Genomic DNA, 288,358 nt, shown 5'->3' with positions numbered 1-288,358 from the left:
TCAGCTTCTTCATCTGTGAAATGACTAAATACTTGCTCTCTAATAATAATAATAATAATAAAAATACTTGTGAGATTGTTAAAGGCTTACTCTGTGTAAAGAACTGTACTAAGTACTGGGGTAGACACAAGATAATTAGAACAGCCACAGTCCCTGTCCCACATGAGGTTCATGGTGTAAGTAGGAGAGAGAAGAGATATTTACTCTTCATTATATATATGAGGAAAATGAGGCACAAAGAAGGTAAGAGACTTGCCCAAGGTAACACAACAAGGAAGTAGTGGAGGCAGACTTAGAAACCAGTTTCTCTGACCCATTCCTAAGCATTTTCCATGAGACCTTGCTAACACTGAATCTCATGTAAAAATGGGAGTGCTTCTGACCTGATTATCTTGTATCTATCCCAGGGATTTGAACAGTCCTGGACACCTAGTAAGTGCTGAAAAGTCATTATTATTATTATTGTTGTTATCAGTACTGTTATCATTAGTATTAGTTTCATTATTATCATTGTTATCATTATCATTGGATGGCTGAAATGGTGTACCTGATGAGGAAATGGGTAAATGACTTTTAGAGGTGAGGGTCTCATGAACCCCAACTCGATGTACCAACAGCTAGGGGAGAGCCTTGAAGCCAATGGTTAGGAATGTGTGATTCATTAGAAAATAGGTAGCCAGTGAAGGTTTTTGAGAAGGGGCAGATTGCAATCCCATTAGTGTTTTAGAAAGATGACATTCAGTCATACATACAATAGTCCAAAGAAGTAGGATTCTGGAGATAAGCACAGGAAACCAGAGTGGAAGTAGTAAAAGTGGATAGGAAGGGATGTGTTTGACCAACACATTACCTTACAAAGTGTATGTTTTTATTTTGTAATTATTTTATAAAATGTTTTCTTTGGGAAATAAAATATTTTATTTATTTTAGCTTTTAGTACATTCTTCTTATGCTGTCGAGTTGTTTCTGACCCATAGCAACTCCATGGACATACCCTCTTCAGAACATCCCCATTTTCTGTCATAAGGTCATTTTGGTATGTTTATCCATAGAGTTTTCTTGGTAAAGATGTGGAAATGGTTACCACTGCCTTCTTCTGCATAGCAAAAACTTTGAGTTTCTACCACTGTCTTTGATCAATGTTTTGATCACTTGATCATCTGCCTTTGATTTTTTCCCATGCTTCTGCTGCCCAGCACAACTCAATCAACTTTGTCTGATGCTTTGGCTTATACCTTTCCATTATAGATAGCTCTAAGCTTCATTAGTGCATGTAAACTCTCCTCCCATGATAAGGCATAGATTTTATAGTACTTAGATACCCATAAAAGCTAACTTCTGGGACCTTTAGGGTGGTTCCTAATATGTGCATATAGGGTAAACCTGGAAAAAGTAGCTAAAGAAGTATAAGGAAATGCAATTTGAAATTCAGAGATTCTACTTTAAATTTTTGAAATTCATGTTTAAGATGTATTATATTTGACATTTACTCATTTTTGTTTAAAAATTTAACAGCAGCAAAGGATTTAATTATATGATGTAGAAAACAAGTGCTATTTTCTTGAAAATTTAGCAATTTTTAAGTATGTTATGTTGTTCTAATGTTCTACTATAAAATGCTCCAGTGTAAAGAATATGTCTTTAATTAATACACTGGTTAAGTTCTTTTCATTCCTTCCAGATGTTTTATTCATTGTACCAGTCATATTACTTCCTAAATATAAAATAGCAGACAATTTAGAATTTCATTTCTAGGGAAAATCTTCTTCTTTGGGTAACTAAAAAGTATTTCAACAAATCTTATTATTATAAATTGGAACTTGTAAGCATATGTGCATACTAAAAATGACTTAAAACCTTGAAAATAAGCCATGTATAATTGCATGTACTGTGCATTAGGTTCAACATAATATAAAATGCCTCCATAATTATTTAACTAACTAGAAGCAAGATAAAGAGTTGTTTTTGGGAAAATAATTTGTTGTGCATCCAAAACTATTCTCTAGTGGGTTTTGATTTGTCAATACTGATATTTGGGTAAAGGTGAACTAGTACTAATTTCCATCAGGGATTAGAGAAGAAGTAATGAATGATTCAAAACCTTTTGAGTCCAAACACACGTATCAAATCCCAGTTTGTAAATACTAAAGTAAATAGCCTTTCTTTCATCTCATTCACTGCACTTGATTCATCTATTCATTGTACATTGAGAAATATCATTCATCAGGAAAACTTTCCCTCATACTTCCTAATGTTGTTGAAAAGTGATTAGAATGAAACGGAAATGCTGGGTTCTTTAATAATTCTGTTTTTAACTGTTAAAACTACAGTGAGGACACCATATTTATCATGTCACTCCTAGTAGCAATCCTTCATGTGTCAAGGCAGCCACATCTATACTATTTTACTGTTGATCATTTGTCAGAATGAGCTGGAACATTCATAATCATTTCCCTCAACCTTATCTTTTCTTTAAACTTAGACCTTTGAATACTGTGTCCATTTTGTGTCTATTTTATTAGGATCATTTTGTATGTCGCTGTCTTTTGGGCAATACTTCTTTTATTAGAACCAGCAGCCCTATCATTGTGTTTTATTCAAAAATACAAAGACCATCATTTTACAAGGCTGCCAGCTCTTCTGCTTCTGAAATTCTGTAATTGAGTTGGATATCCTAATAGGGATGATATTTCATTTATGCATAGAGCACCCTTTATGCTTGCATTACTTCTTGGAGAATGGTCTGACAAAAATAAAGTAGTTTATTTTCATAAGAAAGGGTGACAATCTTGACCATTAACTTCAATAACTTGCATAGGCTATAGAGATTATAAAACACTTTTCAGAAGTCAGGTTTAACATATAGTAGAATGTTTGCTCACTGTGTCAGTATTTTTGAGGCTTTTTCTTATAAAATCTGCCTCAGCTGAAGCTTTAATTTCACTTCCAGCTTAATATCACAACATATAAAGTGAAAATATCACACTAGGATGTAGGTGTCAGTATTTCATTCTGAGTTCCAGAAGGAATTGGCAGGTGTGGGAAGTTTAGGACAACATTTTCCAAGGCATGGGGTGAATAACAGAAGGAAAGAGAGACCAATTCAGAACACCAGGGAAACTTTCAGAGATGCAGCCGGGAAAAATCCAAGGATACAGAAGCAGTTAAGGCCCAGAACACAGACCAAAGTCTCCCACACAACCCATTTTCCCTCCCTATTAGTCCTTAGTCCCACTCCATAAACACTTAGGTACCCCTCTATCCCCACTCCCAAAGCATTTATGCAGGTATCCTTATAGCTGTAACTTAATTTTTGTCTCCCCTATTAAACTGTAAGCTCCCTGAAAGCAGGAACTGTGTCTATGAACTGCATTGCATTCCCTCAAGTGTTTAGTTGAGTGCTCTGCATAAAGGAAGCAATCAATAAATACCATTGATGGATTAATTAAAATATTCAAATAGAGATACACTCAGGATCCAGAGATGGAACCACAAAGCCACAACCACAGTGATCTAGTGGTCTAACCAGAGACCTAGCCAGAGACCTAGCCATAAATAAGAAAGAAATGACAGTGAAAGACAGGTTCAGAACTGGGGGAGAGAGAGGGAGAGAACGTTGGGGAGGGATGAGAAATTAGATAAGGGAGAAGAAATGGAGAAGGAGGGAGGGAAGGGAAGAGGAAGGAAAGAGAAGATGAAAGGAAAAAGTAGAAAGGGGAAGACAGGCCCAGAGAGAGAGAGAGAATGACTGAGGCAGGGACAGAGATAACCTGAGATTTAGTATTACAGAAAAAACAGTTCAACCAGAAAGAAAAAAAAAGTGATAGAAGTAGAAACAAAGATAATTACCTTCCTTTTCTTTTCAGGTCAGCCACTGGGTCTTCTAGTGAGGGGAAGTGACAGAGGGTTTGTAATCTGAGCCTGATACCTGAAGAGGGTGATGTAGCCATGCTGGAGCTGGAATTAAGCTACGCTTTCTTGGGGGTTCTAGATTCTGAGCCTTCCTGCCAACTAGCAGCATGGGGTGGAGCTAGCCTCTGCCTTTTATCCCCACAGTTCCAATCCTATTGACCCTATCACACTTTAGAAGTTGGCTCCCGATCTGAGGATAGTAGTTTTCATGGGAGTTTTGTAAAATGGACAGAAAATGTTATAGGAGGTTTTGTGTGTGTGTATGTGTGCGCGCACACATGTGGTGTGGTCAATATGCAAATAAATTTAAAACAAATTAAGTTAAAATTTAAATCTAAAACTAAAATGAGAATATTGCATTCACTTCTAGACCAATCAATCAATCAATCAATGCCATTTGTTGAACAATGGTATTTGGTAGACAAGTTCCCTTCCCACAACAAGCTTGCAGTCCAGAGTATAGTCTAAATATATAAGAATACTTGTTTTGTTTTGTTGTCTGTCTCGCCCATTTAGACTGTGAGCCCACTGTTGGGCAGGGATTGTTTCTATCTGTTGCCAAATTGTACATTCCAAGCTCTTAGTACAGTGCTCTGAACACAGTATGCATGCAATAAATATGAATGAATGAATGAATGAATGAATGAATGAATGAATTCTCCCTTATTTTTAAATGGGCACAGCTGACTTAGCTCTTATCATGTTTCCAGGGATTACAGAAATAATAGACACACAACAAATAATCCTTTCCATGCTGCGGACCTGTAAAATCATTTCATTTGGTCATATTTATTGAACACTTACTATATGCAGAGCACTGTAGTAAGCACTTTAGAGAGTACAATATAGCAATAAACAGACAGATTCCCTGTCCACAAAGAGCATACAGTCTGCAGGATGAGCTTACAGTCTAGAGGACTAGTTTACAGTCTAGAGGATGAACTTACAGCCTAGAAGACTGTAAATCATTTCTTGCTACACTGAGACAATTCCACCTTGTTTTCTAGCCTGTCTCTGGTACTCTGATCTTCCAGAGCCTTTGCTAAAAGAGAACATCCCAAGGCCCCTTCTCTTGGATGTCCCTCCAGCATTTCAAGCTACCCATCACCACTCGCTCAGCCCCACAGCACCTATATGCGTATCTATAATGTATTTATTTATATTAACATTTGTCTCCCCTCTAGACTGTAAGCTCATTGCAGAGAGGGAGCATGTGTACTGTCTCTGTTATACTGTACTTTCCAAGCACTTAGTAGTGTTCTGCACACAGTAAACACTCAATAATATGATTGACTGATAACTGATGGACTAATTTCCCCTTAGACCTATCCATCCTCCTAACTTTCCAATCTCAGGTGATAACATCACCATCGTTCCTCTTCCAGAAGCCTTTCCTATATTTGATTCTTTGCTACCTTTCAACTCAGATTCAGACCACTGTCAACCCTGCGGGTTTTTCCTGTGCTTCTCTAGGTTCCCCCACCTTTTCCAACCAAACTGCCATTATCATGGAAATAAAATCTGGTCTACTGTAGTTAGACTTTTACAGTTAGATTTTTACATCAACCTCCTCACTTGTCTCCCAGCCTCCAGTCTCCATCCTTCAGTCTTACCTTACTCCAGTTTTTACTATGTGCAGCTTTACAGAACACCTTCCTATAGTGATGTTCAGCTCCCATCTCAATCTTCACATTTATGCTGTTCCCCCAGCTTAGACCACTCGGCCTCCCCACATCAGCCAATCAGCCAGACAAATTCTATTCCTATATCTCAAGCCCTTCTAGAATCCCACCTCCTCCTTCAAGCCTTCCTCAATTAATTTTTCATTCTCCTAAAGCATATAATCTTGTATGTCAAATACAGCACTTATAAATTCATTTTTGCCTATCAGTCATTCATACTAATTAAGCCCTTATTTTGTGCAGAACACTCTACTAAGCACTTGGGAGAGTACAATATAACAGTGTTAGTAAACACTTTCCCTGCTTTCAGTGATCTTACAGTCTAGAGGGGGAGAGAGACATTAATATAAATAAATGAATTATGGTGATGATTCTCCCTGTCTCAAAAGCCCATAATTTTGGTGTTATTCTTTCATTCAATCATATTTATTAAGCACTTACTATGTGCAGTGTACTGTACTAAGCTCTTGGAAAGTACAATTCAGCAACAAATAATAATAATAATGTTGCTATTTGTTAAGCGCTTACTATGTGCAGAGCACTGTTCTAAGCACTGGGGTAGACACAGGGGAATCAGGTTGTCCCACGTGGGGCTCACAGTCTTAATCCCCATTTTACAGATGAGGGAACTGAGGCACAGAGAAGTTAAGTGACTTGCCCACAGTCACACAGCTGACAAGTGGCAGAGCTGGGATTCGAACTCATGAGCCCTGACTCCAAAGCCCGTGCTCTTTCCACTGCACCACGCTGCTTCTCTGCAATAGAGACAATCCCTGCCCAACAACAGGCTCACAGTCTAGAATGGGGGAGATAGACATCAAAACAAGTAAACAGGCATCTGTAGCATCAACATAAATAAATAGAATTATATATATATGCATATTATTAATAAAATGGATAGAATTTTATATATATATATATATACATACAAGTGTTGTGAGGCAGGGACGGCGGTAGAGCAGAGAGGGGGCATTGGGGCAATGTGGAGGGGAGGAGGAGCAGAGGAAAAGGGGAGCTTAGTCTGGGAAGGCCTTCTGCCGGAGGTAACCTTTCAGTAGGGCTTTGAAGGCGGGAAGTGTGGCCTTGACACATCCCTCACATTCAACTCACATATGCAATCAGTCACCAAATCCTGTCAGTTGAACCTTCACCACACCATTCATTCTCCTAAAGCATGTAATCTTGTATGTCAAATACAGCACTTATAAATTCATTTTTGCCTATCAGTCAATCATTCATACTAATTGAGCCCTTATTTTGTGCAGAACACTCTACTAAGCACTTGGGAGAGTACAATATAACAGTGTTAGTAAACACTTTCCCTGCTCTCAATGATCTTACAGTCTAGAGGGGGAGAGAGACATTAATCTGGCTTCCGTCCCCTCCACTCTACCGAGACTGCTCTCTCTAAGGTCACCCATGACCTCCTTCTTGCCAAATCCAATGGCTCCTACTCCATTCTAATCCTCCTTGACCTCTTTGCTGCCTTTGACACTGTCGACCATCCCCTCCTCCTCCATACCTTATCTCACCTTGGCTTCACGGACTCTGTCCTCTCCTGGTTCTCCTCTTACCTCTCTGGCCGATCATTCTCGGTCTCCTTCGCTGGAGCCTCCTCCCCCTCCCATCCTTTAACTGTTGGAGTTCCTCAAGGGTCAGTTCTTGGCCCTCTTCTGTTCTCCATTTACACTCACTCCCTCGGTGAACTCATTCGCTCTCACGGCTTTGACTACCATCTATACACAGATGACACGCAGATCTACATCTCCGCCCCTGTCCTCTCCCCCTCCCTTCAGGCTCGCATCTCCTCCTGCCTCCGGGACGTCTCCACCTGGATGTCGGCCCTCCACCTAAAACTCAACATGAGCAAGACTGAGCTCCTCATCTTCCCTCCCAAACCCGGTCCTCTCCCAGACTTCTCTATCACCGTGGATGGCACGACCATCCTTCCCGTCTCTCAGGCCCGCAATCTTGGTGTCATCCTTGACTCGTCTCTCTCGTTCACCCCACACATCCTATCCGTTACCAAGACCTGCCGGTTTCACCTTTACAATATCGCCAAGATCCGCCCTTTCCTCTCCACCCAAACGGCTACCTTACTATTACGGGCTCTCGTTATATCCCGGCTAGACTACTGTGTCAGCCTTCTCTCTGACCTCCCTTCTTCCTCTCTCGCCCCGCTCCAGTCTATTCTTGACTCCGCTGCCCGGCTCATCTTCCTGCAGAAACGATCTGGGCATGTCACTCCCCTTCTTAAACAACTCCAGTGGTTGCCTATCGACCTCCGCTCCAAACAAAAACTCCTCACTCTAGGCTTCAAGGCTCTCCATCACCTTGCCCCTTCCTACCTCTCCTCCCTTCTCTCTTTCTACCGCCCACCCCGCACCCTCCGCTCCTCTGCCGCCCACCTCCTCACCGTCCCTCGGTCTCGCCTATCCCGCCGTCGACCCCTGGGTCACGTCCTCCCGCATTCCAGGAATGCCCTCCCTCCTCACCTCCGCCAAACTGATTCTCTTTCCCTCTTCAAAACCCTACTTAAAACTCACCTCCTCCAAGAGGCGTTCCCAGACTGAGCTCCTCTTCCCCCTCTACTCCCTCTGCCATCCCCCTTTTACCTCTCCGCAGCTTAACCCTCTTTTTCCCCTTTTCCCTCTGCTCCTCCACCTCTCCCTTCCCATCCCCACAGCACTGTACTCGTCCGCTCAACTGTATATATTTTCGTTACCCTATTCATTTTGTTAATGAATTGTACATCGCCTTGATTCTATTTAGTTGCCATTGTTTTTACGAGATGTTCTTCCCCTTGACGCTGTTTATTGCCATTGTTCTTGTCTGTCCGTCTCCCCCGATTAGACTGTAAGCCCGTCAAACGGCAGGGACTGTCTCTATCTGTTGCCGACTTGTTCATCCCAAGCGCTTAGTACAGTGCTCTGCACAGAGTAAGCGCTCAATAATACTATTGAATGAATAATATAAATAAGAGATGCTTCTACTGCTCCAAGAGAACTAACCAGTTTGGTTTTAAATAATATTTGTTTGTCCCTTATATGGGAGTGTTAATTCCTACACTAAATTGGAGTGAGCAGGGAACATATCACTTATTTATTTTGTTCTACCCAAGTGCACCTCATCAAGTGACTGCTCAAAATATATTACTATCACTACTACTACTAGTCTTCTGACTGCTGAACACCAATTTTAACATCATTCTATGATAACTAGAATATGACAATTGCTACAAATTAAATGTCTCTTTTATATTTATTCTGCATGAAAGGTAAAATATTTAAAACCCTAAATTTTCTAGTCTGTTAATTTCCATAGAAAATTAGATTTTACAAGAATGATAGAGAATCACTCTTTCAATTAAATTTACAAGCCTGTATTAATTGAAAATGTCAATGTTTTTTGAAATTACAATATTTTACAAATGCAATACGTGTCTGGATATTATCTGCTCAACTGCTATGTTAAAATTACTTCTTGATAGAAACAGATGAAATTAACAAGATTGAAAATGCTAAGCTTTTCATAATGTAAGTGGCTGCAATAAAAGCTTTGAAAAAGTAGGCATTTTGTTAGACATGTACTTCAAAAAAGCATTTTGGGGTTTTGGATTTCACACTTTCAGTTCATTTCAAAAGAAAAATTCATAGTTAACCTTGAGAACTCTGAATACCTATTGGTCTGATCCCTGCAAAATTATTAGGAAAAGGAATGCTTCACTCAAGAAAATACTTTTTCTAAAGACAAGGAAATGAAAGAAATTGTTCTAGAACTATTACAAGTTTCTTAACAATTATGATATTTGTTAAGCACTTCCTATGTGACCAGCACTGGGGTCCTCTCCCAGACTTCCCTATCACCGTGGATGGCACGACCATCCTTCCCGTCTCTCAGGCCCGCAATCTCGGTGTCATCTTTGATTTGTCTCTCTCGTTCACCCCTCACATCCTATCCGTTACCAAGACCTGCCGGTTTCACCTTTACAATATCACCAAGATCCGCCCTTTTCTCTCCACCCAAACGGCTACCTTACTGCTACAGGCTCTCGTTATTTCCTGGCTAGACTACTGTGTCAGCCTTCTCTCTGATCTCCCTTCCTCCTCTCTCGCCCCGCTCCAGTCTATTCTCCACTCCGCTGCCCGGCTCATCTTCCTGCAGAAACGATCTGAGCATGTCACTCCCCTTCTTAAACACCTCCAGTGGTTCCCTATCAACCTCCGCTCCAAACAAAAACTCCTCACTCTAGGCTTCAAGGCTCTACGTCACCTTGCCCCTTCCTACCTCTCCTCCCTTCTCTCTTTCTACTGCCCACCCCGCACGCTCTGCTCCTCTGCCGCCCACCTCCTCACCGTCCCTCGGTCTCGCCTATCCCGCCGTCGACACCTGGGCCACATTCTCCCACGGTCCTGGAATGCCCTCCCTCCTCACCTCCGCCACTCTAATTCTCTTCCTCTCTTCAAATCCCTACTTAAAACTCACCTCCTCCAAGAGGCCTTCCCAGACTGAGCTCCCCCCTTTTTCCCTCTGCTCCCTCTACCCCCCCTTCACCTCTCCACAGCTAAACCCTCTTCTCCCCCTTTCCCTCTCTGCAGCTAAACCCTCTTCTCCCCCTTTCCCTCTCTTCCTCCCCCTCTCCCATCCCACCCCCTCGGCACTGTGCTTGTCCTCTTGACTGAATATATCTTTACCACCCTATTTATTTTGTTTATTTTGTTTAATGAGATGTACATCATCCTGATTCTATTTAGTTGCCATTGTTTTTATGAGATGTTCTTCCCCTTGACTCTATTTATTACCATTGTTCTTGTCTGCCTGTCTCCCCCGATTAGACTGTAAGCCCGTCAAACAGCAGGGACAGTCTCTATCTGTTGCCGACTTGGTCATTCCAAGCGCTTAGTACAGTGCTCTGCACATAGTAAGCGCTCAATAAATACTATTGAATGAATGAATGAATGAATAGGATTTAGTCCACATTTAAAGATGAGGAAACTGAAGCATAGAGAAATTAAGTGACTTGCTCAAGGTCACTCAGCAAACAATAGCAGAGCTAGGATTAGAACCCAGGTCCTCTGACTTCCAGGCATATGTTCTTTCCACTAGACCATGACGCTTTCCTTAGTTCCTTGAGCTGTAGACCTCCAAACCTGGCTTTGAACACAGAAGAAAACTAAATGGTTCATGCCATCAGTGATGAAGATTTCTGACTAAAAACAACCCAATGTATGCCATGAGTCAGAGAGGCACAGTAGGAATCCTGAACAATAGCTGGCTAATGGGGGCAAAGACTGTAACAGATACCAAGTCAACCACATGCAGATTACAAAACCATGGCTCAACATCAGCACTGTTTTTCTCAGGTAGACCAAAATAAGTCCTTGTGATGGTGGTTCTTGGTAGTCCACACAGACACAGGAGTTAGGAAGACATCAGTCAATCAGTGGTATCTAATGAGCCCTTACTGTGTCCAGACCATGGGACCAAATACTTAGGAGAATACAATAAAGTTAATAGCTATGATCTCTGCCCATAAAGAGCTTACAGTTTAGTCGAGTAACTATCAATCTCATTTTTCTTCTCTCAAGCAATAAATCAATGGTGTTTGTTTGATGCTTATTGTATGCTGACCACTAAACTAAGTGTTTGTAGAAAGAACAGTATTTAATACCCATTTTACACATAAAGACTCAAAATCACAGAGAAGTTAAGTGACTTGCCCAAAGTCCCTCCTGAAGGAAAAATAAAATAACAAGTAGTCACTCATTTGGGGGCATCGAGTGGCACATAGTCAATCAGCATGGGAAGGAGAGAGATTAAGGAAAAGAAGAATGTTTTGCTGGCCAAGGACAACCCATTTTAAGTAATTTGGGTTCCAAATGATCTTTGGGAAAGAATGCAGCAGATGGCAAGTCTTAAATGAAAAAACACAGGACTGAAGTCAGGAGACCTGGATTTTAATCCTGAATCTCACAGTTACCGACTATGTGACCTGAGGCAAGTCACTGAAATCCTCTTTTGCCCCAGTTTCCTTATTTAATAATGATGGTATTTGTTAAGTGCTTACTATGTGCCAAGCACTGTTTTAAGCACTGGGAGAGATGCAAGTTTATCAGATTGTCCCAAGTGGGACTCACAGTCTTAATCCCCATTTTACAGAGGAGGTAACTGAGGCATAGAGAAGTAAAGTGACTTTCCCAAAGTCACACAGCTGACAAGTGGCAGAGCAGGATTAGAACCCATGACCTCTGACTCCTAAAGCCTTGCTCTTTCCACTAAGCCTTGCTGCTTCTCTTCTGGGCATCTCATCTAAATTTGTAAAATGGGCATTAAATACTTGACCTCCCTTTCCCTTAGATGGGGAGTTCCATGTAAGACATAGGCTGTGATCTGATCTGATTTTATTTACCACAGTCCTTAGCAGAGTGCTTGGTGCATGCTAAGCAAAAGAACCTTGGGGATGAAACTCCCTCTGCAGCGTTTCTGAGGAAGGTCTCTTTTGTCCACTCTGTAGGAAGGACAAAACTGTGGTGTTGGCAGATATAAACAATCCAAGGGATTGTTGGATCCCTTGGAGGACATATGATATTGGGTGAGCTTTGAATATGAGGCAAGTGTAGATCTGTTGGATATGAGGTGGGGCGGGAATTTTAGGCCAGAAAGTGAACCTTGACAAAATGTTGGCAATGAGACAGATGAGATTGAGTTACAGTGACTAAGTGGGCACTAGAATAACCAAGTGTGTCAAATAGATTGTACTAGGAGATAAGTGAGGTAAGGTAGGAGGCACTGAAGAAGTGTAACTAGTCCAAATATGCCAAATGGAGGGTAATCTTTGAGAGAAAAACTATGAAGGAGTTCATCCTTCCTATGTGCAAGGCAGAAGTGGCAAAGCTGGCTACAACAGTGAGAACACCAACTGCCGAAGGCAAAACTCCACAAAGAATTGGATTCTGCAAGACAATAGTAGAACAAGCCACAAGAAGAGTCATAGGAGGTGTCTTCCTCTTGCATGGGCTGGAGAAAAGTCAGGGCATCTGAATAAGTGAAATAGTACCAGAGGCCTTAGAGGAAGGGTATACAAATGGGAGGGTCAGAAAAAGGATCTCAAAGGGTGGGAGCAAACATAGTTTGAAGTAGGGGAGGGCAGAGGCAACCTCAGTGACAAGTGTAGTGAACACGGGAGAGAGGTGCCCCCGACCCTAACTGACAGTGGGAAGAAGAAGATGAATAGTCAAATGGGGAAGATTTTGGTTGATTCCTCCACAGAAAGGGTGAGATTCTCAGAACATCTGGAGGATGTCGACTGAAGGAAAACTGGGCCTAGGAGCATGGGCCTGGGAGTCAGAGGACTTGGGTTCTGATTATAGCTCTGCCATTTACTTGCTGTGTGATCTTGGGCAAGTTATTTTACTTCTCTATGCCTCAATTTCCTCAAGTGTAAAATGGGGGTTAATGCCTGTTTTCCCTTCTACTTAGACTCTGAGCCCCATGCAGGACAGGTAAAATATCTGATCTAATTAACTTGTACCTACCACAGTGCTTATAATGGTGTTTGACACATAGTAAGTCCTTAACAAATATCATAAGAAGGGCTTCTCAGAGCAGATGCAGTTGACTCCTATGACCTGCTGATATCTGTTTGCTGGCCAGGGGAATCCCAAGAGGCAGCTGGGTTCAAACTGAGGTCTGCAACTCAGTGTCAGACTAGGCCTGAGGTCTAAGGCATATTGATCTCTCTATTTCTTGGAAAACCCAATTAGTCAATCAGTAGTATTTATTGAGTGCCTTCTGTATGCAGAATACAGTACTTAGCACTTGTAAGAGTACCCAAAATTTAGGAGATATTTAGGAGATTTCTGTCCTCAAGGAATTTACATTTTAGTACGCGGGGCAGAGATAAAAATTGATTACTAGCAGGTATATATATATGCATAACTACAGGCAGAAGCTGGAGTAGGGAGGAAAGGTGGTGAGAGTACCCCAAATTTTCAGATGTAGAACACTCTAATGGAAAGAGTACAGGCCTGGAAGTCAGTGGATCTGAGTTCCAATCTCCAACGCTGCCACTTGACTGTTGTGTGACCTATTTAACTTCTCTATTCTTCAGTTTACTCATTGGGTAAATTGGATTCAGTACTTGTTCTGTAAACACTACCAGAATGATTGCAGATAGAGAGGAGCTTTGGGAGAGATGTGTCCATGCTGTCGCTATGTGTCAGAAATGACTCGACGGTGTACAACAAGACAAGACTTGTTCTGTCTCCTGTCTGTCTGATTTTCCCATCATTGTAGACAGCACCACTATCTTTACTGTCTGACAAGTACTTAACCTTGGTGTCATTCTTGACTCCTCTCTCTCATTCAACCTACATTCAGTAGTATTTCTTGAGCCCTTACTATGTGCAGAGCACTGTACTAAGCGTTGGAATGTACAAATCAGTAACAGATAGAGACAGTCCCTGCCCTTTGATGGGCTTACAGTCTAATCGGGGGAGACAGACAAAAACAATAGCAATAAATAGAATAAAGGGGATGAACATCTCATTAATAAAATAAATAGGGTAATGAAAATATATACAGTTGAGCAGACGAGTACAGTGCTGAGGGGAGGGGAAGGGAGAGGGGGAGGAGCAGAGGGAAAGAGGGGAAAAGAGGGCTTAGCTGAGGGGAGGTGAAGGGGGGGTAGAAGGGGAGCAGGGGGAGCAGAGGGAGTAGAGGGAAAAGGGGGAACTCAGTCTGGGGAGGCCTCTTGGAGGAGGTGAGCTCTAAGTAGGGTTTTGAAGAGGGGAAGAGAATTAGTTTGGCAGAGGTGAGGAGGGAGGGCATTCCAGGACCGTGGGAGGATGTGGCCCAGGGGTCGATGGTGGGATAGACTAGAACAGGGGACAGTGAGGAGGTGGGCAGCAGAGGAGCAGAGCATGCGGCGTGGGCAGTAGAAAGAGAGAAGGGAGGAGAGGTAGGAGGGGGCAAGGTGATGTAGAGCCTTGAAGCCTAGAGTGAGAAGTTTTTGTTTCATGTGGAGGTTGATAGGCAACCACTGGAGGTTTATAAGAAGGGGAGTGACATGCCCAGAGCATTTCTGCAGGAAGATGAGCCGGGCAGCGGAGTGAAGAATAGACTGGAGCGGGGAGAGACAGGAGCAAGGGAGATCAGAGAGAAAGCTGAATAATCCAGCCGGGATATTATGAGAGCCTGTAACAGTCAGATAGCCATTTGGGTGGAGAGGAAAGGGCAGATCTTGGCGATATTGTAAAGGTGAGACCAGCAGGTTTTGGTGATGGATTGGATGTGTGGGGTGAATGAGAGAGCTGAGTCAAAGATGACACCGTGGTTGCTGGCCTGAGAGACGGGAAGGATGGTTGTACTATCCACAGTGATAGGGAAGTCAGGAAGAGGACAGAGCTTGGGAGGGAAGATGAGGAGCTCAGTTTTGGCTGTGTTGAGTTTTAGGTGACAGGCAGACATCCAGGTAGAGACATCTTGAAGGCAGGAGGAGATACCAGCCTGAAGGGAGGGGGAGAGGACAGGGGCAGAAATGTAGTTCTGTGTGTCATCTGTATAGAGATGATAGTTGAAGCCATGAGAGTGAATGAGTTCACCAAGGGAGTGAGTATATATGGAGAACAGAAGAGGGCCAAGAACTGACCCTTGAGGAACCCCAACAGTTAGAGGATGGGAGGGGGAGGAGGAGCCTGCGAAGGAAACCGAGAATGAACAGCCAGAGAGATAAGACGAGAACCAGGAGAGGATGGAGTCCATGAAGCCAAGGTGAGATAAGATGTGGAGAAGGGGATGGACAACAGTGTCAAAGGCAGCTGAGAGGTCAAGGAGGATTAGGATAGAGTAGGAGCCATTGGATTTGGCAAGAAGGAGGTCATGGGTCAAGCAATCTCGGTAGAGTGGAGGGGACGGAGGCCAGATTGGAGGGAGTCCAGGAGAGAATGGGAGTTAAGGAATTCTAGGCAGCAAGTGTAAATGACTCGTTCTAGGAGCTTGGAAAGGAAGGGGAGTAGGGAGATAGGGCGATAACTGGAAGGGCAAGTGGGGTCAAAAGAGGGATTTTTTAGGATGGGGGAGACATGGGCATGTTTGAAGGCAGAGGGGAAGAAGCCATTGGAGAGTGAGCGGTTAAAGATAGAAATCAAGGAGGGGAGGAGGAAAGGGGTGATGGTTTTTATAAGGTGAGCGGGAATGGGGTCCAAAGCACAGGTGGAGGGTGTGGCACTTGTGAGGAAGGAGGAGATCTCTGAGGATACTGCAGGGAAAGAATGGAAAGTAGGGGAGAGGGTTGGGAGGTGGGGGGAGGGAGAAGGGGGAGAGGTGACTTCGGGGAACTCAGACCTGATTGTGTTAATTTTCATGATGAAGTAGGTGGCCAGATCGTTGGGGGTGAGGGATGGGGGAGGGGGAGGAACTGGGGGACTGAGGAGAGAATTAAAGGTCCGGAACAATTGGTGGGGGTGACGGGCATGGGGGTCAGTGAGGGAAGAAAAGTAGTTTTGCCTGGCAGAAGAGAGAGCAGAGTTAAGGCAGGAAAGGATAAATTGCAATGGATAAGGTTGGCTTGGTGCTTGGACCTTCACCAGAAGCGCTCAGCAGCTCGAGCATAAGAGTGTAGGAGGCATACAGAGGCAGTGACCCAGGGCTGTGGGTTAGTGGAGCAAGAGCAGCGGAGGGAAAGCGGGGTGAGTGAGTTGAGAAGAGTAGAAAGGGTGGAGTTGAAAGCGGTGACCTGATCTTCGGGAGTGGGAAGAGAGGACAGGCGGGCAAGGTGGGGAGAGATGTTTTTGGAGAGATAGATGGGAGCAAGAGAGCAGAAGTCTCTGTGGGGGAGTAGTATAGATCTGCAGGGAGAGAGAGTGTGAGAGATGAGATAGATGAGAAGGTCATGGTCTGAGAGAGGGATTTCAGAGTTGGTGAGGGAGGAGCTAGTGCAATGGAAGGAGATATTCAATCATATTCAGTTCCTTCACTAAATCTTGTCAGTTCGACCTTCATAACATTGCTAAAATCCTCCCTTCCACTCCATCTAAACTGCTACCACATCAGTCATTTATCCTAACCTGCCTTGATTACTGTTATCAGTCTCCTTGCTGATCTCTCAGTCTCCTGTCTCTCCCTAGTCCAGCCCTTACTTCACTTTGCTGTCCATATCAGTTTTTTACAAAAACGTTCAAAACATGTTTCTCCTCTCAGTAACCTCCAGTTGTTGCCCATCCACTTCCTCATCAAATAAAAACTCCTCACCATTGGCTTTAAAACACTCAATCACCTTGACTCCTCCTACATCGCCTTGCTACTCTCCAACTACAACCCAACTCGCACACTTCACTCCTCTAATGCTAACCTTCTCACTATATCTCTATCTTGTCTATCATGCCATTGACCTCTCACCCAATTCCTGACTTTGGCCTGGAATGCCCTCCCTCCTCATATCCAGCAGACAATTTGTGTCTCCCGCTTTAAAGCTTTAGTGAAGGCACATCTCCTCCAAGAGGCCTTCCCTGATGAAGCCCTCTTTCCCTCTTCTCCCTCTCCCTTCTGCACTGACCTTCATTCATCCCCTCTCCCAGCCCACAGCACTTATGTACCTGTCATGTATGTCTCCCCTGCTAGACTATAATCTCTTTGTGAGCAGAGAATGTGTCTGCTATATTGTTCTATTGGACTCTCCCAAGTGCTCAGTACAGTGTTCTGCACATAGTAAGTGCTCAATAAATATGATTGACTGACTGACTGACTCTTATTTAGACTGTGTACCCCATGTGGGATAGAGACTGTGTCTGAACTAATTATCACTAGCTTGGCACACAGTAAATGTTTAACAAATCCAAATGTATTATTATTATTATTATTATTATTCTTGAACTAGGGTGAGGAAATGAGATATTAATCAGAGGTAGTCTTTAGGGGTAGGACCAGAGGTGGAGACCCTTATAAGATCAGCTCATCTCAGGGAGAGTTTCTGTGAGGGAAAGGATGGAGATACTCCCGAGTTCAAATAACTGACACTCTTGTAATGAGGCAAAGTCCTAGCAGCAAAGACAGTGATGACTCTCAGGTAGGGGCGAGTTTAGTCGCTAAGTTTTACCCCTGATCAGACAGGAAGCCAGACTTCATGAGCAGTGGGAGCTCTGGCGTAGGAAGTAGTGAGCAGGGTGAGGGACTCTCGGGTTTCATAAGGGCATGGAGCATTCAAGCAGTAGTTGAGACTTCACATCTTCAAGACATGTGAAAGAGTTGGGGTGAGGCTGACACACACCCTGCTTAGAAGACAATTAGCCCAGCTTACTCTGAGGCAGCTGTCTAGACTCAGGATAACGGGTCAATTTTGAGGGGTTCAAGTAGGTTCTGGATACTGAGGGTCATGAGATACAAACTTCTGAGATTAACCAGGATTCATGGGTCTGGAACAAAGGAACTCTGATAGGAGGCAATGAGGGGGCCACACTTGTCTGAAGACTATAAAGAAAATAAAGAGTTCTGCTGATTCAGTAGGGAAGAAGCAAACATTTCCTCATCTAAAGCTTGTCCATTTGTCCAACTAATAGTAATAATATTTATTAAGCCTCAAAAGTGTACGAAACACTGTATTAAAAACTGGGTGGGAATACACAGGTGAGAATTAGATATGGTTTGTGTCCTTTGACATGGTGACAGTCTAAAATTTGAAAAGTTGACAGATACATAAGGAGAGATGAAAAAAAGTCCACAGTCACAGCAGCAGGCACAGTGACTGCAACAGCAGCAACTGCCATGATCTTCCCCAGATTTTGTGGAGGTGGCAGCAGGCTATAGATGCTTTTCTCTGCCCCGCAGTGCACAGATCATACTGCCAGCAGAATCCTGAGAGCCACAGTGGAGAAACAGCAGCCACTGGGAGGACACTGGTAGAAAGGTTCAGGACATGATCATTAGCAGCTTAAATCCATGCAAGCAAGCCCACCCAGGCCACTGGGGAAAACCCTTTGTCTTTCATCTCCCTATCTGTCCATTAAGGATAAGTCCCAGGCTTAGGAAGGAGGGATGTCTTAAAACACCAAGATCGAGAGTCCTCTGAGGGGAGGATCTAGGCTCCCATAGCATCAGAATGGGAGATTAGTCCATCTTCTTTACTGAAGATTTAGATAAGGCTCTGTGGGGTCAAGGGAAAGCAGATGCTCAAGGCAGTGTTACTTCTTCCCCACATCTGCTCCTGAGGTAAGGGAGATGACCTTACTTAATGCCACATATGTATAACCTCAAAAGAGATTCTTTGTGGACACTCAAAAGGGATTCTATTTGGACCAGAGTTATATCCTTGGGTATAACATCGCATCTCACCAGACCAATTATTGATGGATCCAGCTTGACTTAAGTGGAAATGCTAAACCTGAGACTAAGGAGAGAGAGCATCGTGTCACAGGGGTTGTGACTGAAGGTGGTCATTTGGCTATATACTTTGCTTTATTAGGGAACTTGGGTTTGGTTAATATTTGTTCCTGTCAATTGATGAATCAATATACTTTGTGCAGAGCACTGTACTTGGGAAAGTACAATACAGTAGACATAATCCCTGCTCTCAAGGAGCTTCCAGTCTAAAATGAAAACCAGACACAAAAATAAATTTCAGATAAGAGACATAACCTAGTATAAGGCACCCCCAGTATAGGGGCACACAGGGGTGGGGATGGAAGTGGAGAGTTCCTAAGTATTTAGAGGGTGGGACTGGTTGCATGAAAGAGACAATATGGAGGGAAAATATGACAGAGGGATGGGAGTTTAGTCCGGAGGAGTTATGATTTCAGTAGATCTTTGAACATGGGGAGAGTACTGCTACTGATCTGTCAGATATACTGTGGAAGGGTGCTTTTCAAAGGAGGGAAGACATGAGCAAGGAAGGTGAGCTGAGAGCAAAGGACAGTGAGTAGATTGTTATTGAAGGAGTGAAGTGTGCTGACTTGGCCAGTCCTTCCTCATATACTTCTATTTTTAGACTGTGAGTTCCTTGAGGGCCAGAAACTATATCTATTTTCCATTTCCATATTGTTCTCCAGTGCTCCATGCAGTGCTCTGCACACCGTAAACACTTAAGAAATATTATTACTACTGCTACTGGTTACTATTATTGATACAGGGAAATTTTTGCATAATTATGCTTTCTTTAGGACACATTTTATGTGCATGACACAACTGAGGTGAGGTACAAGCACATGACTGGTTTAAAAGAAATAAGTGAATGTTTCTTTAAGATAAGGACCCTTATCTACTGTCCTTGAATTTTGAACCTGAGGACTTGCATTCTACAAGCAGACCATTCTTTGTTGGAAAAGGGGACAAAAGTGTGAAGGTCTTTTTAGGGTCATTCTACCCCAAACATAGAAACAAGACAGGAATCATTCAATCAATATAAAGAATAAAGATATGTTTGTATGTTTTATGCAGGATGAATATTTATGAACTTAGGTGTCACAGAAGTGCTGAAGAATCATTTGGAGTCTTGTAAGGCTTAAGATTAGAGATTAATCAGGTCAGACCTCCTGGAAGAGATCTGAAGGGGAGAGAATTCCAGCAAGCAGGGAGGGCTTGAGCAGTCAGTGGAAGAAACAAGTACACGGGATAGTGAAAGGCTTGGCTTGGAGGGAATGAGGAGTGCAGCCTGAATTATTGTCAGAGAAGAGGATGAATAAATAGGAAGGAACCTTAAAGCTGATGGTCAGGAGTTTCTGCTTGATGTGAGAGAAATGTATAACATTTGGAGGCTTGTAATGGGAAGATATGCATAATGTTTAGAAAAATGTTCTAGGCAGGTGAGTGAAATATAGACTGGTGAAGTAGAGACTGGAGGCAAAGATATCAGTGACGAGGTTGATATGGTAGTTAAGATGGGGTATGACATGTACCTGCACCAGCTTAGTAGCCATTTGGACAGAGAAGAAACAGCAGATTCTAGAAATGTTTTGGAAATGGTTCAGGAAGAACCAACAGAATTCGATGACAGACTCTATATGGGTATTAACAGGAGTCAAAGGTAATGCCAAGGGTATGGGTTCGAGGGGTGATGGTGTTGTGATCTCTTATAAAGAAAAATAGATGGAGGAAAGAATCTGAGAGGGAAGATGAGTTTAATGATTAGGAGTTCAGTGACACATTAAATGGGTGATTAGGAAGTGATCCATTTTTTTGTAGGCCCTTCCAAAGGGAAAACCTATTAGCATAAGGGATAAAATTATCTGGAGGCAACATGTGAAGTACAGTAAATTAAAGGGTGTGAGAAGAAAAAGCCTGAAAAGAAAGGACAGCCATTCTGTGGCAATCACGCCAACTAGCTCCCACACTCAGGAGGAAGAGGAAGGAGGAATCCAGGAGATTGGATTCACAAGTGTCCCTACCTGAAGGGAGATAAATTAAGCAGATTGTAGTGTCTTATATTGCATTAACTTGTATTTAAGCCAATTAGAGGAAAAGACTGGAAAGGACTTACGGTGACCAAATAATTAAGGAAGGAGAGCCAAGCCCATCTGAGAAGAAAGTTGGGACCCATTATCCTTAAAGGGCAGAATAATAACAATTATGGTATTTGTTAAGTGCTTACTAAGTGCCAGGCACTGTTCAGAACACAGGGAAGGATTGGAACTGTGACCCTGGACGGATACGGGGCATAGAAGGGATTTATCCAGGCTCTCATCAGAACTCATCATATAGGTTTCAGTTTTCTCACTGGTTTCCCTACCTCTAGCTCCTCCCTCTTTCCAGTCCATACTTCATTCTGCTGCCCTGCTCATCTTTCTAAAACATTTTGCACACATCTTTCTGTGTCTCAGAAACCTCCAATAGCCTCCTATTCCTTCCTACATCAAGTCGAAACTCCAAATTATTCAGTGGTTTTAAAGCCCTCCCCATATTTACTCACTTTGTAAAAATATTTGGGCTCACCCTTCTTCCTTCCCTGATTTCTCTATGATGGTTCCTTCGCTTCTGCCCTCAAACATGACAGTCTTAGCCTAGCCTAAAAAAAAGTCTCTCTGGGTCCCACTGCACTGCCAGTATTCCTCCAATTCCTGTTTAAACTCCTGGAAAGAGTTGTACACTTCTACTTCTACATCCTCTTCAACTCTCTTCAGGACCTTCTCTTCATAGCCAGTCTCTGTTCTCTTTACTCCACTGAAACTGATATCTCCAAGATCACCATGAAATCCTTGCCAAATCTAATGGATTTTATCCCATCCTATTCATTCTCAATCTCTTAATTGCCTTTGATACTAAGAGTTTACTTTGCAAATGTTCTCTAAGCTTGTTGTTTTCTGACACTTCCCTCTCCTAGATCTTCTCTTACCTTTCTGGCCCATACTTCTTAGTCTTTATACTAGCTCTTCCTCGGTATCATAGTGCCTGACTATAAGTGTCCATCAAGGCTCTGTTCTGGATTCCCTATTCTTTTCAATAAACATTCCCCCTAGTGCCTCCTAGCCAAATACCCAGCTGGTCTATTTGCTACTGTTAATTTTCAGACATTCCAATCCAGCAATAATTAGTGTTTTTTAATTCATTCAATAATATTTTTTGAGAGCTTACTATGTGCAGAGCACTGTACTAAGCAGTTGGAATGTACAATTCGGCAACAGATAGACACAATCCCTGCCCATTAACGGGCTCACAGTCTAGTGTCTGTCTGCTCTTTGCAGAACACTACACTAGGTGCTTGGGAGAGTACAAGTAGAAGAAGACATAATCCCTGCCCACATATTGCTTGCAATTTAATGGGAGAGATGGACATAGTATAATTTATAAATAGGAGGAAGAAGTATTAAAATAATAGAATAAGTAAAATTATATGTACAAAAGTGCAACTGGAGGTTTTAAGTGCAAAACTGCTAAAATAATAATAGGGAACATGGGACCCACAGAGAAGATAAAACAATCTGGGAAAGCTTCCTGGTAGTAGTGGGAAACCAGGAAGATTTTGAAGAAGGGGAGTGATGTGGGTTGGTTTATTTGAAGATGGAAACATTCCAGTAAGAGGAAGAACCTGAGTCCTGGGTAACTGGTGGAATGCTAAAGAATAAAACACAAGAAAAGGTGGTGAGCAGAAAAGGGACAGAGTGGATGAACTGGAATAGAGTGGAAGAAAGGAGTGGATAGGTTAAAGGGAGAGAACTGATGGCTTATTTTAAAGCTGATAGAGGCTTTTCATCTGATGCAAAGATGATTGGAGAACCATTGGAAGTTTTTGAGGGGTGAAGAGAGGTGTGCAGAATGATATTTTAGAAGGATAATCCAAGCATCAGACTGAAAAAGGGAGAGGCCAGATTAAGGGATTAAACTTCATTAAACTGTTAAACTGTTCCCATTTCTTTAAAATGATTGTTCTAATTATAAATGTCCTAGGCTTATGTCTGTTCCATGAGGAAGTAGTGCATGACTTTGTCCTTCCTGTACCACCATATTGCCAAGCTATGCCACTTGGGACCCATGTGCCTTTCAGTGGATCCTGACCTATCTCTCTAGAACAGGATGGGGAAGGACTACAGCAGCAGTAGCAGGTCTCCACACATTTTGATACTTGGGGAAGGTTGGTCTGTAGCCATGGCTGAGGTGGATGTAGGCTAGCACTGCCTGAGCAGTGAGGAGTTAGATGTCAGCCCCTTTGACCACCACATTCTGGAACTCCTTTTTCATTTATCTTTGTTACTGTGTTATTGGATTCTTTTGTTTTTATGTATTTAGTCTTTCCCCAGGTGCTTATAGGCAATCTTCCAGTTCCCTCTTTTAGACTGTGAACTTCCTGAAGGCCGAGGACCAATTCTTATTTAACTCTTATTGTGTTCATCTCCAGAGCTTAAAAATGTTTTGGGCTTAGTAGGTGCTATGTGAGTACCACTGTATGTGTGAATGAATGAATGAATCCATGCATGCATGAATGAATGGATTTAAATTTACCATACAGCAGCTGCTTGGGTATTCTCCCATCTTCCATTCCTCCTCTCACGTCCCGCCCTGAGAAACTCTGTTGGTTAGAACATTGCTCAATTTGGGGGAAATGGCTCTGAAATACAGCATCACTGAAGGTTAACTAGACTTTCCATTTGATGTTGAGAACAGTGCACAGGTAACATTGATAAACTGCTTTTTGTGGAAGGGCCAGAGTTGACAGTCAAAAAGAAAGTGAAGCTCACTGTAAAACTGGCACTATTATAGCCAAAGGCCTGTCCTGTAAATGAAGGTTCTTAATATTTTTCCTCATGCTACTTTTAAGTTTTATTCTAACCAGAATAATTACTGTAACTGTGAACCTAGGCATACAAACAAGAACAACTGGAAATGTACCATATGTGAAAAATGAATATTATTTTGCCAAACACTTAAAAACACATGTATTCAGTAACCATGCATGCAATTATTGAAGTTACAGTTTTTCATTTTATTATTCTAAGAAATATAGTGAGGTTGGTATGCTCTCTTCATAAGATTAATGGAAATTAGAACTCAACCTAGGACATTTTAAATGTAATTACCAAGAACACTTAAATTTCTTGCATTTAAATGAAAAAAATGCATCATGGTCTAAGATTACATTCTCTGAGGAGGTGCTTTTAGAAGCAACAGTTGTGAAGATGACTTTATATATATATATCACAATTCTACTGTGAAATATTCACTTGAGGGTTCAGGAAAAAGCATTAATAGCAGTAATACACTTTGCTATGTATGGGATTCTATAAAGAAGCACTCATCTGCATAGACATTTCCACACAAATTGATTAAAATAGTTTTATTTTATGTAACAAGACATTTTATTTAATATCAATTTGGAGTTTGATATTGGTAATGAAGCAAATCTATCCTAACCTCCAGATGACCTAAATATTTTATAAAGTTCATTTCAGAAGAACAAAGCAAAAAAAAAAATTTATAGTAATAACAGTCTTATAAATTGGATGCAGTGAAATTATTGTAATAAGCTAGAGAACTGCTTGGTAATTTAGCAAACACTTGCAGAAAAGTGAATCAATTATCAAAGTTATTCTTGTGTTAGGGAATTGAATTTTTCAGAAATAAAGCAAAAATGAAATAAATCACCAGTATAAAGGGACTGCGTTGATTCTTAACTGCACTGCGAATATGGGGGTTTGATGGCCTTGAACGTATACACAGAAAAGGGGATATCAGTGTCCTATAGAAGAAAATGCCAATGCCATTGCAAAGATGATCCCTCATGTATTAGGTATTTCTGGCCAAACATCATCCAGGGGGAGAGTGACTGGGAAGAGAGCCAAGTAGAGGAAGCATCAGGAAGAAACAGGGAGAGTTGAGAAAGACCTAGTTGAAAAGTGGCAAGACAGCACTTGCCAAGGTACTATGAAGCCAGTCCCACTTTATGGACAGAGATCCTCATGTGTGGCAAATTCTCCAGTGATTGCCCATTTTAAAGGCAGCTTTACAAAGTGATTATTCTTTTTCTCAAATTTATAATGACTTGGTTCGACATTGCTTGTGAAGAGGGATGGGGTGTGGGAAGGAATTGGGGTAGATCAGGATCCAGCCTGGGTTTTGCATGGGAATTCATGGACAAGCAGGTGAAAAGATTCCAGGAAAGTTATCCTAGGTCCTCCCTGTGTGGGATCAGCATCCAGCCAGCTCACCAGAGACTACCCATTACTCCCAAGTTTACTAAAGCTTACTTTTAGGTCCCTACCACATGCCTTCCCCTTTTTCCCCTTGTCCAATGTCCAGCAAAGAAGAAAACCACAGATTTTTCACAGGGATTCCCAGTGGATCAGGAGAAAAGCTGCAGGAGAAAATAGTGTTTTCTGTTTTATCTACCTCTTGTTTGCAGTTTATTATAGAACTTCAATAAGTATTGAAATTCCACCAGACTTTTAAGAGGAGTAAAACAACTCTCCCTTCTACCCCAAACTCTAATTTCCTTTGCTTTGGAAATAGCAAGGGACTGTTAGTCAAGACAACATGGAAATAGAGTGTCTGCTGCCATAAGAAGGAAAACAAAGTGCTCACAGTACCCACCTTCCCAGATTCACTCTTGGAGGATTCAACAGGCAGATTTTCCCATCAGTCAGATCTTGCCTGGGGGAACCAGTCAGAGGATGGAGGAATTCTAAAATAATGCTTCTGTTGGAGGGGGAACACACCAACTCTGTTACATTGTAATCTCCTTAGTACTTAGTATAGTGCTCTGCATAAAGTGCTCAATAAATATGATTGATTTGATTGGAAGAATCAAAACAACAAAAATTATCTGAAAGCCTTTCATTTGTTGAGGGAGTCATATATTAGCAAGCTATAAACTATTGTGTAGCCCTTATTAATACTGACTGCCCTTTTCCTAACATAGAAATAGCAGTCCTGTAGAATGTTGAGTTTGTCGTGCAAGTTACATATATAGGCATCCTTCACAGTTAAAGAAGACATCAGTGAAGGTGAAATTCACCTATGAGTGCATACGAAGCTTAACAAGTCAATGAGGATGTAATAATACAGAGGGTTCTCAGCCCTAAATCCTGGCCAGATTCACTTTAGGAGCATCTAGACCCCAGTCAGCCTCCACTGGACCCTAAGGTTGCTGGTATCTTTGTTCTTCTAATGTTCCTCTAATGTGGAGGTCTTTTCTGATCAGTTCACCCCAAGTCCCTGCAACCCTATTACCGCATGATCCTTCCACTGAAGCTCAGTCATCTCTCCAAAGGGAGAGTGCTCATCAGGGACTAGTCTTCCATAACCCCTCCCAGAGTTGGCTGCAAGAAGCTTTCAGAGAAAGCAGTGCCTCCTGCTCCCGTGACTTCCCAATTCCAAGGGTTTCCCTAGAACCCAGAGCTCCTCTTTCAGTCCCTATTGCAGGGCGACAACAAAATCTGAGATCACAAAAATGTTCAATGATTTCTTAATTTGGTCACAGTTAAAACAATTCCAGTTCAAACACCCTCTCCCTAAATCCAACACTCCCTCCTCCCATCAAGAACTCTGTACTTCCCTGTTGCCATCTCAGAGCTTATGTTGCCCTGGTCCTTCCCCCTCTTCAGGGTGACCCAGGTTCCTGTCTCACCCTCTCCGAGTTGTTCAGAGTTGTCCTTTCTTCCCATCAGGAAAGGTAACCTCATCCCTCCAGAGTCCTAACTCTGGACCCCAAACCTCAAAGTACACTTCTCTAATCTGGGACTTCTTCTATCCCCCTTGAGTTCTGTGTCTATTCAATGTCACGGCACAAGCTTTCCCTATGTCCTAGTCTCCCAGGCCCTCAGTTTGAGATAACTGAAGATCTCTTCAACAACTACCTTTCCCTTGGAAAACTCATTCACTCACTCAGCTTCAACTATCACCTCTATGCTGATGCCCCCCAAATCTCCATCTCCAGCCCTGATCTTCAAGACAGCTCTCCTTGGATGTCCTCCCATCAACTCCAACTTAATACAGCTAAAACTGAACTTCCATCTTCCCACCTAAATCCTGTCCTCCTGCTCACTTTCTCATAACTGTTGATGGCACCACCATCCTTCCTGTCTGGCAAGGCTGTAGTCTTAGTATTATCCTTAAATCCTCTCTCTCATTCCATCCACATATTCAAGCCATCACTAAATCCTGTTAGTTCTAATTTCACAACATCACCAAAATCCACCGCCTTTCTCTTCATCAAAACTGCTACCACATTCATGCAAGCATTTATCCTATTCATTCATTCATTCAATAGTATTTATTGAACGCTTACTATGTGCAGAGCACTGTACTAAGAGCTTAGAATGTACAAATCGGTAACAGATAGAGACAGTCTCTGCCCTTTGATGGGCTGTAGTCTACTCGGGGGAGACGGACAGACAAGAACAATAACAATAAATAGAATCAATGGAATCCTATATCTCCTTGATTATTTTATCAGCTCCTTGCTGACCTCTCTGCCTTCTGCCTCTTTCCTCTCCAGTCAAATATTCCATTATGTTGCCCGAATCATTTTCCTTCAAAAACATTCAGACCATATTTCCCCTCTTCTCAAGAAACTCCAGTGGTTGCCCATCCACCTCCACATCAATCAAAAACGCCTCACCATTGCACTTTATCACCTTGCCCCCTCCTACCTCACCTTGCAGCTTTCCTACTACAACTGAGCCTGCACACTTTGTTACTCTGGTGCTAAACTTCTCATCATACCTAGGTCTTGTCTATCTCACTTTTGACCTCCTGCCCACATCCTACCTCTGGCCTGGAACACCCACCCTCATCATATTAGACAGATAATTGCTCTTCCCCAGTTCAAAGCTTTATTGATGGCACAACTCCAGGAAGTCTTCTCTGAGCCCTCCTCTCCTCTTCTCCCAATCCCTTCTGCACCGCTCATACTTGCTCTCTCATTCATCCTCCCTTCCTTTCCCATAGAATGTAAGTATAGATTATCTATCTATCTATCTATCTATCTATCTATCTATCTATCTATCTATCTATCTATCTATCTGTCTATCTATATCTGTAATTTATTTATTTATTTATTTACTTATATAAATGTCTGTCTCCCCCCTCTAGACTGTGAGCTCACTGTGGGCTGAGACTGTATCTACTATTATGTTATACTCTATCCAAGTGTTTAGTACAGTGATTTGCACACAGTAAGTTTACCTGGCCCCTTACTTCCTCCCCATTCCGTCTTTCTCATTGTTTTGTCTGTCAATACTTCCCTCAGGTAGGGACATCATGATAAGATGTTCCTGGCTTCCTCCTCCTCTTGTTAAGCATGGGGGCTAGACAGACTGGCTGTGTCATGGGGGACCCATGATCCTGGGCATATTGTGCACACAATTAGGCTGTACCATGTTGAGGTGTCATGTTGAAAGCTTGTAGCCCCTGGTGCTATTTTCTCTTTTTTCCCCTTATTTCTCATATCTTTTGTAGCTTTTGCTAGAAGGGATCTTCTCCTTTCTTCTTAGCAGTATACCATGCTAATCTATCCTCAGCAATTGACTCCCAGTTTTTGTCTGGGATGCAACATTGAGGATTTGCAATATTGAATCAATAAAATGTTTTCTCTCGCCTCCTTACTTTTGGTTACCCAACTTCAGCTGTTTGTACAGAAGCTGAACCAGTTCCTGCTGTAACTCATTCTGTTTAAATGTCCCACCTAGCATAAGTTCGTCATGGTGATCATAGGTTTGATGGTGGAGACTGACCAATTATTGATCCAATCTAGCCATTTCATATTGAATATGGCTCTTAGGGAACTCCTCAAGGAGCAGAACATGGTGACTATGTGGAGTCCAGGTCTCTACGGCATATAAAATAGCAAATATGATTGAATGAATGAATGACACATAGTAAGTGCTCAACAAATACCATCATAATCATCTTGTACCTACCCCAGGGCTTAGTACAGTGTCTGGAAAATAGTAAGTGCTTAGCAAATACCATTTTAAAAAAGTGGGTAGATGTGGGCTGAATAGATTTTCAGAAAAGTGTTCCAGTGCATAGAGTGAAATATGGAATGGATAGGGGAGAGAATGGTGGCAGAGAGATCAGTGAGGAGGCTTGCAGTTGTCAAGACAGGATATAGGAGCATGGATTGGCTTGGTAGCACTTAGGATGGAGAGAAAAGGCAGGATTTAGTGATGTAAAGATAGAACATACAGGATTTGGTAACAAGTTGAATACATGGGTTGATTGACAGAGATGAGTTGAGGGTAATGCCCAAGTAATGGACTTATGAGACAGGGAGGATGGTGTTTTCTACAATGATGGGAAAATCAGGGGGAGAACAGGGTATGGGTTGAAATGATGAATAGTTCTATTTGGACATGTTAAACTTTAGGTGTTAGTGTTGGTGGGATATCTAAGTAGATAGTTCCTGAAAAAAGATGGAAATGTGGTACTGCAGAAAAGGAGAGAGATCAAGGATGGAGAATTAAATTTGGGAATCATCCACTTAGAGATAGTAGTTGAAACTATGGGAGAGAATGAGTTTTCCAAGGGAGTGGGTGTAGATGGAGTCTAGAAGGGAACCTACACAGAGACCTTTGATATTTTGACCCATGTCAATTTTCTCAACTCATCATTTCTCATTTAATCCAAATTACCTTCCCTTGATTAGCCAAATTTATGCCTTCAACACCACCCTCTATACTAAACTCAACTCACTTGCTCCCGTATCCCTTCACTGATCTGGTACCACTAACACGTAGATCTGGATCATCTCCACAGTCCACTTCCTTTGCTCCTGTGTATGAGCAGCAGAGTGCTGTGGAGGAAATCCAGATATCAGGCTGACTCTGTCCACCTTAAATTCATCGTTGTCTGCTTTAATTCTGCCCTTTTTTCTGCCTGGCAAAATTATTTCTCCATTCTTATTGACCCCCAGGCCCATTGTCCTCACCAGTTGTTTCAGACATGAAAGTCTCTCTTCAAATGTCCTGTCCTCCTGTCCTCCACCCCATTTCGTACCCCTAATGATGTGGCCATGTATTTTATTGAGAAAATTGAAATCATCAGGCATGATCTCCCTAAAAATCTTCCCTGCTCCTCTCCAATCCCTCCCTCCTCCTGCCTCTCCTTCAACTCTTTCATTTTTCCCAGCATTATCTCAAGAGGAGGTCTCCTGCCTCCTCTCAAAATCTCACTGGCTTATCCTGTGCCTTTTATCACTTTACACCTTATCAAAATGCTTGCCTCTCCCTTTTTCCCTCCCTGACCACAATCTTCAATTGATCATTCTCCAAAGCTTTCTCTCCACTGCTTTCAAACATATTCATGTATCCCCTATCCAAATAAAACCCTCCCTTGACCCCATGACTCTGCAATTATTACCTCAATACCCTCCTATCATTCCTTTCCACACTCCATGAGTGAGTTGTCTATAACAGCTACTGTCACTTTCTCTCCTCCAGTTCTCATTTGACCTACTCCAATCTGGCTTCCACTCCCTTCACTCCACCAAAACTGCCCTCTCTAAGATCACCAGTGATCTCTTTCTTGCCAAGTTCAATGGGCTCTACTCCATTCTAATCATGCTCAACCTCTCGGCTGTCTTTGGCTTTGTCCTTTCCTGGTTCTTCTGTTTCTCTGGCAGCTCAGGCTCAGTCAGTTTTGCAACCTCCTCCACTACCTCTCACCCCCTAACTATGGGAATACCTCAAGTCTCTTCTATTCACCCTCTAAACCCAATCACATGGAAATTTTATTCACTCCCATGGCTTCAAATGCCATTTTTATGTGGATGATTCCCAAATCTACAACTCCAGCCCTGATCTCTCTCCCTCAGCCATCTCAAAATTCCTCGTGCCTTCAAGGCATCTTTATTTAAACGTTCCATTGACACCTCAAACTTAACATGTCCAAAACAGATTACCTCATCTTTCCACCCCACTCCTGCCCACTGCCACAACTTTCCTATCCCTGTAGATAACATTAGCAGTTTTCCTTTCTCGCAAGCCCATAACCTTGGTATTATACTCATCTCATCTCTCTCATTCATCCCACATATTCAATCTGTTACCAAATCCTGTCAGTTAACCTTCACAACATCGCTAAAATCCACACTCTCCTCTTCATCCAGACTGGTACCATGTTAATGAAAACATTATCCTGTACCACCTTGATTACTACATGAGCCTCTTTGCTGACCTCCCTGCCTCCTGTCTCTCTCCAATTCAGTCTATAATTCACTTTGTTACACGGATTATTTTTCTACGAAACCATTCAGTCCATGTTTCCCACCCCTCAAAACCCTCCACCTCCATATGAAGCTGGAACTCCTTACCATTAGCCTTAAGGCACTCACCTGGCTTGTCCCCTCCTACCTTACCTCTCTGATTTCTTAGTACAACCCAGCTTTCACTCTTCTCTCCTCTAATTCCAGTTTACTCACTGTACCTCAGTCTTGTCTATGTCATTGCCTACTTCTCATCCACATACCTCTTCTGGCCTAGAACATCCTTCCTCTTTATATCTGACAGATAATCACACTCTCCTCCCTCAAAGTCTTATTAAAAGCACATCTCCTTTCATTCATTAATTCAATAGTATTTATTGAGCGCTTACTATGTGCAGAGCACTGTACTAAGCGCTTGGAATGAACAAGTCGGCAACAGATAGAGACAGTCCCTGCCGTTTGACGGACTTACAGTCTAATCGGGGGAGACGGACAGACAAGAACAATGCTTCTCCCATTCCCTTTAAGTCACCCCTGTACTTGTGTTTGCATCTTTTATTCACCCTACTATTTGTTACACAGTGCTTATATACATATTTATTATTCATATTAGTATTAATGTTTGTCTCTCCCTCTTGACTGTAAGCTCCTTGTTCACAGGGAAAATGTCTACCAACTCCTGCTTTAGATAATAACCTCACATTGGGCAGGGAATGTGTCTGTTACGATGTTTTATTGTATTCTCTCCAGTGCTTACAGCAGTGTTCTGCACACAGTAAGCACTCAATAAATATGGTTGATTGATTGATTGATTGACCCAGAATTGATCCCTAAGGCACCCCCATAGTTACAGGGTGGGAGATAGAGAAGAAACCAGCAAAAGTGATTTAGAAGAAATAGTCAGATAGGGAGGAAGACAACCACAAGAGTGCAGTGTCAGTGAAGCCAAGATTGATCATGTTTCCAGGAGAAGGGAGTGATCCACTGTGTTGAAGGCAAAAGAAAGGGTGCACAGGATTAAGATGGAGTACAGGCAATTGGATTTGACAAGAAGAGTGTCATTGGTTACCTTACAAAGGGTATTTTTTTGGAGTGAAGTGGGTGGAAGACATATTGCAAGAGGTTGAGGAAAGGATTAGAGGACAGTAAGTGGAGGCAGTGAGTGTAGACAAGTTGCTCAAGGAGTTTGGAGAGGAATCATAGGAGGGAGATGGGATGATAACTGGAGGGGGTTGAGGTGTCAAGTGAGGGTTTTTTTAGAATGGGGAGACATGGGCGCGTATGAAATTCATTGGAAAGTGAGTGGTTGAAGGTGGTGGTGGCAGAGTGAAAATGGGAGGGAAAGAGGCTTTAAAAAAGAATTCTCAAATGTAAAGTCTCAAATGTAAATGTAAATATCACATCAGTACTGTAGAATAGTAGTAATAGAATTCAATGTGTGCAGAGCACTGTACTAAGCACTGGGAAAGGATATGTGGATGAGAAGTAGACTTAGTCCTTGTTCTTCAAGGGGATAACAATCTAAAGTATGAAGTGCAGGGAGAGGTGACTGGAGACAACTATTTAGTCAATGAAACAAAAATACTACAAAAACACAGAGAGAAAAACAAAGATCGGTAAATGTTGTAGATTTTCAGACTTCTCAAAGTTCAGATTCCAATCAAAGCCATGGCCATAGTGATTGCTACAACACAACTGCTACAATCAATTGATCAGTGCTATTTATTAAACTGTTTTCAGAGCAATATATTAAGCATTTTTCTGTGATCTTTTGAAGGCAACACCAGGCTGCAGCTGCTTTTCTTGGTCCCACCAGGGTGGTTTGAGGCACACTAGGATGGAGATTCCTTGATGAAGTGGTGGAGAACAAATATGGCGTTTAGGGGAGGCAGTGTGGTAGCCTGGTAAAGAAAGACTCAAAGACTCCAAGGGCTCTGGGAGCTCCAGTGGGGGTGATGGCAGGATGCCAGATGAATTGCACAGCTGTCTGGGAGAGATGAAATATTTCAGCTTAAAACTGATCTTTTTGCTATGAAATTGTATGTGTGTCTACCTTACCTGCTTGTGGTGTGCTAGGATGTCACCATGATACAATCTCTCTGGCCTCCCTAATGAGCTGAACTTTTCACCTCTCCTCTCCCCAGCATGCATGAAAAAGAAAATTTACAGTTAATCACTATGTGATTAATTCTCTTTGTCCAATACTGTGAGATCAGCAGGAGTTAATAAATTAATGATGTACAGATTTAATATGTGATGTGCTGGAAATGGGCATTTTTCATAAACAGTCCTTCCTGATGGCTTCTCAGACACACTGTAAAACCTATTTTCTTGGCTTAGTAATTATGGTATTTGTTAAGTGCTTACTATGTGCCAAGCACTGTTGTAAGCACTGGGGTAGCTACAAGGTATTCAGGTTGTCCCACATGGGGCTCACAGTATTAATCTCTATTTTACAGATGAGGTAACTGAGGAAAAGAAATGTTAAGTGGCTTGCCCAAGGTCCCACAACAGACAAGTGGAAGACCTGGGGCTAGAACCCACGATCTCTGACTTCCAAGCCCGTGCTCTTTCCACTAAACCACACTGTTTACCTTTCAGATATATAATAACTTGTTTACCAACTCAACTTAATAAAATAGTTATTTGAACAAAATATTATACTCATTTAGGGTTTCTTATTTTTTTAAAGTGTTTTCACATCAATTGTTTCATTTTATCTTATTAATAATAAAAATAAAGGCATTTGTTAAGCACTTACTATGTACTAAGTACTGTTCTAAGCACTGGGGTAGATACAAAGTAATCAGGTTGTCCCACGTGGGGCGCACAGTCTTAATCCCCATTTTACAGATGAGGGGACTGAGGCCCAGAGAAGTGAAGTGACTTGCCCAAAGTCACACAGCTGACAAGTGACAGAGTCGAGATTAGAGCCCACTACCTCTGACTCCCAGGCCTGTGCCCTTTTCCACTAAACCATGTTGCTTCTCTTATTTTCACAAAATCCCTTTGAAGTAAACAGAAAGGTATTATTTACCTTATTTTACAGTTGAGGTAACTGAAGTATAGAGAGATTTAGTGGTTTACCCAAAGTCACCCAACAGGCTAGGAAAAAAGCTAGGTCTAGAATCTAGAATTTTTAGGTTTTCACCCCATGCTCTTTCCACCAAGACATTCTTCTTTATGAGTGTTTTCATTTGATTTGATTTGAACTTTACTATCACAGAGTGATGCTGAAAGGAGAGATGAGATGGTGCTATCTAGGGTCATTTCAATTAGACTAGCTAATGTAAACAAACTAGAAACCTAAATGATAAAATAGAGAAAGAATCCTAGCTGCAGGATCACAACAGGTAATCCTCCCTAACCCACATCCCTCTATCTTGGGGAGGTGGTGCAATGGCTACAAGGATGGAAGAAGATCATGGAATGATATCTTCCGTGGTGAAGGTTTTCTACCAAAAAATCACTTAGAGCACCTTATTTGGAGGACTGGCTCTTTAGAAATTATGTGGACAGCAAAGACTGCCTTAGCTCGTAGTTTGGGGAGTTGCAACACAGGATCCACAATGTCTATAAGTGGATTCTCTTCAGAAACTCTTGTGAGCAAACTATGCTGCCCTTCTGCCTTGCCACTCATTTGTTGTACATCATGCCCCAGCAGAAACATGACTGGCAAAAGAAAGAGCAGGAAGTGCTCTCTAAAACAATGTAACTATAATCTATTCCTTGTGTGGATTCTGGGTTTAGAATTTTCCAATCAAAAACCTTATGACACTGGCTAAGTGGTGACAGGGACTAGACAGAGATGACAGGCTAGTATTGGCTGCATAATCACAACATCTCTCTTCAAGCCATGCATTTAACTCCTGATAGAAATCAATGATTGCTTGATGTTACCAGCACATCCATCCATGTGCCCCAACTGTGATCCACTCTGATGATGCTAGGGACATAGACAATGCCATTAACCAATCAATCAATAGGTTTATTGAGGGCCTACCATATGCACAGCACTGAACTAAGCTCTTGGGAAAGTATGGTATAATAGATTAGGTAGACATGATGCCTTCCCTCAAGGAGCTTTCAGGCTCATACTATCAAGACAATCTTGCAAAAAGACAGGTAACTCCATTATGATACTGAGATCTAATCCAAAGTTTTAGGTAGGCGTGCTGTAGATAATCCAAGCAGAAACAACATTCTTCTTAATATATGTGCATGTAATCAGACTTTTTTTCAAACATTGAGAACCACTGTGTTCCAACGGGAAGGAAAATACAAACCACGTGGATGCACCTGTGCTCCCCTTAATGGCATTCAACAGAGTATTTCATTATAATGCATCATGATAATTATAACATCATGGACACACAGTACACATTTTGAGAGAGAAGCATCTAAGGAGTCCATCCTTGTGGCCAATAGAATGAGATTTGAGTGGTACTATGAAGGCACCACAATTGAAGGGCACCTGTAAAGGAGCTCAGTATGTAAACTTTGATTCTGGTTACCAAACATCCCAAGTGTGACAACAAAATAATTTAGTATCTTGATTGTATTCTGTCATCAGAGCTCTGGAGACTGCATGGTCAGTACTCAAAGATTCATATACAATGTGGTCATTGATGTTCTTAACCTCGTTAAGAACAAAAGCCTATATTGGTACAATTAGAATAATAGCAAGGCCAAGCAGGTCCTGGAGACCAATAAGAATCAGCATTAAGGATGAATAAATGGCAGAAACTCTGCTGAGAAAAAAGTGGCATTCCAGTACATTAAGCATCTGGCAGAAATCTGACTTCATCTGATGAAAGAAAAATAGTGAATGGAAAAGGCTGAAGAGTTGCAGGCAGCAGCTGGCCAAAAAGAGAATAAGACATTTCCAGAGAGTCTTGTCCTTTGGTGATGATCCTACTGCAGATGCTGACAAATTACAACTGCTGACCGTTTCCAATTCGGCCCTTATAGGTGGGCTGAACACTTCAACAAGTTAATCATTGCCTAGCAACAGTCAGTAAGTGATTTGAAGCATAAGTGATCTTATATCTTGTAAGCACCATGACAAAAGTAGTAAAGGCTGTAAATGAAGCTTCACCTAGGCTTTCCTGCCTGTGTATACAAGTGTAGTATGCTCATGCTCATTGTAAATATTTCTCATCTGCCACATCCAATCTGGAAGAAGGAAGCAGGAAGAAGTGGAACAAGTGTTCAAAAATATGAAATGTGCATCTATATAAACAGAAGGACAATCTTGCCATAAGAGATAACCATCATGAAACACTGTTGGGATGATACTAGCCCAAGTAAAGTTGAACCATCTAGTTGACAAGCTGATTGGAAAAATACTTCCCAAAATTAAATGTGGCTTTCTATCCAGACATAAATAAGCCTGGTTCTTTGCCAACAGAAAGCTGCAAAAGAAATGAAAAGAACAGAACTCCGGCTTGCCTGTGACCTCACAAAGACTTTCAAGTCAGTAAATTGTTATGGCCTGTAGGCCATTTTCTGCAGGTTTAGCTGTCCAAATAAAGTTTATTATAATTAAGTTGTTTCTCCACAGTAGAATGACAGAAATTTTTAACAAGGCTGCTTGATCAAACTGTGCCTGACAAGGCTTTGTTCTTTCATTATATTGTTATTTCAATATAATATATTATATATTATAATATAATATAATATATATTATATTTGTTATTTCATTTCTTTCACTGAAGCTTTCAAAGGCATGGGATATTGCCTAGATGGTGGACTATGGAATTTGCAGCAACTTTGTGCAACTTTGTGAGTTATTTGCAGATTCATTCAGTCATATTTACTGAGTGCTTACTGTATGCACAGCACAGTACTAAGCACTTGGGAGAGTACAATATAACAGAAGACTGCACATTTGTAACCAACCTACTTAAAGGCGTGAATTTTTTCACAAGCTGCTGACAAGCTGCTTTGTGCTGACAGTCTGAAAAGAGCACAACCATGTTTCAAAAAAGCCCAGTAAAGCACTTCTGTTCCAATGCTATCCATTGGTGGTGTGCAGCTTAAAAGCATCAAAAAATTCTCCTATTTGGGCAACAGGTTTTCACAAATCGTTGTCATTTATGACAACAACTCAATATCCATTGAGATGACCAGTGCAATCATTGGAAGCTGAAACATCTGCTCTGGAAAGAAAGAAATTCAAATTAAAGGCAAAGAGCAACATCTACCATGTTACTGCCATCACAACATTGTTACACAACTGTGAGGCATGGACATAATCCTGACAGCATATAAAATGGGTCGACTAGTTCTCTCTGCACTGACTGAACCAAAAAGTGGCATAAACAGGTGAGAGCTCATCCTAAACTTCGAGGTCCTGCAAGGTGGCAGGATTGCAGTCACTGAGGCAATGGTAACCTCTGCTCAACTGTGATTGTTTAGTCATCTTACATAAATGGTCATTGAAAGGATTTCTTAGGCTAACTTCTATAGAAAGCTTAGCACCAGATCACACCCTGGAGGTGGACAGAGAAATTGGTTCAAAGGTAGACCGAAGACCACCCTCAGTACACAAGTACTTGGGAGCTTACAGCCTGGGACAGGTCTGTTTGGTATCAAGTCTTCTCGTAAATCCTTTTACCCTTGCCCTTATCAGTCTCAGGCTCTGTCGTAGAATTGTGAACCCTAGGCTGCTTCTATCACAAAGCCCATAAAGCCTCTGCTGCCTCAAAGTGTCATGGTGGTTTATTCACCCCTTGCTCCTTTCCCTCATAGTGGTTGAACTCTGGTGGTGTGGGGAAGGAGATTATGAGGTGGGAACTGCAGGGTAAAGATGAGACCCCCCTGAGTTGCCACTGCTACTGAGCTGATGCTGCCCCTTCCCTCTTGTTCCCTTGTCCCCTCTTATCAGGGGCTCAGGTTGAGGGTGCTTTGGAGCACCTCTGCGTTGTTCAGCTGGTACTTCCATGCCCATGTGCAGCACCCGTTCCCCCCACCCCCACTCCCTACAGGCCTTGGGGCCCAGCTCAAATATTAGACCGGCTCCAGTGACCCAGGATTGGCACTCTCATCCCAAATACACCCTGATGCTGAAGTGTCATGGCCCTCACCTCTGGGACACATGACTCCAAGATGGCAGGTTGGGTCACGAAGTGGAGAACAATGCATCATTGGAGGAAGGACTAAGCATGCATGATGAATGGGTACCATTGGAGAATGAGGGATGCCATCTTCCTGTTCAACAGTGAGCAAGAAGCCATGGAACCCAACTGACAACATGGGGATTAATGAGGTTTCGTTCCTATGGCAGCATCTTTGGAAAGAACAAGGGGAGCTGACTATGTCATCTCTGGGTTGCCTTATGCAAATGAATGGAAATGTTAACACCTCACCCCTGTAAGTTGCCCATGATCAGTACCTAGACTGGTGGCCATCTGCCGAAACTTCCCAGGAGGGAGTGGCATTAAAGATGCCTGACTTAGAGTGAGTGGTTTTCTCTGTGTTTTTTGCACTACACATCTCTGGGAGTAGAGGCAAATCCTTTAAAATCAAACACACTGTTGTATGGAAGGAGAAAGGCAGTTTCAAGCACTGCAGATCACCACTTCTTCCTTCAATTTAGGTCATTTTACATGTGTCTCCCCAGATAGATTGAATGTTCCTTGCAGGTAGGGAAACATGTTCTTCTCATGTACTCACCAAAGCACTTCATGCAATGCTCTGCACTTTGTAGGAGCTCAATACTTATGATTTATAGATTGACTGACATTGACAGGTACCTTCAATAGTCAGCCTTGAGCCACAAGCCTCAGCTTCCAGTCATACCTCAGATCTCACTGGAAGTAACAGGGCTAAGGCTAAACGATTGCTTTTAATGGGAGGCTCCACTATCATCATCATCATCATCAACGTTATCCAGCCAGGTGCATTATGAATGGATAATGTGTTGTTTGGGATGGTGTTTTGTAGGCATCTGAGTGTAAGTAGTTTTCAATTCTCAGAGAGCAGATATGTACTCTGAAAGCAATGGAAGTTGAGCTGAAAGAACTGAGGGAGAGAGGGATTCGTTGGAAAAGCTTTCATAGAAGCCCCATTATAATCATCATGATCATCATCATCCTCAGTATGCAATGAGCACCTACTGTGTACTGGACACTGTATTAGATGCTTGAAATTATGCAGTAAGAATAATTAAGCCCTGTTTTTCTTCTCAAAGAGCTAAGAGTCATATGATTCATAGCATCCTGCCTATGGTTGAGGAAAATAAAAGTCTTGGGGAAGCAGAGGATACAGTGGGAGAAGTGAAAACTACCACTTAGATAAAACTACTCTCCCAGATACTGTCACAATAACCTTTTGCAATGAGGGTGCTACTCTATGAACAGGATCCTATAAGATAGAAAAAATAGACAGGACCAGATAATGCCTGTAGAAGTTTTAATCATTAGGTGCATAGTTAGCTTGATACATTGAGTCCACATATAGACTGACTGGCTGCCTCACGTGTACTGGTAATTATGCATGTGGTATGTGTTAAGCTCTTACTTTCTGCCTAACATTAGGGTAAAAAAATTCAATCAGCTCTAATATAGTCCTTGTTACATTTGGGGCTAACTGTCTAGGGTGGAGAGAGAAGAGGTATTTAATCTCCTTTTTACAAAGGAGGAAAATGAGGCACAGGAAAGTTAAGAGACTTTCCTAAGGTCACATACCATGCATGTCATAGAGCCAGGATAAGAACTCAAGTCTCTTAGGTCACTGGTTGGTATTTGTATTTGTTAAGTGCTTACTATGTGCCGAGCACTGTTCTAAGTGTTGGGGTAGATACAGGGTAATCAGGTTGTCCCATGTGAGGCTCACAATTAATCCCCATTTTACAGATGAGGCAACTGAGGCACAGAGAAGTTAAGTGACTTGCCCACAGTCACACAGCTGACAAGTGGCAGTGCTGGGATTCGAACCCATGACCTCTGACCCCGAAGCCCAGGCTCTTTCCACTGAGCCACTCTGCTTCTCTGTGCTGAGATCTTTTCACTAGGCCATGCTGCTTTTGAGGCAGACCTTTTGATGTGTCATTCAATCAATTGTACTGTGGGGCTGGGTGGGGGGCTAAATAAAGGGTACAAGTCAGGTCAACACAGAAGGAATTGGGAGAAGAGGAAAGGAGGGCTTCATTAGGGAAGGCCTCTTGGAGAATATTGCCTTCCATAAGGCTTTGAAGAGGGGGAGAGTAATTGCCTGTTGGATTTGAGGAGGGAGGGCATTCCAGGCCAGAGGAAGGACATGGGTGAGGGGTCAATGGTGAGATAGTTGAAATTAAGGCACGGTGAGAAGGTTAGCTATAGAGAAGTGAAGTGTGTGGGCTGGGTTATAGTAGGAGAGTAGTAAGGTGAAGTAGAAGGGGGCAAGATGATTGAGTGCTTTGAAACCAGTGGTGAGGAGTTTTTGTATGACATAGAGGTGGATGGGCAACCATTGTAATTTCTTGAACAGTGGGGAAACATGTCCTGAATGTTTTTCTAGAAGAATGATCTGGGCAGCAGAGTGAAGTATGAACTGGAGTGGGGAGAGACAGGAGGTTGGGAAGTCAACAAGGAGGCTCATACAGTAATCAAGGCAGGTTAGGATAAGTGATTGTATTAACGTGGTAGCAGTTTGGGTGGCTAGGAAAGGGTGGAGTTTAGCAATGTTGTGAAGGTGGGGCAAACAGGATTTAGTAATGGATTGGATATGTGGGTTGAATGAGAGAGAGGAGTTAAGGATAACACCAAGTTTACTGGTTTGTGAGACAGGAAGGATGGTGGTGCCATCAACAGTGATGGGAATATGAAGGGGAGGACAGGGTTTTGGTGGGAAGATAAGGAGTTCTATTTTGGCTTAATATGTTAAACATGAGGTGACCGGTGGACACCCAAGTAGAAATGTCTTGAAAACAGGAGGAAATGCAAGATTAGTCCATGCTCCTTCCTAAAATGCTGATTTGTGTGACATAGAGAAGGTAGCAGGGAGGTCCTGGATGTCAAATTTAGATTGATGAACTGGAGACTGAAGTCCAGAACCTACAAGGAATATTTCTCTGAAATGTTTCCTATTCCATGCTCAGGCCAAAGAGGCTGGCAAAACTTCTGGGGCTTATTCATTCATGCATTCATTCATTCATTCATTCATTCGTATTTATTTAGCACTTACTTTGTGCAGAGCATTGTACTAAGCGCTTGGAATGTACAAATCGGCAACAGATAGAGACAGTCCCTGCCCTCTGATGGGCTTACAGTCTAATCGGAGGAGACAGACAGACAAGAACAATAGCAATAAATAGAATCAAGGGGAAGAACATCTCATTAAAACAATAGCAAATAAATAGAATCAAGGTGATGTACATCTCATTAACAAAATGAATAGGGTAATGAAGATATATACAGTTGAGCGGACAAGTACAGTGCTGAGGGGATGGGAGAGGGGGAGGAGCAGAGGGAAAGGGGGGAGAAGAGGGTTTAGCTGCGGAGAGGTGAAGAGGTTGGGGGGGAAGAGGGAGCAGAAGGAAAAAGGAGGGAGCTCAGTATGGGAAGGCCTCTTGGAGGAGGTGAGTTTTAAGTAGGGATTTGAAGAGGGGAAGGGAATTAGATTGGTGGAGGTGAGGAGGGAGGACGTTCCAAGACCGGAGGAGGATATGGCCCAGGGGTTGACAGCGGGATAGGCGAGAACGGGGGACGGTGAGGAGGTGGGCAGCAGAGGAGCGGAGCGTGCGGAGTGGGCAGTGGAAAGAGAGAAGGGAGGAGAGGTAGGAGGGGGCAAGGTGATGGAGAGCCTTGAAGCCAAGAGTGAGAAGTTTTTGTTTTCCGTGGAGGTTGATAGGCAACCACTGGAGGTTTTTAAGAAGGGGAGTGACGTGCCCAGAGCGTTTCTGTGGGAAGATGAGCCAGGCAGTGGAGTGAAGAATAGACTGGATGGGGGAGAGAGAGGAGGAAGGGAGATCAGAGAGCAGGCTGACACAGCAATCTAGCCGGGATATAACGAGAGCCGTTTGGGTGGAAAGGAAAGGGTGGATCTTGGCGATATTATAAAGGTGAGACCGGCAGGTTTTGATGACGAATTGGATGTGTGGGGTGAACGGGAGAGCCTAGTCAAAGATGCTTAATGCTTAATAGTCAAAGAGTCAAAGAGGCTTAATGCATGGACGAGACAATGGGAGAGATAGGAGAAACTTAAGGTGCATTAGGTACTGAGAGTCTTTTGATGACAAATGGAACATGTACCTGGAATATGGAGGATGGATCAAGTCTCAACCATTAGAGATTTAATGATTCTCTAATCCATTAGAGAAATAGATTGTATTTCAAGGGAGGGAGATTTTCCATTTAAAAAGCACTGAGTACAGAATATGATACCACCCTACTAGAAGAAAGTGAAGGGCTTATTTTTAAAAATTAAGAAGCATAGCAAAAGATGGGCCTGTATTTGAATGTCAAGAAAACAAACGTTAAGACAACTGGAAGGTTTAACACATTTAGAACAGATGGAGAGAAGATTGAAATAGTTAAGATTTTTTCTCTCCTGGAAAGGAGAATCAATAATGAAGGAATTAGTAGTCAAGAATTATGCCAAAGATTAATGTTAGGAAGATTTGCTATGAAGAGCCTGGAAAAAATCACGAAACGCGTTGATGTAACAATTCCCACAAAAATGCAAATTGTCAAGTCTTTGGTGTTTCCAGTGACAATATATGGATCCAAAAGCTGGACCATGAAAAAACAGGATATAAAGAGCATTGATTCTTTTGAAATGTGGTATTGGAGAAGACTTTCGTGAATACCATGGCCTTCCCGAAAACAAACAATTGGGTTTTGGAGCAGAGTAAGTCAATGCGATCTTTGGAAGGCCAGATGACTCGACTTAGATTAGCATATTTTGGGCACATCATCAGGTGGACTAATTATCTGGAGAAGATATTAATGCTAAGAAAAGTCCAGGGAAAATGTGGAAGAGGCAAACCAGCAGCTAGATGAATAGAAACCATAACAACCATAATGGAAGAAACTCTAGCAAGGTAACGGATAATGGAAGAATATAGGATGTTCTGGAGAAAATATATCCATAGACTCACTATGAATCAGAAATGACTTGATGGCATTTGGTGATGATGATGATGAAAATAGAATACCCCCAGGCCTAGATTCACATAATTTCCCAGAATGCTGGAAGGAATCGAATGATGGAAGCAAGAGTGCAAATTAGACTGCCTTGAAATGGTGAAGGTGAAAGATGTGAAGATCAGCAACAATGCAAAGACACACACATACACACGCACACAGACACACATTTTTAGTCAAGTGCTAAAAGGCTACACCCCGAAGTGGGTGATTTTGAGTACTTGACAGCTAATGAGGACTTTGATCTTACTGATGCCTCTGAGACTTGAGGGAGGGAAGAATGAGCTTCTAGGCTATAACCTTGACATGGAAAGACAGGGATGGAGAGAGATGCTGGGTATGCCATTGAAGGTCAACAACATAATCAGTAATAACACAAAAGTATAATCAAAATACCATAACAGTCTTCTAGATAGATCTTCTAGATTGGAGTAGAGCTGTTGAGGACTGTGTGGTAGATCATGTGACCAGGCTGAGAAAAATGAGTGGAACTTATTAGACAAGACTGGGGAAGCTGTTAAACAAGGGCAGGAAGAAGAGTAGAATACTGCTAATTTGCAATATTATCCTCATGTAGATTGGGTCAAATCCTCATTAGTATGAGAGGTAGAAATAAGAATGTTCGATGAGGGGAAAATAACTCATTTCTGGAACAACTAATTCTAACCTCCAAAAAAAAGACACAGTTTAATCCTCAATAGTGCAGAAGTTCGAGTTCAGAAGCCATATGTGGGCTCTGTAAAATAATAATAATGACATTTATTAAGTGCTTACTATGTACCAGGCACTGTACAAAACACTGAGGTGGATACAAGCAAATTGAGTTAGACACACTCCATGGAACATGGAGTGGAACATGGGGCTTGCAGGCTAAATCCAAATTTTACAGATGAGTTAACTGAGGCCCAGAGAAGAGAAGTGACTTACCCAAGGTTACACAGCAGACAAGAGGTGGATCCAGGATTAGAACCCATGACCTTCTATTTCTGACCTTCTGATCAGGTCTGAGCTCCCTAAAGTCACCCCTCCCTCTTCTGCTTCCGCCCCACCCCTGCAGCCCTCTCCCCTACTTTCCCATCCTTCCCTGCAGTATCCTCAGAGGAGATCTCCTCCCTCCTCACAACTGCCACCCCTCCACCTGTCCTTCAGATCCCATTCCCACTTACCTTATAAAAACCATCACCCTTTCCCTCCTCCCCTCCTTAACTTTTATCTTTAACCACTCACTCTCCAATGGCTTCTTCCCCTCTGCTTTCAAACATGCCCATGTCTCCCCATTCTAAAAAAACCCTCTCTCGACCTCACTTCCCCTCTCAGTTATCACCCTATCTCCTTCCTACCCTTCCTGTCCAATCTCCTAGAATGAGTCATCTACACTCGCTGCCTTGAATTCCTCAACTCCAACTCTCTCCTGGACCCCCTCCAATCTGGCTTCTGTCCCCTCCACTCTACCGAGACTGCTCTCTCAAAGGTCAACCATGACCTCCTTCTTGCCAAATTCAATGGCTCCTACTCTATTTTAATCCTCCTCGACCTCATAGCTGTCTTTGACACTGGCAACCATCCCCTTCTCCCCCACACCTTATCTCACCTTGGCTTCACAGACTCCATCCTCTCCTGGTTTTCCTCTTATCTTTCTGGCCGTTCATTCTCAGTCTCCTTCACAGGCTCCTCCTCCACCTCCCATCCTCTAACTGTAGGGGTTCCTCAAGGGTCACTTCTTGAGTCTATCTAGACTCACTCCCTTGGTGAACTCATTTGCTCCCACAGCTTCAACTATCACCTCTACACAGATGACCCCCAAATCTACATCTCCTCCCTTGTTCGCTCCCCCTCCCTTCAGGCTTGTATCTCCTCCTACTTCCAGAACGTCTCCACCTGGATGTCTGCCCGCCACCTAAAACTCAACATGTCCAAAACTGAGCTCCTTAACTTCCCTCCCAAACCCTGTCCTCTTCCTGGCTTCCCTGTGACTGTGGATGGTATGGCCATCCTTCCTTTCTCTCAAGCCTGCAACCTTGGTGTCGTCCTTGACTCCGCTCTCTCACTCACCCCACACATCCAAACCGTCACCAGTGCCTGCTGGTCTCACCTTTACAATATCACCAAGATCCTGCCTTTCCTCTCCATCCAAAAGGCTATCATACTGGTACAAGCTCTCATAATATTCCGGCTGGATTATTGTGTCAGCAGTCAGCCTCCTCTCTGATCTCCCTTCCTCCTGTCTCTCCCCACTCCAGTCTATTCTTCACTCCGCTGCCCGGATCATCTTCTTGCAGAAACATTCTGGGCATGTCACTCCCCTCCTTAAAAACCTCAGTGGTTGCCCATCAGCCTCCGCACAAAACAAAAACTTCCCACTCTGGGCTTCAAGGGTCTCCATCACCTTGCCCCCTCCTACCTCTCCTCCCTTCTTTCTTTCTTCTGCCCTCCCGCACACTCCACTCCTCTGCCACTCACCTCCTCACTGTCCCCCATTCATGCCTATCCCACCGTCGACCTCTGGCCCACATCCTACCACTGTCTTGGAATGCCCTCCCTCCTCACCTCCACCAAACTAACTCTCTTCCCTTCTTCAAAGCCCTACTGAGAGCTCACCTCCTCCAAGAGGCCTTCCCAAACTGAGCTTCCCCTTTTCCCTCTGCTCCCTCTCTCCTCTCCTCACCTCAGCTAAGCTCCCTTTCCCTCTGCTCCTCCCCCTCTCTCTTCCCCTCCCCTCAGCACTGTGCCCATTTCTATATATTTTTATTACCCTATTTATATTTTTAATGAGGTGTACATCCCCTTGATTCTATTTATCGTGATTATGTTGTCTTGTTTTTGTCTGTCTCCCACGATTAGACTGTAATCCCGTCACTGGGCAGGGATTGTCTCTATCTGTTGTTTAATTATACATTCCAAGTGCTTAGTACAGTGCTCTGTACATAGTAAGCGCTCAATAAATACTATTGAATGAATGAATGAATAAGGATTTTTGGCAATGTCAAAGAAGTCTTAAGAGAAAAAGAAAACAGCCTTTGAAGAATGGAAAGCTTGTACAAGGAGAATACTATAGCCTACAAAGAGTGGTAAATTAGGCAAACCGAAGGAGAATCACAAGTAAACGAAGAAGTGGCAATCCACTCTAGAGCTGGTAAGAAAATATTTTTCAAATGTATTGAAAACAAGTAGGCAGTTGGGGAATCAGTGGGGCTACTTATTGATTGAGCTGTAAATGGTGCCATTAAGGATGAAAGAAGATAACCAAGAGATATTACTAATAATGGTAATAATAATCATGGTATTTGTTAAGTGCTTACTATGTGTCAGTCACTGTATTAAGCACTAAGGTGGGTAGAAGCAAATTGGGTTGGACCCAATCCCTGTCCCAAGTGGGACTCATACTCTCAATCCCCATTTTACAGATGAGCTAAATAAGGCAAAGAGAAGTGAAGTGACTTGGCTGAGGCCCTACAACAGACAACTGGCGGAGCTGGGATTAGAACCCGTGACTTATTTCCAGGTCGGTGCTCTATCCAACTAGCCACGCCCAGTCTTCACTGAAGATGATGTTGGATGTTGGAGAAGTTCCCTACCCACATTGGTTTTCTGGTAAACAGCTTGCAGGAACCAAATCAAATTGGATTAACTCATTGAGTAGCAGTGTGGCTCAGTGGAAAGAGCCCGGGCTTTGGAATCAGAGGTCATGAGTTCTAATCCTGGATCTGCCACTTGTCAGCTGTGTGACTTGGGCAAGTCACTTAACTTCTCTGTGCCTCAGTTACCTCATCTGTAAAATGGGGATTAACTGTGAGCCTCACGTGGGACAACCTGATTATCCTATATCTACCCCAGCGCTTAGAACAGTGCTCGGCACATAGTAAGCGCTTAACAAATACCAACATTATTATTTAATTGTTCCTCTAAGGGAAATTCAAGCCTCTATCTTTTAGGGATTCTTTCAAGAGTTGAACAATCATGTATAGTGGGGAAACTGGTCAGCACAGATATTTATACTTTCAAAATATCTTTGATGAATTTCCACATCTTTTTTTTTTTGGTAAATTGACTAATCGTGGGATTAAAATGAGATGTATTTATATTTAAGAAAACTGGCTGAAGATAATTTTTTCTTGCAGGAGAATGATATACAGGAATGTCTCCCAGCTATTGGAGTTTGTAAAGGTTTAATTTAAAAATAATCAGGGTGAAGAAGTGCAAATCTTCAGATTCACAGGTGAGAGTAGACTCTTTTGGGTCATGAAAATGGCCTTGAGGATGAATTTCAGACAGAGTTCACAAAGCTTAGTGAATGGGTGGTAAACTTATGGCATTTCTTGCCACGGGATATTAGCCATACAGAAATTATCAATAGTCACAGAGTTTCAAAGAAGAATTTGGATAAATTCATGATTGAGAAGCTCATAATGATTTGAAAAAGAGGTATTAGGGATTATTGGGAAAATGGTGGGGGTAATAGAAGGGTTAAATCAATATAAGAATAATAGGCTCCAGAGAGGATAAATTAAGGCTGCCAACTGTTTAATTGCCAGCGATGAGGGGCAATATCCCACTGCTTGTGCTCCTGTCAGACAAAGTATACCAAGCTCGATAGTATCTGAGTCTGGCCAAGTATGGCATTGTTCATTGCTCATAGCCGTGTTCATCAAAATATTTTGGAATGAATATGCTATACTGATATTAAGTGATTTTGCTCTAAGAAAAAATATGCTCTGGACTAAAGCAGTCCCAAATTGTTTATCTTCACAACACATTTCACCCAAAAAAAAGTTTGGAATTGTTTTGTGTTCTTTACACAGTTGTTGAATTTACTAACATTGTTACTATAGTCCAGAGGCAATGGAATATATCCTGTAGGATTTTGTGTCTACCAAGATCTCAAAGTCCTTGCTTTCCTTCTGGATAAAATGATCATTATCATTATCATTATTGAATTTTATCAGTTTAAAATCTTTCCTGTAGGGCATTGCACTAATCGACTTTTCTATTTCCACATAGCCATTTTAACATTTGTATATCCTAGTCCAATATTAATAAAGATTGGAATCAAACATCAGTTGTCACTATCACATAATGTCTGAATTAAGGTCATGTCCCCTGGAACACGCTTTTTCTTATATAAACCCATTTCTAAGCTAAAGTACATATTTTTCAATTGAATCAAATGAATAACCAAAACTGTACTGTAGCTTCCTAGGTAATTTACTCTGATGTAATTCAAAATAGTGTTTGGTCAATGGCCTTTAGTTCTCTTACCCTTATTTGGATTTATAAATATCACATATGGAAGATCATGGGAGTTGGCCCAGTCATTTCTTTCTTTTCCATTCCAGACTAAATTCATCTATATGATACGTTGGATTCTCTCTCGTTAATGAGAAAGTTAAATTGCACTGTGATTGCTACTCAAATTTTACAATTTATCAATTGGCATTTGCAAATACAAATGTAGACTCCAAATAATTAATATTTATTAATTATAACACCACTGGACAAGCATATCATCAGTTAGCCTGCAGCATTCTGTAGGTATTAAACTGAATCCAGAGAGGATACTGTGACTTCCATGTAGGACAAGGACTGGGTGCTATTTGGATATACTGTATCTACCAGGACTTAGTAGAGTGCTTGGCATACAATAAGTGCTTCACAAGTACTAAAGTTATTATTATTAAATAAACAAGGCATGATACCAGTCCTTGAGTATTTTGCAATCTACAGGGGAAAAATCCAGTATTATAAATATCTCCAAATTAGCACACATTCAAATTAAGGCAGATTTCCCCCCCACAAAAAAATACATAAGAAAAATAAGCATCAATGACAAAAGCCTGTAAGCAGAACTATGCATGAGTCTGAGGGTTAGCAAAGTGATTAGAGTAACAGGAATAGGCCCAACCTTGAAAGATTTATTGAAGTGGATGAGAAAAAGCAACACAAATGGCATTTTAAAATCTTAAAATGCTTAATTTAAAAGATACTCTAAAAGATACATGAAAGTGTCGCTTCATTCCCAACAATTAATGCTTAAATCATAATGGGGTTCATACCAAATAAGATCCAGTATCAATAGTTTGAAACTATTTTCCTTAGTAATAATTTTGAAGAGTATACTTCAGTCAGCCTTCACTGGTATATTGTTAAAATATCAGCTATATTGACACTAGAGTATAGTAGACCCTACCATTAACATTTATAAATTTAATAAAACTAACAAGAAATACGTTTTGATCAATATATCTAGAGTTTAAAATCCATTCCTTCATTCCATTCCATTCATTCAATTGTAGTTATTGAGTGCTTACTGTGTGCAATAAGTACAATATAGCAAATAAAGAGAGTTAATCCCTGCCCACAACAGGCTCACAGTCTGGGGTTTATGGGGTGGGGGGGAACGACAGACATGAATACAAGTAAACAGGCATAAATATAAATAAATAGAATTATAGATACATACATATAAATATAAGTGCTGTGCGGCAGGGAGAGGGGGAGAAGAGCAAAGGGAGCGAGTCAGGATGAGGAGGAAAGGATTAGGAGCTCAGGAAAACTGGATCTTAGTCTGGGAAGGCCTTCTGGATGAGGTGCACCTTCAGTAGGACACTGAAGGGGGGAAGAGTGATTGCTTGGCGGATTTGAGGAGGGAGGGCGTTCCAGACCATAGGTAGGACGTGGGCCAGGGGCTGGTGGTGAGATGGGCGAAAAGTGGGACAGTGAGACAATTAACACCAGAGGAGTGGAGTGTGCTGGCTGGATGCAGGAGAGAAGGGAGGTGAGTTAGGAAGGAGCAAGGTGATGGAGAGCTTTAAAGCTAATAGTGAGGAGTTTTTGTTTGATATGGAAGTGGATAGGGAAAGACTGGAGATTTTTGAGGATGGTGGTGACATTCCCTGAATGTTTCTGTAGAAAAATAATCTGGGCAGCAGAATGAAGTGTGGACTGAAGTGGGGAGAGGCAGGAGTTTGGGAGGTCAGAAAGGAGACTGATGCAGTAATTTAGGCAGGATAAGAAGTGAGATTGTACTAAAGAAGTATCTGTTTGGATTGAGAGGAAAGAACAGATCTTGGTGATGTTGTGAAGGTTAGACCCGCAGATTCTGGTGACAGATCGAATGTGTGGGATGAGAGCGGTGTCAAGGATGACACCACGTTGTGGACTTGTGAGATGGGAAAGATGATTGTGCTGACTACAGCAACAGAGAGGACAGGGTTTGGGAGGGAATATAAAATCTGTTTTGGACATGTTGAGTTTGAGGAGGTGGGAGGACATCCAAATAAAGATGTCCTGAAAGCAGGAGAAGATGCAAGTCTGGAGAGAGGGAGAGAGAACGGGGAGGAGGTACAGATTTGGGTATCATCCACATAGAGATGGTAGTTGAAGCTGTGGGAACAAACGAGTTCTACAAGGGAGTGAGTGTAGATGGAGAATAGAAGGGGATCAAGAACTGAACCTCAAGGGACCCCTACAGCTAAGGGATAGGAGGGGGAGGATGAGCCCACGAAGGAGACTAGAATGAATGGCCAGGGAGAAAAGAGGAGAACCAGGAGAGGACAGAGTCAGTGAAGTCAAAGTTGTATAGCTTATCACAGGAGAAGAGGATGGTCCACAGTGTCAAAGGCAATTAAGAGGTCGAGGAGGATGAGAATGGAATAGGAGCAGTTGGATTTGGCAAGAAAATCATTGGTGACCTTTGAAAGGGGAGTTTCAGTGGAGTGAAGGGGCTGGTAGCCAGATTTGAAGGGGTCCAGGAGAGAGTTGGAGGAGAGGAATTTGAGGCAGCAAGTGTAGACAACTGTCTCATGAAGTTGGAGAGAAAAGGTAGGAGGGAGATGGGGCAATACTGGAGGGTTTTTTTAGGATGGAGGAGACATGGGCATGTTTGATGGCAGCAGGGAAGAAGCCATTGGAGAGTAAATGTTGAAGATGGTAGTTAAGGAGGGAAGGATGCAAGGGGAGAGAGTTTTCTGAATCTAGAAGATAGTTTAAAGAGTTCAGCAGACATCTTATGGAGAGGAAGAGACAAGCAAACAAATCAATAGACACAAGTTACAACACTTGAACGACAAATTAATTTTCAAAACAACATGACAAACCAATTTATTTGACTAGTGCAACAGCTGTACCACATTGATAAACCCCAAGAAAGAGGATAGACAACACATGTCTTGCTGTTTTAGTTTTGGCGGTCCAAATGGAGAAACTTCCTTTCTGCCAATAGGCAATGCTAAAATCTCACTCAGCTTCTCTGCCAATATGGCAATTTGCATAGCATTACCCAGAATGCTCCACAATGCGATTTTGCTTTGAGAACAGATTTAATTGAGCCTTGCTGAGCTGCATTAATGTGTCTGTTTAAATTGAGCAAACCTAATTATCTCACAGGATAGTTATGCCACCTCTGGTGCGACAGAGCTAATACAATTAAAGTCAGCCAGATGTATTAATTGAGGATTGTAAACATGAAGTCTAACTGGTAGAGAATAGTTCATTATCCATCAGGGGCTGGACAGTTTTGTTACACATTCATACCAGCTGCACTATAGTTCTCTACAATATATGTGTAAATTATTCCTGTAAAGAGGTGAGCGCATGAAAGCATGAAACCCACCATACAACAGCATGGTGAACGTTAAAGTTTGTGGGTCTAGAATGTTATAACCAAAGCCTATCATAAACTTTTATAAATACTACTTGTATTTTTCTAGTCTCTTAGCACACTGAGCACATGCTTTACTGTAATTCTTCATATTTCCACTTTTAATTAGTAGCCCCAAATTTCCTTTGGCCTACAGTTCTGCTGTTAAACCACTGCTTGTCAAGATATTTTCAGAAAGCATCCGAGAGAAACACCTAAATAAATATTAAGGGAAAATAAAGAGGGAAAATGGATTTCATGCTCTGATCATTTCTATATTTGCATGTCAGTCAGCAGAGAATGCAAATTCTAATCTGACAGTTTTCTGATGAATGACCTTGGTCAAGTCACTTAACTTCTCTTTGCCTCATGTACCGTATCTTTAAAATGGGTACTAAGACTGAGAGCCCAATGTTGGACATGAATGGTGTCCAATCTGATTAGCTTTATCTACCTCAGCGCTTAGGATAGTGCCTGGCACATAGTAATTGCTTAACAAATACTGTAACAAAGATACTAAGCAGGTCTGTTCAAAAACTTTATACTGTTCAAAACTTTAAATATGTTTAAACTGTTCAAAAACAGACCTATAAATTATTTATTTACATCAATATCTGTCTCTCCCTCTGGACTGTAAGCTCACTGTGGGAAATAAATATGTCTACCAACTCACTTGTACTCTCACAAGTGCTCACTTCTACTCACACAATAATGCTCAATAAATACCACTGATTGATTGATTGATTGATTGATTGATTGATGTTCTGTCATATAGGCATACTTGCCAATAGTCACTGACACCAAGACTATCCTTGTGGCACTCCTGTATGGTACCATGATGTCATCAGGTAAGTCATAGATCCTTTACTTGCTCTACTCTTCCCTGAGCTCCCTATCAGTGTGGCTCAGTGGAAAGAGCCTGGGCTTCGGAGTCAGAGGTCATGAGTTTGACTCCCAGCTCTGCCACTTGTCAGCTGTGTGACTGTGGGCAAGTCACTTAACTTCTCTGTGCCATCACTTAACTTCTCTGTGCCTCAGTTACCTCATCTGTAAAATGGGGATTAACTGTGAGCCTCACGTGGGATGACCTGATTACCCTGTATCTCCCCCAACGCTTAGAACAGTGCTCTGCACATAGTAAGTGCTTAACAAATACCAACATTCTCCCTAACCCTTCTCACCCTGCTCTCTCCCATAAGAAAATTATTTTTATATTGTCTTTTTAAAGAATTCCTCACCCTGCTTTCAGTTCCATCTCTTTGACTTTAGGGAAAATTCACTCAACCTGCTCCATCCCCACTGCACAGATCTTTCATCTTACTGAATGTCAATCCCAAAATCTGTCCTGCTTGCCTGCCTGTATAAAACATCCCACAATCTCCTGCCCCATCCCAACCCAGCTCCAACCCCACCTTGCCACCCTAAAACTCCCAAATCATGGGTCAGTGGGTAGAACCATTTGATGCACAAGCCATAGAATGTGTAAATAATCAAATTATAGAAAGATAACCCATTCCCAAATGGGTTAATTCATATAGGTTCTTCCCACTAGTTGGTGGTAACCTTTCTTCACCTGACTGCCCTGGTAATTTGGGTGCAATAAGCAGATTGTAGAATTTGGACAACTCTTTCAAATTTCCTGATAAGTAGCTACCTGATTCAGAACAAGTAGTTTCTTTGAGTCAATGGAAGGGAAAGGAAACAACAGTTGTTTCAATTTTCATTCAGTAGTAGGAAGGAATTAAAGTGAAAAATAGAAGCCTGACTTTGAGAAATATTGGGGCAGTTTGAAAAAAGACCATATGAATTGAAGAACCAAACTTTAGTGGAAATTTAAGAATTAAAATGTTTTTGTTTTCTGATTCAAAAAGAACATGAAATGCAGAACAGTCCTTTACAAAAGTCAAATGATAAGTATAACATCAAATTATAAATCAAATTATAGAATTTCCAGACCCTCAATTTCCTTTAAAAAGAAATGTTTGAATATGTTCATCATTTAAAATGTTCATTTAAAAATAGTTAAAATGGTGAAACTGTTCAAAATACTTCTACTGTATTGGTCTCTCCCATTAGTATTGGCTAGTACAGTCCTGAAGCAATTTACAGTAATTCTTGAGTGCTGATTTATGCAAAGCAATGATCTTTTGGATCATTTCTGAAAGCAGACCAATCAGGGGTTTCAATGTATTTCTCTTACCACATTCAAATAAAAAAAAACTCTAACAATCCTTTGAAAACTTTATTTGATAATTTAAAATTTGGGAGGCTCCTGGGATTTTGTTTTTTGTCTGGTCCATTAAAAAAAATAAACAAATGTCCCATAGTTAGTACAAAATCAGGTTAAAAGGCAAATTGGCTATACCTCTCCTCGCATTCAAAGTCCTCTAAAAATCCCATCTCCAACAACAAGCTTTCCTTGATTGATTACTTTCAAGCATCATATTTCATATACACCCATCTCTCAGATCTAGCATTCATGAACTCATTTATACCCATCCTTAGCACTTTTATACATATGTCTCTTCAATGATGTATTTGCACTAATCCAGTATTTTTCTTTTATGATTTTCTTCCCAACAGAATGTAAATTCCTGTGGGCAAGGAACATGTCATTTCCTAATTTCTCTCTGACCTCCCTTCCTCATCTCTCGCCCCGCTCCAGTCTATTCTTCACTCCGCTGCCCGGCTCATCTTCCTGCAGAAACGATCTGGGCATGTCACTCCCCTTCTTAAACAACTCCAGTGGTTGCCTATCAACCTCTGCTCCAAACAAAAACTCCTCACTCTAGGCTTCAAGGCTCTCCATCACCTTGCCCCTTCCTACCTCTCCTCCCTTCTCTCTTTCTACCGCCCACCCCGCACGCTCCGCTCCTCTGCCGCCCACCTCCTCACTGTCCCTCGGTCTCGCCTATCCCGCCGTCGACCCCTGGGTCACGTCCTCCCGCGGTCCTGGAACGCCCTCCCTCCTCACCTCCGCCAAACTGATTCTCTTTCCCTCTTCAAAACCCTACTTAAAACTCACCTCCTCCAAGAGGCGTTCCCAGACTGAGCTCCTCTTCTCCCTCTACTCCCTCTGCCATCCCCCCTTTACCTCTCCGCAGCTAAACCCTCTTTTTCCCCTTTTCCCTCTGCTCCTCCACCTCTCCCTTCCCATCCCCACAGCACTGTACTCGTCCGCTCAACTGTATATATTTTCGTTACCCTATTTATTTTGTTAATGAATTGTACATCGCCTTGATTCTATTTAGTTGCCATTGTTTTTACGAGATGTTCTTCCCCTTGACTCTGTTTATTACCATTGTTCTTGTCTGTCCATCTCCCCCGATTAGACTGTAAGCCCGTCAAACGGCAGGGACTGTCTCTATCTGTTGCCGACTTGTTCATCCCAAACGCTTAGTACAGTGCTTTGCACATAGTAAGCGCTCAATAAATACTATTGAATTCATTCTTCTTAAGCACCTAGTATAGTGCACTGCACCAAGTGGGCATTCAATAAATACTATTACTACTATTATCAATCATTCAATGATATTTATTGAGTGGTTACTGTATGCAGAACACTGTAATAATAATGATAATTGTGGTTTTTATTAACAAATACCATCATCTTTATTATTATTATTATCATGGAGTACATTTTTCCATAGACTTAAAATAACATTAGTAGAAGTGGCAGTCAAATTTATTGAATGCCCACTTCAGGCAGTGAACAATACTAGATGCTTGCTCAAGTTCAGAATAAATAAATGATACTTCCCCTGTCCTCAGGAATTTATTCATTCATTCATTCAATCGTATTTATTGAGTGCTTATTGTGTGCAGAGAACTGTACTAAGTACTTAGAAAGTACATTTTGGCAACTGAGACAATCCCTACCCAACAACAGGCTCACAATCTAGAAGGGGAGAGGTATTTGTTAAGTGTTTACTATGTGCAAAGCACTGTTCTCAACACTGAAGTGAATACAGGCAAACTGGGTTGGATACAGTGTCCCTGTCCCACATGGGGCTCACAGTCTCAATCCCCATTTTACAGATGAGGGAACTGAGGCCCAAAGAAGTGAAGTGACTTGCCCAAGACCACACAGCAAACAAGCGGCAGAGCCAGAATTAGAACCATGACCTCATGACTTTCAAGCCCCTGCTCTATCCACCATGCCACCCGCTAGTGGGTGAGACAAACAAAAATGTTTACAGGAGTAGTTAAAATAAATAATTGAATGAACAACTGAGTATTTATGAGAGATTGTGATGGGTATTAATACCTTCTTAAATGCTAGAATTGGCTTATGGGTTTACATGACATTGGATTAATTCCAGAACCTCAGAAAGCCTAATATGAAATCCCTTCATGTACTCAGTACTGTTACAACCAACATTACCAAACTATTGTTTATTATTTGATGAAGTAATACAAAATATAGTGTTACCATATCAGCTGCATGAGAAGTTGTAATATGATTGAGTCTTTGGTAGGCTATGGCATATACTGATAGCCATCCCATAAGGAAGGGTGGCAGGGTAGTATAGGAAGCCAAATGTATACTGATGAGACCATGATCCAGAACATGGACAGGGATTTAACTGAAATGTTACTTATTATGTGCTTAGTGTAGTTAGTCAGTTAATCATATTTATTGAGGGCTTATGGTGTGCAGAGCCCTATACTAAGTGCTTGTGAGAGTACAGTACAAGTGAGTGCCCACAATGAGTCTAGGAGGGGAGATGGACATTAATATGAGCACAAAATAAATTACAGATATGTATGTAAGTGCTGTGAGTCTGGGAGGGAGGGTGAATAAAGGGAGCAAGTTTAGGTGATACAGAAGGGAGTGGGAGAAGAGGAACTTAGGACTTAGTCAGGGAAGGCCTCTTGGTGAAGATGTGCCTTCAGTGAATTCATTCAATCATTCAATAGTATTTATTGAGTGCTTACTATGTGCAGAGCACTGTACTAAGCTCTTGGAATGTACAACTCGGCAACAGATAGAGTCAATCTCTGCCCAATAAAGGGCTCACTTTCTAAATGGGAGAGACAGACAGCAAAGAAAAACAGAACAAAACAAAACAATGTCATCAAGATAAATAGAATCATAGAGATATGCACATCATTAACAAGGTAATAAACAATATATAAAAATATGCACAGTGCTGAGGGGAGGGGAAGGGGGAAGAGCAGAGGGTGGGAGAGGGGGAAATGAGGAGAGGAGGAGCAGAGGAAAATGGAGGGCTCAGTCTGGGAAGGCCTCCTGGAGGAGGTAAGCTCTGGTGAGTAGTCTGTTGGATTTGAGAAGGGAGGGCATTCCATGCCAGAGGCAGGATGTGAGTAAGAGATTGGTGATAAAATAGATGAGATGTAGGAGCGAAGCATTAGCATAAGCATTGAGGAGTTAAAGTGTGTGGGCTGGGTTGTAGTAGGAGAGTAGTAAAGTGAGGTAAGAGGGGGCAAGGTGATTGAATGCTTAAAAGCCAAAGGTGGGGAGCTTTTGTTCGATGCAGAGTTGGATGGGAAACCACTGGAGGTTCTTCCCGAGTGGGGAAACAGCCTGAATGTTTTTGTAGAATAAATGATAGACTGGAAATGCATGGATTGGAGTGGGGAGAGACGAGAAGCTGGGAGGTCAGGAAGGAGAGAATCAGCATGGTATAGTGGATAGAGTACAGGTTTAGGAGTCTGAAGGTCATGGGTTTTAATCCTGAATCCAACACTTGTCTGCTGTGTGAACGTGGACAAATCACTTTACTTCTCTGTGCCTCAGTTACCTCATTTACAAAATGGGTTTGAGACTGTGAGCCCCATGTGGGACAGGGACTGTATCCAACCTGATTTGCTTGTATCCACCCCTGCTCTTAGTACAGAGCTTAGCATGTAATAAGTGCATAACAAATACCACAATTATTATTATTTATTAGGCTGATATAGTAATCAAGGTGGGATAGGATAAATGATTGGATTTACATGGTAGCAGTTTGGAGGGATAGGATGGGCACATTTTCATGATGCTGTGAAGGTGGAACTTACAGGACTTAATGATGGATTGAATTTGTGGGTTGAATGAGAGAGGAGTCAAGGATAATGTCATGTTTATGGGCTTGTGAGACAGGAAGGATGACAGTGCTGGTATAAAGTGATGGGAAAGTCAGGGGGAGGACAGGGTTTGGGTAGGAAGATAAGAAGACATGTTACGTTTGAGGTGGCAGGAGGAAATGCAGAGTGCAGCAAGGGAGAGAGATCAGGGCTAGAGATGTAGATTTGGGATAATCAACATCGAGGTGGTAGTTAAAGCCATTTGAGTGAACGAGTTCTCCAACGGAGTGGGTGTTGTTGGAGAACAGAAAGAGACCCAGAACTGAACCTCAAGGGACACCTATAGTTAGGGGTTGGGAGGCAGAGAAGGAGCCCATGAAAGAAAGTGAGAATAAGCAGCCAGAGAGATAGGAGGATAACTGAAAAAGGACATTGTCAGTGAAGCTGAGTTTGGATAGTGTTTCCAGGAGAAGGGAGTGGTCAACAGTATTGAAGGTAGCTGGGAAGATTAGGATGGAGTAGGATTGGATTTGGTAAGGAGATCACTTGTGACTTTTGAGTTGGTGGTTTCTGTGGAGAGAATGGAATGAAAGCCAGATTGGAGAGTGTTAAGGAGAGAATTGGAAGGAAGGAACTTAGAGGAGAGGGTGTAGACAACTCACTCAATGAGCTTGGAGAGGAAAAGGTAGGAGGGAGAGGAGCTAATAACAGGAGGGAAGTGTGGGGTCAAGGGAGAGTGTTTTTAGGATAGGGGAGTCATGGGAGTACAAATGACTAGATGAGACAAGGGAGCCAAAAAGAAAGATGTAGATGCATCATGAATTGAGGACCTTTAAGCAATGAGTGGAGCATAACCCAGAAGGATAGACTCAACTTCAACCAATAGGAATGGACTATTTACAAAGAAAGTTCAAGAAATGGGAGTTTTTCACCCAAAAAGAAAGGAGTACAGAATACCAGCAGGCCTGGATTGGTAAAATCCACAACCACTGCCCAGGACAGAGATCTGCCCAAAGACATTGAGATCTCTCTGCCAAGGGGCCAGAAACTGGGGTAGACCACTGAACATCACCTGGGACAGAGATCTGTCCAAGTACTCTCCGCTGAGTGGCCTCAGCCAGACCAGGTCATCGGTCATCGGAACCACTCTCTACAGTCTGCCCACTGACTGACATTTTGTTCCAGATCTATCAAAGCTGAGAAGTGGCCATTTCCTTATGTTCCCCCTTCTCCTGCAGCTGGGCAGATTCCACGGAGGAGAACACAGATCAAAGTGTGGCTGCCTAACACCCACCCAATAACAACCCCAATTTTACATATCAACCTCTGATCACCTTCATGACAACACATACCTTGTTTTCTCCTAAACACTAACCTCTTCACTCCCAAGGACTCAAGGACCTGCTCGCAATTCAACAATCCCCTCAGGGATTCACCTGATTAAGCAGTTACTGCTGTTGATTAACTCACCTGCAACTCTTAAACTTTCCTGTCCTCACCATGACCCCTCAATTCCCACCTTCCAGTCAGCCCATCCCAGTCCTCTCCTCCCAACACATCCCCCCTTTCCCCTTCTTCAACCGTGCCCTCCCTACTCCTTACACCACCTCCCATCCTAACCTGTCATCCTGTCCCAGCAGCATTCATTCATTCAATAGTATTTATTGAGTGCTTACTATGTGCAGAGCACCGTACTAAGCATTTGGAATGTACAATTCAGCAACAGATAGAGACAATCCCTGCCCAATGACGGGCTCACAGTCTAAATCCCTCACCCCCACCTCAGCCCCAAGGGAGAAGAGTGCCAGGCCCCCCTCAGATCACTCCCAACTAACCCCTCTCCAGCCCTTGCACAACCAAGTGTGGCCTGTATTATTCATGCTCCATCATGGAGAGCAGCAGCATGGCATAGTGGATAAAGTACCAGCCTGGGGGTGAGAAGGTCCTGACTTCTAATCCTGATTCCACCACTTGTCTGCTGCATGACCTTGGGCAAGTCACTCCACTTCTCTGGGACTCAGTTATCTCAACTACAAAATGGGGATTTAGACTGTGAGCCTCATGAGGGATGGGGACTGTGTCCAACCTGATTTGCTTGAATCTACCACAGAGCTTAGTACAGTGCCTAGCACATAGTAAGTACTTAAAAAATACAGTAATTACTATTGTCATTATTATGGGGAAGTTTCCCTTCATTGGTGACCTGTTCCTGTCCCAGTCACTGCTCCTCCTTGCCATCACTGAACGCTGGCTCTGTACATGGGCTACCCCCGGCTTGATTAGAGGGGACCTCATCTTCACCCACTCCCCCAGATTCACTGGGAAAGGAGTTGTTGGTTTCCTTCTCGTGCCCCAATGGCTCTTTCGCATCTTTTCACCTCCCCTATCCTTTTCTTTCCCTACCTTTGAAGGCCATGTCATCCTCTACCAACCACTCCAGATTCTAGAAACAGTCATCTACAGCCCCCCACAGACTCCACCTCCAATTTTTTAAAATATTTTGATTCTTTTCTCACATTCCTTCCCTCTTTCTCTATCCTCACACTGATCCTCTGTGACTTTAATATCCACAAAGATGTTCCTGATGACCCTTTGGCTACCAGCTTTCTATCACTCCTCAACTCCACTGACATCCTTTGCGACCCCCCGGCACACTCACTAGCTTGGACACACACTCTATCTCATCATCTCTAGCCACTGCAAAACCTTTACCCTCATCAACTCTGAAATTTCTATATTTGACCACAACCTCCTCACCTGACTTCTCTCCCATACACCTCCTCCCCACAAATCTGTCCTGTTCCCCCACAGAAACCTCCCATCTTTTGACCTCATTCAACATTCTCAACACATCATGCTCCATTTAGCTTCCATACTCAAACAACCTTCTCTTGATGATGCTCTCAACATAGCATCTCTCCTCACCTTGCCGCCCTGTCCTCTCTTCCCACTCTCAACGATCAGGTCTCCGCTCTCAACTCCACCCTCTCTACTCATCTCGACTCTCTCGCCCCCCTTTCCCTCCACTGCTCTCGCTCCACTAACCCACAGCCCTGGATCACCTCCTCCGTCCGCCTCCTACGCTCCTATGCTCGAGCTGCTGAGCGCTGCTGGCGAAAGTCCAAGCACCAAGCCGACCTCACACACTTGAAATTTATCCTTTCCTGCCTTAACTCTGCCCTCTCCTCCGCCAGGCAAAGCTTCTTCTCCTCCCTCATCGACACCCATGCCTGTCACCCCCGCTGATTGTTCCGGACTTTTAACTCTCTCCTTAGGCCCCCTGTTCCTCCCCCTCCCCCATCTCTCACCCCCAATGATCTGGCCACCTATTTCCTCACGAAAATCAACACGATCAGGTCTGTGCTCCCCAAAGTCACCCCTCCGCCTCTCCCCTCCCCCCCACCAACCCCCTCCCCTACTTTCCCATCCTTCCCTGCAGTATCCTCAGAGGAGATCTCCCTCCTCGCAAGTGCCACCCCCTCCACCTGCGCCTCGGACCCCATTCCCTCTCACCTTCTTAAAACCATCGCCCCTGCCCTCCTACCTTCATTAACTTCTATTTTTAACCACTCAATCTCCAAGGGCTCCTTCCCCTCTGCCTTCAAACATGCCCACGTCTCCCCCATCCTAAAAAAACCAGCTCTTGACCCCACTTCCCCCTCCAGTTATCGTCCTATCTCCCTACTACCCTTCCTTTCCAAAATCCTAGAACGAGTCGTCTACAATCGATGCCTAGAATTCCTTAACTCGCATTCTCTCCTAGACCCCCTCCAATCTGGCTTCCGTCCCCTCCACTCTACCGAGACTGCTCTCTCTAAGGTCACCCATGACCTCCTTCTTGCCAAATCCAATGGCTCCTACTCCATTCTAATCCTCCTTGACCTCTCTGCTGCCTTTGACACTGTCGACCATCCCCTCCTCCTCCATACCTTATCTCACCTTGGCTTCACGGACTTTGTCCTCTCCTGGTTCTCCTCTTACCTCTCTGGCCGGTCATTCTCGGTCTCCTTCACTGGAGCCTCCTCCCCCTCCCATCCTTTAACTGTTGGAGTTCCTCAAGGGTCAGTTCTTGGCCCTCTTCTGTTCTCCATTTACACTCACTCCCTCGGTGAACTCATTCGCTCTCACGGCTTTGACTACCATCTCTACGCAGATGACACGCAGATCTACATCTCCGCCCCTGTCCTCTCCCCCTCCCTTCAGGCTCGCATCTCCTCCTGCCTCCAGGACGTCTCCACCTGGATGTCGGCCCGCCACCTAAAACTCAACATGAGCAAGACTGAGCTCCTCATCTTCCCTCCCAAACCCGGTCCTCTCCCAGACTTCTCTATCACTGTGGATGGCACGACCATCCTTTCCGTCTCTCAGGCCCGCAATCTCGGTGTCATCCTTGACTCGTCCCTCTCGTTCACCCCACACATCCTATCCATTACCAAGACCTGCCGGTTTCACCTCTACAATATCGCCAAGATCCGCCCTTTCCTCTCCACCCAAACGGCTACCTTACTATTACGGGCTCTCGTTATATCCCGGCTAGACTACTGTGTCAGCCTTCTCTCTGACCTCCCTTCCTCCTCTCTCGCCCCGCTCCGGTCTATTCTTCACTCCGCTGCCCGGCTCATCTTCCTGCAGAAACGATCTGGGCATGTCACTCCCCTTCTTAAACACCTCCAGTGGTTGCCTATCAACCTCTGCTCCAAACAAAAACTCCTCACTCTAGGCTTCAAGGCTCTCCATCACCTTGCCCCTTCCTACCTCTCCTCCCTTCTCTCTTTCTACCGCCCACCCCGCACGCTCCGCTCCTCTGCCGCCCACCTCCTCACTGTCCCTCGGTCTCGCCTATCCCGCCGTTGACCCCTGGGTCACGTCCTCCCGCGGTCCTGGAACGCCCTCCCTCCTCACCTCCGCCAAACTGATTCTCTTTCCCTCTTCAAAACCCTACTTAAAACTCACCTCCTCCAAGAGGCGTTCCCAGACTGAGCTCCTCTTCCCCCTCTACTCCCTCTGCCATCCCCCCTTTACCTCTCCGCAGCTAAAGCCTCATTTTCCCCTTTTCCCTCTGCTCCTCCACCTCTCCCTTCCCATCCCCACAGCACGGTACTCGTCTGCTCAACTGTATATATTTTCGTTACCCTATTTATTTTGTTAATGAATTGTACATCGCCTTGATTCTATTTAGTTGCCATTGTTTTTACGAGATGTTCTTCCCCTTGACGCTGTTTATTGCCATTGTTCTTGTCTGTCCGTCTCCCCCGATTAGACTGTAAGCCCGTCAAACGGCAGGGACTGTCTCTATCTGTTGCCGACTTGTTCATCCCAAGCGCTTAGTACAGTGCTCTGCACATAGTAAGCGCTCAATAAATACTATTGAATGAATGAATCATCCTCTCCACTGATCTCGACTCACTCACATGCGTATGCCTTCATCAGTCTTGTTCAACTAACCCACAACCCTAGATGACTTCACTCTATCCTTTGTTCTTGGGCACGAGCAGCAGAGTGCTGCTGGTGGAAATTTAGATATCAGCCCGACCTTGTCCACTTCAAGTTCGTTCTTATGTGCTTTAACTCTGCCCTCTCCTCTTTCTGGCAAAATTATTTCTCCATCTTTATTGACATCCATGCCCATTGCCCTTGCCAGTTGTTCCAGATGTGTAACTCCATAATCATACCCCCATTCCCCTGCCTCCCCCATCTCTGGCCACAAATAACCTAGGAAACTAGGTTTCTAACTTTTTAGAAAAATCCAAACTATCAGGTGTGATCTCCCTAAAATCTCCCCTGTCCGTCTCAAATCTCTCTCTCCTCCTGCCCCTTCTTCAATTCTCCCACCTTTTCCAGCGGTATCTCAAGAGGAGATCCCCTGCCTCCTCTCAAAATCCACCCCTTCCACCTGTACATCTGACCCCATACCTTCACACTTTATCAAAACCATCTCTTCTTCCCTCCCTAAACTGCCATCATCAACTGTTCACTCTCCAATGGCATGTTCCACACTGTTTTCAAACATTCCCATGTCTCACCATCCTAAAAAACCCCTCCCTTGGCACCATAGCTCTTTCCAGTTATCACCCCATCTACTTCTCATCATTCTTCTCCCTGAGCAAGTTTTCTACATCCACTGTCTCATGTTCCTCTCCTCCATTTTTCTCCTTGCCCCGACAATCTAGCTTCCATCCCCTTCGTTCCACAGAAATCACCCTCTCAATCACAAATGATTCCCTCTTGCCAATTTCAACAGTCTTTACTCCATCCTAATCCTCCTCAACCTCTAACCTACAGTCAGCCACCTCCTTCTCCTGGAAACATCTTCCAGCCTTAGCTTCACTGACATTGTCCTCTCTTGGTTCTCCTATCTCTCTTACTGCTCATTCTCACTGTTTTTCATGGGCTTTTCCTTTACTTCACACCTCCTAGCTGTGGGTATCCCTCAAGGTTCAATTTGGGGTCCCTTTCTTTCTATTCTCCATCTACACCAACTCCCTTGGAAAACTCATTCACTCACATGACTTCAACTACCACTTCTATGCAGATAATTCCCAAATCTACATCTCCAGTCCTGATCTCTCTCCCTCTTTGTAGTCTCACATTTCCTCTTGCCTTCAATTCATTTCTACTTGGATGTCTTGCCATCACCTCAAACGTAGCATTTCAAAAATAAAACTCCTTATCTTGCCACCCAAACTGTGTCCTTCCTCTGACTTTCCGATCACTGTAGACAACACCACCATCCTTCCTGTCTCACACCTCCATAAACTTGACATTATCCTTGACTCCTCTCTCTGATTTAACTAACATATTCAATCCATCAACAAATCCTGTCAGTTCAACATTCACAACATTGCTAAAATCTCCCCTTTTCTCTCCACCCAAACATATATATCACATTAATGCAATCATTTATCCTATTCCTCCTTGATTACTATATCAGCCATCTTGCTGACCTCCCAGGCTCCTGTCTCTCCCCACTCCAGTCCATACTTGACTCTGCTGCCTGGATCATTTTTCTACTAAAATGTTCAGGCCATGGTTCCCTACTCCTCAAGAACCTGCAGTGGTTGTCCATCCACCTATGCATGAAGCAAAAACTCCTCACCTTTGGCTTTGAAGCACTTCATCACCTTGCTCCCTCCTATCTCACCTCACTACTCTCCTACAACAATACAGCCTGCATACTTGTCTCCTCTAATGCTAACCTTCTCAGTGTACCTCAGTCTCATCTATCTGACCACCAACTCCTTGCCCATTTCCTTCCTCTGGACTGGAATTCTCTTTCCTCAAATCTGCCTAACTATTACTATCCCCTGCTTCCTCATTGAGTGCTTTTCACTATTCAACTAAATCATTTAAAGCAATGCATCTACCACCCATTTTAAATATTAGTCATGGTTATCTTTGCCTTCCCTCCCCCAAGTCCATCCTCCAAGTTTTTGAACCACTTTGATCCTTTCTCATATCCTTTTTCTTTCTCCATCAGTATGGTGATACCTGGGGACTTGAATATCCATGTGGATGTTCCTGATGACCCTTCCACTGCCCACTTTCTATAACTTATCAACTCCAGTGACATCCTGCTGTACCCAGTCTCACCTACTCACTAACTTGGACACACACATGATATCATCCCTAGTCACTGTCCAATCTCTATCCTCACCAATTCTGAAATCCCAGTATCCAACCACAACATCCTCACCTGTCTTCGCTCCTAAACACTCCTCTCCACAAATTTGGGTAGTTCCCCCACAGAAACTTTTGATCTGTTGATCCCATTAAATTTTCTTAAGCCATCATGCCCCATTTAGTCTCTATACCCAAATAACCACCTTCCTCTGTTGTCCTGATTGATGCTCTCAACACCACCCTCCCTATGGAACTCAACTCACTTGCTCCCCTAGCCCTTCACAGATCTCATACCACAAACACTCAGCCCTGGATAACCTCTGCAGTCTGCTTCCTTTACTCCTGTTCACGAACCACAGAGCTCTGCTGGAGAACCCAGATATCAGATTGAACTTGCAATTCATCCTTGCCTGCTTTAACTCTGCCCTCTTCTTTTCCCAGTAACATTATATCTCCAATCTAGTTGACTCCCATGCCCATTACCCTTGCCAGTTATTTCATACTTTTAAGTGTCTCCTCAAACTCCTTAACCCCTTGCCTCCCCCTACTCTTGCACTTAATGACCTGGCTAAATACTTCACAGAAGCATCGCCTAGAGGAAAGAGCACGGGCCTGAGAGTCAGAGGGCATAGTATCTAATCCTGGCTTTGCCGAATACTCCCTGTGTGACATTGGGCCAGTCACTTAACTTCTCTGTCCCTCAGTTCTCCTGCTTAGACTGTGAGCTCCATGTAGGACAGGGACCGTGTCCTACCTAATTAACTAGTATCTACTCCAGTGTTTAGAACCATGTTTGATATATAGTAAGGGTTTAACAACTACCCTTGAAATAAAAATGAACACATCAGGCATGATCTTCCTAAAATCTCCTCTACAGTCCCTCCCTCCTTCTTCCCCTTTTACAACTCTCCCATAGTTCCCTTTTTAATGCCAACCTCCTTTCTGTACCTTGATCTTGTCTATTTTGCTGCCAACCTCTTGCCCATATCCTGTCCCTTGCCAGAAACTCCTTCCCTCTTCATATCCAACAGACAATTACTTGTCCCACTTTCAAAGGCATTTTGAAAGCACATCTCTGTCAATAAACGTTTCTGAACTAAGCCTTCATTTCCTTTTCTTCTACTCCCTTCTGTGACATCCTTATTGGCTCCATTTATTCACCTCTCACCCCTTCAGCCCCACAGCACTTAAGTACATATCCATAATGTATTTCTTTATATTAATGTCTATTTCCCCCTCTAGACCATAAGCTCATTTTGGGCAGGAAATGTGTCTGTTATATTGTTTATTGTGCTCTCCTGAGTGCTTAGGAAAGTTCTCTGCACACAGTAAGCACTCAGTAAGTATGGTTGACTGATTGATATGCCTATACACTCATTCTCTAATCAGTAATTCATCTTAATGGCTGTCACCCCCTTTAGCCAGTCTGTCAGTCATATTTATTGAGTGCTTACTGTTGGCAGAGCACTGTTCTCAGCATTTTGGAGAGCACAATATAACAATATAACAGACACATTCCCTGCCCACAATGAGTTTACAGTCCTGAGGGTGTGATGGACATTAATGTCAATAAATAAATAAATAAATAAATAAATAAATAAATAAATAAATAAAAAGCAGAAATGTATGTAAGTGCTGTGAGTCTGGGAGGGGGGATGAAAAAGGGAGCAAGTCAGGGAGACGCAGAAGGGAGTTGAAGAAAAGGAAAAGAGGTCTTAGTCAGAGAAGGCCCCTTGATGGAGATACACCTTCAATAAGGCTTTGAAGCAGGGGATAGTAATTGTCTGGTGGATTTGAGGAGAGAGAGGATTCCAGGCCAGAGGCAGGAAATAGGTGAGGAGTTGGTGGTGAGATAGACGAGATCGAGGTACAGTGAGAAGGTTAGCATTAGAGGAGACAAGTATGCAGGCTGTACTGTAGGAGAGTAATGAGGTGAGGTAGGAGGGAGCAAGGTGATGAAGTGCTTTAAAGCCGAAAGTGAGGAGTTTTTGTTGCATGAAGAGGTGGATGGACAACTACTGGAGGTTCTTGAGGAGTAGGGAACCATGGCCTAAATGTTTTTATAGAAAAATAATCCGGGCAGCAGATGGAAGCATATCTATAATTCTATTCACTTTTATTTATGCTATTGATGCCTGTTTACTTGTTTTGATGTCTGTCCCTCCCGACCTTCCCCCGCACCCTCCCACCCCACCCCCCGTCTAGACTGTAAGCCCATTGTGGGCAGGGATTTTCTCTATTTATTGCTGAATTGTACTTTCCAAGTATTTAGTACGGTGCTCTGCACACAGTAAGCGCTCAATCAATAAGATTGAATAAATGAATGAATGAATGAATGAATGAAGCATGGACTGGTATGGGGAGAGACAGGAGGCTGAGAAATCAGCTACAATAGTCAAGGTATGATAGGATAAGTGACTGGATTAATGTGGTAGCAGTTTGGATGGAAAAAAAGGATGTATTTTAGTGATTTTATTAAAGTCGAACTGACAGGATTTAGTGATGGATTTAATACAGGGGTTAAGTAAGAGAGAGGATTCAAGATTAACACCAAATTTATGGGCTTGTGAGATGGGAAGGATGGTGGTGCCCAGTGATGGGAAAATTAGGGGGATGAAAGGGAAGATAAGGAGTTCTTTTTTAGATATGTTTGAAATGGAGGGAGAACATCCAAGTGGAGATGTCTGGAAGGCAGAAGGAATTGCAAGATTGCAGAGAGGGAGAGAGATCAGGGCTAGAGGTGTAGATTTTTGTGTCATCTGCATAGAGGTGGTAGTTGAAGCCATGTGAGTGAATGAGTTCTCAGAAGTGGAGAATGGAGACTAGAAGAAGACCCAAGGGATTCTCATAGGTAGGGAGTGGGAGGCAGAAGAGTCCCCCAAAGAGACTGAGAAGGAACCGACAGAGTGTTAGGATGAGAACCAGAAGAGGACTTTGTCACTGAAGCCTACATTGGATCATATTTCCAGGAGAATGGGTGGTCCACAGTGTTGAAGCCAACTGAGGTTGAAGATGATTAAGAGGAAGTAAATGCCATAGGATTTAGCAAGAAGGAGATCATTTGTGACCTTTGAGAACAGTTTCTGTAGTGTGAAGGGATCAGAAACCAGAATGGAGAGAGACAAGGAGAGAATTGGAGGAGAGGAAGTGGAGACAGCAGGTGTAGACAACTTGCTCAAGGAGTTAGAGGAGAAATGGTAAGAGGGAGATGGAGCAATACCTGGAAGGAACCCTGGGGTCAAGGGAGAGTTTTTTTAGTATGGGGGGACATAAACATGTTTGAAAGAAGTGGGAAAGAAGCCAACAAAGAGCAAACAGTTTAAGATGGTTGTTAGAGAGGGAAGATGGAAGAGGCTGAGAGTTTTGTTATGTTGCAAAAGAATGGGGTTGGATGTGCAGGAGGAGGGGGTGGCTTTTGAGAGGAGATAGGTGATCTCCTCTAGAGATACTCATGGGAAAGATGGGAAACTTGAAGATTGGGCAGGAGATGGGAGGAACTGGAGAGGGAAAGGGGAAATTTAGGGAAATCATGCCTGATAGCTTTAATATTAATGAAGTAGGTGGCCAGGTTAGAGGGGCAAGGGATGGCGGAGGTGGGGGAACAAGGGGCTTTAGGATTGTGATCTCCTTCTCAACCGGAATTATGTCAACCAATTTTACTGTATTGTTCTCTTACAAGCACCTAGCACAATGCTCAGCAGCCCCCAAGTAAGTGCTCAAAGAAGTGATTGATTGGTGAGTTCTTTATGGGCAACACAATTCCTCCAAAAGAAACTCAATTAACTCCCCAATTTCTACATTATTCATTTCAGCAGTCTCTTGTATGCCCCCAAAAACTGACATGGATTTTGAACACAGCTCACTGTTGATTGCTTCACCTCAGTCCTTGTGGGATGAACTGGGGAGAGATTTACTGACCTATACCTCTCAGACAGATTGTTAGGGAAGTTGAGTGTTTGCAAAGGGTAAGTGACCACAGATTCAGTAAACTCTGAGGTCTGCAGCAATTTGGTCCCTTAAATTCTTATATCCTTGCATTCCCAGATCAGAACATCCAGCTTCCTGACTATTTCTGAGGAAAGGATAAGATTGAAAGCACATGGGAGGAAAGCATATGGCATATGATGAATTGGAAGGAATTATAAGGTGGGTAGAAAAAACATTTTAAAGACATAGTAGATTGCAGCCTACAACAATCTGGTATAGCAATGGACTTTTGGGAGTTAACAGCAGGAGCAAGCCAGCCAAGTTAGCAATAATCAGGAGAGATATTTCTCACTTTTAGCAGAGACAGGGAAAATCAGATGTCAAGGAGCAATATCAGAAGTGGCCACAGGCTCTGCAAACAGCAAGCACAGCAAGGGAACAATAAACCATCTTTATGTGTTCACAGTGAGGAAAGGGTGGTCTGTGGCATCGATTTTTTCAGACTCACATATTGGCATTAATAGGGAGATTGTGAACCCCATGCATGACAGGGACTGTGTCTAACCTGATTATTTTGTATCTATCCCAGTGCTTAGTACAGTGCTTAGCCCATAGTAAGGGCTTAATAAATATCACAATTATTACTATTATTATTATTACTGAGGCAGTTGGGACAACTACATTCTAATTCTAGCTCAGTCCTGCTGTTTGACCTTGAGCAAATCACTTAACTTCTCTTTGCCTCAGGACCTTATCTATTAAATAGAAAAAAATAATACCTGCTTTTCCCTAACCACAGGTATGTAGAGAGTTTAAAGTTTGGTAATTTAGATGAAAGTGCTTTTGAAAACTGAAAGTGTTCTTTACCTTCAAAGTAGCATTATTATCAAAATTTCACCATCAATAACATCATTTTTAAAAAGTCCTTATGGGCAGGAAACTTGTCTTATGCTTCTGTTATGTTTTCTGAACACTTAGTTTAATGCACTGCATGCAGGCATGCAACAAACATCAGATCATTATCTTTCTCTTTGTAGCCTTTAGTTTGTTTACATGGCTGCAATTATGTTTCTCTCTGTAGGTTAGGTTTTAGTGGGTAATCTTTTACTACCTGAGAAGCAGGGTGGCTTAGTGGAAAGAGCACAGGCCTGGGAGTTAGAGGACTTGGTTTCTGATCCTGACACTGTGACAAATAAAAAATTTTAAAAAATGATGGTATTTGTTAAGTGCTTACTGTGTGTCAAGCACTGTTCTAAACTCTGGGGTAGATGCAAGGTAATCAGGCTTGACACAATCTCTGTCCCACATGGGGCTCACAGTCTCAATCCCCATTTTACAGATGAGGGAACTGAGGCATAGAGAAGTGAAGTGACTTGCCTGAAGTCACACAGAAGACATGTGGCACAGCTGGGATTTGAACCTTGGTCCTTCTGACTCCCAAGCCTGTGCTCCATCCACTAGGACATGCCACTTTCCACAATTGTCTGCTATGTGACCTTGGGCAAGTCATTTAATTTCTCTGTGCTATATTTTCCTTATCTGTAAAATGCGGATTAAGACTGTGAGCTCCATGTGGGACAGGGACTATGTCCAACCTGATTATTTTTGTATCAACCCTAGTGCTTAGTACAGTAAATGATATTTATTAAGCACTTAGCAAATACTTGAGAAGCAGCATGGCCTAGTGTCAAGGGCACAGGCTTAGGTGTCAGAGGACTTGGGTTCTAGTCCTGGCTCCGCTACTTGGCTGCTATGTGATCTTAGGCAAGTCACTTGACTTTTCTGTGCCTCAGGTACCTCTTCTGTAAAATGGGAATTAAGAGTGTGAACCCCATGTGGGACAACCTGATTACTTGTATCTATCCCAATGCATGGCACATAGTAAGTGATTAAAAATACCATTATTATTAATTATTAAATATCACAACTATTATTATTGTTCTTGGCTTCATTCTCATACTCAATTCTTAGAAATAACATGTGTCTATTCATGAATTTATATACAGCTTTGAGATCATAACTCTTAAGACAGTCTTCCAGGTTTTCCCGCACATACAATGGACCTTTTCAAACAATCCCCTGCTGCTCCTCTGAGGTTTTTTTTGAAAACCCAAGGTCTACAAACTATTTCAAATTATAATTATTATAGAAGCAGCTTGGCCTAGTGGAAAGAGCATGGGCTTGGGAGTCAGTGGTAATTGGGTTCTAATCCTGGCTCTGCCTCTTGTCTGCTGAGTGACCTTGGGTGAGTTAATAATGAAAAGGATAATGATAATTCTGGTGCTTTTTGAGCACTTACTATGTGCCAAGCACTCTTCTAAATGCTGGAGTAGATACAAGTTAATCAGGTTGGACACATTCCCTGTCCCACATAGGGCTCACAGTCTCAATCCCCATTTTACAGATGAGAAACTGAGGCCCAGAGAAGTGAAGTGACTTGCCCAAGGTCACACAGCAGACAAGTGGAGGAGGCTGAATTAGAACTCATGTCCTTCTGACACCCAGGCCCATGCTCTCTCCAGTAGGCCATGCTGCTTCTCAGTTAAGATACTTAGCTTCTCTGTGCCTCAGTTACCTTATCTGTAATGCAGAGATTATGACTGTGAGCCCCTTGAGGGATGTAGACTGTATTCAACCTGACTAGGCTGTACATAATCCAGTGCTTAGTAAAGTGCCTGGCACATAGTGATTGCTTATCAACTACAATGGAAAAAAAATCCTGCTTACACCTGTGTAACAGTCCCATCAGCAACCAGCAACAAATAGTAAATGCTTAAAAATATCAAAAACAAACAAAGAAAACCCCCAAAAAATTGAAAGGGAAAAAGACAAAATAAGGAGAAAGAAAAGGAGGAAAAGGAATGGAAGGGTGAGAAGGAAATGGAAGTGGGGGCTGGAGAGAGAATTTGTTCCAGGTTGCTGTAATTCTCCTATTCTTCTGATGTCTAGCTCGTTGCTCTGGTGTCAGGGAGGATTGGGGTAGAGAGAGGTGGTGAACCTTTCTCTTCTACCTGGCACATGGCTTCCGGAAAAGGGACTGCAATAACCCCCAACTCTGACATGCCTTGCCTGCTATCAGTGCATTTGGCAGGCAGCAGGGAGGCTGGTCTTACCCCTGAAACACATGGGAAGTGAGTGGTTCCCTCCCCTCTCTGGCTTGGCTGAGTCTCTCGCAAAGCTTTGGATGCTTCTTGAGGTGATTGTTGGCAGCCAGATGGCACACTTTGAGAAGCGGCATGAGAGCATCCCCAGCTCACTCTCCCATCTGGGGAGGTCAGTAGGAACTCCCATCAGTCCTCAAGCTGGTGAGGCCATGTCTTGCTGGAAAAGGGCAAGAAATGGGTCTGCCATCTTGCCATCTGCCAACTTGCTCCCTTTCTGAATCAATGCCGGGCCATCTATTTCCTCCCCCAAATATACTGGGAGTGAAGTTGATGGTTTTGCCCCCATGGAATGGGAGTCTAAGTTATAAAGCCATATTTAGTTTTGAGAAGAGCTAGATATGGCCCGTGATCCATAGTTTTGCTGGCTACTGCTCTACTGTCATCATATTTCCTATTGCATACCTTCATGACATTGTAGAGCTGCATAGTATCCTACACATTATATACTTCTCAGCAAAATTAGAGTTATCATTTTTATGTTAGGTCCCTGAGGTCATTTTAAATCACCTTTGCTTCCATTCTCTATTTCTGTTAATATTCAGTTGAATTCTAAATGTTTATAAAAAGACCATTTTAAAACTGCTGTTTCTGATGGGAAAAATAGTCCAAAATAAGTCTGAGGGAGCTAATGAACGGACCAGAAAAAAACATATTTTAAAGAAGCTACTTTAAAATTTTATGATATTTTTATTAAGACAGTGACATCAAATAATGTGGGAATAGGAGTACCTGCATAATGAATATTGACTTTACAAGGTTTTTTCTCCAAGACCAATTTAAAATTACTTTTGGGCTGCAAACCTGCTTTAATGATGAGCACAAATACTATTTAAAAATGCATCAGGTGAATTAAAAAAGCTGTCAAAATCTTATTACATTATCAGATAATTTTCTACATTCAGTCTACCAATATTTCATATTGTGAAGATACTTGTCTTACTGGATGTTTTGCTTTATTCTCATTAGTTGGTTCCTAGTGTGGTGTATATGATGATGTCACAAGTGTGTGTCTATGACATCTGAATTCACTACTGGAGAAAAAAATCTTGATAAAAATGATCATATCAACCCAAAAGAACACCCTTCTGATCATATAGGGGAAATTAAAATCTATTTACATGCAAATATCTTGGTAATCAGCAATGATAGGTAAGGAAATTAAGAAAAGAGCAAGTGTGTGCTATTTATGTGTCATTTTTTCTTTCATAGCCTCCAACTTTAACAAATCTTGGCTCCACTTTATGACAACTGAGACCTTTTAATAAATTATCATAGCTCGTTAATGCTCTCTTTTGAAGCCAAAATATTTCCCCCTTCCCATGAAGAACTTCATATGTATAATCACACTTCTTGAACCTACAATTTAATATTTGTCCTGTGTTGTCTCCTGTTTTGTAGGAATAAATTATTGTGTCTTTCAGGTTTTTCATTAGACCATGATTCCTAAATCAATCAATCTGGTGATCATTAAAAGGAAGGGTTTCATAAGGGCTTTGAAAATGAGGAGAGAGTACAGATTTGATGGAGAAGGGAGTTTCAGGCAGGAAGAAGCACATAAACAAGGCAGTTAGAGATGGAAGAGCTAAATATGAAGCAAAGAGAGAAAGAGAGTTCAAGAGAAATGAAGACTACAAGTTGGAGTACATAGGAAAAGGCAGTAAATAAGGACGAAAGAGCAGATGGAGGTCCTTGCAGACAATTATCAGGAGTTTCTGTTTAATGCAGAGAAGAATGGGTAACTATTAGAGGTTTTTTGAAGATTAGGAAGATGTGTACATAAGATGATTTGGAAAAACATTATGGGCTGCAGATTGAAGTACTGATGGAAAGGGATATAGCTGATGCTGGGGAGACTAGTGAAGAGGCTGATTCGGGATATAACAAGCTCATGAAGCAGCCCACTGGTACTTGGAACTTATCATTTTCACTACAGAAGCCTGGTCTTCTCTCAAAAATCTCCTCCCCATGATTTTCCAATCTCTATAGACAACAATACTAACTTCCTTTTCTCACAAACCTATAACCTTGGTATTAGCCTCAAATTATCTCTCTCAACAACCTACAACCTACATAATTCAGTCTGTCCCCAAATCCTGTCGGTTCCACCTTCAAAACATCTCAAGCATCTGCCTTTTCCTGTCCATCCCAACTGCCACCATGCTGATTTAACAACTTACCATATCCCACTTTGACTACTGCATCAATCTTCTTGCAGACCTCCCTGCCTCTGGGCTCTCCTCACTCCAGTAAATACTTAAATCTGATGCCTGGATAATTTTCCAAAAAAATGTTTTGTCTGTGTCTCCCAACTCCTCAAAAACCTCCAGTGGTTGATCAATCAGTGATAATGAGCTCTTACTGTGTGCAGAGTACTGTACTAACTGCTTGGGAGAGCACAATAAAACAGAGTTATTCAATACTCAACTAAAATCATTGATTTAATGATTGATTTAGATAATGAGGAATGGGTGGGTCCTGGAAAATATACAGGAGAAGCCAACAATATTTGGTGACAGAGAGATGAAAATAAATGAGAAGTCTAAACCAATTCAGAGACAAGTAGGATGGTGGTGTTATTATCAGAGAATGGAATATTTTGCTCTGGAGTCACAGTAACCTGGTATCTATGATATATTTTGGGGAGCTGTTACAGTCAAGGCTGCCGACATCATAGGTGAGGCCATGGACACTAGTTTCAGATAACTTCCATAATTTGACCCTTCAGTATGGACTGGAGAAGGTCGAGCCTGTAGACAAGGAGATCACTGAGGTAGACAATTCAAAGCTTGAGGCAGTTTCAGACCATTGCCTGGACAAGTTGGACATTTGTATAGAGAAGAAGGTGGCCAATCTTGGAGTTGTTGTGGATGGAAACTGGCTGGATTTGGTGAAAGATTGAATTTGGACTTTGAAAGAAAAGAGGGAGTTGAGGGTAATGACCAGGTTGAGGACTTCAGGGTTGGCGATGATGATAACACTGTCAGTTGATGCGAGGATTTGGGAAGGAAGATGAGACATTCAGTTTTGGACATAATGAGTTTGAGGTGCCAGTGGGACATCCATGTAGAGATATTCTGGAGGCAGGAGAAAATGTAAAATTACATAGGAAGAAAGAGGTCAGGCTAGTGAGGTAGATTTGGGAGTCACCCACTTAGAGGTGGTAGTTGAAGCCCTGGGATTAGATGAACTCCCCAGTGAGTAAGTATAAACTGAGAAGATGGTAATAATAATAATGATCCTTAAGTACTTAGTATGTGCCAAGCACTGTATTGTTACCCTTCCTTTCCTCAGGCTTGGAATCCAGAGCTGAGAAGTGAATTTTGGGCTGATTCCACTATGGAGCCAACACTAGTCCCTTTCATTCATTAATTCATTCACCCAATCATATTTACTGAGGTTTACTGTGTACAGAGCATTTACTAAGCACTTGGAAAGTACAATTAGGCAACAGATAGAGATAATCCCTACCGACAATGGGCCCACAGTCTAGAAGGGGGAGACAGTCAACAAAACAAAACAAGTAGACAGGCATCAATAACATCAAAATAGATAAATAGAATTATGGATCTATACACATCATTAATAAAATAGAGTAAAATATACAAATGTACACAAGTGCTGTGGGGCAGGGAAGTGGTTAGAGCAGAAAGAGGGAGTAGGGGCAATGGGGAGGGGAGGAGGAGCAGAGGAAAAGGGGGGCTCAATCTTGGTAGGCCTCCTAGAGGAGGTGAGCTCTCAGTAAGGCTTTGAAGAGCAGAAGAGAGCTAATTTGGCAGATGTGAGGAGGAAGGGCATTCCAGAAATAGGACGTGGGCCTGGGGTCGACAGCAGATCAGGTGAGAATGAGGCACAGTGAGGAGGTTGGCAGCAGAGGAGCAGAGTGTGTGGGCTGGGCTGTAGAAGAAAAGAAGGGAGGTGAGGTTGGAGGGGGCAAAGTGATGGAGAGCTTTGAAGCCAATAGTGAGGAGCTTTTGCTTCATGCAAAAGTTGATAAGCAACCATTGGAGATTTTTGAGAAGGGGAGTGACATGCCCAGAGTGTTTCTGTAGAATGATAATCCAGGCAGTAGAATGAAGTATAGACTGAAGCAGGGAAAGACAGGAGGATGGGAGATCAGAAAGGAGGCTGATGTAATAATCCAGTCGGGATATGATGAGAGATTGTATCAGCAAGGTAGCAGTTTAGATGGAGAGGAAAGGATGGATCTTGGCGATGTTGTGAAGGTGACCAGTTTTGGTGATGGATTGGATGTGTGGGGTGAATGAGAGGGTAGAGTCAAGGATGACACCAAGGTTGCATGCTTGTGAGACGGGAAGGTTGGTAGTGCCATCCACAGTGATGGGAAAGTCAGGGAGAGGACAGGGTTTGGGAGGGAAGATGAGGAGCTCAGTCGTGGACTGCCTCACACCTTCCCCTCCATTGTTGTCCTTGATGAATGCCAAGGAGCGTAGTGCATAGAGTCTCCAGGGCCGCAGTGCCAATCCAAGCTTCTGTGACATTTTTTCTCCCTCCTTTTTTCCTCCACTCCAAATCACAGCCTGAGTCAAACTCTATAGAGGAAAAGAGCTCCAAGTTGCTTCGTCAGCTCTGTGGTATGGAGAAGGAGATTACAGTCACTTGGTCATCTCTACAATCTGGGGTGAGCACTGCAGAGTGAAGACAACATGGCCCCCAACTCTTTCCCCTGATCATTCAATCATATTTATTGAGCTCTTTTGTGTGCAAAGCACTGAACTAAGTTGTTTGGAGAGTAAAGCACAACAATAAATAGACACGTTCCCTGTCCCAAACGAGCTTGACTCCCCTCACATACAAGGGCCTGAATAGATCTCACTATGGAGCACCTCCATGGTGCTCTGGTGCCACTGGGCTCATACCTGGCACTGCCCTTCCCCCCACTAGTCCCAGGGCCCAGGTCCATAGTTAGTCCAGCTCCAGCAGCCCAGGACCACTGCCCACTTTCCACACACATTCTGAAGCCAAGATGCTGTGGTTTGGTACCTCTCCAAGGTGCTGTTCTGGAGCATAGCCTGGAACATATTCTGGAGCCACTGACGCTGCAGGACATTTCCAATTCCCACCCTACTGTAACTTGAGATTGACCCTAGCACCCTATGTTTCCCCAACACCTATGGATTTTGGGGGTGCCTATCCCCACCCCCTCATCTCTGGACCACATGACTCCAAAATGGCAGATTGGGCCACAAGGTGAAGGTCAATAAGACCATTGGAGGCAGGGCCAAGAATAGTGAACGGGTATCTCTGGAGACCAAGGGAAGCCAACAGTAATAATCATGGTGTTTGTTAGGTGAAGCAGCATGGCTCAGTGGATACAGAATGAGCCTGGGAGTCAGAAGATTCGGAGTTCAAATCCCACCTCCACCACCTGTCTGCTCTGTGACCTTGGGTAAGTCAATTCACTTTTCTGTGACTCAGTTACCTCAGCTGTTAAACGGGGATTGAGACTCTGAGCCCCACAGGGACTCAATTGTGTCCCACCCAATTTACTTGTATTCACCCCAGCACTTAGTACAGTGCCTGACACGAAGTAAATGCTTAACAAATACCACAGTTATTATCATTATTATCATTGCCATGTGCCATGCACTGTGCTAAGCACTGGATACTCTGTATTAAGCACTTGTACTAAACAAGACACAGAATCCAACTGGCAGCATGAGGACTAATGATAATTCACTCGGGGGGTTGCATCTTCCAGAGGCCCAAGGGGAATCATGTCAGCATGAGGTGGGTTTCTGTAAATAGATGGAAGTATTAAAACCCCACCCATATAAGCAGCCAGTGCTCAGTACCTGGGCCGGGGGCCATATGCTGAGACCTCCTGGGAAAGAGTGGGATTAAAGTCGCCTGAGTTAGAGTGAGCTGTTGTCTCTGTGGTCTCTGGGCTACAGCTCTCTGGGAGTGGCAGAAATGTAATGAGACATAGAGACTAGCTTTTGACTAGGGGGCACTCAATGCAGTTACCTCAGAGTTACCACTAATTGTGGCCACCTATCACAATTTTGTTGGTCAAATCTGAAGCAGTAGCATGGCCTAGTAGATAAAGCATGGGCCTGGGAGTCAGAAGGACCTGAATTCTCATCCTGGATCTACCATTTGTCTGCTTTGTGACCTTGGGCAAATCATTTAACTTCTCTGTACTTCAGTTACCTCATCAGTAAAATAGGGATTAAGACTGTGAGCCTCATGTAGGACATGGACCATTTCCAATCTGATTAATTTGTATCTACCGGGGGCTTATCACAGTGTCTGACACATAGTAAATGTTTAACAAACACCATAAAACAACAACAATAAAAAATCCCCGAGGTGAATAATATCTCTGCATTATAGGCTTTTCTGAAATGTTCTGGATTCTCCAGGTGCACGAGGTCAGTGGGCTGAAAATAACATTCACGTGGGGAAGAGAGTAATTCTGCTAGAATCAGTTAACACAGGGCTTCCACAATTCACCAACCCTATTCTATCAGGCGGTGCAGAGACAACTCCCTGCAATAATAATAATAATGTTGGTATTTGTTAAGCGCTTACTATGTGCAGAGCACTGTTCTAAGCACTGGGGTAGACACAGGGGAATCAGGTTGTCCCATGTGGGGCTCACAGTCTTCATCCCCATTTTACAATAGTCTGGGTGGGTCACACAAGATGTAGATGATCTACTCAATGGGGTTCTGACCCTTGCCCAGTGCCAAAACAGGACTCAACTGGTCTTGGAGCACCTATGAAATGGGGGAATGAAATGTACTGGGGTCAAGGCACAACTGGTCCAGTCAGAAGTTATTTATTTGGGCATATGCACTGTGCAAGAAGGGAGGAGAACTGATGAGAACACAGATGTCCTAATACAAGCCCTCCCCCACAGTCAAGTTTTATAATAATCCTTGGGCTTGGCAGGGTTTGGTCGGTACTTTACATCCATGGCAAGGTACTGAGGGATCAAAGAGTTCCATTGGCCTCTAGAAGACCACATGACCTGGTTGAAACTGAAGAGTACCTTGCAGAATGTGCCACTTTGCAGTATATTTGGGAAGAACAGCTGGTCATCCTGTGCCCTGAAAAGAAAGGAGGTGACTGAGTTTTTTAAAGCCAATGGTGAGGAGTTTTTGTTTGATACAGAGGTGGATGGGCAAACAGTGGAGTTTTTGAGGACTGGGGAAACATATCCTTTGTAACTCAGTGGAAAGAGCACGGGCTTGGGAGTCAGAGGTCATGGGTTCAAATCCCGACACTGCCACTTGTCAGCTGTGTGACTGTGGGCAAGTCACTTAACTTCTCTGTGCCTCAGTTACCTCATCTGTAAAATGGGGATTAAGACTGTGAGCCTCATGCGGGACAACCTGATTACCCTGTATCTACCCCAGCACTTAGAACAGTGCTCTGCATGTAGTAAGCGCTTAACAAATACCAACATTATTATTATTATTATCCTTAATGTTTTTGTAGAATAATGATCTGGGCAGCAGAGTGAAGTGTGGAATGGAGTGGGGAGAGACCGGAGGCTGAGTGATCAACAAGGAGGCTGATACATGTCCCCTCCTACCTCACCTTACTCCCCTGGTACTACAACCCAGCCCACATATTTCACTCCTCTAATGCTAAACTTCTCACTGTGCCTCCATCTCATATATCTCACCAATGACCACTCACCACCAGCCTGCCTTTGGATTGGAATGCCATCACTCCTCAAAACCAACAGACAATTTCTCTCTCCCAGTTCAAAACCTTATTGAAGACACATCTCCTCCAAGAGGCCTTCCCTAACTACAGTTCACTTTCCTCTTCTCCCACTCTCTTCTGCATCGCCCTGACTTGTTCCCTTTGCTCATCCCCCACCCCAGTCTCACAGCACTTATGTACATATCCATAATTTATTTATATTAATATCTGTCTCCCCCTGTAGACTGTTAGCTTACTGTGGGCAGGGAATGTATCAGTTTATTGTTTTACTGAACTTTCCCATGTGCTTAATACAGTGCTCTGCAACGCTCAATAAATATGATAGTATGAATGAATGAATGAATGACACCATTGAAGCAGTTGCCTGTCAGATTATGAGCAAGGACAATCGACTGGTTATAGTGGAGTGTACCATGTGGGCAAGTAGTTATGAAATTCTCTGAGGACCTTCCTTTGTATTTACCCAATCTGGACTTTGGTCTTGCCAGAGACCAATTAATGAAAGCTGGGTTTGAAGTATATATCTAAATCATTACTAACCAATCTTACCAGGTTTAAATTGCAGTCACCAAACCAGCCTCACATGAGAGATCAGTATCTGAGACAGAACTTTTATGCTGTAATCAGATATTCACAACCTTTGAAGAAGAGTGTTAGAGGCTCCTTAGCCTCAACTAAATGAAGTTCTTGGTAATGACTGGAGAACATCTCCCTTCCATCCGACTGCCAAAAAGAATATGTGAATGCATTAGGAGTGGGTGCACACTTCTGATTATGTAAGATTTTGTGTAAGTAACAAACTCACTAAGCTTTTGTTTCTCTGTAAAATTGGGGATATCTGCTTTCTCTACATCTTAGTTTGTGAGGCTCATATGGGACAGTGGTCAAGTATCCAATTTAATTATCTTGTGTATCCAATCTAATTATCTTGTGTCTTGCACAGCTCGTAGCACATGACAAGTGTTTATTCATTCATTCATTCAATAGTATTTATTGAGCGCTTACTATGTGCAGAGCACTGTACTAAGCACTTGGAATGAACAAGTCGGCAACAGATAGAGACAGTCCCTGCCATTTGACGGGCTTACAGTCTAATCGGGGAAGACGGACAGAAAAGAATAATGGCAATAAATAGAGTCAAGGGGAAGAACATCTCGTAAAAGCAATGGCAACTAAATAATAATAATAATAATGTTGGTATTTGTTAAGCACTCACTATGTGCCGAGCACTGTTCTAAGCGCTGGGGGAGATACAGGGTCATCAGGTTGTCCCACGTGAGGCTCACAGTTAATCCCCATTTTACAGATGAGGGAACTGAGGCCCAGAGAAGTCAAGTGACTTGCCCACAGTCACACAGCTGAAAAGTGGCAGAGCTGGGATTCGAACTCATGACCTCTGACTCCCAAGCCCATGCTATTTCCACTGAGCCACGCTGCTTCTCAATAGAGAATCAAAATAGAATCAAGGCAATGTACATTTCATTAACAAAATAAATAGAGTAATGAAAATATATACAGTTGAGCAGACGAGTACAGTGCTGAGGGGATGGGAAGGGAGAGGGGGAGGAGCAGAGGGAAATGGGGGGAAAAGAGGGTTAAGCTGCAGAGAGGTGAAGGGGGGGCGGTAGAGGGAGTAGAGGGAGAAGGGGAGCTCAGTCTGGGAAGGCCTCTTGGAGGAGGTGAGTTTTAAGTAGGGTTTTGAAGAGGGGAAGAGAATTAGTTTGGTTGAAATGAAGAGGGAGGGCATTCCAGGACCACGGGAGGACGTGGCCCAGGGGTCGACGGTGGGATAGGCGAGAACGGGGGACAGTGAGGAGCTGGGCAGCAGAGGAGCAGAGCGTGCGGGGTGGGCAGTAGAAAGAGAGAAGGGAGGAGAGGTAAGAAGGGGCAAGGTGATGAAGAGCCTTGAAGCCTAGAGTGAGGAGTTTTTGTTTGGAGCGGAGGTTGATAGGCAAAGCGGAAGTTGATAGGCAACCACTGGAGGTGTTTAAGAAGGGGAGTGACATGCCCAGAGAGTCTCTGCAGAAAGATGATCCGGGCAGTGGAGTGAAGAATAGACTGGAGCGGGGAGAGAGAGGAGGAAGGGAGATCAGAGAGAAGGCTGACACAGTAGTCTAGCCGGGATATAATGAGAGCCCGTAGCAGAAGGTAGCCGTTCGGGTGGAGAGGAAAGGGTGGATCTTGGCGATATTGTAAAGGTGAAACCGGCAGGTCTTGGTAACGGATAGGATGTGTGGGGTGAACGAGAGAGATGAGTCAAGGATGACACCGAGATCGCGGGCCTGAGAGATGGGAAGGATGGTCATGCCATCCACGGTGATAGGGAAATCTGGGAGAGGACCGGGTTTGGGAGGGAAGATGAGGAGCTCAGTCTTGCTCATGTTGAGTTTTAGGTGGCGGGCCGACATCCAGGTGGAGACATCCTGGTGGCAGGAGGAGATGCGAGCCTGAAGGGGGGGGGGAGAGGACGGGGCGGAGATGTAGATCTGCGTGTCATCTGCGTAGAGATGGTAGTCAAAGCCGTGAGTAAGGCAGTGATCAAAGTTAGGTCTCCACACTCCCAGGCCTTTCCACTATGCCTCGCTAATTCTTTAATGAATTTTCTAATAATAATAATGATGGTATTTGTTAAGCACTTACTATGTGCCAAGCACTGTTCTAAGTGCTGGGGTATATACAAGGTAATCAGGTTGTCCCACGTGGGGCTCACAGTCTTAATGTCCATTTTACAGATGAGGTAACTGAAGCACATAGAATTTAAGTGATTTGACCAAAGTCACATAGCTGACAAGTGGCAGAACCAGGATTAGAACTCATGACCTCGGACTCCCAGGTCCATGCTCTTTCTACTAAGCCACGCTGCTTCTAACCATGCCTTTTATAGAGTCATAATTTCACTCTGCTTCTGTGGCCATTTGCAGCTAATCCAGTACAAACCCTGCTCCTGAACTGTCCCTCAGAACCCAATTTACCAGTGTTTTTCCTCAATTTAGCCAAGTGCCAACTTTACACTTCAGAGTAGGTACTTTCGATAGTCTCTCCTTATGTATCAAGATTACTTTGGTGGGCTGCTTTTAATCCCCAGCCCCTTTGGAACTCTCTTTGCCCTCACCTGATTTCAACACCCATGAAATTCAGCAATTGGGCTTAGCCCTCTCAACTAGATCATTAATGAAGATCAGATTTCAAATTTAATTCTTGTAGGAACCCACAGTCAATTCACCCTTCTCGCTCATTTCAGTTTGGTTTTTTTTTTTTTTTAATACTTTTTATCTGCAAGACTAGTTGTGCATGCCAAGCAGCCACCACTTGCCAGCTGTGTGACTTTGGGCAAGTCACTTAACTTCTCTGTGCCTCAGTCACCTCATCTGTAAAATGGGGATTAAAACTGTGAGCCCCACGTGGGACAACCTGATCACCTTGTATCCCCCAGCGCTTAGAACAGTGCTTTGCACATAGTAAGCGCTTAACACATATCACCATTTTTACTAAATATCATAGTTGTTATCATTCAGGCTGGGCTGAGGGCTGGAGGGTATTATTAGGAGAGGGTGGTACTTTGGCAGGAGGAGAAGTCTAAAACAGATCCAATATGATGAACTGAGCAGGGGTCTAAGTAGGGAGCAGTTGCCATCTTAATGTGGAATGGGAGTTGGGGCAGGTGGGGGAGGGCGGGGGCAACCCCACTAAACCCACTCCCAGGGATGATTGGTGAGGCAGAGGGAGGAAACTGTCTGGATTCTGTCCTCCACCTGCAGCCTTGGCTCACCCAGATTACATGGATAAAGTGGGACTTTGTGGACAAGGCTGGGAAGATTTAGAGGAGGGAAGGCAGGAGGGAGGAGGGAAAGCAGAAAGATGGGGCACTTAGCTGGCTATTATAAGACAATCAAAAAGCAATCAGGTGGAAGAAAATGCTGATTTCCAGGTGTGAAAAATACAACAGCTAATCCCTAGATTGAAAGGCAGGTGACAAAGCAGAAAATAATCAGAGAAATCGAAAACTCTCCTTGCCAATTTGAAGGCTGCATTGGCTGCATCGCAGACACAGACGTGAAGAAGCATCAGTTCATTAATCTCATTGACATTTATGTCTTTGGCACCAAAGGGACTCCTAGATTTTTTGACACAGAGTGACTTGCAGTTTTTTTGGTTCCTCATAAACTTGACCTCTCCCGATTTTATTTGGATATTGTTTCTGTAATTCACTGGTAATAATTGTGGCAATTACTAAGAACTTATTACATGGCAGACACCATTCTAGGCACTGGAGTGGATACAAGGTAATCAGATTGGACATAGTATCCATCCATTCATTCATTCATTCAATCATATTGATTGAGTGCTAACTGGGTGCATAGCACTGTACTAAGAGTTTGGGAGAGTATAATACAACAATAAAAAGTGACATTCCCTGCCCACAACAAGCTTGCACTCTAGAAGGGGGGAGACAGAAATCAATACAAATAAATAAAATTACAGATATATACATAAGTGCTGTGGGGTAAGGAGGGGTGAAGAGCAAAGGGAGCAAGTCAGGGAGGTGCAGAAGGGAATGGGAGATGAGGAAAAGTGGGACTTAGTCTGGGAAGGCCACTTGGAAGAGATGTGCCTTCGATAAGGCTTTTAAAGAGGGAATAATAATTGTCAGATTTGAGGAGGAAGTACCATTCATTCATTCAGTCATATTTAATGAGCACTTACTGTGGGCAGACCACTGTAGTAAGTGCTTGGAAAGTACAATTTGGCAACAAAGACAATCCCTACCCAACAATGGGCTCACAGTCTAGAAGGGGGAGACAGACATCAAAACAAAACAAGTAGACAGGCATTAATAGTATCAAAATAGATTTATAGAATTATATATATATATCATTAATAAAATAAATAGAATGATGAATATGGACAAATATACACAAGTGCTGTGGGGCAGGGAAGGGGGTAGAGCAGAGGGAGGGAGTAGGGGCTATGGGGAGGAGAGGAGGAGCATAGGAAAATAGGGGACTCAGTCTGGGAAAAGAGGAACTCAGTCTGGGCCAGACAAGTGGCAGGACAAGGGCTAGGAGTCAGCAGCAATACAGGTGAAATCGAGACACAGTGAGAAGGTTAGCATTAGAGAAGTAGGGTGTGTGGGCTGGGTTGTAGAAGGAAAGAAGCAAGGTGAGGTAGGAGGGGCCAAGGTGATGGAGTTCTTTAAAGTGAATAGTAAAGAGCTTTCATTTGATATGGAAGTGGATTTGTATGCTTATATACTGGTAATTCAATTTACAGATTAAGACCACTTCACAAACTCTCGCATCCCCTCACCTTACACTTCTGACCTCATCACCTTTGCTCCAGCTGAAGTCAATATAACTCACCCTTTCTCTAACCCCCACCTGCAACCACTCACTTTCTGATGACTCCTTCCTCTCTACCTCCAAATACACTCTCACATCTCCCTATCTTTAAAAAAAACAATTTATTGAAACCCCATTGTCCCTCCAGCTACTTCCCAATCTTGCCCCTCTGATTTCTGTCCAGACTCCTCCATCAGTCAATCAATGTTATTTATTCACAGTGCTTACTCTATGTAGAGCACTGAACTAAGTGCTTAATGTATCTCTGTTGCCTCCCCTTTTTCTGCTCCAACGTTTTTCCCTTCATTGACCCTCTACAACCCAGATCTTGGCCCTTCATTCTACTAGGACCACTCTTTTCATGGTTACCTGTGACCCATTCACTAAATCTAAGAGAATCTACCCCATCCTATCCTTTTTGACTACTTACCTGCCTTTCATACTGTGGACCACTCCATTTTTTTGAAAACTTGATTAATTGACACAGTTTCCTCCTAGTTCTTTTATACCTCTGGCCAATCCTTTTCAAGCTCTTGGGGTCCCACAGGGCTCTGTTCATGATGTCCTTTTCTTCTGATTTCCTCATTCACTCCCTTGGGAGCTCATCCACTCCCACAAGATCAACTTTTCCTGTCCAGACTGTAAACTCACTGAGGTCAGGGAATGTGTCTGTTTATTGTTATACTGTATTCTCCCAAGTGCCTAGTACTCTGCACACAGTAAGAACTTGATAAATACAATTGAGTGAATGAATAAATGAATGAAGGAACTGCTATATATAGGTGGATGACCCCCAAATCTAGGATAGTCCATCCTTCTTTTCACTTCTACAATCTCACATTTTTTCCTGGATCCAGAACGTGTCTACCTGGATATCCCTCTAGTCCTCCTATCCAATATGTCCAAACCTGAACTCCACATCTTTCCTTCTAGATTCTCTCTGTCTCATACCTTTTTGCTTCATGAGCACTTTTTTCTCACCCTAACCACTCTTCCCAAACCTCCATATCAAGCAGAACCCCCTGACATTGGCTTTAAGGTACTTCCTACAATGATTCTCTCTCTCCTATGTATCTCTTCTTGCATTCATTCATTCATTCAATCATATTTTTTGAGCATTGACTGTCTACAGAGCACTGTGCTAAGCACTTGGGAGAGTACACTATAACCATAAACAGACACATTTCTTGCCCACAATAAGCTTACAGTCTAGAGGGGGAGACAAACATTAATATAAGTAAATAAATAACAATTATGTACATAATAATAATAATGTTGGTATTTGTTAAGTGCTTACTAAGTGCAGAGCACTGTTCTAAGCACTGGGGTAGATACAGGGTAATCAGTTTGTCCCACATGGGACTCACTTTCTTAATCCCCATTTTACAGATGAGGGAACTGAGGCACAGAGAAGTTAAGTGACGTCCACAGTCACACAGCTGACAAGTAGTAGAGCTGGGATTCGAACCCATGACCTCTGACTCCCAAACCCGTGCTCTTTCCACTGAGCCACGCTGCTTCCCAACTTCCCATAAGTTCTGTGGGGCTGGAAAGGGGGAGGAATAAAGGGAGCAAGGGAACAAAGGAGTCTGAGAATGAGTGCCCAGAGAAATAAGACAAGAACCAGGAGAGGACAGTGTCAGTAAATCCAAGGTTGGCTAACATTTCCAGGAGAAGGGGGTTGTTGACGGTGTGAAAGGCATCTGCGAGGTAGAGGAGGATTAGAATGGAGTAGAGGCCATTGGATTTGGCAAGAAGGAGATCATTGGTGACCTTTGAGAGGGCAGTTTCTGTGGAGTGAAGGAGATGAAGTCAGAATGGAGGGGGTTAAGGAGAGAACTGGAGGAGAGGAATTTGAGACAGCGGGTGTAGAAAACTTGCTCAAGGAGTTGCACTATATCCCACTTCTCATTCTTTGTTTCTCTTAAGCTATCCAATCACTCCGGCAAGTCCTGGTCTTTCCCACTGCTAAACTGTTGCTCATGCCATCCTGAAATCTTCAAAGGACCTCTAGAAATAAAAAAAAACTAGTCCAAGAGACCTTTCCTTATTCATTTCTCATCTCCCCACCTTAAGCCCTCAATTCTTACAACATTACCCTCATACCACCTAGGAAGTTATAATTACGGCACTTATGTACTTATCTTATATACTCTATTACTTCATCCTATCTGTATCTTTTTTAGTGTCTATCTTCCCCAGAATGATTATAAGCTCCTTGAGGGCAGGGAGCATAGCTACTAATTTTAATGTACTTTCCTGAGCACTTAGCAGAGAAGCATCATGGCTCAGTGGAAAGGACATGGCCTTGGGAGTCAGAGGTCATGGGTTCTAATCCTAGCCCCACCACTTGTCTGCTTTGTGACTTTGGGCAAGTCACTTCACTTCTCTGTGCCTCAGTTACCTCAACTGTAAAATGGGGATTAAGACTATGAGCCCCACCTGGGACAACCTGATAACTTTGTATCTCCCCCAGTGTTTAGAACAGTGGTTGGCACATACTAAGTACTTATGAAACACCATTACTATTATTATTATTATTGTCTTCTACCGTCAGTGAACACCACTGGTTGATATTTATTGCTCAATCAGTGGTAGTTTTAAGTGCTTATTGTGCACACTGTATTAAGTTGTTGGGAAAGTGCAATACAATAGAATTGGCAGACAAAATCCCTGTCCACAGTGAGCTTGCTGTCAATCTGATCAACTCAGTAATCATCTTGTCAATGTCATTGCAATGGGTACATTTCCATTTTAGAACCTCTGGGAAAATTTGAAATTTATTTTGTGGAGAAGCAGCATGGCTCAGTGGAAAGAGCACGGGCTTTGGAGTCAGAGATCATGGGTTCAAATCCCGGCTCGGCCATTTGTCAGCTGTGTGACTTTGGGCAAGTCACTTCACTTCTCGGTGCCTCAGTTACCTCATCTGTAAAATGGGGATGAAGACTGTGAGCCCCACGTGGGACAACCTGATTCCCCTGTGTCTACCCCAGCGCTTAGAACAGTGCTCGGCACATAGTAAGCGCTTAACAAATACCAACATTATTATTATTATATGCCATCACTAAAATATTATCTAATCTTTATGAGAAGCATGGGTCAGTGGAAAGAGCATGGGCTTGGGAGTCAGAGGTCATGGTTCTATCTATGTCTTTTTTAGTGTCTATGTTCCCCAGAATGATTACAACAGTGATTAGGATTAGAACAGTGCTTGACACATAAATCACTCAGTCAAGCAACTATTGTTGATTGAGTGCTTACTCTGTGTAGAACACAGTACCAAGCACATGGAAGAGTATAATATATTTAGTAGACATGAGCCCTGATCCCAAGAAGCTTAACATGTGGCAGGAGAAATCAATACCACAATATGTTTCTAGTAGGAGAAAGAGAGAGAATTTAAAGATATGAACACAGGTACAAAAGAGGTGGGGAAGGAGGGTGAGTACACAACTACTTAGGTGATGCAGAAATGGTGAAGTGATAATAGGAGGGGATAGGGTGGGGAGACAAGAGAATAAACAGGATAGGCCTCCTGGATGAGATGTGATTCCAGAAGTGTTTTGGAGATGGGAAGAGCTGTGTTCTGCTAAAAGTGAAGAGGAAAATAATTCAAGGGAAAAGGGTGGGTATAAACAAGAGATCAGTTGTGAGAGAGTTGAGAACAAGGCACAGTGAGTAGATGAGTTTAAAAGGAGCAAAATTTGCAAGTTGGGGAATAGGGGAAGTGGAGTGAGGATTAGTAGAAGGGGAGTTAATGATTAGGAGTTTCTAACTGATTCAGAGAGAAATGGGCAATCGATTAATCAATCATTCGTATTTGTTGAGCACTTACTGTATGCAGAGCTCTATACAAGGTTCTTGGGAGGGTACTGTATAACAGTATAATGGGCACATTCCCTGCCCACAATGTTTATTGCCTAAAGCAGAAGACCGACATTATTATAAGTAAATTATGGATATTTACATAAGTATTCTGGAGTGGCAAGGGGGGATGAATAAAGAGGGCAAGTCAGGGTTATGTAGAAGGGCATAAGGGAGTGGAAAAAAAGGTAAAGAGGGCTTAGTCAGGGAAGACCTCTTGGAGGAGATATGCCTTCAATAAGGCTTTGAAGGCTGGGAGAGTAATTGCTTGTCGGATATGAAAAGGGAGACCATTCCAGAGGCAACCATTGGAAGTTTCAGGGCAGTGAGGAATCATTCATTCTATCATATTTTAATAATGTTGATATTTGTTAAGAACTTAATAGGTGTAGAGCACTGTTCTAAGTGCTGGGGTAGATACAGGGTAATCAGGTTGACCCACATGAGGCTCACAGTCTTAATCCCCATTTTACAGATGAGGGAACTGAGGCACAGAGAAGTTAAGTGACTTGCCCACAGTCACACAACTGACAAGTGGCAGAGCTAGGATTCGAACCCATAACCTCTGTCTCTCAAGCCCATGCTCTTTCCACTGCCACTTCTCATTTATTGAGCACTTACTGTGTGCAAAGCACTGTATTAAGCACTTGGGAGAGTACAAGATAGCAACAAACAGGCACATTTCTGCCCCCAATGAGCTCACAGTCTAGAGGGAGAGACAGGCATTAATATAAATAAATAGACTACAGATATATACAGGTAGGTACATATGTGCTGTGGGGATGGGAGGGAGGAAGAATGAAGGAACAAGTAAGAGTGGTGCAGAAGGGAGTGGGAGAAGAGAAGAGGAGGGCTCAGTCAGGGAAGGCTTCTTGGACTCATCACAGGCCTGGGAGTCAGAGTACTGGGGTCAAATGCTGACCCTACCACACTGCCTGATGTGTGACCCTGGTCAAGTCACTTAACTTTTCTGTGCTTCCATTTCCTCATCTGAAAAAGTGGGGATTAAGTATCTCTTCTTGCCTAGAGATGAATAGGGAAAGTAGAACCTGTTTAATTTGTATGTGCCCCTATAGGGTTTGACACAGAGTAAGTCCTTAAAAATACTATCTCATTTTTGTTGTTATTATTCTTATAATTATTGTAGTTGTTATTAATATATTTCATGATCTAGGTAGCAGAGTGAAACATGGAGAGGAGTGTGAAGAAACAGGAGGCAGAGAAGGCAGCAAAAGTGAATAAGGGGCTTGAAAGAGGAGTCAAGAAAAATGCTAAGGTTTTGAGTTTGAGAGATCTGTAGAATAACTGTGATAAAAAAGTTAGATGGAGGAGAGGTTTTGGTAGGGAAGATAAGGAATTTAGTTGTGTAGTTTTGTATATATAGAAGATGAGTTATCAGTGGTATGTCTATGTAGGAATGTCTTTGAGGAAAGCAGAATAAATCAGTGGTATTATTGAGTGCTCGCTGTGTGAAAAGCACTGTATTAAACCCTTGGAAGTCTGCAATGCACAATAGCTGGTAGATGCATTCCCTGTCCATGAGGAATTTACAGTCTAGAGAGGGAGAAAAACATAAAAATAAATTATGGGTAATTACAGAAATAGCAGAGTATGAGGATTTGTACATAAGTGCTTTGGGGCTGAGAGTAGATTGAAAAGTGAGTCCTTAAAATTTACAGATCCAAGTGCATAGATGATGCAGAAGAGAGATAAAATGGAGGAAATGGATTAGTTAGAGTAGGCGTCCTGGTGATATGATTTTAAGAAGGCTTTGAAGGTGGGGAGAGTGGTGGTCTGTCTGATATGAACTGGAAGGTAGTTTCAAACAGGAGGAAGAATGTAAGAAAGAGGTTGGCAACAAAATAAATGAAGTAGGGGTACAGTGAGTAGGTTGGCACTAAAAGAATGAAGTGTGTATGCTGAGTTGTAGTAGGAGATGAAAGAGATAAGGGAGAGCTGATTGAATGCTTTAAAATTAATGGTAAGAATGTTTGATGCATAGATGAGTGGGGAGCTATTGGGGGTTTTCAAGGATGGGGGAAGACATGGACTGTGGTTTTCTACAAAAATGATGTGGACAGCATAATGAAATATGAACTGAAGAGAGGAGAGACAGGAGGTAGGAAGGCCAGTGAGGAGGCTGATGCAGTAGTTAAGGTGGAATATAATAAGGACATGGATCAGCATGGTAACAGTTTGGATGGGGAGGAAAGGGCAGGATCAACAGCTAGGCACTTTGGTAAATACAATCAGAGCACACATAATCCCTGTTCCAGGTGAGACTAGCAGTCTAAGGGCAGGGAGAGTAGGCATTTAATCTGCATTTTACAAATGAGGGAATGGAATCACTGAGAAGTTAAGTGATTTGTCCAAGGCCAAACAGCAGGCAGGTGGTAAAGCTGGGTTTAGAGCCAAGTTTCCTGACTCCTAGTCTTGTGCTCTTTCTATTAGATCAACTGAGTATTTAAATGGCAGGCTGAAGTTACCAGATAACATGTCCATTTCTGATAGGTTTTGGGAAAAAAATTTCAATCTTTGTTGATCTTTCTACTGAATTATAATGATTTCATCTGAAGTCTTTTAAGAAAATGGCACCTGAAAGGAGATTTCAGAAAAGATAAAAAATTTAATTACAAATAATCATTTTAAATGAACATAATTTCACTAAATTAAAGCGGCTAAAAAATGAGTCTTGCCCTTAAGAAAAGTCACTGTGACAGAAACATAATCAAGCAATCCATGGAGTGCAGCTCAAAATCTTCTGTCCCAGAGAAACAAAACCTCAACAGCCTCACTAATTGAAACGTAGCACTTCCCCTCACAAGCGTTAGTCTGCCCAGGGATCCATTCACATCTTTCTAAACTACCTCATAGCATATAGGCAGGATAAACACTGCATAGAGAAAAGAAAGATTACTACTCATTTTCTAAAGAAGGCTCCATTTCAACACTTAAGCATATGAAATGTTGCAAATGGAACACAGCTGGAACAAAAAAAACCTCCCAGAAAGATCTGAAAGATTATGCCAGAACTTCTGGTGACACTAGGTAATTACTTCTTCCATTTACTAAGTTCTGGGCTTGACTTTAAAAAAAATGACCCCTATTTCTCATTCATTACTGAAATTTGATTTATCACAGTCTAATTTGGATAGTGTTCAATTTTCTTGTCATGTTTGACTGTCTAGTTTATAAAAATGACTTTGATTTTTTGATTTACACTAGAATGCAACCATTCCAGACATACCAGGCTGCAAACTGGAAACCCATTTATCTTTTCTTCCCTAATCTCCCTGCTCAGTAGTAGGGAAGAGGAGAAGTAGGGTGTTGAAATAAATACAATAGCATTATCTGGCAAATGCTAGTTTCTCTTATAAAAGGGAAAATACATTTACTTTCACTAAATCCAAGTCCTTTGTTATAGGATTTCAATATATTGATAAGCCTGGTTTCACTGCATTCTTACGTTTAATGGAAAATAAACAGTATTTTTATTCTATTGAGGAGGAAGAAGGATTGTGCCTAGTGGAAAGAGCATAATCCTGGGAGTCAGTACTCCTAGGTTCTCAGCCTGGCTCAGCCACCTGCCTGCTGTGTGAACTTGGTAAAAGCTCTTAATTTCTCTGTGCCTTAGATTCTTCAACTGTAAAATGGGGATCTACACCCCCTTGAGCCCCATCTGGGACAGGTTGTATGTCCAATCTTATTGTCCTGTATCTACTTAAATACTTTTCACAGTGCTTGACACTATTAAGTACCTTTCAAATACTATGATCATTATTCCTACCATTAGAATATAATATACGTTCAATTCTGTCATAGCAAGTGTTTCCACCTCGTGTTTGGCTAGAACATTGATAGGGAAATGGGGAACATTCTTGCAGAGATGTGAGTCTGTTTGTATGTAGTGGGGCTGAAGTTGGAAGATATGAGCTGAGGGCATAATGTATATGTATGTGCTTTATGTTGGGAGTTGGCTCTCTGTTCCTACATTCATTGATCTTGTTTGGGCAGGATCTGAAGGAAGGGGTGACAGAGGCAGAAAATGGGGACCTCGAGGCCATTAACCTGGGACAGACCTGATTGAGGTGAGAGTTGTTAGGAGAGGATGGAGGATGGCAGTGCTAACAAAGGAGGAGCCAAGGCTGGGGACATGAAATAGAGAAGGAGAGAAGGGCCAGACAGGTTTAGTGGGGCAAGATCTGGGATACTGTGAGAGGCAATGGACCTTTGAGATCAGATGGGCAGCAGTCTTCATTAGGTCTAATCTTTCCTCCAGCTTTAGAATTGTATCTATCTATAATTGTATTTATTTATATTGATGTTATTGAAGCCTGTTTACTTGTTTTGATGTCTGTCCCCTGACCTGTAGACTGTAAGCCCGGTGTGGGCAAGGATTGTCTCTTTCTTTATTGCTGAATTGTGCTTTCCAAGCACTTAGTACAGTGTTCTGCACACAGTAAGTGCTCAATAAATATGATTGAATGAATGAATGATTGAATGGTTTTGTAGAAAAATGATCTGGGCAGCAGAGTGAAGTATGGACTGGAGTGGGGAGAAACAGGAGGCAGCGAGGTCAGCAAGAAGTCTTTTACAATAATCAAGGTGGGAAAGGATGATTGGATTAATGTGGTAGCGTTGGGATGGAGAGGGAAGGGCAGATTTTAGCATTGTTTTGAAGGTGGAACTGACAGGATCTACTGATGGATTGAATATGTAGGTTGAATGAGAGAGAGGAGCCAAGGATAATGATTTAAAGGCTTGTGAGACAAGAAGGATGGTGGTGCCATCTATAGTGATGGGAAAGTCAGGGGAAGGCAAGGGTTTGGGTGGGAAGATAAAGAGTTCTGTTTTAGATATGTTAATTTTGAGGTGACGGTGGGGCATACAAGTTGTCTCAAAGTCAGGAGAAAATGCAAGACTGCAGAGAGGGAGAGATTAGGGCTAGAGATGTAGATTTGGGAATCATCTGTATAGAGGTTTAGTTGAAGCCATTGGAGTGAATGATTTCTCCAGGAGAGTGGGTGCAGATGGAGAATAAAAAAGGACCCAGAATTGAACCTTGAGGGAAGCCCCACAGTTAGTGGGTGGGAGGCAAAGTAGGAGCCCGTGAAAAAGACTGAGAATGAGTAGCCAGAGAGATGAGGAGAACCAAAAATGCATATTATCAGTGAAGCCAAGGCTGGATAATGTTTACAGGAGAAGGGGTTGGTTGACAGTGTGAAAGGTAGCTGCAAGATCGAGAAGGATTAGAATGGAATAGAGGCCATTGGATTTGGCAAGAAGGAAATCTTTGATGACCTTTGAACTAGTAGTTTCTGTGGAGTGAAGAGAATGGAAACCAGATTGGAGGGAGCCCAAAAGAGGATGAGAGGAATTTGAGACAGTGCATGTAGATGACTCACTCAAGGAGTTTGGAGAAGAATTGTAGGAGAGAGATAGGGTGATAACTGGAGGGAGTCGTGGGGTCAAGAAAGGGTTTTTTTTGTAGGATGGGGAGACATGGGCACTTTTGAAGGCAGTGGGGAAGAAGCTAATGGAGAGTGAACAGTTGAAGATAGCAGTTAGCAAGGGAAGAAAGGGGGTACTTGTTTTGGAAGGGGTGAAAGATGAGGTCAGATGAGCAGAAGGAGTGGGTGGATTTTGAAAGAAGGCAGATGTCCTCTTGAGATACTGTTTGGAAAAGTGGGAGAGTTGAAGAGGGGGCATGGGGGGAGGGGCTGGTGAGGGCAGGGGAGATTTTAGGGAGATTGCACCTGATATTTTCAATTTTTTCAATAAAGTAGGTGGTCAGGTTATTAGGGATAAGGGATGAGGTAGCCAGGGGAACAGGGGGAGTTAAATGTGTGGAACAACTGTTAAGGGCAATGGTCTTGGGTTTTAATAAGGATGGAGAAAAAAAATTTGCTGGACAGAGGAAAGGGCAGAGTTAAAGCATGAAAGGAAAAACTTAAAGTGGACAAGTTTGGCCTGTTATCTAGATTTCTACCAGTAGCCCTCTGCAGCTCAAGCACAAGACCTAAGGAGGTAGACTATGGAGGTGATCCAGGGTTGTGGGTTAGTGGTATGAGATGAATGAAGGGATTCAGGAGTGAGATGAGTTCTGTAGAGATGGTGGTGTTGAGAGTGTCAATTTGGTCATAAAGGGAAGATTGGGTTTGGAGACTAAATGGGGCATGATGAGTTGAAAAAATTGGATAGGGTCAACATATGGGAGGTCTCTGGGGGAGAGCAGGATAGATTTGTGGGGAGGAGCTGTGTGGGAGAGAAGGTAGGTAAGGAGGGTGTGGTCAGATAGAAGGGACTTGGTGAAGGTAGAGGCTGTGCAGTGGCTAGAGATGATAAGATTGACTGGGTCCAAGTTGTTGAGTGGATGAGATGGAGTGGAGCAGAATTCAGTAGAGTTGAGGAGTGATAGAAAGTGGACAGTGGAAAGATGGTCGGGGACATTTACATGGTTATCAAAGTCCCCAAAGATCAATGTATGTGGTTCAAAAAGTTGTAGGGGAAGGCTGGGGGCAGTAGATGACCATGACTAGTATCTGGAGTGGTGGGTAGAGGTAGATGATTTGGACTTCAAAGGAAGGGAAAGGATAGGGAAGGCAGAATACCTCCATTGTGTAGATGAAGGAACTAAGGCAAATGGAGTTATGTGACTTATCCAAGGTCACACTGCAGACAATTGGCAGAACTGGGGTAGGAAGCCAGGTTCCCTGACTCCCAGGCCCATTATCCTTCTGTTAGTCCATGCTGTTTCCCTGGAACTTCCTGACCCTTCATATCTGACAGAACATCACTCTCCCCATCATCCAAGCCTTATTAAAATCACATGTCCTCCAAACAACCTTCCCCAACTAAACCCTCAATTCCCATATTTCTGCTCTCTTTTGTGTCACCTATGCATTTAGATCTGTGCCCTTTAAGCACTTATTATTCACCCTGCCCTCAGCCCTGCAGCATTTATGTACAATATCTGCAATTCATTTTAATATCTAACTCCCATCTAGACTATAAGCTCCTTCTAGGCAGTGAATGTGTCTGTCATATCTGCTTAGCATACTATCCCAAGCACTTAGTTCAGTGCTTTGCACACAGTAAGCACTCAGTACCTACCACTGATTGATTCATTTATGACTAAAAGATGGTAAACACATGGCATTTAGATTCTACCAGCCATCAGTGCTCTCCTAGATTCTCCTCTTCCATCCAGAGTAAGCAACATTCAAGACTGAACGGGGATGAACACCTGAACCCAAGAGATACTGATGCCTCTTAATTGGATTAGAGTCACAGAAAATATCTTTGCCAAAGGATTCCTTTCCATTGATGAATTTAATTATGTTTGAGTACATCCTAGTACTGACAAGTCAGGAGAGACAAGAAGTCAGGAAAGGCCTGAGGCAATCAGGAATTAGTAGATGAACTCAGAAGGGCTAGACTCCAGAGAGAAGCTAATTATCTGACTTGGAAAGCAGGTTCTCAGAGCATTCTACCCGGCCTTGAAACAGACAGCTTGCCAGGCTCCATTTTCCCTTCTTCCAAACAAGTCTCTGAAACATCCATCCTCTACTCTTTATTCACCTTTTGCCAACCCATTTCCCATGTCTTCTACTGTGGTTTCACTAAATCATGTAGTTCCTTTTAATCATTTAATCAATCAATCAATCAATCATTGCCTACTGGGTAGAGCACAAGCCTGAGAATCAGAGCATCTGTGTTTTAATCTACAACTTACCTACTTGGTGACTTTGGACAAGTCATTTAACTTTTCTGGGCCTCAGTTCCCTCATCTGCAAATTGGGGATTCATACAATTGTATTTATTGAGTACCTATTGTGGGCAGAGCACTGTACTAAGCTAGAGAGAGAGTACAGTACAGCAGTAAATAGAAATATTCCTGCCCACAACAAGCTTACAGTTTAGAGGGGGGAGATAGACATTAATATAAATACATTATTGATATGTACATATGTGCTGTGGGACTGGGAGGAGTGAAGAACAAAAGGAGCAAGTCAGGGTGTTACCAAAGGGAGTGGGAAAGAGGAAAGGGAGGCTAAGTCAGGGAAGGCCTCTTGGAGGAGGTGTAACATCAGTGAGGCTTTGATGTGGGGGGAGAGCAATTGCCTGTCGGATTTGAGGAGAGAGGGCATTCCAGTCCAGAGGCAGGATGGGAATGAGGGTTTGGCAGGGAGATAGACAAGATTGAGGCACAATGATAAAGTAGCATTAGAGAAGCGAAGTGTGTGGTCTGGGTTGTAGTAAGAGAGTAGCAAAATGAGATAGGAGGGGCAAAGGTGATGAAGTGTTTTAAAGGTGAGGAGCTTTTGTTTGATGCAGAGGAGATGGGCAACCACTGGAGTTTTTTTGAGTAGTGGGGAAACATGTCTTGAATCTTTTTGTAGAAAAATGATTCGGGCAACAGAGTAAAATATGGACTGGAGTGGGGAGAGACAGGAGGCTGGAAGGACAGCAAGAAGGCTGATGCAGTAATCCAAGCAGGATAGGATAATAATAAGGGTGGTATTTGTTAAGTACTTACTATGTGCAAAGCACTGTTCTAAGCACTGGAGGGATACAAGGTGATCAAGTTTTCCACGTGGGGCTCACAGTTTTAATCCCCATTTTACAGATGAGGTAACTGAGGCACAGATAAGTTAAGTGACTTGCCCAAAGTCACACAGTTGGCAAGCGGCGGAGCTGGAATTAGAACCCATGACCTCTGACTCCTAAACCCGGGCTCTTTCCGTTAAGTCTGGAATGTATTAATGCAGTAGCAGTTTGGATGAAGAGGAAGGGTTGGATTTTATTGATCTTCTGAAGGTTGTTCTTCCTCCTTAGAATGTGAACCCCCTCTGGCACTTGATTATCTTGTATCTAGCCTAGCAATTAATACAGTGCTTGGCACAGAGCATGTTCATAACAACTTATTATTATTATTATTAAGTTCCATTGAGTCATTTCTGATTCATAGCAATTTCATGGATATATTTTCTCCAGAATGTCCTGTCTTCTGCCATAATCTGCAACCTTTCTAATGGTTCTTCCGTTATTGTTGTTATGATCTCTGTCTGCCTATCTGCTGGTCTGCCTGTGGCATATTTTCCCTGGACTTTTCCTAGAATTAGTGTCTTCTCCAGAGAATTAGTATTCCTGATTATGTGACCAATATATACTAATTTAAGTTGAGTCATTTGGCCTTCAAAGATGACTTTGACTTAATTTGCTCCAAAATCCATTTGTTTGTTTTTCAGGAATCCATGGTATTTGCAAAAGCCTTCTTCAAAACCACATTTTGAAGCTTCAGATCTATACATTGACACTGGGAACACCATAGAATTGACAATTTGTATTTTTGAGGCAGTTGTTACTTCAGCACATTTCCAGGATATTCAAGTAAGTCTTTCTAACATTAGTGTTTGGCATATTTCTTGACTACTAGATTATTGATTATTGATCCCAGGAGAGAAAAGTTGTCAACTATTTCAAGCTTCTCACCATCCACTACAAACATGTTAAAACTTGTAGTTGTAATGATCTTTGTTTTCTTGTCATTCAAATGTAGGCTCATGTTTCTGCTCTGTTCCTTAACTTTTAATAATAAGCCTTTCATAATGACTACCTCAACTATTACTCAATTAGTGGTATTTATTCAACACTTACTGTAGTAAGTACTTGGGAGACTATGATACAGTAGAATTGGTAGATATGATCCCTGCCCACAGAGAGTTTAAAGTCTAGCTGGGGAGAGAGATGTTAAAACAAATTGCAGTAGGTGAGGGGCAGGGTAAAGGGATAGATACATAAATGTTGTGGGGCTGGGCATTTGGTGAGTATCAAAATACTTATGGGTTTCAGGCTCAAGTATGTAGGTGACACAGGAGGGAGAGCAGATAGGATTGAGAAAAAAGAAGTCAGTTAGGGAAAGCTTTTTGAAGAAGCAGAGTTGTCTAGATGAAAGAGCATGGGAATCAGAGGACCTGGGTTCTAATGTTACCTCCATCACTTGTGAAACATATGACCACAGACAATTCACTTAACTTCTCTGTGCCTCAGGTACCTATCTGAAAAATGAAGATTCAATCTTTTCCTCCTATTTAAACTGTAAGCCCCATGTGACAGGGACTTTGTCCAATCTGAATGACTTGTATTTACCCCAGATCTTAGTACTGTATTATATGATCTTTGTAGGGTTTTGAAGATGGGAAGATGAGTGATCTGTTCAATATGAAGGGGCAGGGTGTTCCAGATCATAATGGTGATGTGAAACCATAACAGAGTACAGTAGGCAGGTTGATTCTAGAGGATCAAAGCATGTGGGATATGTTTTAGTAGATTAGTGAGATAAAGAAGAAGGGAGGGAGATTATTAAGTGCTTTAAAGCTTATGGTAAGGAGTTTCTGTTTGATATGGAGATGGATAGGCAACTATGGGAAGCTTTGGAAGAGTGGGTAGAGTTGTGCAGAATATTGTTTTATAAAAGGGATCCAAGCAGCAAAGTGAAGTAAAGACTGGAGTGGGGAGAAACTGGAAGTAGGGAGGGCAGGGAGGAGGCTGCTGAAATAGTCGAGTCAGAATAAAGGTTTCAGGAGGCATCAGTCAAATGACCTTTTAATCATTTCCATCTCCTCAGACATCCCAGCACTCTTCTCTATTTATTGATTTATTTATTTATTAATGATGATTCTGGTAATGGTAATAATAGTAGTAATAATTATATTTGTTACACACTTACTATGTGCTAAACACTGTATTAAGTGTTGGGGTAGATTCAGGTTAATCAGGTCTCACATGGAGTTCAGAGACTGAGGAAGAGGGAGAACAGGCATTGAATCCCCATTTTGCAGATGAGGAAGCTGAGGCACAGAGATGTTTAGTGACTTGTCCAAGGTCACATAGTAGGTAAATGTTGGATCCGTGATTAGGACCCAGATCCTCTGACTTCCAGGCCCCTGCTCTTTCCATTATGCCATTCTGCCCTTCTGAAATTATATTTCCTCCAGGAGGCCTTCCTTAATTCATTTCTAACCTTCCAAAATTATATCACCCCCAACTGCTATCTCAACACCTCTACTCTAACTGAACATTTAGGAACTCATAACCACCCATATTAATTCTATGGGTCCATCTGGATGCTTAATTTACATCTATTCTCATGCCCTAATGACTTTATATTTTCATTTGTTTCTTGGACAATTTTTATCAATTTAACTTTCACATTAGACTATACATCATCATCACCAAGGATATTTATTGCGCATCTACTGCGTAGAGGACTGTACTAAATACTTTTGAGAGCACAATAGAGTGGGTAGACCTGATTCTTGCCTTTGAGGAGCTTATAATCTTGTAGGGGAGACAGACAGTATAATGACTTTTAGCTACAACGAAGAAGGATATATGTACATGAGTTACCTTCAGGTCATCCTTGACTCTGCTCTCTCATTCACCACACATCCAATCCATCACAAAAACCTGCCAGTCTCACCTTCACAACGTCACCAAGATCAACCATTTCCTCTCCATCCAAATCACTACCTTGTTGGTACAACCACTCATCATATACCGACTGGATTACTGCATCAGCATCCTTTCTGATCTCCCAACCCCCGTCTCTCCCTGCTTCAGTCTATACTTCACTCTGCTGCCTGCATTATCTTTCTACAAAAATATTCTGGGCATGTCACCCCCCTCCTCAAAAATCTCCAGTGGTTACCTATCAACCTTCGTATGAAGCAAAAACTACTCACTATTGTCTTCAAAGCTCTCCATCACCTTGCCCTCTCCTACCTCACCTCCTTTCTCTCCTTCTACAGCTCAGCGCGCACACTCCAGTTCTCTGGTGCTAAACTTCTCACTGTGCCTCATTCTTGCCTGTCCCGCTGTCAACTCCTGGCCCACATCTTACCTCTGGCCTGGAATATCCTCCCTCCTGGCATCTGCCAAACTAGCTCTCTTCCCCCCTTCGAAGCCCTACTGGAAGCTTACTTCCTCCAGGAGGCTTTCCCAGACTGAGCCCCCTTTTTCCTCTGCTCCTCCTCCCCTCCACATCACCCCTACTCCCTCTCTCTGCTCTTCCCCTCTCCCCCCCACAGCACTTGTGTATATTTGTACGTATTTATTATTCTATTTATTTTAATGATGTGTATATATCTATAATTCTATATATTCATCTTTTGTTGCTATTGATGCTTGTCCACTGGTTTTATCTTGTTGTCTGTCTCCTCCTTCTAGACTGTGAGCCCATTGTTGGGTAGGTATTTTCTCTATCTGTTGCTGAATTGTACTTTCCAAGAGCTTAGTACAGTGCTCTGCACAGTAAACGCTAAATAAATTTCACTGAATGAATGAGTTAAGTAATAGGTTATGTAAGAAATGTGCATACATTCTATGGTTGGTTGTGAGTTACTAAAATCTCATGTAGGGTGTTGAGATGGTAGTTGTGGCAATACAAAACCTGAGGAGATTAGAAATGAACTGGGAGGTTATAAAATTTCAGAAGGGTTTTGAATATAGGGAAAGTTATGGTCCTTTGGATTATAAGTGGGACAGATTTTCTACATGAAGTCAGTGAAGTAAGCAATAAGAATGAGCAACTGGGTTGGAGTGCGAGAAGAAAGTGTTCAGGTAGGAGGCAGAGATCTGATTGTGTTCCTTAAAAACCAATGGGAAGAAGCTTCTGCTTGATGGATAACAATTGGAAAATTTCAAGAAATGGGTAGGTAGATGCAGAATGAAGTTTTAGAAAAAAGATGTGAGCAATAGCAAAATTTCGACTACAGAGGGGGGATACTAGTGGCAAAGAGTTCAGTATTGCGGCTTATCAAGCTGGAAAAAATGAATGCCTGGACCTGCATGGCAGCCATTTGGGTGGAGAAGGAGGAGAAGAACCTGGAAAGGTTGTGACACTTAATATGAAGACAGACCCAATATTGGGGTTGATAGAGAGGGAGGAGTAAAGAGTAACACGATGCTGGTGGGCTTTAGAGATGGGGACGTAGATATGATGAGTCATCCAGAAGTCCATTGTACAAAGAGGCATGATCCATTAACATCCCATAATTAGTTAGGCCAAGGCCAAAGCTGCATAACAGTGATTTGGGGCAAATAAAAACTAAATTTACTAGGCGATAGAAACCTAACTCACTAATCAATGGAAGCTGGGATCATACTTGTATCCCAACTGTAAAGAAGAGAAGCCCTACAGCTACAGCAAGAGTGTAGCCAGTGCCTAAGAGCCTGATTCCCTTCCATTTGTCATCATCCAGAGTTCCTGAAGGCCAAAAGGATGTTAGTGATGGTAATATCTCCAGTTTATTATGCATTGGTTTGGGAGTAATGTTGTTCATGGGATGCTATTGTTTCATGAGCTGGACTTTTTCCAGTGTAGAAAGACCGTTAGCTCCTAAAATAATCCTTGCTAGTCCTCACGGGGATGTCTTGCTTCCTTAAGCCCTGCAATTTCCTGGACCTAGTTTGGAACATGGTGGAGTTGTCATTTGTGATGGTAAATATGGTGGAAATGAGGACTCTCTATACCAGAAGCCCTATGCATTTATGAGATATGCTAAACAAGATCTGTGTGTCAGATGAGGGATGATGAGAAGCTCAGTTTGAAATGCAGTGAGATTGAGGTGCTGGAGGGTCATCCAAGTAAAGACATCATAGAGACATGAGAAAATGGGATACTGGAGAGGAGTTGTGGGGTTTGTGCCTAGGAAGACGATCTGCCCAGAGATTATCACCTTTGATAAATGGCTAAATGGCTAAAGTCATGGAAGTGGATGAGTACCCCCAAGGGAGTGAATGTAATATAAGAAGAGAAGGGTACTTAAATCAGAACCTTGAGGATTCCTTCAGAGGAAAAGAGAGCAAAAAGAAAGAAGGTTTGGCTGGAGGTTTTGGTGGGATCAAGAAAAGAGCAAAGGTCTCATCTTTCACTCTTCAAGGGCAGAAGTCTCATTCTTCTCTACATTCCCCCAATAATCAGGTCAGTACTCTACACACCAAAGGCACTGAATACACACTGATGAAAATGACTATGATGATGAAGATGATGATGTTAATTATGGTGCTGAGGTTGATAATAATGATGTTGTCCATAACATCTTTTTCCCTACAACTTTCTGCATGAATATCACCAGACCCAAATGTAGTACTGTATTCATGGATTTTTATTAATGAAAGGCAGTATTGCCTTCCTTAAACAATGAAACTAAAGCCATGTCACCCTATTTTAAAAGAGTCCCTATCCTTAATAGGAGAAAGCAAATTAGAAGATAAGTTCAGGTTTGCTCTTACAATCTGCACAATTTTTTTCTGGTATTTGCTAAAGAGGTGGCGTCCACATTCTTCAGTGGCACTGTAATAAATATTATATCCCATCATCTGTAAAATACTTGACTTGGTCACATTCAGCTTGGTCACTCCTGGATATCGTCCACCTTAGTATCCACCACTGATCATATAGTTTCCTTAGCCTGATCTGCAACTTTTCAGATTTCCCTTTTGCTAAGATCATGAGGGACTGTAAAAGGTTAACCATAACTTTTATGCAGTTCCACAACGGATTAGCTAATTTTGCCCTACTACATGTTAATCAGACCAAATCCTTCAAAATGTTTTGATAAATGAGTGGTTTATAGTGGCTTCTGATCAGCTGTCTTTATGCTTTGAATTGTGAAGTCACCTGATCTTCTGAACAAGGTGCAGTGCCAGGGAAAAGGGAGGCAGGACTTTCTGTGAGGGCCCAAGGATGGGAGGGACCCAAGTTCACTATGGGTAGGTGGACTGGGGAGAGGTTGTGCATATTGTCCATTGAGGATATGCATTTACCATTTCCTCTGAAATAGAAGCAGCTCTGTCCTGGCTCCTCAGGAGAAATTGTGTTCAACTGGGGCAAATCACAAATCAGGAGGCATCGTGCTCATCCAAAGTTTCCCTTCATATCCTCCCATTGCCTCCAGGGGACAGAAAGGAGGTAAAAGGATAGTTTGGTTAAAGGAGGATGTAAGTACAGGTGGTGTCCACTGCTGGACCAGGAGACTGAGAGGCTACTCTAAAAAGTGCCTGCAGATCCTCACTGGAAGCCAGACTCTCTATCTCCAACCCCAGGGAGGAAAGAGGAAACACAGGCACAGGGTTCGACTTCCCCATTTCAGTGGCTTTGGACTATGCACCAGGGAGGCATGCTGGTGCATTTGTTTTCTGTTCATTTAAAAGAATCACAAAGAATAAACACACATGTGTCTTTCTTTTTTCTTTCCCCTTCCAGCTATAAAAAGCTTGTCCACTCTTTTGTTGGGCAACCCCCAGAGCCAGCAGGAGTCCAGGGCAGGGGTAACTTCCAGGCTGGCAAGTGGTGTGGCCCCTGTCCAGCCCAGTGAGGGGAGGAGGCCTTTACTTCCATCTTGCCTGGCCTTAGCTGCCCCTGTGTTCAGGCAGCGCTTATCCATCCAAGGTCTGGTTCATGCCTTGGGGCCCACTGGAGACAGCACCCACGCCTATGTTCTCACAGGGCCCACACCCATTGCCTCCATTAAAGGAAACATGCTGGGGGTGGGCTTCAGGCCCACCTCAAAATGTATCATGTGACTGAAAGGGGGAGATGGCACCATGTTGCATCATTAATTCAACTCCTACTAGGCATTGGTAGATTTGTTAAGATAGCCAGACACAGTCATAGCCCAAGCAAATGTTTCTTATGCATCCCTGTTACAACCCCTTTCTGCTTCACTGTACAGTGACAATACAGCAATCTACATCAACAGCAATGAAAAGCTCCTTTAGAAACTAAACACCATGGTGAGGTCAATTTCACAGCACATGAAGAATGGTAAACTTGCACACTCCTACAAAACAGTGATCAGGGACAGTTATGGATAAAGTAGATGAAGACTGAAATAAAAGAGAGTCCTGTGACAAATTCTCTATACTAGAAGCCCTAAGCATTTGTGAGATATGCTAAGCCAGAATATATGTATGTCAGATGAGGCAAAACTATCTGTCCAACAGCAAGAACACTTCCCTAGAGTATGAAAATAAATTGAATCTCTCTTCTGCATCTCATATAGAAAACAGGACATCTAATTGCCTTTGGAGGAAGCTGTAACCTACCCAGGTGAGCTAATTTAAAACAGGAAAATTGGGAAGCTGTTGAAATCCTAAGGCATTTTACATGCCTGAATAGGTGACCAAATACTCTCCCTGATATTGGAAGCCTCTTCAGCTTTCAGGAATGAGTCAGATTCCCAAACCTACCTAAACAAACTAGAACTTGAATCCCAAGCCAAATGGCAGAGCTGGAAGTAGAACCCAGATCCTCTGACTTCCATGCCTGAACTCCTTCCAAGTAGACCATGCTGCTTCCAGCCCCATTTAGTACCACCATCTACTTAAACAGAAGTAGTCAGGCAGTACTCCCATATGGTCCATATCAAAAATATGTATACACCCTGAAAATATATACTTATAATTAGTTAACGCTCTCTTCCAAATGTGGGTTGCACCATGTGTGGGCTTAGACAGCGTGGCATTCCTGTTGAAAACTGGGAATCAATTACTGAGGATAGCCTGGCATGGCACACTGCTAGCAGGAAAGGTGTGACTCTCTTCAAGAACAGCTTCAAATGGAATGAGAGACGAGGAGGCAAGAGAGAAAACATTAAACATAACAACTCCACAAGGGGCAGCCATTTTGTGTGCCTCATTGGCCTTTTCATTTACACACGCTCTCCTAGGCGAACTTTCCCAACACTGGTGTCATTTTCAGATATATAAGACAATGATACACATACACTATGCTCCCTGACGAGCTATTGTAGATGACATTTAGTTAAGATTTTATTGGCATCTTTAGAACATCTTTCTGAGCCACGAGGTTCTATGTATATGAGTGTTAAATAAGCCCACCCTTGTGATTATACAATGGTATTATTGATGTATCTAAGTCTAGGTCATAAAACCTACCTGTGATCGAGATTCTTTTTCACACTATGTGCAGAAGACTGTCTTTTGTTGCACTTGTTCTTTGTAGGCACCCACCTTGTTTATAATTCTCCTTTCTGATATTTGATTGACTTATGTGTCAATCAGGAAGTGAATACCTCTTTAGATCACATATCAAGCTATTCTGTGAGCTGCTGAACTCCTCTCAGCAGGATAAAATTGGTCAAGGTCATTTAGTAAATTGCAAAATAAGGGTGAGATTCTGGAACTAAGCTTCCTGTGGGCAGAGATCATAACCTATACTTGCTTATAGTGCTTTCACTCAATAAAGTGCTTTGCACAATAAAAATTATTGACGATAATCTTTTCTACCTCTAGTTCTCAATGTTTTCCCTTTCCCCCCTTCAGGCTGTCTTCTGATTTTCCACTGTGTTTATATTTCACCTTTTTCAACCCTTTTTTGTCATATGGACTGTGTGCTTGATCATCCATTCACAGAATTGTGCTTATTGAGTAACTTCAGTTTACAGGGCATTAGACTAAGTCCTCAAATAAATATAATAAAAATAAAAGATATGGTTCCATTCCTCTAAGGACTTTGCAATTCAATGGGTAAGACTAGAGAATTTGAATACATTCATTGGGAGCAGGTCGTAAAATGGAGTTACTGTCCGTAACAGCATACTTTTAGAAAAAAAATCGTAAATGAAAAAACAAAGTACATTAATTGGTAGATTTAAGTTGCTGAGGCGGCTTTTGGGATGATGTGACTAAGAGGGTGGAAATTAGTTGATGGCCTCCAGAATGCGGTGGGATTTGGGGATCACTTCAGAGATGGGAAGAGCAGTAGTCTGGTGGACTATAGTGAGAAAGTTGCATGCAAGGGGAAGAAATAAGCAGTAGACTGGAGTCAGGAGAGTCGAGAACGAGGTATACTAAAAAGGTTACCTTTGAATAAATGAAAAGTGTGATCTTGGAGCAGCAGGCGAAGCAGGTAAGTCAAGTAGACAGCCTAATGAGGAACTTTGAAGCTAGAGGCAAGTTAGTAGTCAAGAACTTGTGTTTAATGAGAAGGGTAATGACTGATGGGGGGCCATTGGAGGTCTTTGAGGGGCAGAGGGATGTGTTCTCTATCCCTGAATAGTAAGAGATAGAATGGTCTCTTACCTAAAAAAACACAAAAACAAAAAACAAAACTGTTTACTTGACTATATTACTCTATCAACTGCTCCATCTAACCTTCAGGTTTCATATGTAAACTCCTTAAATTGATAGTCTAATCTAATAACCCCTGCTTTCAACTCTTCTTTACTGATTCAAGTTCTGCTTCATGTCTTGGTTTTATACTGAAATCTTTACTCATGAGCAAAGCATCATAGTAGTAGTGACCTGTGGCACATGCCATTCAAAACTGATTTTCCTGACTGCAGTTGATATCGTTGAATGCTAAGTCTGGAGAAAATGTATTATTTACTCTGCATTAGTCAAGGTCAAAATATTCTTATTTCAAGTGACAATATAAATAGGAAAATTGATTTACAGTTTGTCAAACTGTTGCTTCCTAAATGCAGGGTAGATGTTACTAAACCAACTTCAGTGAATCAATGCTGAAGAAATCTGTGAGTAAACTTGGAGTGTAAGGCCCAGAGAGCCAAAAGACTGAGAAAATCAGAATAAGGAATAGGCTGAGAAAAGACAGCATCCTCCAGCACAAGAAACTTTAAACTCTAATGTTAAGATTGCCAGGACAATTATCGAGTGGAAAGAGCAGGTGTAATCATAAAGTGTTTGGAACAATGGAGATATTTTGGGATAGAAGGAAAAACTAGAGATAGCTTGGGAAAATAAGTACAACCACTCATTCCTGTCATTGCAATCAAGGAAACTCAGCCCATCTTATCAATATAATAATGGTATTTGTTAAGCATTTACTCTGTGCCAAGCACTGTGCTAAGGGCTGGGGAAGATACAACTCTGTCAGATCAGAATTTCAGATGGGACTCACTGTCCAAAGGAGTGGGAGAACAAGTATTTAATCCCCATTTTATAGAGGAGGAAACTGAGGCACAGAGAAGTTGAGTGATTTACCTAAGGTCACCAGGCAAGTGGCAGAACTGGATTAGAACCCAGGGCACCAGACTCACAGACCTATGTTCTTTCTACTATCAATCAATTAATCAATTGTATTTACTGAGTGCTTCCTGTGTGCAGAACACTGTATTAAGTGCTTGGGAGAATTCATTATATCTAGAATTGGTAGACACATTATTTGCCCACAAGAAGCTTATGCTTTAGAAGGGGAGACAGACATTAAAGCAAATTACAGATATATACATAAGTGCTGTGGGGTTGAGTTTAGGGTGAATAAAGGGTACGAACTGCAAGGGTGATGGCAGATGAGAGATGGAGTAGGGGAAATGAGGGCTCAGTGAAGTCCTCTTGGAGGAGATGTGATTTAAGTGACTAGACCAAAGTCACATAGTAAGCAATTGGCAGAGCTGGGATTAGAATCCAAATCCTCTGAATCTCAAGACCATATTTTTTCCACTAGGCTATGCTACTTCTCATGCTCCCTGCCCTCAAGGAGCTTACATCTAATGGTTGAGGCAGTCAGACCGCAATTATTTACAGGCTACAGAGCAAGGATATGGCAGGAAGTAGTACAAATATGTCAGAATGCAATAACTGGTTACATAATTGACTAGTAAATTAATAAACAAATGATGATGATGATGGGGGAGGAAGAGGAGGAAGAAGAAGGGAGAAGGAGAAGAAGAATGCAATGAGGATTAGAAAATACAAAAAATGCTTCAGTGAGAAGGTAGAATATAACCTGGGACAAAAAAAAACCTGAACATAATCCAGGAAAACCCCTGGAGAAGGTAGGATTTCAGAAAGCTTTTGAAAATGGGGAGAGCAGATTTGGCAGATTTGAAGAGGGAGAGAGTTATAGGTAGGAGGAAGGGTGGGTATCAGGAGTTATACATAAAAGAATCGAGGATGAATTATAGTGAGACAGTGAGCTATGTCTCCTTTGAATTTCAATTGGTACTTAAATACTATTACTCCTATTACTACTTCTGGGTGGTGAGGTGAGATGTGAGTAGTGCTGATAAGATTCAAAGTGTGTCCAAATTGGTGTGTGAGTGAGTGAGGTGGAGTAGGTCAACAGAGGTGATGAGCAAGAGGAAACAAATGTCTAGGACATCACTGAGAACATCCATGTGGGAACTAAAGTCTTTAGGGAGAGGAGATGGAGAGAAGGGAGGAAAGACAGTCGACTGACTTCTGATTTACTTGTGTCTACTCCAGTACTTAGAAGAATGCTTTACCCATAGCAAGCACTTAACAATGCCATTTTATTATTGATATCACTTGGGAAGCAGAGTCAGGGCCAGGGGACAGAAAATGAAGGAGCTTGACATTTAGCTGTCTGAAGGGAGTACACAAGAATTACGCTCCTACTAAAGGACATGAAATTGTTGGTCCCTCTTCGAAACTGTGAGCCAGTTGTTAGGTAGGGATTGTCTCTATCTGTTGCCAAATTGTACTTTCCAAGCACTTGGTACAATGCTCTGCACACAGTAAGCGCTCAAGAAATATGGTGAATGAATGAATGGTCCCTGGATAATCCTTCTTTGATATCTCAGCAGAAGAATGGATTGCTGTATGGGATGCGTACAGGTGGAATCTTACTGGTGCATCTGCCAATCAGGGCCGTGTCCTCTGATTTGCTCCCACAGACAGAATCTGTTGAGAGGGAAGAGGCATCGGCTGGGGGGTGGAGGAGGTTGAGGGGAGGAAGGGGTAGGGAGACACAATGGTAGCTTGAGTACAGACTTCTGTCGAGAGACTTCCAAGGAAATCTGTCTGTAAGCACCCCCTAGAAGTCTTCACCCAGAATCAGATCACTGTGTTCTGCTCTGAGGACTGGATGGTAAGTGGATGGCAGAGAACCTCTGACAATGGCCACAGGCTTCAGCATGGGCTGGGGCCTTGTCTCTGGAGTTTACCCTTTTGTGGCAGGCAGCAGTTGTGGAAGAGCCAGCTCGGGTCCTCCCTGGAGCAAGATCAGGGCTCAGGCTCACCGCATTTGTCTCTGTCATGAAGGGCTGACCGGGAGAGGCTGAGAGACCATGTCTTCTCTGAATCATGCTGGGCCATGGGTGGGGCTTTGTGAGAGTTCATCTGGGGGTTCCCTGATTGGGAGCAAAATCTCCACATGGCCCAACTAGCAGCAGAGGCTAGCCTCCTCAGGGGCCTTGCAGCAGGGCCTGGGACTTAGAAAGAATATGAGGGGCAGGGCAAGGTGGGGGAGAACAAGTTTCACATTGGGTGGTGAGGAGAGAAGTGGACCACCTAGAGAAAGCAGAGCTTATTGCCGCTATGTCCAGTGGATCTAAATGTGTGTGTATGTGAATTTATGGTGGCAGACGGTCATGACCACCTGGAGAAAGCAAAGCTTATTGCTGCATGTCTGGTGAACCTAAATACATGTGTATGTATATGTATGGTAGTAGGCGGGTTATTTTCAATCAGTGCTTTACAGTTTACATTTACTGAAGCTTTATTAAATCTATATAAAAGAAGTTAAAAGAGCATAGTGCACCTCTAACTTCCTGCTCAGGCTCCTATTGCTTGAAACCTGCTGCTGTTTCCTGAAGGTTTGGGGGCCGAGCCCCTAGCTCAGACCCCCATTCCCTGACACTGATTATGGCAGTGGGTCATTTCTTCTTACTGGTTCTCCCAATCAGCCAATCTCCCAATCTCCCAATCAGCTCTGCCATGCTCATCTCCTCCCACCAGGGAACTCTGGATTCAGCATTCCCTCCCAACTGGGTGCAGAGAGCAGACCTGGGCACTCTGGGCTTGGTCCCACATGCTTCACTGGTGGACATATCTGCAAATTTGGCTTTTGAGCTGCTTTCCCCTGGTTTACGCAGTAATGGGAGTGGAAAAGAAAATGGCAGTGTTGGCTGCACCACCACTTTTGTGGGACATTTCATGTTTTCTGCTTTCACATTTCTTTGGTTTCCGCTTATTTACTGCTGATATTGGAGGGCTCCCTTTTTAAAACTAGCTGAATTTTTGGTAATAGTGGGACCATATTTGGAGACATAGAGAACAAGAGGAAGATAGAGAGAATGCTTTAGAAAATCCTAAATCAATTTCTTTCCCCATCCCCATCCCTCTTGGCCTGACAAACTCATCTCCTCCCCATCAAGTATGGAGAACAGACTAGTAGTGCCCTGGGATCAGTCCCCAACTACCCAAAAAATCCTGCTTAATGGAATCAGCTCTGCCACGCTCATCTCCTCCCACCAGGGAACTCTGGATTCAGCATTTCTTCCCAGCTGGGTGCAGAAAGCACACCTGGGCATTCTGGTCTTGGTCCCACATGCCTGAAAAATCATGCTTCATGGAACCTATCCTGCCAAATTCATCCCCTCCCACCAGATGACTCCTGGCTTGGAGCCCCCTCCTGAACAGGTGCAGAGAGCAGTCATAGGGCTACTCCAGCTGCTAGATTTGACACCGCCTCCACCACACCTCTGCCTTACCCAGATCCCCACCCAACTGGCTCCATAAGCCGCAGACTCACAGTGCCTGTATGGCTTGCTGCTCTTACCTCCTAAGGAAAGAGTAGAAGTGACTACCTTGGAAGGCTGGCTGACTGTTGGCTAGGGGAAATGAGCGATAAAAGTCCAACCCAGCTGCTTCCACTGCTCCTGCTCCCTCCCTCCACAGACCCTCTGTGAAATCCAAACATAAACAGTTTGGAAAAGCACTGGGACAATTAAACTAAGAGGCATGGAATTGATCACCTTGGAGGAATTAACCGTATAACCATAGGCTGCCTATAAAAATGGTCTTCCTTTGGGGAATGCCTGAGAAACTTAGATGACCTGGTGTAATCCATCAACCTTATCGGGTCTGAAAGTTTGGAAAAGTCCAGGTGAAGATCAGTTCACCTCTTGGATAGGGTGAGTTTCATTTATGTTAACTCTAGCTCCTGGGTTGAAATCAGAAGTGGGACGCGTGGTATGTGGCTTTTAAAATGCCAAATGATCAGCAAGTAAGCTACTATTGTTAGGATGCCACTTAACCTTAAACCTGCCCTATGCTGCATAGCAACAGATGTATAAAAAACATTCTTCAGGTCTCAGTGCCAGACTACGACCTGGTCGATAAAAGGCCATGGCTTAGATCTTAAGTGCTTCCAAAATTTCATTCTCTTATTCTTGTTGTGAACTCATTGGGTCCTTTCACTGAACAGAAGCAGACCACTAGGGTTCAATTTCCCCAACCTGTGTTTCCTTATGATCTTTCTCCACATTTCAGGTTCACTGTTTATATGGATCTTGAAATCTCTATGAGAATAGAAATTTTAAGATCAAGATAAAATAACACTGCCAAACCATACAAGATATATGCAAATTACTGAATCAGAGGAAGCGGTTTGTGAATGGTAATGTTCACATGCTGTCACATATTCAGGTCTAATTGTCATCATTATATAAATCTTTAATGCCACTTAAGCTCATTCTCTTTTCTTTCCATGGTGGGTAGTCTCCCTTGGGTTTGTTTTAATCTTTCTTTGTATTGATCTTTTTCTTTCTTTATACTTTGATTTTTACAACTGCTAAATGGACTTCAGTCTAATGTGCATACTTTGATATATATTTTACTTAGAATAAAAGAATATATTTTATATTCTTTGCTGCAGATTATTTGTTCCATTCAATTTGTGTAAAAATATTTCTTTCAGTAGTTTTCATTTGCTTCTAGTTGTATTCCCAAAATGTGGCACTGTGTTTGTTTTGGTATGAGGGAAGGTTTTATTATTTGGTGTTTTTTTTTTAATTCTACTGAGTATTAGCTGTGCAGATTTGTGAAACCTGTGTTTCCCACTGTGTTTGGGCTGGATATTAAAAGATAATGGAGTCTCAGAAATGCATTAATAAAACAAATCATTTATTGAATTCAATGCTACAGTATGCATTAGCAGCCCGGAACAACAGAAGTCCATAGAAACCCCTCTACTGCAGACAATTTATCATTGTTTTTCATTACCCAGTTTTTCTACACTTCATTTTCTTTCCAGCTTTCTCAAACACTGAAAGCCATCCTCCTGCAGTCCATTTATCTAGTCTCCCCCTAGTTTTTACTGACATAAAATGTTTTCAGCGATTTAAGGCATAAATCAACTCCCCATGCAGGAACTGGAGTGTAACAGGAGACTTGGTAGCAATCATGGAAGGGGCCACACATGGGAATGGTGATGCATGATAGATCTTCTTTATTAAAGCATCCCACTGGCCCCACATGCCAAAGTTCACCATCCCAGCATAAGCTAGTAGGAAGAACATCTTGGCAACATATATCATAACTCCCCGTAAAATGATCACAGTTTCTTCCCTTTATTTCAACCGCCCTCTCTGTGCCACTGACCCATATCGGGCCCCTCTGCACTTGCCCATTCCCCAGGGATGGAATAAATAGGCACTTCAGTTTCTGAAATTTCCAAGGCCCCTTCCTACATGCAGCCTCTTCTTCTGTCATTTGTGATAAAGAATTTTCTGGGCCTTTCCTCAGGATCTTTGGTTTCTGGCTTAGTGGATAGGACACGGGTCTAGTGGTCAGAAGGTCATGGGTTCTAATCCTGGCTCTACCACATGTCTGCTTTGTGACTTTGGGCAAGTCACTTTACTTCTCTGGGCCTCAGTTACCTCATCTGTAAAATGGGGATTAAGAATGTGAGTCCTATGTGTGACAGGGACTGTGTTCAACCTGACTACTTTGTATCTACCCCAGTGTTTAGAACAGTGCTTGGCACACAGTAAGTGCTTACAAGTATTACTATTATTATTATTTTTATGATTACTACCTCTTCTTAGAGCAGTGACAGTGATTGGCAGGTGTGGACCACCATGTTTCACTGATAACATGAATTATCTCAAGGTTAGAAAGCACCTTATTCTGAAAGCATTCAGAAAGTCTGTACACTTGGGCACAAAGGTGTTTATCTAACACTAATTTTTAAAGTATTTTTTGATCATTAATTCAAAACTGAATGATTCCTGATGAGTCTTCTCCACTTAGAGAACTTGGTCTACCAGTCTCTGCCATAGTGAACTTTCCTTCAACATTCCTTGTCCTACAGGTCCCCCTGTTGTATATAATTTTTCTATCTTTCTTTTAAAGATGACCTTGCTGACAGGAAGATACTATCCATGCTTGAAGAGGAGACTAAAGAAGCCCAGTTTACCAACTGTGTTATACGGTTCTTTCCCAGGGGCTTAGTACAGTACTTTGTGTTACCGATCTGAGCATTGCTTCTGGTCTGGTGAGCTGGCAGCATTCAAAACTTCGTGTTGGGCACTGATAAAATTGAAAAAAAATTGCACTGATAAAATTGAAAGAAAGTATGTCTTCAGTGATAGATAGAGATTACACAGTCATTAAACTTTGGCCAAAGCCACATTTAATAGACAATTTAATCTGAAGGTGATGTTTTGTTTCTTCTAAATCCCAACTGGCATTCCCTCTCAAGCCATGCTGGCTTGCTTGAGTCTGAGAAGTGTCATAGATTAGTGTAAAGAGCCCAGGCCCAGGAGTCTAGGATTTAGGTTATCTTCCAGGCTCTGCTGTGTAACTTTAGGCAAATCACTTCAGTTCTCTGCTCCTCATCTGTAATACAGGGATTAAATATCTGCTCTCCCTCCCCTATTCACAGTGAGCCCCATGTGGGTTACAAACTATATCCAGTGCTTGGAAGATAGTAAAAAGTTGACAAATACCACACTTACAGTTCTTTTTACTTATCTATTCATGTAGCACTGAATAGTGCACTAGCTAGTTAAAATAATGTACCATGAAACTCCAAATTCTGTGTTTCCTTGAAAATATTTGGTTGTGTTTGTGCTTCCCAGGTATAGATTTGTATTTAACCTTCCATTTCCTGAGACGATCATTCTAAATCCTTATACTGATTCTACAAAGGGGCATCAATCCCATGGGTGTCCCATCAACATTCAACAGTTTTAGTGATTATCCTGTTGAGCTGGAAGATGATTGTAGAGGTTCAGAAGCAAACTCTGAATCCACTTTCCAGGTAATTTATTGCATCCTCAGTTATGAAAGCATAGACTGGAGCAGAGGCATCAGTATGTGTCCACTATCAATGACCTTACATTAAACTATTGGGACCACCTTGTGGGAGAGAAGCTGTTCCCACCTCCAGGCCAAACCACTGGCCTTTCTTTCAGTGTGGGAAGGCCCCTGACCCTGGCATTCTGAGGCCTTATCAACTTTTAGAACAGGGGGATGTCTTCAGCCATGGTTACAACTGTCACTTTCGTGATCGTTGGTGTGAAGACTGAAGAGCCTGAAGCCCTGGTCTCCTAGCCTGCCCCCCCAACTTATGGAATATATACCTTGACTTGTATAATTTTGCTTCATCTCTCCTAGGTTACCAAGGAACTGTCTGTAGGGTTGTGGAGCTAACACACAGCATTGGCAGCAAGCTGAAGGTAGTTTCTCCCATTTGGCACCCTGTCCAATGGTGACAGTGGAAATGACCCTCCACCTGAATCATGTTGGATGCCCTATTGTACTAGTCTCCCTTGTAGGAGAGATTGTTATTGTTATTATTATTATTATTATTGTTGATGTTATTTTTATTAATATAATCATCATCATCATTATATTTGTCAAGTGCTTACTATGTGTTAAGCACTTTCTAAGCACTGGGATAGATACAAATTAATCAAATCAGATTCAGTCCCTGTTCCACATGAGGCTCACAGTCTAAGTAGCCCCTAAACTGGACAGTTTATGAACCTGGTAATGAAATAATTGGACCTACTGGTCCCCAAATCTTTCCTGTTACAGCTACCTTCCCCCCAACTGCCTTCTCTCTGTCAATAACACCATCATCCCTGGGCCAGATGTCCGCAGCCTTGATGTCTTCTTTATCTCTTTACTAGTTGTTAACCTTCGTTCTGCTCTCTTTGCCTAAATCCTGTTGATTTTTTTCTCCTCATGATTTCTCAGAGCCATCACTTCCTTTCTATATAAGCAGTCACCACTCTTTCTCTTAGACTGAGAGACTCATGAGACAGGGACTGTGTCTGACCTGATAATCTTGTACCTGGAGAAGCAGCAAGGCCTAGTGTATAGAACATGGGCCTGGGAATAAGTGGAACTGGGTTCTATTCCAGCTCTGTTAATTGCTGGATGTGAGACCTTGGGCAACTCATTTAACTTCTCTGTGCCTCAGTTGCCTTAACTGTAAAATGGGGTTTCAATAGCTGTTCTCCCTCTTTCTTAGACTGTGAGTCCTATGTGGTCTAGGGACTGTGTCTGACCTACTTTTTAACTACCCCAGATCTTAGAACAGTGTTTGCAAATAGTAGTGCTAAACAAACACCTTAATAAAAAAAAATTAAGTCTACCCCAGTACAGTGCTTGGCACATAGTAAGCATCTAACAAATACAGTTATCATCATCACTTCGTTTCAACCTCTTGTCTTCTTCCGATTAGAAGCTGCGTCTTCTGAGAAGCAACGTGGCTTAGTGGCAAGAGCACGGGCTTGGGAGTCAAAGGATGTGGGTTCTAATGCCAGCTCTGCCAAATGTTTGCTGTGTGACCTTGGATAAGCCACTTAACTTCCCTGGATCTCAGGTACTTCTTCTGTAAATTGGGGATTAAGATTAAGACTGTGAGCCCCATGTGGGACAACCTTGTTTCTATCCTGGCACTTAGAACAGTGTTTGGTATATAGTAAGCACATAACAAATACCATAAGCATTATTATTATTACTGTGTCAGTTCCCTTTTTGGTATTCCTGGCACTAGTCTCTGCTTTTTTGAATCTATACTATATTTCACAGCCTAGATTATCATCCTAGAGAAGAAGCCTGGGGTGGTGGATAGAGAATGGGCCTGGGAGTCATGGGTCATGGGTTGTAATCCCAGCTCTGCCACTTGTCTGCTGAGGGACCTTGGGCAAATCCCTTCATTTCCCTGTGCCTCTGTTATTTCATCTGTAAAATGGGGATTGAGATTGAATCACATTGAGAAGCAGTGTGGCTTAGTGGCAAGAGCATGGGCTTGGGAGTCAAAGGTCATGGGTTCTAATCCCAGTTCCACCACTTGTCAGCTGTGTGACTTTGGGCAAGTCACAACTTCTCTAGGCCTCAGTTTCCTCATCTGTAAAATGGGGATCAAGACTGTGATCCCCTCATGGGACAACCTGATTACTATGTATCTACCCCAGGGCTTAGAACAGTGCTTGGCACATACTAAGCATTTAACAATACCATCCTCATTATTATTGTTATCATTATTATTGTATCCACCCCAGTGCTTAATACAGTCCCAGTCCCAGTAAACACTTAAAAAATACCACAGTTATTATTATTATCATCCTGAAATGTCATTCTGCTCTCATCCTTATAGCCCATGTATTTTGGTGAGTGAGTGCTCAGTGGAGTGAAAAAAGTGCTACTGATGCAAAGTGCTGGAGTGAAAGTTGGGTGATACAATCTGGAGTGGAGATATTACTTCAGAAAGGTGTTATGGAGTTAATATGATCTCAGAAGGGATTTGAAAATGGGGAGAGTTGTGGCCTGGCAGATATGAAAAGAGATGTAGTCCCAGGCCAGATGGTATGAGCAAACAGCCAGACAAGGGAGAGATGAGAGAAAGACAGTGAACTGGTTTGCTTAAGAAGAACCAAGAGGGTGAGCTGGGCTGCAGTAGAAAAGAGTTGGAGAACAGGAAATAGAGAGGAGAGAACTGAGAACAGGTTGGATGTTTCATGTAGAGAACAATGGGAATGTGTGTGTAAAATGACGTTTTAAGAAATGATCTGAGCAGAAAAATTAAGTATGAGTTGAAAAGGGAAGAGTCTGGTGGCAGGGATGCTAGTGAAGAGGGTGCTAGTTAATCTGGGATATAAGAAGTTCCAAGAGCAGTATTTGGATGGAGAGGAAGGGAGTCAAATTCTGCAAATTTTGAAGAAGAAAAGCTGATAGGATTTAGCAACATACTAAATATGAGAGTTGAAAGAGGATGTGACTTCATTCTAATAATTCTAAAGTTGTATGTTTCAGAGATGGGAGAAATGGTGGTGTTCTCAATTCTGTTGGGGGAATTTAGTGGAGAAGAGGATTTTGGTGGGAAGATAAGTAGTCCATTTTTCTACATATTGAACATATAAGAATACTATAGGACAGCTATATGGAAATGTCCTGTAGGCATTATAAATGGGAGATTTCAGTCAAGGTGAGAGGTCTGGGCTAGTGAAGTAGATTTAGAGGGTAGTAGTTGAAGTCATGGTAGTGGATGAGTTTCCTAAAGGAGTGAGTGTTAAGTGTGAAGAGACAGGAACCCAGAGGATGGCCCTGCGGGACATCCACAATTAGGCACTTCTTAACCTAGTCATAAGATTCAACAACACTACCATTCTCCCCATCTTGGAAACCAGCAACCGGTGGAATTATCCTTGATTCTTCTCACTCTTTCACCGGTCATATTCAGTCTGTTGCTAAATACTGTCAGTTATTCCTCCACATCATTTCCCAAATTAGCTCCTTTATCTCCCTCCAAACTGCCACTGCCCTGTTTCAGGAAGTTGTCACATCCCAGCTTTACTACACACTGTAGTCCCTGCCTCCAATCTCTCCACTCTCCGGTCCATAGTTTACTTTGTTCCCAAGATCATTTTGTTAAAATACCCAAATGAACAAGTCTTCCCATTCCTTCAGCAGCTTCAGTGGTTATCAATGCCTCTCTACATTGAGCAGAAACTTCTGACTGCTACTTAAGCACTACATCTGCATTCTCCCCCTTACTTATTCCTGCACTTCTCCCACTACATTCAAGTTCCTCTCAAGCTAATCTATTCACTGATCCTCACTCTTTTCTCTCCTAATTTTACGGCAGTGGAAATTGAGGCCCAGAGAAGTAAGTAAGTCCAAGGTCACTGAGTAAGCAAGTATAGAGTCAGGATTAAAATTCAGGTTTCCAGACTCCCAATTCCATGATCTTCCTAGTAGGTCATGCTAATTCTCCCTCCCCATTCTCAGCCCTTTATCTCCCAGGATACCTTTAAAAAAAGGTCTCAGAAGAACTTGATACCCAGGGACAAACCATTTAAGCCTGATTATTATTACTTCAAGCAAATTGTTATTATATCACCCACTGCTTAAAATAATCGCTATAATTTTTAGACACAACTTTTCCTACTTAGTGATTAGACTTAAAGTGAAACAAGGCCTTTTCTTTCAGAGGAGGAGCATTCTGAAGACAAGCAAATACTGGGCTGATCTGTTTTCCTCTTTCTATAAAAGACAGGTTGTAATCTTTGTAGAAGAACATTAATGTTGTTATAGAAAGAGGACATAGAAGTCTGTGAAAAATTTTATCTCCTCCAAAAGACAGGAAAAAACTTTCTCTAACAGCTGTTGAACTTGGTATTCAAAGCCCCAAACGAACCTTGTCCCTGCAAGGACTCCTTAATAAATATTCCATTGCTCTGAGACCCATTTAAGTTGCCACACTAAAACTGCCTATTATTCCAATCAATGTCTCCATGAGTCAGTGATGGACTAGAATGTCTCCAGTTCCTCTCCTCCAGCTTTCTTCTTGTCACTGTACAATCTGGTTTATACTCCCCTCACACCACTGCGACCACTTTCTCTAAGGTTACCAATGATTTTCCACTTGTCAAATCTAATGGACTCATTCTTGATCCTCCTCAAAATTTTGTCTGCCTTTAACACTGTGGACCACTCACTCTCCTCTCCCAGAAACAGTATAAATTTGGTTTTACTGAAACAACAGTTCTCCCCTGATTCTCCTTTTACCTCTCTTTCTTCTCAGTCTCTTTCACTTGCCTTTTCTTTGTCTTTTATCCTCTAACTGGATGTCCTATAAGGTTCATTCATTCATTCAATTGTATTTATTGAGCACTTACTGTGTACAGAGCACTGTACTAAGTGCTTGGAAAGTACAATTCAGCAAGAGAGGCAATCCCAGCCCACTACAAGCTTACAGTCTAGAAGCGGGGAGACAGACATCAAAACAAGTAAACAGGCTTCAGTAGCATCAACATAAATAAATAGAATTATACATATATACACATCAAAACAAGTAAACAACCATTTATGTAAATAAGTAGAATTATAGATATGTACATATATACACAAGTGCTGTAGTGTGGGGAGGTGGGTAGAGCAAAGGGAGTTAGTAGGAGTGATGGGGAGGGGAGGGGGAGCTGAGGAAAAGGGGGTCTTAGTCTGGGAAAACCTCTTGGAGGAGGTGAGCCTTCAGTAGGGCTTTGAAGGATGGAAGTGTGCTAGTTTGGCAGATTTGAGCAGGGAGGACATTCCAGACCAGTGGTAGGAATGGCCAGGGGTCGACTGCGAAACAAGCGAGAATGAGGCAAAGTGAGGAGGTTAGCAGCAGAGGAGCAGAGTGTGCGGGCTGGGCTGTAGAAGCAGAGAAGAGAGGTGAGGTAAGAGGGGACAAAGTGATGGAGAGCATTGAAGCCAATAGTGAGGAATTTTTGCTTGATTCGAAGATTAATAGGCAACCACTGGAGATTTTTGAAGAGGGGAGTGACATGCCCTGAATATTTCTGTAGAAAGATAATCTGGGCAGCGGAGTGAAGCATAGACTGCAGCAGGGAGAGACTGGAGGTTGGGAGATCAGAAAGGATGCCGTTGCAATAATCCATTCAGGATAGGATGAGAGATTGTACCAACAAGGTAGCGGTTTGGATGGAGAGGAAAGGGCAGATCTTGGCAGTGTTGTGAAAGTGAGACTGGCAGGTTTTGGTGATGGATTGGTTGTGTGGTGTGAATGGGAGAGTGGAGTCAAGGATGACACCAAGTTTGTGGGATTGTGAGACAGGAAGGATGGTAGAGCTGTCCACAGTGACAGGAAAGTAAGGAGAGGACTGGGTTTGGGAGGTAAGATAAGGAGCTTAGTCTTAGACATGTTGAGTTTTAGGTGGCAGGTGGACATCCAGGTGGAGATGTTCTAAAGGCAGGAGTAGATACAAACCTGGAGGGAGGGAGAGAGAACATGGGAGGACATGTTCTTGACCCCACTTCCCCCTCCAGTTATCGCCCTATCTCCCTACTACCCTTCCTTTCCAAAATCCTAGAACGAGTCGTCTACAATCGCTGCTTAGAATTCCTTAACTCCCATTCTCTCCTGGACCCCCTCCAATCTGGCTTCCGTCCCCTCCACTCTACCGAGACTGCTCTCTCTAAGGTCACCCATGACCTCCTTCTTGCCAAATCCAATGGCTCCTACTCCATTCTAATCCTCCTTGACCTCTCTGCTGCCTTTGACACTGTCGACCATCCCCTCCTCCTCCATACCTTATCTCACCTTGGCTTCACGGACTCGGTCCTCTCCTGGTTCTCCTCTTATCTCTCTGGCCGGTCATTCTCGGTCTTCTTCGGTGGCGCCTCCTCCCCCTCCCATCCTTTAACTGTTGGAGTTCCTCAAGGGTCAGTTCTTGGCCCTCTTCTGTTCTCCATTTACACTCACTCCCTTGGCGAACTCATTCGCTCTCACGGCTTTGACTACCATCTCTACGCAGATGACACGCAGATCTACATCTCCGCCCCTGTCCTCTCCCCCTCCCTTCAGGCTTGCATCTCCTCCTGCCTCCAGGATGTCTCCACCTGGATGTCGGCCCGCCACATAAAATTCAACATGAGCAAGACTGAGCTCCTCATCTTCCTTCCCAAACCCGGTCCTCTCCCAGACATCCCTATCACCGTGGATGGCATGACCATCCTTCCCGTCTCTCGGTCCTGCAATCTCGGTGTCATCCTTGACTCGTCTCTCTCATTCACCCCACACATCCTATCTGTTACCGAGACCTGCCGGTTTCACCTTTACAATATCACCAAGATCCGCCCTTTCCTCTCCACCCAAACGGCTACCTTACTGCTACGGGCTCTCGTTATATCCCGGCTAGACTACTGTGTCAGCCTTCTCTCCGTTCTCCCTTCCTCCTCTCTCGCCCCACTCCAGTCTATTCTTCACTCCACTGCCTGGCTCATCTTCCTGCAGAAATGATCTGGGCATGTCACTCCCCTTCTTAAACACCTCCAGTGGTTGCCTATCAACCTCTGCTCCAAACAAAAACTCCTCACTCTAGGCTTCAAGGCTCTACGTCACCTTGCCCCTTCCTACCTCTCCTCCCTTCTCTCTTTCTACTGCCCAGCCCGCACGCTCCACTCCTCTGCCGCCCACCTCCTCACCATCCCTCGGTCTCACCTATCCCGCCGTCGACCCCTGGGCCACGTCCTCCTGCGGTCCTGGAGCGCCCTCCCTCCTCACCTCTGCCAAACTAATTCTCTTCCCCTCTTCAAAACCCTACTTAAAACTCACCTCCTCCAAGAGGCCTTCCCAGACTGAGCTCCCCTTCTCCCTCTACTCCCTCTACCACCCCCCCTTCACCTCTCCACAGCTTAACCCTTTTCCCCCCATTTCCCTCTGCTCCTCCCCCTCTCCCTTCCCATCCCCTCAGCACTGTACTTGTCTGCTCAACTGCATATATTTTCATTACCCTATTTATTTTGTTAATGAAATGTACTTCGCCTTGATTCTATTTAGTTGCCATTGCTTTTATGAGATGTTCTTCCCCTTGACACTATTTATTGCCATTGTTCTTGTCTGTCACCCCCGATTAGACTGTAAGCCCATCAAACGGCAGGGACTGTCTCTATCTGTTGCTGACTTGTTCATTCCAAGTGCTTAGTACAGTGCTCTGCACATAGTAAGCGCTCAATAAATACTATTGAATGAATGAATGAATGAATGACATGTAGATGTGGGTGTCATCTGCTTATTGATGATAGTTGAAGCCGGAGAAATGAATAAGGTTCTGTTCTGGATCCCTTCTTTTTTCACTTTTCTCACTCCCTTGGGGAACTCTTCCACTCCCATGGCTTTAACTGTCACTGCTATGAAGATGACCCTCAAATCTACCTTGCTTGGCATGACTTTGCACCTCCTTTGAAATCTTAGATTTCTTACTGCCTCCAGTACATCTCCGTAAGGATGCCTGGCTCCTTAACTCAACATGTCTTAATTGAAACTCCACATCTTCCCTCCCAAATCCAAAGCTCCACATAAATTTCTCACTACAGTTTATGATACTACCCTACTGCCTGTCATAACCTTGGCATTATTCATGCCTCCACTAGCTCTTTTTACTCTTACATTGTCTGGTGCTAACTCCTGTTGGTTTTTCATCTGTAACATTTTCCAGCTCCACCTATGGGGCAGGCAGTTGTCATATCCTGACTAGGCTATTGTATCAGCCTCCTCACTCTTCTCCCTGTCTCTCTTCTCTCCACTCTACAGCCTATACTTCATTTTGCTGTTCAAATCATCTTTCTAAAATTTCATTCTGAACACTTCTCTCAGCCCCTCAAAAATTTCCATTGGTTGTCCATTCTTCTCCACATCAAGCAGAAACTTCTCACCATTGCCCTCAAAAATCTGTTTCCTTACTGATCTGCTCTGTCCTAGTCACTGTGCTTCACTTTCAAATCTTCCTCAGCCTATCCCACTATCGACCCCTGACCCATGTCCTACCTCTGGCCTGGTATGCCCTACCTCTGGCCTGGTATGCCCTCACTCATCAAATCTGCCAAACAATCACTTTTCCCCCCTTCAAAGCCCTACTGAAGGTTCACCTTTTCCAAGAGGCCTTTCCAAACTAAGCCCCCCTTTTCCTCAGTTTCCCCTCCCTTCTACGTCACCTCGACTCTCTCCTTTTGCTCTTCCCCCCTCCACCCCACAGAACTTAAATATATATATAAGTATATATGTATATATATATACATTATATATATAATTCTATTTATTTATATTAATCCCTGTTTACTTGTTTTGATGTCTGTCTCCCCCATTCTAGACTGTAAGCCCTGTATGGTCAGGGATTGTCTCTCTTTATTGCTGAATTATACTTTCCAAGTGCATAGTACAGTGCTCTGCACATAGTAAGCTCTAAATAAATATGATTGAAGGAATTGAATAAATTAATGCATCACCCTTGCATTTGAATTTTCTTCCTTTATTCACCCCTCCCTCAGCTCCACAGCTCTTATGTACATATCCATAATTTATTTAGTGAGAAGCAGCATGGCTCAGTGGAAAGAACACAGGCTTCTGAATCTGAGGTCATGGATTCTAATCCTGGCTCCGCCACTTGTCGACTATATGACTTTGGGTAAGTTACTTAACTTCTCTGTGCCTCAGTTACCTCATCTGTAAAATGGGGATTAAGTCTGTGAGCCCCATGTGGAACAACGTGATTACCTTGTATCACTCCCAGCGCTTAGAACAGTGCTTGGCACATAGTAAGGGCTTAAAAAAATGCCATAATAATTATCATTATTATTTCCTCATTGATGTTTATTGTTTATTAATGTCTTTCTTCTCCACTAGTCTGGAAGCTCTTTGAGGGTTAGGAATCTGACTATCAACTCTGTTATATTGTACTCTCCCTAGTGTTTAGTAAAGTGCTCTGCATACAGTAAGTGCTCAATAAACATGATTGATTGACTGATCTTCTTCTTGCCAAATCAAAATTCATTTTAACCCTCTTCAACCTCTCAGCTGCCCTTGACACTATCATGCATCCCCTTCTCCTGGAAACATTATCCAAAGTTGGCTTCACTGATGTTTCCCTCTCCTGGTTTTCCTCCTATTTCTCCAATAGTCTAATTCTCAGTCTCATTTGTGGGCTCCTCCTCTGCATCCCACCCCTAACTTTGGGAGTCCTTCAAGGTTCAGTTCTGGGTTCCCTTCTATTCTCCAGCTACACCAACTCTCTTTGAGAATTCATTTTCAGCCATGTCTTTAACTACCACCTCTATGCAAATGATTCCCAAATCTACATCTCCAGCCCTGATCTTTCTCCTTTTTTTTTAATGGTATTTGTTAAGTACTTGCTTACTATGTTCCAGGCATTGTACTAAGAGCTGGGGTAGATACAAGATAATCAGGTGGGACAGGTGGGACCAGATAATCATTGTGGGACTCAATCATTGTGGGACTCACAATCTTAATCCCCATTTTACAGATGAGGGAACTGAGGCCCATAAAAGTTAAGTGATTTGCCCAAGGTCACACAGCAGACAAGTGATGAGGCAAAAATTTGAACCCAGGTCCTTCTGACCCCAAGCACCGTACTCTTATCTATTAGGCCATACTGCTCTCCTCCTTCTCTGCAGTCTCAGATTTCCTCCTGCCTTCAGGACATTTCTGCTTGGATGTCCTGCAGACACCTCAAACTTAACATGTCCCAGACTCAGTCCTCCACCTGTTTTTCCCATCACTGTAGACAACATCACTATCTTCACTGTCTCTCAAGCCTATAACTTTGGCATTGTCCTCGACTCATCTTTTTCATTCTACCCACATATTCAATCTGTCACAAAATGCTGTCAATTCTATCTTCACAACATTTCTAAACTTCTCCCTTTCCTTTCCATCGAAACTGCTGCCATGCTGATCCAAGCAGTTAGACTAACTCACCTTGATTCCTGCATCTGCCTCCTCACTTTTCCTCCTGCCTTCCTGCCCTCCTATCTCTCCCCACTCCACTTAGCCCCCTCTTACCTCTCCTCCCTTCTCTCCTTCTATACCCCAGCCCGCACACTTCCTTCTTCTGCTTCTAACCTCCTCACTTTGCCTTGTTCTCGCCTGTCCCGCCATTGACCCCTGGCCCGTGTCCTACCACTGGCCTTGTTCCCTCCCTTCTCAAATCTGCCAAACTAGCACACTTCCCCCCTTTCAAAGTCATACTGAAAGCTCACGTTTTCCAGGAGTTCTTCCCAGACTAGCCCCCTTTTGCTCAGCTCCTCTTCCCCTCCCCACTCCACAGAACCTGGGTATATATGTACATATTTATTATTCTATTTATTTTATTAATGATACATATAGATATACCTAATTCTATTCATTTATATTGATGCTATTGATGCCTGTCTACTTGCCTTTTGTTTTCTTGTCTGTCTCCCCCCTTCTAGACTGTGAACCCATTGTTGGGTAGGGATTGTCTCTTTGTGTTGCCAAAGTGTACTTTCCAAGCACTTAGTACAGTGCTCTGCACATAGTAAGTGTTCAATAAATATGACTGAATGAATGAATATTCCTCTCATAAAGGGCTTCCAGAAAGTGAGGTTCAATTCACTGCATCCAAAATAACCAAGTAATTCAATTTGCTTTTTGGAATAAATATTGTTTACAACTCAGCTTGCTCTCTCTCTCTTTTTCTCTCTCTCTTTCTCTCTCTCGCCATACTGATTCCCAAAAGAAGCCATCCCTGAGCAATGTAACAACCCCCTTCTACCCTACTCCAGTATTTGGAGTCAAGTGGTGAACAGAGCTTGCTTGCCACCCCTCTTCTTTCTCCCCCGATCCTGCCAGGTGTCTCCTTTCCCTCCAGCATCTCTATCCTTAGCCCCATGGCAGTGAGAACTAGGCTCCATCCCCCTGCTCTTTGGAGTGTAGCACACAACCCTGAATTCAATGCCTCACCCCTATCCATTACTCAAGCCCTGGGCTTCTGCCATGTGGTAATAGGAAACCAGGATGGCAGGTCCTGGCATACCCCATCAGGAGAAAATGCTGATGGTGATGACCACTGATTGAGTGAGAGAACTGATTGACAGACCAGTGACCAATGGAAGGACATGGAGGATTTGTGCTGATGGGATAGTGTTGGGGAGGGATTAGGTAAATGGAAAAAGGTTATGAAAGACCAGATTTGCAGGAAACGTGTTCAGCACCTGGACCTGTAGACGTATGCTGGGATCTCCCAGGCAGGAGTGGGAATGAAAGTGCTTAGACTGGAATACCTGCTTTATGGATGTTTTATAATAATAATAATGTTGGTATTTGTTAGGCACTTACTATGTGCAGAGCACTGTTCTGAGCACTGGGGTAGATACAGGGTAATCAGGTTGTCCCACGTGAGGCTCACAGTCTTAATCCTCATTTTACAAATGAGGTAACTGAGGCACAGAGAAGTTAAGTGACTTGACCACAGTCACACAGCTGACAAGTGGCAGAGGTGGGATTCGAACCCAAGACCTCTGATTCCCAAGCCCACACTCTTTTCTAAGTTACATTACTCCAGCAAGTGGAAGGAGATTACAGCATTTCAAACTTCTCTTTTAATGCTTTGGGAAGACGACCTATATAGCAGTGAAGAGTGTAGATTGGAGTGGGGAGAAGCTGGGAGGCTGCAATGAGGCTGATGCAAAAGTCTAGAATTCATTCCAGGACATTAGCAGTTTGGGTGGAGAAGAAGGTGTGGTTCTGGGAGATGTATTGCAGGAGACGCCAGAAGGATTTGGCTGTGGACTGAATATGAAAATCAAATGATAGCATAGAGTCAAGAATCACAGCACGGTTGTGTGCTTCGGGGACTAGGAGGATGGAGATATCAATTTAGATGGGAATATAAGGTGGAGATGTGTGTTTCTGGGGAGAGATGAAGAGGCATGCAGATCAGGTCTAGGGTAGCTGTTGTTGGATGGGCTGTGTAAGTCAAACAGAAGGGAGAGGAAATTAGATTATAAGAGCCCTTGTCCAAGAGTGTGCTAGACCCAAAGAGGCCATTTGGGGAGCAGAGGGGCAGTCATGGACTTGACTGACTTCACTGAACATCTATAAAGAAGCAGCATGATCTAATAGAAATAACACAATAGTGGTTGTGAGCTAAGCTTATTCCCTTGGATTCACATGGGGCCAGGAAGACACTAAATTGCCCAACCAGCATGACCCCCATTCAGCAGGATCAGGCTCTTCCCCATTCCTGGTTGTTACTGAGATTGCTTCCTAGCTGCAGTTGCTAACCCTGTGTTCTGGTCTCCTCCTGGCTGATGCTAGTAGGTCTGAACTATTTGTTGGAAAGCCTGGGGCAGTGTTCCATGTCTTGTCTCTGTCATGTATTCTCTGTCTTGGTCTTCGTTGGTCTCCATCTTTTTCTTTGTCCCCCATACAGGTCTTATCTCTGTTGAGTCTCTGAGTTTCATCTCTGCTTTATCTCTGTGCTTGGCTTGAGTGGAATTCACTACCTTGACCATTGGGACTCCCTACCCAAAGACTTGCAGGCTGGGAGCCTTGTACATAGCAGCTCTCAACATTGGCTTCCCCCATGCTTAAAAAGAAGAGTTAGTATGATTCAAGGCTTTCTATTTAAAAACTTTATTTAGAGGTTATAGCAGGCCTCTCCAGAAGTAGCCTTCCCATCCATGATCTTTTGGAATTCCTACACCTGCCACTCTGAAAAAATAATAAGAAGAAGTAAAATAATAAAGTAACCCTGAAAGGCTATTTACATTTTATATTTATAGATACATTTAAACACATTCATAAGCAGCATGGACTAGTGGATGAAGTACGGGCCAGGGAACCAGGGGACCTGCATTCTAATACCCACTTTACCACTGCCTGCTCTTTGACTTTGGGCAAGTCACTTCACTTCTCTGTGCCTCAGTTTTTTCAACTGCAAAATGGGGATTCAATACCTAGTCTCCCTTCTACTTAGACTGTGAGCCCCATAATGGACAAGCACTGTTTATGACCTGATTATCTTGTATTTACCCCAGCTCTTAAAACAGTGCTTGACACTTAACAAACACCATAAAAAAATTAGCCTGGAGGACAGAATATGTGGAAACAGTATGGCCCTGTGGAAGGAGCATGGACCTGGGAGTCACAGAACCTGATTCTAAACCTTACTCTGCCTCTTGCCTACTGTGAGACCTTGGGCAAGTCACTTAACATCTCTGTGCCTCAGTTTCCTCATCTCAAATATGGGGATTCAATCTTACTCCCTTATACTTAGACTGTGAGCCCCATGTGGGAAAAGGACTGTGTCCATCCTGATTACCTTATATCTACACCAGTGGTTAATACAGTGCTAGGTATATAGTAAGCACTTAAAAGTACTATATATTTAAATATATTGCTATAGTGCAGTGGACCTTTGAAAGACCAATGCAGCAAATGGACCAATCTGGCAGTAAGCAATTAGGGAAGGGGATACTCTTCTTGAGCAAAGGCTTTAGAAAAATCAGGACACCAAGAGGCAGCCTCAGAAACAGACAGGCCCCGGAAAGGACAGAGCAGGGGAAATAGAAGCAAGTTCCCTGTAGATGGAGTTGACTCACTCTTTCAAGCTCTAGGAACCACCACCAAGGATTCTCACTAATGGTCCCAGCAGCTCCCACCCTTCTGAGCAGCACTGCATTTCTTGTTACCTTCCACTGGTTAACCTTTATTGTTCTCTATATCTCTATCCTCTCCAACTTAAACTGTTAACCCCTGACGAGGCAGGAGCTACATCAGAATTGTTGCCTTGTCTCAGAACCAGTACTCAGCACCCTTAATAAATACCATTGCCATCATTATAATCCCCATAATCACTTTCCATATTATCACACAGTAGAACTCAAGCTTCTGATTCCTTCTTGTTATCAGCAAATGCTGACTAAATGCCAAATAGTTGCATGGAGCAGTGGCATGAATCTCCAATGTAGCTTTCATCCTAGAAATAATTTTACAGTCCTAATTGTGTTATTTGTTAAGCATTCAATATAGACCAAGCCCTTTGTAGATACAACATAATGAAGTTGTACATAGTTCCAGTCCAACATGGGACTCACAGTCTTAAGAGGGAGGGAGAAAAGTTGTTTAATCCCCATTTTTCAGATGAGGAAACTGAGTTATATTAGAAGTTAAGTGACTCACCCAAGATCTCAAACAGCAGGCAAGTTATGGATCTGGGATTAGAACCCAAGTCCTCTGATTCCCAGATCCATGCTCTTCCCACTAGGGTACTCTGCCTCCCTATAGATTTATACTGCTTCAGTCTACTCAGCCTCCATATGTGTTGGTATTTGTTAAGCACTTACTATGTGCAGAGCACTGTTCTAAGCGCTGGGGTAAATACAGGGTAATCAGGTTGTCCCACGTGAGGCTCACTGTCTTCGTCCCCATTTTACAGATGAGGTAACTGAGGCACAGAGAAGTGAAGTGACTTGCCAATAGTCACACAGCTGACAAGTGGCAGAGCCGGGAGTCAAACTCATGACCTCTGACTCCGAAGCCCAGGCTCGTTCCACTGAGCCACACTGCTTCCCCGAATAAGCACATTCCCAGTATGTGCTTATACTGCTTCTTTTCATTTATACAATAGAGTTAACAATAAAACATTTCAGATAAATTTTCAAATCACTAACTTTGGTGAACCATTATGAGGCCATTTACTGCTGTTTTACTTCTAAAACTAAAGTGAAGTAGTGCAAGTTTTGTAGCGTCTTCCAGTAATGAAGGGATTGAACTCCCATCCTGAGAGATCAGCCTTTCTCCAGCACATTCAGAATTGGGACAAAAAAAGCTGACCTAATAAACTCTTCTTTGCCCCTGAGGGGACTATTTTTTCAGCAAGCCACAATGCCCGTGATCATAATATGCTGAGAAGTAATCAGTGCAATAATAGAAATGGCTTTGTACAATGGACCCCCCACAGGATGTATCTCAGCAAAGCAACCACTCCACCGTGGCTCTAGAGCAGCTGCCAATCAGCATAAGAGCCCCCCACCCCCCTCCCACCGAGCCATTCTTCCATTGTGTTTCTGTTTCTCAGAGGTGTGATCTTGGATACTTGTTTCTTGTTTAAAGTATTTAACTGATCATATGGGTGGTTTGGGTTTCTGCGAGAAGTTCACCTGGTTCTTTATGTGTGAATAACCCGAGGGATTTATTGGCATGCCTGAGAGTTTTGAAGGGAGATTGTTTAGCTAAAGTTGGAGAAGTGGGCAGGAAGAATCCATTCTTTACTTAGGATTTTCTCCCTTTCTCTCTTTGTAGCTGTCCTTGGTAGAAGCAGGAGATGGGTGATTTGGGATTAAGGTTGATAATAATGTGGGTATTTGTTAAGCACTAACTGTGTGCAGAGCACTGTTCTAAGCCCTGGGGTAGACACAGGGGAATCAGGTTGTCCCACGTGGGGCTCACAGTCTTCATCCCCATTTTACAGATGAGGGAACTGAGGCACAGAGAAGTTAAGTGACTTGCCCACAGTCACACAGCTAAGTGACAGAGCTGGGATTCGAACTCATGACCTCTGACTCCAAAGCCCATGCTCTTTCCACTGAGCCACGCTGCTTCTCAGCTTGATAGTAAATGTGTTTCTAAATGTGCAGGAGGCTTTGGCAAGTTTAACTCATTAGGGGAATTAATGAATCAACCAGTCATAAAATGTATTGAGTGCTTACAATTTGCAAAGCTCAGGGCTAAATACTGGGGAGAACATGTAGACATTGATTTAGGTATGATCTATAGCCAAAAATAAGTTCACAAAATAAACTGGTGGGGAGATGAGAAAGGAGGAAAACCGATAGAGGGAACAAGAGAAGGGGGATTGGGGAAGGGTGAGGTGGGAGATGCAAATATGCTGAAGTACAAGGTCTTTGAAAGCAGGGACATGTTTACTAATTCTATTGAACTTTTCAAGCATTTAGCAAGTGCTCTGCCCACAGTAGGTGCTCAATTAATAATAATACCGATTGATTTAAGGAGCATAGATTTCAAATTACAGTGCAAATAATAATCCATTACTGTCTCCAGTGGGGCGATCTACAATCTCCCTGGCAATTTATGTCTCTCCAGGCAAAGCCAAACAGCCCAGGCCTTCTTAGCATATGCCTTCTCCTCCCACAGGTATTCAGTGGGAGTTACTGAATACCCAGTCAGACACCGTCCATGTTCCACACGGGTCTCACCGTTTAAAGGAGAGAGAATGAATATTTAATCCCTATTTTTAAAAGGCTCAAAGAAGTTGTTTCTGACCTTGCATCTACCTCAGTACTTAATAAAGTGGTAGGCACAGAGAAAGCCCTTAACAAAATACCACAATTATGATTATTAGCAATTGCAGCTCAGCATCTATTTCTTCAAACCCTTAGCAGTCCTATATTTTTGTTCCCTAAATTTGCTTATTTTGACAGTGTTCTATATATTACTGTTTCCTCTGTTAGAAGTTAAGTGGGCAAGGGAATACGTCACTCTGTAGTTCTCAAGTACTTAGTACAATGCACTGCACCAAAACGGAAGTTCAATAAATGCTATTACTACTGTTATTGCTACTGCCCCCTCTTACCTCACCTCTCTTCTCTCCTTCTACAGCCCAGTCCGCACACTCTGCTCCTCTGGTACTAACCTCCTAACTTTGCCTCGTTCTCGCCTGTCCTGCAGTTGACCCCTGGCCCAATTCCTACTGCTGACCTGGAATGCCCTCCCTCCTCACATCCGCCAAACTAACTCTTCCCCTCTTCAAAACCCAATTGAGAGCTCACCTCCTCCATGAGGCCTTCCCACACTGAGTCCTCCCTTACCCTCTGCCCCTCTTCTCCTCCCCATTCTCCTTAGTCCTTCCCTCTACTCTACCCCCTTCCCTCCCCACAGCACTTGTATATATTTGTATATATTATTTATTACTCTATTTCATTAATGATGTGTATACATCTATGATTCTATTTATCTATTTTGACGGTATTGATGCCTGACTACTTGTTTTGTTTTGCTGTCTGTCTCCCCATTTGAGACTGTGAGCCCATTGTTGGGCAGGGATTGTCTCTATCTATTGCCAAATTATATATTCCAAGCACTTAGTACAGTGCTCTGTACACAGTAAGTGCTCAGTAAATACGGTTGAATGAATTAATGAATGAATACTGCTATTACTACCATTATTACTGCTATTTCTGTTGTTGCTACTGAAACACCAGATAGTCATCACTATTTATTCAAGACCTCCTAACCATAGAATATTGTACCAGGACCCAAAAGGATTGCAGAATAACATAACAGAGAAGCAGCGTGGTTCAGTGGATAGAGCATGGGCTTGGGAGTCAGAGGTCATGGGTTCGAATCCCACCTCTGCCACTTGTTAGCTGTGTGACCATGGGCAAGTCACTTAACTTCTCTGTGCCTCAGTTACCTCATCTATAAAATGGGGATTAAGACTGTGAGCCTCATGTGGGACAACCTGATTACCCTGTATACCCCAGCGCTTAGAACAGTGCTCTGCACATAGTAAGCGCTTAACAAATACCAACATTATTATAACAGAGGTTCCCGCCTTCACAGAATTCCTGTTTGGAGTAGGATGATTATACTTTTCTGGATCTCATTAGTTCTTGATTTCAGACTGGCTTGGGAAGGGGCAGAAGACAACACCTTGGCTATGGAGGCAATAGCAACTCAACAGAGAAAAGAATGAGTGGCGTGAAGGAAGAGGCTGCCCAGATTTCTCTTCTTTCTCTTTTTCCTCCTCCTCTCAGTGGCAGCAAGAGTGATCACTGCAGCTGCTCCTGAGCTCACCTCAACTGGCCCTAGTTCAACCCATCCAGAGAGTTTCTGAGGCAGACATCTCCTTTATGTGATGGCAAATAGGCCACTACTTCTGGAAATCCTAAATGGCTGTGAGACTGGCCAAGGGAAAGGAAGATAATAACTGCAGTATTTGGTAAGTGCTTACTACGTGCCAGTTACTGTGCTAAGTGCAGGGGTGAATACAAGCAAATTGGGTTAGAGGCTGTCTCTGTCCTGCATGGGGCTTACAGTCTTAATTGCCATTTTAGAGATGAGATAACAGGAACAGAGAAGTGAAGTGACTTGCCCAAGGTCACACAGCAAACAGGTGGCAGAGCCAGGATTAGAACCCATGACCTTCTGACTCACAGGCCCTTGCTCTATCCACTACGCCATGCTGCTTTTTGTAAATATTCAGATCCATGTGCAAAAAACCCTAGGATTTAGGAGATTAAAACCTGTTTTAGTAGACCACATTTTCATGGATCCTGAAGACCTACTTTCCCCAAGATCTAATCAATCAATAAATAAACCAGTGGTATTTATTGAGTACCTCCTTAGTACTAACCACTGTACTAAACAACTGGGAAACTATAACAGGTGCATGTCTCATATTGCCTACCTTCAGAAAGTTTGGAATCTAAAGGGGGAGTCAGACCAAGAGACAAGAATTATTGAATTTGCCAATAGTAGAAGGAGGAACAAGGATATAACAGGAAATGGCACAAATATATCAATATTTAATAGCTGAATAAATCAATAAATATATAAATTACTATATGAGTAGACAAAAAGTACATAAAAAGATAATGCCATTTATCTGAAACTAAGAATGCTTGAGAATTTGAAGCATCTTGGAAGGGAAGTGAATGTGAAAGAGCCTCAAAGAGCTTGTTCAATAAATGATTCTGAGGAGACTTTAATATCCAGAAGAACAGACTCTTTTCCCTTCATCTTTTCCTTCAACCCTTGTCCCCAGACCAGGAATAAGTGAGCAAGCCAAAGAAAGCAACCTTTGTTTAGTAGTTGTAACTTCAGAGCAACGGGTTGTTTTAGTGGCTGTATGTGATTTTTGAGATGTACCATTAACCTCCCCATTGAAATCAGGATCCGAGTGGAGGGTTTAGGGGGTGGGGGGCGGGGGGCAGGACTCTAACTCTCTCTTGAAGGGAGCCTGCTGCTAGACTTTGAATTATGGGAACTTCAATTTACCATTCCACTCTTTCTCCCTCAATTAAATTAGAATTCCACTATCTGTGATTACCATGTCATTTGAAATTGTCTGATGTGACTATAAATCCTTTTCACGGCCTCACTGCAGTTATGAAAGGCTGGCTTTATTTCAGAAAATGCTACATTGATTGTGGCCATCTTTTGGTGATGTGGGGATTTGGAAAACCACAAAATCTAGTACTGAGTAGTGCTCTCACAGCTAACAAGGGGAATCGATCAATCAATGGCATTTCTTGTGTGCTTACTATGTGCAGAGCACTGTATTAAGTGCTTGGGAGAGTCCAACACAACACAATTGGCAGACATGTTCCCTTCCCACACTGAGCCTACGGTCTTGAGGGGGAGACAGACACTAATATAAATCAATAATTTAGGATATGTAATTTAAAGATATGCACATACATTCTGTGACGATGAGGGTGGGGCAAACACCAAATGGATAAAGGTCACAGGTCCACAAGCATAGATGATGTAGACAGGAGGAAGCCAGGGAAAAGAGGGCTTAATCAGAGAAGGCTTCCTGAAGGAGACGTGACCTGGTGATCATTCATTCATTCATTCAATCATATTTATTGAGTGCTTACTTTGTGCAGAGCACTGTACTAAGCACTTGGGAAAGTACAATACAGCAATAAAGGGAGACAATCCCTGCCCACAATGAGCTCACAGTCTAGTAGGGGGAGATGGACATCAATACAAGAAAATAGACATCGATATAAATATATCAATATTAATGAAATAAGCACTCAATAAATACGATTGAATGAGTATCTGACATCTTTGGCTACCATTAAGCCCTAGGGTCCATATCTTTGTAAGTCACATGCACACATTTTTTGACCTATTCTTCAGATTATTTGTAACCCAATCCCCAGTAAAAACTACATTCCCAAGATGACTGCTTAGTGGTAGTCGTAGACGTAGTAATAGTAATTTTTAAGAATTTTCTGTATTCAGAACACTCTACTAAGTATTGAATAAGAATTCACAGATGGGAATCAGATACCGTCCCTGACCCTTAGGGGGCTTACAATGCTGAGCTAAAAATAATCATATTTTTTGTGCACTTATTAAGTGAAATGCACTGTCCTAAAAGTTTGGGTTGTACTAAACAGAGAAGTATAAGGTTTCATGGCCATAAGGAGCTTACACTCTAAATGGAGAGAAAAATTAAAATATTTAAAAGTAGAATAGCAAAAATAAATGAATGAATGTATTATGTCAATTAACATATATTACAAAAGTGACAAGTATAATTATAAAGTACATAAATGACAAAGCCGGCTAGTTTATATGACATTTATGATAGGAATTAATCAAGAAAGTCTTGTTGGGGTAAGTGGAGAACTTTGAAGGAGGGAAGAGCCTTGATCTTTAAGATTTAGGGAGGGAGGGAGTTCCAAGTCAGGAGGAGTTAGAGATAGTAAGGGAATGGAGGTGGGAGAGATGAGCATGAGGTGTAGTTTCAAGGGGAACTTGAACCAATTTAGAAGTAGGAGGTGAAGAAATCCATGATGCAGCATGTAAGCTCTACTTTGTGTCAAAAGATTTGGTACAAATTATTTTCTTCATTAATTTCCAGATTTGGGGAGTAATTTCTTGAGTAGACAGGCGGTTGTGATTTTCATGGAATTGATCATTCAGCTAGAGAGACAGAGGATTCTTTTTGCCCAGTCTTCAGGATCCAGATAACTAATAGTATCTGTAGTTTGCTTATCGCTCCCATTGGGAAGACAACCATAGAAAGCCTCCAGTTTTAGTGCTATGACTCTGCTCAACACTACCAAGGTTCCTGAGTTTCCCCATCTGTGCACGTAACTACATTTTATTTCATCTTCTGGTACACTAAAAGAATGCCACTTGATATATGATTTTTCTGAGGCCCACCAGTGTTAATTATTAAGACATTATCAATATGGTATTTTTAAGTGCTTATTATGTGCCAAGCACTATATTAGTCACTGGGAAAGATACAAAGTTAATCAGGTCAGACATAGTCCCTGTCCCTCTTGGGATTCAGTCCAGTGGGGGGAAGAACTGGTATTGAATACCCACTTTACAGATGTGGAAACTGAAGCCCAGAGAAGTTATGGACTTGTCCAAGGTCATACAGCAAGCCGCTGGCAGTGTCAGGATTGGAATCCAGATTCTCTGGCTCTCAGGCCTGTGCTCTTTTTATTATGCCATGTTGCTTGATAAAAGTCCAGCCAGCTGAGTCTATGCATATAGTTTCTGAGTTATGTCTGCAGTTAGAATCTGTCGCAGCAAAGCTTAATGAAAGATCTTCATTGGCAACACTATTTGTACAAACAATTGTGTTTGTGTGACAGTTTGGGAGACACCCAATCTTTTTCCTGGTTAAAGTTAACCCCAAAATCAGCAGTAAGAGAGGATTCTCAGGGCCTTGGTTGCTTCCTTCCAAAGAGTGGGGCAGTTTTAAGGGCTCACGATAATGTACCTCCTCAAATTCACCCCTCAATTTTCCATCTCTATAAATTGAGTTCCTAAGTTAGCACCCTGAATGGCAAGAGAGTCTAGGGTCCAGCTAGCTGGTACAGCTTTGAGAGGGCTGGTTTCTGGGAACATGGAAAGTTTCTTGTCCCTCTGGTATCTTCTTATAATGATGTGACTGTGATTGGTGCAAACTCCACCCACTTTCTGGTTAACACAGTGCAACTGGATTCCCAAACTGCCTTTCCCATAAGCTATTGCATTCACCCCTCCTGTGACACCCTCTGATTTGCCTTTTGTGGTCCTGAAAGTGTTTTTCAAGGGTCCATTCTACCAGCACTGCTCTCATCCTTTTTTGGTGAACCCCAGTCTTCAGGTTTTGCTACTGCTGGTCCTTCCCTCAGGATTTCTGGACAGTGGGATGAGCACTGTTGCCGATTGTCTTCATCACTTCTTCCCTACTAAGTTTAAAATGACCATGGGGCTTTTTCCTCTATACTGTGAGCTCCTTGTGGGCAGGGAACATGTCTACTAACTCTTTTATATTGTACTCTCCCAAGTGCTTAGCACAGTGCTTTGCTCAGTAAATGAGATTGATTGAAATAACTAGGCTCCTCTTTATTACCTATCTTTTGCTGTGATTGACGGTGTTCTGGGGCACTGTGTTATAGGCTCAGTGCCTAGTACTTATGGAGATTAGCTTTTCCTTTGTAAAGAGGTTCCCAGGAGTGAGGAAGTACCTGTTCCAAAACCCTCTGAGCTTTCCCCCTTGGGATCTAGCCCATTTTGGCCATCATCATCTGCCTATCTCCCCCACTCAATAGAAAGCTCCTAGAGGTCAGCGACTGCATTTCTTCATTTTGCTGTATCTTCTCTAGACTGTAAGATCATTGCTAGACTGTAAACTCAATGTGGGAAGGAAATGTATCTGTTTATTATATAGTACTCTACCAAGCACTTAGTACAGTGCTCTGCACACAATAAGTGCTCAATAAATATGATTGACTGAATGATTGATCAGTTCCATGCTCTGTAACAATAAATCCTACCAACCGATTGATTAATGTGGTGGTACAACCTGGTCCTATGAAAGCAGTAAGGGAGTTTCACCAGTGTCCTTTAAAACCACTATCTTCATCAAGTGACAGAACAAGGTTAATTAAAATGAGATCAGGAAATGCAGTAAGCTCACCTGAAATGATCATCAGAGAAACCCAGCCCTTTTATATGGGACACAGCAAGAGAAAAGATCACAACAGGATAACCAAGAAGCGGCTAAACAGGGAGCTGGAAAGGAATCAGAAATAGCTGGGAGGGCCCAACCAATAGGCCAATGTCACAGTGAAGCACAGTTTCAATCCAACACAACACACTTGTGGAGAGGAGCAGCATGGCACAGCGGATAGAGCATGGGCCAAGGAGTCAGAAGGTCATGGGTTGTAATTCTGGCTCTATTCCCTGCTCTGTATGGCCTTGGACAAGCCACTTTACTTCTCTGGGCTTCAGTTACCTCATCTGTAAAATTGGGATGAAGACTGTGAGCTCTGTGTGGGACAGAGACTGTGTGCAACCCATTCCTTGTATCCATCTCAATGCTTAGTAGAGAAACTGGCATATCGCACTTAAAAAATACCACAATTTTCATTATTATTTCAGGAGATCAGTGAAGTGAGTCAAAGAAGTTGGCAAACAAACTGTGGCAGAGTGTTCTACTCCTTGAGCCAAGGCTTCACCGAAATAGGGGTAACAAAGAGGCAGACTTTAAAATGGAGACAGACCCTTCCTGGATCAAAAACGGTACAGCTACCTTAATTTTTTTTGCAAAAATACATTAGTCTTCTTAACCACATATGCATGCTTGGATGTGAGAATACTATATAATAGAGTTGGTAGGGACGTTCCTTGCCTACAACAAACTTGCAGTCTAAAGGAGAAGACAGACATTAAAATACATTAAGAATATGTATATAAGTACCATTAAGTCTGAGGGCATGGTGACTACCAAGAGTTTAAAGGATAGGTATCCAAATGCATAGGTGACCCAGAAGGACCTGGAAGAATGGGAAATGAGGGCATATTTGGGGAAAGCCTCTTGGAGAAAATGTGATTTTAATAAATCTTGAAGGTGAGGAGATTGATGGTCTGTCATATAGGAAGTGGAGAAGTCCAGGCCAGAGTGAGGATGTGGACACGGGGGCTGTCAGCCAGATAGGTGAGGTTGAGGTATGTGAGTAGATTGCTATTAGAGAAGCAGCATGATTTAGTGGAAAGAGCACAAGCTTGGGAGTCAGAGGTCATGGGTTCTGATCCCAGCTCCACAACCTGTCAGCTGTGCGACTTAACTTTGGACAAGTCACTTAACTTTCCTGTGCCTCAGTTACCTTATCTGTAAAATGGGGATCAAAACTGTGAGCCTCAAGTGGGACAGCCTGATTACCTTGTATCTATCCCAGTGCTTTGAACAGTGCTTGGCACATAGTTAGTGCTTAACAAATACCATTATTATTATTATTGTTATATTAGAAGAATGAAGTTTATGGACTCTGTTGTAGGAGATCAGAGGCATAAGATAGGAGCAGGGGTACTGATTGAGTGCTTTAAAGCACTTAAGAAAGCGGGAGAATAGGTATTTAGTTCCCATTTCACTGATGAGAAGAGTGTGGCATAGAGAAGTGAAGTAACTTGTCCAAGATGACTTGAATTACTTGGCCTAATTGATAGAACACATGACTAGAACTCCGAAGGACCTGGATTCTAATCGCCATTCTATTTGTCTGCTGCACGACCTTGGACCAATCACGTAGCTTTTCTGTGCCTCAGTTACCTCATCTTTTAAATGGGGATTAAGACTGTGAGCCCTATGCAGAACAGGGACAGTGTCCAACTTGATTAACTTGTATCTACCCCAGTGATTAGTACAGTGCCTGGCACTGTAAGCTTTTAAGAAACACCATAAAAAAAGAAAAGGTCACAGATCAGGAAAGTAGCAGAGCCAGGATGAGAACCCAGCCCCTTTGACTCACTGCCTGGGCTCTCTCCCTGGTCGGGAGGGCAGCTTAGTGTCACACCCACCCAAGGCTCATTGAGGAACAAAGTGAGTGAGGCTTGGCCTGGGGACCCCCTTCCAGGCAGCTGGTCTCAGGATGTCCTTGCGGCTTTTAGTGATGTTGTAGGGGAGGATGATATGTTCTTTCTCAAAGTAATACCAAGATTATGGATATTTACTAAAAATACATAAAGAAATTTGTTGGTTTAGATTTGCGTTTGCTTGCCGATTGTATTTTGTTGTGTTTTCCTCTGAAAGCTCAGGGTCAGAAAACCTAATTTCTACAAGAAGTCTATTTGTACTGACTGTAGCAAGATAGATATGAGCTTGCATTTTAGTTCCTGAATGCAGAGAAGTTTTAGCTCTGAAGGACAGACTAAGGAGTCTGCAAAATACTGTGGTATGACAACTAATCATATGTTATCATATTGTGATGGGGGTAAGTCCAGATTTGTTGTGGTGCTCATGTATAAGGAGAGAAATTGTGACAGTTTCCCATTTAGATTCCTGTTCAGTTTTATCTCACAATAATGACTGGGAATGAATAATGGTGTTTCCATATGTCTTTTGCAGAGGAAATTGTGACCAAAAATAGAGTGTCAATCCTTATTTTCTTTCATTGGGAATTCTGTTTCAGTTCAAAATATCCCAGGACACTCAGAATGACAGCTAGGGGAAACTTTCCAATTTCTCCTTTGTTCAATAGATAGGCATTTTATTCAGGGCCAGATGTTACCTCATCATTTCTGTCAGCAGTAAACACAGCTTGTCATGATCTATAGAGAACATTTCCATCCCTGAATAAGTCATAGTATGACCTAAGGTGAAATTTGCTATTTTTTCAGTACAAAAATTATATATAGATGGATAAAATAAATTTTCTTTCCAGGAAAAATCTGAAAACATCCTCTTCCATAACAAGATCAGAGAACTGAAATGTATTTCACATAGTCATCAACTTCGTTCCCCTTGCACAAGTAAGTGCAGTGGACAATACTTAAATATTCCAGGACTGCGTGAAGAGTTATCAATATTTATCAATTACTCAATAACATTTATTGGGTGCTTATGTATGAAAAGCACTATACTAAACACCCTTAAAAAGTTTACAACCTAGATGGTGAGATAGCACTTAAATAAATGTATACAATTTTAAATAATTTTGTGGAACACGATGTAGTGATGGACATTTTTTATGGATTTATTAAGAGCTTACTATGTGCAGAGCACTATTTTTAAGTACTGAGGTAGCAAATGCTGCATAATTAGATTAAATGCAGTTTCTGCTTGATATGGGGCTGAAAATCATAGTAGAAGTAGACAGATAACAAAGGCTGATGACAGTAGATAATTAAAAACACTGGAAGTAGCCAGGCCTAGTAGAAAGAGCATTGGCCAGGAATTCAGGGACATGTCTTCTAATACTGGCTCTGCCACTTGATGTCTGAGTGACCTTGGGCTTAATTTCTCCATATCTCAGTTTCCTCATCAGTAAAATGGGGATTAAATACCTGTTCCTACTACTACTTAAATTGAGCCTCAGATGAGACAGGAACTGTGTCCAACCTGATTAATTTGTGCCTATCCTAGGGCTCAGTGCAGTTCATGGTACACAGTAAGCACTTAACAAAAGCCACATTTATTAAAAACAGTATATATCAAAATAACGAAACATAGGAAAAATGTTAGACTAAGTAAATGAATAGTTCTTAGAGAAGGTGGTTCTCAAATTCCTTCCCATTCCAGTTAAACAGTTCTTTGCTGCAGTATTGTAGTGTATAATCAGATCACATTTCTTTGTCAAGAAATAAGAGGACTTTGATAAATATGGAGTCTCCCTTCAGGAACAATAGAAAAACCTTGGTACCATGAGTTTGGGGTTATGAAACTGCATAGAGGAATTAATTAGAATGCTAGTGATTTACTCAGGGCCATCAACTTTTTCCCATCTCATTGGAGCAATGAGCAAATAGGTGGGCAGAGATGCAACATATTGCAAAGTGCAGGAGAAAAGTTTTCTGTAACCCACGATAGCTAACTATGTTTCAGGATTCCTGCAACACCTGCCCATCTCGGGTAATTCCCTAAAGGTTATTATTCTATTTAGTTGCCATTGTTTTTACGAGATGTTCTTCCCCTTGACTCTATTTATTGCCATTGTTCTCGTCTGTCCGTCTCCCGCGATTAGACTGTAAGCCCGTCAAACGGCAGGGACTGTCTCTATCTGTTGCCGACTTGTTCATCCCAAGCGCTTAGTACAGTGCTCTGCACATAGTAAGCGCTCAATAAATACTATTGAATGAATGAATGAATAAAGGTTCTGAAATCTTCCCCACTGATGACGTAGCTCCAGCAGCCAGAAATAGTATTAGGATTCAGTTTTTTGATTCAGGATTTTGTGAATAGCAGTAACCACTAAATCCGTCCTTTGCTCCTCCTCCAAATTGCTACCATATTTGTCTAAGGCCTTAGCCTATTCTGCCTTGATTACTGTATCAGCCTGTCTGCTGACCTCCCTGCCTTCTGTCTCTCCCCACTCCAGTCCCTACTTTGCCACCCAGAACATTTTTCTACTGCTTAGCTAAGTGCCTGGCACATAATAAGCACTTAACAAATACCATTAGAGCAAAAACAAAACAAAAATCAAGTGCCATACTTATCATTGCTGTCATTGATCCCTCCTACTTAGATTCTAAGCCCCACAAGGCCCAGAACTGTATGCAACCTGATTATCCTGATTATCTTGTATCTACCCAAGTGTAAGCTTGTTTTGGGCAGAGAATGTGTCTCTTTATCATTATATTGTACTCTCCCAAGCACTTAGTACAATGCTTTGCATTCATTCATTCAACAGTATATATTGAGCACTTACTATGTGCAGAGCACTGTACTAAGCACTTGGAATGTACAATTTGGCAACACACAGAGACAATCCCTGCCCAATAACGGACTCACAGTCTAGTAAGCACTCAATGAATACGATTTAATTGAATGAATGCTTAGCACCTAATGGGCACTTAGTAAATACCATAATTAAGGAGTTTGAAATCTAATGGGTTGCTTCAACAAAGCCACCTTTTGGTCAAACCAAGTTTTGACATTTAGAGGAAGTACAAAATATAGGTAATTTATTCATTTATATTAATGTCTGTCTTCCCCTCTAGACTATAAACTCACTGTGGGCAGGGATTGTAACTGTTTATTGTTGTATTCATTCATTTTTTCAGTCATATTTATTGAACACTAACTGTGAGCACTGTACTAAGTGCTTGGGAGAGTAAGGTATAACAAAAAACAGATACATTCTTGCCTAGAACAAGCTCACAGTCTAGAGGGATAGGCAGACATTAATATAAATAACGTACTTAATAATATACATATAGATAATATAATATATTAATAATAATAAATATAGGAATAGGTAGATAAATAAAGTATTGCACTGTCCCAAATGCTCAGAAAAATGTTCTGCACACAGTAAGCACTCAATAAATTTGATGGACTAATTGGTAAAATAAATCAAATGTCTGGGGAAAATATCAGATTGATCTTTATTTTAGCATCTAATCCTATCTGACAACCTACTGAATTACTATCAGGTAGCAGGATACATTTGAACACATAACTATGACAGCACATTAAGTGCTGTTAATTATAGAGTTTTACAAATTATGTTATAAAAGCAGACTGACAAGCACTTACAAGAAGAATAATTCATTTTTTAAACTGCCTATATGAATGCTCAATTCTGTCAAAACTTATCTGCCAAACTAATTCTCTTCCCCTCTTCAAAGCTCTACTTAGAGCTCACCTCCTCCAAGAGGCCTTCCCAGACTGAGCTTCCCCTTTTCCCTCTGCTCCCTCTGCTCCCCCTCTACCCCCCCTTCACCTCCCCTCAGCTAAGCCCACTTTTCCCCTCTTTCCCTCTGCTCCTCCCCCTCTCCCTTCCCCTCCCCTCAGCACTGTGCTCATTCGCTCAATTGTATATATTTTCATTACCCTATTTATTTTGCTTGATTCTATTTATTGCTATTATTTTAATGAGATGCTCATCCCCTTGATTCTATTTATTGCTATTGTTTTTGTCTGTCTGTCTCCCCTGATTAGATTGTAAGCCCTTCAATGGGCAGGGACTGTATCTGTTGCCGATTTGTACATTCCAAGAGCTTAGTACAGTGCTCTGCACATAGTAAGCGCTCAATAAATACTATTGAATTAATGAATGATTGAATGAATTAGGTGTTTTGACTAGAATACTGTGAGGAACCTCCTTCGAACAGTGCGAGACTGTTTGCTTGCAGGGCATTGTGATTTTGGAAGTAATGACCTTGCACAACCATATCCTGTCATCAGTAAGTGAAGGCTACAATGGGAGTTCATATTTATAAATCAATTAATGGTATACATTGAGTACATACTGTGAGCAGAGCACTATACTAAGAGCTTGGGAGAGAACAATAACACAGAATTAGCAGACATGTTCCCTGCCCATACAAGCTTACAGTCTAGTGGGGAGACATACGTTAATATAAATAAACAATTTGTAATATATAATTTCAAGATATGTACCTGAGGGGCTGAGAGTGTGGCAAATATCAAATGCCCCAAAGTCACAGATCCAAGTGCATAGAAGATGTAAGAGGGAAAGTGAGCCAGGGAAAAGAGGGCTTAATTGAGGAAAGCCTCTTGAAGAGATGTGACCTTTAAGAAGGATTTTCAAGAACACGACCTACACATTAAGTGCCAATAAAGTGTACATATACGTAGAAGTAGAAATATACACCACTCCCTTCCCCTGGAAATACTATCGAACCTTGCCTTCATTGACTGTCCTCTCCTGGTTCTCCTCCTATCTCTCTGGCCATTAATTCTCAGTCTCCTTCACAGGCTCTTCCTCTGCCTCCCACCCCCTAATTGTGGGGGTCCCTCAAGGTTCAATTCTGGGTCCCCTTCTATTCTCCATCTACACCCACTCCCTTGAAGAACTCACTCACTCCCATGGTTTCAACTACCAGCTCTAAACAGATGATACCCAAATCTATATCCCCAGCCCTAATCTCTCTCCCTCTTTGAAATCTCCAATTGCCCTCAAGACATCTCTACTTGCATGTCCTCCTGTAACCTCAAGCTTAACATGTCCAAAACAGAAATTCTCATCTTCCCACCCTAACCTTGCTGCATGACTTTCCCATCACTGTAGACAGCACTACCATCCTTCCCATCTCACAAGCCTGAAACCTTGACATTATCCTTGACTCCTCTGTCTCACTTAACCCACATATTCAATCCATCACTAAAGCTTGTTGGCCCCAATTCATAACATCGCTAAAATCCACCCTTTCCTCTCCATCCAAACAGCTATCGCATTAATACAATCACTTATCCTATCCTGCCCGGATTACTGCAACTGTCTCTCTTCACTCCAGTCCATAAATGTTCAGGACATGTCACTCCACTCCTTAAAAACTGGGGTGGTTGCCCATCCATCTCGGTATCAAACAAAACTCCTCGATATTGGCTTTAAAGCACTTCATCACTTTGCCTCTCCTACCTCATTTTGCTACTCTCCTATTACATCCCTGCTCTCACACTTTAACCCTCTAATGCTTACCTTCTCACTGTGCTTTGATCTCACCTATCTCATTGCTGAACCCTTACCTACATCTTGTCTCTGGTCTGGAATGGGCACCATCTTCACTTCTGACATATAGTTACTGTCCCCCACCCGCCCCCTTCAAAGCCTTATTGAAGGCACATCTCCTCCAGGAGGCCTTCCCTGACTAAACCCTCCCTTTCCTCTTCTCTCATTCCCTTCTGTATCTCCCTGACATGCTCCCTCTTTTCTTCCATCCTACCAGCCTCCCTGCACTTATGTACATATCTGTAATTCATTTATATGTATTGATGTCTTTCTCACCTCCTCTAGACTGCTAGCTCTTTATAGGCAGAGAATGTATCTGTTATATTATACTCTCCCAAGAGCTTAGGACAGTGCTCTGCACACAATAAGCACTCAGTACAATTGAATGAGTAAATGAATATGCTCTCTCTCTCTCTCTCTCTTTCTCTCTCTCTCTCTCACACACACACACACACACACACACACTTGCCATTTTATTTTTAATGGTGTACTAACTGTGAGATCCTGTACATGAGTGCAAGTGTGCATGACTAAGTCATTGTCTGATCTACACTCCCTCCTAAATTATTCACAGGTAAGAATAAATCCTTGTGGCATTAATGCATTTATCTCCTACAGGCAGAGCCTGTTTCTGTCAAGACTGTCTCTGAATATCTCCATATTTGTAGAGTCTTTGGTCAAGGAAAACAACTCTCCATATTGCTGCTAAAATCCAGCTATGTTGTACTATTGAGGCTGTTCTTCAAGGTAACTTCAGATAGTTTACTCTGACCACCTGACTTCCAATGTATCCCCTTATAGTACCCCATAACTCTGTGAGTCCTGCATTCATCCTTGTGCTGCACCTGCCCCACTCAGTAGAACTGTGTTGTGAGCAGGGTCTCAATGCTAGTGAACTAACTGTGTCACAGGGCCCACTGTTTGTAATCTTCTCCTGTCCTTTGATGTTGAGTGTGGTTCATAGGTGGAACCGGTGATATTCCTTATGCAGCTGGATCTGTCTTTTTTAGCAGGTAAATGTCTCCTTCTACATTATCTATGCACTTGGATCTGTGACATTTGGGTGTTTGGTACTCAGCCCATCCTCAACCTGACAACACTTAATGTCTTGCTTTGTCTTATGCTGCTGAGTCATTTCCAACCCAGAGAGACACGACAGACACATTTCTTCCAGAATGCCTTGCTCTCCATCTGCAATTGTTCTGATAACATATCCATAGAGTTTGCCTGGTAAAAATATGGAAGTGGTTATCATTGCCTCCTTCCATACAGTAAACTTGAGTCTCCACCTTCGAATCTCTTCCGTGCCACTGCTGCCCAGCACAGGTGAGTTTTGTCTTGTAGCAGATTGCCTTTCATCTGCTGGCCACTGCACAAGCCAGGAATGGAATGGGTAGGCATCTGCTTGACTCTCCCTCCCATAGCCGAAACTTGTAGACTACTGGAAACTCTCCAGGAACGACCCTGAGAGGAGAGCACTTACATACATATCTAAAAAATTACATAATATAAATCATTTAGTTATAGTAATGCCTGTCTTCCCTACTAGTCTGTAAGCTCACTGTGGGCAGAGAACTTGTCTGCCAACACTGCTGTATTCTACTCTCCCAAGTACTTGGTACCATGCTCTGTGCAAAGGCATTGCTCAATAACTACCACTGATGATTGATGACTGTGAAAGTTAGACATCAACACAATTCAACAGATCTTCAACTTGGAATGGACCTTGACGTCTCATTGTCATCAAAGTTTAACTTGCAATCTCCCAAAAACATATAGGCTTTTAAAATTTTGTTTATCCCTCTTTGACTACATATATGAATGGATGGTGGAATTTCTAGGTAGCAAAATCTGGTTCTTTGTAGTGTTTCCCAAGTGTAGGCCGGTACAGTCTTCTGTTTTATTCAGTCTTGAAGTCACATCTTATATGTAGACAAACACATGTGTGCATGTGTATCTGGCCAGTTTCAAGATGCTGTCACTTCTGTAACAATGTGTAGTAGTAATTAAAAGATGGAGAGGCTGGATACAGGGAGACTAGTGAGTACTATGAGCAATAGTCTAGCTGCAGTATTACAAGAGCATGAATCAGGGTGGGAGTAATTTGGGTGGGGAGAAAAGAGCAGACCCATACAACATGTATGGGTAAGAAGAATACCCCAAGGATTCAGTAACAGATTCAGTATAAGAATTGAAGGATTTATCTCCAACCCTACCTCATTTGGAGAACTCCTCTGGCTGCCAGGGGCCAGGGTAGGTAGGCAGTTTGCCCCCATGGGACTGTGAGGCTGGGGAGGCACAAGGACTCTCTCTCCCTGGTAGAGAAGCAGCGTGGCTCAGTGGAAAGAGCCCGGGCTTTGGAGTCAGAGGTCATGGGTTCGAATCCCGGCTCGGACGCTTGTCAGCTGTGTGACTTTGGGCGAGTCACTTAACTTCTCGGTGCCTCAGTTACCTCAACTGTAAAATGAGGATTAAGAGCCCCTCGTGGGACAACCTGATTCCCCTCTGTCTACCCCAGCGCTTAGAACAGTGCTCGGCACATAGTAAGCGCTTAACAAATACCAACATTATTATTATTATTATTGGCCCTGTGAGAATGAAAATAGTGGTAGAAATGTTACCCTCCTGCTTCTTGCCGACAGGGGGAAATGTGGGGAACCAAGAGCTCAGCTCCACCATCAGGCCCTTTTAGGCTCCAAGAGGCAGATAAGCCAACTAGAGCTTCCTCACCATCCCATACAGCTATGGGGCTGTGTCAGTTCTTTGAGAAGTCTCTCCCCTTTGGCATGGCACTTACAGTGAAATCATTTTGAGCCTAATCATTTTTTTTTTGTATTTGCTATGAGCTAGAGCTTCAAATGTAAGGCTATATGTTTCAAGATATTAAGACCAAATTATTTTGGCTCTAATAGGCTCATCGATGTTTTCCTCTCATAAAATTTCTCATAAACAAAATCGTTTTCCATTTTATTGTTCTTTCTATGTTTAGAGTGTTGGAAGCGCCAAAACTCTCAGCAAAAGCCATGAAAGCCTGGTTTTAAGCTTCCATCTATTTTTACTGCACAATCAGAGCCAAAATACAATCTTTCATTTTGAAGCTAAGAAACAAATTAGGAATACTTAATTGCTATATCATGCTCAGTATGTGTTTACTACTTAAGAACTTGCAAAAGACCTTGAAATATTTAGGATTTCATAAGCATTAGTGTAAAATGTTCACTATATGTCAGTGCGAATATGTCATATATGTCGCATGGGAATCATAGAAGAATAGAGTTGGAAAAGACCTCAAGAGGCTACCAAGGTCAAAGTGCTGACTCCTGTCATCGAATGACAGCCCTCCAAGGTAAATGGTTGTCTATGTTTTTCTTAAAAATCTTCAGAAATGGAGGTCACAATTTCCCTTTTTAGCTCACTCTAGGATTTCAACACCTAATTGCCTAACAGACTCTCCTGGGACTATTTATATCAATTTTTCATTTCTTCTTCCTTGTAACTCTGAGGAAGTGGAGAACCAGTCATCAGCAACCTTCACCATTAAATCCTAGAATATAATGGAACGCTGCCCCTGAAGAAAAATGTCTTCCTCACAGTTACTTAATTTTTCGGTGTTTTCCCCTAATCCTCTATTCTTCTGAACCTTAAAAAGTTCTGAATAAGAATTAAGTGAATGACATTTAATGAATTCTGACAAGTGATAATATGCCTTTTAAAATTTGGAATGTAAATTAAGAATCCTGATTACATGTTAATTACTTTCAAAATGTGTAAAATCAAATAATAATGGTATGATGCTTAATGAATCATTAATTTGAATTACAACATGTAAAATTAATAGATTTGTAAAATCCACTTAATGAATGTAGAAATTTATAGTCAAGAAACAATAAATTACTGAATTAGCATCCTTTTCTAGTTTGATTTCAATTTCTTGATAAACATAAAATCATTTTTCTCCCTGTCTCCCTTTTGCTTTCTTGCTTTCTTGCTCTCTTTTTCCTTGTCTCTCCTCTCTCTCCAAATACATATACATATTCATTTATATCCTCAATGCACAAAATCCCTCTAAAATCATCAGACCACAGTGAACTCCTAGAAAAATGAAACTGTGTGCCAGAAAATTCTCTCTTACTCTAAGAACCTTCATTTTAGAGTATTTATCACAAATTTAGATGATAGAGACTGTAATTAAAAATATACATTTTAAATCTATTAGCAGTACAAATGCTTTCATCCGATGATCGCCTTGAAAGAAAGTCATTCACAAGCCTCAGATTCTTCACCTTATTTGACCAGAATATAATTTTTAGTTTCTACCTAATACTGATAGGATTAACAAAGAATTATTTGCTAAAGCCATTTGCTCTTCACCGTCATGCAATATGTATTTAAATGTCAAAAAGACAAATATCAGAAAGTGTGGAAAGTCTTATCAAGGAATTTACACTGAGGCTAATCTGTTCCAGTCCTCAATTGTGGAAGTAAATTCCTCAAATTCTGATGGGTGATTATTACTGATTTCATTATCACTTTAAGGAAAGTGGAAAGAGGCATGATGTAACTTATAACACACAGAAAAAGTTCACAAGAGAATTCTTTTTTAAAAAATTGATTTTATGTAAAGTGAACATGTTCCTTATTAATTAGCTTTAAATGCCTGCATGCATTTTTACTTGTTAGCAGAATCCCAAAATCTCTAGCTTTAGTGGGGCAAGCTGAGTATGAGTTTTCTCTAAATGGTTGGATATGAAGGATCAAAGAATCTTTGAAATGACATTGGATGGAAGTCATGTAACCAAACACAGCTAATCCTTAGACATCCACAGGAACTTTTCCTCAACATATGGAATCCTGAGCAAAAGTCACAAGAGTTCAAAGATGCCTAGATAATCGCCATCTTCAAAAGGAAAGTGGAAGGATTTCACTGGGAATCTAGTCAGAGTTCTTCAAGTAACATTAAATAATCTAGTCATTTGGGCACCACCTGAATTTCATTGGCGAAATTGCAAGTTGAAGACAAAATGCATATCCAACCTATGCAGAAAGTCTTCCAATTCAACAAGCTATGAGCATCATCAAAGTCACAAAGTCCATCCCTGATTGTAAGCTTCTTGTGGGCAGGGATCATGCCCACCAACTCTATAGCATTATACTTTCCCAAATGCTTAATTCAGTGTTCTGCACCCAGACAGTGCTCAGTGAATACCATTAACTGACTGATCATCAAAAGTCTCCAAGACAGTGATCCCCAAGGCTGTACACTAGATGGACATATACAAGGAACTGTGCACATTCTTTTAAAACACCTTACAGTTTCACTCTGAAGAAAACTGAAATCATGCATAAACCTACATCTGGCACACCATACACACAATAAAAGATTATCATGGGAAAGTCATCTCCCTGTTCTGCTACAAAGTGCAGAACACAGATACTACACTCAATGACTAAGCCTGACGCATCCCTCTTTTCTTTTTCTTCCACTCCCTTCTGTGTCACCCAGACTGTTCCGTTTATTCATTCCCCCTCCCAGCCCCACAGCACTTATGTACATTCCTGTAATTTATTTTATGTATATTAATGTCTGTCTCCTCTCTAGATTGTAAGTTCATTGTGGGCAGGGAATGTGTCTATTATATTGTTATATTGTACTCTCCCAAGAGCTTAGTACAGTGCTCTGCACATAGTACGCACTCAAAAAATATGATTGATTGACTGACTGATATAAATGGCCAGCAGATCATACAGATTCTAAAGAAGCAACCATTCCTTCATTTTCCCGCTCCCTGCAACCAGACCTGTATCCATAGTGGAGGGGAGAGAACAGGTGTGGCCACAGTGTAGGCAACTACCTGGATTTTTGCATATCAACAGCTGCTGGCCTTTACATCAAACCAGCTCTCTGTTTACTCAGTAACACTCACCTCTTCACTCTCAAGGACCCAAGGACCTGTGTATAATTCAACAATTTACTCAGGAAACTGCAAGATTAAGTAGTTATTGCTGTTGATAACTTCACCTACAACTCTTAAATTTCTCTGACCTCACCATGTCACCTCAATACTCAAACCTCTCCCTCTAATCAGCCCTTCCCTGTACTCCCTTCCCAAGCACCCCTCCTCCTTCCTCTCCTCCCCCACCCCATTTCTGTTATCCTTTCCCAGCATTGCCCTTCATCCCCCTCCCCAGAGGTGCCAGCCACCATCAGCTCACTCTGATTCAACTCCTCTCCATCCCTCATTCTGTCCCCTCCCACCATTCACCCCTCACAGCCACAGCTAAATGTATTCTGTGGAAACTCCACTCCAACATGGGAAAACTTCTCTTCATCTTTGAACTATTTCTGATCCATTCACTGCAGCTCCTCACCATCACTGAAAACTGGCTTTCCCCAAATGACACTGAGGAAGTTGTCTACACCTGTTGCCTCCAGTTCCTCTCTTCCAATTTTCTCTTGGACACCTTCCATTCTGGCTTCTCTCCCCTTCATTCTACAGAAACTCCCTGTCAAAGGTCACAAATGATCTATTCTTGCCAAATTCAATGGTTTCTGCTCCATTCTAATCCTCCTCAACCTCTCAGCTGCCTTCGACACTCTCAACCACCCCCTTCTCCTGGTAAAATTATACATACTTGGCTTCACTCACTGTCCTCCCCTAGTTCTCCTTCTATCTCCCTGGCCACTCACTTTCAGTCTCTTTCATGGGCTCCTCCTCTTCCTCCCACCCCCTAACTTTGGGATCCCTCCATGTTCATATCTGGGTTCCCTTCTATTCCCAATCTACACTCATTCCCTTGGAGAATTCATTCTCTCCCATTGTTTCAACTACCACCTCTATGTGGATGATTCCCAAATCTACATCTCCAGCCCTGATCTCTCTCCCTCTCTGCAGTATCATATTTCCTTCTGTCTTCAACACATCTCTACTTGGATGTCCTACTAACTCCTCAAACTTAACAGATCCAAAATGGAATTCCTTATCTTCCCACCCAAAGTCCCCTGACTTTCCCAATCATTGTATATGGCATCACTAGAGATGTGCCTTCAGTAAGGATAATTGTAGCATTTGTTAAGCACTTACTAGGTTCCAGGCACTGTACTAAGCACTGGGGTAGATATAAAATGATTGGATTGGACACAGTCCCTATCCCACATGGAGGTCACAGTCTTAATCCCCATTTTACAGAAGAGGTAACTGAGGTACAGAGAAATGAAGTGACTTGTGGCGGGGCCGGGATTAGAAGCCTGACCTTCCGATTCCCAGGCCTGTCCTCTATCCACTTGGCCATGCTGTTGGTGACAAGAAGGACGAGATCAAGATACAGTGAGTAGGTTAGCAATAGAGGATTAGAGTATCAAATTTGAAACAAAACTCGATAAGACTCTACTGTTCCCTTCTCATAGACTTCTTTCCATCTCTCGCACCCATACAAAGCATAGTTCTTTCTGATATTATTGCTTTATATTTACACATCTTTAAAAATGGTTCCAAATTAAGCATACACTACAGCTGAGCTTTGATCATCACTGCAGCTGAGCAGAACATCTGGTGTCTTCACTTTCACCTCCCTCACCTCTCTTGGTCCCAAACACCATTGCCGAGCAAACTGGCTTCCCAATCTGCCACCCAGGGCCCTGCCTCTGGCATGCTGGGCCAAGAATAAAAGCTTCTGCAGAGCTTTCTCAGACCTTCTTCATCTTGACTGAAAGGAACATCTGGTAAAAGCAGTCTCTCCTTCCTACGCACTCTAAGCCCTCCTTGCCCTGGCCAAGGGAACTGCTTTCTCCCCCTTCCTCCCGGGACCCCTGATCCCAATATGCTCTGTGTGACATCCAAGCTATCTTCTTGGGAACTCCACACTGCACCATCAAGGAAACCTCATTCTGTTCTTTTTTCTATTGCCTCAGTGAGAAAGAGAAGAGCACCTGTAGCATGAAGTCTCATATATCCTGCAGGAGTCATTGCTGTGGTTACAGTTATACTCTGAGTCACAAGAAGCCTGTCATTCCGTTCCTCTAGACACAGCTCTCTACTGACATTTGTGTATTTTGTGTCTTAGTCTCTTAGACTATTTAAAAGTTTGATTATTCCCTTACTCCTGATGACTCTGTTTCCAGTCCTCCTCCAAACCTACCTTTGTAGATTGTGAGCTTCTCAAGGGACAAGGTCTGTGTCTAATTCTTTTTTTTATGGTACTTGTTAAGCCCTTACAATGTGCTAGGCACTATTCTAAGCTCAGGGGCAGTTACAAGGTAATAACTTGTCCCAGATGGACTTCTCAGTCTAAATCTCCATTTTACAGATGATGTAACTGAGGCACAGATAACTAAAGTGGGCTGCCTAAGGTCACACAGCAGACAAGGGGCAGATCCAGGACTAGAATCCAGGTTCATCTTACTCCTAGGCTCAGGCTCTATCCATTAGGCCACACTACTTCTCAATTTCCACCTGGGTACTCTTTCCAAGTGCACACTTTAACAAACACTATTATTACTAACTACTGTGTGGCTGATGAGTCAAAAGAATGACAATCCAATCTATCATTTAAATAAGAAGATTTTTACCTTCTGCTTTAGCCTATTTGCTACACAATGTGCCTGACTGCTATTATTTCTCTTTTTCTCACAATCGTCTCTAAGTTTTTAGGGGAAGCAGCATGGCTAAGGGAAGCAGCGTGGCTCAGTGGAAAGAGCCTGGGCTTCGGAGTCAGAGATCATGAGTTCGACTCCCAGCTCTGCCACTTGTCAGCTGTGTGACTGTGGTCAAGTCACTTCACTTCTCTGCCTCAGTTACCTAATCTGTGAAATGGGGATTAACTGTTCTAAGCGCAGTGCTCTGCACATAGTAAGTGCTTAACAAATAACAACATTATTATTATTAAAGATCACCCCATTTCCAATTTGTGCTTTACAGGATGATAAGTCTTGTGCTGCTGTCTCCTCCACATCTAGCTTGTTCATGGTTTTCGCATTTTAGTTGACATCTTTATGTAACGTAGAATGACTATTTGCATATCCTCTGTCAGACACTCCCCTCACATATCCCAAAGAGAAAAATTTGCTGTGATGTGCATTGCTTCACTCCTGGTAGAATGACTGCTTCCTAGAACTTGAGATGTTTGTCCTCATTCTTAGATTGTAAATTCTTTGAGGTATAAGAGCCACAAATAATTCCTATCTGTGTATTCTCTCTCAGCATTTAGTACTGCACTCCACACAAGTAACCACTTCATATTTTTTCCAATTCATGTCAAGAATGGCAGGTGTGGCATTAATGCCTGGAACTGCTTATTGAGAGGTTAGATGTGGCATCACATCTATGGAAAGTTCAAGTTTCACATTCATTTAGAAGAATGGAAACTGCAGTTATTCTTCATATGGTGAGTGATAGTTCTTCAAATGAGATTGTTCCTTGTGGGTATATAGAGTTAAGTGGCCATAGGTTGCTACATTTTACTACTCCCCTTAGGAGTGTAACATAGAAAACCGCTAAATAGCTTGGTGCAGTCCAGATGCCTTTATAATGTCTGCCTGTCCAGACATTGAGCCCAAGTTTCCAGTATACCTGGCCTTTTAGAGATTTTTGTAAAAATAATAATAATAATTATGATGGTATTTGTTAAGCATTTACTATGTGCAAAGCACGTTTCTAAGCGATGGGAGGATGCAAGGTTGTCCCACATGGAACTCACACTCTCGATCCCTATTTTATAGATGAGGTAACTGAGGCACAGAGAAGTTAAGTGACTTGCCCAAAGTTACAGAGCTGATAAGTGGCAGAGCCTGGATTAGAACCCATGAGCTCTGACTCCCAAGCCCATGCTCTTTCCAGTGAGCCACGCTGCTTCTCTTTATTGTCTATTTATCCAATCCCTCCACAAGACAGTCACACTGGCACAAATCCTCCATGATCTTCCATGGATTGTTCGGCTGTCAATCTGTTCTCTCAGCCAATAATAGGTTTTCTCCACCAGTGTCTGCTCCTCCTGGCAGGGCACATTAGGACTCACCATCCTGGATTCCCTGCTAGCCATGTGGCTGGGATCCAGAACATGAATGCTGTGTGGAGGTGAGGCAAGAGAGTAGGCCCCCTACCAGAGTACAGAGGGCAGGGGGGCAGAACCTGGGTCCCCAACACTGTGGGGTTGAGTATTGGGGAGTTGGAGAGGGAAAAGAGGCATGGATGAGGGTGAGTCCAAACTCTACTCACTGCCCAACTCCAGAAATCATGGGGTAGGGAGAAGAAAGTGAAAGAGGCTAGAAACAGGGCTCCAATTTCCAGGGGAGAGGGAGAAGGGGACACCAGTTCCATGGCCACCCGAGCTTTCTGGCTGGGGTGTGCACCTGGCCTTAATTATTCCTGTGGCCCAGACCCAGGACAGCCTTACCTACCCCCACAATGGTAACCTGAGCTCTGCACGTGGAATCCTGTGGTACCCAGGGCAGGTGAGGGAAGGGGGCATTGAGAGGGGTAAAAATGGACAGGAGGATGGGGCTCAGTGACCTGAGTTGGCTCCATGGTGGAAGCAGCCCAGGCCTCACCCCTCTGTCACAAAGCCTCAGGAATGCATAACTTTGCTCTTCTTTAGACTATTAGGTCATAGCATTTTGCTGTCCTAGAAAGAGTTCCTAATAATTTGGACATGTTGTTTCTAGAGATAGTCATTGAAGAATAGGAATTCCTATTCACATAATTCTGGTACTTCTAATACTGCATTCAGTTACTGAAATAAAGTATCTGTTAAAAAGTAATTGTACTCTGACACTAGATTCCAGATCATCTGTTATATCCTCAAGTATGGCTCTCATTGGCAGGGCTGGAAAGTAAAAGCACACAGACTCTTTTTGCCTTCAAAGCTAAAAGAAGGAGGGCAATGGGAAATAGGAAGTGGGGATTCTTCCCTAGGAAATTACATCTACCAGAAATCAAAAGCTCTCCCAGAAATTTAGGGGTGGAAACTTCTAAAAGGTTGAGAAGTGAGGCCAAACCAGTTCACTGACTGTCTCCTATAGGGAAGACTTTTCTATGTGCATGGGTAAACACTCTTTATCACTTTGTTGAAGAGACAACTCTTTTTTTGTGTTCCAGAAGAAGCTTGTTTGTAAGGTGAAAACATTTAAATATTTAGTTGGTTTATTTGAAAAATTTGGATTTTGCTATAGTCTTTCACCCTTATCCCATCCAACAATTTAGAATTGAATCTGTTCAGTTACTTCAGCTGTGATCATTTGGAAATGTAGGCCAGGACCAAGAATTGATCTCTGCCTCCTCTCCCAGGAATTTCAGCAGATCAGTTATTGTAGACAACATCACCAAAGTCTTTGTCTCATTCATTTGTAAATATTTAACCATCCTGGGAGATATTTTCATAGCCTTGAAACCTTAAAAAATGGTGCTCCCGGGTGGGCTATGAGAAAGTGATCAAGGGATTGATTCATATTATCCCTGACACATCTTTAACATTCAACCCACATAGTCAATCTGGCACTAAATCCTCTCAGTTCAACTTTCACAACATTACTAAAGTCCACGCTTTTCTCTCCATCCAAACTGCTACCACGTTAATCCAATCATTTATCCAATTCTGCTTTAATAATTGTATCAGCCTCCTTGCTGACCTCATTACCTCATGTTTCTCCCCACTCAATCCATACTTCACTCCGCAGCCCGGATCATTTTTCTACAAAAATATTCAGTCCATTTTCTCCATTCTCCAAGAAACTCCAGTGGTTGTCCATACACCTCTGCTTCAAACAGAAACTCCTTACCATCAGCTTTAAAGCATCAATCACCTTTTCCCTGCCTTCTTACCTTGATTCAGTCATTCAGTAGTATTTATTGAGCGCTTACTATGTGCAGAGCACTGTACTAAGCGCTTGGAATGTACAAATTGGCAACAGATAAAGACAGTCCTTGCCCTTTGACGGGCTTACAGTCTAATCAGGGGAGACAGGCAGACAAGAACAATGGCAATAAAAAGAGTCAAGGGGAAGAACATCTCATAAAAACAATGGCAAATAAATAGAATCAGGGTTATGTACATCTCATTAAACAAAATAAATAGGGTGCTGAAGATATATACAGTTGAGCGGACGAGTACAGTGTTGAGGGCGTGGGACAGGAGAGGGGGAAAAGGGGGGAGAAGAGGGTTTAGCTGCAGAGAGGTGAAGGGGGGGGCGGTAGAGAGAGCAGAGGGAAAAAAGAGGGGAGCTCAGTCTGGGAAGGCCTGTTGGAGAAGGTGAGTTTTAAGTAGGGATTTGAAGAGGGGAAGAGAATTAGATTGTCGGAGGTGAGGAGGGAGGGCATTCCAGGACCGTGGGAGGACGTGGCCCAGGGGTCGACGGCGGGATAGGCGAGACCGAGGAACGGTGAGGAGGTGGGCAGCAGAGGAGCAGAGAGTGCGGGGTGGGCAGTAGAAAGAGAGAAGGGAGGAGAGGTAGGAAGAGGCAAGGTGATGGAGAGCCTTGAAGCCTAGAGTGAGGAGTTTTTGTTTTGAGTGGAGGTTGAAAGGCAACCACTGGAGGTTTTTAAGAAGGGGAGTGACATGCCCAGAACGTTTCTGCAGGAAGATGAGCCAGGCAGCGGAGTGAAGAATAGACTGGAGCAGGGAGAGAGAGGAGGAAGGGAGATCAGAGAGAAGGCTGCCACAGTAGTCTAGCCGGGATATAACAAGAGCCTATAGCAGTAAGGTAGCCATTTGGGAGGAGAGGAAAGGGCGAATCTTGGCGATATTATATAGGTGAGAGCGGCAGGTCTTGGTAACAGATCGGATGTGTGGGGTGAACGAGAGAGACGAGTCGAAGATGACACCGAGGTTGCGGGCCTGAGAGACGGGAAGGATGGTCGTACCATCCATGGTGATAGAGAAGTTTGGGAGAAGACTGGGCTTGGGAGGGAAGATGAGGAGCTCAGTTTTGGTCAAGTTGAGTTTTAGGTGGAGGGCAGACATCCAGGTGGAGACGTCCTGGAGGCAGGAGGAGATGCGAGCCTGAAGGGAGGGGGAGAGGACAGGGCCAGAGGTGTAGATCTGCATGTCATCTGCATAGAGATGGTAGTTGAAGTCGTGAGAGCGGATGAGTTCACCAAGGGAGTGAGTGTAAATGGAGAAGAGAAGAGGGCCAAGAACTGACCCTTGAGGAACTCCAACAGTTAAGGGTTGGGAGGGGGAGGAGGCGCCTGCGAAGGAGACCGAGAATGACTGGCCAGACAGATAAGAGGAGAACCAGGAGAGGACGGAGTCCGTGAAGCCAAGGTGAGATAAGGTGTGGAGGAGAAGGTGATCGGCGACCGTGTCAAAGGCAGCTGAGAGGTCAAGGAGGATTAGAATGGAGTAGGAGCCCCTGGATTTGGCAAGAGGAGGTCATGGGCGACCTTAGAGAGAGCAGTCTTGGTAGAGTGGAGGGGACGGAAGCCAGATTAGAGGGGGTCCAGGAGAGAATGGGAGTTAAGGAATTCTAAGCAGAATTCTTGATACTTTCCTAACTACAACCCAGGCCACAAACCTTGCTCCTCTAATGCCAACCTACTCCCTGAATCTTGTCTATCTCACCAGTGACCTCTTGCCAACATCCTGCCTCTGGCCTGGAACTCCCTTGTCTTCTTATCTAGCGGACGATCACTCTCCCCACCTTCAAAGCCTTACCAAAGGCTCATCTCCTCTGAGCGGCCTTCCCTGACTAAGCCCTCACTTCCTTTTCTCACATTCCCTTCTGGGCTACCTTGCACTTAGATTTGTAGTCTTTATTTATCCCTCCCTCAGCTCCACAGCACTTATGTACATATCCATAATTTATTTACTCATATTAACATCTGCCTCTGCCTCTGGACTATAAGCTCCAGGTTGGCAGGGAGCAGGTCTACCAACCCTGGTATACTGTACTCTCGCAAGCACTTAGTACATACTTCAGAGGGAGATAGTTGTTAAAGTAGATGAGAGATAGGGGAAATATTAGAGTATTAGAATATATACATAAGTATTGTGGAGTGGGAGTGATTATCAAAGTTCCTAAGGTGTACACAGCTAAATTCACAGTCCTTGCAGAGTTCCAGGTGAATAGGGAAATAAAGGGTTTAGTCTGGAAAGGTCTTTTGGAGGATATGTTACTTGAAGAGGATTTTGAATGTGAGGAGAGTGGTAGACAGTCAGATTAATCAGTCAATTAATTGTATTTATTGAGTGTTTACTATGAACAGAACATTGTACTAAGCCCTTGGGAAAGTACAATATAAAAGAGTTGATAGTTATGTTGCCTGCCCACAACAAGCTTACAGAGCTGGCAACAGACATTAATATAAATAAATGTCATAAAGTATCTGTGACCTTAAAGAGAGCCATTTCTGTGAAATGTGTGGGAAACTGGAGTGGAAGAAAGAATGCAAGGGATTGAGAAGATAGTTATAAAATAGAAAAGCAATTTGCTCAAGGAGTTTGGAGATAAATGGTAGGAGGGAAATGGGGTGATAAATGGAGGGTGCAGGAATGGTAGAAAGGAGATGAGGAGATAACTGGAGGGAGCAGTGTGGTCAAAGGAGGATTTTAATTTTAGGATGGGAATACATGAGCATTCTTGAAAGCAGTGGAGAAGGAGCACTTGGAAAGTGAGTGGTTGAAGAAGATCAGAGGGGAAAGAAGGGAAGGAAGTAATTGCTTTGACAAGGTGAAAAGGGATATGATCAGAAGCACAGGTGGAGGGAAAAGAATTTAAGAGAAAGCAAGAGATCTCTTGAGATACTGCTGAGAAGGATAGTCGACTTGAAGAGGGGGCTGAAGAAGGAAGGGGACATAGGAGACCAGAGGGTATTTTAGGGTGACCACACCAAAAAGTATGTTGTCAGGTCACAGAGGTCTGGTTTTTGTAGAAAAAAGATTCGGTCCCCAGAGTGAAGAATCTCTTGGAATAGGCAGAAACAGGAGGCAGGGAGTCCAGCAAGGAGGCTGATACAGTAATCAGGTTGAGATAGGAAGTCTTTGGATTAATATGGTTGGGGAAGGAGAGGAAAAGGTGGATTTTAGCAAAGCTGTCAAGGTTGAACTGACAGGATTTAGCAACAGATCAAATATGTGCCTTGAATGAAGGATAACGCCAAGGATATGGGCTTGTGAGACAGGAAGGATTGTGGTACTCTCTCTAGTGCCAGGAAAGTCAGGGGGTGGACAGGGTTTGGGTGGGAAGAAAATAGGTTCTGTTTTGGACATTTTAAGTTTGAGCTCTTGGGAAGCAGCATGGTCAAGTGGATAGAGCATAGGCCTCGGGTTAAGGACCTGGATTCTAATTCTGTCTCTGCCACTTGTCTGCTGTGCTACCTCTGATAAGTCACTTCACTTCTCTGTGCCTCAGTTACCTCATGTGCAAAATGAGGATTGAGACTGTGAGCCCAATATGGAGCTGGGACTATGACCAACTCTATTACCTTATATCTACCCCAGTGCAATAGTATGGTGCCTGGCACATAGTGTTTAGCAAATATCACAATTATTATTATTATTATTAGCTCTTAGCAGGACATCCAAATAGAGATGCCCTAAAGGCAAGAGGAAATGTGAGACCTGTAGTAGGAGAGAGGCCAGGGCAGTAGATGTAGATTTAGAAATCATCCTCATAGAGATGGTAGTTAAAACCATTGGAGCAAATGAGTTTTCCAAGGCAGTGGGTGTAGATGGAAAAGAGAAGGGGACCCAGAACTGAACCTTGAGGCACGCCCACAGTTAGAGGGTGGGAGGCAGAGGAGAAGCCTCAAAAGGCAATGGAAATGAAAGGCTACTGTGATTGAAGGAGAACCTGGAAACAGTAATGTCAGTGAAGACAAATTTGGACAACATTTCCAGGAGAAGGGGCTGGTCGACAGTGTTTAAGGCAGCTGAGAATTTGAGGGGGATTAGGCTTCAGTAAAGTCTGTTAGATTTGTCAAGAAATAGATCATTTGTGAAATTTTCAGAGGGCAGTTTCTATGAAGTGAAGGAGGTGGAAACCAGATTGGAGGAGGTCAAGAAGAGAATTGAAGGAGATGAACAGTAGACAGAGAGTGATAACTAGTTCAAGGACTTCGGAGAGTAATGACAGAAGGGAGATAAGGTGATAGCTGGAGGGGAGTTGTGGGCTCAAGGGAGGTTTTTCTTAGGGGACACATGAGCAAGTTTGAAAGCAGAGGGGAAGAAATCACTGGAGAGTGAACAGTTGCAGATGGCCATTAGGGAGGGAAGAGGGAAGAGGCAAGTGGTTTCATAAGGTGTGATGGATGGGGTTGGAGTTGCAGGTGGAAGGGGGCAGATTTGTAGAGAAGGCAGGAGATCTCCTCTTGAGATACTGAAGGGAAAGATGGGAAAGTTGAAAAAAAGGCTGCAAGAGGGAGGGCTTGGAAAGGAGCAAGGGAAATTTTAGGGAGATCATGCCTTATGGTTTCAATTTTCTCAATAAAGTACTTAGCCCTGTCATTAGGGCAAGAGATGGGGAAGGTGGAGGGACAGGTGGTTTGAGGAGGCAGTTAAACATCTGAAACAAGTGGCCAGGGAAATTGGCATGGGAGTCAATAAGGATGGAGAAATAATGTTTCTGGACAGAGAAGAGGACAGATTTAAAAAGGCAAGTATGAACTTGAAGGGTCTGACGTTGGCCTGGTATCTGGACTTCTGCCAGAAGCATTCTGAAGCTCATGAACAGAAATGAAGGAATTGGACTGTGGAGGTAATCAAGGGCTGTGGGTTAGTGGTACAAGATGAATGAAAGGATAGGAGAGCAAGTGAGTTGAGTTCAGTAGAGAGGTTTGTGTTTACAGCATCAGTTTTGTCATTAAGGGAAAGTAGCTTCAGTAAAGAACCACAGTGGGTCCTGATGACTTGAGAAAATTGGATTAGGTCAAAAGATTGGAAATCTTTGTCAGGAAACATGACAGACTTGCGGGGTGTAGATGTGTGGGAGAGAAGGCAAGTGAGGAAGTTGTGGTCAGATAGAGGGATTTCAGAGTTGGTGAGGGTAGAGATTGTACAGTGACTAGAGATCATGAGATCAAGTGTGTGCCTAAATCAGTGAGTGGGCGAGGTAGGGTGGAGCAGGCAGTCAGTGGAGTTGAGGTACCAGGCCTTCTTTAACTAAGCCCTTTTTTCCTCATATCCTACTCCTTTCTGCATCACCATGACTTGCTCCCTTTATTCATCTCCCCTGCCAGGTCCACAGCACTTATGTAGATATCTGTAATTCTTTAATTTATATTTATGTCTGTCTCCTCCTCTAGACTGTAAGCTTGCTATGGGCAGGGAATGTGTCTGTTTATTGTTATATTGTACTCTCCCAAGTGCTTAGTACACTATCTGCACATAATAAATGTTCAACAAATGATTGAATGAATGAATGAATGAATGAAAGTGATAGGAAGCAGGCAGCAGAGTGATCATCAGCAACATCTAAGTGGATATTGAAGGTTTTAAGAGTCAACTTAGGGAATAGAGAAAGAAAGAAGGAATGTGGGAGGAATCAGAGTAGTTCCAAAATTTGGATGTGGGGTGTGGGGGTTTGTAGATGACTGTGACTACAATCTGGAGTGGGTGGTAGAGGCAGATACTTTAGGCTTCAAAGGAAGGGAAAATGAGCGATGTGGGAGGTGGAAGGGTGGAAAGAGGCATTGGAGAGGGAGAAGGAAGCTGACTCCTCCCCCTTTCCTAGTGAGTCTGGGCAAGTCGGTGAAGATGACACCCCCTCTACAAAAGCAACAGTAGAGACAGTGTCATCTTAGAGAAGCAGTGTGGCTCAGTGGAAAGAGCACGGGCTTTGGAGTCAGAGATCATGAGTTCTAATCCCAGCTCTGCCACTTGTCAACTGTGTGACTGTGGGCAAGTCACTTAACTTCTCTGGGCCTCAGTTACCTCATCTGTAAAATGGGGATTAAGACTGTGAGCCCCACGTGGGACAACCTGATTCCCCTGTGTCTACCCCAGTGCTTAGAACAGTGCTCTGCACATAGTAAGCGCTTAACAAATACCAACATTATTATTATTATTATTATTATTATCTGGAGAGACCTAGGTGTCATTGGTGGTGAGGCTGTGCAAAGACTGGATCAGAAATAGGTCAAAGATAAAGGGAAGCTTTCCCATGATGAAGTGGGGTTCCACAGACTGCACTTGGTTTAAATTACTTAATTTTATGGGGGACTTTGAGAATGAACAGCAGAATATTTAGGAATGAACAGAGGGCTTGGTTGATTGAAAGACAGACAGCTATTGATATATAAAAATCCCGGTAGTTGTCACCAGGGTGTAAGACAGGCACACCTGTTCTGTGTTCTCCACTGTGTATTCAGGCTGGGCTGCAAGAAGATAGAAAATGAAGAAATGGCCACTTCTCAGCCACCAAAGATCATGAGAACTAAAACTATATTCTGGAAGGGTATATAATAGGTGTACCAATCTGCAAATCTCACAATGGCCTTTCAGATTCCTCCAATTAAAACATTGGCTTACAATCCTTCCCTCCTGCCCCTATTTTGATTGGTTTCTTCAGGCAGGATTTTATTAGTGGATAAGTCTGCCAGTAGAGTGCTCTCTATGCTTAGTCCAGAAGTGCTTCGTTGAACACTCTACCTACTGAATCTCTAAACTAGTGACACAAACTCCTCTGGTTGAGAGATGAAGGAGCAGAGACAGAGATGAGGAAGATAGGGCTGTTTACTTTGGACCTGCAGCACCCTCATTTCTCATATGCTTTCATGGCTACTCTCACAGAGTTTCCTCCCAGTCCACACCATCCAAATTTCCTCCATAAAACACACATACCAGAACCCTATTTGCAGTCATCAGTGGCTGCATCCTGCCTCCCATAGCACCAGCGTGAGTCTGAGCTGAGTTATGCTCACCCAGGACATCCCACTAATACCTTGACAAATTCCAGCGGGACCAGCTGTTTGCCAATGCAGAGTTCTTGCTTACTGGGGGCAGTGAGAGGGGAGACAGGGAGAGGATGGGAGTAGCGAGCGGTCGAGAAAGACTTTCATCTCCAAGAAAACTGGGGTCAAATGGGTTATATCTGAGGAGCTGGTCCTGCAGCAGAGGGACCTTGACCTTGTCCCACGCTGAATCCTCCTCCTGCCCTGTCCCCTTTTCATTAAGGCTTTGAGTGAGAGCCTTATACTCACTTGCCAGCAGGAAAACTATTCTTTGTACTGTGGTATTCTCCGTGGTAGAAGGAATTTTAAGGTGATCATCAGAATGTAGTTGCCCTCTCTTTCAAGTTTCCCTCTCTGCTGAGAGAAGGATATGCTTACAGATGTGCATATCTGCTAGAGTGGCCAAGCTCACTGTGGGCAGGGAATGTGACTGTTTATTGTTGTATTGTACTCTCCCAAGTACTTGGTACAGTGCTCTGCATGCCTTAAGTGCCTAATAAATACGACTGACTGAATACTGAGGTTGGGGGCATGCATATACATATATATATATATACATTCTTATACTGTGTCTATGTATGGGAAAATACAGGAAGCAGCAGGAAGGCGGGGTGGTGAGTTACTGGTGGTAGTACAGCAATGAGTACAACACAATGATGATGTCATTAGGACTTTTAGGGTAGTTAGCAGCACAACTGAGAAAGGACATTAGGGCTGCAACAGAATGCGCTCCATCATCTCATCATCACCACAAAGACTGCTGATAATGGCAAGAGTGAAGGGGCAGGGTAAACTCCCCCGCCCTTCTCTGAACAATCAGTAGAAATTCTTCCCTAACATGGGTTATACTAACTGACCTAACGGTGACCTTTTTACAAAGACTAAGCAGACTCCCACCTGGTGACACCCCGAAAAATGCAGACACCCGTGAGGAACACCCCAGACAGCCCAACATAGAATCAGAGGCAAGGAAGCCTAGCCTCTGGAATATGGTTGGAATCAGGCAAGGACAAGGGATGTTGGGGTGTAGGATCAATTAATAAATAAATGAAATTTAATGGGTGCTTACCATATGCAGAACACTCTACTAAGCACTTGGGAGATCACAATACATCAGAATTAGCAGATATATTTCCTACCTATAACAGGCTTACAGCCTAGAGGGTAAAAGAGGGATTGGGTGCAATAATCACTATGGGCTTGAGTTTAGACAGTATACATTCCTGCGCCATTGTAAAGGCAAACCAGTAAATTGTATTTAAGTGGGCCTCTTGACATGGTATCTTACTCTTGGATTGGTAATTATATGATAACAATGGGCTGGTCTTTTCCCTTTTGGTACGACTTTTTCTTACTGGAAAGGAGCTACATTGTTGATGGGAGCTGGTTGTTGATAATGTAGTTCAGTATGGAAAAACTGCCCTCTATTTCTTGCCTTTTACATGAAAGCTAAATCTGGAAATGAGACCCAATTTCTTGTTATTCCATTATGATTTCTCCTCCACAGCTAGATAGAAACGAACAGCAAGATTTCATCTAAAGGAATATACCACATGGTATTTTTTTAAGGATTTTATTTCAGTAGTGAGTTGCTTGCTGAGAACAATAGTAATTGTGGTATTTGTTAAGCACTTATTATATGGCAAGCACTGCTCTAAGTGGTAGCGTATAAACAAGGAAATCAGGTCAGGCACATTCCCTGTGCTACAGAGTCCTCACAGTCTAAATAGGAAGAAGAACAAGTATTGAATTTACATTTTGCAGATGAGGAAACTGAAACATAGTGAAGTTAAGTGACTTGCCCAAGGTAACACAGCAGACATGTGGCATAGCAGGCATTAGAACCCAGGACCTCTGACTTGCAAACCTGTGCTCTTTCCATTAGGCCACAATAGTTTATTCATGCAATCAAATTTATTGAGTGCTTACTGGGTGCAGAGCACTGTCCTAAGCACTTGGAAAGTACAATTCAGCAATAAATAGAGACAATCCCTGCCCAGCAACGGGCTCATAGTCTAGAATGGGGGAGACAGACATCAAAACAAGTAAACAAGCATCAGTAGCATTAATATAAATAAACAGAATTATAGATATATACACAGCATTAATGAAGTAAATAGAATAATAAATGTGTGCATATACATAAATGCTGTGGGGCGGAGAAGGGGGTAGAGCAGAGAGAACGAGTCAGGACAATGGGGAGGGGAGGAGGAACAGAGGAAAAGGAAGGCTTAGTCTGGGAAGGCCTCCTGGAGAAGGGGAGATTTCAGTAGTGCTTTGAAGGGGGGAAGTGTGCTAGTTTGGCAGATTTGAGGAGGGCGGGCATTCCAGGTCAGAGATAGAACATGGGCCAGTGGTTGACAGCAGGACAGATGAGAATGAGGAGGAGATTAGCAGCAGAGGAGCGGAGTGTGTGAGCTGGCTGTAGAAGGAGAGAAGGGCAGTGAGGTAAAAGGGGGCAAGGTGATGTAGAGTTTTGAAGCCAATAATGAAGAGTTTTTGCTTCATATGAAGATTGATAGACAACCACTGGAAATTTTTGAGGAGGGGAGTGACATGCCCAGAGCGTTTCTGTAGAAAGAAAATCTGGGCAGCAAAGTGAAGTATAGACTGAAGTGGGGAGAGACAGGAGGTTGGGAGAGCAGAAAGGATGCTGATGCAGTAATCCAGTCGGGATATGATGAGTGATTGTCCTAACAAGGTAGCAGTTTGGATGGAGAGGAAAGGGTGGATCTTGGCAGTGTTGTGAAGGTGAGACCAGCAGGTTTTGGTGATGGATTGGATGTGAGGGATGAATGAGAGATTGGAGTCCAGGATGACACCAAGTGTAACGACACATGCCGTCGAGTTGCCCAGATTCTGGAAAAGGAAGCAGACCATGCCAGTCATGCTTAGTGAGATCTATATAAAGGTAGTTTATTTGGGGAAGTTACTTACGGGACAGCCCTGGGTGGCATCAGGGCACAGGAGACACACCACGCCCTGCCTAACTAGAGCCACCCCTTTATATGCCGCATGATATCACTAAAAAAGCAAAAGAGCTTAGATAAGGTGTTTACCAGCTCGATCTGCGCATGTCCAGGACACATACCATAACCACAAAAACACAGCCTTGGCCTTGAAACTCTGGCGGGTCAGAGCCGGGGCACAACATCCCCTACACCAAGATTGTGGGCTTGTGAGATAGGAAGGATGGTTGTGCTGTCCACAGTGCCAGAAAGTTAGGGAGAGGACAGGGTTTGGGAAGATAGATAAGGAGCTCAGTCTTGGACATATTGAATTTTAGGTGAAGGGAGGACATCCAGGTGGAGATATCCTGAAGGCAGGAGGAGATGCAAACCTGGAGGGAGAGAGAGAGAACAAGGGAGGAGATGTAGATTTGGGTATCATCCACGTAGAGACGACAGTTGAAGTGCTGGGAGCAAATGAGTTCACCAAGGGAGTGAGTATAGATGGAGAACAGAAGGGGACCAAGAACTGATTCTTGAGGAACACCTACGGTTAGTGGATGGGAAGAGGAGGAGGAGCCCGAAAAGGAGACTGAGAATGAACGGCCAGAGGGATGAGGAGAAACAGGAGAGGATGGAGTCAGTGAAGCCAAGATTGGATAACGTGTCGAGAAGGGGATGATCAGCAGTGTCAAAAGAAGCTGAAATGTTGAGGAAGTTTAAGTTAGAGTAGGAGCTGTTAGATTTAGCAAGAAGGAGGTCATTAGTGACCTTTGAGAGGCCGGTTTCAATGGAGAGGAGGGAATGGAAGCCAGATTAAAGGCGTTCCAGGAGAGAGTTAGAGGAGAGGAATTTGAGGCAGCGAGTGTAGACAACGTGCTCCAGGAGTTTGGAAAGGAAGGATAGAAGGGAGATGGAGCAATAATAGGAGTGGCTGTGGGGTCACAGGAGGGTTTTTTTAGAATGGGGGGAGATGTGGGCATGTTTGAAGGCAGAGGGGAAGAAGTCATTTGAGAGTGAGTGGTTGAAGATGGAAGTTAAGGAGGGGAGGAGGGAAGGGGTGAGAGTTTTTATAAGGTGAGAGGGAATGGGATCAGAAGTGCAAGTGGAGGGGGTAGCACTTGAGAGGAGGGAGGAGATCTACGCTGAAGATACTGCTGGGAAGGATGGGATAGTAGAAGAGGGGATCGAGGGTGGGGGGATGTAGAAAGAGGAGGAGTGACTTTGGTGTTAATAGACCTGATGGTGTTAATACTCAATACTTGTCTGAAAAATTGCTGATCTGAGGATATAAATACAAATATTTGAATAATTCAAGTATTGCTGAGATGATTAGAAATCATTTATTCTTAATAATACCAATTTTTTTTAAAAAATAGCAGTTTCCTAGTAGAAAGAGCACAGGCCTATGAGTCAGAGGACCTGGATTCTAATCTCAGCTCTTCAACTTGCCTGCTGTGTGGCTTTGAGCAAATAACTTATTTTCTCTGTGACTCAATTACCTCTTCTGTAAAATGTGGATTAAAGCTGTAAATTCCATGTGGGACATGGACTGTGTTCAACCTTATTATTCTGTATCTATCCCAGCACTTAGTACAGTGCCTGGAACACAGTAAACACTAAACAAATACCATAAAAACCCTGATTGATATGTGATTGTTTAGTAATAATTTCCACTTCAAGGTTAAAATAAATCAGATTTGATTTATCTTTCAATACTCATGGTCCCTTTAAAAATAATCCCATTTGAAACATTGCAAGATTGAAAGGTATGGTTTTCAATTAGGATCCTATAGCAGCATGACCTAGTGGCAAGAGCATGGGCTTGTGAGTCAGAGAACATGGGTTCTAGTCTCTGCTCTGCCCCTTGTCTGCTCTATGACTTTGGGCAAGCTGCTTAAATTCTCTGTGCCTCAGTTGCCTTATCTATAAAATGGGGATTAAGACTGTGAGCCCCAGATGGGACAGAGGCTGTGTCTAAAACTGTTTGCCTGCTTACCCAGTGTTTAGAACAGTGCTTGGCAGATAGTAAGTGCTTAACAATTACTATTATTATTGTTAATACTGTATTGGCCAGATAGGGCACTTATGCAAGAGGTGTAGGTAGGTCCATTTTTTATATGATTATGATAAATGGACCTTTTACAGATCCATCATATCTAGAAATGGATTTTATTAGCATCATATATAGGCTTTGTTAAGCATCTCAGATGTGAAGACACTATCACCAGCACCGGAGTCCTTAAAAACAATAAATTTCAAAAAGCACCACTCACTTTACTTGTATGGATAATGGTTATTGCAAAGTTAAGTGGGTTAAACAGAAGAAGTCTATGAGAAGAAACTGCCTTAAAGATTTACTAAAAAGCCAACTTTAAACAGTTAAGCTGGTGCCCACATGGCAAGTAGATATCAGATATGAAGTTGCTCATTATGAAAATTCCTTTTTCTACCTATGGGAGAAGAAGCAAGGCCAGACCCTGCACAAGGACTGCCAAGAAAGCATACTGGAGCTATTCCAAGAGCAAACTGCATGGATTCCCAGAGTAGAAAGGTCTCTGTGTCATGCTCTGGATTTCAAAGTCAAATTCACATCCATGAGCCATTGCACAATCAACAGTGACATCTTGGAATGTGAAAGACATCTTCTCATTTTGGTGTTCCCATAGACATGGATCTTTCAAGTTTGCCAATGACCCAGTTAATGAAGAAATTTTATCAGGGTGTGTGTGTGCAGCTGATAAAACCAATCCTTTCCAAATCATTTGCACATAAGGATTTCCCCTTGTCTTACAGTTGTGTTTGTGGAGAAGCAGCATGGACAAATGGATAGAGCCTATGATTGGAAGGCAGGACACCTGGGATGTAATGCTGGCTCTACCACCTGCCTGCTCTGTCAGCTTGGTCAAGTTACTTAACCTATCTTTTTCTGAGTTTCACTGCATGACAAATGGTGATTTAAATACCTGTTCTCCCTCCCTTAGACTGTCAGCCCTATGTAGTATAGGGAATGGTATAGGGAATAATATTATTTTATTTTATTCAGCACAGTCCTAGGACCATAATAAGCCCGCCCCAAATTCCACAGTTATTATTTGTTTCTCACAGTCTGGCATACTTTTTGATTCTTATTGTACATGCCAGTCTTCCCTTGGTTTCTGCTCCAAGACCTATATCCCATTTCTGCCAAGCTGACCACCTTCTGCAACCATCTCCTGTCACAATGGATGAGGGTATTCTTCACTGGATTTTTGGTGTGTTTCCTTTGTCCTCTTTTATCCATTTATCCCATTTCAGCTTATCAGAGAGCATGTGTTTAGGTGACCTGCTCTCAACCATTTTCTTACCAGACGCACACAGGGAAGAAGATTGTAAGAAGCTTCGTTTCAATTTTAGTGATCCAGGAAATCCCATGACCTCATTCTTTGTGAATCTGCCTTTACTTTTGATGTTAGAACTTAGGTGACTTTGGATGAATTATGCTAAAAGTAGAATGTGGTGTCTCAGGGAGAACCAGGTTTATAATCATCAAAATGGTTGAACAGAACAGTGACTCATTTTATCTTCAGTTTGAGCTGAAAGTTGAAGCTATTTTCATTCCATACACTGTCTTTGAACTTGTTGATTTGGATTTTGTACTGTTTTTTATTTGTGACAATATGCTTGATGCTACGAGAACATAAAGATATTCCTTATTAAACTGTGTGTATATAGATAATGAATGTTCATCTGCAAATGCCCATAGAATGCAAGATCAAAAGAACATAATCCTTCCTCTAAGCTCAGAGTTAAGAAATTACTCCTAATGAAACAAATGATTAATTCAATTTATACTTGTTATGCTGAGTAGTGAAATTGGTGATTGGGGAGCATATGAAAAAATAGAAGACATAGTCCTTCAGTTAATCAGTCAATGGTATTCAGTTCTTGGGAGAGTAAAATACAACAAAACTGGTAGACATGTTCCCTGCCAACAAACAGCTTACAGTGTAAAGGGCTGGTGGTCTGTTAGATATGAAGGGAGAGGGAGTTCTTGCCAAGAAGGAGGACGTGGGCAAGGGGTCAGTGGTGAGGTAGATGAGATAGAGGTACAGTGAGTAGGTTGGCATTATAGGAATGAAGTGAATAGGCTGGGTTGTAATAGGAAATCAACGAGGTGAGATGGGAGGGGGCAAGCTGACTGTTTATGCTCATGCTATCCATGAGGAGTATCTTATCTATTTGGGGGATCAATAAATATATATTGTAAATTGATGAATACACCATAGTTAAGAGTGAGACAACAGATGTGAGTTAAAATTCCTTGCAGGGCAGTTGTTTAGCAGGGAGGTACTAAGTCACCTGTGACCCAGAGCCCCCTTAAAGTTGGGCTCCTGGATCTGATGCAACCTCCCCAAGTCCAAACAAGTTTCTCTGAATGCTGCAGGACTTCAGAAACGAGAAGATTACTATTACAGCTCGAGGGTCCTTGGGGACGCAAGATGGGCTGGTAAAAGAGCGGGATTTACTTGAGATAGTGAGGAATCTGAGGATTCCCACCCAAGATCCATTTCTTCTCTTCTCTTGACATTGTTGGTTTATAGACCCTCTTACTTGTTGTAACTGTTGTCTAACGCCCTAATAGTTTGTGAGCCCCAAATGGGACAGGGACTGTTCTGATCTGTTAATATTTGTATAGCTACCCATCACTGAGCACAGTGCTTGACACATGGTATGCACTTAAAAATTCTAGACCTAGTTAAGTGCAAATGATTGAGTGAATGAGAAATAAACACAAATAAACAAATACATGTGTACTGAGGTAGCTGATGGATTGCTCTACCCAGAAAGGAAGCAGGGATTGATCATAGAGTTATCACAGTGATTAAAATAGTTATCAGGATCTAACAAGCTCCAAAGCGATACTGTGTATATTGACAGCAATTTAACATTTGATAATGTACATAAGCAACAGGCAGTGGAGATGCATTTTAATTACAAGCAAACAAAATTGCACATTTCTTGTCATCTTTTGTCACTGAAGATAAGATCAATGATTTCCTCTTCTGGTCTTCCATTTTTTATTTCAGACTTACATCACGAAACAAATACATCATCTTACCACTTCATGTAGAATAAATGTGTCACTTTGAGAACAGCTCACTGGACATGATCTAGAAGTAAATATCCACACTAATTTTGTAAAATAATTATAAAGTATTAAAAGATCCCTACACATACTTTGATACCACCAAGGCTACGGACTACTTTGGCAGTTATAATAAAAGTAAGTGAATAACACTTGTGAGTCTAGATACGTGTTAGACAACAAGGTCACAGCTTAAGTAGTGTGCTTTAAAGCCCTTTTTAAACAGGTCTGGCAGGAGAATTGTGGGTAAGAACATTAGTTTGGAGAGGAATGGCGGGAGTGAGAAGGGGCAAAAACTGGAGGAAGCCATGGGGTCAAGAAAGGTTTTTTTTAGGATAGGGGAAACTTGGGCATGTTTGAAAGCAGTAGGGAAGAAGCCACTGGGGAATGAACATTTGAAGAGGGTGGCTGAGGAGGGAAGAAGAGAAGAGGCAAGTGTTTTGATAAGCTTTAAAGTTTATAGATCCTAGTGGCCCCAATCCCAGTCATGTAGTAAGAGCTTCTAAATTTATCACGATGTGATTTAAACTATATAAATATTTTTCTCCTATAGAGACATCATGTGTCTATTATTAGTTGTCATAAAGTCATCCGATTGAAGATATTTCTGGGAATATTCACGTTTTAATATGCCTGGTAAATCTGTATCTTATAGTGTTAATATTATAGATAAAACTGTCCTTTGTTTTCAGTGTTGATGCTACTGATGTGAAAGTAAAGGATGAGGTAAAGGAGGTAAAGAGGTAAAGATGGAATTCTTGAACGATGGAGGTGCAGTAAAGGCACTCATTCCCCCTTGTGTGGAGGTAAAATTAATTCCTGGTTGTACTGATGCATTTACCAACAAAGGACTGGCTTCTCTTTTCGTAATCACTAAGAAGCCCCCTCTCAAAGAGGGCAGTTCCTATGTCTTGCTGATTGGTCAGTGGGCTGTGGTGGTCTCCCAAACATAGGTACCTACACCATGGGAGTGAGGGGTGTGAAGACTCCCATGGGATTGGCACTGAGGGGCAAAACAATTAACTTTGACACCATAGTCTTTGGGGCCCAATGGACAATCAGCGCTTAGAACACTGTTTGGCACATAGTAAGTGCTTAACAAATACTGTCATTATCATTAACTGTAGCTGGCCTGCTCTAACTCTTAGAGAAGAAGAAAAAGAAGAAATTTTATCTTTCTCATGGAGCTTCAGTACTGGGGGCCAGAGTGCTCTGTGATAGCTAGTTATCCCCCTGGCTCGCTCCTGATTGACCCACCCAAGCTGCCTTCCTATTTCTCTAGGCATGAGGAACTCTGGAGCTATTACAAAGAGCCACAGCTCTGGAGAGTCTGTCAATGGCATTGCTGATTGAATGGAAGACATTCCAGGTTCCAGGCTAGGGGCAAACCCAAAGGTTTTAAACTGGGAACATGGTTCTGCATCTCTGACCTTCACTCCAGCCCCAGAGAACTCCAATGGGTAGCCTTTGTTTGTAGGCAGGACTCGGGCACCAGGGACAAGCAAGGTGAGCCAGCAGAAATGATGGGGAATCTTCATCCCTTCTTTACTTTTTCCTTTTCTCCCTCTCCTCCTCTATTTACTTCTCTACCCTTCTATTTCTTTCTATCATCCATATTTCTCTTTTTAAAGCCAATTTCTCAAACTTCCTTTCCACATCCCTAACTCCCTTCACTTACTTTTCATGCCCTGTTCTAACTTCCTGAACCTATCTTTAACTTCAATTCCTCTTCTTTAGCTCTCCCTTTCCTCCCTTTCCATTAATGATAATGATGATGACAATTATCACTGTTACTGTTGTTATTACTATTATTCCTGTTCCCTCTCCTCCTTTACCTCTTCCAGGTATTGTGACCCAACATGCTAAAAATAAGTCCACTCTGTGATATAATGAGAAGACATTGGATCAGGGAACAGAATGTGATATATTCAGAGTCCACAGACCATATACAAATTTAAAGATGAATTTTTAAATTCTAGTGAATAAGCAAACTTTTTAGTTTTTGTGATTGCTGGACTATTTCTCCCCAACTGAAAAAAGTTTTATCTTTGATCAGATATCATAAATGAAATGAATGCCTGGTGCTTCAAATTAAAAAAGATTTTTAAAAACATTTAGAAATTATGGCTTGGTTTCCTTTTTGCCATATTGAATATGTAGGGATCAAAATTCAGGGAAAGAAAGAGAGCAGATGGAAGAAAAAAAGTCCTGCTCTAACTCTCTTGCTCACCTCCTGTTGTGTTGTTTGACAATGTTGAATTCCTAATTTAAGTTCCCTAACAAGTGTTTATGCATCTGTGATTTATTTCAGTTTCCACTTTTTAAAAAAGAGCAGCTCTTTAGATAATCACATTTGAATATTCCATTTATAAAAGAGCGCTCCAGGAAAAAAAAAGTGAGCAGGAAGCAAACTAGTGATTTAACAAGGCTTCTTGATTCTAAGGTAAGAAATGGAATATTTAAACAGATGATGGGACCTTTACAGTGGTAGCTGTCTTTCATCAGATTCTATTATTGTCTTCATGTTATTGTCATTATAAGTTTCAGTGGTGCATTTACTTTGTGCCAAGCCCTTTACTAGTATTGGGGTAGGACATCTGGATAAGAATTCAGACTCAATCCCTTTCCCATGGAAGAGTCTAAATGGCTACAGGAGAACACACACTTTAGGAAAGAAATAACAGACAAATTCAGCAGAAAATTCAAACCAACTCATTGACAGGAATATATAGAAATCAGTCTTGGTTAGGTAGAAAGAGCAGAAGACAGGGAATCAGAGGTCCTGGGTTCTAATTCCAGATCTCCACTTGCCTGCTGGGTGACCTTGAACAGGTCACTTAAATTTCTCTGTGCCTCAGTTTCCTCATCTGCAAAATGGTGATGAAACAGCTGTTCTCTCTTCTCATTAGACTCTGACTTTTACATGAGACAGGGACTGCATCTAAAATGATTGTATTGTATCTACACAAGCATTTAGCAGGTGCTTGGCTAACAAGTGCTTAACAATAATAATAATAATAATAATGTTGGTATTTGTTAAGCGCTTACTATGTGCCGAGCACTGTTCTAAGCGCTGGGGTAGACATAGGGGAATCAGGTTGTCCCACGTGGGGCTCACAGTCTTAATCCCCATTTTACAGATGAGGGAACTGAGGCACAGAGAAGTTAAGTGACTTTGCCCACAGTCACACAGCCGACAAGTGGCAGAGCTGGGATTCGAACTCATGAGCCCTGACTCCAAAGCCCGTGCTCTTTCCACTGAGCCACGCTGCTTCTCATCAAACACCACACCACTATTTTAGTATTGCTAGAGGAAGTAATTTATACTTCTAACTGGTGCAGACAGGGTTGCCCTTGAGTTATACAAGTCTCTGTAGACCAACACATAGGAAACAAATTAAGAATGTTAGCATGCACTTTTAGAGACTGATTTAGTAGCCTTCACAAGATATTAACACCAAACTAAAGGCCTTCAAATCTATTGTAGTACCCCACCCTTCAGTGGTTGTAAGACTTGTCTTTAACACAAAAAGTGTGCTTAGATTCTAATGGAGTTTCATTAGCATCGCTTATTGACTATATCGAGCATTAATAGGAAGATAAGATCAACAGCAACCAGGTTCTGAAACAAAGTTAATTTTCCCAAAAGAGAGATGATGCTTTTATAGACCTGTGTTCCCATCCTGGCTCCACAATTTGCTTTCTAAGTGATTTGGGCAAGTCAAATAACTTCCTTATGTCTCAGTTTTCTCATCTGTAAAATGGGGACCTCTTCACAATTCTTTAGACTATGAGCTGAATGCTTAGCAAAGTGCTTAACAAAGGTCTCAGTTCATACTAAGCATTTCATGGCTAAGGGAATAGAGTACAGGCCTGGGAGTCAGAAGGAGCTGGGTTCTAATAACAGCTCTAACATTTGTCTACTCTGTGACCTTGGGCAAGTCACTTCACTTCTCTGTGCCTTAGTAACTTCTTCAGTAAAATGGGGCTAAAAAATGTCAGTCCCATGTGGGAGAGGAACTGTGTTCAACCTGATTGGATTATATCCACCCCAGCAGTTGATACAGTGCCTGGCACATAGTACATAATTAATAAATACCACAATCATTCTTATTAATAATAAATACCTCAATTATTATTTCTATTAGCTTTGCTAGATGGGACATGTATGGAGAAATGGTGACAGCAGGATGCCCAAGTATCTTCTGTGTGATAAACTGAATGGAGTATAAACATGAGTTGTTGGTTGCCAACTCTGTTGTATTATAGTCTTCCAAGCACTTATTACAATGTTTTGCCCAAAGTAAGTGCCTAATAAATGCTTCTGATTGATTGAAGATGACTGACATTCAGATCAGACTAGCATACTAAGAGCTTGTTCTTCCTGCACAAAAACTTCTGAATGAATAGGTGAAGAAGCAGGATTGCAAAACATGACAGGAGCTGCACATGAAATCCATAATAACATGGTAAAAAGCAAACTTTTTGTGCCCACAGTATTGATTGGATTGTCAGCTGCACAGAAATGCTTTCAGTCAAATGCTCTTATGGAAGGGATCTCACCATCCATAGTGTCATTTTTGTCATCTAATCACTTACTCTTTATTGTTTTCTCTCCCTTTTCTTTTCTCCCTTCCCTCAGTGTATCTAATCCCTCAGTTACCCATCAGAGGTTCAATTTTTGCTGTCATTGGAGCCTCTGAAGTTTCATTTTCTTCAACCCCTTTCAAGTTGAGCTCTTCTGCCCTCCATATGTGCTCATGTACACATCTTCTTCTGCCTCACCTTCCTGACAGTGTTCTGCTGCATTTTGCACTCTGTGCCCAATTGTCCCCACCATGTCTGCTCCTCCTGAGTACCCCCACAATTCCAAATCCACACACTCAAGCAATCAATAAATCAGTGGTATTTATTGAGCACTTATTGAGCACTCTACTAAGCACTTGGGCAGCACAATATTACATATTTGGTAGACATGTCCCTTGACCTCCAGGAGCTTAAAGTCTATAGTGCCTTTACCTTTCACTGCTGAAGATCTCTGTGCCTCAGGCCACCCTGCTGCCCTATCCTCCTCGGCCGCCAAAGGTGAGGGCTGAGGCCAGTTGAGGATGGGGTAGTGGAAGAAGTAGCAGTGGAAGGAGGAAGAAGGTAGTTAGGGGAAGAGGCCCCCTGCTAAGTAGTGCCTTCCATCTTCTCTACTGCTCCCTCTACTTCCTGAGCCTCTTTTCCTCCAAGTTCTGCACCCGTCTCCTCTGCTACAGCCATTCCCTGTCTTGCTCCAAGCCCCTTAATACCCCCCTCCACTCCAGTCTTCCCCCCGTCCCCCCAAATGATTTTGGGGCTCTGAGGGTGGTGAGTACTTTCAGGCACATGAAGCCAAAGCAGCATCATCAGGGTTCTCCTTAGCAGAATTAGAAATGTAAAAAATGTTTCTCTTTCTCTCTCTCCCTCTCCCTCCACTTTTCTTTCTTTCTGTGTCATTCTCTCCAAACTACAGGAATTTGAAGGAGTCTGCAAGGTTCAGGAACAATGAAGCATGAAATAGCAATACATGTTTACTTGTAGGAAAAATAAATCAGAAGCAACAGTTTGTGGCTGAGTATATATTTGTGTATTACGTGTGGTGGGAGGTTCAAGGGCAAAGTCTAAGAACATCAAGGACATATCTTTCATAATTATACTATTTCTACTGCTATCTTACCCTTTTTGCCTTTTTCTAATGAGTTCAGGGAGAACGTGGTCCTGACACTTCTCTTGCCTGATAGCTCTAAATTGTAATTTCTCGTGTGAACAGTCATTTAATTCCACTGTTTTTTGGAGCCATCTCCAAAAAGAGTTCTCTTCTCTATATTTTTAGACTTTCTAATAAAAACCATCACCCTGCAAGGTTTAGACATCTAAATTAGTACCCACAGTAGTCTATATTCCATCTCCATCCTTGTGTAGCTGTTTGAAAACCTTAGAGGAAAGCATTATCTAAAGCTTTGTCTTGGCATCCTTGCTACAATTTTGCATATTTATCAAAACATCATTATTCATATGATAACCCTTAACATTGTGACAGCAATTGTTTTTGAGTGAGTTTACTTACTAAATAATGTTTCCTTTTTCAAAAAAAGTTCTTAGAAGTTTTTTTTTCCCCCACAGCATTCTCTTTCAGAACAATTTTGTTCTCTATTTCTGTAATTGTGGTTAAATTGACCAAGCTTGTAATTTTTTGGCTGCCATACTCTTGATGGAGTTCCTCATAAAACATGTTTTAAAGGACAGGATCATTTTTGCAACTATGAGGGCACATTTTTGTATCTATGTATGGAATGGGCTCCAGAATCCAGTAATCCAGTAATCCAGAACAAGCCACTGGCTTCATCTAAAGCTGGATGTGAAACAACTCTCATGCAATTTACCATAACACTGGGATATTGCAGTGGTTGGGTGTTCTGGAGTGCAGTTTTGAGTATCTGAAATTTTTCCTGAAATGTGTCATTCTGATTCAAATACTGTTAGAAACATAGGATTGTCAACTTTAATTATGACTGTAAGAGGAAGAGAAGTATGGAAAATGGAAGTCTAAAACATTTCCTTTTGGTCATTATTATGGACCTATTTCTGACAAGGAATGCAATTCATTGTCTATTATACACCTCAGTTTTCTTGAGGCTGACTCTTTGCTGACTCTGGGAAATGACTCCTCTTCATCTAAATGACTTCTCAAGGTCACATTTAGCAGAACTGTTTAAAGAGACAGACAAGATGCTTCTAACACTGTCTTGAATACCCATGACATCGTGGAGTAGCCTAATGATCTTCTTGAATTTCTCAGGACAGCCAAAACTGTTTAGCAGTTTTCGAGGCTTGGTTTATTGATCAATCAAAAAATCAGTGATATTTATTGAGCACTTACAGTGTGCAGAACACTGTACTAAGTGCTTGAAAAAGTACTACATAAAAGAGTTGACAAAAGTGTTCCCTGCCCTTAGGGAGCTTCCATCCAAAGGGGGAGACAAATATTAATATAAATTATAGGTGGTGACTGTGTTGGTGTGTGAGAAATTTAAAAAAATATAGATTGCTATATTTGCTGAGTGACATTAATGCAAATTGAAAAGCACAACTTTAAGGAGATTGTCAAACTGTCAAAGTGATATAGCATTTCATACCAAATTGAACACTTTAAAATCTCTGATGGATCCCAACCGTCCATCTAAATGTAAGACTTGAGCAGTTTCACCTGCACTGTCTATGAGCTGTACTCACATGGTAGGGCAAATCTACTAGTAATGTCATCCTGAATCATGGTTCGCGAACCATATTTAGCGAAAGCCCATCACAACACAGTTTCATTGAGTAGGATATGTCTGGAGAATGGGTGATAACAGTATACCCAAGAAACTACTGTGTGGTGACCAGGAATGAGGCAAACACATGTAGAACAGAAAAAAAACAAGATAAGGAATCAAGTTTCAAACCACCTAATAACAACAAATTGTTGAGAGACTTTGACCCGAGACATACCAGCCTGGTATGTAGCAATCAGGAAAAGGGTCATTTTCTTTGAGCAAGAATTTTAGGAAGATCCTGATGCCACAAGGTATCTGGAAAATGACAGTCAAGTCATGCATAGCACACACATCAGTTTAGTAAGAACCTTTCCAAGGGGGGATGAGAATTAGGCTTCCTGGGGGCAGAGTCCAGGTGCTTGAATCAATTGGCAGTGGCATTGGTAGGAACTGCTGCCTACCATAACTGACTCTTCTGAGCCACTCTTCATTATCATCAATATCTTTATCATCACTGCCATCACCATCATGACCACCACCATCAACAGCAGTGTTTATTGAGCCCCTACTGTGGGCAGAACATTGTGTTATGCATTTGGGAAAGCTTACTGGAAGTAGAAGACATCTTTCTTGCCATCAAAGAGTTCACAATCTGATGAGGAAGTTTACATTCCTGGGAATTTCAGGACATGCATATGATGCATGACAACCTGGGCTAAGAGTTCCAAATTATGGTAGCAGTTCAGCCATAGAGGCAAAAGTTATAGCAGCAAATGCTGCTCCCACCACCAAAGGAGAAAGAGGAAAGTGGGCCATTTGTGTCCTTTCATCTTTCCCATTTGATTTCCCAAAGATCCTTGAGGAAAGAGACCATATCTTTTCCTTTTTTGTATGCTTCCACATTCCAAGGATGGAGCTGTGCACACAGTAGACACTCACATGTAGGTTGTAGATGTAGCCAATGATGAGATAAAATATCTTCCATTCTGCCTCCTCCCAGATGCCAGAATACTCTGATGGCTGCAGCTTCTGGATCCCCTAAAAGGCTCCACACTAGTTCAATTAAGGGAAAATCCAACACTGTGAGAGATAAAATTCAAAGACAAGTCTAGGCAGAAAACTGAAGACTGTGGCCAGAGGATTCTCCAACAATTCATCTGAGGCCAAATTCTCGGGTGACTTCTTCGCAAGTTATATCTAGCAGTCCAGAAAGGCAGGTTTTTATTGCTGTTGTGGTTTCATTTGGACTTCTCATCAAAAGTGTTGAAGAAAGTTACAACAACACAGATACCAACAACTTCACTGCAGTAGAATTAAACTCAGCAGTTTGATCAAATACAAATAAAGATGAGTTTTTGCTGAAATTTACAAAAGGCATGTAAGGTGTGACCTCCGGGCGTCTGTAACCAGAATCTAGTATCCTCTCAATAAAAACTAAGAAACCTAGGACTCAGACTATGCCAAAGGGGTTGCTGAAATAAGACCCTTCTGATGTTCCCTTGCCTTTGAAAACTCTTTCTCTGGAACCGAATGTTCATCCTTAACAATTATTAGTGCCATTTTAATGATAGCATATGTCACTTTTGAGGAGAGGAGAACATTATTCACTCTGCACGGCAAGGTTAGGCAGGCTATGATAAGGACACAAGACATAGTAAGCTTCATCTGAAATCTAATTTATTTCAAACCTACTGCTATTATTTTTACAATAAGATCTTCAAGGTGTTGGTGAATCTTACCCACTGCCACTGCTCAATTACAATGAAATCGATCTTAACCCTCTTGCTACTGTGAACTCTTTTAGCATGTTTCTAATGCATTTATTTCATAAAGTTGGCCATAGCCATAGCTAAGAGTGTCATTTTTGTAGACCCTTAGATGATTTATAGTGCCATTTCATAAGCACCACGTTCTACAATCAGGCCAATTGCCATATCTTCTTTTCCAGTTCCATAATCTTCAAATTTGCCTTATATTTTACTTAACTATTTCAATGTCAAAATGGACTTAAATGGATTCCTGACTTCATTCTATCAGAATCAATGCAACTTGATTGAGAATATTATAAAATGCCAAAATCTCATCTGTCATCACCAGAACTGGCATGTATTTAGGATAGGGAATTAGGGAAGTTTACCTATTCTTCAGTGATGCAAAAGATTGGTTTTCTTTGTAGATATCCCCTCTTTCTGCCTCTGTGGTGAATACAGAGTCTTCATGGACAACTGCAATTCATGTTTGGGTTTTGCTTATGTCTTGTGTGAATGTCATCACCTCCTCTCATTGGTATAGATGCCTCATCTTGAAACCAGGATATAGCCTTGGTTAAATTTTACTTTGTGGTGGTCATCAAATACCATAAGTTAAACAAGCCTGTCTTAATATTATTCAGAGAGTGTGAACTGCATGTTCTGTTGTCAGTGATTCATTTCATCATTTGAACCATTTGCAAATGCTAGAAAGGAATAATATGACTGGAGAAGTGTTTGGCATATAGAGGTTGTGAAAATAGCTAAAATAATATCCATATTTTTGAACATTTTCAAAGTTGAACTTGCTTTCCATTTGAATTGCATAACTCCCCCCAAAAAGAAATTACTCCAACTACAATATTAAATGGAAAAAAGCCACAATTTACATACCATGCCCTACATTCACATCCATCTTTCCATTCTCTTCTTCTCATCTATCATCAATTTGCTTTCTGTGTCCTCTTCTAGATTGTAAGACACTTGAGGGCAGTAGAGGTAATAATGTTGGTATTTGTTAAGCGCTTGCTATGTGCAGAGCACTGTTCTAAGAGCTGGAGTAGATACAGGGTAATCAGGTTGTCCCACGTGAGGCTCACAGTCTTCATCCCCATTTTACAGATGAGGGAACTGAGGCCTGGAGAAGTGAAGTGACTTGCCCATAGTCACACAGCTGACAAGTGGCAGAGCTGGGATTCGAACCTGTGACCTCTGACTCCCAAGCCCAGGCTCTTTCCACTGAGCCATGCTGCTTCTCATGACATTTATTGAGTGCCCACTGGTGACACAATCTCTGTCTTGTGTCCCAAACTGTATGTCCAAAAGTGACATATTCCCTGTGTCTAAAATCAAGTTGGGTACAGTCCCTGTCCCACATATGGCTCAGAGTCTTAATCCCAGTTTTACAGATGAGATAACTGTGAGACAGAGAAGTTAACTGACTTTCCTGACGTCGCACAGCAGATAACTTTTTTCCAGCAAAATAGATCCCAAAAAAGTGCAGAATAAAACTCCTATTCAATTTTCTATGCTGATACCTCTTCCTCTCTTCATTCTTCAGCGGTGTGTGTCCTTTGGAGCTCAATTCAGGTTTACTTTTCTTTATATCACTCTCTTGGCAAGCTAAACAGCACACCTAGTTTTAACTTGACTCCTAAATTTCAATATCCAGGTCTGACCTCTCACCTGCTCTAAAGCCTTGTATTTTCTCCTATCTTTGGTTCATTTTAACCTAGTTGATCTGCTGACACCTTAAAATTTACTCATCTTCCTTTCTGAAGTGCTTAGTTTTCCCAATTTACCATCATTTTTGCCATACCACCATCATCATCTCTACACTATATCCTCACCTCCATCATCTGGAGTGTAAGCTCTTTATGAGCAGGAAACATGTCCACTAATCATTTTGTATTGTACTATCCCAGGTGCTTAGTACAGTGCTCTGCACAGAGTATGTGCTCAATAAATACTGTAGATTGTTTCATTGATCCTCCTTGTATTACAACACTTGCAACCTTGGTGTCATCTTCAATTCCTCTTTCTCTCATTTACCTCTCACACTGAATTTGTCTGAACAATGTACTTTCTTTACCTTTGTATTTCATGGATGCACCTTCATCCCTTGCTCTCCACCCTTACAGTTCCACCTTAATCTAAAGGCTCATCATCCCATGACTGAGCGCTTTCCATTTTTGACAAAGGAAAAGGCTACTGCCTTTTTTTACCCTTGCCAGTTACCATGGAAGTTGCTAGTTCAGTCACCTTTCATTTTTGTTTTACAAAACATCAGCTTCTTCCTAACTCAATTTTTCATAATGAGCCTAGGAAGGAGGGAACAAAAATCCCAGTGGCTTTAAATAGACACATAGATTTGGGACTGTCTGGGTGAGTCAAATGGTGAGGAGATGTTGGGGATGTGATTCTGGAATGATAAACCTTCCACTGGACTTTTTAAGTTTAATTTTATTTTTTAAGGTTTTTGTTAATCACTTACCACTGGTAGATACAAGAGAAGCAACATGGCCTAGTGGAAAGAACTAGCGCTTGGGAATCAGAGGACCTGAGTTCTAATCCTAGCTTCAACACTTGTCTGTTTTCTGACCTTGGTAAATTTACTTAACTTCTCTCTGCCTCAGTTACCTCATCTGTAAAATAGGGATTCAAGTTCTGAGCTCCATGTAAAACATGGACTGAATGCAACCTGATTATTATGTACCCACCACAGTGCTTAGTACAGTGCCTGGCACATAGTAAGCACTTAACAAATACAAAAAAAAATGAGGTTGGACACACCCCCTATCCCACATAAGGCGCAGAGTCTTAATCCCCATTTTACAGATGAGGTAATTACGAGAACGAGACGTTAAGTGACTTTACTGAGGTCACACAACAGATGAATGATAGAACAGGAATTTGAACCCATGCACTTTGACTGCCAGCCTAGTACTCTTTTCACTAGACCATGCAGTTTCTCTAAGGATAACTCCTGCATCAAACGTGTTGAGATACGTATTTAGTGTCAGCTGCAAACTTAAAGATTTCACTGTGCACTCCTTTCTGATCAGTTATGAAGTCATTAAAAAACTGGACTAAGCACACCTTTCCAGAAAACCACACTACTTTTATCCCAATAAATGTCCATTTCTTCCTATCCTTTATATTCTCTTACAAGAATATTTCCTCCAACTCCATGATTTATAGACACTGATGTGATGTTTGTCAAAAGGCTTTTTGAAAAACTTGCCAGATTAAATCCAATGAATCCCCTCTCCATGTGTGCTTATGTGTATGTATACACATCTTTATGTGTATATGTATATATAGGTACACCCCCTCGCACAAGCAATCATTCAAAGAATTTCAGAACAATGAGGTACAATTTCCCTTACATATTCCATAATGTCATTATTTCAATTGGTACTCAACTTTTTCTAAAATTAATTTTCCAGTCTACCAATTTTCAGGGTACATAGGGTTTATCATTTCCAGGGTCTTCTTTAGAGCCCTTCTTGTGGATGGGAATTAAATTGGTGTTCTGAGAGTTGTATAGTACAGTGGCTGTTTGTAACCTTAGGCTATACATTCCTGCCAGGACTTCCATACCTTTCCCTACAAATTATTTCATACCTCCTGGACAGCTGCCATCTGATTCCGTGGTTTGTGTACATTTAATGTATCAAACTCTATTAAGACACATACAATATCTACTTTGTACATTTTGAACTACTTCACAGAGTCACCCCAGGATTCCAGATTGGTATAAAGACTGGAAAGAACCCAAAACATTTCATTGGCAACACAGAATGGGTTGCTGCCACTGAAATTCATTCATTCATTCAATTCATTCATTCAATTGTATTCATTGAGCACTTACTGTGTGCAGAGCACTGTACTAAGTGCTTGGAAAGTACAATTCAGCAACAAATAGAGACAATCCCTGTGGGGAGACAGACATCAAAACAAGTAAACAGACATCAGTAGCATCAATATAAATAAATAGGATTGTAGATATATACACATCGTTAATAAAATAAATAGAATAATAAACATGTATGTATATACACAAGTGCTGTGGGGTGGGGAGGGGTGATAGAGCAGAGGGAGTGAGTTGGGGTGATGGGAAGGGGAGGAGGAGCAGAGGAAAAGGGGGGCTAAGTCTGGGAATTGCACTATTGACCCAATATTTTATTTAAAAATTGGCAAAGTAGAAACCTGCACATTCTTTGTAAGTTTGACATACAGATTTGATATCAACAGGACATTAAGCTGGTTAGCAAATTGCAGGTCTAAATAGCTATGGTGGTGCCCAACTTTCTATATGACTATGATACTTTGAACTACCACATACTCCTTTTAATGCAAATTTATCAAAATCATGTGCCCCACATACTCCTTTTAATGCAAATTTATCAAAATCATGTGCCCACCTTAATATCAAATATCAAGTTAAGGTTACCAACCACAAGATTCTGGAAAGCCGTCAATTCCAGGATTGACGCAAAACTTTCATCAAGAGAGCCTCTCTTGGACGTACATAAGAGGAGAATGGATGACAGCAGAGTACCAGAGCAGCTGCTGAACTATGTATAGAAATGTAGCACACTCAAGCAAGGAGAACAAAACAAATAATTTAAAGGCATAGTGACGCACAGTCTGAAACAGTGTGATTTAGCAAGGGACTCTTGGGTTATAGCAACAGCAGACAGACTGCCTTACAAACTATCATGTACATATGTCTGCTTTATTTAATTGTTTTGGGCTTATCTGGTTGAAAATATTTTCACTTTGGTCTCCTGCATCGGAGTGCCAGCTCTTTATGCCCAGTCCCATTATATAGGGTCTCCCATCGGCCCTCGCTCCAGCCCAGGAAGGTTTTGACCAGTGGCAGCTATGTGACCCACTGCTCTCCTTATTCTCGGCTTCTGGGGTCCTACCAGGTAGAAGGGACGCTGTCCCACCCCTGTGACACCAAAGGTCCCATCTGCCACAGCTCCAGCCAGGGGGAATTCAACCAGAGGCAGCATGAGGTGCTCTCAACTTTAGAACTTGAGAAGGTCACTGCCATGGTCACACCTGTGACTTGTGGGATTGTTGGGCGGAGCTGGAAAGAGCCTGAATCCTGATGTTGCTTCTGTGTTGACCTCTTTGATTCTTTCCTTACATGTCTGTTGAGAGCCTCTTTTCTACCCTGATTCTTTGATCGTGAGCTCACCATGGGGTCAAGGACTATGTCTATAACCCATCCATGAATTTCTTTTCTAGGAATCAAGACAGTGTCTTCCACAAACAAATGCTATTATCAATACTGTCATGACCCCATCTCTGAGGTCCTTACCCTGCTCAGCCTTCCTGGAGGCAGCTAAAGAAGCACCACACTGTTTAGTCCTCCTGACCTTTTTGGCTTTGAGCTTCTAAGGATCCCTCCTCTATGTCTGGGCCTGAGTCTCAAACAGACCTTCACCATAGAGCCGGACCTAGACTTTAGTCAGGCACTCAGTGACAAATTCAAAGTGGAACCAAACCACCATTGTATACAGCAGAAAGCTTTATTCAATTCTTATTAGTCTAATTGAAGGAGAAAACCCCCCTTCCCCCATACATAGCTACCCTTCTGACTCTATGCTCCAAATTTGTGGAGATGGTGTCATGTCAGAGGAGTCTGAGGAGTCTGGCTGGCTTGTGACTGCCATGCTGGTTTGTGATGACTGTGAATGGCAGCCTGGACTCCCAGCGCAAGCCTCAGTGGTTTGTGGTGGCCAGACTGGTTTGTGGTGTCCGTGCCGGTTCATGATGGCTACCATTCTCCCATTGTCTCTGTCTCATCGTCTCCTTCTGCGACTCAAGGCGATTGCCTTTCATCTCCCTCTGTCTCGGGTATCATGGAGTTTCCTGATTCACTGCCTCAGGCATCATGGCCATTCCTGATTTGCTGCCTTGGGTGTCACAGTGATTTTTGATTTGTTGCCTTGGACATTGCAATGCTTCTTGATTCGCTGTCTTGGGCATCCTGGTGGTTGTTTTCTGCTACAAGCCCTTTACTGGGTAAAGCAGGGAGGCAAGGCTATCTCTCCCTCTGTGCCAACCCCATGGACTGTTTGCAACGATTTGCCCTGCAGCAAAAAATCCTAGTTCCTCAAATTCCTTCTTCGATGTTGTTCATGGGGTCAAAAACCAGTGTCTTGTAAAATGGCTTCTTGGCCTAAGAAATGGCTTCCTGTGGGCTTGCTACAATTAATACTATTCCTCCTTCTGCTATGACTTTGACTAAATCAATAGGGAATGAAATTGCCTTTCACTGGTTTAAAGAACCCAGGTTACTGCTTATGAATTTTTTTTAATTGTTTAAGAGCTGGCTATATTTAGTGAGTATGAAAGTATGAACACGGCCACAGGAAGGATCATTGGATAGCCTGGGATCAGGATTTCCTAAAGGATGCAAGGATTTGGGCCGATTAGTTTTGTTCTCCTTGATATTTTTTTTTGCTGAGAGCATGCCCTGTTAAATATGAGGCTAGTATATTCTCTGGCCTTATTTCACTTGAGCTATGTGGGCAGAGGACTATGTGCACGGTATTTTAAGTGTTTTTGAGGAAAGGATACAGTCACATTCACCTCTCCTCTGTCCTCTCCCACATTCTGCTTCTTCCTTCCTTGCAGGCAGGCAGGCATGCAGACTGAGTTAACGTGTGCATTACAAAAACCCACCCTCCTATACAGTGTGTTGGGATTGTCTGGGGAATGGAGTGGGAGAGGAAATTAATCTTTTTGTGGGAAGAATTATAGGAATACTACACCTAAGGCAATATTATTCAATTCAAAGAATAATGCTCCCCACTGAGAACCTACAAATACTCCCCCCATTGATCTAAAGGGGAAGTTATGCATCTATTTCAAAGAAAAAACAAAGCATCTGATTTGAGGACCTAGTTTTTTCTGACATACTTTATTTCTTTTTACAGAGGATGATGATGACAATTATTTGCCTTTATATCTTATTAAAAAGTATTGAAGAAATATCCATTTTGGCTTCAAATGACAACAAGCAGGTGAGAATTAGTATTTCAACATATGTCCCCTCCATTTTGAAATGTTGTACAATAAGCAGTACATGCAATCTACACTTCTATTACAATTATCACTGCTGATTCGTTAGAACCAGTCAATTGCAAGATGAAACATTCCTAAGAAAATCCCCATGAATTTATTATTTCATAGTCTCAAGTAGAACATTAAGTAGAAAAAATTAATTCTTTAAAAAACAATTATATTAATTTCAAATACACATTGTGCATTTATTTGAATTAACTATAATGAACCTAGGTTGTTAGTGCTAACATTAGCATTTTTTGTAGCTGTAGAAGAGCTTGAGTAGTGTGTTAGCCAGTAAAACTCAAGAAATAATTAAAATCCATCCTGTAGCTACATATTTTCCTTTGCTAATTAGATCTGTGGGCCCTCCTGAGAGGTAAGAAAATAAGGGCCATCATTATCATTTTACTAATGAGGTAACAGATGCAAAAATGTGAAGTCAATTCTCAATGATTTACATCAAATCAATAACAGAACCAAAACATGAACCAAGAGTTCCTTATTCCTGTTTAGGATTCTTTCTGTAACAGCTAACCTTTAATAGGCCTGGGCTTGTTATCATTCTTTACAATGTTGCCAACAGCAATAATCAGGAAAGCCAGAAGCTTCTCACTAAATGCATGGCTTTAGTTATCACCAGCCTGCAGTTGACCATCCCACCTCTACTTAAGGATAAGCAGCTTGCCTTAGTGGATAGAGCATGAACCTGGGAGTCAGAAGGTCCTATGTTCTAATCCCTGATCTGCCACATGTCTTTTGGGTGACCTTGGGCAAGCCTATTCACCTCTCTGGGCCTTGGTTACCTCAGCTGTAAAATGGGGATTAAGAGGGTGAGCCCCATGAGGGACAGGGACTGTGTCCAACATGATTAACTTGTATCTATCCTAGTGCTTAGAACGGTGTCTGCCACACATAGTAAGTGCTTAACAAATACCATTATTATTATTATTGTTATTGTTATTGTTACCTTGCTAGCCCATACCTCTCTCCTTCTACAAAATACGACATTTCCTCTGGTCTCTAGGACATCTCTTCATGCATATCCCAGGAGCACCTTAAACTTGGTATGGCTAAAACTCATCTTCCCACCTAAACCTATTCTTCGACTTAACTATCTAGCCAATCTTTGCCAATATCTTTGCCAATAACAATGATCAGTTGATCAATCAATGAAATTTATCTATCAATCAGTCATATTTATTGAGCATTTACTGTGTGCAGAGCACTATACTAAGACGTTGGGAAAGGACAACAGAGAACAGAGTTGGTAGTCACGTTCTCCGCCCACAATTAGCTTACTATACTTTACAGGGGGAAACAGACATTAATATGAATAAATAATTTATAATATATAATTTATAGATATGTACATAACTCCTTCATTTACCCCAAGTCTTCAGGTTTGGGCCCTCCTGGACTCCTCTGGTCTTTCAAATCTCACAGTTACTCTTGCCAAATCCTCTTGTTGTCAGAAAGTCATCCAGTCAGTCAATCATATGTATTAAGAACTTACTTTGTGCAGAGCACTGAACTAAGTGCTTGGGTGAGTACAATATAACAATAAACAGACACATTCCCTGTCCATAACAAGCTTACAGTCTAGAGAGGGAGACAACATTTAATATGAATAAATAAATTACAGAGATGTACATAAGTGCTGTGGGGCTGGGGAGAGAGATGAATAAAGGGAGCAAGTCAGGGTGATGCAGAAGGGAGTGGGAGAAGAGGAAAGGAGGGCTTGGAACAACATTTCGGGGTTTTTTAATGGTATTTGTTAAATACAGATTGTGTGTCCTAAGCTCTGAGGTAGATAAAAGTTTTTCAGGTTGAATCATTCATTCATTCAATTCATTCAATCGTATTTACTGAGTGTTTACTGTGTGCAGAGCACTGTTCTAAGTGCTTGTAAAGTACAATTCAGCAACAAATGTCTACCCAACAATGGGTTCACAGTCTAGAAGTTGCAAGTCCTTGTCCCACTTGGCTCTCACAATCAAAACTAGGGGAAAGATCATTCAATCCCCATTTTACAGATGAGGTAATTGAGACACAGAGAAGTTCAGTGATTTGCCCAAGGTGACACTGAAGACAAGTGGTGGGTCTGAGATTAGAACTCAGGTCCTCTGATTGCCAGACCCATGTTCTTTTTACTAGGCCTTGCTGCTTCTTTTCTGGATGTACTCCTTCTTCTCCATCCAAAAAGCCACTACCAAAGATCAGGCTCACGTCATTCATTCAATAGCATTTCAATAGTATTTATTGAGTGCTTACTATGTGCAAAGCACTGTGCTAAGCACTTGGAATGTACAATTTGGGAACAGATAGAGACAATCTCTGCCCATTGATGGGCTTACAGTCTAATCGGGGGAGACAGACAAAAACAATAGCAATAAATAGAATCAAGGGTATGTACATCTCATTAACAAAATAAATTAGGTAATAAAATTATATACAAATGAGCAGACAAGCACAGTGCTGAGGGGAGGGGAAGGGAGAGGGGGAGGAGCAGAGGGAAAGGGGGGGAAAGGGGGTTTAGCTGAGGGGAGGTGAAGGTGGGGAGAGGCAGCAGAGGAAGCAGAGGGAAAAGGGGAAGCTCTCTTGGAGGAGGTGAGCTCTCAGTAGGGCTTTGAAGAAGGGAAGAGAGTTAGTTTGGCGAAGATGAGGAGGGAGGGCATTCCAGGACAGTGGGAGGATGTGGGCCAGGGGTCGATGGCGGGATAGGCAAGAATGGGGGATGGTGAGGAGGTGGGTGGCAGAGGAGTGCAGCATAAGGGATGGGCAGTAGAAAGAGGAGGAGAGGAAGGAGGGGGCAAGGTGATGGAGAGCCTTGAAGCCTAGAGTGAGAGGTTTTTGTTTCATGTGGAGGCTGATGGGCAACCACTGGAGGTTTTTAAGAAGGGGAGTGACATGAGAGCATTTCTGCAGGAAGATGAGCTGGGCAGGGGAATGAAGAATAGAATGGAGTGGGGAGAGACAGAAGGAAGGGAGATCAGAGAGAAGGCTGACACAATAATCCAGTCGGGATATTATGGGAGCTTGTACCAGTAAGATAGCCATTTGGGTGGAGAGGAAAGGGAGAATCTTAGCGATATTATCAAGGTGAGACTGGCAGGTCTTGGTGACAGATTGGATGTGTGGGGTGAATGAGAGAGCTGAGTCAAGGATGACACCAAGGTTGCGGGCTTGAGAGACGGGAAAGATGGTGGTACCATCCACAGTGATAAGGAAGTCAGGAAGAGGACAGGGCTTGGGACAGAAGATAAGGAGCTCAGTTTTGGACATGTTGAGTTTTAGGTGGCGGGCAGACATCCAGGTAGAGACGTCCTGGAGGCAGGAGGAGATACGAGCCTGAAGGGAGGGGGAGAGGACAGGAGCAGAGATGTAGATTTGTGTGTCATCTGCATAGAGATGATAGTTGAAGCCGTGAGAACGAGTTCACCAAGGGAGTGAGTGTAGATGGAGAACAGAACATGCGCAAAAACTGATCCTTGAGGAATTCCTACAGTTAGAGGACGGGAGGGGGAGGAGGAGTCTGCGAAGGAGACCGAGAATGAATGGCCAGAAAGATAAGAGGAGAACCAGGATAGGACGGAGTCCATGAAGCCAAGGTGAGATAAGGTGCGGAGGAGAAGGTGATGGTCTACAGTGTCAAAGGCAGCTGAGAGGTCAAGGAGGATTAGGATAGAGTAGGAGCCATTGGATTTGACAAGAAGGAGGTCATGGGTGACCTTTGAGAGAGCAGTCTCGGTAGAGTGGAGGGGACTGAAGCCAGATTGGAGGGGGTCCAGGAGAGAATTGGCGTTAAGGAATTCTAGGCAGCGAGTGTAGATGATTCGTTCTAGGAATTTGGAAAGGAAGGGTAGTAGGGAGATAGGGTGATAACTGGAAGGGGAAGTGGGGTCGAGAGAGGGTTTTTTTAGGATGGGGGAGACATGGGCATGTTTGAAGGCAGAGGGGAAGAAGCCATTGGAGAGTGAGCAGTTAAAGATAGAAGTTAACAAGGGGAGGAGGGAAGGGGCGATGGTTTTTATAAGGTGAGCGGGAATGGGGTCCGAAGCACAGGTGGAGGGGGTGGCACTTGCGAGGAGGGAGGAGATCTAATCTGAGGATACTGCAGAGAAAGATGGGAAAGTAGGGGAGAGGGTTGGGAGATGGGGGGAGGGAGAAGGGGGAACGGTGACTTTGGGGAACTCAGACCTGATTGTGTTAATTTTCGTGATGAAGTAGGTGGCCAGATCGTTGGGGGTGAGGGATGAGGGAGGGGGAGGAACGGGGCCTGAGGAGAGAATTAAAGGTCCGGAACACTTGGCGGGGGTGACAGGCATGGGGGTCAATGAGGGAAGAAAAGTAGTTTTGCCTGGCGGAGGAGAGGGCAGAGTTAAGGCAGGAAAGGATACATTTGCAATGGATAAGGTTGGCTTGGTGCTTAGACCTTCACCAGCAGCGCTCAGCAGCTCGAGCATAAGGGCGTAGGAGGTGGACAGAGGCAGTGACCTAGGGCTGTGGGTTAGTGAAGTGGGAGTGGCGGAGGGAAAGGGGGGTGAGTGAGTTGAGATGAGTAGAAAGGGTGGAGTTGAGAGCGGTAACTTTATCATCGAAAGTGGGAAGAGAGGACGGGGGGCAAGGTGGGGAGAGATGCTTTTGGAGAGATGGATGGGATCAAGAGAGCAGAGGTCTCTGTGGGGGAATAGTACAGAATTGCAGGGGGAGAGAGTGTGAGAGAGGAGGCAGGTGAGAAGGTTATGGTCTGAGAGAGGGATTTCAGAGTTGGTGAGGGAGGAGATAGTGTAGCGGTAGGAGATGAGGAGATCGAGGGTGTGACCAAGTTGGTGAGTGGGCGAGGTGTGGTGGAGCAGGAGGTTGGCAGAGTCGAGGAGCGATAGCAGGCAGGCGGCAGAGGAGTCACCGGGTACATCCATGTGGATGTTGAAGTCTCCGAGGATCAGAGTGGGCAGAGAGAAGGAGAGAAGGAAGGTGAGAAAGGGGTCAAGGTGGTTGAAGAAGTCGGTGGTGGGACCAGCCGGGCTGTAGATGACGGCTACAAGTATCTGGAGGGGGTGGTAGAGGCGAATGATATGGGCTTCAAGGAGGGGAAGGAGGGAATGGGGAGAGGGATAGTGAGGAAGCGGCATCGGGGTGAGAGAAGGAAGCCGAAGCTTCCTCCCTTTCCGGTGAGTCTGGGGGATTGGGAGAAGGAGAGGCCTCTGCTGGACAGAGCAGAGGTGGAGACCGTGTCTTCAGGAGTGAGCCAAGTCTCTGTAAGGGCGAGGAGGAGGAGAGAGCGGGAAAGGAGAAAGAAGGTCAAGGATGAAAAGTAGTTTACCCGTAATGGAGCAGGGATTCCAGAGGCCACACTTGAAAGTAGCTGTGGGTGCAGGGGGGGGGAGGGGGAGGGTGGGAGAGCGGGGGGAAGGGAGGGTTTGTGACGGGGCCCTGGACGGGGAGAGGGGGAAGAAGGGTGGTGGTGGGACAGGAGGACTGGGATGGGGCGTGAGTGAGGGGAGGGAAGGGGGAGGGTGGGAGGAGGCGGTTTGATGGGGAGGAGCATAGGGGGAGGGGGAAAAGGGGTGACGCTGGTAAAGTGGGGTTCTAGGGCAGGGGAGGGGAGGAGGAGGCAGAGGAGAGAGCGGGAAAGAGCTGGGAGAGAGAGGGGAAGGGGAAGATGAGGATTGGGAGGAGCAGATGGGCGGATGGGGAGTGGAAGGACATGGTGAGGCCAGAGAGGTAGGTGGCAGCACTGACAATTAACGATAACATGCGAAAGTGGTAATATAGTAACATGATACAATAAAATATTATTAATAAGCGGGTGATGACCAGGGTAGGGTGTTGACTTGACTAAGGGTCGACCTGATCAAAGTCAAAAGGCTAGCGGCAAGGAGAGTCCTGAGGCTCATGGTCCATATGTCTCTGAGGCGACAGAGGGAGCCCTGAGGATGTCCCATGTGGGTTGTGGGCGCAGGTGGCGGCTAAGGTAAGGTAACACAGTGAGAATAGGGACATTGTTGCCTGGGGATAGGGGAGGGGAAGGGGGGGGCGGGGGAAATCAATCACCTCACTGGGGAGGAGGGAGTGAGGGCTTCCCAAAATGGCTGTTTCCTGGCAGAGTTGGGGGAGGGGGGTTGGGAAGTACAATGCCCCAAGCGCAGGGTGGGAGGAGCAGGGGAGCACAATGTCCCAAGGCCCGAGCAGGGGAGCACAATGTCCTAAGGCCCGAGCAGGGGAGCACAATGTCCTGAAGCCCGAGCAGGGGAGCACAATGTACCACGACTCTGGGGGGGCAGCGGTGCTGGGGTGAATAGAGTCCAGCGGCTCGGGTTTACTATCAGGAAGGGTTATGAGGGTCAGGGAAAGTTGTGGGGAGGTCTGGGAGCTATTCGTGGATCTGGTGGCTGTGGGATCCTCAGTGTCGGAGTCCTTGAGGTGGGGTGCAGGAGTCCAGGTTGGAGAACTGACTATAACCCCGGGGGCAGGCTATAGCTGATATAGAGGACTGATAGCCTGGCTTCAAGGAAGTGGGGGTCCCAAGTCGACGTGGCAGCAATGACTGGAGGAGAAAGGCTCAGCCGTGAATAGGGACCAGTGGTCCAAGGCGCGGCTCCCAAGGAGAGGCGGTCCTGGTGCAGATGAGTCGGCGATCAGCAGCCGAAGAGTTTGCCGGGAATAAGGGACGGGCAGTCCAAGGCGCAGCTCCAAGGGAGAGGAGATCCCGAGACCATGTGGCGGTGGATTCAGCCGGGAATAAGGGGATCAACGGTCCAAGGCTCTGCTCCAAGGGAGCAGAGATCCAGAGCCCACGTGGTGGCGGATCCAGTCAGGATAAAGGGGACGGGCAGTCTAAGGCGCAGCTCCCAAGGAGAGGAGGTCCCGGCCAGGACCTCGTGTCCTGAAAACTACCATATCAGCCTCCTCACTTATATTTCCGTACATCTCCTTCCTTCTCCAGCCTATACTATACTTTGTGGCTGACATCATATGTCTAAAAAATTGTCCAATACATGTGTCTCCATTTCTCAGAAGCAAACAATAGCTATTCATTATTTTTGCATCAAGAAAAGACTCCTGACCAGACCACTAGCTCTCTCCTCCGTGGATTTGGGCCTTTCCTGAACACCCCCCTACCTTGAACTTGAGAAGCAGCGTGGCGCAGTGGAAAGAGCATGGGCTTTGGAGTCAGGGCTCATGAGTTCGAATCCCAGCTCTGCCACTTGTCAGCTGTGTGACTGTGGGCAAGTCACTTAACTTCTCTGTGCCTCAGTTCCCTCATCTGTAAAATGGGGATGAAGACTGTGAGCCCCACGTGGGACAACCTGATTCCCCTGTGTTTACCCCAGCGCTTAGTGCTCGGCACATAGTAAGCGCTTAACAAATACCAACATCATTATTGAACTTCCATCTGATTCTCCCTACCCCTTAGAGCCAGGAGAATTTACTAAAGTTGACAGTTGACACTTAATCCAGAAGTGAGTTCCACCTAGCAGATATAGAACCGGAGCAGTTGCCCATCAGAGAAATGAATATGAATGTCACTCCTCCAGGACTCTCAGAATTCATCTACTTAACCTATTTCCTCTCAAACTATGTAAAACTAGAGTCTTTCCAATATTCTAGTTGATTCCAGGCCCATCCCCTTCTAGCTCACTGGGGTTCTGTGGTTTGGCCTTCCTCCCTGAAACCCAAAATTGTTCTCCAGTCATTTCAATCCCTGTACACTCTCTACTCTAGTAACTTCTATTAGCACAGATTTAATGTGATGGATCCCACTACCACCACTGCAGACCAAGTTCCTGCTATCACCACCACCCAAGCCAGGCCTGGTTGACCCCCCCAAATGAGCCTACAAAGTTGGAGAACTGTGACTGGACCTTGATGAGGTAGAAAAAGTAGGTGGCGGCAGTGCCGGGGTGGCAGAGAGGAAAACAGAGGAAGACGTTTATTAGTCTCCTTGGCTGCTCTCCCTGTGGCAAGAACGCGGGCTTGGGAGTCAGAGGATGTGGGTTCTAATCCTGGTTCTTCCACTTGACTGCTGTGTAACCTTGGGCAAGCTGCTTAACTTCTCTGTACCTCAGTTATCTCATCTGTAAAATGGGGATTAAGACTGAGCCCCAAGTGGGGCAACCTGATTACCTTGTATTTACCCCAATGCTTAGAACAGTGCTTGGCACAAAATGAGCTCTTAACAAATACCATAAACATCATCACCCTCTCCAGTCCATACTAAACGCAGCTGCCCAGATGCATAGATTGAAGTGTGACTCGGCATACCTCTCACCACTCCTCAAAAATCACCAATGGCTTCCAGTGTTCCTCTGCATCAAGCAATATTTCCTCACAGTTGGCTCTTTTCCAGTTCTTTCTCATTGCACTTATTTCAATCAACCTGTGGTATAGATTGAATGCTGTCTGTGTGCAGACCACTATACTAAAGCACTTGGGAGAGCACAATGCATTAGAATTTGCAGACACCTTCCCTGCCCACAAAAAGCTTTCTTCACCTGCAAATCCTCAACTTTCACTCTTCCGCCCTATAAGTCAACATTCCAACTGTGTCTCTCATTTGTGATCTCCCACCCAATTCCCTTCTAGCATGTTTACCCTGGTTTGGTACAATCTTACTCACCCCCAAATCCACAAGCTCACAACTTTACCTCCTTAAATAGTCTTTCTGGACAATTCAATTCTTCCTCTTAGAATGCTTCTTTCAAAACTATTTGTGTTAAAGCTACTCAATTTTGGGGTATTGGCTGCTTTGATACTTTACCCACCATATTTTCCTCTTCTCTCTTAGAAAATATTCCCTAACTAATCCCTTTCCTTCTGATCAAACTACCTCAGCAGTCATGGATTGTTATGGATGCCAAACTAACTCTCTTCCCCTCTTCAAAGCCCTACTGAGAGCTCACCTCCTCCAAGAGGCCTTCCCACACTGAGCTCTCCCTTTCCCTCTGCCTCTCTTCCCCTCCCCATTCCCCCTACTCCCTCCTCTGCTCTACCCCCTTTCCCTCCCAACAGCAATTGTATATATTTGTATATATTATTAATTACTCTATTTTATTAATGATGTGTATATATCTGTGATTCTGTTTATTTTGATGGCATTGATGCCTGACTACTTGTTTCGTTTCTCTCTCCCCATTTTAGACTGTGAGTCCGTTGTTGGGCAGGGATTGTCTCTGTTGCCAAATTGTACATTCAAAGCTCTTAGTACAGTGCTCTGCACACAGTAAGTGCCCAATAAATATGATTGAATGAATGAATGAATGGCTGCACATTTATTTCCTATTAAATTACCTGCTTTTTAAAAATCATATTTTTCCTATTATATATTTTGAAATTTGTGTCTACTCATCCTTGGGCTTAGGTACTCTGTCTTTTTTCTTTACTGTATGTTATCAAGCACCTAGACAAATGTTAGGCAGTGCTGTGAGAAGCACCATGGCATAGTGGATAGAGCACAGGCCTGTAAGTCAGAAGGTCATGGGTTGTTATCCCGGCTCTGCCACTTGTCTGCTGTGTGACCCTGGGCAAGTCATTTCTCTTCTCTAAGCCTCTGTTACCTCATCTGTAATATGGAGATTGAGACTGTGAGACCCAAGTGGGACAGGGACTGTGTCCAACATGATTTGCTTGTATTCACTCCGGCACTTAGTACAGTGCCTGGCATATAGTAAGTCCTTAACAAATACCATCATTACTATTGTTAATATTACTATTATTCACACACTCAATCAACAGAGATGCTCAAACCTAAAATAGGTTCTAGGGACTGTCTCCCTCAGTAAATTGAACTCTCCCTGGGTTCAGAGATCATGTCTAACAGCTCCCTTGTATTCTTTCAAGGGCTTAGTACACTGCTTTTCACAGAATAAGTGCTCAGTAAATACTACTGATTAAGTGAATGAATGAATGCTCTTGATGATTATTAAAGTTATGAAATAGATTCAAAGTAAGATCATGAATGTACAGTGCCCTTGTAAAATTTCACTTCCTAAAACAGGCCTTACCCACTTAATTACCAGTACACTGAGTTGTATAAACCAACCACCCCTCACAATTTGGTATCTATTCATGTCCATCCTCTGCAGTTGTGAGGGTGTGTATGCAGTTGTATGCATATACATATTCAATTGCAAATAATGAATGAATGAATTTTGATTCTACTGTTTTTATTGGTATTTGTTAAGCGCTTACTATGCTCCAGGCACTACTGTGTCTTTGTCAGGTTGGACACAGTCCCTGTGCCACACAGGGCTCACAGTCTTATTCTCAATTTCATATGAGGTAACTGTAGCATAGAGAAGTTGTGACCTGCCCAAAGTTACACGGTAGACAAGTGGTGGAGCCAGGATTAGAACTCATGTCCTTTTGACTCCCTGGCCCATGGCTATCCACTAGACAAAGTTATTTCTCTAAGTATTTCTAAAGTATTTTTATTCCTGCTTCCTTGTAGGCGGAAATATGTTTTGTGCTGCTGTTGTACTTTCCAAAATGCTTAGAACAGTGCATTTCATTAATTTAGGAACAATAAATAGTACTACTGACAATACTTCTACTGGCACTGTTGTTGATCTGCTGCTACTATAACAAGTAATAGAAGAAGAAGCAGCGTGGCTCAGTGGAAAGAGCACGGGCTTTGGAGTCAGGGCTCATGAGTTCGAATCCCAGCTCTTCCACTTGTTGGCTGTGTGACTGTGGGCAAGTCACTTAACTTCTCTGTGCCTCAGTTACCTCATCTGTAAAATGGGGATTAAGACTGTGAGCCCCACGTGGGACGTCCTGATTCCCCTGTGTCTACCCCAGCGCTTAGAACAGTGCTCGGCACATAGTAAGCGCTTAGCAAATACCAACATTATTATTATTATTATTATTAAGTAATGATATTTATTCAGCACTGACTATAAAACAATAACATGAGATATTTTTTAAATGTTTATGATATGAAGCAGTGAGACCTACTGAAAAGAACATGGATCTGGGAGTCAGAGGCCCTGGATCCTAATCCTGACTCTCTCATGCCCTCTGGGAAAGTCACTTAACTTGTCTGTGCCTCAGTTTCCTCATCTGTGACTGTTTTCCCTCCTACCTAGGAATTGGGGCTGTTTTACCTAATTAGCTTGACTCTACTCCTGTGCTTAATAATAACAATAATGGTATTTGTTAAGCTCTTACTGTATTTGCCAAGTACTGTTCTAAGTGCTTGGGTAGATACAAGGTGATCAGTTTGTCCCATGTGGGGCTCACAGTCTTAATCCCCATTTTACAGATGAGGTAATTGAGGCACAGAGAAGTTAAGTGCCTTGCCTAAGCTCACAAAGCAGACAAGTGGTGGAGCCAGGATTATAACTCACGTCCACTGACTCCCAAGCTTGTGCTCTTTTCACTAAGCCATGCTGCTTCACATATAGTGCTTGGAACATAGTAAGTTTTTATCGAATATCCCCATTTTATTTGTTCAGCACTTACTATGTGCTAGGCACTGTACTGTGTTCTGGAGCAGACACAAAATAGTCCTTTTTGACAGCCTATTGTTCCACATGGGGCTCACAGTCTTAATCCCTATTTTATAGATGAGGTAACTGGAGCACAGAGAAGTTATGACATGCACGAGCTCACACAGCAGAAGTGGTGGAGTCAGGATTAGAATGCAGGTCCTCTGACTTCCAGAGCTATTCTCTTTCCACTAGGCCATGCTGCTTCTCCATTATTATTTTTTGCCAAATTCTGTGCCAATTGCTGCATTTAATTCAAGATAATCAGATTAGACACAATCCCTGTCCCACATGAGATTTACAGCCTAAGAGGGAAAGAGAACAGACATTTTACAGATGAGAAAACTGGGGTACAGCAGACAAGTGGCAGAGCCAAGGGCGGAACCTGAGTCTTTTGATTCCCAATCCTGAACTCTTTCCATGCTAAAGGGGAGATTGCAGCATGCTCTTTGAAAGACTAATATTCATTTGTAAACCCATTCTCAGTCATTTTATCAAACCATTATCTCTTTAATGAAGGTTTTCTTTCTGTCCATGATGCTAAAGGAAGAGAGGATGGAATGAGAATGGGGTCAGGGAGGAGGCAAAACAAAATGAGAAAATGTCTTTCGATCATTCAGGTGGAGGCTGGATTGGGGTAGGGGGGCAGTTCCTCAGAAAATGCCTAAATCAGTACATTCTCTCCCTTCAAGGGGTCAGTGTGAGGGGATAGAGAGAGACTTGGTAAATTGTGAGTGTGGGTGGGAATTTTGCAGTGCTCTCAGTATTTGGAAAATAATTCTCTTTCTGGTGTTTGTCTTCAGCTATGTTGATGGTTGGGCATTGATTTATTTCTCTTGATTTCTAAGGGAGCTACAAATCAACATGATTCTTTTCATGTAATTCTTTTGTTTCACACCAAAAATTGCAATTATATAGGCCCAACTCTTAGTGACTACAGCTGGGTAAAACTGGAGATTGCAAAATAGTTTTGATATGGCAGTAAAACTGGAGGCTTATTATGTAGCCTGGGATGTTTTTAAACCCCATATAAAGTATCAACAAAAGAAAACGTACCGCTGCATTGAGAAGGGAATGGGTAATGAAATGATTAAAAATAAACATGACAAAAATTATTAAACTAAGTAGCATAACCAGAATGCAGTCCTCTTAACACTTGAACCACCCACACTTTTCAATTACATTGCTCTTTAGCTAGCAATGAAAAGAAGGAGTGGTTGAGGGAAACATTTCATTAAGAACATTTTATTGCCTCGTTATGGGCAGGGAATGTTTCTGCTAATTCTATTAATCTGTACTTTCCCAAGCACTTAATACAGTGCTCTGCACATAGGAAGCATTCAATAAATACGATTGATTGATTGGACTGAATGAGAGGAATGGGGACCGTGAAGAGGAGCTCATTAACTGGAGGCAGGAAGATGCAATTTAAGATTAAGGGAAATCTCTTCTAAAAGAAGACATTTCAGTCTGATGCTAATCATGTTTAGGATGTGGACAAAACCTCCTAAAACCTCCCAAAAAACAAGGGAATAATTCCATTTAAAATGCGCATAGCTGTCAGGAGAGAGCCTCAGATCCTCTCTCCTCATCCTCTTTCCCCTCATTTCCCACTCCTGCTTACTCTCCCTATGTCCCCTTTTCCCCATCTTCTCTGTCCCCCTTTCACCCTCTCTTTCCCCACCTTCCCTCTCCCTCTACTCCTTCCACTCCCCTCTTGCCTACTCTCCTCTCCCTCTATCCCACTTCCCTCTCCTTCCATGCCTCTCTCTCCCACCTTCCTATCCCCCATTATTCCCTTCTCTTCTCATTCTCTTCTCTACCAACTCCCCATCCTTCCACTCCCCTCTCCCCAACCATCCTCTCCCCATTACTCCCCTCTCTTCTCATTCCCCTCTCCCCCAACTTCCCTATTCCTTCCCTCCTCTCTCCCCTTTCTTTATTCTTCCCCCTCCCCCCCCACTATGTTCTCCCTTTACTCCCCCTTCTCCCACCTCCCCTCTTGCCTCCACTCTGTCCCTCTACTTCCATCTCCCCCCACTTTGTTCTTCTTCCTACTCTCTTCTCCCTCTGCTCCCTCCACTTCCCTTGACTCTTCTCTTCTTCCACTTCTCCCCATTCCTCTCTTCTCCCATCTATTTATAGAACCTTCTTCCTCCTGTTCAGCAAATATGATGTCACTTGTGCTTTTCCTGTCCCATCCTGATCCTGACTCTGCAGGCCCAGAGGATAAAAAACCTTGGACTTGGAAGGGGCCATGTTTGTGAGACCATGGTAGTGGCAGAGAAGTCTATCACCTGGGACTGTAGAAAAGTTACAAAAGCAGCTGTAGAATAATAATAATGATAATACTGATTATGGTACTTGTTAAGCGCTTACTATGTGCTAAGTACTTTTCTAACAGCTGGGGTAGATACAAATTAATCAGGCTGTACATAGTTCCTGTCCCACCTGGGGCATAGAGGGGAGTACTGGGAGGTTGTTGAGATAGGGGTTACATCTGTGACTTGTGGATGGAGAACAAGAAATCCATGGGAAAATGAAGGGATGGGCTAAGGAGGATGGGATGAGATATTCTCCTGGAAAGTTTGCTAAGGTGAGACTCCGGGATTCCCTCAAGAAGCAATTTTCACCTGGTTTACTTGCAAACCTACAAAGCCATGGGGAAAGAGGGATTGGAATGATGGAGCAGTGAAGGAAGCTCCTCGGATCATCCACGGTAGTTGGGAAAGTGGCCAGGCCTATCCAAAGAATCTCAGAGTGGGAAAAAAATACCAGCATTTACTAAGGGAGTATTTCCCATGACTAAAAGGAGGTGAAAAGTGAAGAGAAAAGAAGATAGGAGAGAAAACACCAAAACCTGTTGAAAGTTTCATGGATACCAGCCAGTAAGGAAATGTTAATGCTGATAAGATTATTTTGAATCTACTTTACATCTTTCGTCATCATCCACAACAACAGCATTTAAAGAGCATTCATTCATTCATTCATTCATTCATTCATTCATTCATATTTTTAAGCCCTTACTGTGTACAGACCACTGTACTAGGCACTTGGGAAAGTTCAGTACAAAAATAAAGAGTGACAAACCCTGCCCACAACGAGGTCACAATCTAGAAGTGGGGAGAGACACATCAATACAAATAAACAGACATCAATGCAAATAAATAAAATTACCCATATATGCATAAGTGCTGTGGGGCTGGGGGAGGAGGGGCAGAGTGCAAAGGAAGCAAGTAATGCAGAAGGGAGTGGAAGATGAGGAAAAGTGGGGCTTAATCTGGGAAGGCCAGAGCATTTACTGAGCTTGTTGTGGGCAGGGAATGTGTCTGTTTGTTGTTTTATTGTACTCTCCCAAGCATTTAGTAGAGTGCTTTGAACACAGTGCTCAATAAATACGATTGAATGAATAAATGCATGCATGAATGAATTAGTGCTGTCATTGTGTTTTGAGAGTATACAGTATGATAAGAAGAGTAAAGTTCTCAAGGAGTTTACAATCCAGTGGAAGAGACGAGTGCTCCCAGACTGCCAAATACACAATAGGAACAAGTATAAGAGCATAGATACATGTAATAAAAAGCAAAGCAGAGAATTAAATAAGAAATAAAGCCCCAGCTCTACCCATGAGTCTCGAGGAGCTGAGAGGTGGGATGCTCAGGAAGGAGGGAGATTAGTCAGGGAATTTTTCTTGAAAGAGAAAACCTGAAAATTCAGGGAAAGCAAAGTCAGTAAAGTAGCAGAGCAACCAATATCTAAAAATTGAATAGCAATGAAATGAATAGTTCAGAAAGAAGCAAGGTAAATGGGGAGAAAGCATACACAAGAGTAGTGACAGGTCTGAACTTCAGTCAGAATCCACTTTATCATAGCCTTCACAGAAATCAGGAGGATAGAAATGGATAAAGTAATACTGAAAAGGGAATTCCTACAACAGAGTGAGATATACTTACATTTGAAGGAAAAAGTCCTTCATTTTTGCTTTTTTCCTATTCTAGATCAGTTGCATTTTGTAGTCTATAACAGAATAGTCTATCCAGTTGATTCTGAAAAAAATCTCAAAAACCTGGAAACATTAGCATTATTTGTTGGAATATCAGTTTGTAAAGAAGTGCCCACAAAAGATACATGTTGGGAACTCCATTTTCACCAGGTGGACCCAAAGAATAGCCTAATTTATGCTGTGAAATGATTTAAGCAAGAGGAGATGTGTCCCGAAAAATATTACTTCCTATAATAGTTCCCCATAGTTGACTATTTAATCATATTAAGGATTAAATTAATGAATGGACAGATGATTTGGGAGCAGTTCAAGTAATTAATAGGCATACTGAGAATTCAGGGTTAGTGATTAAACTACTCAGAGGCAGTTCTCCCAATTTGGAGAAATTCCCATTTGGAAATCTGTGGTGTCATCCGCTGTGATGAAAGTCTGCTGATCCCTTATGGTAATTTATAAAGTTTTTGAATTCACTAATCGCCATGGGATGGATAAAATGCATGACTTCTCTGCAATCCTGCCTTTCAACTGGGAATATGTCAAGCCTGTCCTCCCCCTTCTTCCATCCCATTTTCATTTAAGAAATGAAATTTAATTTAAGATATTCTTCCTAGGAAGGCATTCAGTAATCAGTAAATATGAAGAACATTAAGACCTTTACCTTACAAGGTAATAAGTACCAAAGTAGGGTATGTTTTACCCTTGAAATGCCTGTCATCCTTTAGAGATTTTCAAAAATACATAGCATTATTTTCCCTAAACTATGCTAAAAAACTAAGCTAAATAAAAAGCATTTAAAATTAAAAAGTTAAACTGGATCATGGGTTTAATTCCAGGAGCTATAGCCAAAAACATCTTTCTTTGTTTTTCTCAGCAGCAGTAGGAATTTGAGTGGACTAGCAGCAAGAGCACTGAGGAAGAGATGGAGGAAGAGAAAGGAAATAAGACAATGTGGTCAGACCTTCACACATTGCTGATTTTCTGTGTTTTGGAACTTAGGAGAGGAATGCATATCCAGGAATTCATTGTCATGCTCTTTCCATTGTGCAAAATTTCCTCATTTTCTGTGATTAGGGTGGTTCTATTTGCTCTTTGTAGTGGTGAAGTAACATGTCCTGTTGTTGGGTAGGGATTGTCTCTATCTGTTGCCAAATTGTACTTTCCAAATACTTAGTATAGAACTCTGCACACAGTAAGCACTCAATAAATACAATTGAAGGAATGAACGAATGTAGCAACCATATGGTTTGATATCTAGATCAATCAATCATCTTTAAAGATTGCTTACTATTTGCAGAGCACTGTACTAAGGTCTTGGGAGAGTACATACAACAGACTTGAAAGACATGATCCCTGCCCACAAGGAGCTTACAGTCCATAGGATGAAAAGGTCCTCAGTTGGTTAGTAGTTATTATATCCCTGGATCTCTAGACCGTAAGCTCACTTTGGGCAGGGAATGTGTCTGTTACATTTTTAGATTTTACTCTCCCAAGGGCTTAGTACAGTGCTCTGCACACAGTAGGTGCTCAGAAATGCAAATGATTGATTGAGCTCTTCAGAACTTTCACCTCACTACTCAACCTGTAAGGTTCTCACCTTGATCTGGCTTTTGTAAGCCTCTGCTCTCTTGTGACCATAAGGAGCTGAGTGGTGGTATTTATAACTTTCTTGCATTACTGCAAGAAACTTTTAATCTCTGAGAAACTCATTCATTCAATCATATTTATTGAGCTCTTACTGTGTGCAGAGCACTGTATTAAGCACTTGGGAGAGTACAATACAAGAGTAAACTCCCTGCCCATAATGAGTTTGTAGTCTAGAGGGGGTGAAACAGACATCAATACACATATATATAATACAGATGTGTACATAAGTGCTGTGGAGCTGGGAAGAGGGATCAAGTCAAAGGGATCAACGGGATCAAGTCAGGGTGACGCAGAAGAGAGTGAGCAAAGAGGAAAAGTGGACTTAGTCTGGGAAGGCCTCCTTGTGGAGGTGTGCCTTCTTTAAAGCACTCAATCACCTTACCTCCATGATTTCCTAGTCCAACTCAGCCCTTACACTTCACTCCTCTAACTGCAATTTACTGTACCTCTATCTTGTCTACCCTGCCACCAACCCCTTGTCCACATCTTCCCTCTGACCTGGAATTCCCTCCCCTTCCAGATATGATATACTGCCAATCTCCCCAACTTCAAAGCCTTATTAAAATCACATCTCCTCTGAGAGTTCTTATCCATTAAGCCCTCTTTCCACTTACTCCCTCTCCCTCATGCATCATCTATGCACTTGGACTTGAGTACCTCTAGTCCTTGATAGTCACTCCAACCTCAGCCCCACAGCACTTATGTACACATCTGTTATTCATTTATTCATATTACTGTCTGTCTCCCTCTTTAGACGGTAAGCTCTTTGTGGACAATAAAATGTCTACTAACTGTGTTTTATTGTATTCTCCTAAGAACTTAGTAGCACTCAATAAATACAATTGATGGATGTATTCAGTGTTGGAAATTACTTCTTTTTGTCCTTAAAATACCATTCTCCTAATCTTCATACCCCTCCTAAAATCTGCCCTCCTCCAAGAAGGCTTCATAACAGCCCAATATTCCAACATCAACCCAACATCCACCTTCAGCACTTTTAATTTTATACCTCCCCCTAGCACTTATCTACATAAATATATTTCATTCATTTATATATACATTTTATTTCTGCATGCATTCTATTATTTAGATACTTCATCCTTATATATCTGTACTACTTCCTATTATCTCCCTGTTTTTCCTCCCTCTCCCACTACTTTTAAATAATTTTGTCAGTCTGTGTCTTTCAATTTTGTCAGGTCTTTAGGACAGGGTCTGTGTGTCTTGTTTTCTTAAACTGAAACACTTAGCATTCAGTTGACAAATAATAAATTCCATTGGATGATTAAATGGTTGACCAGTTGATTGGTTACTCATTTTTTAAAATACCTCTGAGTCAGGGACTTGATATTTGTAAATCTAAATTCATTCTGACAACTGAGTCTCCTATGTCCACTAACTTGCTGCCACCTTATATCCCTTTAGGCGATATTTTCCTGAGGAGGCAGTGGCCTCAATCATAATTAGAGATTCTACCTATATTCCTGGAATAGAAATCAAACTTGAACAGCTACAATTCCCAGGATCAACTCTGGACATCTTGTGCAATGATGGGGCTCATACTGGAAATCCACCAGTTCCATGGTGCAGTGACCATCGATAATGCCTGGTTAAATTTATTCAGAATTTATTATGCCATCTAATTACAGTAATCTTTGACTTATTCTTCCAGCAACTGCTTTTAACTTTCCAGTTAGTCGTGCAAGATTTCTGATTGATTTTCTATGCTTGTTTTTGTGTGGGGCACACATTTTTCCTTAGTTTGGTTATTTTTAACAGCCTCTGTGCTTCTTGTATGTTACTCAGTCCTTACAGATATTTCTTAAGACACCTTTTTTAGTATAAGTGCATTTTCAACAATGTAGTAGCTGTGGGTAGAGATTTTGGACCTTCTGTCTCTGATGAATTTTACAGTAAGTTGTTCTGTGGTCACTATCAGAGAGTAGAGCTCCTACTTCTTATGTTTTCTGTCCCTGGTCCTGTTCACAACATATAGTGAATGAAGGGCTAGGGTTAAGGGAGACCTTGGACAAATCACTTAACTTGTCTGTACTTCCATTTCCTCATCTGTAAAATGGATATTAAATATATGTTGTCCCACCTACTTTGACTGTGACCCCTACTTGGGGTAGGGACTGTGTCCAATCTGATTAGTTTATGCTTACCCCAGTTCTTAGCAAAGCATTTGACACATAGTAGATGCTTAAGAAATACCACAATGATTACTAATATCAGGTCCTCTTGTGACCAGTTTTTAGGTTAGTGAGGCGGGCAGTACTTAGGACCCTCTTTTTTCCTAACCCCTCTCCCACTGGGAGCAAACAATGTATTCTAAAATAAGGTTTCTCAAGCTCATATAGTGGTGCTTATCTCCACTGCTGCCTTGTCACTGATCAAAAAACTTTTGTTTAGCAGATAAGGGAGTGAGGTCTCCCCATGTGTAGGATATGTGCATAAGTGGTTTCCAGTAGTGGTGATTTTTTGTACAGTGTAATCCACACTCTCCCTTCAACTCTCTGTGACCTGCAGAGGTTAGAGGGGTTAGAAGTGGAGTCTGTTAGGGTTGGAACAGAATATCTCTGTGGGTTTAACACAGCTGTCGTCATTCATTCATTCATTCATTCATTCAGTCAGTCAGTCATTTATTCAATCAATCATATTTATTGAGTGCTTATGGTGTGCAGAGCACTACTTTAAGCACTTGGGAGAGTACAATATAACAGTGAGCAGACACATCCCCTGCCCTCAATAAGCTTACAGTATAGAGGGGGAGACACACAATAATATAAATTAAAAAAATATGGATGTCTACATCCTGGGCCTTGTCCATTTTCTTGCAGCATTGTTGAACTCACATGCTTGCCTGTATGTGGATTTAATTTTTGTAATCTACTCTTTAAATTTACAAACTATTCTTCAAACTACTTGCCAAAGGTCTGTAGCAAGTTGAGTTATTGAAAAGACCTTTAACCCCCTGAACAAAATGTGACAATAAAAGTGTGGGAGGGTAACTGGGCTTATGAAGAGAAAAGAGCAACAACAAGAGATGAACAGATCTAGAAATTCAGCTGTCTGCAAGCACGGGCCAGGCCAAGAATCCACTGAACCCTCAATCCCTTAAAAAAATCCCCTCCTGGTTCCCCAGAATCTCAGCTCCCCAGTTCCCTAGTGTCACTAGCTTCTTTTTCTCCAGGTTTACTTGGATTGGAGGGAGATTGTACTCAATTCAATGGTCTCCACTCCCTCCTCCATTGAGAGTCTAACTTCTGGTCTGCTACTATGGCCCTTGGTCTCCAAGACTGAGTTCCTTCTTATAGAAATGGAAGTATGCTTTAACTATCATCTCTATGCAGATGACACACAATCTACATCTCCGCCCTTGTTCTCTCCCCCTCCCTTCAGGTTCGTATCTTCTCCTGCCTCCAGGATGTCTCCACCTGGATGTCTGCCCACCACCTAAAACTCAACATATCCAAAACTGAGCTCATTATTTTCCCTCCCAAGCCCTGTCCTCTTCCTGACTTCCTTGTCACTGTGGATGGTACGACCATCCTTCCCATCTCTCAAGCCCGCAACCTTGGTGTCATCCTTGACTCAGCTCTCTCATTCACCCCACACATCCAATCTGTCACCAAGGTCTGCCCATCTCACCTTTAAAATATCGCCAAGATCCGCCCTTTCCTCTCCACCCAAAAGGCTATCTTACTGGTACAGGCTCTCATAATATCCCTTCCTCCTGTCTCTCCCCACTCCAGTCTATTCTTCATTCCACTGCCTGGATCATCTTCCTGCAGAAATGCTCTGGGCATGTCACTCTCCTTCTTAAAAACCTCCAGTGGTTGCCTATCAACCTCCGCACAAAACAAAAACTTCTCACTGTAGGCTTCAAGGCTCTCCATCACCTTGCCCCCTCCTACCTCTCCTCCCCTTTGCCCCCTCCTACCTCTCCTCCCTTCTCTCTTTCTACTGCCCACCCCGTACACTCCACTCCTCTGCTGCCCACCTCCTCACTGTCCCCCATTCTCACCTATCCCGCTGTCGACCCCTGGCCCACATATTCCCTATGTCCTGGAATGCCCTCCCTCCTCACCTCTGCCAAACTAACACGCTTCCCCGCTTCAAAGCCCTAATGAGAGGTCACCTCCTCCAAGAGGCCTTCCCAGACTGAGCTTCCCCTTTTCCCTTTGCTCCCTCTGCTGTCTCTCTGCCGCCCCCACCTCTCCTCAGCTAAGCCCCCTTTCCCTCTGCTCCTCTCCCTCTCCCTTTCCCTCCTCCCAGCACTGTGCTCATTTGTTCATTTGTGTATATTTTTATTACCATATTTATTTTGTTAATGAGATGTACATCCCCTTGATTCTATTTATTGCTATTGTTTTTGTCTGTCTGTCTCCCTCGATTAGATTGTAAGCCCATCAATGGGCAGGGATTGTCTCTATCTGTTCCCGAATTGTACATTCCAAATGCTTAGTACAGTGCTCTGCACATAGTAAGCGCTCAATAAATACTATTGAATGAATGAATGAATGAGATGGACCAGTCCCCCACCCTTTGATACCAGATGAGGTCAGTAAATTTGTATCTACCCTGGTGAGTTCAAGAATCAACTATTCCCTGACCTTTCAGGAACTCTATTTCTATCTCTAGCCCCAACTCTCCTTTTCACACATCAGCGTCTTTCCATTTTTTATCATTTCTAGCACCCAGAAGCCATAATTTCAGGCTCTTTTTAAGGCTTACCTACTTTTCCAATAATCATGCATTGTTAGTTTAGCAATAGTCAGTCAATCGTATTTATTGAGAGCTTACTGTGTATTAAATGCTTGGAAGAGTACAATATAACAATAGACATATTCTCTGCCCACAACAAAAATACAGTCTAGAGGAGGGGACAGCTATTAATATTAATGAATAAATTACACATATGAACATAAATGCTGTGGGGCTGGGAGGGGAATGAATAATGCAGAAGGGAGTTAAAGAAAAGGAAAAGAGGGTTTAGTCAGGGAATTTCTCTTGAAAGAAAAGTGACTTCAATAAGGCTTTGAAGGAGGGGAAAAATTGTCTGTTGGTTATGATGAAGGAGGTCAGAGGCAGGACATGGGCAAGAAGTCAGTAGCAAGATAGATGAGATAGAGGCACAGTAAGAAGGTCAGCATTAGAGAAGAGAAATGTGCAGGCTGGGTTGTAGTAGGAAAGTAGCAAGATGTGGTAGGAGGGGGCAAGGTGAGAACTTTCTGTTTGATGTGGAAGTATATGGGTAACTACTGGAGATTCTTGAGAAGTGGGGAAACATGGCCTGAATGTTTCTGTAGAAAAATGATCCAGGCAGCAGAGAGAAGAATGGACTGGAGTGGGGAGAGACAGGAGGCTAGGAGTAATCAAGGTGGGATAGGATAAGTGATTAGATTAATAATAATAATAATAATAATGTTGGTATTTGTTAAGCGCTTACTATGTGCAGAGCACTGTTCTAAGCGCTGGGGGAGACTCGGGGGAATCAGGTTGTCCCACATGGGGCTCACAATCTTAATCCCCATTTTACAGATGAGGTAACTGAGGTCCAGAGAAGTTAAGTGACTTGCCCACAGTCACACAGCTGACAAGTGGCAGAGCTGGGATTCAAATTCATGACCTCTGACTCCAAAGCCCATGCTCTTTCCACTGAGCCACGCTGCTTCTCTGCCAGTTTGGATGGAGAGGAAAGGGCAGATTTTAATGATGTTTTGAAGGTGGATCTGACAGAATTTAGTGTTGGATTGAATATGAGGGTTGAATGAGAGAGAAGAGTCAAGGATAATGCCGAGGTTACTGCCTTGTGAAATAGAAAGGATGGTGGTACTGTCTACTGTGATGGGAAAATCAAGGGTAGGACAGGATTTGAGTGGGAAGATAAGGAGTTCTGGATAAGACATGTTAAATTTCAAGTGATGGGAGGACATCCAAGTACAGATATCTTGAAGGTAGAAGAAAACGTGTGATTGCAGAGAGGGAGAGAGATCAAGGCTGGAGATGCAGATTTGGGTATCATCCCCATAGAGTTCATATCCTCCGCTGCCTTCTCCCACCCCCAACTGTGGGGGTCCCTCAAGATTCAGTTCTGGGTCCCCTTCTAGTCTTCATCTACACCCACTCCCTTGGAAATTTCATTTGCTCCCATGGCTTCAGCTACCACCTCTTTGTGGATGATACCCAAATCTATATTTCCAGCCCTAATCTCTCTCCCTCTTTGCAATCTCACAATTCCTCTCGCCTTCAAGGCATCTCTACTTGGTGTCCTCCTGTCACCTCAAGCTTGACATATCCCAAACCCGAACTCCTTATCTTCTCCCCCAGACCCTGTCCTCCCCCGACTCTCCCATCACTGTAGAGAACATTTCCATCCTTCTTGTCTCAGAAGCCTTGTCTCAGAACCTTGACGTTATCCTTGACTCCTCTCTTTCACTCAACCCACATATTCAATCTATCACTATTGTCTTTGGCCCCACCTTCACAACATCGCTAAAATCCTCCCTTTCCTCAGTTTGGATAGAGAGGAAAGGGAGGATTTTATTGGATATAATCACCCACACAAATACAATCACTCATACTATCCCCCCTGGATTTCTACATCAGCCTTCTTGCCCCAGTCTCCTGTTTACTCCCACTCCAGTCCATACTTCACTCTGCAGCCCTGGACATTTTTCTTCAAAAACGTTCAGGACATGTCACCACACTCCTCAAAAATCTCCAGTGGCTGCATCAAACAAAAACTCTTCACCATTAGCTTGGCCCCTCCTACCTCACCTCACTACTCTCCTATTACAACCCAACCTGCACACTTCACTTCTCCAATGCTAACCTTCTCACTGTGCCCTGATCTCCCCTCTCACCACTGACCCTTCGCCCACATCCTACCTCTGACCTGGAACACCCTCCCTCCTCAAATCTGACAGACAGTTACTCTCTCCCCCCTTTAAAACATGATTGAAGGCATATCTCCTCCAGGAGACCTTTCTTTAGTCCTCCCCTCATTTCTTCTTCCCCCACTCCCTTCTTCAACACCCTGATTTGCTCCCTCTGTTCTTCCCCTTTCCCAGCTCCACAACACTTATGTACGTATCTGGAATTATATATATATATATGTATATACATATATATATACATGAGTGAATTCAGGTGGTAGTTGAAGCCATATATATGAATGAGTTCTCCAAGGGAGTGGGTGTAGATGGAGAATAACAGAGGACCTGGAATTGAACCATGAGGGACTCTCACAGTTAAGGGGTGCAACGTAGAGGAAGAGCCCAAGAAAGTGACTGAGAATGAGCACCCAAAGAGATAAGAGGAGAACCAGGAGAGAACAGTGTCAGTGAAGCTTATGTTGGATAATTTTTCCGGGAGAAGGGGGTGGTCTACAGCACTGAAGGCAGCTGAGAGGTTGAGGAGAATAAGGATGGAGTAGAGACCATTGAATTCAGCTAGAAGGAGATCACTGGTGACATTTGAGAGGGCAGTTTCTGTAACATGAAGGGGTCATCATTCAATCGTATTTGTCTGGTCAGAAGCCAGATTGGAGGGGGTCAAGGAGAGAATTGGAGGAGAAGAACCTCAGACAGTGGGTGTACACAATTTGCTCAAGGGGTTTGGAGAGAAATGGTAGGAGCGAGATGGGCAGATAACTGGAGGGAGCAGTGGGTTCAAGAGAGGGTTTTTTGTATAGAGGAGACATGGACACGTTTGAGAACCGTGGGGAAGAAGCCATTGGAGAGCTACCACTTGAAAATGGCAATTAGGGAAGGAAGAAGGGAGGGGGCAAGTGTTTTGATAAGGTGCAAGGGAATGGGGTCAGATGTGCAGGTGGAGGGGATGGATTTTGAGAGAAGGCAGAAGATCTCTAAAGATACTGTTGGGAAAATGGCAGAGTTGAAGAAGGGGCAGGATTGGGGAGGGACTAAGGAGGGGCAGGAGAGATTTGAGGGAGAGGACTCCTGGTAGTGTCAAAAGTGTCAATAGTGTCTTCCTACTCCTGCTGTTGGTCAGGTGTAAATTGCACTGGTCTGGGATTCAGGACACCTGGGTTTAAGTCTTTGTTCTGCCCCGGCTGGTGAACAAGGCAAAGAACTCGCATGCACTTTGCAATGCACTGCTTCTTGGCCCACTTTCTTGCCCATTTCCCTCATTTTCCTCTGGTCAGCACTATAATCAATTCCTCTGATCAGATTCTTGGTCCTGACATCTCAGTACCAAGCCTCATCTCCTTCCTGATGGAAGACTCTATCATCACTAATGTCTTCAAAAGTAACTTAATTTTGATAATTGCCTCCATTTGAATTTTCCTTAGGCTCATGTTTGATTCATTCTGTTAAATACAATTCTTATGTAACCAGCTACCTAATACATGTATGGCAATATTAACTACCATGCAGTGGATGATCAATGCACCTGTCCCTACTTAATTACAAATCAGATGTCAAAAATCTTGTAGTAGGTTTGTAACAGAAAATAATCTCTGTGAAATGCTGACCGGGCAGATGATTTTTACAATGCCCAGTGTACAATGGATTCTGAGCTATTTCTATATGTGATTGCATTTTACAAACTAACTAGCAGAAAGGAAATGGAAATTAGTGGATAATATAAAATGAGAAGAAATTTTTTTTCTTTGTGATTCCCTACTGTATTTTTATAGGATTCATGTTTTCCATCATTTTCTATTTCATTTCTCAGAAAACAGTCACTTGGAAGCTCAAGTTGAGAATACAAAACACAATTACTCCTTCCTTTCTTCAATCATATTTATTGAGTGCTTACTGTGTGCAGAGCACTGTGCTAAGCACTTAGAAAGTACAATTTAGCAAAGGGAGACAATCCCTGCCCACAACGGTCAGCCTAAGGTGGAGAGACAGACATCTATACAGGTAAACAGGCATCAATATAAATAAATAGAATTACAAATATACATATATGTACATAGGTCCTGGGGCTGGGGCGGGGCTGGGGGGGGGAGGCAGGACAAAAGGAGGAAGTCGAGGTGACCTGGAAGGGAGGGATATCTGAGGAAGAGGAGGCTTAGTGTGGGAAGCCTCTTGGAGGAGGTCCGCCTTCAGTAGGGCTTTGAAGAGGGAAAGAGGGATTGTTTGGCGAATTTGAGGAGGGAGAGCGTTCCAGGCCAGAGGTATGATGTGGGCCAGGGATCCATGACGATGCAGGCAAGCTAAAGACAGGTCAATGACCTGGTGGAAACAGCATGGGCCTGGGACTCAGAGGAACTGAGTTATTCATTCATTCATTCATTCATTCATTCGTATTTATTGAGCGCTTACTGTGTGCAGAGCACTGTAATAAGTGCTTGGAGAGTACAATTTGGCAACACATAGAGACAATCCCTACCCAACAACAGGCTCACAATCTAGAATCCAAGCTCGGCCTAATTACTTGCTGTGTGATCTTGGGCAAATCACTTCACTTCTCTGTGTCCCACTTACCTGTCTCCCCCAATTAGACTGTAAGCCCGTCAAACGGCAGGAACTGTCTCTATCTGTTGCCGACTTGTTCATTCCAAGCGCTTAGTACAGTGCTCTGCACATAGTAAGTGCTCAATAAATACTATTGAATGAATGAATTTACCTCATCTATAAAATGGGAATTAAATCCTCCTCCCTCCACTTTAGACTGTAAGCCCCATATGGGACTGGTTCTGTGTCCAGCCTGATTACCTTATAACTACCCCAGCAGTGCTTGACATATAGTGAGAGCTTAATATAATAATATTAATAAATAACAGTATCACTGGTAACAAATAATAATAACAATAATAAACCTGACCAGCAGGGGGCGCTAGTTATTCATTCGGACCTTGTTATAAAACCTAATATCGTAAATTAGATCTATATTTTTGTCATACTAATCCAATTCTGAAAATAGTTGTTAAAATCTGTTCTGATAGCAGTGATAATAATAATAAAATATTACTAGTCCTTGCAGTCTACTATCCTCTAGACTGTAAGCTCATTGTGGGTAGGGAGCATGTTACCAACTCTTTTATATTGTACTCTCCCAAGCACTTAGTACAGTGCTCTGCCTACAGTAAGCACTTCATAAATGTTATTGATATATTTCCAATGACCAAGGTGAACACTGATTTTTAAATGAATTGATTGTCAATTAATGAAGATAGAAGTTAAGGTAGCTCTGTAAATAACTTCATAAACCAATTCTTATTCACTCATATCCTGCTTTCCGTTTGCTTATGTTTTCTTTTTTTTTTAGTGGCATAGAATTGAATTCATCTCAGTTTTTCTTGGGGGAGAAATTACTACCTTCAAGGAAAGATTTATTTTCCTGACATTGTATGATTCAAGAGAAACACAGAAAGTTTATCATTTTTAGAATTGTCTTTTCTCACAGGTCTTTAGCTGGTTATGAATGGTTTCTATGAAAGAGTGACTGTTTAGATAGAAGGATGATTTGAAGAAGGGGAGTCATGGATCTTTTCAGAAGAACTGTGAGATATTTATAAACAAATCTCAGGAATTGTGGAAGAAGGCCTAAGTGGGTAAGAAGAAAGGGAAGAATGGGAGAAATGTGTGCATGACTTGAAAAAGAACATTTGTAAATGAGTAGATTAACTGAAGAAATATTATTGTTATTATTATTATTATTAATATTAAGTGCCATCGAGTCTTTTCTGATTCATAGGAACTCCATGGATATACTTTCTCCAGAACATCCTGTCCTCTGCCATAATCTGCAACCTTGATAATGGTACTTCCATTATCATTGTTATGGTTTCTACTCATCTAGCTGCCAGTCTGCCTCTTCCACATTTTCCCTGGACTTTTCCTAGCATTAGTGTCTTCTCCTGAGAATTAGTCCTCCTGATTATGTGTCCAAAATATGCCAATCTAAATTGAGTCATTTGGCCTTCTGAAGACTACTTAAGTTTAATTTGCTCCAAAATCCATTTGGGATTTTTTTTTAAGGCAGTTCATGGTATTCACAAAAGTGTCCTCCAACAGCACATTTCAAAAGAATCAATATTCTTTCTATCCTGTTTTTTCACTGTCCAGCTTTCAATCCATACACTGCCACTGGAAACACCATAGAGTTGACAATTTGTATTTTTGTGGCAATTGTTACATCAGCACATTTCATGACTTTTTTCCAGGTTCTTCATAACAAATCTTCTCAACATTAATCTTCAGCGTATTTCTTGGCTACTAGTTCCTTTATTATTGATTATCGATCCCAGGAGAGAAAAATTGTCAACTATTTCAATCTTCTCTCCGTCCACTACAAATATGTTAAAATTTCCAGTTGTAATCATCTTTGTTTTATTTACATTAAAATATAGGCCCATCTTTTTGCTCTGTTCCTTAACTTTTAATAATCATTCATTCAATAGTATTTATTGAGCACTTACTATGTACAGAGCACTGTACTAAGTGCTTGGAATGTACAAATCGGTAACAGATACAGTCTCTGCCCTTTGACGGGTTTACAGTCTAATCGGGGGAGACGGACAGACAAGAACAATAGCCCTTCAATAATAAGCCCTTCAAGTCTTCTTCACTTTCTGCTAGTTGGGTTCTATCAACAGCATAATGAAGGTTGTTTATAGTCCTTCCTCCAATCTTTACTCCCCTTTCGTCTTCATCCAATCCGGCTTCTCTCATTAGGTATTTGGTGTAGAGGATGATCAGATATGGCGATAAGATACATCCTTGTTTTACAACCTTACTAGTGGGAAATCAATCTGTTTCTCCATATTCTAGTCCTATCGTAGCCTCCTGTTTGTCATACAGGTTTCATATTAATGCAATTAAATGGTCCAGTATGCCCATTTTCCTTAATGTGTTCCAGAATTTCCCATGACCACACAAAGGCCTTATGATAATCAATAAAGCATATGCTGATTTCCTTTTGATATTCTCTTGTCCTTTCAATTTTCCAATGGACATCAGTAAGAGATATCCGAAGAGATATAAACTGATAGAATTTACAAACCAAGGTAATACAGTTATGTTCTTGATGCTTAAACAATGTTGTCTGTAGTGGATATTCTGTTAACCATTCAAAACAATTAAAATTCAGTTTGGGTGCTGGAAAACAGTTCTTTTCAAATTTCTTAAAATAGAGACAATTAATTTGAGTTGAATTCCTTGAAGTCCCACTACAACAGGATTTTGGAAAGTTTTGAGCCAGGATCTCCTTGGTGAGTTATAAATTTAAATTTCAGATTCTTCAAGATCACTTTAGATCCATTTTTCCCTATAAAACATTTCAACTTTCACTTATACCTTTTTGGAGTAAAGTATGGGACCATAAGATCAGTAGCAGTCTTTTTTATTAAAATGAATCTTACTGTGCTGAGGTCTAATAGTCAGATTCATCCCTGAGGAATGATAAAATTTCATTGCAAATAGAACTTTAATGGAGCTGAGCTGTTTGTAATTCAAAAAAACCTAAATGATATTGGCAGTCAAAAGCAATTCCTAGGGAAACCTTTGCAACATGAAGCAAGTGATATAAAAAAAGAAAATAAATAAATACCTTAGATTTTTCCATTTTAAGAACTTTATCCCACCAAAGAAATGCATTATGGGATTTACTTATTGATAAAATATAAAAAAGTTCAAATATTACTGACTTCTTTACACTTATTTTAATAGACATGTAAAGTGTTTTATTCATAAAAACCAAGGAGAAAACATAATTTCATTCTAAAAATGCTTTCAGAGGTTACAGTTTACTCAGGTAAATATAACTTCTTTTTATTGCAATATTTACTTTGCTGGGTTTCAAGTTTAAAATGTTACATAAAGCTCTCTGAGAAATTCTTAGATACCTGGTCATCTCTTATAATAGTAATCCCTCAAAGTTAATATCTACTAGGATATATTTTTTTAAAAGTGAAAAGAAAATGATGAAAACATACCACTGATATGCACTACAAGGCATTCAACCTAACGAGCAGTTAGTCATAGGACAGAAAGAATACTAGGATTGAGCAGCCTTAGAAATACTTAGATCAAAATATAGAGTATACTTAAGTTCATTCATTCAATTATATTTATTGATGCTTACTGTCTGCAGAGCACTGTACTAAACGCTTGGAAAGTACAATTCGGCAACAGATAGAGACTATCTCTACCCAACAACAAGCTCAGGGTCTAGAAGGGGAGAGACAACATAGAGGCATCAATAGCATCAAAATAGATAAATAAGATTATAGATATATATACACATCATTTATAAAATAAGTGGAGTAATAAATATGTACAAATATACACATGTGCTGTGGGGAGGGGAGGGGGTAGAGCAGAGGGAGGTAGTAGGGGTAGGAGGAGAGGGAGGAGGAGCAGAGGGAAAGAGGGGCTCAGTCTGGGAATGCCTACCTGGAGGAGGTGAGCTTTCAGTAGGGCCTTGAAAGGGGGAAAAGAGTTACTTTGGCAGAGGTGGGGAGGGAGGGCATTCCAGGCCAGAGGTAGGACATGGGCCAGGGGTTGACAGCAGGACAGGCAAGAACGAGGCACAGTGAGGAGGTTAGTGGCAGAGAAGTGGAGTGTGCGGGCTGGGCTGTAGAAGGAGAGAAGGCTGGGCTGTAGAAGCCTATCATATGAAGGCTGATAGGCAAGAACTGGAGATTTTTGAGGAGAGGGAAGACATGCCCAGAGCATTTCTTCAGTTAGGAACAATGCCAATTATTATGTCTATTTATTTCCTAAAATATGCTCACCAAATATCCCATCTTGCTTAATATATATCTCAGATAACAGGGGAACACATTTATTATTCATTCATTCATTCAGTGGTATTCACTGAACGCTTACTGTGTGCATAGCACTGTACTAAGCACTTGGAAAGTACTATTTGGCAACAAAGACAATCCCTACCCAACAACGGTCTCACAGACTAGAAGAGGGGAGACAGATAACACAACAAAACAAAACAAGTAGACAGGCATCAATAGCATCACTATAAATAAATAGAATTATAGATATATACACATCGTCAGCTACTCTGTAGACACAGTAGGAAAAAGAAATGAAACCCTTCCATTCCACGCTCAACATTTATCTAGGTGTTAGTTAATTACCAACTTCTTCCAAGGTGCAAGTTCATATAATCATGAACCATGAAATGCATGACTAAAGTCCTTTCTTTCCCTGGAAGTAATTTCCATGGAAAGCAACTTATGAATTTAATTAATTTTCTAATAGTTGAAAAATGATAAAGTCATTTGGTGTTTGAGTTTATCTTTTAAAGGAGCCTTATTACACTATTTGGTATTTGTTAGATGTTTACTATGTGTAAAACACTGTCCTACTGCTGAGGTAGGTTCAGGTCATTCATTTATATTAAGGTCTGTCTCCCCTTCATTGAGGGTAGAGAACTCTCCAAGCACTTTGGACAGTGCTCTGCACACAGCAAGCACTCAATAAATATGATTGATTGATTGAGTAAATCCTTTTTATGGAATGGATTAATGCTTTAAAAGTCCTTTAGGAGGTGAGAGGGAAAGAGGTGTTTTCCCTATTCCCTTCCCCACATGAGTTCCCACTGTTCTCATGATTCGAATATTGCCACCTCATTCTGGAGCTATAATCAATTACTCCATCAATTGATCAGTCAATTGTATTTATTGAGCATTTACTGTGAATCCCATGTAGGAAGAGACTGAATCCAACCTAATTAACTTGTATCTACTACTAGAACTATGACTGCTTTACTACTAATAATTGTTATTATTATGGTACATGTTAAGTGCTTACTATGTACCAAACACAATTCAAGCATTGGGGTAAATTCAGCAGATACACTTTAAAACAGTGCTTGGCACTTAATAAGCACTTAAAAAGTACCATAAATATTATTATTATTATTATTATATATTATTATTATTATAATAATATAACTGAGTTAGTAGACCTGATTCTTGCCTACCTAAAAAGAAGCTAAGTATCAACAGAAATAAATAAATTGAATTATAAATTCGTACATAAGTGCTGTGGGGCTGAGGGAGGGTTGAATAAAGGGCGCAACTCTGAGTGAAGGGTGACACAGAAGCGAATGAGAGAGGAGGAAATGAGAGCTTAGTCAGAGAAGACCTCTTAGAGGAGATATGCCTTTAATAAGACTTCGAAGGTGAGGAGAGAATGTCTGTTGGTTATGAAGAGGGAAGGAATTTCAGGCCAGAGGCAGGACTTGGGTGAGGGACTTGGACTTGAGTCTATCACTAATAATTCTAGCATGTATCCCAACCTTTGAAATTTTCAGCCCCATTCTAGAGAGTCAAAAATCATTCCAAACCTCAATTGCCTTATCAGAAAACAAACATATGGCAAACTAAAGGAGCCTCCAGATATAGAAAGCTAAATGATCTCTAGACAATCAATGAGGAAAATAATAAGTGAAACTAATTCACACCCCTCTTCCAAGTAGAAGTTCCCCAAAGAAGTTGATATTGGAATTGGGCAGCTCCCTACAGGGTGCTCCAGTGGAAATTTAAAATATTCTTCAAAAAGCCTTTAAAATATTTATAAAATTGAGGTAGTAATACAATTTTACCTGCAAATTCCATGGGATTTGTGTAATTGAGTATGCAAATGTAGTACATATAATCTTATTATATTATAAAATAATTGGCATAAAGTATAAAAGATACAGAGCCATTTATGATGCAGATTGACAATGTTTATTGATTTGGGAATTATATGGTCTTTATTCAAGAATGTAATTTTTGTAGATGACAGAAGAGAAAGTGATATGTAAAGGAATGACAGTTATAATACACTTATTAGAGAAATGGTAAACTATCCATGTTTTACGAGAATATTATTTCAGTGATTTAAGGGTTAAGGAGCCTCCGAGCAGCTAATGATCAATAACTATCAGTGTTTATATTAACTAACTATGTAAGAAACTCATGGCAAAATGCTGCAATCAATGCTTTGAATCTATCATTTGGGTAACGCAAATAAAATTAGAAATTAGGAAAGAAATACAAGACTGAAACTCACTTGATTTAGTCCATTTTAAACTTTAAAAGTTATTGTCAATGATGATTGCCATTACAAAACAAGCACCCTTGATAATTCTTTATATTGTGTAATCATAGCACACATTCCTTAGAATAGAAATATGAAGACACTGGTGAATGATGGAGTCTCCTATCATGAAGGACATGTGAGGCTTGAAATGGAGATGTCAGAACCAAAAATCTGATTAGATTTTATAGATTCCCATATCTACATCTCCTACCCTGATCTGTCTCACTCTCTGCAGTCTTGCTTTTCCTCTTGCCTTCAGAATATCTCTCCTTGGATGTCCCATGATCACATCAAACTTAACACGTCTAAAACAGAACTCCTCATTTTCCCACCCAAACCATGACCTTCCCCTTGACTTTCCCATCATTGTAGACAGCACCACCATCTTTCCTGTCTCACAAGCCAGTAACTTTGGTATTATCCTTGACTCTTCTCTTTCATTCAACCCACATAATCATTCCATCATTAATCCTGTTGTTCCACCTTCACAACATTACTAAAATCCACCCTTTCATCTCTGTTCAAACTGCAACCACATTGATCGTAGCACTTATCCTATCCTGCCTTGATTACTAGATCAGCATCCTTCCTGACTTCCCTGCCTTCTGTCTCTCCCTAAGCCAAGTACATACTTCACTCTGCTGCCTGGATCATTTTTATAAACAGATGTTCAGGCCACATTTTTCCACTTCTCAAGAACCTCAAGTGATTACCCATCCACCTCTGCATCAAACAGAAAGTCCTCACCATTGGCTTTAAAGCACTCAATCACCTTGACCCCTCCTACCTCACTTCACTACTCTCCTACTACAAACCAGCCCACACACTTTGCTCCTCTTAATGCCAAGCTTCCCACTGTATCTCACTGTCAGTTAATAAAAGGTGAAAATCCAAGTGCAAATGTGATGCAGAAGGTAGTGGGAGAAGAGGAAATGAGGTCTTATTAGGGGAAGTTCACTTGGTGGATCTGTGCCTTCAATAAGGCTTTGAATGTGAAGAGAGTTATCATCTGTTGGATATGAAGAGGGAGGGGATTCCAGGCCTGAGGAGGGATGCTGGTGAGAAGTCAGCAGTGAGACAGAAGAGGTCAAACACGGTGAGTAGGTTGGCATTAGAGGAGCAAAGTGTATGGGCAGGGTGGGAAATCAGGGAGGAAAATTGGGAGGGGGCAAGGTGATTGAATACTTTAAAGCCTATGGTAAAGATTTTGGTCTTGATGCCAAGGTGAACAGGCATCTACTGGAGGATCATGAGGAGAGGGGAAACATGGACTGAGCATTTCAGCAGAAAAATGATCTGGGCAGCAGAGTGCCGGATAGACTTAGAGTGGAAAAAGGTGGAAGGCAGGGAGGTCTGCAAGGAAGCTGAAGCAGTAATCAAGTCAGGATAGGATAAATGCTTGGATTAGTATGGTAGGAGTTTGGATGGAAAGGAAAACATGGACTTTAACAATGTTGTGAAGGTTGAATTGATAGGAGTTAAAGAAAGATTGAATATCTGGGTTGAATGAGAGAGATGAGTCAGGGATAATGCCACGGTTATGGGTTTATGAGACAGGATGGTGGTGTTTTCTACAGAGATGAGAAAGTCAAGAGAAGGGCATGGTTGGGTGGGAATATGAGCTGTTGTGTTTTGGAAATGACTCCTGTCCAGCTTATCAAAGCACTTGTGCCCTCCCTTCTTCTCTCCCTTATTGCTGTCTTCAACTGTTCACTCTCCAGTGGTTTATTCCTCACAGCTTTCAAACATTCTCATGTTTCCTCTATCCTAAAAATACCCCTCCCTTGGCCCCAGGTCTCCCTCCAGTTATCACCCCATCTTCCTTCTTTTATCATTTCATCTCCCTTCTACCATTCCTCTCCAAATTCTTTACATTGAGTTGTCTACACCCACTGTCTTCAGTTCCTCTCCTCTGATTCTCTCCTTGACTCCCTCTAATCTGGCTTCTGCCTCCTTCATTTCACAGAAACTCCTCTTTCAAAGGACACTAATGATCTCCTTCTTGCCATATCCAATGACCTCTACTCCATCTTACTCCCACTCGACCTCTTAACTGCCTTTGATACTGTCGACCACTCCCTTCCCCTGGAAATGTTATCCAACCTCAGCTTCACCAACACTGTCTTCTCCTGGTTCTCCTCTCTCTGGCTTTTCCTCTGTCTACCACTCCCCTACCTGTGGGATTCCCTCAAGGTTCAGTTCTGGGTCCTTTTCTATTCCCTACCTATACCCATGACCTTGGAGTAAGCCCTTAACAAATACCATTACTATCATTATTATTACTATTGTTATTATTCACTTCCATGGTTTCAATTACAATCTCTAGGTGGATGATTCCCAATTCCCCTCCAGTCCTGATCTTTCTCTATCTCTGCAGCCTCACTTTTCCTCCTGCCTTCAGGACATCTCTATCTGGATGTCTCACTGACACCTTTAACTTAATAGTTCTAAAACATAACTCCTTATATTCCCAGCCAAACTCTATCCTCCACCTGACCTTTCTGTTATAGTAGACAGTACCAGGAGCTTCCCTGTGAAAAAAGCCCACAACCTTGGCATCTTCAACTCATCTTTCTCAGTCAAACCACGTATACAATCTGTTACCAAATGCTGTCAGTACAATCTTCCCAACATCACTAAAATACAGTTTTTCTTTTCCATCCAAATTGCTACCATGTTAATCCAAGCATTTATCCAACCCTTAATTACTGCATCAGCTTCCTTGCTGACCTCCATGCCTCCTGTCTCTTTCCATTCCAGTCCATACTTCACTCTGCTGTCTGGTTCATTTTTCTGAAGCAGAAAAAAATCAGTCTATGTTTCTCCAGTCCTCAAAGAAAGAAACTCTTGTGGTTGGCCATCCACCTTCCTGTCAAAAAGAAGATCCTCAACTTTGGTTTTGAAGTATTAAATCCCCTTAACCCTTCTACCTTACCTCATTCATTTCCTAATACTACCCAGCCCCCATACTTCACTACTCTAATGCCAGACTACTCACTGTGCCTAGAGAAGCAGCATGTCTCAGTGGAAAGAGCCCGGGCTTGTGGGTCAGAGGTCATGGGTTGAAATCCCAGCTCAGCCACTTGTCAGCTGTGTGACTTTGGGCAAGTGACTTAACTTCTCTGGGACTTAGTTACCCGATTTGTAAAATGGGGATGAAGACTGTTAGCCCCACGTGGGACAACCTGATCACCTTATATCCTCCCCAGCACTTAGAACAGTGCTTTGCACATAGTAAGCACTTAGCAAATGCCATTATTATTATTATTATTAATCTCAGCTCAGGATATGCCCATCTTGTTTCTGGTTGCTTCCTCACCATATTTGAGAGACGATCACTTCCCCCACCATCAAAGCCTTATCTTCCCTGATAGACCCTCATTTCCCCTTTTCCCTCTCCCTTTTGTGCTGCCCTTGTCTTTGGATTTGTACCCTTTATCATATTTTTTGAGTTCTTATTGAGTGAAGAGCACTGTGCTATGTGCTCTTAGAATGCTTAGAACAGTGCTCTGCACATAGTAAGCGCTTAACAAATACCAACATTATTTATTATTTTTATGTGTGTAGGAGAGTACAATATAACAATATAACGGAGCTGCTAGACACATTCCCTGCCCACAGTGAGTTTACAGTGTACCAGGATAGATTGGCATTAATATAAATAAAAAAATTGTGGATAAATAAAAAAGTGTTGTGGGGCTGAGAGAAGGGGAAATAAAAGGAGCAAATCTAAGTGCAAGGGAGATACAGAAGGAAGTGGGAGAAGATGAAATGAGACCTTTGTCAGGGAAGGCCTCTTGAAGAAGATATGCCTTTAATAAGGTGAGTCGAATAATAAAGAGAGATGGTGTTTCAGACCAGGGGCAAGACGTGGGAAAGAGGTTGGTGGTGAGATAGATGAGATGAGGTACAATGAGTAAATTGGAATTAGAGGAGTATTGGATGGGTTGTAGAAGAAGAGCAGCGAGGCAAGGAATGAGGGGCCAAGGTGATTGAGTGCTCTAAAACCAGTGGTAAAGAGTTTCTGTTTGGTGCAGAGGTGGATGTGCAGCCACTGAAGGTTCTTGAGAAGAGGGGAAACATGACTAAACATTTTTGTAAAAAAATGATCTGGGCAGCAGAGTGAATTTTCGATTGGATTGGGGAGAGACAGAAGGCAGGGAGGTGAGCAAGGAGGCTGATAAAAGGGAGAGGTAATTGGGGAAATGAGGGCTTAGACAGGGAAAGCCCCTTAGAGGAGATGGGATTTTAGTAAGGCTTTGAAGGTGGTCTGTCATAAATAAGGAGCTTTTACCTCCCATCAGGCTTATCTGTATTTTACAGTGGTCTCCCAACTGCCCACTGTTTTGTTGCCATATTTCAGACTATGTTTTCCGTATGTCTATATGTTGTTGTATATACACCTTCTTTCCTTTCATTTAATAACTTTTTATATGAGCCATTGGGTCACCTCCCACTGGTTTGGTGGCAATTGTTGTTGACGATCCAGTTGAGCTGATGATAGTACTCCTTTTCCAGGTTTCATTCCTTAAAGAACTTGCACAAATGATTCATTTTTTTCATCTAGATTTTCAAAGCAGATTAAAGTGTTCCTTCCCAAGTAATCGATTCAGACACTTGTAGGCCTAATCCCAAAAGACGACTAAAAACAAGAACACTGGTGCTGGCTTTCTTCATCTTTTTATTTGTGCTCCCACGAGGACTGGATTGTAAGTGCTCCTTCACTGGGGAAATCACATGGTTAAACTGGATTGCATAAATAAATCAATAGCTTTGCTGATTCTTCCCTTATATTTGACCTCTCTTCACTTTTCCATGCTTTTGCATTTCAGTGACAAATCTGCTGTGGCCACATACCATCTTTCAATTTCCCAGCCCAATAAAAGACTTCTCTTTCGTCCCCTAATCTTGAATATCCATAAATTTCTATGAAAAAAAAAGAGTCAATTATCCCAGAAGTTTACTTGGTTATGACTCATCAGCAACCATTATTTATTTTAAAATTGTTTGGCATATACTTGCTTTTTCTTTGGGTTAGATGTTTTCTTATTTAGTTTCCATTTCTCCCATCTAATGAGACAAGTTAGAGAAGCAGCAGTGTTGACAGTAAAAGTAATAGCTTCACACAAGCAGTAACCTGTTGTCATATATTGCTGTGCTGAAAAATGGATTCTCTGGTTTGGGGCACATCTTTTCCCTGAACCACCACAGTCTATGATGGAAGATATGGGTGAAAGAAGCACATTTCTAATAACAGAACACTCTGATAAAGAGGCCCAATTAATCTTTGTCTTCTGGAGCTGAGAGTAGGAATTAACTTCTGTAAACTAGGGTGAAGGCAAAGTTCAAATAAAACTTACATTATTAAAGTTCTTTGTGACTATCCTCTTCCAGCCTTTGCAAATTACGTTGCCGTCGTTTCAGGCCATGACTTAATATGGTTGCTAGGTGCCAGTTTGTTATTAATGCTGACAAAAGCTGAAAACCTTGAATTATCCTGCATGCGGCTATAATCAAAGCTTGAATGACTGGGTTAGATTTAGATGCACTCATCTTTGCTTCTTATCTTTGGGGACTCTCACCTTTATGTTACTAAGTGGGAAGGCAGACTTTCAAGTGAGTCCCTAGAAGACATGTCTGTAACCCAACTGGTAACATGTAAAATAATTATGGAAAATCAACCCACATCATAAGGGCCAGAACTTGTTCTGAACGTGACTTTTATAATGCTCTCTTTTTTTTTTCAAGAAATAACTAGAGACCAGCTGATTCTTGGAGATTAGCAAAGTTCTAAATTTTTGGCAATCCAGAAGTTCAGTAGTGGTTCTTGTGCTTTTTGCTGCCCTTCCTTTAGCACAGCACAAATTAATAATTACTTTATGTGCTTCCATTGCAGGATCTGCTATCTGTTTTATGTTACCATGGTGATAAAGGTTTCATGTTATTCCTACTTTTAACTGAAATTAAAGCATGCCAAAAAAGAGAAGGAAAGGACTCCAACATCATCACACCTTCTGAAATATTACCTGATTTGGATACCAGTCGCAAAACACCCATATTGGCATATGTTAAGCACTTGATTTCAACTATAATTTTCCTACCTCTAATTTTTCTCCAATACATATAATTAAGGCAAAACTATTGATAACGACAAATATTTATGACAAATGAGATAACATTTAAAAAAATTCAATTCATAATTACTCTTTTTTCAAGAGATTGGATCAAGATAAATTTTTCATTTTTCCTCTTATTTTCAAATGACCATAATGTATTATTATAAATCCTTTAAATTTGATTAAAATTCTCATTACGAGTGTTTTTTTTAAATTTGCTCACAAATGATGAGAAAATTATAGACAGCTTGAAGAGAAAAGTCCCCGTCATGTGATAACCTCTGGTCAGTGAAATGTCATTCACTGTGGGTCTCGATTTAGTTTAAAAAAGGCTTAACTGTCAATTTGAGGAAGCAGGTTTGGAATAACAATGATGGTCTTAACCTGTTTATTGATTTTGGCTGCTTGATTATGTTCAAAGCACTATGTTGAAACTCACTGCCTCTCTGCTAGCTTTCAAATATACTTACTGAAGGGGTTTAACACATGGGGATAAATAGAACTGGAATAGATTTGTCTTTCCTGACAAGAAAAAAAAAGAGGGTCAGACAAGCTAGTCTTAATGGCTGAAAATATTGTCAGCAATTTAGTTTTAAACTAGTTACAAAATATCAGCCAAGTCTATCATGCAAAATAAAATTAATAGAGCCCACAATTTTTTTTAATCTATTTTTCCTCCCTCTGACGTAAGTTCTTTGGATGTAGGGAGAATCACATAGTATCTATGGAGAGAGGGTGCCTAGCTGAAAAGAAATACTTTTTCACTGGACAGTTTTATGATAAATTAACCATGTTTCCAAAACAATTTACAGTATATTTCTTTTCCACAGCTCCCAAGGTTTACAAATTTGGAAACATCATTAATTTTGAAGCAATATAATTGTGGTTTCTACTACCCCAAACCCAATCCTCCAAATACTCATCACCTTCCCAGGCTTACCATGTCTCGACAATTCCAATTCTTTACAGCACCCCTAATTTGTGCAAAGCATAGTATGTACAGTTGTCCTTTATATCTGAAGAAGATACCCAAACATTATACTGAATATATAGTTTTAGTTATCCTTTATGTCCACAGAGCATGCCTGACCCTGACTGTGGTTTAAATGGAAAATGTGGGACCCATTGTCCTGACCACACTGTCACATAAAATCTGCATTTTGTTCATTCATTCATTCAATAGTATTTATTGAGCGCTTACTATGTGCAGAGCACTGTACTAAGCGCTTGGAATGTACAAATAGGCAACAGATAGAGACAGTCCCTGCCCTTTGATGGGCTTACAGTATAATCGGAGGAAACAGACAGACAAGAACAATGGCAATAAATAGAGTCAAGGGGAAGAACATCTCATTAAAACAATAGCAAATAAATAGAATCAGGGTGATGTACACCTCATTAAACAAAATAAATAGGGTGATGAAGATATACACAGTTGAGCAGATGAGTACAGTGCTGAGGGGATGGGAGGGGAGAGGGGGAAGAGCAGAGGGAAAGGGGGGAGAAGAGAGTTTAGCTGCGGAGAGGTGAAGGGGGGGTAGAGGGAGCAGAGGGAAAAGGGGAAGCTCAATCTGGGAAGGCCTCTTGGAGGAGGTGAGCTTTAAGTAGGGATTTGAAGAGGTGAAGAGAATTAGTTTGGTGGACGTGAGGAGGGAAGACTTTCCAGGACCGCGAGAGGACGTGGCCCAGGGGTCAATGGCGGGATAGGCGAGACTGAGAGACGGTGAGGAGGTGGGCGGCAGAGGAGTGGAGCGTGTGGGGTGGGCAGTAGAAAGAGAGAAGGGAGGAGAGGTAGGAAGAGGCAAGGTGATGGACAGCCTTGAAGCCTAGAGTGAGAAGTTTTTGTTTTGTTCAGAGGTTGATAAGTAACCACTGGAGGTTTTTAAGAAGGGGAGTGACATGCCCAGAGCATTTCTGCAGGAAGATGAGCCGGGTAGTGGAGTGAAGAATAGACTGGAGCGGGGAGAGAGAGGAGGAAGGGAGATCAGAGAGAAGGCTGCCACAGTAGTCTAGCCGGGATATTACAAGAGCCTGTAGCAGTACGGTAACTGTTTGGGTGGAGAGGAAAGGGAGAATCTTGGCGATATTATCAAGGTGAGATCGTCAGGTCTTGGTAACGGATTGGATGTATGGGGTGAATGAGAGAGACGAGTCAAAGATGACACCGAGGTTGCGGGCCTGAGAGACAGGAACAATGGTTGTACCATCCACGGTGATAGGGAAGTCTGGGAGAGGACCGGGCTTGGAAGGGAAGATGAGGAGCTCAGTTTTGGTCATGTTGAGTTTTAGGTGGCAGGCAGACACCCAGGTGGAGACGTCCTGGAGGCAGGAGGAGGTACGAGCCTGAAGGAAGGGGGAGAGGACAAGGGCAGAGATGTAGATCTGTGTGTCATCTGCGTAGAGATGGTAGCTGAATCCGTGAGAGCGGATGAGTTCACCAAGGGAGTGAGTGTAAATGGAGAACAGAAGAGGGCCAAGAACTGACCCTTGAGGAACTCCAATAGTTAGAGGATGGGAGGGGCAGGAGGAACCCGCGAAGGAGACCGAGAATGACTGGCCAGAGAGATAAGAGGAGAACCAGGAGAGGATGGAGTCCGTGAAGCCAAGGTGAGATAAGGTGTTGGGGAGAAGGGGATTCTAAGGCAGCCGAGAGGTCAAGGAGGATTAGAATGGAGTAGGGGCCATTGGATTTGGCAAGAAGGAGGTCATAGGTGACCTTAGAGAGAGCAGTCTCGGTAGAGCGGAGGGGACGGAAGCCAGATTGGAGGGGGTCCAGGAGAGAATGGGAGTTAAGGAATTCTAAGCAGCGAGCGTAGACGACTCATTTTAGGATTTTGGAAAGGAAGGGTAGTAGGGAGATAGGGCGATAACTGGAAGGGGAAGTGGGGTCGAGAGAGGGTTTTTTTAGGATGGGGGAGACATGGGCATGTTTGAAGGCAGAGGGGAAGGAGCCATTGGAGAGTGAGTGGTTAAAGATAGAAGTTAAGGAGAGGAGGAGAGCAGGGGCTCTGTTGTTGTGCTGTCCTGTTGACTTCTAGTAGCAGCTGGTCCCATATTTGCTTTCTTCACTGTATTTCATGACCCTAATGAAGCATGTGCTCAGAATGAGCAGTTCCTCCCCTGACTGCAATCACCATGGTGGTTTTATCTGAGGCAACTGATTCAGCATGGTTTGAGGCTTTGCTTTACTGTCTCTAAGATATCTCCTCCATCCTCCTTGATTTCACTTTACCAGATTCAGCTTATCATTCAGCATCCATTTGGGAATCTAGGAAATCTAGAATAGTCAGTTTCAGTTAACCCACCCAAAGGGAGAGAGGAAGTCTTCTCCTCCCCTCCCAATTCCCCCTTCTCGAGGAAGTCTTCTCCTCCCCTCCCAATTCCCCCTTCTCGAGGAAGTCTTCTCCTCCCCTCCCAATTCCCCCTTCTCAAGCCCTCTGCTCTTCCCCCTTCCCCTCCCCACAGCACTGTGCATATTTGTATATATCATTTATTACTCTATTCATTTTGTTAATGATGTGTATATATCTATGATTCTATTTATCTTGATGATATCTACACCAGACTACTTGCTTTGTTTTGTTCTGTTTTGCTTTGCTTTTTGTCCCCCCGTTTAGACTATGAGCCCATTATTGGGCAGAGATTGTCTCTATCTGTTGCCTAATTGTACATTCCATTCATTCAATAGTATTTATTGAGCGCTTACTATGTGCAGAGCACTGTACTAAGCGCTTGGGATGAACAAGTCGGCAACAGATAGAGACAGTCCCTGCCGTTTGAAGGGCTTACAGTCTAATCGGGGGAGACGGACAGACAAGAAGGAAGACAAGCGCATTCCAAGCGCTTAGTACGGTGTTCTGTGCATAGTAAGTGCTCAATAAAAAAGATTGAATGAATGAATAAATCCATTTCCCCAAAGGAACTTCATTAACATAAAACAACCACTTAGCAGAGAGCATTACTTGGAACAAAGTCAATTCCAAGGGAGATCAAGGCTAAGGAGGAGGGCAACAGTTAGTTAAAGAAAAAGCACAACCACCTTAGAGAGTGAGTCAAGATGAGGTAATCTTAATTGTCCCAGAGGTGACTTGTCACCCACAGATCCTGAGATAATCAATCATTTGTATTTACTGAGTGTTTACATGTACTGAGGACATGTGCTTGGGAGAATACAAGGAAGTCATTTAAGCCTTACTGATAACACATTCATTCATTTTATTCATTTAGTGGCATTTATTGAATGTTTACTGTGTGCAAAACACTTTTACTAAGTGCTTGGAAGAATACAATATAACAACAGACATATTCTTGCCCACAGTGAGCTCACAGTCTAGAGGGGCAGACACACATTAATGTAAATAAATAAATTAATTAATAAATACACAAGCAAATTACAGATATATACATATATACATATGTGCTATGGGAATGGGGAGGAAGGATGAATGAAGAAGCAAGTAACAGCACCACAGAATGAAGTGGGAGGAGAGGAGGACTTAGTCAGGGAAGGCTTCTTGGAGGAGATGTGCCTTCAACAAGATCTTGAAGTGGGGGAGAGCAATTATCTGTCTGATATGAGGAGGAAGGACGTTCCAGGACAAAAGCTGGATTCAGGCAAGAGGTCGGTGGCAAGATAGACGAGATTGAGGTACAGTGAGGTTAGCATTACAGGGATGAAGTGTGTGGGCTGGGTTGTAGGAGGGGGCAAGATGATTAAGTGTTTTTAAGACAATGGTGAGGAGTTTTTGTTTGATGCCAAGGTGGTTGGGCATCTCTGAAACAGCCTAAACATGATGAACATGTCTAAAACTGAGCTCCTTATCTTCCCTCCCAAACCCTGTCCTCTCCCTGACTTCTGTCACTGTGGACGGCATGACCATCCTTCCCATCTCACAGGCCTGCAACCTTGGTGTCATCCTTGACTCAGCTCTCTCATTCACCCCACACAATCAATCGGTCACCCATGCCTGCTGGTCTCACCTTTACAATATCACCAAGATCTGCCCTCTCCTCTCCATCCAAATGGCTATCGTGCTGGTACAAGCTCTCATAATATCCCAACTGGATTATCTGTCAACCTTCTCTCTGATTTCCCTTCCTCCTGTCTCTCCCCACTCCAGTCAATTCTTCATTTCGCTGCCTGGATCATCTTCCTACAGAAATGCTCTGGGCATGTCATGGCCCTCCTTTAAAACCTCCAGAGGTTGCCTATCAACCTCTGCACAAAACAAAAACTCCTCACTCTTGGCTTCAAAGCTCTCCATCACCTTGCCCCCTCCTACCTCATCTTCCTTCTCTCTTTCTACTGCCCACCCCATACACTCCACTCCTCTGCCGCTCACCTCCTCACTGTCCCCTGTTCATGCCTAACCCGCCATCGACCTCTGGCCCATGTCCAGCCCGCTGTCCTGGAATGCTCTCCAAACTAACTCTCTTCCCCTCTTCAAAGCCCTACTAAGAGTTCACCTCCTCCAAGAGGCTACTCCAGACTGAGTCCCCCCCTTTTCCTTCTGCTCCTCCTCCACCCTCTGCTCCTCCCCCTTCCTCCTTCCACTCCCCTCAACACTGTACTTATTTGTATATATTATTTATTACCCTATTTATTTTGTTAATGGGTGTACATCCCTGTGATTCTATTTATCATGATAATGTTGTCTTGTTTTTGTTTTGTTCTGTTTTGCTCAGCTGTCTGTCTACCCCATTTAGACTGTGAGCCCATCATTGGGCAGGGATTGTCTCTATCTGTTGCCGATTTGTACATTCCAAGCGTTTAGTACAGTGCTCTGCACATAGCAAGCACTCAATAAATACTATTGAATGAATGAATGAATCTCCATCTCCTCCAGTAGGCCTTCCCTGACAAAGTCCTGACAAAGAGAAGGGGAGCTCAGTCTGGGAAGGCCTCTTGGAGGAAGTGAGTTTTAAGTAAGGTTTTGAAGAGGGGAAGAGAATTAGTTTGGCGGAGGTGAGGAGGGAGGGCATTCCAGGACCGCGGGAGGACGTGGTCCAGGGGTCGACGGCGGGATAGGCGAGAGCGAGGGACGGTGAGGAGGTGGGTGGCAGAGGAGCGGAGCGTGCGGGGTGAACAGTAGAAAGAGAGAAGGGAGGCGAGGTAGGAAGGGGCAAGGTGATGTAGAGCCTTGAAGCCTAGAGTGAGGAGTTTTTGTTTGGAGCGGAGGTTGATAGACAACCACTGGAGGTGTTCAAGAAGGGGAGTGACATGCCCAGATCATGCCCAGATCGGAATCCCAGGCTCCTGCTCTATCCAGTATGCCATGATGCCTTTACCTTGTAAAAAACACTGCCCTGAGAGTCAGAAGGACCTGGGTTCTAATCCCAGCTTCTCCACTTGTCTGCTGTGAGAACTTGGACAGGTCACTTCACTTCTCTGGGCCTCAGTTACTTCATCTCCAAAATGGGGATTAAGACTGTGAGTCCCAAGTGGGAGATGGATTGTCCAACCTGATTACCTAGTATCTATCCCAGTGCTTAGTAGAGGGCCTGGCACATAATAAGCACTTGACAAATGCCATAAGAATATTTGAACTTCATTCTTAATTTAGAAGCAGGACTGCATTTCTTATATTTTAGCAGAATGGGAACCCTTTCCTGGGAATAAATAGCAATGGAGATGAAATTGTTTTCAATGACACAATCTCCTTTGGCACACAAAATCAAAAGGTCTAACTTATTTTCCTCTAGTTAATAGGGAGGAGAAGATTAGGATAAAATGAAACATTAGGGCAGTTGAAATGAAACTAGAAGTGAAATAAATCACACAAGGGAACATGGAGTACATTGGACACTGAGTTATGAATAACCATTTTGTCTTTACCACTTTTAGTCTGGGTTCTTTACAAGCCTGTTGTTATGTTATATCCCATTTCCACTCTTCTTCTCCCAGAGAAGCCCATGATTTTTCCAAATGCCACTCTATACTCCTCACCAGCGCTGTGCCCTGGTAAGCAACCATTCATTGCATCTGAGTCAGACCTATTCAAGCTATGTATTTGGTAGAAGCAGCAGCAGCCAACAGCTCCTTATTCTTCCACCCACTATGTCTGCTAAGAATATCAGGAGGTCAACTGTTACATTTGGATAGAAAAGGTCCACTGAATAAAAGGATGTGTGTGTGTGTGTGTGTGTGTGTGTGTGTGTGTGTAATAGTCATGAATGCTGAGAGCTTGTAAATCTCCTGAGGGTCAGGAATGAAATCTTATTTATCTTTCACTGTACTCTTACCAATCACATAGCATCATAGTTTGCACATAGTTAGGCACTCGATATGTGCCCATGAATGAATGATTATAGCTGACCTTCAACTGATCAATCAATGAATGGTATTTATTGAGCACCTACTATATAAAGGGCTCTGTACTTAGTGCTTGGAGAGTACAGGACAGTAGAATTGATAGACGTAAACTAGTTGGGGAGATAGGCATTAAAATAAATAACAGGTCAAAACCCAGCAGGGTATAAGGAGGTCAAAAACCAGTAGGGTATAAGGACGTGTATAAAAGTGCTGTGGGCCAGAGGGCGGGTTTGAGTATCAAAGTGTTTAAGGGGTACCTAATTACCTAGGGAGTGCCAAAGGGAGGGCAAATAGGGTGGGTGAAGTGGAGTTAGGAAAAGCTTCTTGGAGACGATATGCTTTTAGTAAGTCTTTGAAGATGGGAAGAGTGGTGTTCTATTAGCTATGAGGAGGGAGGGAGGGAGTTCCAGGCCAGAGGAATCAATGATGTGAGAGAAAAGATAGAGATACAGTAAGTAGGTTGGTAGTATTGGAGAAAGGTTTGAAGGCTGGATTGTAAAAAGGAGATGAGCCAGGTTAGATAGGTGGGGGAGAGCTTCAATTTCGAAGATGATAACCTTTTCAATCAATAATCAAGCAGTCAATGGTATTTATTGAACACTTACTATGTCTATAACACTATACTAAGCATGTGGTAAAGTACAATATCATAGAGTTAGCAGACAAATTTTCTGCCTATAAAGAGCTTACAGTCTAGAGGGGGAGACAAACATGGATATAAATAATATATAATATAAATGAATAATTATAATAATTATGTAATCACATAATTATAATATATAATTACGATATATAATTTTAAGGTATGTACATAAGTGCCGGTGGGGAAACTATCAAATGCCCAAAGTTCACAGATCCAAGGGCATACACTATACTGAAGGGAGAGTGAGCTGGGGCAATAATGGCTTAACTGGGGAAGACTTATTGGAAGAGATGTGACCATAATCATACTTTGAAGATGGGGATAGCTGTGAAAGCCAATCCCTGTGGCACCAGCCTGGCTGAAAGTACTTTTGGGGAGCAAAAGTCGCAGCTGCAACAGCAGCAGCTACAGGAACCCCCCAGCCCAGTTCCAGGAGTCAAGTTTCCAGCAGGAATATGGGAGGAACAGTCTTTAGGACACCTTCTCCTCCTGCTTCTATTCAGGTGAATGACAACTGTACTGCAGGCCATACAGAACCTCACAGTGAGCAGACATTTCTAATATTATTTTGTTTTCATACAGTGAGTGGAATTCTTTCATGGGTTGTGACTTGGCACCCAAAATACAATTAAAACATTCTTTAGTAATCCATACACTTAAAATGGGATGTTAATTTAAAGTGACCAGAATTTCGGCCATCCTAATTGGAGGGGCAGGGCCAGAGGGGAGAGATAAGGGAGGGAGGCAGAGAGAGGAATAAAAATGAAGAAAGACCTAGTAGAAAGAACAGTGGACTTGAAAGTCAAGAGACTTGGCTTCTAATCCTGGCTTTTTCACTTGTCCGCTGTGTGGTCTGGGGCAAACCATTTAAATTTAATGTGGCTCAATTTTCCCATCTGTAATATCAGCATTTAATACCTCTTCCCCCTCCCTCTTAGAACCCCGTGTGGGTCAAGAACTAAGTCTAATATGATTGTATATATTGTATGTTACTTAGTATAGTGCCTGTAACAGTAACTGCTTAACAAATACCATCATTATTACCATTAGAAAAAAAGGAAAAAGAGAGAAGAGGAGGCCATTTTCTCTCTGATTCCCTGCATTTTCCCCCCATTTTCTGCTGCTGTTATGTAGTCCACCCAAGAATCAGTGGTTACAGTACCTGACCCAGGATGTGCCCATTGATCAGGGGCCAGTGCCCATTGGTGATAGATTAGAGGACAGCAGTCTTGACTCTGCACCCAGATCCCTTTAGCCTCAGAGGCTGCTTGGGCTTTCAATATCCCTGAGGTCTTCCTCTCTTCCCTGCCCAAACTTGTTGAAAAGCTTGTATAGTAGTAATGGAATTTGTTGAGCACTTATAATGTGCCAAGCTCTGCAATTAAGCGCTAGCATAGATAGAAGATAATTGGGTTGGACATCGTCCACATGGGGCTCACAGTCCAAGTAGGATGGAGACCAGGTACCTAATCCCCATTTCACAGATGAGGAAACTGAGGCATAGAAAAGTTAAGTGACTTTCCCAAGGTCATACAGCAAGCAAATGGCAGATCTGAAATTAGAACCCAGGTCCTCTGACTCCCATGCTTATTTCCTTTGTACTAGGTCACAGTGTATGCATCTGATACCCTATCTTCCTCCCCACCAATGCTCTTTTTGACCAAGGTCAGGTTTTTGGCAGCACCAAATCTCTCTAAAGTCACCAAGGCTTGTGGGCTGGGAAAAAATGTTGTCCACACAGTGTCTGCTCCAAATCCAGTCCTTGAGAGAGTGATCCTTTTGAAATTTCCTATAAAGAGGCCTAGTATATGCACTCTTTCAGTGGTCCGCTTTACTGCAAATCAGTCTATCACTGGTATTTATTGAGTGCTTGAGTGAGCAGAGTACAGTACTAAATGGCTTATGAGGAAAATAATAGAGCAGGAAGGGTTACTGCAGCAGCCTTTCAATCTAATACTGCTAGCATTGATATACAGATGATGGAGAAGCTAATTAGTAGTAAATATATTGTTCTTCAATTACTATCAGGACTAATTCTTGTCATTTTAAGAAATATTAATGGGGAAAGAGAAAGAGAAGAACATATTAGGCATACTGAAATGTCAGCAATACTCTCTAAGTATGTATACATTACAATATACCTATTCATCAAGACTCTCATTCTGATCATGTTTAATTTTTTTTTATTCTTGATAAAGACTATTCAATTAACTATTGCTGTTTCTATAGTGGGAAATAAAATTTCTAGTGTAGAGAGGAGACTAAATCTTGACAGTGAATAAATAAATTATGTTTTTCCAAAGCCAATTAGTTCACTTTGTTCTCATTACACCTCGAGTCAAGGAGAGGCAGGTATTTTTATCTCCATTTTAAATATGAGGAAATTGAGTCACAGAGAGGTTAAGAGATTTGTAGTATGTCACACAGCAATGCTTATTTTCTGCATCTTCTTCTGTTTGAATTGCCACAAACTACTCACTTTTATTTCACAGTACAGCCTCAAGGCACATTTTAGTTTCGGAAGTATACTATTAACAGTGCAAAATATTATTGAGTTCCATATAATCCTAGCAAAGATATTGCAAATGATGGGCAACTACAAATTGAGTCAGTGGCTAGCCACCAATAATAGTAGTAATAGTAGTACTAGTAATATTTATTTAAAGCTTATTGTGTGCAAAGCACTGTACTAAGCACTGGGAGAGAGTACACAGGTGGTAATTAGACACAATCCCTGTATCCTGTAGAGTTCACAGTCTAACAATATAAGGGTAAGAAGGGACTGGAGACAGACATATTAGGAATGATGAAACAGTGAAACAACACAGACAAATACACAAAATAAAAAACTAAATCAGTGGCATGCTGTGGCTAGAGAAGCCAAATTTCAGGTTTCCTGTAGCCACAGTAACCACTACAGTAGCCTCCAGCCTTTCTGAAGTTTTTTGAAGGCCTCATTCTGTGGGTGTTTTTATCTTTCCCGCTGGGGTGTGGAAGACAGGACAAGATGGCAGTTCCTCAGTCATGGAAAGGAAAGCCAAGGCCAGTACCCAGAGAGAGAGTGTGGCTGACAGGCCTGGATGGGAGATGCCAAGATTGCCTGGCAGCAGTTTTTATCCTTGGCCTGACTTGAAGAGTGAGTGCTGGGAGCATGGGCCCTTGATGGCAGGAAATAAGACAGGAGTTACCTTCAGTGCCTTGCTCTGCTATGGTGAAGGATCTGAGCAAACCTGACCTAAGTTTTGAATTGTGCTCTTGCTCAGCTCTTAATACAGCTTCACGTTTCAATGTTTGTTGTGGGCTGAGAACGTGTCTGCCTCTTCTGCTGCATTGCACTTTCCCAAGCACTTAGAATAGTGCTCTGCACATGATAAGTACTCAAGAGATACCATTGGTAGACTGACATTGATATTTAGAGTATTTCAATATGAGGTGACTTCTGTGTTTATGTCACAAAGTTGTCCTCAAGTAATTTCATCCATGGAACTTTCATTAACTGTCTAATTATTGTGGATGCCACATATTAGGGATTGCTTTCCTGGAAGAGTTTGGAGCAAGCCATTCTGTGTTTGATTCAGCAGCATCTAAGGTTGTAATTTAACTGTGGAACTCTGCAAATTTACAAATCCCTGCTGTGGAAATGCAGTAGAATAATATATCACCAATTATGGCTTATTCCATATGTAAAGGAGAACTTTTTTTTAAACATTTAGGAAGGGACCAGTAGGTAATAATGCTAGTAGCATCAGTTTGCCCCACCAAAAAAAATTAAAAAGTTTCCATAATTCTAAACTAGGGAAGCAGTTTGGCCTATTGGAAAGAGAATGGGTCTATTAGTTAGAGGACCTAGGTTCTAATCCTGACTCCACCATTTGTCTGCTGTGTGACCTTGGGTAAGTCACTTAACTTTTCTGTGCCTCATTTACATCATTTGCAAAAGGGGGATTAAATCTACTCCTTCCAATTTAGACTATGAACTCCATGTGGGACAAGGACTGTGTCCAATCTAATTATCTTGTATCTACCCCAGTGCTTAGAGTAGTGCCTGGCACATGATGAACATTTAACAAGTGCAATTTATAATAATTCATAGGTCATCAATAAAACTGAAAGGAGTCCATTAAAAGTTAAATTTTTATATGGATTTTTCTCTCATTTATTTGCTAGTATATTGATTTCAAATGTGCCAAAAATTGGATAATGCAGTACATTTTCCCACAGTTCGTATTTAAGATTTGGCTATGCTTAATAAGCTGATAGGTGGTTTTACAGTTAAGAAAGGTTTTCCTTTAATTGCTTTCCAGTTTTTTGAAGATTACAAGTTATGGTAAATCCATATCTTGTTCTTGGCTTGCTTTTAGTTATTATTCTAGTTATTATAACATTTCTTATGTGCTTACAATGTGTCAAACACTGTTCTAAGCACTGGGGTTGATACAAATTGAGGAAACCTAGGTACAGGGAAGTGCCCAAGGTCACACAGTAAGCAATTGACAGAGCTTAGATTAAAAGCCAGGTCCTCTGACTCCTAGGCCCATGCTCTTTCCACCTGGTCATGCTGCTTCCTTAATTTAGGATTTGAAGTGCTATTGTCTAGGAGTTGATGAGGACAACTTGGTGATTTCCTTGCCTTCAGAGTACTAAAACGTATCTCTATTAAATCTAGGAATGTATAATTCTTCACACCACTTAGAATATTGAATTGTCAAACAAGATGGATCTTTCTAGCACTAGCTCATTACCAGAAATTGACGACGACAGCCAGAGACTGAAACATTTATTTTAGCTTCAGCATCTGCCAACGAGCAAGATAATGAGCATGTCAAGAGGATAGGGCAGAAGAAGACAGTAAAGAAAAGACTCTCTAACTGAAATTATTTTCATGCTTAGTTAAATATAATACAGGAACAGGGCTACAGTGCTTTGGTATTTGGATCTATGTACTATATGCATTTTTACTTTAAGTTTTGCATATTTTAATGTAAGTAGATGACTGTAAGAAATAGAGAACAAGGCAACTTTGATGGGTATAGTGAGTGCTTATTTGATTAGCTTCAGGACTTACATAAAGCCAGACCTGGCTAAACGTTGGATATAGTATTATATTTGTGTCATACTAAGGAGATGGGGGTGAACAACCTCAACTCACGGCCTCTTCCACCCCTGTGAGTCTCTTAAATAGAAACTTGGATGCCAAGATCGAGGATCATTGCATTACTTTTTTCCTGAATAGCCTCATGCTTATAGAAAGCCATTATGGATAAGGGAATTATGATTTTGCTTTAGCCCTCTGTTGTATAAACAACTGCTGAAGCACTAAAGTAAAAAATTAAAGTTGCATTCAGTCCAGACGAAAGTCATCCAAGTAGTTTTACTGATCATTGCTTTTATTGATTGGGCAATGCATTTCATATGGAATTTTAAAAAATTCTATTTTGTGTTGTATCTAGTCACTAAAGTCTGAGCTGGCCCAACAGGATCACAGGAAAACCTGGGTGAACCTAATTAGATGTATTAGTAGAACTAGTAATTAACCTAATTAGATGTATTAGTAGAACTAGTAATTATTGTACTCCTTGTGGGCAGGGAATGTCACTGTTTATTGTTGAATCGTATTTTCCTAAGTGCTTAGTACAATAGTCGGCACACAGTAAGCGCTAAATGAATTCAATTGAATGAATGAATGAACGGTATTCATAATGCCTACTGAGAAAGCACAACAGAATTCCATGACAGGCAAATTTTGCACAACACATCAATTAGAAGTGTGCCAGGGAGTGGATTGGGGTCACTCTCTATCCAGGAGGGGATGGGTTCTGGGAGCGGATCAAGGGGCACTCCATATCTTGGGGGGAGGAACGTATGTGGATAGTGAACAGGGGATGCTCCATATCCAGTAGAGATTGTGTGCTGGGGAGCAAACTGGGGGCTTTCCATATCAGGGAGGGGCTGCGGGTCCGTAAGCGGACCAAGAGACATGCTGTATCATGGAGGGGCTATGTGCTGGGGAGCAGACGAGGGGTTGGTGTATGTATCCGCCCTTTCCTCTCCACCCAAACGGCTACCTTACTATTACGGGCTCTCGTTATATCCCGGCTAGACTACTGTGTCAGCCTTCTCTCTGACCTCCCTTCCTCCTCTCTCGCCCCGCTCCGGTCTATTCTTCACTCCGCTGCCCGGCTCATCTTCCTGCAGAAACGATCTGGGCATGTCACTCCCCTTCTTAAACAACTCCAGTGGTTGCCTATCGACCTCCGCTCCAAACAAAAACTCCTCACTCTAGGCTTCAAGGCTCTCCATCACCTTGCCCCTTCCTACCTCTCCTCCCTTCTCTCTTTCTACCGCCCACCCCGCACGCTCCGCTCCTCCGCCGCCCACCTCCTCGCCGTCCCTCGGTCTCGCCTATCCCGCCGTCGACCCCTGGGTCACGTCCTCCCGCGGTCCCGGAACGCCCTCCCTCCTCACCTCCGCCAAACTGATTCTCTTTCCCTCTTCAAAACCTTACTTAAAAATCACCTCCTCCAAGAGGCCTTCCCAGACCGAGCTCCTCTTCCCCCTCTACTCCCTCTGCCATCCCCCCTTTACCTCTCCGCAGCTAAAGCCTCATTTTCCCCTTTTCCCTCTGCTCCTCCACCTCTCCCTTCCCATCCCCACAGCACTGTACCCGTCCGCTCAACTGTATATATTTTCGTTACCCTATTTATTTTGTTAATGAATTGTACATCGCCTTGATTCTATTTAGTTGCCATCGGTTTTTATGAGATGTTCTTCCCCTTGACGCTGTTTAGTGCCATTGTTCTTGTCTGTCCGTCTCCCCCGATTAGACTGTAAGCCCGTCAAACGGCAGGGACTGTCTCTATCTGTTGCCGACTTGTTCATCCCAAGCGCTTAGTACAGTGCTCTGCACATAGTAAGCGCTCAATAAATACTATTGAATGAATAACCAGCAGGTTTGTGCACCAGGAAATGGACCAGAGAGTGCTCCATATCTGGGAGGTGGTGGCTGTACACAAGGGAATGGTCTAGGGGTGGCTCCATATCCAGAAGGGGCCTACACCAGGGAGTGGGGAGCTTTCTATATCTGGGAGGGACTATGTGTGGGGAGCAGAGACTCTATTTATGAGAGGGTTAAGGGGGTCTGTGTACCAGGGGACCACTGGGCCCTTTGTATACAGGACTGGGGCTGTGCAAGGGAGAGCAGAGTGTCCAGTGGAGATGATGCCAGGGGGTCGATGAAAACTGAAGTGATTGTCCTAGCTCCTCAGAAAGGGTCATGCCCACCTAGGACATTTACCTACATATACTCCATCCCCTAGGGCTGCCACCCCTCCAGGAGATGGAGAGGCTGCTCTGGCAAGGGTAGGGGGTACAAAGTCTTTGGCATAGCTGGGGAGCAGGTCACCCTCTGGAGACGCATGGATGGGTAGACACCAGGCCAGCATCAAATTGCATCATATCACTGTCAGATGTCAATCATAGGGGAGGGGGCATCACTTTGGTTCATTGTTCAATCCCTATTTCTAGGGGTTTGTTAGATTTGATAGGGCACCCAGACATATTTGTAGTACAAACACCTCTTTTGCAAATTGCATTCTCCTTGCAACCCTTACAAAGATACATGAGACATCTTCCCTGCCCACAAGGAGACTCATATAAAAATATTTTCAAACTGTGGAATCATAATAAATGAATTAGATGTTCATCCAATTTTATTATTTTTTATTGATAATAATAATAATGATAGTGATGATAATTGTGTCATTTTAAGTGCTTATGTGACCAAAGCACTGTACTAAGCACTGAGGTAGCTACAGTATAAGCAGATTGAACACAGTTCTTGTCCCACATAGGTCCCACAACCTAAGGGGGAGGAAGAAGAGAAATTTTATCCCCATTTAGGTGATGCAGAAATTGAGGCACAGAGAAGTTAAAAACTTGCCCAAGGTAACATAGCCACCAAGTTTTAAAGACAGAGTAAGAACCTAGATTTGCTGAAAGATGCTGTTTTCCCAGCTCACATATACAAGAGCTCCTTTGATTTATACTACTTTCGGTTTCTGAATATGTGCATCTTAAGTTGAAAAGTTGTGTGTCATGACCAGTGTTCCTCTAAGACACAGTGTTATAAATGGAGAATGCGTTTCTGAACAGGGCAGGAACTATCCTATTTTTACCAAAACACTGCAATTGGTGAACTCTGTCAATTATCATGAGTTTTAACTTCAGAAGCACTGATTTACATATCACACACCCTACATACATAATGCCTTTTCTTTTCTTCCCCTTATTTGGATATTATTTTACTATCTGTCTTACTGGTTAGACTATGCATTTTTTGAGAGCAGGGATGATTATATCTACTGTATTCTCACAAACGAATTCAGCACACTGCACACAGAAGCTGCTCAATGAGTACCATTGCTTGAGTGATTAATATAGCTACATAAGTACATAACTTAAAATAATGTTAATAGCAGCCATGATGTTCACAAAGCAAATTAAAATTGCAGTTCATTAAGGAATATGGTACACTGCTGTTCTATGTTCATTCATTCATTCATTCAATCGCATTTATTTAGCACTTACTATGTGCAAAGCACTGTACTAAGTGCTTGGAATGTAAAATTCAGCAACGGATAGAGACAATCCCTGTCCAATAATGGGGTCATAGTCTAAACGGGGGAAAAGGACAAAAAAACAAAACAAATAGTCAGGTGTCAATACCACCAAGATAAATAGAATCATAGATATATACACATCATTAACAAAATAGAGTAATAAATAATATATATGTATATGCACATGCTGTGGTGAGGGAAAGGGGGAAGAGTAGAAGAAGGGAGTAGGGGGAATGGGGAGGGGAGGAGGAGCAGAGGGAAGGGGAGGGCCCAGTCTGGGAAGGCCTCCTGGAGGTGGTGAGCGCTATGTCAGAGAGGGATTGAATCTCTGATCTGATCCTTTTTTGGCTTGCCTGGCACACAGTGCTTAACAAATGCTACAATTATTTCTTTAAGTTTTCTAACTCACCCCAAACTTAACATGCTCAAATCAGAACTCTGTCTTCCCACGTAAACCCTGTCCTCCCCTTGACTGTCCCATCATTGTAGACAGCACTACCATACTCCCCATCTCACAGGTCTGTAACCTTGGTGTTATTTTAGAATCATCCCTCTCATTCACACCACTTATTCAAACTGTCACCAAAGTCCATCCTTTCTTCTCCACCTGAACAGCTATCATCTTAACCCAAGTATTTATCCTATTCCTCCTTGATTACTGCATAAGCCTCCTTGCTGACTTCCCTGCCTCCTCTCCCTACTCCTGTCCTCACTTCACTCTTTTGCCTGGATTATTTTTATACAAAACCATTTAGGCCATGTTTTTCCACTCCTCATAAACCTCCAGCGGTTGCCCATCCACCTTCATCTCAAACAGAAGCTCCTTACCATTGGCTCTAAAGCATTCATTCACCTTGCCCCTCTCCTATCTCACCTCACGTATTTCCTACTGCAAACTAGCACACTCACTTCGGACCTCTAACACTTATCTACTGGCTGTTCCACGATCTCATTTATTTCATTACCAACCACTTGCCCGTGTCCTGATGCTGGCCTGGAAATCCTTCCTTCTTAATATTTAACCAGACCACCACTCTCCTGCCTTCAAAACTGTAATAAAATTAAGTCTCCAAGGGACCTAATCTGATTTAAGCCTTCATTTCCCCTAGTCTCTCTCCCATTTTGAGTAGCTTCTGCACTCAGAATTGTACACTTTAGTCACTCACCCTTCACCCCCACAGCACTTAGCACATATTTAGAATTTATTTTAATATTTGTCTTTCCCTCTAGACTGTAAACTAGGAGATTTACCTACCAGCTCTGTTATATTGTACTCTTCCAAGCACTTAGTATAGTGTTTTGTACACAGTAAGCACTCAGTAAAAGCAATTGATTAATTGACTGATAGTAATAGCAGTAATAATAGCAGCAGCAACAGCATTTATTAAGGATCCACTTGGTGAGATTCACTGTGTTTTGTGCTTGTAAAGTACCGAATAAGGAAAAGAAAATAAAGAAACCCATTTCCTGCCCACCCAGGTGCTTAAACTCTAGTGGGGGAGACAAACATAAAAATATTTACAATTAGAGTGATAAAAATAAATCAGTTGAGCAGACACATATGCACAAGTGCTAAATAAGATCATTAGTGCTAGAGCTGGCAGAAGGGATGACATGGTTTAAGGTACAGATAAAATAACCATGGAAAACTTGTTGAAGGTAGGGTTTTAGGAGGGATTTGACTGCAGGGACAGAAGTTGTTCGATGTGGGGAGGGAGGGAGTTCCAAGCTAAGGGAATCACATGAGTGAAAAGAGAAACAGGTGCATAGAGAAAGAAGTACAGCTGGAAGGTTGGCTTGGGAGGAGCGAAGTGAGAAAGTCAAGAAATAGTGAGTAAGGAGAGCATGTTGGCGAGGTGGGAGGCAGATGGTGAGGTGCTTTGAATCATATTGTGAATATTTTTTGTTTGATGTGAAATGACACAGGAGCCAATGGAAGAGAAGAGAGATGTGGACAAGAAAATGATGATAATCAGGGCACTGGATTGCAGTATAGATTAGAGGAGGAAGAGGCTAGATGCTGGGAAAATAGAGAGGATGCTAATGCACTAGTCTAACTATGACAAGATCAGATGCGTGTTTGAGTGTGTGGGCATCTGTGCATACTTTATATTTTTACTGTGTGGAAGGTTGTGTGCTCTTTTATATTATGACAATTGATTTTTCATCCTTTTATCCTGGTTATAAACATCTTGAGGATGCTCTGTGTGCCATGCAGAGATATCCCGAATATACCCAATGAAGCAGCACTCTAATTATGGCACATGTGAAACACATGACACCTCCACAACTCATACTGGCCATGGAAACCTGGATACTTCTTTATATGTATAATGTATGCACATTCATATGTAGGTGGAAATTAATTTTTTGTTCCTATATTTGTAATTGCCTGAAATTGTATACCAGGTGGTAGTGATTAAAATAGGAGTATCAGAATATCAAAATAGGAAAAACAGGATTTGGCTTGGACTATCTCTGGAGGTGGATATGACTGATGAAAATCATTTTTATGGATATTTATGGTAATGTATATATTTTCTGGCTTCACATTTTCTCCTAGAAACCATGCAAGAGATAAGAATTCCACAAGCAAACTGAGACAGATGAGCTGAAATATCACTAGACATCGGTTGCCCACTCCATGGGGATCAAGGAGGTCATGACCCATACATTTTTCTGAATTGAGCCCCAAGACTGGCTTTCCATGGTTCTCAGGAAAGACCCAAGAGTTTCCATTCAGGCCTGAAAAAACCCTGAATAGTGGTGCTTAATAACCTCATCTCCGCAAATATCCCTGCTCCCTTTGAACACCAAAGCTCACACCATGAAACCTTCCCACCTCTGCTACTAGGAATATCTGGTTCTATTAATTCTAGAGCAATTTCTCAAAAAGACCAACAACCTCCTTCCCCATAAAAACAACACTAGTATTCATCACTGGGATCTTCTTAGGTGATTTATTTAGGTCCACCTGGTTGAATGCCTTCTGAAAATTAATGTGTTTTCTTAGTATTATGGGATACTTAGTTGATGTTTTGGGGGTAAAGGTTTACAAACACTTTATAAGCTCTCTGTGAATAAATGGTGTTTTCCCTTTTGCACCCTGCTCAACCTCCTATATGAAATATTGGCGATCTTTCGAATTATTGCATGTGCTTCCTATCCAGACTCTGAAAAGAGATAGCACCTTTTTATGAACAATGGCAAGAAAGAAAATACACAGACTTCTGCTTTAAAGTAGTTGCTAAATAGTTAATGTATCACCTTATTATATGATGGTAAGAACTAGACATGAAATCAACATATGCTCTCCTTACCTATAATAATAAAAATAATAGTATTTGTTAAGATCTTACTATCTGCAAGTATTGTGCAGGGTAGATGCAAGATAATCAGGTGGAACACAATTCCTTTTCCACATGGAGCTCATAGTCTTAAGGGAAGGGAGAAGGGGTTTAATCTTCAATTATAGATGAGGAAATAGAGCACAGAAAAGTTAAGTGAATTGCCCACGGTCACACAGAAAGTATGAGGCCAAGAAGGGATTGGAACTCAGGTCTTCTGACATCCAGGTCCATGTTCTTTTCACTACACCATACTGTTCTCCTACTAGACCATCTGTCTCAGAAGTAACATCAATCAATCCATCAGTCAATGGTATTTATTGAGCTCTTACTTTGGCAGAGCATTGTACTATGTGTTTGGGATAGTAAATTACAATTGAGTTAGCAGATACTTTCCCTGCCCACGAACTTACAGTCTAGAGGATGAGTTTACAGTCTAGAGGGGATTAGGAGTATTTTAGTTCTCAATGTATTTCAATGTTGTTAAAACAAAAGAAAAAAAAATCCAAGAGTACACTAATTGCTATGTTCTAGTCAGCAGTATGAAGACAGTATATTTATTGTGACCTTACAACTTGTTTAAACTATTTTTTACTATATGACAAGGCATCTGACTCAGTTTTTAAAGGATGATTAAAAAATATAAGAATATCATTGTTCCTCAGAGTTCTTCTCACTTTAGCCACTTTAATAAAATCTTCTGAAATTCATTGTTATTTTTCATCCAAGAAGTTGTTAGCATGGGTAGTGCTGGTGAGAGAAGAAGTTGTTTTGACCAGAGAAGTAGAGAAATGGCTGTTAAGAATTAGCACAAGAAAATTGGGGGGCAGAGAAGCAGCAAGACTGCTGGTTTCCTTCCAGATCTCTACATTTAGGTCTCTCCATCACTCCTTTTTCATTCTCCCTACTCAGCCTATCAGGCCCTCACTGGGGGAAACAGCCAGATGGACACTGACTGGCTCTAAATTTACAAGTAGGAGAAGCAGCGTGGCTCAGTGGAAAGAGCAAGGGCTTTGGAGTCAGGGCTCATGAGTTCGAATCCCAGCTCTGTCACTCGTCGGCTGTGTGACTGTGGGCGAGTCACTTAACTTCTCTGTGCCTCAGTTCCCTCATCTGTAAAATGGGGATTAAGACTGTGAGCCCCACGTGGGACAACCTGATTCCCCTGTGTTTACCCCAGCGCTTAGAACAGTGCTCTGCACATAGTAAGCGCTTAACAAATACCAACATTATTATTATTATTAGTAAGTGCTCAATAAATACTAATGAATGAATGAATGAATGAATGAAGAAGTGGCATCCCTTGCTCCAAATCCCACCCGTAAGCAGTGGGTTTGGGGATGGGGAAGGATACTGATTTTGATTGTTCAGATTCATTCTCTTTATCTCTTAGTTTCTGTGTCCCAAAGGGACCAGTCAATCAGCCAAATATACTGAGCACCTACTATGTGAAGGTTACAATAGAATAGAGTTGATAGACATATTTTCTGCCCACAAGGAGTTTACAGTCTAAAGGGAGAGACAGGTATTCTTATAAACAAATGAATTAAGAGATTTAAGAGATGTGGGGATGAGAGTGGGGTGAATAAAGTGTAGAAAGTCAAGTGGAAGGAAGATGGGTGGGAAGATGAAGAGACCTGTTTTTAGCAAACGTTTGAGGTATCGAAATGACAACCAAGTAGAGATGTCCTGAAGACAGGAGGAAATACAAGATTGTGGAGAAAGAGAGAGTTTAGGGCTGGAGATGTAAATTTGGGAATCATCATCAAAGAGATGGTATTTGAAGCCCTGGGAGCAGAATGAGATCTTCAAGGGAGAGGGTGTACATGGCAAATAGAAGGGAATCCAGAACTGAGCCTTGAGGAACTCCCACAATTAGGGGGTGGGAGGCAGTCAGTCAATTATATTTATTGAATGCTTACTGTGTGCAGGGCACTGTATTAAACACCTGGGTGAGTACAATATAGCAATATAACAGATACATTCCCTGCCCACAACAAGCTTACTGTCTAGTGGGAGAGATAGACATTAATATTAATAAATACAATTGCAGATATGTACATAAGTGCTGTGGGGCTGGGAGGGGGGAATGAATGAAAAGAGCTAATAAAGGGGACACAGAAGGGAGTGGGAGAAGAAGAAAGGAGGGCTTATTCAGAGAAGACCTGACTTTAGGGAGGCAGAGGAGCAGCCTGTCAAAGAGGCTGAGAATGAGCAGCTAGAGAGATAGGAGGAGAACCAAGAGAGGGCAGTGTCACTGATGCTAGGGTTAGGTAATGTTTCTAGAAAGGGTGATCAACAGTGTCAAAGACAGCTGAGAGGTTGCTGAGGATTAGTACGGAGTAAAGGCCAGGCAATTTGGCAGTAAGAAGGTCACTGGTGACCTTTGAGTGACCAATTTATCTGGAATGAGAGGGGTGGAAGCCATATTAGAGGGGATCAAGGAGCGTATTGGATGAGAGGAAGTGGAGATAATGGGTGTAGACAATTTGCTCAAGGAGTTTGGAGAGGAAAGGTAGGTGGAAGATGGGGTGGTAACTGCATGGGAGACATGAGGTAGAGGGAGGATTTTTGTAAGATAAAAGGAAACTCAAGCATGATTGAAAGAAGTAAGGGGAAAAGGCTTTGGAATGTGAATGGTTGAAAATGGTGTCAGGAAAGGAAGAAGGAAGGGGGCAAGGGTTTTGATAAGGTGTGAAGGGATAGGGTCAGAGGCAAAGGTGGAAAGGCTAGATTTTGAGAGGAGGTGGAGATTTCCTCTTGGAAAGCTGTTGGAAAAGATGGAACAGTCAAATAGTGCACAGGAAGGGGGAGGGTGTGGAGCGCAATAGGGAAGATTTTAGGGTGATCACCATTGATGGTTTCAAGTTTAACAATAAAGTATGTGGCCAGGTCAATAGGGGCAAGTGATGAGGGGTGGGAAGAGACAGGAGGTTTTAGGAGGGAAATAAACATCTGGAACAGTAAGTGCAAGCAAAGGTTATGGGAGTCATTATGCATGGAGAATTATTATAGCCAGGAGGAGGAGAGGGGATTGATGCAGTGGAGGATGCAATTGAGATGGATGAGTTCAGCCAGATGTCTGAATTTCTTGTTCTCTTCTCTGCAGCTTGAGCCCTGGAACAGAGGAAGCATACTATGGAGTTGTGGATTAATTGTATGACATTGTCAGAGAAACGGGAGTGAGCGAGTTGTGTTTAGTGGAAAGGTCTGTATTGAGGGTGTGGATTTGTACATTACTAGAAGGTAGTTTGGGTTTGGAGATCAAATGGGGTATGATGATATTAGAGAATTGGAGGAGATCAAAAGATCAGGTATCTGTGGGGTAAGAGATTATTGACAGGGAATAGGTGTGGGAGAGAAGGCAGTTGAGGAGCTTGCAGATAGAGGGAGTTCAGAGAAAGTGAGGAGAGAGATTTTACAGTGACTAGAAATGATGCGATCGAGTATGTGTCAGAGTTGGTGAGTCTGAGAAGTAGAGCGGAACAGGAGGTCAGTGGAGTTAAGGAGTGAGAAGATCTGGACAGGGGTAGGGTTGTCAGGAACATCCACATGGATATTGAAGTCCCTAAGTATCAATGAAGGGATGGAAAAAGAGAGAAGAAATGAGGGAAAAAAAAACATTAAAATCGTTTGTAAAGTTGGAAGTAGGGCCTTGAAAGCAGTAGATGACCCTGACTAGTATCTGGAGTGGTTGGTAGAGGTAAATGAAATGGGCTTTAAAAGAATGGAAAGGGAGGGAGAGGAGGGGAATGCTGCGAAAGTGGCATTGGATAGCAAAAAGGAGATCAATTCCTTCCCCTTTCCTAGTGAGTCTTGGATAGCGGGAGACAATTAAGCTCACTGGTGAGAGTGGCACAGGATACAGTATCACCTTGAGTTAGTGAACCTTCAGAGATGGGGAGGAGGAGCAGCGATTGGGTCAGGAACAGATCAAGGATGAAAGAAAAACTTCCCAAGGTGGTGCAGCAATTCCACAGGCCACACTTGACTGAAGCTGTTGGTGGGGAATGTGGAGAGGGAATGATGAGAGGGTTAGGGAGGTGTTGGAAGGGGGTGAGTTGAGAGGGATTGGTGTGGGGACAGAGGGATGCAGAGTGGGGCTGGGAAATGAAAACAGGGATGGGTTAGGGAATGGGATGAGGGAGGGGCAAGGGGTGGGGAGGGTATGGATGGGAGTGAGTTTAGAGGGGCTGGCATGTCAGGAGAGGGTTAAGGAGGGGAGCTGAACATGGAGGGCATTCATTCATTTAATCGTATTTATTGAGCATTTACTGTGTGCAGAGCACTGTATTAAGCACTTGGAGAGTACAACACAACAATGGGTTGGGTCTGGGAACAAGAGGGAGAGGACTGAGAGTACTTGAGGGACATGGGTATTCAGGAAGGAAAGTCCCAAGCTGCAGCAGCTGATCTGGAATGCCCGGTGATCATCTTGGAATTCTGGTATGTGGAAGTGGGGGTTGGGGGAGGTAAGTTTTCCTATTGCTCTCCAAATTTACAAGAATGAATTCTTGTAAAAAAGCAGCATGGCCAAGTGAAAAGAGCATGGAGCTGGGAGTAAGAAAACCTGGATTCCCATCCAAGTTTCAACGATTTCACCTTGGCCTAGTGGATAGAGCATGGGCCTGGAACTCAGAAGGTTATGGATTCTAATCCCAGCTCTGTCACTTATCTGCTTTGTGACCTAGGGTAAGTCACTTTCAATTCTCTGTGTCTCAGTTACCTCATCTGTAAAATGGGGATAATACCTGTTCTACCTTTCATTAGCATTAATCTTCCCTATTACATTCCACAGGAAATTATATTTACTAGTAGAAATTATTTTATTTTGAAATTTTTAAATCCTAGATAAACTAAAATAGTCACTATTGCATTATCAACCAGGAATTCATTCAATTAATGATATTTATTGAGCACTTCCTTATGCAGCATTCATTCATTCAGTCATACTTATTGAGTGCTTACTGTATGCAGAGCACTATATTAAGCTCTTAGGAGAGTGCAATACAGCAATTAACAGTCACATTCCCTGCCCACTACAAGCTTACAGTCTAGAGAAGCAGTGTGGCTCCAAGAAAAGAGCCCGGGCTTGGGAGTCAGAGGTCGTGGGTTCTAATCCCGGCTCTGCCGCTTGTCAGCTGTATGACTTTGGGCCAGTCACTTAACTTCTCTGTGCCTCAGTTCCCTCATCTGTAAAATGGGGATGAAGACTGTAAGCCCCATGTGGGACAACCTGATCACCTTCTATCCCCCCAGCGCTTAGAATAGTGCTTTGCACATAGTAAATGCTTAACAAATACCATTATTATTATTATTATTATCATTATTAGAGGAAGGGAGAAAGTGCAGTACAACAGAGTTGGTAGATGTGATCTTTCCCAAAAGCAGCTTACAGTCTCGAGGGGGAGACCTCTAAAAAAAATACAGATGGGGGAAATAGTAGACTATAACTGGAGTTGGGGTAAGTATCCAAGTTCTTAAGGGGTACATAGCCAAGTACATGGATGACACAGAACAGCTGGTAGGTAAGGGAAATGATGTTGTCAGGGAAGGCCTCTTGAGGAGGTGCTATTTTAGAAGAGCTTTGAAGGTGGGGAAAGGGTGGTCTGGAATGTGAAGCAAGAGGGAGTTCCATGCCAGAGGAAAGATGTGGGTGAAGGATCATCCCTGGGATATGTGAAATTGAGGTAAGAGACTAGATAGGTATTAGAGGAGCAAAGTGTGTGGATTAGGTTGTAGCCGGAGTTTAGAGAGGTAAGGTAAGAGAAAGAGCTGACTACCTGCAAGCTGATGGGAAGGAGACAAGTTTCTTAAAATAGATGTTGAGATGGATGGGAAACTGTCACCGGGCAGAACCAGCCCCAGGGTAACTCACGAGCTCACGGGTTGGAGGGTTGGAGATAGATTCACAGACTTGAGTGTTATGGGTAATAGAAGCAGGTTTATTAAGATTATAGAACAAGGAGTTGCGAGAGGTAATCTATGGAGGGCAAAGATATTCCTAGACAAATTAGCAGTGAGTACACTGGTCAGAAGGGTACTCAACTTCTTGCCTTGTCTTATGCTATAGAGTCATCTCCAACCCATAATGACTCCATGGACACATCTCTCCCAGAATACCCCATATTTATTTGCAATCGTTCTGGTACATAGAGTTTTCTTGGTAAAAATATGAGCAAGTGGTTTACCATTGCCTCTTCTGTGCAGTAAACCTGAGTCTCCCCCCTCGACTCTCTCCCTTGCCTCTGCAGCCCAGCACAGGTGAGTTTTGACTTGTAGCAGATTGCCTTCCACTGGCTAGCCACTGCCCAAGCTAGGAATGGAATGGATATGTTTTGCCACAGCCAAGGCTGGTAAAATGCTAGAAACTCTCCAGGTGTGGTCCTGAGAAGGGACCCAACTTCTAGCAGCTGGTAAAACTGGGAAGGAAGTACCGGTTGTATCCTTGAGCTACCTTTCAAACTTCCTCAAATAGGCTTCCTGTCAAATAAACCCAAATGAGCTATCTTTCAAATAACCCTAAATGAGCTTCCTTTCAATAATAATAATAATGATGATATTTGTTAAGTGCTTACTATGTGCCAAGCACTGTTCTAAGCACTGGGGTAGATACAAGGTAATCAGGTTGTCCCATATGGGGCTCACAGTCTTAATCCCCATTTTCCAGATGAGGTAACTGAGGCCCAGAGAAGTGAAGTGACTTGCCTAAAGTCACAGAGATGACAAGTGGCAGAGCTGAGATTAGAACCTGCGACTTCTGACTCCCAAGCTCCTGTTCTTTCCACTAGGCCATGGTGCTTCTCTTTCAAGTAACCCTAAATGGGCTATCTTTCAAGTCATCCCAAATGGCCTACCTTTAAAACCACCCCAACAGGGGCTGCCTTTCACAATCACCTGAGGGCAGTCAAACCAACCCAACATGGACTACCTTTCACAATCACCCCAGGGTCAAGTTCCCTAGGGCAGGAGGAGGTACTCACTTCTAGTTGCAGCAAGGGGGTCCGATTGGTCACTCAGCAAAACACAGGGTCTGATGTAGTGGGTGTTACCGATTCTAGGGAAAGATAACTCAGCACATTGGTATGACAGAGTTTCCATGTACTACCAAATGTTAGTGGAGACCCCTCCCCAGACATATCTTTCTACTTCCTGATCTTCTGCCCTTCAGTTGGCCATACTGGGGTGAAAAGGATTCTGTCACAAGACCCATTGCAATTTTGTCATTCTGGGTCTAAGCCTTTGGCCTTATTGCTCACCCAGACCCTCTAGAGTTGGTAGCTGGGAGGCATTGGAAGTGTTAATGCTTTTTATTGTTCACTGCCAGCCCCTCTAATGCTAGTGAGCTAAATTTGTTAGCCTGGCCAGGGTGTAACTGGTTAAAATAACCACTGGAAGTTTTTGAGGTGTGGGGAGATGTGGACTCAGTGTTTTTTCAGGAAAATAATCCAGGCAGCAGATTGAAGTGGAGTGGGGAGAGATAGGAGTCAGGGAAGGAGGTCAACAAGGAGGCTAGTGCAAACAATGGTATTTATTGAGAGTTCACTTTGTGCAAAGGCATGGTAGGGTAAAAATACTTGGATCAGTGTAGTAGCAGTTTGGATGGAGAGGAAAAGGCATATTCTAGAGATGATGTAATTTGTTAATATTTATTTATATGGAGATGCAATTATCTATATCTCAAATGAATTAGATAAATTACTAAATAATTGTTATAAGGCGGTTATTGTAATGAGCAATCACATGAAAAGTACAATGATCTTAATTGCTGATTTTTGATAAGTACAAAAAAGAAAAGCTGTTTTTGAGCAGAAATACCATGTTTTCAAAACTAAAAATATTTCAAATGATTAAATCATTTCACACCAAAAAGGTATAAAAGAAATATTTTAAAAAGTTATAACCAATCTGTACATTTTCCTTCAAAATTCTTAAAATCCATGATTTTTTAAAAAGTGGTAATGCAGATAATTGTATTTCAAAAGTTCCAGAAGATCATTTACAAAATTAAACTGTGACATTTTCATCTCTGAGGTGATCAATGGATTTAATAGCCAAGCCACTTCCAACCTCGAGCTGAAAAATTTATTAGCACTTGTATTTCAAGAGCATTTTTCTAATATCCTGAAAACTACTGAGAAGCTTTTTAGAGAGTTGAGAAACCAGAATATAGAGCAATTTAAATAAAGGCAAAATATTTTGATTGGCAAATATGGTGATTTTAAGTGACGAGCAACAGGAAATGTGGTTGGTGCTGCGAAGGACTCAGAAATTAGACTGTGTTAAAGAATTGAAAAGGAGCATGTAAGACTTCCCAAGGAATGACATCACATTAGCAGATAAACCACTGTAAATGTTATTCTTCAATACAGTATTAGAAATGTTTATATTCACCCACGTTCATTATACACAGATTCAAACAACTGTTTCAGATATTCACATTGTTATAAAAAATACAGGACTCCAAATATTTTCCTTAATATTATTTGCTCAAATAACTGCATTTATCTGGGTCAGTCAGGTACACAAATGCTATATAGTGGAGTACATAAGTCAGTATGTTCAGAAGTACTATATGTGGTTGCGAGTGCTTAGGTAAATACTGTCAGAGCATATGCATGAAACATAAATAGGCAGGGATACACATAGAAACACACAGATGTACACAAACATAAGTACGGAGGTAGACACGAGGCAGGGAGTGGAAAGGCACATATAATCAAGGGCTAAAACAGGCAATAAGGTGTTAAGGCGTGTATAATGGGGTTTAGAAGCATGTCCTGGATCAGGGGAGGTTGGAAAAGGGATGGGACATTTTGGGCCAGGTGGCAGATGGAAGGAGAAGAGTTCTACAGCAGTCAGTTGGGCAGATAGAAGGAAGGGAAAGGGAGGAAAGCATCCAGGATAGTAAGCAAGGTGGAGTGGACAAGACATTAGGTCAAGGATTTGGAGATGGTGTTATGGTTTAGGCCAGGAGGAGGGAGGCTGTTGGCAGGAGGAGTTTTTTACAAGAAGTGAGGAAAGGGAAAGATTAATTTTTGGTTCATGGGAAGCGATAAGAGGGAACAGGGGACTTTCATCGAAGGCATGAGGGTAGTTTTTAAAATTTAAATGGAGGGATGGCCCATTTTGTCAGTTGGGGCAGCAAAAGAGAGGAAAGGATTGTAAGGTGTGGAGAGACTTTTCTGCCACCATTGTTGGAAACAAGAGAGTAAGGTAGAGAGGCTGACAGGAGACAAACCCTCCTGGTCAGTTTCTGCATTGGTGATCGGAGAATCAATCTGAGCTCTTTATGGTAACTCAGATAAGGACTCTCAGCTCTTGACTTAACCTCTTTCTCTTGCCTCATTTATACAAATGGAGAAAATTTAATCCATTAACTTTTGTGGGCAAGGAACATGTCTACCAACTCTGTTATACTGTCCTCTCCCAAGGGCTTATTACAGTGCCCACTACACACAGTAAGCACGCAATTGATATGCCCTTAAGCTATGAAAAGAACCAGTGGTTGTCCAGGAAACTTCTTCTGGGAAAAACAACCTCAGTGCCTGTAATCTCTATGTTTGCATCTATATTCCTACCTGGGCCTGCATCTTTGGATGCTTTTCTCAGGGAATGTGCCAGTTTCTAAACATCTTTTTTCAAGTGGGGATGAAGGAAGCTACTAATAAGGGTTCTAATCAGTCCTAAAGTCTTCATTTCATACTTTTATCACTGCATTCAAGCAATTAATCAGTATTATCTATTTAGCACTTACTGTGTGCAAAGCACTTTACTAATTGCTTAGAAGAGTGCAATGCAATAGAGGTAGTAGCATGTTCCCTGATCACAAGGAGCCAGTCAGCTTTTTTTTCTAGTAGATTCCCACATTGCTTTTTGCCTTATATTTGCCTTACCTAGTTTTTCATCATTCTATATTAGAGATCTGTTTTCATCCCTAAACAAATTAGCCCGCACTTTGCCCCAGTTGAATTGCATTCCTTTTAAGGACAATTTTCCAACTTTTCTGTGACACTTTGAAATGTATTCCTGCTTCCAACATGTTAACCATTCCTCCCAGTTTACTAGGATCTGAGATATAATGAGCAGGGTCTTGATTTCTTCAGCCTAATTATCAATAGCAGTATTGGCAGTTTTTCCAAAGTTAATGAAATGAGGCAAGAAGAAGTGAGAAATTTGTTTGCAACTCCAAATCACTCCATTTGGAACCATCTAAAATTTGGTAAATTACATATTCTGGACATATTTATCCATCATAAATTCTAGAGGATTCAATTATTTCCTAATTGTGGAACTATGCAGTCCATTTACTTAGATAAAATTAATTCAATTGCTCAAGCATTAATTCAATTTGCCCTGCTCAGGTGGGCAAAATGATCTGGTTTACTGCAGAAAGGTCCACCTGTTCCATGATAGTCCCAGTGTCTCTGGATCTTGCTGTACTTTCACTGGGAATCCCTGCTAGTAATAGTAGTAGTAATAGTAATAATGATAATAATAATAATAATAATGATGTTGATATTTTTTAAGCACTTACTATGTCCCAAGCACTGTTCTAAGGACTGGGGTAGATACAGGGTAATTAGGTTGTCCCATGTGAGGCTCGCAGTCTTAATCCCCATTTGGCAGACAAGGTAACTGAGGCACCGAGAAGTAAAATGACTTGCCCAAAGTCACACAGCTGACAGGTGGCAGAGCTCGGATTAGAACCCATGACCTCTGATTCCTAAACCTGTGCTATTTCCACTGAGCCAAGCTGCTTCTCTACCAATACTATTGGCTTCAAAGCTTTCCATCACTTTGCACCGTTTTACCTCACCTCCCTTCTCTCCTTCTACAGCCCAGCCCACACACTTCACTCCTCTGCCGCTAACTCCTCACTATGCCTGTGCAAACTTACTATTTGCAGTTACTAAGTTCTGGGAGAGAACGGCACAGATGAGATTTAGAAACAATCCAGGTCTCAAGGGACTCAGTGTAAGAATGAGGAAGGGGGTGTTAGCAAGATATACATAAGGAGATGGGAACAAAACTAGAAAAGACAGTGACCATGACTGGCAAGAAAGGAGCAGCAAGATTTCAGTCTTCACATAACTCAGATCAACAGTCACAGGAGTGACACCTGCAGCCACCCTGGTGGTCTTTTCAGTGATCTAAAAGCGTGGAAGGTTCCTTGCAGATGGTCAAGTCCTTCCCCAGATTGGAGCAGGGGACATGGGAATTCCGGGGTTCTCAGGGAGGGAAAGAGTCGTTTCTGTGAAGTTGGGGCCTGGGGCCCGGGAGCAGAAAGAGAGCAGTGAAATGACTCATTTGACTTACTATGTGCCAAGCGCTGTTCTAAGTGGCATATCCTTCTCTGGGGTGGGGCAGGGGCCACTATATGCCTCATTGGAAAATTGGATATGTGACTGAATATATGCTGCATAGTGGAGTATATAAGTCAGTATGTTCAGAAGTACTATGTGTGGTTGTGAGTGATTAGGTAAAGAAGTAGTCAGTAGTAATATAGATGTAATAGTAATAGTCTTTATTAAACACTTTTGTGCAGAGCACTGTATACTAAGCTCTGGGAAAAATGCAAAATTAGACTTAGAATCTCTTTCCCTCAAGGGGTTCAAAATCTTAAAATATAAGTTCGGGAGAGGGCTCTGGAAACAGACATAAAAGGAGGGATGAAATGAAACCCAAAGGCAACATGAAGACATGGGCAAATAGTTTAAAGAAAAACAAAGTTCAGATGGTTACTGTGGTTAGAAGAGCAGCATTTCAGGCTTCTCGTGATTCAGATTACACAGGCACAACCGCAATCATAATGACTGCTACCACAGCAGCCACCAGAGTCTTCCTGAGGTTTTGTGGAGACAGCGCCAGACTGTGATTTTGTCTCTCTGTCCTGCCAGAGTGGTGTAAGGTAGGTCGGCGTGGAGGTTCCTCTGTGATAATTCTGAGCTCCTTATCTTCCCTCCCAAACCTGTCCTCTCCATGACTTTCCCGTCACTGTGGACGGTACTTCTGTCCTTCCCGTCTCACAAGCCCATAACCTTGGTGTCATCCTTGACAACGCTCTCTCATTCACCCCACACATCCAATCCGTCACCAAAACCTGCCGGTCTCACCTTCACAACATTGCCAAGATCCACCCTGTCCTCTCTATACAAACTGCTACCTGGCTGGTACAATCTCTCATCATATCTCAACTGGATGACTGCATCAGCATCCTTTCTGATCTCCCAACCTCCTGGCTCTCCCTGTTTCAGTCTATGCTTCACTCCCTACCCAGATTATCTTTCTACAGAAACATTCAGGGCATGTCACCCCCCCTCCTCAAAAATCTCCAGTGGTTGCTTATCAACCTTCGAATCAAACAAAAACTCTTCACTATTGGCTTCAAAGCTTTCCATCACTTTGCACCGTTTTACCTCACCTCCCTTCTCTCCTTCTACAGCCCAGCCCACACACTTCACTCCTCTGCCGCTAACTCCTCACTGTGCCTCATTCTCACCTGTCCCACCGTTGACCCCTGGCCCACATCCTACATCTGGCCTGGAATGCCTGCCTCCACCCATCCACCAAACTAGTTCTCTTCCCCCTTTTAAAGCCCTTCTGAGAGCCCACCTCCTCCAGGAGGCCTTCCCAGACTGAGCCCCCTTTTTCCTCTACCCTTCCTCCCTCCCTCTGCCCTTCCCTGCCCCACAGCACTTGGGTATATTTGTACCTAGTTATTATTCTATTTATTTTATTAACGATGTGTATATATCTATAATTCTATTTATCTACTTTGATGCTATTGATGTCTGTCTACTTGTTTTGTTATTTCATCTGTCTCCCCCTTCTAGACTGTGAGCCCGTTGTTGGGTAGGGATTGTCTCTATTTGTTGCTGAATTGTACTTTCCAAGTGCTTATTACAGTGCTCTGCACACAGTAAGTGCTCAGTAAATATGACTGACTGACTGAATGAATAATATGGCAGAAAGCCAGGGTTGCTTCCTGGGATGGCATTGTTTGGTAGAAGGCTATACCCCAAGCCCTGGATGGAGTGATGGGAAAGCAACAAGTTCTTGGTGGGTTAAGATGATGGTCCAGTGAATAGAGAGGCCAAGAGGCCAAGGGGTATGCTGCTACACTTTAAATCTCCATGGCCCAGCATGAACAAAGCATATTCAGAGCAGGGATTCTGGGTAGTTCAGCGGGTGGGGGGACAGGGGAGACAGCAGAGTCCATGGTGGGTTTGCTAGTGGAGAGGTTTTAATGCCATTTATTCATTTTCCATATACTGAGTAGATTATAGAAGCAGTGTGGAGAGGCATTATGACTTAGTGGATATTGCATGGTCCTGGGAGTCAGGTCATGGGTTCTAATCCCAGCTCTACCACATGTCTGCTATGTGACCTTGGGCAAGTCACTTCACTTCCCTGGGCCTCAGTTACCTCATCCGTAAAATGGGGAATAAGAGTGTGAGCCTTATGTGGGACAGGGACTTTGTCCAACCTGACTAACTTGAATCTACCCCAGCATTTAGAACAATGCTTGGCGCATGGTAAGTGCTTAACAAGTACCATTATTATTATTAATATAATTATTATATAATTTTTGGGGTTATAGAAATGACAAATAGCACAGATATCCAAATATGTGTTGATTAGGAATATAGATCTGTTGAGAATCATCACATGTTTCCTAATACTCTACTAGATATTATCTAACAGTTGGATAAACTTTTAGTTTCAACAAGTTTAAAGTGAGTGTAAAGGGAATGACTGAAATTTGTTCTCACTTCGCACCTTTCTGAAGGCAAAATGATTATTTATCCCTCAAACCATGGTTCAACATTTCATTATTAAAGAATTAAATTTTTTATATTGTGCATTCAGATAAAGGTCCTTCTGAGTTATCACCATCAGAATTAATTATTATAATTTTCACTGTAAAGCAGACAATTATTTGACAAATTGAATAACAAGCTGCAATCTCTCTCTTTCATTTTATTGTATATTAACTTTTTCTTATTCAATAAAGACAATTTTTGCTTATTAGACCACTCAGCATTGTCATTTGAAAGAAAATTTATAGTAACTATTCTAATCAGAGAATGAATACATTGTCTAATATAATTTGAAACATTTTAAGCACATTTTATGCAATGATCTATCTTAGAAATGTGTTATTTTAGTTAGAGAATGTACATATATTACATTTACTTAAAAGAGTGGATAGAACATGAGCCAGGGAGTCTAATACCGGCTCAACACTCATCTGCCTTGTGACTTTAGGCAAGTCACTTCACTTATGTGTCTTTCATTTACCTCACCTGGAAAATAGGGATTAAGACTATGAGCCCCATGTGAGACAGGGACTATGTCCAACCTGATTAGCTTGTATCTACACCAGCACTTAGAATTAGCATAGCACTTATGTGTTTGGCACATAGTAAGTGCTTAACAAATAACATAGAAAAGAGAAAATGAGAATGTCTGAAGATAAATTCTGAAGTCTAAGAATGTAGTGTGGTTCTGTCTCCCAGTGCTCACTGGGCCTGGGGTACCTACCCAGTGCCCACATAGGCCCAGGTTTCCAGGACTCTTCTGCTCCTCAGACACCTTCCGTTTGCTCTCCTTCCCTATCACCCCCCAGTTTCCCTCTTACTCCATGGCAGTGTTGTGCAGGCCAAAGGCTCTGGAATTTGTTGCTCTTTGCCTCTCCCATGGAGCACTGTGCCCTTTTGCACTTGTTTCTATGTAACAAGACCAGCACAGATTCAGGTCCCATCCACTCCCAAATAGACTTATAAGCTTGTTGTGGGCAAGGAATGTGTTTACCAACTCTGTTGTATTCTCACAAGTGTTTAGTACACTGGTTTGCACACAGTAAGAGCTCAATAAATACAATTGAAGGTGGTGATGATGATAATAATGATGATAGTTTCCCTCTGCTCTCCATACAGCAGGTTGCAGGCAGACAGTAATGGAGCCCAAATACCTCTTTTATATCTGAACTAGCCCGCTGAAGACAATCTTAGGTAGTGTTGCGGCTTCTTCTGATTGTCATGCATATATTGTAATGTATTGCTAGGGGGAGCAACTGATAGGTCAAGATGACTACCACCACATTAGCTACTGGGCATAAGAGGGAGTTTTACAGCACTTGATAAGACAGAGTTATATAACCACAAATGCACTAATGCATTTTGAAATAACTCATTCAATACAGAGAATTCAGCAGTTTTACCTTAACTCTCTGCTTACATGATTATAATGTGGCTTTCTTGTTGTTGATAGGGACTTGTAAATCTGTAAATTGCCCACATCAATATGAAAGCCCTGAAATCCTATTGATTAGTCAAATGAAACTTCCACACTAACAGAATATTGGTTGGCCTTGAATTAATTGCATTAATTATCTCTATTTTTCAGGCCTTAAAAAGAATCTTCAATTCCTAAATTAGTCAGTAATCAGTATTTCAATTAGCCAAATTAACTTGAGAAATCTAGGTTAAGGTTTTACTTTGAAATGCTGAGAATGAAATGATTAATTCAAACAAGGCTGTTTTCAATTTAATAGAGGATGCTGAATTACTATACAGTCTGATAACTATAAAGTATAAAATCACCCATGTCATATTTTTGGACTAGATTAAATCTCTGCTTAGATTATGTTCTTGCGTTTTGAAAAGAAGTTCATAATTGATATTGAAATGGAGAATTCAATCACCAGTATTTTACAGAAATGAACGATAAAGCCTTCATCAGAGACTTACAAGATATTGGTAAAAGTGCCAAACACATTAGCCATTTCACCATTTCTTCAGTTTTAATCAAGAAAAATATTTTTAACTAGTCCCAGCAACAAGGACGCTGGGACTCCCCTGTAAAGCCTACATGACTTGTGGGCAGTGATAGCATATATCAACTCTGTCATATTGTACTCTTCCCAAGTGCTTATTACAGTGCTGTGCATACAGTAAGTACTCAAAAATATCACTGATTTATTGATTAATTGAGTTATGAGTTCTAATAACATATTTGTTATGAGTTTACATGACCAAGGACACATTAATTAGCTTCTCTTTGTCTCTTAATGTATGGAAATACTAAGTATAGAAATGTATAGAAATCCAAAGACGAATTTCAGAATTAGGCCTAAAAGCTTTTTTAATGGTATTTTTAAGTGCTTACTAAATGCTGGAGTAGAGAAAAGCTAATCAAGTTGTGTACAGTCCATGTCCCACATGGCTCTCACAATCTTATTCCCCATTTTACAGATGAGATAACTGAGGCATAGAGGCCTGAAATGACTTGCCCAAGGTCACAAAGCAGAAAAGTGGAGAAGCTTAAGTTAGAGCCCAGATCCTTCTGACTCCCAGGCCTGTGCTCTATCCATTAGACATAGACAATGTTTATGGCTCTAAGTGTATATTTTCCATCGAAAAATAGGACGAATAGATCCTAATGGTCTTGACTAGACATGTACTCTGTGCCGCAATTACAGTTTATCTTATATCTTACAACTCAGAAAAAATTTTCACCTATTCTGTGTGTTGTTTCTCAGTCAAGGAGAGTGATGGATTTACTAGAGACTTTATAGCTATTTCCATACTTGTAATGTGAATTGTAAAATGCCTCAGACTGTGATCACTTTTACACTACCATGTCATTTATTTTCAAAGTATCGCCAAAAAGTCAACCAGAAATGTCAGAGTTGCTTGCTCGTGGAACTGGAAAATCCAGTGTATAGAAAATACTATATGGTTTTTATTGAGTTATTTATCATCTCCTGGAATTCCTGATGTCACAAACAAATAATGCAGGTTGGCAGGAACAGGATGTAGGAGAAAAGGTATGGATTGAGGGGTCAGGAATAGATTTCCTTTTATTTTGGAACAGTTTTGACCCTATGAACTACTCCATCTTCCTTGAAACACTCCCAGACTTCTCCTTTATTGACACAATACTAACTTGGTTCTCTTCCTATGTATATTTCCAGACTCCTACTCTGCTTCTTGTCCTTTTACTGTGGGCATCTTGCAAGGCGCTGATCTTTGTCTCATACTTTTTGCTTTACAGTCACTCTTTCGAGAAGCTCATCCTCTGCCATGACTTCAGCTACAGTCTCTATAAAGATGATGAAAATACTTCTCCCTAACCCTGACCTCTCGCCTGACCTGCAATCCCATATTTCCAATTTGTTCCAGAACCTTTCCATTTGAATGTCCTACCTAAACCTGAAACTCAATGTTTAAAATAAAACTAATCTCTCCCCCTAAACCCACTCCTCTTTTGACTTTTCCACCGCAGCTGAGAGCCTCACCCTCATCCCTTTCCCAGAGGCCCACAACCTTGAAGTCATCCTTGACTCCTCACTGTCTTTAAACTCTCACTTTCAGTCTACTGCAAATTGTCAGTTCTTCTTTTACATCTCCCAGATCTTCCCTTTTTTCCCCACCCAGACAACTCTGGTTATATTTTGGATAGACTATTGATTCAGATTAAACCCATCAGCATTCTGCAGGACTTATAAATGTATTTAAACCCAACCTCTGCATTTTGTATGTGCATTTATTCAATTTTACAATCCATTATTTATGACTGCTCCATTTCTATTTTTTTTTGTATCTGCTTCCCATGTGGGATTGCAAGCTTCCTCGTGAGCTTCTCTGTTTTATCATTCCCAAGGATGTAGTACAAGGCATTGCACCAAATGAGTGCTCAATCAATCACTTGTATTTATTGAGCACTTACTGTGTGCAGAGCATTTATTAAGCACTTGGGAGAGTACAGTATAACAGAATTGGTAGACACATTCCCTGCTTACAATGAGCTGACAGTCTCAATAAATACTAATATCACTACTTGTATTCTGGTCCCCCAGGAAGCATGTTTTCATTTATTCATTCATTTACATTTATTGAGCACTTACTGTGTACACAGAACTGTACTAAGTGCTTGGGAGAGTACTATACAACTAAACAATAAAAAAACACTTTGAGCACAATGAGCTTAGAGGGTGGGGAGGCAGACATTAAAGTAAAATAAAATACAGATAGGTACATAAATGCTGCGTGGCTGGGGCAGGAGAAGAACAAAAGGAGCAAGTCAGAGAGTGGCAGAGGGAGTGGGAGAAGAGGAAAGGGGACTTAAGGAATTTTGGAGGAGATGTGCCTTCAATAAGGCTTTGATATGGGGAAAAGTAATTGTCGGATTTGAGGAGGGAGGGCATTCCAGGCCAGAGGCAGGACATGGGCGAGGATTCGGCGGTGAGATAGATGAGATCAAGGCACAGTAAAAAGGTTAGCATTAGAGGGGTTAAGTGTATGGGCTAAGATGTAGTAGGAGAGTAGGAAGGTGAGGTAGAGAGGACAAGGTGATATTGTGCTTTGAAGCCAGTCGTGAGGAACTTTTGCTTGATGCCTGATGCGGAGTTGGATGGGTAACCACCAGAGTTTTCCAATTATCCCTATTTCACTGACAAGCCAAGTTCCCTTTTACATACAGGGTCCCAGGGTAGTTCCCATCCATAACCTCCTCAAAGATGGCCCTGGAAGAGTTTGCACGATAAAAGCAATCGATGGTAAGATCTCAAGGTTGACACCTAAGTGCCTTATATGGAGAGGACTCTGCTGAGGAAGAAGTTGCATTAACTCAAGTGAGATGACCTGGATCAGGACTAAAGCGTTTGCTCTAGGAGCTATTTTGAAGCAGATTTGGGTGATACTGTGAGGGTGATAATGGGGTAACACACATTAACTACAGTTGAGCCCTGGTCCTGTCATGAAGGTACAAAAGGCTGGAAATGCTGATTCTAGTGTTTCTTGGTTCCAGGAGGAAACAGTAAACCAGTATAGTAAGGTGGTGATGCCCCCTGGTACAGTGAAGCCAGGCAGTGTGGTGGAAACAGCGCAGAAGGAAGATAAGCAGCTCTGTCAATAACATATTTTGAGCTGCAGATGAGATAGTAAGTATGTGAAGTCTTGTAGCCAGAGTATTCTACAGTGAACGTACTTGGGTAAGCTCCTTGAGGGGCGGGTCTGTGCCACTTATTACTCACTTGTACTCCCCCAAGCAATTAGTATACTGCACTGGAATTAATTAGTAATTACTGTGTACAGAGCATCGTTCTAAGTGTGTCGGGAGAAGCAGCGTGGCCTAGTGGCAAGAACAGGGGCCTGGAAGTCAAAGGATCTGTGTCCCAGTCATGACTATGTGACTTTGCTGTGTGATATGGGGCAAGTTACTTAACTTCTCTGTATCTAAGTTACCTCATCTTTTAAATGGGGATTAAATCTTTCTCCCCACAGTTTATAGCAGAGCTCCATATGGGACATGGACTGTGTCCAACTTGATTATCTGTATCTACTCCAGTGCTTAACACAGTAGCTGGCACATAGTGAGCACTTAATAAGTACCAGAAAAAATACACTAGAATAAACTAAAGAACACAGATGTGATTTCTACCTCTGCATAAAGAAGGTGATCAGTAAATACAATTTTCCATTCTTCCATATAGTTTATGACCTGCCCTCAACATTTTATTCTGTAGCTATTACTCTTTTCTCCATTTTATAGATGAGGCAACTGAGGCACAGAGAAGTGAAGTCACTTGCCCAGGATCACACAGCAGACATTTAGAAGAGCCGGAATTAGAACCCAGGTCCTTCTGACTCCCAGGCCCATGCTGTATCCACTACGCCATGGACTGTGATCTCATGTGGGACATGGACTGTGTCGAATATGATTATCTTGTATCTACCCCAGTACTTATCACAGTGCCTGGCACATAGTAAGCTCTTAACAAATACAATAAAAAATAAAAAGAAGTCCTGGGTAGACACAAGTTAATCAGGCCAGATACAGTCCATGTCCCACATGGGACTCATAGTCTAAGTAGGAGGGAGTTGCAGGGAGAACAGGCATTGAATCCACAATTTGCAGTTGATGAAACTGAGTCACAGAGAAGTTAAGTGACTTGTCCAAGGTCACACAATTGGCACGTGACAGAGCTGAGATTAGAACCTAGATTCATTCATTCATTCATTCATTCATTCATTCAATCTGTTTATTGAATTTATTGAGCACTTATTGTGTGCAGACCACTGTACTAAGTGCTTGGAAAGTACAATTCAGTAATAAAGAGAGACAATCCCTGCCCACACCAGGCTTACAGTCTAGATGGGGGGAGACAGACAACAAAACAAGTAAACAGGTGTCAATATAAATAAATAGAATTATAGATATATGCATACATACACAAATGCTGTGGGGTGGGAGAGGCGGGTAGAGCAGAGTTGTAAGCCCGTCAATGGGCAGGGATTGTCTCTATCTGTTACCGAATTGTACATTCCAAGCACTTAGTACAGTGCTCTGCACATAGTAAGCGCTCAATAAATACTATTGAATGAATGAATGAATGAGTCGGGGTGATGCAGAGGAGAGGGGGAGCTGAGGAAAAGTCAGGCTTAGTCTGGGAAGGCCTCTTGGGGGAGGTGAGCCTTCAGTAGGGCTTTATAGGGGGAAGTGTGATTGGAGGATTTCAGGAGGGAGGGCATTCCAGGCCAGTAAGAAAGTGGGTCAAGGGTCACGGGCGGGACAGTCGAGAATGAGGCACAGTGAGAAGGTTTACTCCAGAGGAGCGGAGTGGGTGGGCTGGGGCTGTAGAAGGAGAGAAGGGAGGTGAGGTAAGCAGGGGCAAGGTGATGGAGAGCTTGGAAGTCAACAGTGAGGAGAAGAACAAGATCCTCTGGCTCCCATGCCCAAGCTTTACCCACGGGGCCATGCTGCTTTCATTCATTCAATAGTATTTATTGAACACTTACTCTGTGCAGAGCAATGTACTAAGCACTTGGAATGTACAATTTGCCAACAGATAGAGACAATCCCTGCCCAATGATGGGCTCACAGTCTAATTGGGGGTGGCAGATGGCAGAGCAAAACAGAATGAAACAAAAACAAGACATTATCACAATAAATAGAATCAAGGGGATGTACACCTCATTAACAAAATAAATAGGGTAATAAATAATATATACAAATGAGTACAGTGCTGAGGGGAGGGGAAAGGGAGGGGGAGCAGAGGGAAAGGGGGCTCAGCTGAGGAGAGGGGAAGGGGGAAAGGGGAGGAGCAGAGGGTGGAGGGGTAGCAGAGGGAAAAGGGGGGAGCTCAGTCTGGGAAGGCCTCTTGGAGGAGTTGAGCTCTCAGTAGGGCTTTGAAGAGGGGAAGAGAGTTAGTTTGGCAGACATGAGGAGGGAGGGCATTGCAGGACAGTGGTAGGACGTGGGCCAGAGGTTGACGGCGGGGTAGGCGTGAACGGGGGACAGTGAGGAGGTGAGCGGCAGAGGAGCGGAGTGTATGGGGTGGGCAGTAGAAAGAGAGATGGGAGGTGAGGTAGGAGGGGGCAAGGTGATGGAGAGCTTTGAAGCCAGGAGTGAGGAGTTTTTGTTTCGTGTGGAGGTTGATAGGCAACTACTGGAGGTTTTTAAGGAGGGGAGTGACATGCCCCGAGCATTTTCATAGGCAGATGATCAGGGCAGCAAAATGAAGAATAGACTGGAGTGGGGGGAGACAGGAGGAAGGGAGATCAGAGAGAAGGCTGACACAATATTGGGATATTATGAGAGCTTGTATCAGCATGATAGCCATTTGGATGGAGAGGAAAGAGCGGATCTTGGCAACATTGTAAAGGTGAGACCTGCAGGCGTTGGTGACAGATTGGATGTATGGGGTGAATGAGAGAGCTGAGTCAAGGATGGCACCAAGGTTGCGGGCTTGTGAGACGGGAAGGATGGTCATGCTGTCCCCAGTGACAGGGAAGTCAGGGAGAGGACAAGGTGTTGCTTTCTATTAGTATACTTCCACTAAGGCAAGTGGTGAATAATTTAATCGTTGGCATTTTTACCTTTAAATATCAATTGCTTTATATGTCATTCTATAAAATTGTTTGTGTCTTCAACTGCTATCCTTTCTCATTGGTAATATTAATTAAATATTGACTTTGTTCATTATTCTGTTAGGAATAATGGTTCAGCCATGATTACTGGGGTTTTCAAAATGCTACCAAGAGAATTCTGACTGGAGTTTCTAATCCAAAGTCTTCCTTGAATTTCTCCAAACCCAGGATAGCTAACTTTAATTCTAGTTTGGAGGGCTGGGGGGCAGGTCTAAACAGCCTAAGTGTCTAAACAGCCACAGTTTCCAACTCATGAAGTATACACTTCTTAGTCTAATAAAGACCTACACTGACATTGTTGTAGAGTATATTATCTAGAAAAAACAAAAACAGAGATTTCCAGTTGCCAGTAAAAGCCTTTGGTTGGGTGTAGAGTTTCCCAAGTATGAAATGATATAAAATTTATACATTAGTGTTCAATAAATATCACTGATTAAATACCGTTGATTGATTTTGATTTTCTTCAGATCTATTGTTAGTCCATAACTCTGTGATGAATCTGCAAAGCAATTCATAATTATTGGGTTTCTCCTTGATGATGTCTCCAAGTGGAAAATCACCTGCATATAATGGTTCCAGAATCAATGCCTCAAAGACCAATGATGCTGGTTCCAGCTGGTTCAGCTGGAAGAATTTCCCAGAGGATGGGAAGTATCTTCTGATTTCAGCTTCCAGATCTTTCATTGCATTCTTAAGCACAGAATAAACAGGATGGGGCCTAACAAAGAGTACTGATTCACACCAAAGATGATAGGGTACTTTTTCTGAATTGGCTAGCCATGCTATTTTGGTAAATTTCTCAGGCCAGCTGAAGAGTCCTGGTCTGTTGATGATTTCAAAAGCTTTCATCAATCTATTAATATCTTCTATGGGCATCTTCAATAAATAGTATAATTTATTGAAAGCCTACTGTGTGCAGATCATTATACTATGTTCTTGGGAGAGACCAGTAGAATTAGTAAATGTGATTCCTGCTTTCAGTGAGATTACAGTTTAATGGGACAGACAGACACAAACAGGTAAGGAGAAACAGCAGAGTTTAAAGATCTTTACTGTAATCAATCATATTTGAGTGCTTACTACTGTACTCAGCACTTGGGAGAGTACAATATAACAGAGTTGACAGACATATTCTCTGCCCACAAGGAGCATAAAACAGACTACACTGTAGGGGGTAGGTTGTGGGGTGTGGGGATGTGAGTATTCACATGCCTGAGGTGCATGCTGTAGTGGTAGTTGGGGACATAGGATGGGAAATTAAGAGATTAATAAGAGAAGGCCTCCTGAAGAGGTGTAATTTCAAAAGGGTTTGAAGATGGAAGAGCAGTCTTCTGTCAGGTGTGAAGGGAGAGGAAATTCCAGGCAGAGTGGAGAACATGATCAAGAGATTGGTTATGAGATAGACAAGAATGAAACACAGCGAATAGGTTGGCTTGAGGAGATTGAAGCATGCAAGCTGGAATGTACTGGGAAAAGAATGAGGACAGGCAGCAGGGAGAGAATTTATTAAGCACCTTAAACTAACCTTCAGCGATGGGTGCAGAATAATGTTTTAGAAAAATGATCAGAACAGTAGAGTGAAGTATGGACTGGAGAGAGGAGAGACTGGAGGAGGGAGGGTCAGTAGGAAAAACCTGATTCAGTCAATACTCAAGTGCTTGGACCTCTTTGGTGGCAGATGGGACTGAGAATAAGCAGATTTTGGAAAGGTTGTGAAGAAAGAATTGATGGGATTTGTAAGTGTCGGGTCTTTCCTTTTTTTATTTTTGAATTTCTTTGCATTTCACTGTCAGGACCATATCTGGTCACCCGATCTGAAGCCACACTGAAATTCAGGTAATGCATAGTTCACTCTGTTCCTCACGAGGCTGTTCAGAAATATTCTGGCTATAATCTTGCTGGCAATGAAAATCAGAGAGATGCCCTAGTAGTTTCCACAGGCAGTTCTCTAAAATCATGGAGATCAACAGTTAACATGCTACTAAGAACAACTCTTCATTTCTTGAAGACACTTGATAAATCATTTCATGACCTTCCCTTCAGTGGGCTAAAAAAATCCCAATTCTTTACCCTTTCCTTATAGTCCTAGTTTCCACTCTTTTCATTGTTTTCATTATTCTTCCCTTGGTCAGCCTCCAGCTTTTCCTTTCCTTTTTATAGTATGGCTATCAAAATGGGACCCAGTGCTCTATTAAGGCTCTGAACAATGCAGAATATACATCTATAATCTATAAACACATGAAAACAGCAGTTTTGTTTCCTTAACCTGATTCAATGTGAAGTGTTTTCATCCTATTAAAGCCCTCAGTGGAAATGGCTAGTAACCCTTAAATGGAACTGCACAGGTGGTGCTGCTATGATGACATATGGTTCTAGTACAAAAAGCCCCTTAGCTCAGAACAGCATATGCTTTGGCCAAAGAAACCTGGTCTCTTTATGATAAATCCAGATTTTGCATCCCATTTGTGAAAAGATATGAAAGGAAAGTGTTTCATCATATATAAAATGGAAATGATAAACCCCAAATTCATAATATATACTGTTAGTATTTATTAGTAAAATAGGTCATTTTCTTTCCTTTATTATCTCAATAGAAAAAAGTCAGATCTTTAGACCATTTTTTTATTCGTAGTACTACCCTTTATCTGTAAAGAAAAAATAGTAATCCATTGAATTTTAGTAGGTATACATCATTTTGATACTAAAAAGGGATATACTTGGTGCAGTGATGACCTGTGAATGTGTGTGTGTGTATATGGTTGTCATCTTGGGTCAAAGACAAAGTAGGAGTAAAACTTTTATCATATGTTTCAAAAGATCAATTGGGAATCTACAAGTAACTTAAATTCTTTTTTCCTCAATTTCCTCATCTATAAAATGGGGATAAACTACCCTTTTTCCCTTTTAGCCCTGTATGGGACAGGGACAATGCTTTATCTGATTATTTTACCTACCTCAGCACTTAGCATAGTGTTCAGCATATAGCAGGCATTTAGTCAATACCCATCATTATGATTACACTCTGTGAGTATACCGTTTGCCCTTTAATGCATTGTTTAATTTGTTACTCTCAGTGTACATGTTCAAACAATGACATAAAGCACTGAAGAGAAAGAACCACTCTATAGGGACTGAAATAGGCCATAAAAATCTGCTTCAAAATCTGATATTGAAAAAATGACTCCTGGCACTTATTTGATTTTTGGGGTAGTTGAATGTCCACTAAAAGCATTTTAATGAATACCCTTTTTCATTGGTGATTTGCATACAACCGATAATTCAAATAAGCCAATATATTGAATTAAATTGAATTGAATTGAATGGAGGGCCCTGTCAATTATTCCCCAAAGGGTTTCCTGAGGGTTTGAAAGTGTTACTGCCTCTCCCATAAGAATTGGACTTGAGGAAGACTGCAGTGCACAGGACCTTATGCAATCAAAATCTACATTTGTAACACCCAGCTAAACACCTCTGCAGAATTCTGATTCCTAGGCAGCACACCAATGAACAGTGCAATATTAAGCAAGGAAGCCAGGAAAACCACTAACTGTGGGATTCCCTCAAGGCTCCATTTTGGGACCCCTTGTATTTTCCATCTACACCTTCTCCCTTGGAGAATTCATTCATTCCTATGGCTTTAACTACCACTTTTATACATAGGATTCCCAAATCTACATCTCCAGATCTGACTTTTCTCCTCTGTAGTCTTGTTTTTCCTTTGTATCTTCAGGGCATCTCTACCTAGATGTATCTCTGACACCTTAAAATTACCATGTCCAAAACAAACCACCTCATCTTCCCACCCAAACTCTGTCCTCTCCTTGACTTTCCCATCACTGTGGACAGAAACATCACCATCCCCATGTCACCAGCCCTTGACAATAGTATTATCCTCAACTCATATCCCTAATTCAACCCACATATTCAATCTGCCACCAAATCCTGTCAGCTCAACCTTCACATATTGCTAAAACCTGCCCTTTCCTCTCCATCCAAACTGCTAGATGCAGCATGCACAGTTGATAGATCATGGGCCTGGAAGTCATAAGGTCATGGGTTCTAATCCCAGCTCCACCACTTGTCTCATATGTGACCTTGGGCAAGTCACTTCACTTTTCTGTGCCTCAGTTACCTCATCTGTAAAATGGGTATTGGATCCAAACTGATTTGGTTGTATCCTCCCCAGTGCTTAGTACAGTGCGTGGCAGTTAGTATATGCTTAACAAATACAGCAATTATAATTATTATTACTACTGAATCAGCCTCCTTGCTGACCTCCCTTCCACCTATCTCTCCCAGAGTGAATCCATAACTCACCCTGCTGCGTGGATCATTTTTCTAAAGATCATTCAGTCCTTGTTTCCCCAGTCCTCAGGAATCTCCAGTGGTTGCCCATCCAACCACTATATTTTATGGTCAAGGAGAGAATTAGTAGAGAGGAATTTGTGACAGTGGGTATAGACAAAATGCTCAAGGAGTTTGGAAAGAAATGGAAGGAAACATGGACATGTTTGAAAACAGTGCGGAAGAAGCCACTGGAGAGCAAACAGTTGAGGAAGGCTGAAAGAGAGGGAAGAAGGGAGGGGCAAGTGTTTTGATAAGGTGCAAAGGAATAGAATTGTATGCACAGGTGGGGGGGGATTTTGATAGGAGGGAGAAGATCTCTAGAGATACAGCTGAGAAAAATGGGAGAGTTGAAGGGGGGGGGGGGCGGGAGGGAAAGACTGAGGAGGGGGAGGGGAGATTTCAGGGAGCTCACGGTTGAAATTGTCAATTTTCTTAATAAAGTAAGTGGCCAGGTCATTGCGGGCAAGGGAAGGGGGGAGTTGGGGTGACAGGGAGCCTGAGAAGGGAGTATGTACTAAGTGCGTAGGAAAGTACAATATAACAGAGTTAGTAGACATGTTCCCTGCCCTCATCGATCTTAAAGTCTAGAGGAGGATATAGACATTAATATAAATTAATTAATCACAGATATATAGGTAAGCACTGTAGAACTGAGGGAAAGTTGAATAAGGGTGTAAATCCAAATGGAAGGGCAACACAGAAGGGAGTGGGAGAAGAGGAAATGAATTCCTAGTCGGTGAAGTCCTCTTGAAGGAGATGTGCTTTCTAGACTGTGAGCCCCTTGTTGGCTAGGGATTGTCTCTATCTGTTGCCAAATTGTACTTTCCAAGAGCTTAGTAAAGTGCTCTGCACACAGTAAGTGCTCAATAAATACGATTGAATGAATAAAGCTTTGAACATAGGGAAAGTGACTGTCTGTTAGATATGACAAGAGGGGTGTGTTTGAGTCCAGAGGCATGACATGGGATGGGTAGTGAGATAGATGAGTAATCTATCTCACTGTTCTGTTCTGTTGCCAGTTTGTACATTCCAAGCGCTTAGTACAGTGCTCTGCACATAGTAAGCGCTCAATAAATACTATTGAATGAATGAATGGATAATCTAGGTCCGGTGACTAGGTTGGCACTAGAGGTGCAAACTGTGCAGGATAGGCTGTAGTAGGAAACCAGAGAGGTAAGGTAGGAGGGGTAACATAATTTAGTACTTATAGTCTATGGTAAGGAGTTTATGTTTGTTGCCATTGTGGATGGGAAACCACTGGAGATTCTTGAGGAGTGGGGAAACATGGACTGAACGGTTTTGTAGAAAAATGATCCAGGTAGCAGAGTGAAGTAGGGACTGGAGTGGGGAAAGACAGAAGGCAGGGAGGTCAGGAAGGACCCTGATGCAGTATACAAAAGGGGGGTGGGTTAGGATAAATGTATAGATTAACATGGGTGTAATTTTGGATGGAGAGGAAAGGGCAGATTTGAGCAATGTCATGTAGGCTGAATGGATAGGATTTAGTGAGAGATTGAATATGTGGGTTGAATTAAAGAGATTAGTTGAGGATAATGCCAAATTGTGAGACAGGGAGACTGGTGATGCTGTTTACATTGATGGGAAAGTCAAGGGAGGACAGGATTTGGGTGGGAAAATAAGGAGTTCTGTTTTGGACATATTAACTCTGAGGTGTCAGCTGTGAAGTGTGCAGTTTGCATCTTGCATAAGCACTATGTTAAATTTAATGCCCTTCAGCATATAGCTTCCTGTAATCACAGGTGAGCCAGATGAAAAGGCTCTAAGCAAAGACCTAAATGTTGACACACCTGCAGGGGTCTGGGTGAGTTGTCTCTGAAGAATAGAAGACAATGAAGCAATAATTAGTAGATTAGGGCCATTAAACTTAGAAGAAGTACCATGAAACAGTCAACAAGCATAATATAAGGGCTTGGGGAAAACTCCTCTGGCTGCTGCTAAGCAGGGTGGTTTAGTGGATAGACCATGAGTCTGGAAGTCAGAAGGTTCTAATCCCAGCTCTTCCACTTGTCTACTGTGTGACTTTAGGAAAGTCACTTCACTTCGCTGTGCCAGTTACCTTATAAGAATGATAATAACAATAATGTTGGTATTTGTTAAGTGCTTACTATATTCCAAGCACTGTTCTAAGCACTGGGGTAGATACAAGGTAATCAGGTTGTCCCACATAGGGCTCACAATCTTCATCCCCATTTTACAGATGAGGGAACTGAGGCACAGAGAAGTTAAGTGATTTGCCCAAGGTCACACAGCTGACAAGTGGTGGAGCCGGGATTAGAACCCATGACCTCTGACTCCCAAGCCCGTGCAATTTCCATTGAGCCATGCCTCATCTGTAAAATGAGGATTGAGACTGTGAACCCCATGTGGGACAGGGACTGTGTCCACCCCGGTTTACTTATATCCACCCCAGTGCTTAGAACAGTGCCTCACACATAGTAAGCTCTTAACAAATACCATTATTATTATTATTCCAAAGAACAACCGAGTCAGCTTGGGCAGAGGGGATCTTCTGATGGGAATGCCTGCTCTGGTCTCAGTGCATACCTAGCTGCTTGCTGTCCTCTGAAGGGAAGGTAGGGACAGTCTGGGCAGAAAACCTCTTGGCTAGGGGACACCCCAGATGGTCTGGCCCGTTAAGAACCTGAAACACTCAACAGAACTGATTATTCCAAGGTAGGAAATTCTCAATGCCTCTGGGTTGAGGGCTTAACAGCAGCAGGATCTTTTACTAGTAATGTTTTTCTATATGTTAATATTTTCTTTCTGTGACACTGAATATCGTGGTTTATTCTGTCAGTAAAATGAATCACCAACCCCCTTAATAATAATAATTATGGTATTTGTTAAATGCTTACTATGTCCCAGGCACGGTACTAAGTCCTGGGGTGGATACAAGCAAATAGGACTGGACACAGACCCTGTCCCACGTGGAGCTCACAGTCTTAATCCCCATTTTACAGATAAGGTAACAAACCCAGAGAAGTGAAGTGATTTGCCTAAGATCACACAGCAGACAAGTGCCAGAGCCAGGATTAGAACTCATGATATTCTGACTCCCAGGCTCCTGCTTTATCCACTATGCCATGCTACTTCCAGCAGTATCATGTCCTTGTCCTTAACTGGCTCTATTGGTACATATCAACAGGACAACCAAGAAAAGCATCCTGAAGGCAGGAAGAAATGCAAGACTACAGAAAAGGAGAGAGATCAAAGCTGGAGATGTAAATTTGGGAATCATCCATATTAAGCCATGGGAGCAAATGAATTTTCCAAGGGAGTGGGTGTAGATAAAGAATAGAAGGAGATCCAGAACTGAATCTTGAGAGGCCTCCACAGTTAAGGGGTGGGAGGCAGAACATAAACCTGTGAAAAAAACTAAGGATGAGCATTCAGAGAGTAGAAGAGCTAGCAGATGACAATGTAAGGAAAGCCAAGGTTAGATAATGTTTCTGGCTTAAGGGGGTGGTTGGCAGTGTCAAAGGTTGCCAAGTGTTTGAGGTGGATTAGGATGGAGTAGAGGTCATTACATTTGGCATGAAGGAGATTATTGTTGACCTCTGAAAGGACAGTTTTTGTGATGTATAAGGGACAGAAGCTATATTTGATGGGGTCAAGGAAAGAAGTGGAGGAGAGGAAATGGAGACATCGAGTATAGACCACTCACTCAAGGAGTTTGGAGAAGAATGTTACATGGCAGGTGAGGTGATAATGGGAGGTATCTGTGTGGTCAAGGGAGGGTTTTTTAAATTAGGATAGGGAAGACATAAGCGTGTTTGAAAGGACTTGGAGATAAAGTCATTGGAGAGTGAATAGTTGAAGGTGACAGTCAGGGAGAGAAGAAGGGAAGGGGGCAAGTGCTTTTATGAAGTTCTAAGGGATGGGGTTAGAGTTGCAGGTGGGGAGGGTGGATTTGAGAGGAGGCAGCAGATCTGGGAAGCAGCATGACAATGAATAGAGCACGGGCCTGGGAATCAGAAGGTCATGAATTCTAATCGCCAGCTCTGCTATGTGACCTTGGGTAAGTGACTTCACTTCTCTGTGTTTCAGTTCCCTCATCGGTGAAATGGGGTTTGAGACTGTAAGCCCCATGTGGTACAGGGACTGTGTCCAACCCGATTTGCTTATATCCACCCCAGGGCTTAGTGTCTGGCACAAAGTAAGTGTTTTAACAAATACCATTATTATTATTATTACTATCTGCTCTTGAGATATTTCTGGGAAAGCAGCGAGAGTTGAAGAAGGGGCTGGAGGAGGAAGGGACTGGGGAGGAGGAGGGGATATTTTTAGGGAGATAAGATCTGATGGTTTCAATTTTCTCAATTAAGTGTGTGTTCAGGTGATTTAGGAACAAGAGGTGGGGGAGGCTGAATGACAGGGGGTTTGAGAAGAGAGTCAAACATTTGGAATGACTGGAGAGGGCAGTGGGATTAACAAAATTCAAAGCATAAAATTACAATTTTAAATACATGAGGAATTAAGCAAGATAGGTAAGCAAGATGGCGGTGATGGTAGCAGGGCTGTGGAAAGGCTGTGAGAGGCAGCAGAGACAGCATCAGAGGTATAACGTGGGGCAAATCCTCCAGATCCACACTCAATGGGTGGCTGACACCATTCACTCCTCTCCCCACCTATGGGGTGCTTTGGATGGCACCAGAAGGAAGGTAGGCTGAGCCCGTCTAAGTTTGCACCTGAAGGAAAAGCCGCTGACTATCCCAGTGTCCACTTGGCAAATTAGAGGCTAAGAAACTGAATCAAGGGGAGAGTCTCTGCCACTCCCTGCCCCACTCCTCCCTCCTTCCACCGCAGATGACCTGGAATCGATGCCACTGCGGATCCTAGGAACACTGATCCCTCGGGCCCCTCCTCCTCACATTAGAGGCCTAAGTTGGCATCTGAGGGAAAAGTCGCCGACCATCCCAGCACCCACTCAGCAAATCAGACCAGAAAGCTTAATCAAAGGGAGGGTCTCCACCCCCTGTGGGTAACCTAGGACCTATCTGGGTAAGGGACCCAGAGCCCTATGGTCCCCTTTCCTCCCCTCATATGGAGGCCTCAGATCTAGCCAGCGAGAAAGGCTGCTTACCATCTCTGCGTGCACTAGGCAAGAGGCGGGCCAAAAGATTGAGGGAAAGGGAAGGTCTCCCACCCCCCCCGACACTCCCCCTACCCATTGTGGGGCCCTGGGAACTCCTTCCCTGCGGACAGTAGGAAGGAAGGGACATTAAGCCCTCCGGCTCCTCTCCTCCCCTCATACAGAAGGTATATGACTGAGCCAGAGAAAAGGACTGCGACCAACTAGAGCTGGCTTGGCAAGCCAGGGGACAAAAAATTGAAGTAAAGGGAGGGTCTCTAACCCCCACTCCTTCCCCTCACTGCGGGAGTGCCTGGGATCACTGCCTCTAAGGGAAAGGATGCTGAACCCTCTGGCAATATTTGAGGCAAAGACCCTGCTCCGCCCACCCAAAGAAACAGGACAGGGACTCACTGAGGAGTTCATAATGTGTCAGCAGTCACCCATGAACTGATAGTGCTGTTTGCCCATTCACTCCAGCAAACGCTTTAATAACTTGCTAATCACTGCTTAGAGCTTGTGGATCCCCGCAGCAGGGAGCTGCTGAGTCTGCTGAGTCCTCCCCTTCTAAAGGAATCTGCCCAGTCCACTGGGTCTAAAGATCAGCTGCTGCAGTTTAGGATTTCCTTTCTCTTTCACAGTAACCTCACAATGTGCCTTCACTCCCTTCCCTCTGATCTCCCCTCCTCTGTCCCCTACACCCAACACCCCTCTTCATCCCCCTCCCCTTAGGCCTGCCCTCCACTGTGTACTTCCACCCATCCCCTCCCCACCCATCTTCCCAGCCCCATCCCTGTCACCCTGTACCAGCACCATCCTTCATCCATCCCCCTCTCCACACATTGGTCTCCACCACCTCATCCCCATTCAGCCCTTTCCTACCCCTCATCCCATCCCAAACTCCATACACCCTCCCCAAAGCTTCAGCCACGTGTGACCTGTAGAACCCCACTCTATCGTGAGGAATCTTCCCTTCATTATTGACCTGTTCCTGTCCCTGTCACTACTCTTTCTCTCCATCCCTGAAAACTGGCTCTCTGCAGATGACACGGTCTCCCTTGCTGCTCTCTCCAGAGGAGGTCTCATCTTCTCCCACTCCTTCAGACTCAGTGGGAAAAAAGCAAGTGTCTGCTCCTTATGCCCTCATGCAGCTTTCACACTATTTTACCTTCCATCCCATTCTTTCCCTTCCTTTGAAGCCCATATTATCTGCTTCTACCACCCACTCCAGATTCTGTAGCTGTCATCTACCGCCCTCAAGGTCCCACCTTTAACTTCTTTAACCATTTTGATCCCTTTATCACATTCCTTTCTCCAGGCCCACATTGAACCTTGGGGACTTCAATATCCATATAGATGTTCCTGATGACCCTTCTGCTGACCGCTTTCTATCACTCCTCAGTTCCACTGACCTCCTGGTCCACCTCACCTTTCCCACTCACTAACTTGGACAACACTCGATCTCATTATCTCTAACCACTGCACATCTCTGGTTTCACCAACTCTGAAATCCCTCTATCTGACCACAACCTCCTCACTTGACTCCTCTCTCACACACCTCCTCCCTGTAAATCTGTACTATTCCTCCACAGTTACCTCTGATCCTTTGAACTCATCCAATTTTCTCAACTCATCATGCCCCACTTAAGCTCCATACCCAAACTACCCACCCTGTAAATCTGTAAATCTGTACTATTCCTCCACAGTTACCTCTGATCCTTTGAACTCATCCAATTTTCTCAACTTTGTCCACTTCAAGTTTATCCTTGCATGCTTTAACTCTGCCTTCTTCTCTGCCCGACAAAACTATTTCTCTACCCTTATTGATACCCATGCCCAGTGCTCTCGTCAATTGTTCCAGACATTTAACTCCCTCCTTAGGCTCCCTGTGCCTCCCACCTCCTTCATCCCTTGCCCCGAATGATCTGGCCACTTTCTTTATTAAGAAAATTGACATCATCAGGTGTGAGCTCCCTAAAATCCTCCCTGCCCCTCTGCAGTCCTTCCCCCTTCCAGCCCCCTCTTCAATTCTCCTATCCTTCCCAGCAGAGAAGACCTCCTGCCTCCTCTCAGAAGCCACCCCCTCCATATGCACATCGGATCTTCTCCTTCACACCTTTTCAAAACTCTCACCCCACCTTCTACCTTCCCTTATAGCTATCTTTTACTGTTGGCTCTCCAGTGACTTTTTCCCCACTGCTTTCAAACGTGTCCATGCCTCCCCTATCCTAAAAAAAACCCCTCCCTTGATTCCACATCTCCCTCCAGGTCTCTCTCCTCTCATTTCCCATTTCCCTCCTACCATTCTCCAAACTTCTTGAGCAAGTTTTCTACATCCAACTGTCATAAAGTCCTCTCTTCCAATTCTCACCTTGACCCCCTCCAATCTGGCTTCCATCCCCTTCACTCCACATAAACAACCTCTCAAAGATCAATAATGATCTTCTTGCCAAATCTAATGGCCTCTGCTCCATCCTACTCCTCCTCAACCTCTCAGCTGCCTTCTACACTGTGGATCACCCCCTTCTCCTGGAAACTTTATTCATTCATTCATTCATTCAATAATATTTATTGAGCGCTTACTATGTGCAGAGCACTGTACTAAGTGCTTGGAATGTAAATTTCGGGCCATAGATAGACAATCCCTGCCCAATAACGGGCTCACAGGGCTTCAGTGACTCTAATAATAATAATGATAATGTTGGTATTTGTCAAGCACTTACTATGTGCAGAGCACTGTTCTAAGTGCTGGGGTAGACACAGGGGAATCAGGTTGTCCCACATGGGGCTCACAGTCTTAATCCCCATTTTACAGATGAGGTAACTGACTCACAGAGAAGTTAAGTGATTTGCCCACAGTCATACAGCTGACAAGTGGCAGAGCTGGGATTTGAACTCATGACCCCTGACTCCAAAGCCCGTGCTCTTTCCATTGAGCCACACTGCTTCTCTATCCTCTCCTGGTTCTCTTATTATCTCTCTGGCTGCTCATTCTCAATCTCTTTCTCAGACTCCACCTCTGCCCTCCAAACCCCTAACTGTGGATGTCCTTCAAGGTTCATTCATTCATTCATTCATTCAATTGCATTTACTGAGCGCTTACTGTGTGCAGACCACTGTACTAATCGTTTGGAAAGTACAATTCAGCAATGAAGAAAGACAATCCCTGCCCACACAATTCTAGGTCGCCTTCTTTTCTCCACCTACACCCATTCCCTTGGAAACCTCATTCACTCACGTGGCTTCAAGTACCACCTCTGTGCTTATGACACCTAAATCTACATCTCCATCCCTGATCTCTCTCCCTCTCTTCAGGCTCATATTTCCTCCTACTATCAAGACACCTCTACTTGGATGCCTTCCCTTCACCTCAAACTTAATATGGCTAAAACTGAACTTATCTTCCCACCAAAACCCTGAACTCCCACTCATTTTCCCTTTACTGTTGACAGCACCACCTCCCTTCCTGTCACACAAGTCCATAACCTTGGCATTATCCTTGACTCCTCTCTCTTGTTCAATGCACATATTCAAGTCATCACTAAATCCCATCGATTCTACCTTCACAACACTGCCAAAATCTGCCCCTTCTTCTCCATCCAAACTGCTACCACATCAGTGCCAGCACTAATTCTATCCCACCTTGATTATTGTATCAGCTCTCCTTGCTGACCTCCCAGCTTCCTGTCTTTCCCCACTCCAGTGCATACTCCATTCTGGTGCCCAGATAAGTTTCCTTCAAAAATGTTCAGTCCATTTTTCCCCACTCCTCAAGAAACTCCAGTGGCTATCTATCTCTGCATTGAACAAAAACTTCTTACCATTGGCTTTAAAGCACTTATTCACCTTGCCCCCTCATACCTCACCTTGCTACTCTCCTAATCCAACCCAGCCTTACACTTTGTTAATGCTAACCTTTTCACTGTATCTCAATCTTGTCTATCTCACCACTGATCCCTTGCCCGTCTCCTACCTCTGGTCTGGAATGCCCTCCCTCCTCATATCAGACAGATAATTGATCTCCCCCACTTCAAAGCTTTATTGCAGGCACACTTCCCCCAAGAACTCTTCCCTGACTAAGCCCTCCTATCCTCTTCTCCCACTCCCTTCTGCATCACCCTGACTAGCTCCCATCCCTCCCATCCTTAGAGAAGCAGCGTGGCTCAGTGGAAAGAGCACGGGCTTTGGAGTCAGAGGTCATGAGTTCGAATCCCAGCTCTGCCACTTAGCTGTGTGACTGTGGGCAAGTCACTTCACTTCTCTGTGCCTCAGTTACCTCATCTGTAAAATGGGGATTAAGACTGTGAGCCCCACGTGGGACATCCTGATTCCCCTGTGTCTACCCCAGCGCTTAGAACAGTGCTCGGCACATAGTAAGCGCTTAACAAATACCAACATTATTATCCTCACAGCACATATGTATATATCTGCAACTTATTTATTTTTTTATGTATATTAATGCCTGTCTCCCCCTCTAGACTGTGCTTGCTGTGGGCAGGAAATATGTCTGTTTGTTGTTACGTTGTACTCTCCCAAGTGCTTAATACAGTGCTTTGAGGATACACTACCAGAATGATTGCAGATTGAGAGTGGGTTGTTCTGGGAGAGATGTGTCAGTGGTGTCACTATGGGTCGGGAATGACTCGACAGCATAAGACAAGAAGCGACTGAATGAATGAATTAGTCAATTGAAATCTTTGTAAGAATATGCAGAAGTACAAGCTGGTTCTGCTACCTTTGTAATGATACCTAACTGAAGTGAAGAGTTTCTCCAGTTAAGGTTGCAAAAGATAAAGGATTCTTCATAAAGAATCCTCTTGCAGACTAACACATTCTGAACTCCTCTATGAACCCCTGAGGTCTCCTCTCCATTAGGATTTTCTCCCACAATCACATTCATGTATTTATCCACTTTCCTGAAAATTGATGCAAGACTTTCATCCCCAAATTTTAGCTGGTAATATCTTTTCTTATTTCACCATTTTGCAATGATGCATTGGATTGTTGAAGTTCAGCAAGGTCCTCACTGGATGACACTTCCCCTTAATTAGATGTGATTAACTCATCAACATCAGCACCATCCATTTCTCAATTAAACTATTTAGCCAATTCAACACCATCTTTATTTGTGTTCTATGACAAAATGTTGTTGAACACTGAAATGTGTTTTGTTGGATGCATGATATATGATGTCAGAAAATGGCTCTGTACCGTGTGTCATGCACATGCCATCTAACCTAAAAGTATCATGTGGTATCAATCAATCAATCAATGGCATTTGCTGAGCATTTACTATTTACAATACTCTGCAGAGCACTGTAATAATAATAATAATAATGTTGGTATTTGTTAAGCGCTTACTATGTGCCGAGCACTGTTCTAAGCGCTGGGGTAGACATAGGGGAATCAGGTTGTCCCACGTGGGGCTCACAGTCTTAATCCCCATTTTACAGATGAGGGAACTGAGGCCCAGAGAAGTTAAGTGACTTGCCCACAGTCACACAGCCGACAAGTGGCAGAGCTGGGATTCGAACTCATGAGCCCTGACTCCAAAGCCCGTGCTCTTTCCACTGAGCCACGCTGCTTCTCTGACCTGTACCAACTGGTTGGAAGAATATAATACAATAGAGGTTACAGACATGATCCTTGCCCACAAGGAGCTTGGTATGTGGGATGTGGCCATTTTTCCTCATGGAAAAGTGGTCAGATGTCTTACACCACACTATGAGCCTGCTGTTGGGCAGGGACTGTCTTTGTTGCTGAATTGTACTTTCTAAGAGCTTAGTACATTGCTCTGCACACAGTAACACTCAATAAATACGATTGAATGAATCGTTGGACACTAGGGTCATATATCCAACTATACTTATCTTACTGCTAAGGTGGTTTCATCATGGTTGAGCTGTAACCTACTGTCCCTTTGGGCATTTCTTATATCTGCAAGTGCATTAATTCTGACATTCTTAATACAGTCATGCCAAAAAGCATACTTTCACTATGCATTTTAGGTAGCACAGGTCAGCAGAATTAAGCAAGTTTCTTCCAACAGCGAAAGCCTGTATCGATGCAGAATGATGTAGAGTTAGAAGACATATAGATACTCAAAGGAGCATACATCATGTTGTTCATGGTGAGTGCAATAACATGCGTTCTTCTTAACATGGGACTCTGGAGGAAAACAACCCCCTTGTTCGAAGAACATTAGCTGTTATAAGAATGTCAGATCTGCATTCCCTAAAGAAATGCAAAACAAGATGTCCTCTAATCCATAACTAAGGGTTTTAAATAAAAAATTAATAGAAACCTGGCTTTGTTATATATATCTATCTAGATAGATATATATATCTAAAATATATATTTAGGGAGTAAAGTGGCCTAGTAAACAATCATGGGCCTGGGAGTCAGAGGACCTGAGTTCTAATCCTGGCTCTATCACCTGCTAGCTTTCTATGTGCTCTTGGGTGAGTCACTTCTTGCAACTTCTTTGTGCTTCAGTTTTCTCAACTGTAAAATGGGAACTCAGTACCTGTTTTCCCTCCTACTACTAGACTGTAAGTACCATGTTGGACTGGGACTCTGTCCTACTTAATTAACTTGTATGTACCCAAGCACATGGAACAGTAATTGGCACATAGTAAGTCCTCATATATATATAAATACGTGATAATAAATAATTTATATATATATTAAAGGTTTGCTATGGGTCGGAAACAGCGTAAGACAAGAGTATGTTATATAACATATATCAATATATCATATATCATAGGGAAGTTATATATATTAAGAACTTACTATGTGTCGGTTACTATTCTATGAAACATGATATATTGACATATATGATATATAATATCATATGATATACATTTGATGAGACAGTTAAAGAATGCTCACTATGCTGTAACATTTTTATTTACATTTTCTTGGCCCTTGATCTTAATTTCTCATTTCATTTTTCTGGTGAAGACTGGCCTTCACTAGGGAAGTCATAATAGAATTTGCTACTAGAGCCTTCTCAATTTGTCTGATTGAATACTCTTCCTCCAACTACTTTTATATTATATCCTCTTTTTCTCTGCTAGGATTCTTGAGAAGATTTGGTTAATTTGGTTTGAACCAATAGTTTTCATATATTTCCTGACTGTATATTCTTTAAGAATTTGAAAATTCCTGGACAATCTGGGCCAAATTGTTTTGAGATCACATACACACACACACACACACACATTTTGTAAGTGGATGGGGTTGAAAGGACTATGTTTGGAGTACTTGGAGTCAAGAAAGTCCCAAAGAATGGTGGAGGAGAAGCATGGTAGGGAGTGATTTGCAGTATCTTTATAATTACCTGAAAAAGTTCAGTTGTCATGTCAAGTTTGACTCTGGAGCAAAGAAATAGTAATTCCTTCTACATCTATGGTAAAACTTACCCTGCAATTCAGTGGTTCACCTGTGGCCACATACCTGAAGGACATATTTCGATGTGAACAGTAGTGTGACCAACTCCCTGAGTTATGAAGGTCGCACTGCCAGGTGGAGTCAAGATCATGGCCTGGAGGAGATCTGCAGCAGTCAGGGGTGGGGGAACGATGAAAAGTTCCCATTTTCCCAAGATATGGCAGGTAGTCTTTGTGGCAGGAGGGAAGAAGGCTAGGTTCACCCAAGGTCCAGCATGTGGGAGAATGGTGTCTGTGGTTAGGGAGGGAGGCCCCATCTTTCCCAGGTTTAGGGTACAGGTGAGGATAGGAGCAGACATGCTCATTGTCCAGTGAGCTTGGGCTGCCATGAGGCTGACATCCACTTCCCCCCTCCTCAGAGATCAGAGCCCTGGCTCCATCTCCCCTCCACCCCCTCCTCTGTTCCATGAATTCTGGAGTCCGATAGAAAGTGGGGCTCGGCTTGACCTTTCACAGATGTTTCTTTCCTCTCCTCATCCCCATCACTCAGTTCCATAGCAGCAGAGACCTGGGTTATAATCCCCTGCCTTCTGGAGTCCAGAAGGGTCTGATCCTGGTACCTCTTCTCCACCCAGCCCTCAAGCCTTGGACCTCAGTCACATGGTGGCTACAAACCTAAGATGGGCCATGTACCCCCTGCCTCCACCCGCCATCCTCACACACACAACCAGGAAGTTGCGTACTCTGCTCAGTGTACTACCATTATTATTACCAACTTAAGGGGCAAGAAAATGTTACAGGGTGAACCAGACACCTAAATCCTGGTCTTGTCGCTTCACCCCAAATGGTGATGAGCCTGTTTGGCTTGCCCCAGCCACTTTGCTACCTGATGGTTACTGTCTAACTCTATGCTCCTCCCTCTAAGCACCTCTGTCACCTAATGTT

The 288,358-nt window shown here is 42.5% G+C and overlaps 1 non-coding gene across 1 annotated transcript; it reads right to left on the bottom strand.

The window, feature by feature from the left end:
• Positions 1–147,707: 147,707 nt before the first annotated feature.
• On the bottom strand, positions 147,708–147,845 carry LOC114816770. The gene has a single exon (XR_003764578.1). It is a non-coding gene; the product is annotated as a small nucleolar RNA SNORA7 (small nucleolar RNA).
• Positions 147,846–288,358: the final 140,513 nt, after the last annotated feature.

This window comes from Ornithorhynchus anatinus, chromosome 14, assembly GCF_004115215.2.
Source record: "Ornithorhynchus anatinus isolate Pmale09 chromosome 14, mOrnAna1.pri.v4, whole genome shotgun sequence".
In the NCBI taxonomy this organism is placed as follows: Eukaryota; Metazoa; Chordata; class Mammalia; order Monotremata; family Ornithorhynchidae; genus Ornithorhynchus; species Ornithorhynchus anatinus.
This window is presented reverse-complemented; position numbering and strand designations above follow the sequence as displayed.